At 46.4% G+C, this 288358-nt stretch overlaps 5 protein-coding genes across 20 annotated transcripts; 3 read left to right on the top strand and 2 right to left on the bottom strand.

The window, feature by feature from the left end:
• Positions 1-22842: 22842 nt before the first annotated feature.
• LOC128347964 (procathepsin L-like) lies at positions 22843-74050 on the top strand. 2 transcript variants are annotated; one of them, XM_053303352.1, is made up of 9 exons: positions 22843-22933; positions 27406-27862; positions 28330-28466; positions 28671-28796; positions 37258-37416; positions 41258-41479; positions 51590-51752; positions 59667-59781; positions 72947-74050. In XM_053303352.1, exons 2-9 carry the CDS (start codon positions 27811-27813, stop codon positions 73041-73043), a joined length of 1071 nt encoding a protein of 356 aa, XP_053159327.1. In that variant the 5' UTR covers positions 22843-22933; positions 27406-27810; the 3' UTR covers positions 73044-74050. The 2 variants fall into 2 exon arrangements, with proteins under 2 accessions (XP_053159327.1, XP_053159328.1); XM_053303353.1 differs by lacking the exon at positions 22843-22933 and having other exon boundaries at positions 23854-27680.
• Positions 74051-94898: 20848 nt separating this feature from the next.
• LOC128345541 (procathepsin L-like) lies at positions 94899-123382 on the top strand. Of its 7 annotated transcripts, none has more exons than XM_053297623.1 (8): positions 94899-95044; positions 97677-97813; positions 103049-103174; positions 109670-109828; positions 114017-114241; positions 115554-115713; positions 120417-120540; positions 122410-123382. In XM_053297623.1, exons 1-8 carry the CDS (start codon positions 95041-95043, stop codon positions 122528-122530), a joined length of 1056 nt encoding a protein of 351 aa, XP_053153598.1. In that variant the 5' UTR covers positions 94899-95040; the 3' UTR covers positions 122531-123382. The 7 variants fall into 7 exon arrangements, with proteins under 7 accessions (XP_053153598.1, XP_053153600.1, XP_053153599.1 ...); XM_053297625.1 differs by lacking the exon at positions 94899-95044 and adding an exon at positions 96540-96614; XM_053297624.1 differs by lacking the exons at positions 94899-95044; positions 97677-97813 and adding an exon at positions 98550-98705.
• A 26723-nt stretch (positions 123383-150105) lies between these two features.
• On the top strand, positions 150106-168630 carry LOC128345543 (procathepsin L-like). The gene is made up of 8 exons (XM_053297631.1): positions 150106-150201; positions 154625-154761; positions 156518-156643; positions 159316-159474; positions 162319-162543; positions 164093-164252; positions 166043-166160; positions 168195-168630. The coding sequence occupies exons 1-8, from the start codon at positions 150198-150200 to the stop codon at positions 168289-168291; spliced, it is 1026 nt and encodes a 341-aa protein (XP_053153606.1). The 5' UTR covers positions 150106-150197; the 3' UTR covers positions 168292-168630.
• A 12257-nt stretch (positions 168631-180887) lies between these two features.
• On the bottom strand, positions 180888-228883 carry LOC128347210 (procathepsin L-like). 3 transcript variants are annotated; one of them, XM_053301494.1, is made up of 9 exons: positions 222362-228883; positions 220179-220343; positions 219074-219210; positions 217809-217934; positions 209671-209832; positions 203642-203869; positions 199697-199856; positions 188042-188156; positions 180888-182028 (listed from the first exon to the last, which is right to left on the bottom strand). In XM_053301494.1, exons 3-9 carry the CDS (start codon positions 219200-219202, stop codon positions 181932-181934), a joined length of 1017 nt encoding a protein of 338 aa, XP_053157469.1. In that variant the 5' UTR covers positions 219203-219210; positions 220179-220343; positions 222362-228883; the 3' UTR covers positions 180888-181931. The 3 variants fall into 3 exon arrangements, with proteins under 3 accessions (XP_053157469.1, XP_053157468.1, XP_053157467.1); XM_053301493.1 differs by having other exon boundaries at positions 220179-228883; XM_053301492.1 differs by lacking the exons at positions 220179-220343; positions 222362-228883 and adding an exon at positions 219997-220171.
• Positions 228884-235394: 6511 nt separating this feature from the next.
• LOC128345197 (procathepsin L-like) lies at positions 235395-287859 on the bottom strand. Of its 7 annotated transcripts, none has more exons than XM_053296774.1 (8): positions 287723-287847; positions 250281-250417; positions 247195-247320; positions 244814-244972; positions 240828-241052; positions 239371-239530; positions 238231-238354; positions 235395-236370 (listed from the first exon to the last, which is right to left on the bottom strand). In XM_053296774.1, exons 1-8 carry the CDS (start codon positions 287811-287813, stop codon positions 236250-236252), a joined length of 1143 nt encoding a protein of 380 aa, XP_053152749.1. In that variant the 5' UTR covers positions 287814-287847; the 3' UTR covers positions 235395-236249. The 7 variants fall into 7 exon arrangements, with proteins under 7 accessions (XP_053152749.1, XP_053152750.1, XP_053152753.1 ...); XM_053296775.1 differs by lacking the exon at positions 287723-287847 and adding an exon at positions 259499-259526; XM_053296778.1 differs by lacking the exon at positions 287723-287847 and adding an exon at positions 255775-255793.
• Positions 287860-288358: the final 499 nt, after the last annotated feature.

The raw sequence follows: 288358 nt of genomic DNA, 5'->3' as shown, positions 1-288358 counted from the left end.
GGAAGATCTTCTGCTTCTATTGGACACGATGTTGGTTTGCAATTATTGAGCTGATAATTGTGTGTTTAAAAAAAACAGTTCAAATACGGTGGTTATATTCAGAATTTTTTCAAATTGTTTTTTAGAAATCATAAAACCTTTTAGGTGAGCATATTTAGGTGAGCATATTCCAGTATAAAAAGAAGTGCATTCATCCAATTTAAGTGGCCGGACCATCCATGCAAAATTTTGTATCTGTGTGTCTTTGGGAAGTATGGTTTGATTTTGCATCAACAAACACATTCTTCACAATATATAACAGATGATACGGAATTATAGGAATAACTGAGAACACTTTGAGCCCTTTCTCACGATCAGTGAGAAGGGCTGGGTAAGAGGCGGCGGGGAAGGCAGCAGAAGCTCTCTTTCCTAGCAGATGATCCAGATGCCGGTCAGGGTGTGCAATCCTGCACACGCAGATGGTCCGTTGCTTTGCCAGGCAGTGCGGAGGTGTGGGGGTTGGGATGCATCACCTCACCTCCCGGAGCTCCCACAATGCACTGTGTGAGTGTGCGGTGCACTGTGGGGCACCCTGCAATGGCGGGGAGGCACCCTTCAGTGTTACAGCACTGGCTAGAAATGGGGCCAAGCGAGTGCTCGCTCCTCTAACCTTGTTTAGGAGGCGGGCCTCTTTAGTGGGTTTGCCACCGAGGCGCTGCTGGGATTGGATCTGATCCTGGCCGTTCTTACAAGCAGTTAAGACGGTTTGGGCTGTGTATGAGAACAGCCTGTTTTTCTCCTATCTACAATTCACACGGTCTGAATACTCAGTCAGAGTAGGGGAGAAGATCATTTGGTGAAGGCAAAGAAAGGAAGCACGTTTATGCTAGATGTTAAGAATTTCACAGGAATGCAGAATTTTAGAGTAGGAAGGGATCTTGAAGATGTTCTAGTAAAAGTCATTTAGAGCTTCCCATAATCATGAGATTATTGAGTGGAATGCCACAGGGCCCTCTGCTGTTATTTTTATAACTGATTTGGAGGAAGGGTTGAAGGGGGATGCTTATCAAACTTGCAGATGATACAAAGTTGGGCAATGGTGGGATAGCTAACACTTTAGAGGACAGAATCAAGATTCAATCTGATCTGGGCAGGTTTGAGTGTTAGGACAAAACCAGCAGGATGAAGTTTAACAGAGACACTCCTGCCTTTGTGGAAGACGAAAAATCACATGCACAAATTCAAGTTGGGGAGGACCTGGCTTGGCAGCAGTACATGTGAAAGGGAATCCAGGTATCCTCATGGACAACAACTTGAGCTTGAGGCAGCTGTGGGATACACCCCCCCACCTGGTGCTCTAACAGTTACAGTTTTCCAAAAAGTACTTGAAAGTTAGCTGAAAACTGCAATCCTGGAAAGAGAACGAAAACGCATCTCACTGGCTGATGCAATGATGACATCCTTTTTTGTTCTGCTCCGGGGCTGAGATACTGCAGGTTATTCTTAAGCAAAAAACGACATTTGGGGTTGGGGAAGGTGGGGGATTCATCCAACTTTGCTACCAAGTAATGAGGAGATTACAGCTCAGATTTTGGAGGGATACTCTTTTCTGGGGCGGAGGAACTGAGGAATTCTCTTTGACACTGCAGGCCTTTGACATGTGAGGCAGTGGCAGCTGTGATTTGGATGGATACTAGTGGGGGGGGGCTGAGGATTTCTTTCTCTACCACCATATCTAGTGGTTGGAGTGCGGAGAGGGCAGAAGGCAAGCTACAGACAGCATCTTTCCAAAGGGGTGTTTACTTACACTGAAAGACCTGCACTGAGCCAGAAGCTGGACTAGAAGCTCTCCAAGGTCCCTTCCTACTCACATATTATGATGCTATGAGATCAAGGATGCAGCTCTTGAGTGAGTGACGATGGTAAACCAAGACAAGTTGCAGCCCTCAAGTGGTGGAAGTGCAAACTGCATGCCCAGGCCACTTGCTGATGTTGAGCAGGGAGTCTGATGTATCTTGCTGAGACATTTTGGCTTTCCTTGGTACTGGCAGGGAAGGGGTGCAGCATAGGACATGAGCTACTTCTTCTGGAGAGCATTTTGGACTAACTATTATGTGCACCGGCTTGAATGGTGGTTCACGTCTTTTTTGTGTCCCTGATGCTTCATGCACCAAGCCTCTCCAGGAATTCTACACTCAAAGAAATGCAGCAAGAAGATAAACCATGCTGTACTGGCAGTTGGCTATGACACCCTTGAGATAAATGGGACAACAGCTGAGTACTGGATCCTGAAGAACAGGTGAGAGAGAGGGGAATGGGTGGGTGGGGGTGAGAATCAGTTCCATACAAGGGAAAGCAATACAGTTTCCTCTGTTTCTGTACTACTTTCCCACAATAGCACCCAAAGCAGTGTACAGTTAATAAAAGCTAAAAAATATAACCATTAATAAGAGTAGTCAAAACAAACTAAAAGAGGAGAACAGCAAGCAATCCATTTCAAACTGGTTTTAGGGAGGGCTATGGGGTTGAGACAGCCTTGGTCGGCCTGGCAGATGACCTCTGCCAGGGAGCTGACAGAGGGAGTGTGACTTTATTGGTTCTTTTGGATCTCTCAGTGGCTTTCAATACCATTTACTATGGTATCCTTCGGGATTGCCTGAGGGATTTGGGGATTGGAGGCACTGTTTTACATTGGTTCCACTCCTATTTCTCGGGTAGGTTTCAGATTGTTTTGATTGGGGACAGTTGCTCTTCAAAACAGGAGCTGCTATATCTGATAATGGTTGCCGCCGGCTCATTTGGTGGTGACTCGGGACCAGGACTTCTCTGTGGCTGCCCCAGGACTCTGAAATATGCTCTCTGATGACATAAGTGCATCTCCTTCTCTGTTTGCTTTTAGGAAGGCCCTCAAGACATACCTGTTTTCTCAGGTTTTTAATTGAAATGTCAATTTTAATATTTTTATTTATTTATTGAGATTGGCTTTATCAGGTTTTTTTTTTAAGGTTTTGTCCCATTCCACAGTTCAAAGGGTGTTGCTCCTTTAGCTCTAGTTGGTCTATTATGCAAATATGTTGCAGTCATTACAGCTTCTCCCCAGTGTTTATTTTCCAGACCTGAGACAAGAAGCATACTTCTAGAGGTTCTGATCAAAGTCCTGTTCTTGCTCTCTGCCATTTGCTTCTGGAGCATAAAGTATTGTTGTCTCATGTTTAATTTCTTGTTCTTTTAAGTATTGCTCAGTATCCTTCCCAGTATATTCCCCACCAACATCAGTGTGCAAAGTCTTAGGCTTTCTTCCAAACTTCTTGTTCATTCTAGCCACATATTCTCTAAGTTTTGGCAAGACCTCATTTTTCTCTTGGAGTAGGTAAGCGTAAGTATAGCAAGAAAAATCATCTATGAAATTAAGGAAATAGAGATTCTTTCCTGGTGTCTTTACTGGAAAGGGCCCACAAATAACACTGAATAAAATCCAAAACCTCATTGGATTGCCTTTCTGTGGTTGTGAATATGTGCCCCTTGTTGCTTTTGCATTAACATATTCAGTGCATTTGACGTCAAATGTGCATGGTTTAACCTGTAGGTTTGTTGCCAATTGGTTTCCCCCCCTTTAATTTTGAAATGCATTCATTGCTTGGATGTCCAACTTGCAACTTAGACTGCAAAAGAGAGCAAGCTAATCTCATACAGCATTATTTTCCAACAATCCTTTCATTAGAAGCTTTTCTCCGTTGAAAATGAAGCAATGATCCCTTCTGTAAAGAACTCTACATCCATACCTTGTAGCTATTTTTACACTCATTAAACTGTTTTGCAAGCTTGGAATATAGTATGCTTCTGGAATACACACTTCATTCACTCTATCTGCACCAAGATTACACTTAAAATAAACTGTCCTTTTAACTTGTGCAAAGATTTGGTGCCTATTAGCAAGTTATACAGTATATGACTTTTTTGTTTCATGCTTTTTTCAGAGAAATCTTGCAAATTATTGAAGAAATGTGATGTAGCTCCACTATCCAAATATATTTTGTTTCTACTTCGGCTTGCATCAACCTTGCAGATGATTTCTTTTGCAGTGCAGTTTTTCATATTTCTCAGCATTATTTTCATTGCTTTCAATTTTGCATAGGCAAGTTTGTTTGTTAGAAAGTCAATTTTTCTGGATATTTATTTATTTATTTAAATATATTTTTATACCGCCCAAAACTTACATCTCTGGGTGGTTTACAGCAAGATAAAAACAAAAGTAAAACATTAGTTAAAAACAAAAACAAGAAATTTAATACACAACAAGTTAAAGTTTTTAAAACAATATTCTAAAACAACATTAAAAACAATCAAAATAGTATCAGTTAAAAGCCTGGGTGAACAGATGTGTCTTTAAAGACTTTTTAAAAGTTGTCAGAGATGGGGAAGCTCTTATTTCACTAGGGAGCACATTCCAAAGCCTCGGGGCAGCTACGGAGAAGGCCCGTCCCCATCCAACACATGGAAAACGACACCAGACCCCTCTCTTCATTTGGGGAAACGGCTAAAAATGTGTTCTGGGGGCTTCCTTAGGCAATAGTTAACTGCAGTTCACACTTGCTCTGTGTTGCTTTGCAGGGTATGCACCACTTTTGTAGTCTTATTCCCTTTTCTCTGTAGAGAATAATTCCCTTGCTCTTTACTAGGACATGGATTCCTCAAATTTTATTTATGTATTTATTTGACATATTTGTATACCTCCCCAAACGTCTCTGGTTCTTCCACATATAAAACAAATGCAAGGTGCTTCCATATATGAAACATTGCCTACCATCAACTTTGTAGGCTTGATTTTTAATTGATTCCTCCCTTTCTGTTTCCTTTTTCAAGTTGAATTCTTGCAAATGCTCCTGCAGAAAGTAGAAAGTCACATTTTCTTTAATTTGTTTATAATTGACCATATTTTCATATTCTTTAGGCAAGGTATTAAGCAAAAGCCCAGTTTTTGTTGTTTCAGGCATATTTATTTCCTGCAGCTCCAACACTCTCAGTATTCACAAAAATGAGCGTATGTGCCTTTGCAAACTGTCTCCCTCTTTGAATCTTTTACTACACACCTGCAGCATAGGAGGAACTAGACTATTCATGGTTCTTTGTTGAAATACCTCCTTCAATCTTTCTCACATCTCTCCTGCTGGGTGGTGGGGATTTTGTGTGTGTGTTTTTTTGGGGGGGGGACTTCTATATGATAGATTAACTGATCACTTATAGTCAAAGATATGTGTCCCATGGCTTGCTTGTTTTCAGAATCCCATTCTTGTCATTCCTCTTCATTCTCTGTTGGTCTTTGTTCCTTTAGAACATAAGATAGTCCAAGAGTATTCCGCAACACCTTCATTCTGAAGAAGCATTTTATGTAGTTTGTTTCACTGAGCAGTTCAACAGTGGGATGCCTCTACAAAGATGCTTTACTGGAAGTAGGCAGAAGTATCTGACAGAAGTGCACATCCCAACACCACATGATCACTTACCACTCCTCCTACCTAGATTTTTGCTGACAGATGACCAAAAATCAGGAGCACATGCAGCTCCTGAAGCTGGGTAGGATGTTTGTCCTACCCAGATTATGGTCATGAGAAACAGCCTGAGTAACCCTCAATGGGTTACTGAGGCAACCCATTGACCACACAGTAGGAATCCTTAGGTATCAAAGTAGGGTTGTGCACAAAACCGGTTCGGAGGCCCTTTATGGGCCTCCGAACCAGTTCAAATGGCGGGTGGTTCTGCCAGTTCGAAGATGGGGGAGTACTGCTTTAAGGGTGGGGGAGAGTGCACTTACCACTCCCTACCAGAGGTAGGCAGAAGTATCTGATGCTACTGCGTGCACCGGACATGTTCATGGGCAGGTGTGAGCATGTCAGGCGCAGGCGCGTGATAAGCGCGATGTGCACATGCCTGCATCTGGCATGCGCAGGCACGTCAGATACTTCTGCCTATTTCCAGTACAGGTGGCAACGGGGCGGCAGAGAGGTACGCTGCCACCCTAGTGGACTTTTAAAACATTGAGCACTGGCGGGGGAAAAGCTGAGGCAGTGGGAAGTGCACCCTCCCACACCCTTAAAGCAGTACCCCCCACTTTCAAGCCTCCCCCACCCGGATCCATGTACACCCATAGATCAAAGTAGTTCCTGTCTGCATGGCTCTGCCTCTCTATCTGCATATCCTTGCCTTGACTCAATTAGGTCTCCCTCCAGTCCTCCAATATTCTGTTCACCAGATAGGCCTGATTGTTCCAGGAAAAGGCTGAGCTCCATCTGACCCCAGTCGGACTCACAGTGTCCACTGATTTGGAAAATTTCTGATTCTCTTCATCTTACCTTTCCACAGCTGGGGTAAACGCTGGGGCCAAAAAGGTTATGGATTTCTTGCAAAGAAAGCCAGCAATCAAGGTGGTATAGGATGGAGTTATAGCTACCCCATATGATAACCAGCCAAAGGCTAGCCAGGATCCTTTCTACGTGAACCTTTCCAGCTTCAGTGCCACAAAACCTCGAATGCTGAGTTGCTTCTGCTTATTTCATCACTTTTCACTGAAAAGTGACAGCTGAAAATGACATCCTTCAGATTTGAAATTCCAAATGTTTCTACCAATTCAGCAAAGACTCTGGAGACGTTTGCATCAGGCTGAATTTGGGCATGTTTGTCTACATTGGGATGAACTTTTCATACAGCAGAGCTTTTCATGTATTGTAAATTCCCATGCAGTCTGAATAACATCTGAGCCATGGGGTCCAACTATTAATCAATTGAGTTCAGTTCCAGTTCAAACATTAACTTGACAAAGTGGTCTGGTAACCAGATCACACATTCATCATTAAGATGCCAGAAGCCAGATTGTCATTTTTGTTGCGACAGACGTGGCTTCTCTTCCAGAATGTATCTTCTTGGATTCAGTTTTTTCAGAGCCTCTCATTTCTATGGCAAATGTAGAGAATCTAGATCTCTCTTGCAGTTTGGCAACATCCTGTGCAGATAATATATGTAGAACCCTCTCTGGAGAAAAGCATATTTGAGACTGGGAAAGTAAGATTTCTGTGCATCTGCCTGTTCATCCCTCCCAGTTCTGTAGTGTCATCTTCTGCCTGTCTGATAAATGTTCCCTTGGAATTAGATGCTTTAATGAACTGTTGCTTGTGCTGATACCTATTAAAGATATCCATGGAATTGCACCTATTCAGTGTGTGGTAGTGCATTTTTCTGTCTTATGAGCAGATGCCACCTTAAGGATGAATGGTTCATTGGTTCCTGATGCCCCCCATTTTAAAAATATCTAAATAAGTGCAGTATCTGGTCTGTCCTCAAGTCGGTGTGCCTTTGGGGAGGGATATTTCAAGAGGTAGGAAAACATTACAGGTCTGAACACCCACATTAACCCACCATCATTGGAAATAGGTAGGCACTCTCCCCTAAAACACTCCAGAATGGCAGCATGGTAACACTACTACTATTTATTTTATTTATCAAATTTATATACTGCCCAAACTTTCATCTCTGGGCAGTTAACATAAAACAATTAAAATACTTATAAAAAGTTAAAACAATTCAACAATTTAAAATCAACCACAAAATTGGTTGAAATTGAAACCAACAATTTTAAGAAGCTGAGAAAGCTTGGTTGAAAAGATAGGTTTTCAGATGTTTTTAAAAACATTTTTTTTTTAAAAAAAAAATCCCTAGTAGTAGGGGCGTACACAAAGCCAGCTTGGCCTGTTTGGTTTGAATTTTAACCAGCTTTGAACCAGGGTAGGTAGGTTTGGTTTTGCTTGACTCCCCGCCCGGTTTGGTTCAAATTCGAACTGGTTCTAAAAGGTTCTACATAGCGTATAACGGGGACTCGAACTGGCCTATTACTCCCTATGTAGAGTACCGAAGGGCACAAAACTGGGGTAGGTGGTAGGCACCCAGGGGTGCCAACCACCCACTGAATCCCAAAGCAATTGGACACTTTTGTGATTTTTAATGAATTTTTGAAGGTTTTTCCAATGTTTGCATTTCTCCCATAGGGAATAATGGGGATTTGAGGCAGCCCCATTCCCCCCTTTGGGGGGTGCCAGGGTACCCCAAAGTGGGTCTGGGGGCATGGTGGATTTTACCACAACTCCCCCCAGGCAGCCCCAAGCTGATGGGGTTCATGATCCCCCCCCCAAATTTTTTTTCAGTTACTGTCTTTTTAACAAATCTATCTTTATCAGAGCAGCTTCTCTTTCTGGACTGTGTATGTATATATATGTGTGTGTGTGTGTGTGTGTGTGTGTGTGTGTGTGTGTGTATGTGTATGTAGAGATCTTCATAGGGATTCATTGAGATAATTCATACACAGCAAGTCCAAACACATATTGGGTTCTTGGTAGCTGTATGAGTTCTCTCAATGAATCCCTTACAAGATCTCTCCATACACACACATATATATACAGACCAGAGAAGCAACTCTAATGAGATAGACTTGTTAAAAGGACAGTAACTGAAAAAATTCTGGGGGGGGAACCATGAACCCCGCTGGCTTGGGGCTGCCTGGGGGGAGCTGTGGTACAACCCACCATGCCCCCAGACCCACTTTGGGTTGCTCTGGCAACCCCCCCCCCCCCAGTGGAGAATGGGCTGGCTGGGCCACCTCAAATCCCCATTATTCTCTATGGGAGGAATGCAAAAATTGGAAAAATCTAAAATTACAGAAGTGTCCGGTTGCTTTGCGATTCGGTGAGTGCTTGGAACCCCTGGGTGCCCACCACCCACCCCAGTTTTGTGCTCCTAGCAGGTCACCATAACAACACACAGTGATACCACTAAAAAAGACAACCAACTGGAAACCAAAAAACCACCACAGAAACAGACCTGCTGCTGTGCCCACACAACTGCAAAGCCAAGGGGATCAAACCAAACAACAGCAGACAGGCAGACTACACAACATCAGCCACAAACCAACAAGACCTAACTAGATGGCGCAAGGCAGTAAAACCAACCTGGCACGCAAACTGCAAACTTAAAGTAACACACACCTGGTTCTTTTGCTCTTCTCTTTGTGTGCAATGCATGCGTTTTGCCTGTGGGGAAAGAAACGCCTCAGAATGTCTGTTCCACCACATCTTTGCTGGAGGCCACACAGGGCTCCAGGCATGTGGTGGCACCAGCGGTGTGCATGCGTCTTTGCGTTTGTGTGCTGCTAGCTAGAAGAGGGAGGGGAGGCTCTGAGAAAATTAAAGGGATAGGAAGGTCCGGCCCAGAGGCAGGTCAGTGGACGCCACATACAACGTGGTGTGGCGGGAGACCACTTACTCATCATGGCTGGTGCACACGTGTCTGGTGTGTGCGTGTGCATCAGCAGAACCAAACGAGAGGGAAGGGGGGCATACTTAATAAAAACATTTCACAAAAACATATATACACAAATATATATACAAATCCATCTATACAGCTGCTAAACAGTAACATTTACACCACCAACTACTATCTATCGACACAAACCAGAACAAAAACACTATCTACAGAAAGGAAAAAACCTCTACTACTAATACACACACACCCCAGAAGAAACCTCCACGCACACTCACACACACACGTACACACAACATTTCTATCTTAACAAGCACATTTTTACACACACTGAAATATTTACAAATATACATTTTGGCAGTCCTGCTGCCCTCTCCCCACAAGTCAACTATGTACAACAACAAGCAACACACCACACATCAAGATATTTAAATGCCATGTACACCGTACCACACTGGCGTAAATAGCCTAATGTCTGTGTGTGCCTATGCCCCCCCCCCCCGAGTGCTGTGGCCAGGTGGAACCATGGGCTAGTTCAGCATCAGGTTATGCCAGTGGGGTTGTGTATCCAGTTGCCAAGTCACAGCACTAGCGGGCATGCTGCGACTTGGCACGGCTGAAGGAGGAAAGAGGAGGGTAGAGATGAGCAGAAGCTGCTGCCAGGCAGGTGACCGGCACCATGGGTCAACCATGGGCCAATCACTCACCCAACTCAACCTCCAGCTCGGGGTAGCCCAGCAGTGGGAGGGGAACCTTGAGGAAAACCAGCTACTCGACCAAGTCAGGGTCCAACTGGGACCGAGCGGGTTTTACCACATCACCAGCATGTGAAAACACCTGCTCACTGAGGACGCTGGTTGGTGGGCAGGAGAGGAGGTGCACAGCAACCACTGAAAGGTCCGGCCAGAGTGGGCGGTGGGTTGCCCAGAACTGCATGCGGTCCATCTCAGGGTCTTCATCCACAGCCTCCTCCAAGTACTGGGCAACACATTGTGCAGCACTGGTGGGCCTGGTAGGTCGAGCCTCCCGCATATTGGGAAAGGTGCTAAGGCACACCCGCTTAAACCACTGGGCTGATTTAGCTGTAGGAACTGCCTGTTGCATTGGCACAGCTGCCTGGGATGCCGTGCCACTGGACTGGGAAGAAGAAAGGTGGGAGCTCAAGGGTCGCCTGCACTGCTGCTGCTGGGTGTAGGTCTCGCACGCTCGGGGGGTGCACCATCACCACCGTCCTGGTCTCTGCCAGCCCTAGTGATCTCTTCTTCCCTAACTCTATTGACCAGGAGGTCCCTCCACCTGGGCAAGTCATCAGTGCAAACGACATTGCCCTTGATGGTTGGGTCACAGAGACAAGACAGGACATACTACTCCCTGTCACTGAACTCATCAGCCAGCCTGTTGACAAGCCTGGCCCTCAGCCTTCCAGCCAGAGCACACCCCTCTGGCATGGTCAGCGAAGTTCGGAGTTCACCCATCAGCTTCTTCAGGAGGAGAGCTGCAGGAAGGGCCTGGCTCAGAGGAGTGATGTCCCCACATCTCAGACATGAGCTTCCACTCCACATTGGATAGGTCACACACAGCCCAGGACTCATTCCTTGCCAGGTCTTTGAGGGCCACCTCCTGCTCCAGCAGGTGCTGGAGCAAGATGAAGGTGGAGTCAGGGGCAGTCAGGGCCAGGAAAGCAGCGTGCATCCCACTCACACTGTTCCACAGATCAGTGGTGAAATGCACGGTGGTGCCAGCTGGTGCTGCACGCAGCATTGTTGACACAAGCTCCCTGCACCACCTGTACAGGGAGGGGAACACATTCTGGCTGAATGTGGTCCTTGAGGGGATGATGTAGTTGGGTGCTAGCAGTTCGAGTATCTGACAGAAGCCGGGGTTCAACCACCTGAAAAGGCTGGTCATCAGTGGCCATCATCTCCCCGATGAGGTGGATGAGGAGACGTGGGTCCACATGACCAGAGCACTTCTTGCCTGATGATTGCGTCCACTGCTTGACTGGCAGTGTGCCCTGCTTCATGGAAGCTGGTGTACTGCCCTTGCGAGTGCTAGTTGCAGGCACACGAGGTGCACTAGCGCTGCCAGTGGAGTCAGGGAGATCTGGGTGACACCATCGCGTGTGTCACCACATGGAGGTCATCTCCAGATGCTTAGCATACTTGCCCTGACTGACCTGTACCCTGCAGTGGATACAGCAAGCAGTGGTTGGGGCATATTGAGGGACCTCCAAATGCAGCCAAACATCACTGCTCCGGGTGGCCTCAGATGCCCTGGGCGCCATCCTGAGCCTCTTGGGTGAGAATGAACCTGGGGGGCTGCTGGTGCTCACCCACCACCATCGCCCATCCCCATTCCACCCTGCGTGGAAGAAGAATGGCCCGGCTTCACTAGAGGAGGGGCCGCCCTCTCCACCTCAGCAGTAGACCCTTCCCCCCTGGAGCCAGACTGGGAGGACCCAGCACTGGACTCCACCACTACCTGGGCATCATCAGGGAGGCCCCCACTGAGTGGCAAGAGGAGCATTGGAAAGGCTGCAAGTGGGAGGGGAAATCTCGCTGCACTGCCAGCCGTCAAGCCTCTGCCCTCCACCCCCACCATGGAAGAAAGGTCTCCGGCAGGAGAGCCCCCCCGCTTCACCAGGCTCTGCACCAGGCACCAGCCCTGGTGGTGCACCACCCGATGGACCCCTCACTGATCCAGGACCTGGCTCGGCGGCAGCAGGCTCCTCCAGATAGGAGAGCCTTTGCGCCACCACCTCACCTGGGCCAAAGAATTTGCCAATGGGGACCTGTGGGACTCTGCCCCCACATCCTGGCCTCCTGCACCAGCTTGGGACTCCCCTCCCATCTCTGCCTGCCACCCTGCTGTGAGATTTGCTTGCCACATGGTGCTCAGATATTCCAGAGGACTCTGTTTTTTGTTTTTTGTTTTTTTTAAAATAATAATAATAATTTGAAAAATGGAGGAGAGATTTAAAAAAAAACTATTTGGGGAATTTTTTTAAAAAAATGCCTATTGGAAACCTTTTTTAAAAGAAAAGAACCCCTATTTAAAGAAAACTCTTTTAAAGACAAGCCCACAACAATAATCCAATCAAAAATAATGCAATAAAATACACATTTGGGATGGCAACTAAGGAACACCCCTTGAAATCAAGGAACACCCTGTGAAATCAAGGTACACAGAAAATATACCTCCCCACACCCAAACATGAAAGGAGGCCCTATTTAAGGAACACTAAAGAGGGAAAAGGGGACAAAAAAACTAATCACTTACCCCATCATTGTCCTGGAGATCTTCAGCCCCACACACTGGTCAGGAGAAAAAAGAAGGAATTCCAGACTAGTGGTAGACTGGCACAACGCAGGCAGGCAGGCACAGTTGGAGCAGGGGTAGGGCAGAATGAAAAGCTTTCCAGCTATTTCACCCGCCCCCCAAAAATTTTTTAAGTCAAAACATTGAAAAAAAAATAGATAAAAAGGCTGGTGGGGGAAAAGGCTGTGGGGATGGGGATTCAGTGCAGGGGTGGGAGAGGAAGGAAAAGGGAGGACAGAGAGGTACTGGACTTTGGAGCAGAAAAGCACCTGCTCCAGAGAAAACAAGGACCCCCCCCAAGAACCCAGAATACAATAAAAACAGCTGGCTGTAGCTGCTGAGCTGAGGAGGAGGACTCTCTCTCTCTCTCAACTCAGCGGACAGATTTAAAAGCAGCAGCCACCAAAAGCAAAAAAAGGTGGGGGAATGTGGGGATTGGGTTAGGGAAATGAGCCAGAGAGAGGCCTCAGGCCAAAGGGCCTGGGCTGCCCCTGGCCTAGATGAGAGGGGAGAGAGATCAACAGAGACAGAGACTCACTTGGGGGGGGGGAGCAGCAGAAGACACACACGGCAGAACAGACATACACCAGGGGAGGAAAGGTTTAAAGCAGGGGAGAGATGAGGGGGGCAGAGAGAAACAGGCAGAAGGGAACAGGTGATTGGGAACAAAAACACAGCAGTCTGCCAAGCAGACTCTTGCCACACCAGCAGCACAAGCAACAGCACAGGCCAGAAGGAAGCCAAGCAGCAACTTCAGCCAGAGTGATTTTGTTAGGCCAGAGGCTTGGCTTTAAATCGGATTTGAAACTCCCTCCTTTGGGAGCCCCTACCTTTGCCCTCCCCCCTGGCCAATAGGGTACCAGTTCTCAAGGACTGGCACAGTGCAGAGCCTACCGGAGAGCCAGACTCATCTGGCCACTCCGGGAAGCAAGAGCCCAGCCAATGAAATCAAGCAACACAAGTCACACAAAATGGAGGACAACATCTAAAATGGCCTCTGTTTATATATCACTTCACTGAATCCAGCTGGCATTAGATGAGTTCCAGGGGTCATAAACAGGGGAGCTGAATGCAACATCTGAAGAGTTAACTGATAGTGAGTGTAGAGAGGGTAAGAGACAGGGCTGAGAGGAATGTAGGCTATGGAGTAGCAGAATGTTCCCGAATAAGCTCCAACTGTCTTTGCTTTTTGAAAAATTTCCCTAGTAAATAACTGTTCCTCTTGGGAGTTTTGCCTCTTAGGAATACCTCCTTCAGCCTTTTTTCATGACTTGTGACATCGTTCAGGATTCAGCTCCCTTTCCAGAGCCTCTAGAAATCTAATCTCCAAGTGGACAGGGGTAATGTGTTGTGGGTCTGTACTGTGCCTGCATGTAATTAGGTGCACATTCCACACTAAGGCCCTCTGCACTGCACAGCATCTAGCAGGTGGAATCCAGTCTTCAGCAAAGTGCAGTAGTGGGTGGGAGGCTTGGGCACAATTTGCTGGGATGAGAACAGTGTGGTGTAGTGGTTAGAGTGCTGGACTAGGAATGGGGAGACCAGAGTTCAAATCCCCATTCAGCCATGAAACTCACTGGGTGACCCCGGGACAGCCATTTATCTCTCAGCCTGAACCTACCTCACAGGGTTGTTGTGAGGATAAACCTAACCACGTGCACCACTCGTGGCTCCTTGGAGGAAGAGTGGAATAAAGATATTAATTAATTAGTTTAATTAAATACCTACATTCGTCTGCAAAATGTTGGAGGGCCAAGTGTGGGTGTGGTGCATCTGCAAGAATGTGCTGGGCATGCCCTTGACATGCTTTCATTTGTGGCATGCCTGTCTTCAGTACTGTTCTGCATGTCTTGCTTCTCAGGCAGGAACCTGGGGGCTAAAGGGAGGATCCTCATTGGTCTGGAGGGTGGGACCGCAGGACAAAAGCAAGATCCATTCATACAGAACCAGGAGTGAGATAGCAGATTGAAGTGAGGATCATTGTGAGATGTGCAGCCACACACACAAGGAAGTTTATTTTTTTATTATTCATATTTCAGTAAAACCTAAGATACAGTTTATGTAAGTGTACATGTTCCAAGTGCAGGTTCCAAGGGGGCACTTCCCAGTGTATTGCACGGAGTGCCACATGTAGTCATGGGTGTGTCCTCGGTACAAGGAGCTCCTGGCTGTCAGGGAACAAATTTGTTCCCTTGAGACCAAAGTGGCGCATCTGGAGAAGCTCAGAGAGACAGAGAGGCATGCGGATGAAACCTTCAGGGACGTGATAGAGGCATCCCACTCCAGGTCTGATAGCTCCTCTGCTGTCAGGGAGAATGAAGGTCTCAGGGAAGGAGGACATCGGTCTGAGGAGGAGGGAAATGCTCCTTTAGAAGGGAACCCTTCTGTGGAAGATGAGCCCATATCCTCTGGCACAGGGGATACTCCTCTGGGGGGTTGGGGCTTAGTGGGTGATTCAATCATTAGAAGTATAGAGAGATGGATTTGTGACCCGTGTGTTGACCGCACGGTGACTTGCCTGCCTGGTGCGAAGGTTGCGGACATCACACAGCATCTAGATAGGCTTTTAGGCAGTGCTGGGGAGGAGATAGCTGTTGGGGTGCATGTCGGCACCAACAATGTGGGGAAATGTAGTCAGGAGGTCCTGAAAGCCAAATTTAGGCTGATAGGTAGAGTATTGACGTCCAGGTCAATGCCAGAAGCCTCTGTATCATGATGGGTGAGCTGGAGTGCTTCGTTGCTAATGCAGAAATAGATATAGTGGGCATAATAGAAACATGGTGGAACAGTGAGAACCAGTTGGACACTGTTATCCCTGGATATAAACTCTATAGAAAGGACAGGGAGGGGCACCTTGGAGGTGGAGTAGCACTGTATGTTATAGAAGGGATAGAATCTAACAAGCTAGAAAACCTAGGTGGACTGGAGTCCTCCACAGCAACCCTGTGGGTAACAATCCAAGGCCTGAAAGGGAACGTGCTACTGGGGACATGCTATCACCCTCCGGATCAAAAAGCTGACAATGACTGGGAGTTGCAGCAGGAAATCAGGGAGGCGTCAAGGAGAGGCAGGGCTGTAATAATGGGTGACTTCAATTACCCACACATAACTGGGTAAATTCACAGTCAGGTAATGATAGAGAGGTCAAATTTCTAGATATGCTAAATGACTGTACCCTAGAAAGTTGGTCTTGGAACCAACCATAGAGACGTGACCTTGGACTTAATCCTGAGTGGCGCCCAGGACCTGTTGCGTGATGTCATTGTCAGCAACCCTTTAGGGAACAGTGACCATAGTGTGATCAAATTGACTCTTAGTGACCACATCGATAGATTCTCTCCAGGATGATCTGTCTCCAGCTTGGCCTTTAAGGTCCCTTGGGGGTTCATTCAGTACGGCCACATTTGGAGTACTGCATACAATTCTGATCACCACATCTAAAAAAGGACATTGTAGAAGTGGAAAAGGTGCAGTAGAGGGCAACCAAGATGATCAGGGGCCTAGAGCACCTTTCTTATGAGGCAAGGCTACAACATCTAGGGCTTTTTAGTTAGTTAGTTTGTTTGCTTGTTTGTTTGTTTTATTTTATTTATTCAATTTCCATACTGCCCTTCCAAAAATGGCTCAGGGCGGTTTACACAGAGAAATAATAAATTTAGAGAAAAGTTTAGAAAAAAAAAAAAACGACTGAGGGGAGACATGATAGAGGTCTATAATATCATGCATGGTATGGAGAAAGTGGATAGAGAGAAATTCTTCTCCCTCTCACATCACACTAGAACCAGGGGTCATCCCATGAAATTGATTTCCAGGAAATCTAGGACCAACAAATGGAAGTACTTTTTCACACAATGCATAATCCACTTGTGAAATTCTCTGCCACAAGATGTGGTGACAGCCAACAACCTGGATGGCTTTAAGGGGGGGTTGGATATCTTCATGGAGGAGCGGTCTATCATCGGCTACTAGTTGGAGGGCTATAGGCCACCTCCAGCCTCAAAGGCAGGATGCCTCTGAGTACCAGTTGCAGGGGAGTAACAGCAGGAGAGAGGGCATGCCCTCAACTCCTGCCTGTGGCTTCCAGCGGCATCTGGTGGGCCACTGTGCAAAACAGGATGCTGGACTCGATGGGCTTCCTTGGGCCTGATCCAGCAGGGCCCTTCTTATGTTCTCATTCTTTTTTTCATGTCTACTCTCCTACAGCTGGTCTGAAGAGTGAGGTGAAGATGGTTACATGCGATTGGTGAAAGGAGCTGACAATCACCGTGGAGTGGCCAGGCAGGCCACCTACCCCACCTTGTAACCTGCCAAGTAGCTGGGATCCCATCTTCCTGAACCTCTCCAGCTTCAGACCTTTGAATTGTTGCCTTTTGAACCGCTGCTTCCAATTTTCATTGTTTCATAACAGAGTTGAAATAACATCTTGTGTGTGTGATTCTGGGTTTCTACAACATTGTCATTGATCAGATGGGGCTTGGTCTTTTCTGGTGAAGTCTGTATTGCTGATCTCATAAACAGACACAGTTGCACAATGGTATGACTGCTAGAAATAATGGCTCCACCATTGTGCAATTTTTGCATATGTGCAAGAGCAGCTTTCCCCCCAACGGCGTACATATTCCAAGCCCCCTCAGCCACCACATTCAACCTCCAGGTGGTTCCCTCACTCTACTAGGGGTGCAGGGAGAAGGGGCAGGCACAGCTGTGGGAGGCAGAGCCACCGGCTGCGGTACCCTTGACCCTGGACTTATGGACCAGCCAGATTGAAGAGCCTGCTTATTTCCTCCTGACTGCCCAAGGCTGGGGGAGTGAGGAGACCAAAAAAAAAAAAAAAAAAAAAAAAATCATTTCAGAATCTTAGAAAACTCCCTGAAGAAGCAGTTGGAGGGCCCGGGAAGGGAGGAGGTAGCCCACCCTCCACCTTGCCCCTCCTACTGGGTCCGGAGCAATTCCAAGACTGCAGTGCTTAAAGTCTTGCCAAGGCACCCCCACCCCCACCACCCTAAAGTCCCCTCTGGGGTTTTAAAGGGTTGTTTTCAAAAAACTCTATCATCCACCCACTACAACTACAGTGCACCTATCAAAGTCTGCACACAGTACACCTGTAAAAATAAAACACACACAAAGGAAAAAACACACCTAACACACTAGGGATATTCCTGAATCATTTTGGCGCCTCTTTGAAGAAGCGCCAAAACGATTTGACTCCCTGCAGCCGAAATGTTTTGGAACAGGGCGAGGGGTCCCTTTAAAAGGAGGCAGGCAGGCAGGTCCTACCTGCCCCTCCTGAGAGCCTCCCCCACCCCGCATCACCCCATCATAGCGAACAGCACCTGGCACTCGCTCACAGCCAGAAGGAGGGCAGATGGGGGGAGCAGCAGGCCCCCCCCCAACACACACTTTAAAATAAGCACTTCATTAAAATAAATTAAAAGACATATAAATTAAAAGACCAAGGCCAAAAGAATAAAAATAAAATTGAAAGTGGTGGGGGGGGAGGGACAGAGAAAAAAGCCTCTGTCTCAGTTACTCAGGCCCAGTCACTCAGTGCAGCTAAAGGGGGAAAAATAAACTGCAGCAGGCCCAGAGGGAGGTCGAGGGCCCTGAGCCTGGCTGGACGGACAGGCACAGGCAGCAGAAGCCAGGCAAAGCTGCTTTGAAAATATAAATTAGAATCAGGCAGCTTTTAAACAGGGAGAAATACAATTAAACAAATAACAACAACAACAACAACAAATAGGCCAAAGGCCCAGGAGTCTGGGTGCCTGGGGCTGGGCAGGCAGCAGGCCACAGGCACAGGCAGCCAGGGGACACACACACACACACACACACACACACACACATCCAGCCAGGAAAAACTTTCCCCCCATTAGCCAATGGAGTCACTGTTGCCACATTGAGGCAAGCCACCTGGCTCAGAGGACAAGCTGGCCAATCAGGGCAGTGGCACGACAGCCAATAGGGGAAAGTGACACATAATGTCACAAAATGGGCACCACCACTCACCCTCACGAAATGGCCACTCAAGCCTGGCATTGCCCAGACGGCTTTCATACTGCTCTCTCCCTCTCCCTCTAAAACTTACTGCACCTGTGGCAAGGATCAAATTGTTTTGAAATTAGGCACAAGTATATCATGCAGCAAGGTGGATGGACTCAATGACAACGGCAATGAATCCCGCCCCCCCCACCGAGGCACCTTAAAGGCCAAGCTGGAGACAGATCATCCTGAGAGAGAATATATCGATGTGGTCACTAAGAGTCAGCACCGACTTGGCGGCACTTAATCAATCAATCAATCGATATCATGCATGCCAAGTTTCAAGTTATCTCAAGAGATGTCATGTTTATACTCAGTACGATTCCGAGGCGAATAATGACAGAAATGAACCTTCTCCCCCCACCTTCTCGCCTTAGCCAAAGGGGCACACCAGTGCTCCTTTAATGCATTCAGTCTCCCCACCCCACAATTCCCAATTCTTCACTTGTGTAGGTTCAGAGTTTAATTGGTTTGACTCACTCCGCCCCTCCCCCCACTCACAGTGATGTTTAGGATTTGCTTGCTGAGTTGCAGGCTTGTGGTTTTTGTATAGCATGTAGGCAGAACCACAGAGAAGTGAGTGTGAGAAACAGAGGAAGGCAGAACAAGAGAAAAGAGTTTGCCATCAGATCCTAAAGAGCTTCTTTAACTCTTAGGCCCCTCTGACATTACTGGTGGTCAGCTGAGGCAGGACATCTCAACCCCAGGTATCACATGTGCCTTCGAAGGAGTTATTCACTAACTGGACCTTTGGGACAACTGAGGGAAAGGAAGCCCAGATCATTGGATTTACCGTGTAGGTTCATTTCCTTCAAAAATGGGGAGAACATCCTGAGTCATGGTAATTCTTCCCACCTGAGTCTGGGCTTGTTTCAACTGTCAAATCAGAATGGAAGAGCTGGAAGGGACCTTATCAAACCCTTGTGGTCAAACCTTCATGATCAAACCCTGCCCTGATCCAGCTTGAGGTGAACCGCTTCAGCACAATCTCTTTGTGCACGCCCCTATAGGAGATCAGCAATTTCACATTTGAGTTCCTTCAGAACTCATGGCTGGATGACACCTGGCCCTGGCAATCTGTTAATTTTTAGGTTTTCAGGACAGTTTAGAACATCCTCTCTCATCACCTTAAATTGTCCCAGTTCTTCAGCATTAAATCTTGAGAGGCTTAGTTCTGGAGTGGGTATATGGTCAGTATCCTCCACCGTGAAGACAGATGCAAAGAACTCATTCAGGCTCTCTGCAGTCACTTATCTTCCTTAATAATCATTTTCACACCTGCATCAGCTAAGCGTCCATCCACCTTCCTGGCAGGTTTTCTGCTTCTGATCTATTTAAAGACATTTTTCTTTAAGTGCCAAGGAGCTATTCTCCTTGGCACTTATAGCTATATCCTCCTCAAACTCTCTTGTAGTTTTAAGTAAGTTCTATGCTTTCTGGAGTGATTTGACCCTCTTGACTTTCCCTTTCAGCTTTGACTCCAGTATCCTGTTTCACACAGTGGCCCACCAGAGGCCTCTGGGAACCCACAGGCAAGAGCTGAGGGCATGCCTTCTCTCCTGCTGTTGTTCCCCTGAAACTGGTATTTAGAGGCATCTTGCCTCTGAGGCTGGAGGCGGCCTATAGTCACTGGTAGCCATCAGTAGTCCTGTCCTCCATAAATTTGTCTAAGCCCCTTTTAAAGCCACCCACGCTAGTGGCCATCACCACATCCCATGGCAGAGAATTCCATAGATTAATTATGCGCTGTGTGAAAAAGGACTTCCTTTTGTTCTTCCTAAATTTCCTAAACCTCCCCCCACCCAAGTCCTGCTATGCTGCCTCATCGTGGTGGAGTATGTGTGTTCTTGGGAGGGATGAGCAAAGTACGCTGGGAGGTATACTCCCAGTAGGGTCACCCAAAGCACAAAGGTCATCCCAGCTGCCCAGCTAAAGCAAGCAGGCACCTATATTGGGCAGCAGCTATATAGGAAGGTGCTGGAGGCGGATGATCACTTCAGTGACAATGACAGAGGCATTATTTCATACTGTGCAGGAGAAGGCAATGGTAAACCACTCCTGTATTTTACCTAGAAAACCATATGGATAGAAAAAATAGAATGATTGTTGATGTAGTGCCGGATGATAGGCCCTTCAGGTTGGATAGTACCCAACATGCTACTGAGGAAGAGCTGAGGATCTCTCAGAGTACCGATGGTGTTTATGACGCGGTTAGACTAAAACCTTTTGGACATCGAGCAGCTGACGTTGCCCTGCGGGAAAAGAAAATCCAAAGCAGAAAAGACAGAATTACAATGGGAACGTGGAACGTAACACGCATGAATATGGGAAAGTTCGATACAGTGAAAGATGAAATGAATCAACTGTATATTGACATTTGGGGCATCAGTGAATTAAAATGGACTGGAATGGGATCATTTTCAGTCAGGAAATCACACCATTTACTTCCTCCTTTGGAAAACCTCCAGTGAAGGGAAGCCTACCACTGCATGAGGCAGACCATTCCACCGTCCAACAGTTCTAACAGTCACCTTCTTCTTCACACTGTCTAACCTGAATCTGCTTCCTTGTCATTTCAACCCACTGATTCTAGTCTTGCTCTTAGGATAGAGAACAAGTCCACTCTTGCATCTGTGCAACAGTCCTTCAGATATGTAAAGACTGCTCATATCTCCCCGTAGTCTCCTCTTCTCCAGGCTAAACACACCCAGCTCCTTCAGCTGTTTCTCCTAATCTTTGGTTTCCGAATCCCTCACCAGCTTTGGATTCCTCCTTGGAATCCAATCCAGTTTCTCAACATCCTTTTCAAAGCATGGGCCAAGAATTGGACACAAGATTCCAAGCGAGGTCTGGTCAACAGAGAATTGAGTGGTGCAGTCACTCCTCATGATCTGCACACTGTGTCCCCATGAATGCAGCCGAAGATTGCATTGTCTTCTTTCACTGCTGCGTCACACTGCTGGCTCATGTTCTCTCCACACACACAGCCCACCAGGGTATTGTAAGAGATTTGTGTTGTAACACAACATGTGCACAGTTTTGCAACAGAGCTCTTACACAAGTGCAGACATTGAGCAAATGGAATTGTTTCTCCATTAATGCATAAAATTGCATTATCTTCTTTCACTGCTGCATAATGCTGTGGGCTCATGTTCTCACAATATCCTAGTGGAAGGAGGGGGAGAAAACACAACACACTTGCAAAGCAGGCTAGCACTTCTTTCTAAGTGACAAGAAGAGAAAAATAGCAAGCAGAGTGGAGCAAGTGTTGAACCAAGAGAATAGAGGGATTTTATTTTATTTTATTATTTATTTGATTTCTATACCACCCTTCCAAAAATGGCTCAGGGCACTATAGAATGGTAGGAATGGTATGGTAGGATGGTAGGAAGGGTACCAGGGCTAGAGAGTTTGTAAAGGGTAGTAACAGTAGGGATAAATCTTCAAACTTCATGTATTTAGAGCTGCAATGTGTCTACAGTCTATGGCTGCTGTTGCGCCCTTTTACAGATAGGAAGCAAAGGCTGAGAGTTAATTAATTTCCCTGCATGATTCAATGAGGCTTCGCTGGTTGAGAATTTCCTGACCACATTAGCTTAATCCCAGGTTTCATCTGTTTGCTCTTTTTGCCAGGACCTCTTTATTCTCCAGAAATAGTGAAGAGTCTTGTGACACACCTTAAAGACTAACACATGGATTATAGCACAAGTTATCACGGAGTACAGTCCACATCACTGGGTACATGAAGTATAATCTCAGACAGGGGCATATATAGTTGTGGTGGGGGTAAGTGAAAATAGTGGAATAGCCTTATAATGGACGTATTCATTTATTGCTTAACAAGTAAATTTTAGCCCGTTGAATAACGGGCGCTAGGAAGGGAAGGGGCCGATAACCGTCCTCCCGCCCTCCCAGCTGCCCGACTTACCCTTCCCCGCACCCCCCCCAAAGGAATAAGGGCCTCCGTGGCCGCCGGAACTGCCCTCCCGCCCTCCCAGCTGCCCGAGCCCTAGTCACCCGAGTCAGCCCGCAAGAGCCGGGCGAAGTGCAAGCATGTTTTCAAAAGGTCCAGAGAGGAGCTCGCAAACAGAGCTCCTCTCTCTGCTAAGTCTCTTCCCGAACTCGGAAGTCCAGAGAGGAGCTCGCAAACAGAGCTCCTCTCTCTGCTAAGTCTCTTCCCGAACTCGGAAGTCGGGAAGAGACTTAGCAGAGAGAGGAGCTCTGTTTGCGAGCTCCTCTCTGGACCTTTTGAAAACATGCTTGCACTTCGCCCGGCTCTTGCGGGCTGACTCGGGTGAGTAGGGCTCGGGCAGCTGGGAGGGCGGGAGGGCAGTTCCGGCGGCCGCGGAGGCCCTTATTCCTTTGGGGGGGGTGCGGGGAAGGGTAAGTCGGGCAGCTGGGAGGGCGGGAAGGTGGATATCGGCTGTGGCGGCGCCGCTGCCAGCCTCTATGCCGCGGCCGGTCTCCCCGGCCAGGCAAGGGCCCCAAGCCGCCCGGCTGCGGCGGCGGCGCCAGGCCTCGGCGGCGGCTTGGCTGCCACCTCGTCCGGCTTCCCCCGCCGCCTCCTCCCCCCGCCCAGCTTTGGCGGCGCGGCCATGGCTCCGCCGCCGCCTTGGCCGCGCCGCGTCCTCTGGCCGAGGCGGCAGCTTTGCCGCCGCCTCGGCCAGTGTCCCCCGCCGCCGCTTATCCGGCTTCTTCGGGCGGCCACTTCTGGCCGCCCAAGATGGCCGCCGGGTGCTGGCGGTCGTGTCTCCCTTGGACTGTTCTGAGCGTGCGCGGAGCGCACGCTCAGAACAGTTGAGGCACGAACGCACGCTTGGTGTTCGTCCACGGATGGACACCAAGCGTTTTATTAGAGAGGATTACCAGACAATGCTTTAGGGGCATGTTTGCCATGCAAACAATAACAGCCCCCCCTCCTTGTAGTAAAACTATAAGTACCAGTGGGGATTCAAACCAGCAACCTTCTGCTAGTTAGTCAAGCATTTCCCTGCTGCGCCACTTGAGACACTCTTATTTTAACAGGGAGCATATTCCAAAGCCCCGGAGCAGCCACAGAGAAGGCATGGTCCCAAGTTGCACCCAAACGAGCCGGTGGCAACTTTAACTGGACGTCTCCAGATAATCTTAATAGGCAACAGGGTTCTTGACAGAAAAGACGCTCACCTAAGTACTCTAGACCCAAGCCATTGAGGGCTTTATAGGTAATAACCAACACTTTGTATTTCTCTTGGAAACATATTGGCAGCCAGTGCAGTTTTTAAAAAATCTGTGTTATATAGTCTCTTCGGGTTGTCCCTGAGACCAGTCTGGCTGCCACATTCTGTACCAATTGGAATTTCTGGACTAGTTATAATATTTATCAGACCCTCTCTGATGATATGGTTACCAGATGAAATAAGAAAAGTTGGGCAAGGGTCAAGAGAACAGGTTGTCGGACGCACAGTCCAAAGCACCTTGTCCACATCCTCAGGTGTCACAAACTGAAAGTAATCCAATCTAATCTCATAAGAGGAGTTGCTGGACACATCTGCATTAGACTCTGCAGTAACTGTGTAATCCAGCTTGGCCAAGGTAGTGCCTCACTGGGGTATTATTATTATTATTAACTTGATTTCTATGCCGCCTTTCCAAAAATGGCTCAGGGTGGTTTACACAGAGAAATAATAAATAAATAAGATGGCTCCCTGTCCCCAAAGGCCTCACATTCTAAAAAAACACACAAGATAGACACCAGCAACAGTCACTGGAGGTACTGTGCTGGGGTTGGATTTGGCCAGTTACCCTCCCCCTGCTAAATAAAGAAAATCACCACGGTAAAAGGTGCCTCTTAGCCCAGTTAGCAGGGGGATAGCAGGGGAATTTTAACCACAAAAAAGTCATTGAAAATGTCACTGCGTGTGAGTGATGGTTCCAAGTTCAAATTCAAGGGGGAGGGACACATACTAGACCCCTCACAACCCTAAACAACCCTGCTGGATGTCAATTAGCAGAAGCGATGCAGGCAGAAAAGAATAGGAACATAGGAAACTGCCACATACTGAGTCAGACCATTGGTTTATCTAGCTCAGTATTGTCTTCACAGACTGGCAGTGGATTCTCCAAGGTTGCAGGCAGGAATCTCTCTCAGCCCTATCCTGGAGAAGCTAGGGAGGGAACTTGAAACCTTCTGCACTTCGCAGAGCGGCTTCATCCCCTAAGGGGAATATCTTGCAGTGCTCACACATCAAGTCTCCCATTCAGATGCAACCAGGGCAGACTCTGCTTAGCTATGGGGACAAGTCATGCTTGCTACCACAAGACCAGCTCTCCTCCAGAAAAATAGCTTCTTTGCTGCCCGCATTACCAGAGCATAGGTCTTCTTCAAATGTGTTTTGTGATGTGATCTGTCAGATTCATGCCGCGTCTTCCTCCACTTGTGCTCTAGTCATCTGCTTTGCAACTTCACCTCCCCTAGTTCTTCCGAATACCATTGGGCTGATTTTGAAGCATGTCGGAGAGGACGCTTAGGAGCGATTGTGTCTAATGCTCTAGTGAGTTCATGATTACATGTTTGCACCAGAGCAACAACAGAATCAATAACAGAGCCAACTCGAAACCCTTCCAAATCTTCTTGGAGTCCTACTGGATCCAATAATTTTGAAATTATTTTGAAATCCAATTGTTTTTAAACTGGGAGGGACAGGTAAAATGAAAGTCCGCCATTTAGGTGAAATGCTCCAGAGCACACACAGAGTGTGAAACAGGATGCTGGACTAGATGGGCCTTGGGCCTGATCCAGCAGGGCTGTTCTTATGACAGCCACCAGCAACAGCCACTGTAGGGATGCTGTGCTGGGGATGAATACGAACAGTTGCTCTCTCCCTGCTTAATGGAGAGGTGAATGCTGCCTTAGTCAGCAGAGGAAAAATGTATATTTATTTTTAGATAAATAAGATCTGTAAGACATGCAGTCTGGGTGTACTTCTGGATTCACACCTCTCCCTGATTTCTCAGGTTGAGGCGGTGGCCAGGGGTGCTTTCTATCAGTTCCGGCTGATACGCCACCTGCGCCTGTTTCTCGAGATCAATGACCTCAAAACAGTGGCACATCTATTGGTAACCTCCAGACTTGACTTTTGTAATGCGCTCTTTGTGGGGCTGCCTTTGTACATAGTCTTGAAACTTTAGTTGGTTCAGAATGCGGCAGCCAGGTTGGTGTCTGGGTCATCTCGGAGGGACTATGTTACTCCTTTACTGATGGAGCTACACTGGCTGCCAATAGGTTACTGGACAAAATACAAAGTGCTAATTATAACTTATAAAGCCCTAAATGGCTTAGGCACTGGGTATCTAAGAGAGCGTCTTCTTCACTACAAGCCCCACCGCCCATTGAGGTCATCTGAGGAGGTCCGTCTCCAGTTACCGCCAATGCATTTGGTGGATACAGAGATGGGCCTTCTCGGTCGCTGCCCCGAGATTGTGGAATGCACTCCCTGCTGAGATACGATCCTCCCCATCTCTGGCAATTTTCAAAATACACCTGATAACCCATCTTTTTGCCCAAGCTTTCTCAGCTTCCTAAATTTTTAGGTTTTTATCTCTTGTTTATTTTTAAATTGTAAAATTGCATTCACTTTCGGGTAGTGAAATCCATAACTGATTGTGAAGAGCTCCAAAAGGATCTCTCCAAACTGGGGGAGTGGGCGACAAAGTGGCAAATGCGGTTCAAAGTTGGCAAGTGTAAAGTGATGCACATTGGGACGAAAAACCCCAACTTCAAGTATACGCTGATGGGATCTGAGCTGTCGGTGACCGACCAGGACAGGGATCTTGGGGTCGTGGTGGACAGCTCGTTGAAAGTGTCGACTCAATGTGCAGCAGCTGTGGAAAAGGCCAATTCCATGCTAGGGATAATTATGAAGGGGATTGAAAATAAAACTGCCAATATTATAATGCCCTTATACAAAACTATGGTGCGGCCACACCTGGAGTACTGCATACAATTCTGGTCACCACATCTAAAAAAGGACATTGTAGAACTGGAAAAGGTGCAGAAGAGGGCAACCAAGATGATCAAGGGCCAGAGCACCTTTCTTATGAGAATAGGCTACAACCCCTGGGGCTATTTAATTTAGAAAAAAGATGACTGCGGGGAGACATGATAGAGGTCTATAAAATCATGCATGGGGTGGATAAAGTGGATAGAGAGAAATTCTTCTCCCTCTCCCATAACACTAGAACCAGGGGTCATCCCATGAAATTGATTGCCAGGAAATCTAGGACCTGCAAACAGAAGTACTTTTTCACACAATGCATAATCCACTTGTGGAATTCTCTGCCACGGGTTGTGGTGACAGCCTACAACCTGGATGGCTTTAAAAAGGGTTTGGATAATTTCATGGAGGAGAGGTCTATTGACGGCTACTAGTGGGAGGGCTGTAGCCACCTCCAGCCTTGGGGGCGGGGTGCCTCTGGGTACCAGTTGCAGGGGAGTAACAGCAGGAGAGAGGGCATGCCCTCAGCTCCTGCCTGTGGCTTCCAGCGGCATCTGGTGGGCCACTGTGCGAAACGGGATATTGGACTAGATGGGCCTTGGGCCTGATCCAGCAGGGCTGTTCTTATGTAAGTTTTTGTATATGTTTTTAACTTGTTTTATACTATTGTTAACCGCCAAGAGATGAATGTTTGGGGTAGTGTACAAATTTGATAAAATAAATAAATAAATAAATAAATAAATAAATATTCAAATGTCTCAATCCACACCCAAACCACCCCCCTCTGCAGTTCTTCTGTACTTCCATGCACATGGGTCTTCAATTCTATCCAAAAATACAATCAAACTCTACCAAGATAATTCCTTCTTGTGCTTCTCATGTGGTTGACCTCCTACCAAACTCAAGCCACTCCCAGAGTCCAACGGCTAATTTTTTCCTGAGAAATTCTTGACAGGAAGTTCACCAGAGAGGCTCATGATAAAAGGGGCAGACCCTTCTTCCAAAGGCAGCTGGACCAACGGAGAGCCAAGATCCTTGTCCTGACTCTTTCTGCTGGAAAGTGAGGTATGTCTCTCGGGGTGTGCAGAGGCTGTGTTTGTGCCTCTTTGGCAACGTAAGAATGAAGGGCTGATGGGATTGGTTTGGAGGGCACTTGTGAGGTGGTTTGCAGCTGAAACAAAGGAATCACCCCAAAATGGAGAGAGTAAGCCGGCCTCTTGAAATCGGAGCGGTTGTCTGTGGACAAGGTAAGTTCAAGCATCCTTCCCCACTGCCCACCCTCAAGCCCTTCTCACGGATCATGAAAAAGGGCTCAATCTTTCAGAGAATTATTCTACCCATTCTATTAAATGCATTGGAGAATATTCTTTTGCAGTTCTACTATAAACACTGTCCTTTGCCCCTTGGAAAATGACTGGGATTAAAATGTAGTAAATCAGTTGAGGAAAGAGATAAAGGATATCAGCTATTTCCCCTAAGAACACACAGTCTATCTATCGAACTCTCTGACAGAGGTAGTTGGGATAGCCAGAAATGAAGGGTTAAGCAAATACAGTTGGTGGGGAAATGGGTCTATAAGTGGTTGCTGGTCATGACAGTCTACACTGCAACCTTATCCAGCAATAGGCCACAGGTTTATAGGAGCTAACTTTAGAAGTGTTAAAGAAAAAACACTAGAAAACATGATAGTGAAAAATGTGATTTGTCCTCTTAGGCAAAGAGATGCTTTCCATCTCGGTGGTAGCCATGATCTCGCTCGTCCTTCTGGGGACTTTCTCCGCAGCACTGGATCCAGCCCTGGAGCAGGCCTGGAATGACTGGAAGAGCACCCATGATAAAGTCTACTCTGAGGTGAGCTTGCTTCAGTGTAATTGAGAATCCCAGCTCTTTGGCTTTTCAAAAACGCTGGCAAGTTGATCTGGGTTCTTCTGAGCAATATAGATTAGAGTTACTTTGAAAACAATCGTAAGGGGGGGAATGTTCTTTTTTGAGGCGGGTGGGGTGATGGGGCAGTGTCCTCCTTAACTGAATGAAATATGTGGTACTTCCTTATAGGGAAAGGAAGAGGCCTTCCGTAGGGCCATTTGGGAGAAGAATCTGGCGATGGTCGAACAACATAACCGTGAAGAGGCCCTGGGAGAACACACCTATCGGATGGGCATGAACCAATTTAGCGACTGGGTAAGTGGTCTCTGGTTCACTTTGTGGACGTTGCTGTTATCCACTTACTCTTAACCCAACCATGATGGCTCTTGTTTGGGTCATTCTCCTCGTCTTCTGTCTGACTCCTTTGTCTGCTCTTATTTATGCAACCCCAAGCCCTGTTATCCAACCCCAAGCACTGAACAAGGCTGGGAGACCCCAGAAGAGGTACTCACTGAACCTGAGTCCCCACAATGAACCGGTCTCTTCCATGTCAAGTGCCTTGCACTTCTCAAAGTCTGCAGATCAGCTGCAACAATGGATCACGATGGACTTGATGGAGTGGAGAAGTGCTAGATTCCAGGCCAGAGGGATGCCCCTTTAAATCTCTCTGGTCTCCAGGCAGGGAGGCGGAGCCTGGCAGAGTCTGCAGGGAGGCGGAGCCTGGCAGGGGTGGGCAGAACTTTAAGGTATTTAAGGCCTCATTCCAGCTCTAATCCTTGTCAGAGCAAGTTGCCTGCTTGGAGCTTTTGGGCATACTGAAACCCTGCCCTGCTTGTTGGACAGGACAAAGAGGTTTCCCACTGTATTCACTGCACGATTCAATGCTCTGGCTTTGCCTCTTCTCTGATCAGAGACAGAGGGGTGGGTAATTCTGACACCCTCAAAAAGTAAACCTTTGGGAGAATATTCTTTCCAGTGTAATTCAGAAAAAACTTGCCTCTGCTTTCATAGTATGGAAAGAGTGGTTTTGTCTGGAGTGACACTATGGACACAGTAATCTATGGACCCAATGTTCTCTGCAATGCTGGGGCAGTGCACAGAACCAAGGAATGGCAAAGAGCTTAAAGTGGATAGAAAGTGAAGGAGTCATTGGTAGAGAATGTATATTTGAGATGGCAGCCCACAGACAGATAGGAAGAGAGGGCAGCAACAGAGCAAAAACTGCCATGCTGACCATTCTGGGACTGGGTTCTCTCTCTCTCTCTCTCTCTCTCTCTCTCTCTCTCTCTCTCTCTTTCTCTCTCTCTCTGAAAGCTGAATGTTCAGTAATGGAGCCTGAAATATTCCTTAGTGGGGCAATATCTTCTCTACTGGCTTTTGTTTAGTTTAAGTTTTTAAAATGTTCTGTATTGTATTTTTTGTTGTGTATGGGATTTGCTTGTTGTATATTATGTGCTTTTATTGGATGTTTTAAAACATTGTTTTGTGAGCCACCCAGAGAACAATTTGTTATGGGGTGGCTAACAAATACAGTTTTTATTATCTTGTTTAATAAATTAAATAATTTAATAATAAATTAAATAATGTAACACCTGTCAGACAGGTGTTATTGACTGGTTTGTTTTATCCAAACATCGAGTCCTTCCCAAGGACCTGGGATGGCTGAATTTTATTATCAATGTTGTTGCTGTTGTTATAGATATCGTTGCAAAATATAGGCTGTTCCCAGTAAAGTTGCTTTTTGTAATTGGCTGATAGTGATTTCTGTGGCCCCGATGGTGTTGAGGTGCTCTTCAAGGTGTTTTGGAATTGCACCTAGGGCACCAATTACTACTGGGGTTATTTTTGGTCTTCTTCTGCCACAGCCTTTCAATTTCATTAATAATAATAATAATAATAATAATAAAAACAACAATAATAACAATAATAAATAATATATTTGAAATATTTCTGTGCTGCCCAAGACTTGTGAATCTGGGTGGTTTACATTTTAAAAATGGTAAAGTTGTTGTTGTAGTAGTTGTTAGTCAGAGATGACACCATAGCTCAGTGAAAGAGCATCCACTTTGCATGCAGGAGGTCCCAGGTTTAATTGCTGGCAGCCTCTCCAGGGAGGGCTGGGAGAGACTCATGCCTGAAACCTTGGAGAGCTGCTTGCAGTCAGTGCAGAGTAGACAATACTAAGCTAGGCGGACTGATGGTCCGGCTCAGCATAAGGCGGCTTCCTACATACCATCAGCTCCAGCAAGGGTCCTGGGATTTAGGATTAGGATTATTTTCATTTTGAAAAAGACACATCAGGGCTGATAGCTCCTGAGCAAAGAGCCTGGATCCAAATAGCCCAGACGTTCTCCAACTTGGGCCCCCAGTTGTTGTTGGACTACAACTCACATCATCCCCGGCCACAATAGGGATGGTGGAAGTAGCAGTCCTACAACATCTGGGGGCCCAAGGTTGAGAACCCCAGAAATAGCTGGACAGCATTCTTGCTTTCTGAGCTGCTAAAGCTTTTTTAAAGGCAGCCCCTGAAAGAGCACATTATTACAGCAGTCGTCTAACCAGGTGAAGGGTCTCCTCGTGAGTTGCTGTGCCATGGAGCTGCAGCACGGCAACACACGATCTGGAAACCCCAGTTAGCAGAGCATTCGCCCCGCTAACCTGGGCTAAGGGGAGGGCTTCGCAAGCGGGTTACCCGCTTGTAAATCACCAGGCTCGCCTGTGAGCCCTGAGGTTTACACGACCAGCGAAAATCGTGGTAGGCTCTCCTAGCCTGATTTTCGCTGGCCGTGAGAATAGCCTCTCTGTCTCTGAATATGCTAGTCCAGACACCACAGTTAAATTTCTAGGGGCCGTTGCTTCTTGGTGAGGGGGATTTGTCAAGCCCTGCTTTCAGATATCTGGAGATGACTGGTGATTTTAAATTTTTTTTTTAAAAAATAAAGACATTTATTTATTTATTTAGATTATTTATACCCTGCACCCCCAGTACACTACTTCTCAGGGTGGCTCACAACAGTATCTGGGGATGACCATCGTTTCTCCCCTTAAGTCTTCTCCAGGCTAGAGTATACTGCACCTGAAGGCTACAAGCAGACTTCCCGGCTCGGGGGTCTCTTCAGGATGCCCTGCGTGCTTGCATGGGGCATCTTGGAACTTCCAGGGGCTACGTAGCCCCCGATCCCAGCCAGCTCCATGATGGAGCTGGCAGTCGTGTGGGCGGCCAATCTGGCCACCCAGGGCTGCCTGGGGATCATCTGCAAGGAGAGCGGGCTAAGTCCCACTCTTCTCGCTAACCCCCTCCGGCGAGTCTCACCAATCACGAGACTCGCCTCACAGTGTAAATAGTGTGAGTGAGGTTTTTGGACATGTCCAACCAGCTTGGACATATTATGCATTTCTAAAGAAATAGAAATAAAAAACATGACACATGCTTCACAGTTCTCAAGACCTTCTGGGTTGCAAATCAACTTGAACATCGTGCATTCATAAACAAACAAACAAATGATATATTGTTTGTTCCAGAAGTTTTTGTAATTTCCTGCCATGAAACAAGCCACCTATAGGACTTTTTGGATGGTTTTTATTTTTTTTGAAACCCACTGTTAGTCCAATCCACTTCAATTTAAATATACATATTCCACCCACCTTGCCCTACATCTCAGCTCAATACCAAAACCCCATGACAAGCCAATCCCTAAATATTCAAGGGGCGGGAGAGATAACCACAAAAAGGAAATCACATCATAGCTCCATTACCAGGGCTGGGCTGGGCAGAGGGTATGCAAAGAGCTCTGGTGCTGGACACTCTCTGCCTGCTTGCTTCTTTCCTGAGCTTCAGGCTTCAGGGAGGCCTGCATGGATGTCTCTCTGGAAGCCCCCCACACCCACCGAACAGCTGAAAGGCAGAGAGAAATGGAACTCTAGCAGTTTGTCTGGGAGCCTTTCAAGCTGCATACAGACCCGAATGATTGGCTGCAGGGAAAGAGAAGTCAGAGGTGTATCTAGGGAAAAGAGCACTTAGGGCAAGCACTGAAATTGCGCCCCTGTCCAAACAGGGATGATGGGACTTGTAGTCAACAACATCTGGAAATCCCTGTTAAAAGGAACACTGTAGCATCTATACAAGGTTGTTGATCAAAACCTGAAAACATAAGCCATTTCTTTTAAAGACTTAGAACAACAGTTAGGAGTTATGTGAGGATTACAGTGTCATTTTCTGTCTCATTTCATGCTTTCTTTTTTTTTAAAAACATGACTTTGTCCTAGAGGATCACCTGCCCAAATTCCTGACAGCCTTTCTCTTGTGATGACTGTTGGCTCATGATGGGGTATATGTGCATTCACCACATTAGGAGGGAGGAGGATACATTAGTTTGCCACACTAGACAGAGGCATTTGCAACAGGAGCAGACAGCCAAGTTCTGCCAGGGCCAAAACCAGCCCCTGCCAGACTAAGAAATCATTGTAATTTGCCCCTTTCTGTCACAAGCAGTGTGCTGTTCTTTTATTATTTACTCTAACTCTCAGATATCCCAGTCATGGATGGAAAATTTAGGGTCAATTTACAAGAGACACATTTTCTACATGGAAGTTTCTTCTGTGCAGGTGTTGTGCAGAAAGCCATGTGTAGTGATGAATACATAGGTATCTATTCCGCACTGTTTCTTACAAAAATTACATTCCCACAGGAAATTTTGCTTCACATTAACTAGTTCTGGGTGATAGGCAATGGACAAGAATTTGGCAAAAGAATTTGGGCCGTATAAATATATGTTAAATAAATAAAAATATTTGTTTTTATCTCGTTGTAAACCGCTCAGAGACATAAGTTTTGGGTGGTATAAAAATATGTTATATAAATAAAATAAAATGATGTCCCATTTACCAAGAAACTTAGACAATGTAAGCATAAAGCTGGATACAACAAAGCAGGAAGTGCATCAGAGACCCTGGGCAACAGCAAGGTTTTTTATATGTTGTTCTATATGCAAGGAACTGTCATATATGCAAGGAAATTCCTGTCTCTAAAAGTCATTTCACTTTATGATATACCAGGCGCGGGCCGTGAACGCGCCTCCGGGGGGGGGACGGGGGACGGCGGGTGGCGTCTTTAACTGGAAACGGAGCCGGTGCTCCATGCCGCCCAGCAGCCCCCGCAGCGGGGAATCACCTCCGCCACTTACCTGGCTCCCGCGGAGGCAAGCCCCCGCCAGCGGCCAGGTAAGTTGAGGCGATTCCCTGCCGCAGGGGCTGCTGGGTGGCACAGAGCACCGGCTCCGTTTCCATTTAAAGATGCCCGCCCCCCCCCCCGGAGGCGCGTTCATGGCCCGCGCCTGTGATATACATATGTTTAGTTAAAGGATAAGCAAAGTACAGTGTTTAAGAAGCAGAGCCCCATACACCTAGTTCTTTTCCCTACGACCAGAATAGGGTCATATTCTACTGGAATATCTCCTGTGTTTATGGATAACTTTCTGCTGAACTTTACTCTTAGTGGAAGCAAGCTAGGTGTGTTATTTATGTTCGAAAATCTAATTCTAGATCAATTTGCTTTGATTAATACTGAACACACAAAATTTGAATCTAGATTAATTTTAACCTGCTCCTTTGAAATGAAATTACATTAATATAAATGTAAAGCTGGCTTTATTAATTGAATGACTATTTACATTTCAATTATTTTTTAAATCATATGAGGTTCAGAATAATATCTAATTCAGCAAAGGAAATTAGTTAATTTTAATTCTGTTTCACTGTATATAAATTTTTGGCAGTTTGAGGGAAGCAAATGTTTACATCAGTTACAAACATCTTGTATTTTTAGAGCTAAATAGCAATTTAGTACAATGTGTTGGATGCAAAGAATTTTGAATTCATAAAGCTGAAAATGTAAGTCAGCTTTCTCAGTTTAAAAGCTGCACCTACCAAAATTCCCTTCTTCCATATACAACTAAAAGGAAGGGGCCCTCTCCTCCTTTGCAGCTGAGCACTCGATCTGCAGCCCTGTTCCTTCCTTTCCCCCAGCAATGGGTTTCCTCTTCTTCTATACAGTCAAGACTTCCCTTCTCTTCCTTGAACTCACCCTCTTATTGCAGGGTTTCCACTGAAAAACCTCCTGCCTTGCATACTGCAAGCCACAACTGCTCCCAGGTTGGAAAATGCAAACGCAAGGGGTTTTTTTTAACAAGAAGAGGGAGGCGGGACAGGAACCTGGAGAGCATTCACGTTTCTGGACCTCTCTAGGCACAGGCTCTCTGTTCATTTAACCCTTTCAGCCGCTCCTAAAAAACTTCTTTGTTGTTGCAGTTCTCTTTCAACTTATTTCTTTCATTGTATACATTTTAAAAAAATAAACAAACATCCTTGGGGGGCAGGGAGGGCAAGGGGGAAGCGTCAGCCTGAGAAAGCGCCAGTCAGATATAATTTCTTTGAGACTTGAGGGCAGGCGGGCCACAGGCAATTTACTTACTTTGGACTCTGGTGTGGGTCGGGACTTGTAGCAATAACAGAAGATGAATAGATTGCAGGCAGCCAGAGCCAGCAGGGCAGGCAGCTGCAGTGGTCGCAAATGGGAACAGGCAACCCCGCCCAGGCTACTAGGATTTCGCCCCCAGCGAGCACTTGCCAGTGTTTGCTGCCTGAAAGCATCTATTCCACTTTCTTTCCCTCCAGAGAGGGAGAGAAAGGAAGAAGAGATGCTTTCAGGCAGCAAGCCCAGCCTGAAATGATTCTGAAGAGTTTGCTCAGGCTCTTCAGAGCTTGAGGCCACGCCCCCTTTGACACCACATACAAAGGTGGCGTGGCCTTGAGCTCCGAAGAGCCTGTGCAAGCTCCTCAGATGTCATTTCAGGCAGGGCTTGTTGGCTGGAAGCATCTATTCTTCCTTTCTCTTCCTCTCTGGAGGGAGAGAAAGGGGAATAGACAGCTTTCAGCCAGCAAATGCTGCCCGAAATAAATGACAAGTGCTCGCTGGGGGTGGGTGGGGGTAGGCGCCTCTCCGGACCTCAGTTGGGGTGGGGAGGTGGGGCATGGCAGGCATTTTTGCACCCCCTGCAATGGTGTCCAGGTTATGTGCCCTGCTTGCCCAACCCTTGTTACGCCCCTGAGAGAAGTGGCTGGGACTGGGGGAGGGAGGAGGGCAGGGTGCACTGCGGTGTGCTCAGAGTGGGGCCTGTGCCAGTGCGGGGCTCTGGGCAGTTGCCCCGGTCACCCCACCCTAAGGACTGCCCTGTGTGCCTGCTCCATTCCGGAGCATATGCAGGTGAGTTGTGGAAAAACTGTTTTAAAAACAACAACAGAAAAGCTGGTTGTGGAAAACTGTTGGGGTTTGTAATTATTTAGCAAATCACCAAAAGAAGCCACCCACTCCAGTTACAGAGTAGAGTCCTGAGTTTAGTTGTGGCAGCTATTTAAGGAACATGCATGGAGATTGTTTCACAAGCTAAACTAAATAGATTTATTAGTGAAGTATTTTTGAGATAGGAAAGACTTAGTCCTATCTACAGTATCAGCTATATAATGAATAGGTAGCGGGGGAGAGATGTTGCCATTTGCTATCTAAGAGAAAAGGAAGAAGACTGACTCACTACAGGAAGTACGTGAGGAACCAAGGCAGGGGTCATAGCGTAGAGGCAAAGCAGGGACAGGTAAGGAGACCCTCACCAACTACCTCTACTCTCAATGCCCCTAGTGGTCATTAGGATGGTTGGTGCAAAAGTACTGGACTCTATCTCCAACAAAAACTTCCAGGTAGCAGTCCCCTGGCTGGTTCTAGGGACAGGCTGGTCCAAACAAGAAGTGCTGTCCCTTTTCTCAGCTTCCTACCAGAGGAAGAAATCCCTGCTTCCTTCATTCGACCTCATCGCTGTGACAAAAACTAATCAGCTGACTTTTGATGAAACAATTGGAATGTATCTCCTCTGTTTATGGAGTACATTTTACCTTCATCTAACAGCCCATGGTTGATAAAAAATAAACCTGAACGACATCTGTTAGTCAGTACTAGCCTGCTTTGCAGGTCTGTTGTGTTTTCTCCATCAGGATATTGTGAGAATATGAGCCTTCAGTGTGATGCAGCAGTGAAAGAAGATAATGCAATCTTAGGCTGCATTAATGGAGAAACAACTTAATATGCTCAATGTCTGCACTTGTGCAAGAGCTCTGTTGCAAAACTGTGCATGTGTTGTATTACAACACAAATCTCTTACAATATCCTGGTGGTTTGTGTGTGTGGAGAGAACTGAGCCAGCAGTGTGATGAAGCAGCATCAGCAGACAATGCAATCTTAGGCTGTATTAATGGGGACACCGTGGCCAGATCATGACTGCAGCACTCTATTCTCTGTTGATCAGACCTCGCTTGGAATCTTTTTTCCAATTCTTGGCCCATGCTTTGAAAAGGATGTTGAGAAACTGGATTGGATTCCAAGGAGGAATCCAAAGCTGGTGAGGAATCGGGAAACCAAAGATTAGGAGAAACAGCTGAAGGAGCTGGGTGTGTTTAGCCTGGAGAAAAAAAGACTATGGGGAGATATGTTCTCTATTGGTCCTAAGAGCAAGACTAGAATCAGTGGGTTGAAATGACAAGGAAGCCGTTTCAGGTTAGACAGTGAGAAGAAGCAGCTGACTGTTAGAACCATTGGACAGTGGAACAGTCTGCCTCTTGCAGTGGTGGGCTTCCCTTCATTGGAGGTTTTCCAAAAGAGGATCTGCTGGCATTCAGCAGTTGTGAGAACAGGAATGATAACCTTTGGTGTTCACTCTGCCTTTCTCCTCAGACTGATGAGGAGTTTAATGAGAGGATGAGCTGCTTCAATCCTGACCTGGCTGAAGAAACTGGTGAGAATGAGACCATATTCCAAGAATCGGACACACCGGAGATTCCTAAGCGGGTGGACTGGCGCTCCCAAGGCTACGTCACCCCGGTAAAAGATCAGGTGAGTTGAGAAGCAGCATGAGGAAGGTGAAACATTAGTGGCCAAGCTAGGAATTCATATTTGTTTACCATGGCAGGGGAATCTGCTGTTTTAAAGAACTGACTTTCATTGAGCAGAGCCAGCATCAAGAGGGTTTTAGAATAGCGCATTGCTAGGTACTTAAAAGATCCTTGCCCTGGGACCCACAGGGCCTGGCTGAGGCTCTCCGCCTCCCCATCTTTTGATAATCCAACCTTACTTGTTCTCTAAAGGGATGTGCTGAAATGTCTGGTGTGTTTTGGCCATGGACGCAGCTAGTTCCTGTTGGGGTTGAGTCTTTGGCCCACAGCACTTCCTTGATTTTCATATTTCCCTTGTTTTTGCAATCCATCACATGGTATGTGGGATTTAGTGGGCTTAGTGTGCATTAATATCTCCCCCATGGGACTTTTTCTGTGTGTGGCAGTGGTTTTGCCATTTTTTAAAAACAGAGACTGGGGTTGGGGAGGTGTTAACAGCACTTTACAGGAGGAGGGCAACCCATCTTCTCCTGGGCCATCACAACTCCCTCCTCCATTGAGCCCTTGCAGTTGGGTTGACGCTTGGGATAAAGGCTGCCCACCAACTCTTCCACCATGCCCAACAGGTGTGCTGGCTGCCACTGGACACAAGGGCCGCCTGAAGCTCCCTCTGCCACCTCCTGCACTGTGCAGCTAGTAGCTGGGTTGCCGCTAGGTATGAGGGCAAGGATCCCACACACTGGAAGAGCCAAGCACCTGTGCAATGACCTTCCCCTCCCCTTTGCATGGAACTTGAAAGGAAAGTGATAGATCCTGGAGGAAGGAGGATTTAGCCGATGGCACTCAGCTCCATCCCTCCCCATCTCCACATGGAGGGGGAGAGACTGAATGACAGAAGGGGCTGTTGGAGGAGAGCATTTCATGCATCAGAGGATGCATGTGTGGAACGTAGGAAGCTGCCATATACTGAGTCAGACCATTGATCTATCTAGCTCAGTATTGTCTTCACAGACTGGCAGCAGCTTCTCCAAGGCTGCAGGCAAGAATCTCTCTCAGCCCTTTCTTAGAGATGCTGCCAGGGAGGGAACTTGGAACCTTCTGCATTTCCCAGAGTGGCTCCATCCCCTGAGGGGAATATCTTGCAGTGCTCACACATCAAGTCTCCCATTCATATGCAACCAGGGCAGAATCTGCTTAGCTAAGGGAACAAGTCATGCTTGCTACCACAAGACCAGCCCTCCTCTCTGTGAGGAGAGAGCAACTCACTAAGAGTATCTGGGAGTTATTTGCAAATGGCTTCCTGCTGCAGAGTAAATGTTGAGTGAAGCCACTTCGAATCACACTTGCGGTGTTGAGGGAAGCAGCCCCTCCCCTCTTCTCTCAGGTTTTATTTTGATGCAGGTTCACATGGCATGCCTCCATGTTTTCCTTCTAGCCAATGGGCAGCGGGAGCAATAGATTTCTAAAGAACTATATCTGCATTTCTAAAGAGAATATCCCTCTTATCATGCTAATGATTCTACATCAATGCCTCTCCCTACTTGCTCCAGCATTTTCAGAAAAAGTAGCTTAAAACAAGCATTAAGAAAATCTGAAAATACACCGAGATAAGCTAGAATTCACAAGACAAAGCCCAATTTGTGTGTGTAGTGGGTCCAAGAATCTCAAAGGGACTTTGGGGTAAGTTTGGCTGGTGTGTGAACACATACACTATCTTCCGAAGGCGATTCGGGGTAACAGCCCTATATATAAAGCCTCCTGGAGACTGTGGTTTAAGGTCCAAAATGGTTTATTAGGGCTATTAATGTACATGCTAGTACAGAAAACCTGTGTCACTGCCTCTAGCTACATCATGGTGATTGGGCAGGGGGAGAAGGAAGAAGCAGGGAGGAAGTAGCCTAAGAATATCAGTCAACCTGTCAGGTGGACTCAGAGCAGAGAGAAAGAGCAGAAACAAATGGGGTCCCCATAGTCACTACCTCTACACCTAAAGCTCCTAGTGGTCAGTATGACTAACTTCAAGTATACGTTGATGGGATCTGAGCTGTCGGTGACTGACCAGGAGAGGGATCTTGGGGTCATGGTGGACAGCTCGTTGAAAGTCCTAACTCTGAAGAAAATAAGCTACTACATGGTGGAGCACGCCCAAAGCTTGTTTAGCTGGAAGCAGCCACCAGATGGAGACTGAGGTCCTGGGCATGTCTTGGTTCTATTTTTCTATTCTGCCAAGACCGATTAAGACTTCTCTGTTTCATATTCCATTGGATGATCCACAGTGATATTGCTTCTGACGGATGTGTTTATGCTCTTGCAGTTTAGAGGTCCAAACATGCTCCCTTCTTTTTTGCATTTTTCACCTCGGGCAGCTTGGAAACCATCTTTAATGTTTCCCTTTTCATAAGAACATAAGAAAAAGTGCTGCTGGATCAGGCCAAAGGCCCATCTGGTCCAGCATCCCACTTCACGCAGTGGCCAGCTAGGTGTCTCTGGGAAGCCCACAAGTGGGGGAAGAGGCCAATACCCCTTTCTGCTGATGTTCCCTAGCACCTGGAGTTTAGGGGTGTGTCCCCTCTGATCCTGATGGAAATATACAGTCATCCAGGCTAATAGCCATTGATAACACTATCCTCCATGCATTTGTCCAATCCCCTTCTCCACATCAGTGGTACATCTGTTGGTAACTCCAGACTTGACTTCTGTAATGCAGCCAGGTTGGTCTCTGGGTCATCTTAGAGAGACCATGTTACTCCTTTACTGATGGAGCTACACTGGCTGCCGATAGGTTTCCGGACAAAATACAAAGTGCTAGTTATAACTTATAAAGCCCTAAACGGCTTAGGCCCTGGGTATCTAAGAGAGTATCTTCTTCACTACGAGGCCCACCGCCCATTGAGGTCATCTGAGGAGGTCCATCTCCAGTTACTGCCAACTCGTTTGGTGGCTACACAGAGACAGGCCTTCTTGGTCGCTGCCCTGAGATTGTGGAATGCGCTCCCTGCTGAGATACGATCCTCCCCATCTCTGGCAATTTTCAAAAAAACACCAGATAACCCATCTTTTTGCTCAAGCTTTTTCAGCTTCCTAAATTTTTTGGGTTTTAAGCTCTGGTTTATTTTTAATTTGTTTGTTTTAAGTTTTTTGTATATGTTTTTAACTGTTTTTGTGCTATTGTTAACCATCCAGAGACGAAAGTTTGGGGCGGTGTACAAATTTGATAAATAAATAAATAAATAAATAAAATATATGCAAGTCACTGCTGATGTCTGCCTCTTTTTTCATTTTCAATAGAACTGAATCCACCCTTCCTTGTTATCTTATGCAGATTTTGATGTTTTATGTCTGACATCAGCATGTGGCATTCAACAGTCAACATCTGATGGCTGACACGCAGCAGAAATCCACACTTGATAACAGCCTGACAGCTGACATGCAACAGTTTGTAGGAATTTTTTCTCATAACCCAGTTCCTTCATTCAGCCAACCCTTTATGCAGGTGGGGAAACACAGCAGCTCAGTTCTGGATTTGGACGGTGAATGTAACATTTTGCAATGAACATTTGAATAGCAAAATGCCAAACATTGCAGATTCTCTCCCTCCTCCTTTCAAATCTCAGATCAGCTCAGCTTTTTAGCACTTTCTGGGTCTGCTTTCTGCTCACTAAATCTACTTCTCCAATGCTTTGGCCCTTATTTGGAAGTTCTATTCCTGTGGTGGTCCGTCCTCCAGGAATTCTTTCATGTGCTCAGCTGCTTAGAGAGAGTAACTTGCCAACATGAGCTCATGGCAAAGGGAAGGAGGGAGCTGCACAGTGGATCATGCTACATCTGTTTCCCCCCCATAGTGCCATTGTGGGTCGTGTTGGGCATTCAGTGCTACTGGAGCCCTGGAAGCACTGCATTTTAAGAACACAGGCAAGCTGGTCTCACTGAGTGAGCAGAACCTCTTGGACTGCGCTAGGAAGCATGAAGACGGATGCGAAGGAGGGTTCTACTCATCAGCCTTTAAGTACGTGAGGGATAACAATGGCATCAACTCAGAGAAGACCTACCCATATAAGGCAGAGGTAAGTCATGGACAGGTTGGGGTACCAGCTACTACTCAAATGAACTGTTAAGTATCACGCACACATATATATATTTTAAAAACCACCCAAGATTATAATATTATAGCGACACTACAAAAATCAACCAAATTTTGCATCCGAATCAATATCTGGATCCAAATATCTCTTGTTGTTATATTTTGCTTTTTATCCATCATAACAAAAGGAAATAGAAATATAGAAATCGAATGAATGAATGAATGAAATACACATGAACAGAAAATACTTTGCAAAAGTATTTTTTTTGACAAAGTTCGTCATCAAAGACTCCTGAGAAAATGTAGCAGTCAGGGGATAAGGGGACAAGTACATGTGTAGATTCCTGACTGGTTGAAGGACAGGAAACAGAGGCTTCTTTTATCGGCTTCGGCCAGCTGCGTCCATTTCTTGAGATAAATGACCTCAGAACAGTAGTACATCTGCTGGTCACCTCCAGACTTGACTACTGCAATGCGCTCTATGTGGGGTTGACTTTGTACGTAGTCCGGTAACTGTAGTTAGTCCAGAATGCGGCAGCCAGATTGGTCTCTGGGTCATCTCAGAAAGACCATATCACTCCCATCTCAAAACGTCTACGCTGGCTGCCGGTACGTTTCTGGGCAGAGTACAAGGTTTTGGTTATAACCTATAAAGCCCTAAACAGCTTGGGTCCTGGGTATTTAAGAGAACGCCTTCCTTGCTATGAACCACACTGCCGATTGAGATCATCTGGAGAGGTTTATCTGCAGTTGCCACTGGCTCGTCTGCTGGCTACTCGAGGACGGGCCTTCTCCATTGCTGTCCCACGGCTATGGAACACATTTCCCGCTGAAATAAGAGCCTCCCCATCTCTTACAGCTTTTAAAAGGGCAGTCAAGACTAGGGGTGTGCATGGAACCGTCTGGCCCGGTTCAATTTGAGGCCGGACCAGCCTCGAATGGAACCGGGCCAGTTCGGTCTGGCCCCCATCGAACCCCCCCCCCGGTCCGGTCTGTTGGGGGTCTGCAATTTTTTTTTATTTTTTAAAAAATTAATCATAAATACCTGTAGCTCCTTTGGGGGGTGCTTGCTGTAGGCTGCAGGGGGGTCCACGAGGGTTCCCCCTCCCCCGCCAGCCTCCTTCATCACTGCCGTGGCTGGATAAATGTGGTATTTTTGGCCCTTTGGGGCCTCTGTAAAGGTGAGCAGTGGCCATTTTGTGAGGCCTGGCATGGCCTACGGCCTCACAGAGAGCATTTGCGCCTGCGCGGCAGTGGCCAAAATGGCCATCACTCACCTTTATGGAGGCCTGAAAGGGCCAAAAATACTACATTTACCTGGCCGTGGTGGTGATGCGGGAGGCTGGTGGGGGGAGGGGGAACCCTCACAGAACCCCCAGGGTCTACAGGAAGCCCTCCGAAGGGGCTACAGGTATTTATCATTAATCTGAATTTTAAAAAAATTCACGGACCAAATTCGTGGACCTGTTGGGCGGTTCGGTTTTGGTCCAGACAGAACTGGTGTGTGTGTGTGTGTGTTGGTTTGATCCCAAACCTTTGAACCGCTGGACCGAACCGCTGGACTGCGGACCGCCGGACAGGTTTTGCACAACCCTAGTCAAGACACATTTGTTCATCCAGGCTTTTAATTAGATACTGTTTTAATTGTGTTTTAATTGTATTTTAATAGTTTTAACTTTTTAATTTTAATTGTTGAAATGTTTTAATCTTTTACTGGCTGTTTTTATTGTTTTGTAAACCACCCAGAGAACTTGCGTTTTGGGTGATATAGAAATGTTTTAAATAAAAATAAATAAATAAATACAAAATAAATAAATAATGAAGATGACGTTCTCGTAAATATCCAGGGCCCAAGACGTTTAGGGTTTTATAGGTTATAACCAGCACTTTGTATTTTGCCTGGAAACCTATTGGCAGCCAGTGCCAATTTATGGAAGTTAGGCCATTTCCTGATAGTTGACATAGAGAAACAGATTTGGGTGCCATCAGCATGTTGATCATACCCTGCACCAAATCCCCTGATGACCTCACCCAGCTGTTTCATATAGATCTTAAAAAGCATTGGAGATAGAGTGCAGCCCTGTGGGACCCCATACAGTAGCTCTTGTTTTGAAGAGCAACAATCTCCAAGTGACACCATCTGGAAACTACCCAAGAGATAGGAGCAGAAGCACTGCAAAGCTGGGGCCTCCCACTCCCAACCCCTTCAGGTGCACCAGAAGGATACCAGGGTTGATGGCATCGAAAGCTGCCGAGAGATCCAAAAGGATCAACAATCACCCAGTTGATTCCTAAGCAGAAGAGGGAAACCAAGATGATCAGGGGCCTAGAGCACCTTCCTTATGAGGCAAGTCTACAACACTTGGGGCTTTTAAGTTTAGAAAAAAAGATGGCTGTGGGGAGACATGCTGTGGGGAGATAGAGGGAGACCTCTATCATGAGGTCTATAAAATCATGCATGGTGTGGAGAAAGTGGATTGAGAGAATTTTTTCTCCTTCTCACATAACACTAGAATCAGGGGTCATCCCATGAAACTGACTGCTGGGAAATTTAGGACCAACAAACAAAGTATTTTTTTCACACAACACATAATCCACTTGTGGAATTCTCTGCCACAAGATGTGGTGACAGCCAACAACCTGGATGGCTTTAAGAGGGGTTTGTAGAACTTCATGGAGGAGAGGTCTATCAATGGCTACTAGTCGGAGGGCTATAGGCCACCTCCAGCCTCAAAGGCAGGATGCCTCTGAGTACCAGTTGCATGGGAGTAACAGCAGGAGAGAGGCCATGCCCTCAACTTCTGCCTGTAGGCTTCCAGCGACATCTGGTGGGCCACTGTGTGAAACAGGATGCTGGACTAGATGGGCCTTGTACCTGATCCAGCAGTGCTGTTTTTATGTTCTTACAGCCCAGCAAGGCCGTTTCAACCCCATAGCCTGCCTGAAAGTCAGTTTGAATATGTCCATATAATCTGCTTCTTCCAAGATTGCCTGGAGCTGAGATGCCACTGCCCTCTCAATCACCTTGCCCAATCATGGGAGGTTGGACACAGGTCTATAATTGCCAAATTCTGAGGGATTCAATGCAGGTTTCTTCAACAGCAGTCTAAGAATTGCCTCCTTAAGACAAGGAGGCATCCTGCACGCCCTCAGAAAAGCATTAACGATCTTAACTATACCCTTTCCAATGACCTCCCGGTTAGTTTATATAAGCCATGTCAGGCATGGATTAAAAGTAGGGTTGTGCGTTTTGTTTCCCCCCCGTTTTGTTTTTGACCCGAATCCGAAACACCCCCGTTTTGTTCTTTGTTCGAAATCAGCCAATCCAAAACACCCCAATTTTGTTCTTTGTTCAAAATTGCAAAATCCGAATCTGAAACGTTTTGGATTTTGAAAAATCCAAGCCCCGGGGAAAAACTTGTGGGTGGGGGTGGTAGTGCCCAATGGGTGGAAACTCCCACCCAAATTTCAGAGGAATTGGGCAAAGGGCTGGTTTTTGGTGAATTTTTGAAGTATAGGATTTTTCCCATAGGGAAGGATGGAGGTTTCAGCAAAAGTATAGCTTCATGTTGGGGGGAAAGGGGTGGCCCAGAGTAGAGTAGGGTGGGTGGTAGTGCCCAGTGGGGGCAAGGAAGCTGCCAGAATTATTTCAAAGGAATTGGGCAGAGGGCTGATTTTTAAAGATGTAATGGAGTTTGCGCGTCTGTAAAGTTCTTCCCCATAAGGAATGATGGACCTCCATAATTCCTTCCCCGTAACTGCACTTGGGGGGCACCAGGGTGGCCCAGAGCGAGTGATGGTGTAGAGCACATAGGGTGCCAATGAGCCCCATGGGTTGCTAACCCATGGGGTACTGGGTTCTGTTGTTTCTGAGATGTTTGAGTGTAGATTCATATTCTCTGGTAGCATATGAGAGTGGATTCATGGTTTGTCATTGAAAATCTCATATGCTACCAGAGAATCTATACTCAGAACACCTCAGAAACAACAGAACTCAGTACCCCATGGGTCAGCAACCCATGAGGGTGGTTGGCACCCTGTGTGCACTACACCACCACTCGCTCCCGGCTACCCCAGTGCCCCCAAGGTGGAGTTATGCATCTTCTGAAACCTCCTTTATTCCCTGGGGGTGGGTAACTTAAAGAAGCGTTAACTTCAACAATTCCTAAGAAATCAGCCCTTTGCCCTATTCCTTTGGAATAGGGCAAGTGGCAGGCACCCCTTGGGGCACTGCCACCCAACCCACTGTTTTGCCCCTCAGGCCCCCTTTCTGCCCCGAATCTGCCCCAAAGACATGTCAACTTCAGAAATTCTTTAAAAATCAGCCCTTTTCCCAATTCCTTTGGAATCTGGGTGGCAGCAGGCACCCATTGGGGCACTATGAACTGACCCACTCTTCTGCCCCCAAAGCCCCCTTTCTGCCCCGAATCCACCCCAAATAACATCAACACCACACATTAACAACAGCAGAGCTTTGGAAAAAAGAATCAGGCAGATTTCCAAAGGTCATGCACATCCACATTCCCCCCGCCCAAAATTCAATTGATCTACACACAACAGTGTGAAACAACAACAATGTTTCACACTGCCCCACTTGCCAATGAGGGTAAATGCACACTGCCCCACTAGCCAATGAGGGTAAAATTAAATTTGCTTTAAAGGAATAAGGAGGCAATTGCCAGCAGATCAGCCCATCCTTTCGCTGGCCAATCTGCAGGCTGGAAGGGCTGGAAATTCAAGCAGATGTCAAAACTCAAAATGGAGACTGAAGGAGAAAGACCTTTTGTTTTGGCTACAAAACAGCCGAAATGGCCTGTTTTGTTCACAAAACGTTTTGTATCCGAAACGAAACACACATCCCTACTCTGTACATGTGTGGAGGTCACTAAAATGGTCTACACTGCTGGAGATGGGGGCATTGGGAGTTGAGGTAGTTAGTGAAGGTCTCCTTACCTGTCCCTGCTTGCCTCTACTCTATGACCCCTGCTTTGACTCCTCAGATACTTCCTGTAGTAAGTCAGTCCTCTTCCTTTCCTCCTAGAGAGAAGATGGAAACATCTCTCTCTCCCCTACCTTTTCATTGAGGCGCTTCACCCAATCGGTGTGAAGCGCCAGAGGAGGTTCTGTGGGGAGAGTGTGGCTTAGCCCGCTCTCCCCACAGACGATCAAACGGCAGTCCTGGGCAGCCGGATCGGCTGCCCACACGACTGCGGCTCTGTCACGGAGCCCACTTCCAAAACAGGGACATTTTGTTATGGCTACAAAATTTTCTGTTTTGAGCATTGGGTGTTTTGTTTTGGCTACAAAACAGCCGAAACGGCCTATTTTGTGCACAAAACGTTTTGTATCCGAAATGAAAAGCACATCCCTAATTAAAAGGACAGGTGGTAAGGTGAAGTGTCCCAAGCAGCTTCTCCACATCCCCGGGAGTCAAAACTGAAATTGATCCAATCTAACAATACAAGAGGAGCTGCTGGAAACCTCCACAGTAGTCTCTGCAGTAACTGTAGAATCTTGTTGAGCTCAAATGAGATATTGTATCTGCAAAAAAATCTTTAAAAACAGCACAACAGGTAACTGATGGATCCAAATTCTCGTTCAAGGGAGGAGGAGGAGCATATACTAGCCCTCTCACAACCCTAGACAACTCTGCTGGACGTGAGTTTGCTTGAGCAGTGCGACCAGAAAAGAACTGCCTCTTTGCTGCATGCATTGCCAGAGCATAGATCTTCAAATGCACTCTGTGCTGTAATATGTCAGATTCGAGTAGAGTCTTTCTCCACTTGTGCTTTAGCCTTCTACCTTGCTGCTTCAGCCCCCGTAGTTCTTCCATATACCAAGTGGTTAATTTAGAAATAGGTCGGAGAGGGCACTTAGGGGCAATCATATCTACTGCCCTAGTAAGTTCATTATTCCAAGTCTGAATGAGGACATTGACAGAATCCATGGCAGAACCAACCATAAAAGATATTCTGTGCAATTCCCTGGGGATTATGCGACGATGGCCATTCTCACCACACGGTGCTGTGCTTTACCCAGCACTGGGGTGGGGGGCTTCTTTAAGGGAAACAGAGCCCTATTGAGCACCATCTTGGAAGGTATGCAAAAGAGTGCTGGGAAGTGTAGCGTTCTCTTAAAGGGCCCTCCCAGCACCGATAAAAGTGCGGAATGGTGCAGAAGTCAGCACAGTGGGAAATAGTTCTCACATCACAGATTTTTGGCCAAAGTGGCCTCCGCTTGGAAAATAGACATTATTCCAAGTCTGAACAAGGGCATTGACAGAATCCCTGGCAGAACCAACCTTAAAGGCTTCTGGGAATCCTGTTGGATCCAATAGACTTTTCGGTAGGGATGTGTGAACCGGTTCGAATTCAAACCAGTTTGAATTCGAACCGGTTCCGTTCGATGGTTCGAATTCGAATCGAACCAGCCGTCAGGTTAGAGCTGCAGGTTCAAATTCGAACCAAACTGGGGGGGGGTTCGATTTGAACCAGTTCAAATCTCCAAAAGTGGGTGGTGTGGTAGTTGGCACCCATGGGTACCTACCACCCAAACCCCAAAGCAATCGGACACTTGTACGATTTTTAATGAATTTTTGAAATTAATTTTTATTTTTTATCCTAGGGTATAATGGGATTCAAACCAGCGCATTGTTCTCTATTGTGGAGCACCCATGGGTGCCAACAAGCACCCAAACCCTGAAGCAATTGAACAACCCTATGATTTTGTATGAATATTTGAAATATTTTTAATTATTTTTTCTCATAGGGTATAATGGCCCCTCACCAGCCCATTATCCCCTATTGTGGAGCACCTAGGAGCACAAAAGTGGGGTCGGTGGTGGGCACCCAGGGGTGCCTACCACCCACAAAACCCCAAGGCAATTGGACACTCCTATGATTATTGGTGAATTTTTAAAGTATTTTTGAATTCCTCATTGGGAATAATGAGGATTGCAGCAAATGTATAGCTTCATGTCGAGGGGAAAGGGGTGTCCTAGAGTGGAGTGTGGTGGGTGGTAGTTACCAAAGGGGGCAAGGAAGCTATCAGAATTATTTGAAAGGAATTGGTCAAAGGGCTGATTTTTAAGTGATTTTTGAAGTTTACGTGTCTTTAAGGTTTTTCTCCATAAAGAAGCATGGAGGTGTCAGCACTGCCCCATAAATGCACTTGGGGGCTGCTGGGGTGGCCCAGAGCGAGTGGTGGTGTAGTGCATAGAGGGTGACAACCACCCCCATGGGTTGCTAACCCATGGGGTACTGGTTTTTGTTGTTTCTGAGGTGTTCTGAGTGTAGATTCTTTGGTAGCAAATGAGAATGGATTCATGGTTTGTCACTGAAAATCTCATAGGGTGGTAGGTACTCATGGGTGCCAGCTACCACACCACCCACTTCTGGAGGTTCGAACCGGTTCGAATTCAAACCGAACCGGGGGGGGGGGTTGCGAGCAAAACCAAAACCGAACCTCACTCTTCTGGTTTGAACCCAGTTCATATTCGAACTGAACTGGGCAAACCAGTTTTGTGCACATCCCTACTTTTCGGGTGGACCATCCTAATAGGTCCCCTAGGGAGGAGGTTTGTGGCTGTGAGTCCAACCTTTAGGGATGTGCATGAAGCCAGTTTGGCCAGTTCAGTTCAAATCCGTTCCGGATTCATACCGACCTGGCCTGATCTGTTTCTAGCTGAACCAGTTCTGGTTAGGTTTGAGCACTGAACTGGACCAAACGGTTTTGTGGGTCAGTTCAGGTATACTTGTAAAAGGGAATCCTTGATGTTAAATAAACAAACAAACTTAAACTTGAAACCCCTCTACTAACTGTGCACGAAGAATGTACCAGTCCTTGAAACTGTGCATGAAGAATTTACCAGTCCCTGACTCCGAAAAGTTTGAGAAACACTGTCTTAAAGGGCCCTCTCAGCACTGATAACAGTGCAGAATGGTGCAGAAATCAGCACAGTGGGAAAAAGTTCTCACATCAAAGGTTTTTGGCCAAAGTGGTTGCTGCATGAAAAATAGTGAAGAGGACTGGCTTAAGGTTTTAAAGGTGACATTTAAGCACTTGAAGCACATCAGCACTTTGTATTCTGCCCAGAAAAATATTGGCAGCCAATGCAACTCTCTTAAAACAGGCATAATGTGGTCTCTCCAGGATACCGCTGACCAATCTGGCTCCTGTATTTTGAACTAATTTTCAAATTTATTTAAATTAATAATTAATTGTAATTTTTGGACTATATACAAAGGCAGCCCTACATAGTGAAGGAGAATCGAGTCATGCTCACTCTACAAATGCCTTGATAAAAATCATTGATCAGTTTGGCAGAGGCTGTTTCAACCCATAGCCTGTCTAAAAACCAGTTTGAAATGATCTAGATAATCCAAAACTAAAACTACCAGGAACGGATCACCTTGCCCAACCAAAAGAGATTAGAGACTGGAGCATAATTATCCATCACTGAGAAATCTAGGGTCAGCTTCTTAAGTAAAGGTCTCACAATTTCCTCCTTCAAACATAGAAGCATCCTGCCCTCCCTCAGTGAGGCATTTATGATGCCAAATATATCATTTCTAAAGCTCCCCTTTGAGAATATATAAGCCATGTTGGGCAAGGATCCAGAGAACAAGTAGTAATAAGTAGGCCACACAGTTCCAAGGCACTTGGCTACATACTCAGGAGTCACAATTGAATCTGATCCATTCTAACCATACAAGAGGAATGACTGGACACCACTGAAATTTATTTATATAAAATATTTATACCCCACCCCTCCAGTTCACGATTGCTTGGGGTGCCTAACAAAGCAATTGACCCTGCAGTTAAAGTGAAGTCCAAGTCGATCCAGATGAGAGATATTTTTTCTGCAAAAATCTCATTAAAAGCATCACAGCAGAGTGCTGAAACCCTCAAATTCAAGTTGAGAGAGGAGAGAGTCAGCCCTCTCACACAGCCCTGCAGAACTCTGCTGGACATTAGTTTGCATATACAATGCGTACTGAAAAAAAAATCTTCTTTGCTGCCCAAATGGGCTCCATGTTGTGTCTCATCCTCTTCAAGCGGAGTCCTCCTCCACATGTGCTCCAGTCATCTCCCCTGCTGATTCAGATCCAATAGATCTTCTGTGTACCATGGGGCTAGCTTCAAGGTGGGCCATAGGAACCTAGGAAGCTGCCTTCTACCGAGTCAGACAGTTGATCCATCTAGCTCAGTATTGTCTACACAGACTGGCTGCGGCTTCTCCAAGGTTGCAGCAGGAGTCTCTCTCAGCCCTATCTGGAGATGCCAGGGAGGGAACTTGGAGCCTTCTAAATGCACGCATGCAGATGCTCTTCCCAGAGCGGCCTGATCCCCTGAGGGGAATATCTCATAGTGCTCACATATAGTCTCCCATTCAAATGCTAACCAGGGCAGACCTTGCTTAGCAAAGGGGACAATTCATGCATGCTACCACAAGACCAGCTCTCCACCCCTTAACCTACCTGTGAGGCTGAGAGATCAGTGATTGGACCAGCCTCACCCAGTGAGTTTCATGGCTGAACTGGGATTTGAACTGGGTCTTCCCGGTCCTAGTCCCATGCTCCTAGTCCCACCCACCATGCTGGCTGGTGGGACCTTTTGCCTCAGACTGACCTCCTCTCCTGGTCACTTTGAGAGGACATGCTCTTTTCGGTTGTGCCTCAGCTTAGCCACCGCCTTCTCCTCGGTAGTGTCTGCTCTGTCTTAAAATAGCTGGCGGCAGGCCTCACTGAGGTCAGCAACCCCTTCTGGGCACTTCATGGCTTCCTGTAAGAGCGCCAGCCCAGCCCAGCCCACCATGTTCCTTTCCCACCCCAACGGGGCCTCCTGCTCCTGAGGCTGAGCTGCCAGGCTGCTTCACCTTGCAGCCCCCTGCCTGCCTGGAACCAGTTTCTTCTCTCATTCCCTCAGGAGGTGACCTCCCTTGCCCCTGCTGCTCCCTGCCAGGCTATTCCTGGGGTTCAGGGGGGGCAACTCTTGAGAATGACCCCTCTCACCTGAGTGGTCCATTTGGGACAGGAAACATTTCCTCCACTTTGCAGATCCAGAACAAACCTTTCTCGTGATTTCTCTACAGCAGGGACCATGTCGTTACAACCGTAGGAAGCCAGAAGCCACATGCAGTGGCTTCAAAGACTACTACTTAAATGGGAATGAGAGACACCTGGAAAACCTTGTGGGCACAGTTGGCCCCATTTCCGTTTCGGTGAATGCAGCGTGCTTGAGGCACTACGAGTCAGGTAAGATGCCCTTTGGCAAGGGAAGCCTTGTTCTTGCCACCATGAAGGTGATCCCTGGGCAATATTAAAAGCAAGGGCAACCATGAGGGGAAGTGGAGGGCAAATGCTGTGATGAAGTGATGAAGACAGAAGTTGAACCTAGAAGCACAGCACTTTAGAGTGGGAAGGGAGCTTGGAGGTTTTCCACTCAGCCTCCTGCTCAGCGCAGGAACCGGCTACAGCCTCTGTTTGGAAACAGAGAGAGCCCACCACTGTGCCAGGCAGGCTGACTTTTTTTTTAATGTAATAAAAAAGGGGGTGACATTAAATAATGAATTTGTTTTGTTTTTGTGATTGCTTTTTATTTTTGAGTGCTCCCTTCTTGAGCTCTATGACAGGGATTTAGGACCTCTGAATCAGTTAAGCATGTATGCAAATGTGCAAAACGAGTAGGTGAGGCCCGTCGTTGACTGGACAAAGCCATCTTGTGTAGATTACACTGCTAGGAAGGTTCAAGGAATGAAATCCAGAAGGCCCACTGATATTGCAGGGGTAACATTCGTGGAAACTGCAATGTTGGAGTGCTTAACATCCAAAAAACGGGGTTAGGTCTATTAGCTAAAGTCTTACGGTAAGAGTGGATGGAGCAGCCTGTGTCGGGTTGGTGGCTGTTTAAACTTTAGACCTCCCATGCATCATCTGAGAGGTGTGAAGTTTAAATAGGCACTCTGCCCGCTTCTCAGCAGATGCAGGGGGAGGTTTAAAGAAGAGGCACAAAGGCGAGAGTGGATGGGGCAGCCTGTGCCTCTTACACCGCTGCTTTAAATCTCCCCGTGCATAAGCTGAGAATTGGGGAAACTGTATGCCAATTGGGGGTGGTGGGGGTGGTAGATAATCGAAAGTACCCTGCACAATACGTAAATTGTTATACAGGGAGGAGGCCCATGAATGGGTGAAACCACTATTTGAGGGTCAGCTGCATATGTCATTGAATTGATTATTAATGTCCTTGCAAAAAGGAAGTAAAGGAACAGTTCGAAATTTGTAGGATTTCAACTTCAATCATTATTCATTTTATTGAATAATTACTATATATGGTAAATCTGAATCATAGTAAATTTGAATCTGAGGAAAATCTTCTACTTCTATTGAACACGATGTTGGTTTGGAATTGTTGAGCTGATAATTGTGTGTTAAAAATCTGTTGAAAACAAAACCAGTTCAAATATGGTGGTTATATTCAGAATTTTTTCAAATTGTTTTTTAGAAATCATATAAACCTTTTAGGTGAGCATATTCCAGGATAAAAAGTAGTGCATTCATCCAATTTAAGTGGCAGGATCATCCATGCAAAATTTTGTATTTGTATGTCTTTAGGAAGTATGATTTGATTTTGCATGAACAAACACATTCTTCAAAATATATAACAGATGATATGGAATTATTTATTATTTATTTATTTGATTCTATACCACCCTTCCAAAAAATGGCTTAGGGCGGTTTACTCAACGAAATAATAAATAAATAAGATGGCTCCCTGTCCCCAAAGGGCTCACAATCTAAAAGGAAACATGATAGACACCTCACTCCCTACTAATTATGTGACTGATTGCAGTTATGGGACTGCTACAGAAATCAGTAAGAATTCCGAGTTAGGAAAATCCCCCATTGTTCCATTCTATTTTGCGTGGGTCAGATCTTACATGAAAAACGGTGTTCTGAGACTCGCATTTTAAGATGGAAGTTGATAGATTGCAAGAGGTTTAGCAGAGGGTGGTTGTAATGCCCCCCCCCCCCCGATTAATTTGCAGAGCACTAAAGAAGCTACCCACTCCAGTTACAGAGTAGAATGCAGAGTTTAGTTGTTGCAGATATTTAGAGAAGACATATGGAGATTCTTGTAAAACTAGATACTAAGTATTTATTGGTGAAGTACAGCTTTGGATAGGAAAGACCTAATCCTTAATCTAAAGAACTATGTAATGAAAAGGTAGGGAGAGAGGAAAAAATGTTTTCACCTGCTCTTGAAGAGGAAAGGAAGGGAATCTGACTCTCACAGGAAATACCTGAAGAATCATATCAGGGGTCATAGAGTAGACCCCTCTACTCTATGGATTTCTCTATGGATCCGAAAGCTGGACTTTGAAGAAGCAAAATAGAAAAAGTATTGATGCTTTTGAACTTTGGTGCTGGAGAAGACTTTTGAGGATACCATGGACAGTCAGGAAAACAAACAAATGGAGCATAGAACAGATCAATCCAGAATTTTCATTCGAGGCACAAATGACCAGGCTCAAACTATCATACATACACAGCAATGAATGGACCACTGAGAGCTTAAAGGCCAAGTTGAAGACAGATCATCCTGGAGAGAATCTATCTGTGTGGTTGCTAAGAGTCGAAAACTGACTTGACGACACTCACTCACTCACTCACTCAATCAGAGTAGAGACAAGTAGAACAGCAGGGAGACCCTTACTCACTATCTCTACTCTCAATGTCCCTAATGGTTATTAGGATTAAGGTTGTGCATTTTTTTCCCTGTATTGTTTTTGGCCCGAATCCAAAACACTCCCATTTTGTTCTTTGTTCCAAATCAGCCAATCCAAAACACCACAATTTTGTTCTTTCTTTGAAATTGCAAAATCCAAATCTGAAACATTTTGGATTTTAGAAAATGGCCCCGGGGCAAAACTGGGGGTGGTAGCACCCAATGGGTGGAAGCTACCACCCACATTTCAGAGGAATTGGGCAAAGGGCTGATTTTTGGTAATGGAGATTTCAGCAACAAACCTCCAGCGGCATCTGGTGGGCCACAGTGAGGAAATGGATGCTGGACTAGATGGGCCTTGGGCCTGATCCATCAGGGTTGTTCTTATGTTCTTATGTAAAAGTATAGCTTCACATGGGGGGTGTGGCCCATAGCAGAGTAGGGTGGGTGGTAGTGTCCAGTGGGGGCTAGGAAGCTGCCAGAATTATTTCAAAGGAATTGAGTAGAGGGCTGATTTTTAAAGATTTAATGGAGTTTATGCATCTTTAAGGCTCTTCCCCATAGGGAATAATGGAGGTTTGAGCAGCCCCATAACTGCACTTGTAGGGCACTGGGGTGGCCCAGAGTGAGTGGTGGTGTAGAGCACATAGGGTGCCAACTACCCCCATGGGTTGCTAACCCATGGGGTACAGGGTTCTGTTGTTTCTGAGATGTTTTCAGTGTAGATTCTCTGGTAGCATATTATTATTTCTTGTTTACACAGTCAGACAGTAGTTATTGACTGGTTTGTTTTATCCAGACATCGAGTCCTTCCCAAAGACCTGGGATGGCTGAATTTTATTGTCAATGTTGTTGCTGTTATAGATATCGTCGCAGAATATAGGCTGTTCCCAGTAAAGCTGCTTTTTGTAATTGGCTGATGGTGATTTCTGTGGCCCCGATGGTGTTGAGGTGCTCTTCAAGGTCTTTTGGAACTGCACCCAGGGCGCCAATTACCACTGGGATGATTTTGGTCTTTTTCTGCCACAGCCTTCCAATTTCAATTTGTAGATCTTTGTATTTTGTGATATTTTCTATTTATTTTTCTTCTATTCTGCTATCCCCTGGTATTGCTATGTCGATTATTTTGACTTGTTTCTCTTTCGTCTCGACTACAGTTATATCTGGTGTATTGTATGGCAGATGTTTGTCTGTTTGTAGTCGGAAGTTCCATAATATTTTTACATCTTCATTTTCTTCAACTTTTTCAATTTCACCCTTTCCCCTAACTGTAAATCTGGGGGCTACATATTTTATTTTATTACAAGTTAATTTTAGCCCGTTGAATAATGGGCGCTAGGAAGGGAAGGGGCCCATATTCACCCTCCCGCCCGGCTCCGTCGCTGCCAGGCCTCGGCGGCGCCCATAATATTTTTACATCTTCATTTTCTCCAACTTTTTCAATTTTATGGTCCCACCAATTTTTGGCTACAGGTAGCTTATATTTTTTGCAGATGATCCAGTGTATCATCCCTGCTACCTTGTCATGCCTTTGTTTGTAGTCAGTCTGTGTGATCTTTTTACAACAGCTGATTAGGTGGTCCACTGTTTCATCTGCTTCTTTACAAAGGTAGCACGTGCTGTTTGTTGTGGATTTTTTGACTTTGGCTCTTATTGCATTTGTTCTTAGTGCCTGTTCTTGCTCAGCCAGTATTAAACCCTCTGTATCTTTCTTCAAGTTGCCATTCTTAAGCCATTGCTAGGTCTTAGTGATGTCTGATTTTTGACTTATATTGTGCAAATATTGACCATGCAGGGGCTTATTTTTCCATTTTTCTGCTTGGTTCTTGACTTGTTCTTTCTTGTAGGCCTGCTTTCTTTCATTGGTGTTGAATAGTTTCTCGTTCTTGACCATTTGAAGTGCATCTTCTTCACTATATATTCTTCAAGGCCTCTTTTCTCCTCCTCTACTGTTCTATGGACTTGCAGCATTGCTTTTCCACCGGAGCTGTGAGGGAGGTATAGCCTATCTACATCACTGCGGGGGTGCAGAGCATGGTTGATAGTCATGATTTTCCTGGTCTTACGATCTAGCGTCTCTAGCTCTGCCTGGGTCCAGTCTATTATTCCTGCACTGTATCTGATAACAGGTATAGCCCAGGTGTTTATGGCTTGTATGGTGTTCCTGCCATTGAGTTTGGACTTGAGGATTTTTCTAACTCTCCTGATGTATTTACTTCCAATTTTTCTTTTAACTTCAGTGTGTGCAATGTTATCAGCCTGGAGAATGCTCAAGTATTTGTAATGTTCTTTCTCTTCCAGGTTCTTGATCTTGCTGCCATTGGGCAGTTCTATTCCTTCTGTTTTTCTTATTTTTCCTCTGTTCATTATTAATGCAGCACACTTGTCTAGTCCAAACTCCATTGCTATATCGCTACTGAATATATGGACAGTGTTTAGCATTGATTCCATTTCTGATTGGGACTTTCCATACAACTTCAGATTGTCCATGTACAGCAGATGGTTTATTTTATTTGATGTTTTAGATGTTTGGTATCCGAGGCCTGTTTTGTTTAGTATTTGTGAAAGTGGGGTCATGGCGATTACAAACAATAGAGGGGATAGTGAGTCCCCTTGGGAAATGCCTCTTCTAATGCTAACCTGTCCAAGTGTCTCGCCATTGATTGTTAACTGTGTACTCCACATGCTCATTGCTTTTTAATAAATATCTGAATGTTTTTGCTGACACCAGTTGTTTCTAAACATTTTAGTATCCATGTGTGAGGCAATGAATCGAAGGCTTTCTTGTAGTCAATCCATGCAACACTTAGATTTGTTTTTCTTCTCTTACAATTTTCTAAAATATTTTGTCAATAAGCAGCTGGATTTCCAACACCTCCTCCACCTGTGCCTGAGCAACTTCTTCAGTTGGTGGTAATTCTTCTTCCATATCTTGAGCCTGTGTTGCTCTTTGCAGTTCTTCCAGCTCAACTCCTGTGAATACTTTATTTCTTATTATGAATCTTCTCTGGTCTGCTAGCCTTTGTTCTGTTATTTCTGTATCTGGATGCTTCTCTTTCCAAATTTGGTACATTCTTTTTATTTAACCTCTTCTAGTTGGACTAGACTTGTAATAGCAGATCATTATTTCCTTCTTGGCATTTTTTGTATTTTTTTCCCAGTTAAGCGACATTCTTCCAGCAACCTTGCAGTCTCCAGCCCTGGTCGCTCAACTAAAGATCCTGAGTCCTGTTGCCCACTTGCCAGCAGATGACCAGGGACTATAGCATCTGGCGTGGTCCTTGTTGACCCGGGCGACGACCGATCCGGTATAGATTTATTAAAGTTACGTCTCACCATATTGTTGATGGGAGAGGCACTCTTTGTCTGGCTCCTCTGGTGAAACCTGTCCAGTATGGTTGGACCTCTGGCATAGCTCTCACCTTCCTCAGAGCACACAAGCCCCACAACCACGCCAAGGTAGTGCCTCACTGGGGGCATATTATTATTATTATTATTATTATTATTATTATTATTATTAATAATAATAATAATCATATGAGAGTGGATTCATGGTTTGTCGTTGAAAATCTCATATGCTACCAGAGAATCTACAGGCCAGCAACAAGGCAGGCATCGGCAATGGCATGGCATCTCTCAAGGGGGTGAACAAAATTCTTCTGGAACAAAAAAGCAATGCAGCAGATAAATCCATTCCCAGGCTGGCATGCAGTAGCCATAGCAGGCTGGCAGTCTGGGCTCAGGCTGGCAACAAGGTAGGCAGGCATAGGCAATGGCATGGCATCATCATGGCAACTTGAAGCATGTTATCCAATGCAAACTAGTTCTCTCTCTCTCTCTCTTCAATGAGGCAGAAAGGCAGAATGCCGAATGAGTAACTAACTTGTTGAATGAATTGAAAACCCCTCCTTGAACTCCCCCCGCCCCTTCTTCAACCCTTCCCCTGGCCAATGTGGGGTCAGTAACAGGTGGCAAGAGGTAAAAGAGCCAATGTGGAACAAGGAGGGAATCGTCAGCAGGTCAGCCCATGCTTTAGGTCACCGGAAGGCTGGAAGGGCAGGAAATTCAAAGAGATGTCAAACACAAAATGGAGACTGACTCAGAGATCACCACAAAATGGAGGTCCAAAACAATAAAACGTTTTGTAGCCGAAACAGGGACATTTTGTTTTGTGTACAAAACTTTCTGATTTGGAAAATGGGTGTTGTTTTTTTTTGTCTACAAAACACCCGCAATGGCCTGTTTCAAGTACAAAACGTTTTGTATCCGAAATGTTTCACACATCCCTAATTAGGATAGTTGGTGCAAAAGGTTGATGCACTGGAACTCCAACAGAAGTTGCTGTGTATGTTCAGCCTGGAGAAGAAGACTAAGGGGGATAGGATAGCCCTCTTCAAATATCTGATGGGCTGTCTCATAAAAGAGGGATCCGACTTGTTCTCTCTTGCTGCAGAGGGCAGGACTAGAAGCAGTGGGTTGGAACTACAAGGGAGGAGGTTCAGGCTAAACATTAGAAAGAATTTCCGAGTCATAAGGGCTATTGTACAGTGGAACTATTTGCCTTGTGTAGTTGAGGACGTTGGAGGCTGCTTTATACGGAGTCAGAACCTTGGTCCATCTAGCTCAGTATTGTCTAGAGAAGGGAGTCTCAACGTTGGGTCCCCAGATGTTATTGGACTTCAACTCCCATAATCCCCAATCAAAGCCCTCTGGGGCTGGGGATTATGGGAGTTGAAGTCCAATAATATCTGGGGACCCAACATTGAAAATCCCTGGTCTAGAGTGACTGGCAGTAGCTTTTCCAAGGTTTGAGGCAGGAGTCTTCCCAAGCCCTTCCAGAAGATGCCAGGGACTGAAAAGTAGATGCTCTACCACTGAGCTATGGCCCCGCCCCAAAAGGTGGTATATACGGGTCTCCCATCCAGGCACTGACCACCCGAGACCTGCTTAGCTCCAGCAAGGTGGCTCTATTGTGTGCCCTTAAATGATGTTCCGGTCTAAGGGTTGTAGGCGCTCCTTCTGTGGAGATTTTCAGAGGCTGGACAGCCTCTGTCACGGATGCTGTAGCAGATCCCTGAGCCAGAAGCTGGACTAGAAGCTCTCCAAGGTCCCTTCCTACTCACATATTATGATGCTATGAGATCAAGGATGCAGCTCTTGAGTGAATGACGATGGTAAGGTAAACCAAGACAAGTTGCAGCCCTCAAGTGGTGGAAGTGCAAACTGCATGTCCAGGCCACTTGCTGATTTTGTGCAGGGAGTCTGATGTATCTTGCTGAGAAATTTTGGTTTTCCTTGGTACTGGAAGGGAAGGGGTGCAGCATAGGACATGAGCTACTTCTTCTGGAGAGCATTTTGGACTAACTATTATGTGCACCTGCTTGAATGGTGGTTAACGTTGTCTTTTTTGTGTCCCTGATGCTTCATGCACCGAACCTCTCCAGGAATTCTGTACTCAAAGAAATGCAGCAAAAAGCTGAACCATGCTGTACTGGCAGTTGGCTATGACACCGTCAAGAGACATGGGAAAACAGCTGAGTACTGGATCCTGAAGAACAGGTGAGAGAGGGGGGAATGGGTGTGTGGGGGTGGGAATCAGTTCCACACAAGGGAAGGCTATACAATTTGTCTATTTCTGTACTACTTTTCCACAATAGCACCCAAAGCAGTGTACAGTTAATAAAAGCTAAGAATACAACCATTAATAAGGGTAGTCAAAACAGACTGAAACATCAAACTAAAAGAGGAGGACAGCAAGCAACCCATTTCAAACTGGCTTTATGGAGGGCTATGGGGTTGAGACAGCTTTTGTCAGCTTGATAGATGACCTTTGCCAGGGAGCTGACAGAGGGAGTGTGACTCTGTTGGTCCTTTTGGATCTCTCAGTGGCTTTCAGTACCATTGACTATGGTATCCTGAAGGATTTGGGGATTGGAGTCACTGTTTTACATTGGTTCCACTCCTATTTCTCGGGTAGATTTCAGATGGTGTTGATTGGGGACAGTTGCTCTTCAAAACAGGAGTTGCTATATCCAATAACGGTTGCCGTGAGCTCATTTGGTGATGACTCGGAACCAGGACTTCTCTGTGGCTGCCCCGGGGCTCTGAAATATGCTCTCTGATGACCTAAGAGCATCTCATTCTCTGTTTGTTTTTGGAAGACCCTCAAGACATACCTGTTTTCCCAGGCTTTTAACTGAAATGTAAATTTTAATATTTGTATTTATTGACTGAGATTGTTTTTATCAGTTTTATGAATTTTAATTGTTTTATATCTCTATGTTTTAACTTTTAAACTGCCTGGAGATTTCTATATCAGGTGGTATCAAAATATAATAAATAGATTCATTCATTCATTCATTCATTCATTCATTCATTTATCTTCTATACCACCCAAACTTTCATCTCTGGGCAGTTAACATGAAAACAATTAAAACACATATAAAAGTTAAAACAATGCAACAATTTAAAAACAGCCATAAAATTAAAAACAGAGAATTTTAAAAAGCTGGGAAAGCTTGGGTGAAAAGATGGGTTTTCAGGTGTTTTTTTAAAAATTGGCAGAGATGAGGAGGATCGTATTTTAGCAGGGAGCACATTCCACAATCTCGGGGCAGCAACCGAGAAGGCCCGTCTCTGTGTAGCCATCAAACGAGTTGGTGGTAGCTGGAGACTCACCTCCTCTAATAACCTCAACGTGCGGTGTGGCTCATAGTGAAGAAGATGCTCTTTTAAATACCCAGGGCCTAAGCCGTTTAGGGCTTTATAAGTTATAAGTAGCACTTTGTATTTTGCCAGGAAACCTATTGGCAGCCAGTGAAGCTCCATCAGCAGAGGAGTAATGTTGTCTCTCCGAGATGATCCAGAGACCAGCCTGGCTGCCACATTCTGAATCAACTGAAGTTTCTGGACTATGTACAAAGGCAGCCCCACGTACAGCGCATTACTAAAGTCAAGTCTGGAGGTCACAAATAAATGTACCACTGTTTTGAGGTCATTGATTTCAAGAAACGGGCGCAGCTGGCGTATCAGCCAAAGCTGGCAGAAAGCACCTCTGGCCACCGCCTCAGTCTGAGAAATCAAGGAGAGGTGTGGATCCAGAAGTACTCCCAGACTGTGAACCTATTCTTTTTGGGGAACCGTGACCCCATCCAGAATAGGTAGATCAAAATAGTCTTTGGAGTTCTGACCCCGCACAATAAGTACCTCCGTCTTATCTGGATTCAGCTTCAGTTTATTCTCCCTCATCCAGCCAATTACTGCTTCCAGGCAGGCATTTAGAGAGGATAAGCCAGCTCCTGAAGAAGTTGACATGGAGAAATAGATCTGGGTGTCATCAGCATACTGGTAACACCCAGCTCCAAATCCCCTGATGATTTCTCCCAGCAGTTTCATGTAGATGTTAAAAAGCATTGGAGAAAGTACGGAGACTTGAGGGACACCATACTTAACCTCAGTTCTTGAAGAACAACAGTCTCCATTTGACACCATCAGGAATCTGTCTGAGAGATAGGAGTGAAACCACTGTAAAACAGTGCCTCCCACCCCCAACACTCTCAGACGTTCCAGAAGGATACTATGGTCAATAGTATCAAAAGCCGCTGAGAGATCCAAAAGGACCAACAGAGTCACACTTCCTCAATCAAATTCCCAATTGAAGATCATCCATCAGGCCGACCAAGGCAGTCTCCACCCCATAGCCTACCCAAAAACCAGTTTAAAATGGGTCTAGATAATCTGTTTCCTCCAAGACCGCCTGGAGCTGAGAGGCCACCACCCTCTCAGTTACCTTGCCCAGCCATGGGAGGTTGGAAACAGGCCTATAATTGCTCAACTCTGAGGGATCTAATGCAGGCTTCTTTAGAAGAGGTCTAATGATTGCCTCCTTAAGACAAGGAGGAATCCTGCCCTCCCTCAGAGAAGCATTTATGATTTCCACCAGGCTGTCTACAACAGCCTCCCTGCTAGATAGAACAAGCCATGTTGGACAAGGGTCAAGAGAACAAGTGGTAGGCCTCACCGCCCCAAGCAGCTTGTCCACATCCTCAGGAGTCACAAACTGAAACCAATCCAGTCGAATCGCATAAGAGGAGTTGCTGGACACCTCCAGTTCAGACATCAAATTAACTGTGGAGTCGCCATCTAGATCGGTCTGAATCTGAGAGATTTTATCTGCGAAAAATTCTTTAAACAGGTCACAGCGGGTAACTGATGAAGACTCCAAATTCTGGTTCAAGTGTGTGTGTGTGTGGGGGGGGGCGATACTAGTTCCTTAACAACCCTGAACAACTCCGCTGGGCGTGAACTCGCAGAGGCAATATGGGCAGAAAAGAAACACTTCTTTGCAGTACATATTGCCTGAGCATAGATCTTTAAATGTGCTCTTTCGTAGATTAAAAAATGTATATATGGAGACCCTCAGGACTCACTCTCCCGGTTTGGTGAGATCCTTTTGAAGCTCCTCACAATCTCTTTTGGATTTCACTATCCTAAATAGTTTGGTGTCATCAGGGGGTGTCCATCTTTGGGTGCCACCAGTTCATCTGGTGGTGACCTGGGATCAGGCCTTTTCAATTGTTGCCCCTCGTTTGTGGAACATGCTCCCTGTGGATATAAGAGGATTATCTTCTTTGGAGGCCTTCAGGAGAGCCTTAAAGACCCATCTGTTTAGCCTGGCTTTTAATGAGATCTAATTTTAATGGGTTTGACTCTGGTTTTAATGTTTTTTTTATTTTAATTGTTTTATTACTTTTTTAATTTTAATGTAAACCACCCTTAGCCATGTTAGGAAGTGTTTAGGAACCACTTTAGGAGCCATTATAGGCTTGTTTTTATGTCTTTAAGCTCCAGGTGTGGTGCTGTCCATGCTCCCATAGTTGTCTATCAGCAAAAATCTAGGTGGGAGGAGGAGAAAGTGATTGTGTGGGAGGAAGGTGAAGTTCTGGGCAGCATCATCCTACCCAGCATATTATTGAGGGTGGAGGAAATGCCATCAGAACCTGCACTCGCCTCCCACATGCTGTAGAGAAATTACTTATCCTCTATAACTAATTGTACAAGAAGTAATTCTCAGCAAGAAACAAGACTTTGATATTGATTACTAACTAAAACATTGGCTAAGAAGACAATAAACAGACAAGCAGTCTCTTATGCAGAGAGAGGGAGAACCTCTCAGTTTGAATTCAAGACAGCAAGTAAAAAGATCAGATAAACTGTGACTCCACCCCCATGCCAGTACATAGCTATATTGAAATATAGACAAGCATGCCCCTGCTAACTGTTATACCCCTGTTAACTGGGCAAAGAGGCACCTTTTACCGTGGTGATTCTCCTTATTTAGCAGGGGGAGGGTAACTGGTTCTATCCACCCCCAGCACAGTACTTCCAGTGACTGTTGCTGGTGTCTATCTTATGTTTCTTTTTAGAATGTGAGCCCTTTGGGGACAGGGAGACATCTTGTTTGTTTATTTCTCTGTGTAAACCGCCCTGAGCCATTTTTGGAAGGGCGGTATAGAAATTGAATTATTAATAATAATAATAATAATAATGCCACACATAAAGAACTGAGACAATGCATAGGAAAAAAACCCTAACATTCCCCTTCTCATTGTCTCATTCTTGAATTCACAGTCCCATGCTTCCCGATTGGAGCAATTTATCTGTTTCTGAGTCTGGCATGCCTTTAATTCTATCTCAATCTGTAGGTTCTGGTATTTTCTCCTCTCTGGCTGCCAGATACAATCTTTTAGATAGAATCTCTTTATTAACTCTGCTTGAACGTCTCACTTCTTGTTCCATCTCAATCTCCCCTTCTTGACTGAATCTCTCTAGTTCTGTCCCAACCTCCCTTTCTTCCTCCCTGCTGCCCCGTTCCCCCCGTCGGCCGGAAGTGGCCGGAAGTTGTGAGCGCGCGTGCGTCCGTCGTGCGCACGCACGTGGCAGACAGAGGAAATGGGGCGGCAGGGAGGAACGCTGCCGCCCCGAGGGGCTTGAAATTTACAGAGCGCCGGCGGGGGAAACGCGGCGGGGGGGGGGGAGAGTACACCCTCCCCGGCCCATAAAGTACTACCCGCGCCGGTGCCGAAGACCATTCGTGCACATTCCTACTCTAGGCCTTTGATCATCTTTGTTGCCCTCTTCTGCACCTTTTCCAGTTCTACAATGTTCTTTTTTAGATATGGTGACCAGAATTGTACGCAGTACTCCAGGTGTGGCCACACCATAGTTTTGTATAAGGGCATTATAATATTAGCAGTTTTATTTTCAATCCCCTTCCTAATGATCCCTAGCATGGAATTGGCCTTTTTCACAGCTGCCACACATTGAGTGGACACTTTCAACGAGCTGTCCACCACGACCCCAAGATCCCTCTCCTGGTTTGTCACCGACAGCTCAGATCCCATCAGCATATAGTTGAAGTTTGGGTTTTCTGTACCAATGTGCATCACTTTACACTTGTCAACACTGAACCGCATTTGCCACTTTGTCACCCACTCCCCCAGTTTGGAGAGATCCTTTTGGAGCTCTTCACAATCAGTTATGGATTTCACTACCTGAAAGAGCTTCATATCATCTGCAAATCTGGCCACCTCGCTGCTTACCCCTACTTCTAGATCATTTATGAATAAATTAAAAAGCACCGGTCCCAGTACAGATCCCTGGGGGACCCCACTTCTTACTTCCCTCCATTGTGAAAACTCTCCATTTATCCTTATATTTATCTGTTTCCTGTCTTTCAAACAGTTAGCATTCCACACATGTACTTGTCCCCTTATCCCATGACTGCTAAGTTTCCTCAGGAGTTGTTGATGAGAAACTTTGTCAAAAGCTTTTTGGAAGTCCAGGTATACAATGTCAACTGGATCACCTTGATCCACACACTTGTTGATGCTCTCAAAGAACTCCAAAAGGTTGGTGAGGCAAGATTTACCTTTGCAGAAGCCATGTTGGTTCACTCCCAGCAGGGCCTGTTCTTCTAGGTGCTTTACAATTTTATCCTTGAGGATGCTTTCCATCAATTTGCCTGGAACTGATGTTAAACTAACCGGTCTGTAATTTCCCGGATCACCCCTGGATCCCTTCTTGAAAATCAATGTTACATTTGCTACTCTCCAGTCCTCTGGTACAGAACCTGATTGCAGGGATAAGTTATATATTTTAGCAAGGAGGTCGGCAATTTCGCATTTGAGTTCTTTGAGGACTCTTGGATGGATGCCATATGGCCCTGGTGATTTGTTAGTTTTTAGTTTTTCCAGACAGTTTAGAACATCATCTCTCATCACTTCTATCTGCCTCTGTTCTTTAGCCGCCATCCCTGAAAAGCCTGGTTCAGGAACAGCAGAGGCGTAACTAGGGAAAACGGCGCCTGGGGCAAGCACTGAAATTGCGCCCCCCCCTCTGAAATTGCGCCCCCCCCAGCGACGAGCACTGAACACTCCAGCCGCCGCCGGCGGCGGCCTCCCCCCGCCACGTCCCTCCTGCTGCCCTTCGCTGGTGGGGTGGGTGATCCGGGCAGGTTCTGCGGGAGGGAAGGGGACCCCCCAAATGATTTAGGCTAGGTGGACCAAGGGTCTGACTTGGTATAAGGCAGCTTCCTATGTTTCTCTGCCCCAGAAGGTGCAAAGTAATAAAAATAATGCCACCCAGCAAGTTCAGAGGGTTTTGCCCCTCACCACTGTGTAACTACAGCTGGCATTTTCACCTCTAGAATCAGGGCCCAAAGATTCCAGGGCAAAGAGTATGCCTTCTATTATTATCATCACCATTATTATAATTTTTTAAAAAATTCTAAGTAGTCTGACTCATTAAAAATTTAACACAGAACCAAGAAACCTGAAACTCCACAGCTTCATATCTATTCCTCCACAAAATGAACCCCAGTTATCTATGCAGACCTTAAGAGGATTCACAGGGTGAGCAATCAAGCCTTTTTTCCTTCCTACAGCTCCATGTAGACATAAACAGGCTACGTTAAAATCTTTTTTTTTAAGGAAACAAGTGTGCGTTCCCTTTCCCCACCAGCACCTTCACTACAGCAGCAACCCGCGTTCCCAATAAGGATATCGTTCTCTTTATCACCTCATATCTCAAAATAAATCTGCATACACACCTGGCCCACACAATATCTACCAGCTGCTTCTCATTTCTTGCTGGGAACCACAACGCAGCTCCCTCCACCCCCCACCCGCCAATGGTCTCCGTCCCCGATGGCTTCGCTTTGGCACGTACCAGGAGCGAACAGAGGAGCTGAGGATGGCTTTGGAGCAACTTTCCCCCACCCTGCGGATTTCTTCTTTCTCCTTCCCTCCGATCTCAGTTTTATGTTGCAAAAGGAATAGTCAATTTGATTTTAAAGGCGCTGACTTCTTTTATGTAATTGCAATATCCCCCGCGTCTTTTCTTTTTTTCCCTTTTAAAGTCAAATAAAACCCATATGCGCTGCAGCAAACGGGACTTTCCTTCGGATCTTTGGACCCTCTCCGAGCAAAGGAGACAGAAAGGAAAGGAAGAGAGACCAGCCCAACCTTAGATGTGGGAAGGGAGGCGGTGGGGAAGTCTCTTCCTTGGGTTTTTCTGGCAGGACTTTCCCCTTCCCAATGCCCCGCTGCTGCTGCTCCTCCTCCCACCACCAGCCCCGCTGCCTGCCCCCCGCCCGCGCTGTGCCCCAGACAACTTTGGGGTCAGCAGCTGCTGCCAGCTGGCGCTGGAATGCGGCCGTTGGATTTTTTTTGGAATAAATTTTTCAAGAGAAGAGAACACACACACCCCTTCCTTGTTGACCACCAAACAATGACGCAACACGCGAGGTCTGTTCTCCACGCTCCTCGTCCTCCTTCTCCTGCCTGCGACTCAGCCCCAAAACGCTCTCGCTGCCGACGCCACGTGCAGAAGGTGCTGTGGACGCTGGGAGGACGCACACATGCGCAGCGGCGCGACTCGGCCGGCTTACGCTGATGAAGATTGCGTGCGTGCTGTGCGTGTGCCCTCACCCTCCCTGGCAAGCCACTAGAGGGCCTGCTGAAGCAAGCCAGCCGAAGGCAAGCAAGCAGCATGCATTAGCAAGCAATAAATTTAAAAATGCAAACTAGGTGTCCGGCGCCCGCCGGTGGGCCGCCACCGACCGCCAAGCCAGCAAAGCAATGGGGGGCGCGGGCGTGGCAGGGACCGCTCGTGGGGGGGCGCCACGTGCTCCTTGACTGTCGCTAAATAAATTTTTATTTTAAAAAATTGGGGGGGGGATCGGCGGGGGGGCATGGGACTTTTTGGCGCCCCCCACGTGGCCAGCAGGAGTGGCGCCCAGGGCACGTGCCCCCCTGCCCCCCTATCGTTACGCCCCTGAGGAACATGTATATGCTCAGTATCCTCTGCCATGAAGATGGACGCAAAGAACTCATTTAGCTTCTCTGCAACCTCCATATCCTCCTTAATCCCTTTCACTCCCTAATTGTCTAATTGTCCAACTGCCTCCCTGGCAGGTTTCCTGCTTCTGATGTATTTAAAGAAGTTTTTGTTATCCCCCTTGATGCTTTTAGCTAAATGTTCCTCAAACTCTCTTTTCACCTCCCTTATTGTTGCCTTGCATTTCATTATTTTATTTCATTATTTCGCCTCCCTTATTGTTGTCTTGCAGTTCAGTTTTAGTTGGAGGTCTATTGTGCAAATATGTTGTTGTCATTACAGCTTCTCCCCAGTCTTTGTTTTCCAAACCTGAGACAAGAAGCATACTTCTAGAGATTTTGATCAAAGTTCTATTCATGCTCTCTGCTGCTCCATTTGCTTCTGGAGTATAAAGTATTGTTCTCTCATTTTTAATTCCTTGTTCTGTTAAGTATTGCTAAGTATCCTTCCCAGTATATTCCCCACCAATATCAGTGTGCAAAGTCTTAGGCTTTCTTCCAATCTTCTTGTTTACTCTAGCCACATATTCTCTGAGCTTTGGCAAGACCTCATTTTTCTCTTAGAGTAGGTAAGCGTAAGTATATCAAGAAAAATCATCTATGAAATTCAGGAAATAGAGATTCTTTCCTGGTGTCTTTACTGGAAAGGGCCCACAAATAACACTGTGAATAAAATCCAAAACCTCATTGGATTGCCTTTCTGTGGTTGATGAATATGTGCCCCTTTTGCATAGGCAAATTTGTTTGTTAGAAAGTCCATTTTCCCAGAATGTAGTCTTATTCCCTTTTCTCTGTTGAGAATAATTCCTTTGCTCCTTACTAGGACATGGATTCCTCAAATTTTATTTATGTATTTGACATATTTGTATACCTCCCAAAACTTATGTCTCTGGTGCTTCCCCATATAAAAAAATGCAAGGTGCTTCCATATATCAAACATTGCCTACTATCAACTTTGTAGGCTTGATTTTTAATTGACTCCACCCTTTCTGTTTCCCTTTTCAAGTTGAATTCTTGCAAATGCTCCTGCAGAAAACTCAAAGTCACATTTTCTTTAATTTGTATATAATTGACAATATGTTCATATTCTTTAGGCAAGGTATTAACCAAAAGCCCATTTTTTGTTGTTTCAGACATAGTTCTCTCCTGCAGCTCCAACTCTCTCAGTATTCCCAAAAATGAGCATATGTGCCCTTGCAAACTCTCTCCCTCTTTGAATCTTTTACTACACAACTGCAGCATCGGAGGAACTAGACTATTCATGGTTCTTTGTTGAAATACCTCCTTCAATCTTTCCCACATCTCTCCTGCTGGGTGGGTTTTTATTTTTTTTGGGGGGGGGCGGTTTGGCCGCCTGTATGATAGATTAACTGATCACTTATAGTCAAAGATATGTGTCCCATGGCTTGCTTGTTTTCAGAATCCCGTTCTTGTCATTCCTCTTCATTCTCTGTTGGTCTTTGTTCCTTCAGAACATAAGATAGTCCAAAAGTATTCAGCAACATCTTCACTCTGAAGGACCCTTTCTGTAGTTTGTTTCATTGAGCAGTTCAACAGTGGGATGCCTCTACAAAGATGTAAAAGTAATGTCTAGCTTTCTTGCTTACAAACTCTCTATCCCACAACTTATTGCTTCACACCGCGCTCATAACCCAATGTTGCAGATAAATTATTTATCTATATTATTATTGTTTACACAGTCAGACAGGTGTTATTGACTGGTTTGTTTTATCCAGACATCGAGTCCTTCCCAAGGACCTGGGATGGCAGAATTTTATTGTCAATGTTGTTGCTGTTATAGATATCGTCGCAGAATATAGGCTGTTCCCAGTAAAGCTGCTTTTTGTAATTGGCTGATGGTGATTTCTGTGGCCCCTATGGTGTTGAGGTGCTCTTCCAGTTGCTTTGGAATTGCACCTAGGGCACCAGTTACCACTGGGATTATTTTGGTCTTTTTCTGCCACAGCCTTTCAATTTCAATCTGTAGATCTTTGTATTTGGTGATTTTTTTCTATTTCTTTTTCTGCTATTCTGCTATCTGCTGGTACTGCTATGTTGACTATTTTAGCTTGTTTTTCATTCTTCTCAACTACAGTTATATCTGGTGTATTGTGTGGCAGATGTTTGTCTGTTTGTAGTCGGAAGTCCCATAATATTTATGCATCTTCGTTTTCTACAACTTTTTCAATTTTATGGTCCCACCAATTTTTGGCTACAGGTAGCTTGTATTTTTTGCAGATGTTCCAGTGTATCATCCCTGCTACCTTGTTATGCCTTTGTTTGTAGTCAGTCTGTGCAATTGTTTTACAACAGCTGATTAGGTGGTCCACTGTTTCATCTGCTTCTTTACAAAGGCGGCACTTGCTGTTTGATGTGGATTTTTCGACTTTTGCTCTTATTGCATTTGTTCTTAGTGCCTGTTCTTGTGCAGCCAGTATTAAACCCTCTGTTTCTTTCTTCAAGTTGCCATTCTTAAGACTCTGCCAGGTCTTGGTGATGTCTGATTTTCCAGTTATATTGTGCAAATATTGACCATGCAGTGGCTTCTTTTTCCATTTTTCTGCTCGGTTCTTGACTTGTTCTTTCTTGTAGGCCTGCTTTGTTTGATTGGTGTTGAATAGTTTTGCATTATTGACCATTTTAAGTGCATCTTCTTCACTGTCCTTGATATATTCTTCAAGGCCTCTTTTCTCCTCCTCTGCTGTTTGATGGACTTGCAGCATTCCTTTTCCACCTGAGCTGTGAGGGAGGTATAGCCTATCTACTCACTGCGGGGTTGCAGAGCATGATTGATGGTCATTATTTTCCTGGTCTTACGATATCGCATCTCTAGCTCTGCCTGGGAACAGTCTATTATTCCCGCAGTGTATCTAATAATAGGTATAGCCCAGGTGTTTATGGCTTGTATGGTGTTCCCACCATTGTGTTTGGACTGATGTATTCACTTCCAATTTTTCTTTTAACTTCAGTGTGTGCAATGTTATCAGCCTGGAGAATGCCCAAGTATTTGTAATGTTCTTTCTCTTCCAGATTCTTGATGTTGCTTCCATTGGGCAGTTCTATTCCTTCTGGTTTTGTTATTTTTCCACTGTTCATTATTAATGCAGCACACTTGTCTAGTCCAAACTCCATTGCTATATCATTACTGAATATACGGACAGCGTTTAGCAGTGATTCCATTTCTGATTGGGACTTTCCATACAACTTCAGATTGTCCATGTACAGCAGATGGTTTATTTTATTTGATGTTTTAGATGTTTGGTATCCGAGGCCTGTTTTGTTTAGTATTTGTGAAAGTGGAGTCATGGCGATTACAAACAACAGAGGGGATAGTGAGTCCCCTTGGAAAATACCTCTTCTAATGCTAATTTGTCCAAGTGTCACCATTGATTGTTAACTGTGTGCTCCACATGCTCATTGCTTTTTTAATAAATATCTGAATGTTTCTGCTGACACCAGTTGTTTCTAAACATTTTATTATCCATGTATGAGGCAATGAATCGAAGGCTTTCTTGTAGTCAATCCATGTACCACTTAGATTTGTTTTTCTTCTCTTGCAATTTTCTAAAATCATCTTGTCAATCAGCAGTATGTCTTTTGTGCCTCTGTTGTTTGGGCAATTTCCCTTCTGTTCAACTGGAAGCTGCTTATTAGTTAATATGTGTTGCTTTACTTCATCTGCTATTATTCCAGTTAATAATTTAAATATGGTTGGCAGGCAGGTTATTGGTCTATAATTACTTTGAACTGCACCTTTTGCTGGGTCTTTCATTATGAGATGGGTTTTCCTAGTTGTTAACTATAGTTCAATATCACCTCCTTTCAAAATGTGATTGAACTGTTTTGATAGTTGTTTATGAAAGCTTGTTAGGTGTTTAAGCCAAAAGCCATGCAGTTCATCGTCGCCTGGTGCAGTCCAATTTTTAATTTTCTTTGCTCTTTCACGTATTAATTCTGTTGTTGTTGGGTTTTTTTGTAATTGTACAGGAAACAACTTTAACTAAGAAACAAGAATTTGATATTGATTAGTAACTAAAACATAGGCTAAGAAAAGAATAAACAGACTATTAATCTCTTATGCAGAGAGAGGGAGGACTTCTCAGTTTGTAGTCAAGATAGCAAGTGAAAAGAGCAAACAAACTAATTCCACTCCCAAGCCAGTACACAGCTACATTCAAATATAGAAAAGCATGCCACACATAAAAAACTGCACATCCCAACACCACATGATCACTTACCACTCCTCCTACCTAGATTTTTGCTGACGGATGACCAAAAACCAGGAGCACATGCAGCTCCTGAAGCTGGGTAGGATGCTTGTCCTACCCGGATTATGGTCATGAGAAACAGCCTGAGTAACCCTCAATGGGTTACTGAGCCAACCCATTGACCACACAGTAGGAATCCTTAGGAATCAAAGTAGAGTTGTGCACAGAACCAGTTCGGAGGCCCTTTATGGGCCTCTGAACCAGTTCAAACGGCGGGCGGTTCTGCCGGTTCGAAGGCGGGGGGAGTACTGCTTTAAGGGTGGGGGAGAGTGCACTTACCCCTCCCTCCACTTTCCCCCCACTGGCACTCCATGTTTTAAAAGTCCACTGTGGTGGCAGCGTACCTCCCTGCTACCCTGTTGCCGCCTTTACCAGAAGTAGGTGGAAGTTAATTATAAGTTTATTCGGTCATTGACCAGCAAACATTTACAATAAACCAGTACGTATTTTACAAATAATATAACAAAACCTGGCCATAACAGAAATAATATCAGTGTCCTCATTAGTTTAAAGATAATTTAAATAAAAGTATCTGATGCGCCTGCGCACACCAGACGTATGTGCAGGCGCGTTGTGGGCACGTGCATGCACATTGGGCACATGTGCATGACATGCAGGATGTGCACATGCCTGCATCTGGTGCGCACAGGCACATCAGATACTTGCGCCTACTTCCTGTAAAGGTGGCAACCTTTAAAGGTAAAGGGAGGTACGCTGCCACCCTGGTGGAATTTTAAAACATGGAGCACTGGCGGGGGGAAACCTGAGGGAGGGGGAAGTGCACCCTCGCCCACCCTTAAAGCAGTACCCCCCTGCCTTCAAGCCTCCCCCGCCTGGTTCCATGCACACCCATAGTTCAAAGTAGTTCCTGTCTGCATAGCTCTGCCTCTCTATCCTTGCCTTGACTCAATTAGGTCTCCCTCCAGTCCTCCAATATTCTGTTCACCAGATAGGCCTCATTGTTCCAGGAAAAAGCTGAGCTCCATGTGACCCCAGTTGGACTCATAGTGTCCATTTATATGGAAAATTTCTGATTCTCTTCATCTTACCTTTCCGCAGCTGGGGCAGACGCTGGGGCCAAAAAGGTTATGGATTTCTTGCAAAGAAAGCCGGCAATCAAGGCGGTATAGGACGTCATTATGGCTACCCCATATGATAACCAGCCAAGGGCTAGCCAGGATCCCTTCTACTAGAACCTTTCCAGCTTCAGCGCCACAAAACTTCAAATGCTGATTTGCTTTTGCTTATTTCATCACTTTCCACGCAGCTGAAAATGACATCCTGCAGATTTGAAATTCCAAATGTTTCTACCAATTCCACAAAGCATCTGGAGACGTTTGCATCAAGCTGAATTTGGGCATGTTTCTCTACATTGGGACGAACTTTTTATACAGCAGAGCTTTTCATGTATTGTAAATTCCCATGCAGTCTGAATAACTTCTGAGCCATGGGGTCCAACTCTTAATCTATTGAGTTCAGTTCCAGTTCAAACATAAACTTGACAAAGTGGTCTGGTAACCAGATCACACATTCATCATTAAGATGCCAGAAGCCAGATCATCATTTTTGTTGGAAGAGAGCTGGTCTTGTGGTAGCAAACGTGACTTGTCCCCTTAGCTAAGCAGGGTCCATCCTTGTTGCATATGAAAGGGAGACTAGAAGTGTGAGCACTGGAAGATCTTCCCCTCAGGGGATGGAGCCACTCTGGGAAGAGCATCTAGGTTCTAAGTTCCCTCCCTGTCATCTCCAAGATGGGGCTGAGTGGGATTCCTTCTTGCAGCCTTGGAGAAGCCGCTGCCAGTCTGTGCAGACAATACTGAGCTAGATGGACCTATGGTCTGACTCAGTATATGGCAGCTTCCTATGTTCCTATGTGGCTTCTCTTCCAGAATGTACCTCTCATTTCTATGGCAAATGTAGAAAATCTAGATCTCTCTTGAAGTTTGGCAACATCCTGTGCAGATACTGAATGTAAAACCCTCTCTGGAAAAAAAAGCACATTTGAGACTGGGAAAGTAAGATTTCTGTGCATCTGCCAGATACTGTTCATCCCTCCCAATTCTGTAATGTCATCTTCCCCCATCTGAGAAATGTTCCCTTGGAACTAGATGCTTTAATGAACTGCTGCTTGTGCTGATACCTATTAAAGATATCCATGAAATTGCACCTATTCAGTTTGTGGTTGTGAATTTTTCTATCTTATGAGCAGATGCCACCTTAAGGATGAACAGTTCATTGGTTCCTGATGCCCCCATTAAATATATGTGCAGCATCTGGCCTGTCCTCAAGTGGGTGTGCCTTTGGGGAGGGATGTTGCAAGAGGTAGGAACACATTACAGGTCTGAACACCCACATTATCCCACCATCATTGGAAATGGGTGGACAGTCCCCTTAAATCACCCCAGAATGGCAGCATGGTAGCACTACTACTATTACTACTCGTAGTACTACTATGACTGTTTATATACCACTTCACTGAATCTAGCTGGGATTAGAGGAGTTCCAGGGGTCATAAACAGGGGAGCTGAATGCAACATCTGACTGATAGTGAGAGCAGAGAGGATGGGAGACAGGGCTGAGAGGAATGTAGGCTATGGAGTAACAGAAAGTTCCCGACTAAGCTCCAACTGTCTCTACTCTCTGAAATATTTCCCTAGTGAATAACTGTTCCTCTTGGGAGTTTTGCCTCTTGGGAATCCCTCCTTCAGCCTTTTTTCATGACTTGCATCATCCTTCAGGATTCAGCTCCCTTTCCAGAGCCCTTTCCAAATTCAGTCTCCGAGTGGAGAGGGGTGATGCATTGTGAGTCTGTACTGTGCCTGCATGTAATTAGGTGCACATTCCACACTAAGGCCCTCTGCACTGCACAGCATCTAGTAGGTGGAATCCAGTCTTCAGCAAAGTGCTGTAGTGGGTGGGAGGCTTGGGCACTATTTGCTGGCATGAGAATTGTTTGAGAGCCGGTGTAGTGGTTAGAGTGCTGGACTATGGGGAGACCAGAGTTCAAATCCCTATTCAGCCATGAAACTCACTGGGTGACCCCGGGACAGCCATTTATCTCTCAGCCTGTACCTACCTCACAGGGTTGTTGTGAGGATAAGCATAGCCAAGTGCACCACTCTGGGCTTCTTGGAGGAAGAGTGGAATAAAGATATTAATTAATTAGTTTAATTAAATACCTACATTCATCAGCAAAATGTTGGAGGGCCAAGTGTGGGTGTGGTGCATCTGCAAGAATGTGCTGGGCATGCCTCTGACATGCTTTCATTTGTGGCATGCCTGTCTTCAGTACTGTTCTGCATGCCCTGTCCCTCCTCAGTCGGGAACCTGGGAGCTAAAGGGTAGGATCCTCATAGATCTGGAGGGTGGAACCGCAGGACAAAAGCAAGATCTAGTCGTACAGAACCAGGAGTCAGATAACAGATTGAAGTGAGGATCATTGTGAGATGTGCAGCCACACACAGAGGGAAGTTTATTTATTTATTATTCATATTTCAGTAAAACGTAAGATACAGTTTATATAAGTGTACATGTTCCAAGTCAGAACCTCTTCAGTAACCTGTATGTTTCCATACTGGACTGGATCTGGGGAGCCATATAGATCACACGTACCAAAAACGGCTGTCAGTTTTCAGTACTTTTTAACTTGCTGCACCAATCGATTGCCTTGGAATTAGGCACATTTGTGGTCACTGGCAAGTCGACTGTGCATGCCACATTTCAAAATCTTGTCTCAAGACATGTCATATTTATAAGCAACACAATTTTGAGGCTAAAAATGGCAGAACTGATTCAACTGAACCCTTTATGTTTTGCTACTCACCTTAACTACAGGAGCACAACTGTGTTCCTTTAATGTATTCAGTCTTCTCACCCCACAACTGCAAGTTCAGAGTTATATTGGTTACACACACACACACACACACACACACACACACACACCTGCTCATGGTGATGGTTTAGAATTTGGTTGCTGAGTTGCAGGCTTGTGGCTCTTGTACAGCAGGCTACCGTCACATAGACAGAACCACAGAGAAACAAGTGTGAGAAACAGAGGAAGGTAGAACAAGAGAAAAGAGTTTTCCATCAGATCCTATAGAGCTCCTTTAACTGTTAGGCCTCGGTGGCATTACCTATAGCCAGCTGAGGCAGGACACCAATCTTTTCAGACTCTGATGTGTTCTAACTGGACCTTTGGGACGACTGGGTGAAACAACTCCAAGATCAGATCATGGGACTTACTGTGTGGGTTTGTTTCCTCCAACAATGGGGAGAACATCCTGAGTCATGGTGGCTTTTCCCATCAGGGTCTGGGCTTTTTTCAACTTCCTGTCGAATCATAGAATGGAAGAGCTGGAAGGGACCTCTTCTGTTTCCAACCCCATGCTCAGTGCAGATAACTGATACAGCCTCCCTGACAAAGGATGATGAAATGTTATAGATTCTTAATCAGTGAAGACCTGGAACTTTCAGTATTGGTTGAATTGGATTGCTCTGATTTGTTCTTGCAGGTGTCTCTGTTGACATGTATTAAGTTTCTATGTAACTGCCATATAATTTTAACCGTGTGATGTTAAGGAAAGAGATATGTTCACAGTCCTTTGGAACAGTGTTATTTCCTAATCCTTTGTGAGTAGCATGAGGACTATACACACATGTACGTGAGCACACAGACACACACTAAGGCTCTTCACACAAGCAGACCCACCCGGGCTGCTGCAGCCCTTTCAGGGTAGGGCTGCTTGTGTGAAACACCGGGACAGAGGCTTTTACCCAGGTGGATGGGCACAAGCATGCCCTTGGACCTGGGTTCCCAGTCATGCGTCTGCTGGGGCTGCAGGCAGCCTCAGCAGACACACAGCCAGGTGCCTAGAGCACCTGTCTTGCAGGGGAATTCCCCAATGCACCGCGCTCCTTGTTCCGGGGGTGGTTCAGTCCGTGATCGAACCAAAGTAGGCCCAGTTCTGGTGAACCTGTTGGGCAAAATAAGGGGTTGGCCAGGCGGGAGCAGTGATTGTGTACATGGAATAGAGAGAATGGAGGGAGATAATTTCTTAAACTAATAACTGGCTGACAAATAAGAGGGACAGAGGATGTTCAAGTTAGCCAGTGTGGGAGACCCAGCTTCCCATCCCCACTCAGCCACCAAAACTCACTGGGGCCATTCACAAGGACAGATGGGAATGGGTGGGTGGGTGGGCAGGAAGGCTGCTCAAACTGAACCTCCCCCCAGATGAGCACAAAAAGGTTGCTGGGAGCACAGATTGCACTCTCAGATTATCTGCGTTGTGTTACGCAGCGCAGAGCTCCTGAGGCCAGGATGACATGTTGTGGAAATCCCACAATGCACCACACCATGAGCATGGTGCATTGACAGGATCCTCCATCAGATGGACACTCTAGGCACCCATCTCTGTGTCTGTTCAAGCTGCATGCAGCTTGAGGAGAACATGATCCTGGCAGCTGGGTTAAGGGAGGGCTTGCTCCCTTAACTTTGGCTAAGAGCCAGGCTTGTGAGCAGGGTTAGACTGGGCAGGACCAATTTGTTTGTGTGATTTATATACCACTTTTCAAAGAGGTATATAAATCAAATATATACCACTTTTCAAGGTGGTATATAAAATACAAAGTGATTTATATACCACTTTTCATTAAAATAATCTCAAAGTGGTTTATAATATAATTAAAGCAATACACAATGAAATTACAAAAATAGAGCTATTCATATAAATATTAGGGATGTGCACAAATTGGTTTTTTCATTTCAATTTGTACCCAAATCAAATCACCCTCGATTTGTTTGGGGTCCGAATCAGCCCCCCCCCCCCCGAATTACCCCAGTTTCAATTTTTACCCAAATTTTCTGAATACTAATCTGAAATGATCTGGGGCAAAAAATGGATCCCATGGGCAAGGAATGGGGTAGGTTGTAGTTTCCAATGTGTAGATGCTACCACCCAGATTTCAAAGAAATTGGGCAAAGTGGTGATTTTTAAAGAATTTTTGAAGTTGGCTTTAAGCTTTCCCCCATAGGGAATAGCTTTTCCCCATAGCTCCATGTGGTTGGCACCAGGCTGTCCCAGAGCAGGTTGTGGTGGGTGGTAGCACCCAATGGGTGTAAGGAAGCTACCACCCAGCTTTCAAAGAAATTTAGCAGAGGGGTGATTTTAAAATGATTTTTGAAGTTTACACATCTTTAAGATATTTCCCATGGGGAATAATAGGGATTTCAGTTAACTCCCCTGGCGGGGGGGATAGGGATTTCATTAACTCCCCTGGCGGGGGGAACCAGGGTGGCCCAGAGTGAGTTGTGGTGGGTGGTAGTGCCTAATGGGTGCAAGGAAGCTACCATCAGATATCAAAGGAATTGGGCAAAGGGGTGATTTAAATAAGATTTTTGAAGTTAGCAATAGCAATAGCACTTACATTTATATACCGCTCTATAGCTGGAGCTCTCTAAGCGGTTTACAATGATTTAGCATATTGCCCCCAACATTCTGGGTACTCATTTTACCGACCTCGGAAGGATGGAAGGCTGAGTCAACCTTGAGCCCCTGGTCAGGATCGAACTTGTAACCTTCTGGTTACAGGGCGGCAGTTTTACCACTGCGCCACCAGGGGCTCCTAAGTTGGCATGTCTTGGGGCAGATTCAGGGCAGAAAGGGGGTTTGGGGACAGAAGAGTGGGTCAGGTGGTAGTGCCTTAATGGGTGCCTGCTACCACACAGATTTAAAGGGGTGATTTTTAAAGAATTTCTGAAGTTGGCATGTCTTTAAGCTCCCCCCATAGGGAATAATGGGGAATTTCAGCAGCTCCATAACTCCACTTGGGGGGCACCAGGGTGAGCCTGAACAGGTTGTGGTGTAGTGCACATAGGGTGCTAACCACCCCCAAAATGACAAGCCCACGGGACACTGGGTTTTCTTGTTTTTGAGGTGTTTTTCTCAGAGTAGATTCTTTAGTAGGAAATGAGAGTGGATTCAATGACAGGCTGCTGAAATCCCCATTATTCCCTATGGGGAAAAACTTAAAGCTCCGCCAACTTCAAAAATTCTTTAAAAATCACACCTTTGCCCAATTTCTTTGAAATGTGGGTAGTAGTTTCCATCCATTGGGCACTTCCACATACCCCACTCTTTTGCCCCCAGAACCCTTTTTTGCCCTAAATCGATTCCAATTTGGATTTGGAAAATTCGGGTACATCAAATCTGGGGTGATTGAGGGGGGTCAGATTGGGGGTGATTCAATTCAGGTACAAACTGAAACCAAAAAAATCAATTTGTGCACATCCCTAATAAATATAAAAATAATTTTGTTTATTTATATATTTAATAAATGTGTATACTACCCACTACCAAAGTCTCTAGGTGGTTTACAGCATACAACAAACCAAGAATAAAACAAACCAACAATTTAACAGTTAAAACATAAAACCAGAGTAGGGAATTAAGACTGGCCAGTTTAGTCTTTATTTTTCTCTTCAAAGAGTTTCCTTAGTAAGAAATCTTTAAAGAGGACCAACATGTCTGTTAAAATGATTGATTATAATCAATTTTTTCTTTCAGTTGTGGGGGAGCTTAATAAAATCTCCTCACAAATAGATGGAATGACTGCAAAGTTATATTTTGAACAGGAGGTATTTCAGACCAATTCGGAGGTCTGTTTTCAGATGATGTCTGCTAAGAAAATGCAATCTGAACAACACAAAGTTTTACTGCAGGACAATTGTATTGACAAACAGATGTGCTGAGATTCATGTGCTACTCTATCAGATCTTGGAAATGGCTATTTGATGGGATTACAGGTGGTGCAGATTACAGTTGAATATCCTACATATTCAGGACCATGTTCAGCCATTATTAAAGGACCATGTTCAGCCAGAATGTGGTCCCCTCCCTGGGAGCAGGGAGCTCGTGTCAGCCATGCTGCATGCAGCACGGACTGGCACCAGTGTGCATTTCACCACTGATCTCTGGAACAGTGTGAGTGGAATGCACACTGTTTTCCTGGCCCTGACTGCCCACTGGTGGGGTCTGGAGAGAGAGAGGACCTCCAGTGCTGCCTCTGGCTCCAGTGCGTCCCAAACCGCATTTTGCACAGGTGGGCCGTCTTGCACATGGAGACCTTGGAAGTCAAACACACTGAGGAGTTGGCAGCCATACTCGGCTGCCAAATTGAGGAGTGGATGGTCGGTTTGCCACACCTCAGAAGGGGGTTCATTGTGACAGACAGTGGCTCCAATGTCACTGCAATGGTAGAGTCAGTGTTGGAATGTGTGAACCTCCGCTGCATGGCACACATGCTCCACTTGGCTGTCAGGGACACCCTTGGCTTTAAGGAGGTGAAGGCATCCAGGGAAGAGTGTTACCCCATGGTAGGTGCTGTGGCTGTGCTTGTGGAGAAGTCTCTCAAGATGGCAGCCCTATCTATCTATCTATCTATCTATCAATCACTTCCACCAGAGTGAGAGTCCAGGCGCCTGCTTCGTGAGCGGCAGCATGTCCATGGGCTTCCACAACATCTCATCCCTATGGATGTAGATACCTGGTGGAACTCCACCTTCCTTTTGTTCCAGCACCTGTTGCAGCAGGAGGTGGCCCTCAATGATACTGGTGAGGAACAAGGCCTTGGGCATGTGCAACCTATCCAACGCGGAGTGGAAGCTCATGTCCGAGATGGTGTTGGCACTCGAGTCCTTCCTGTTTGCCATGAAGAGCTTGTGTGGTGACACCACACCTCTGAGTCAGGCCCTGCTCACGGCTCTTTTCCTGGAGAAGCTGATGAGTGGACTCTGGACCTCACTGACCATTCCAGAGGGGCATGCTCTGGCTGGAAGGCTGAGGGCTGGGGTTGCCGACAGGCTGGTTGATGAGTTGGGTGACAGGGAGGAGTATGTCCTGTCCTGTCTCTGCAACCCGACCATCATGGGCAATGTCGCTTGTGCTGGTGACTTGCCCAGGTGGAAGGACCTCCTGGTTGATCGGGTTTGGGAGGATGAGGTCATTAGGACCGGCAGAGACCACGAAGGTGGTGATGGTGCGCCCCGGAGCATGCACAATCCACACCCTGCAGCAGCAGTGTGGGCAGTCCTTCGACTTCCACCCCTCCTTCTTCCCAGTTCAGCAGTGCGGCATCCCAGGCAATGGCAACAATGCAACAGGCAGCTCCTCCGGCTAAATCAGCCCAGTGGTTCAAGCGGGTGTGCCTTGGCACCTTGCCCGGTTTATTATTGTTATTTGATTTATATACCGACCCTCCAAAAAATGGCTCAGGATGGTTTACAACAAATAAAAACAATTAAAACCAATTAACAGTTAACATAAAAACTAAATCAATTAAACAATTAAAATCATTTAAACATTAAAAACATTAACATTAAAATCATTTAAATCCAGCACTCAAAATTTAAATCGTGGTTTGTGGGAGGCTCGCTCTACCAGGCCCACTATTGCTGCATAATGCGTGTGGAGGAAGACCCCGAGATGGACCACGTGCAGTTCTGGGCAACCCACCACCAAGTCTGGTCAGACCTGGTGCTGGTTGCTGAACGCCTCCTCTCCTGCCCGCCCACCAGTGTCCAGAGTGAGTGTGTGTTTTAACGTTCTGGTGACATGGAAACACCCACTCAGTGCCAGTTGGACCCTGGCTTGGTGAATGGTGCGTCCTGGTTTCCCGAGACCCCTCTCGCTAAATCAGCAGAGGGCCGGCTGGGGTATCAGGGTTTTTCCATGACGGGTTGGGCAACCACCCAGGAGTCTTCATTCTCTCCGTCTCACTCACACGTTCATTCACTCTTGCCTCGATCCCCAGATGTGGCGTGTTTGTAACGACTGGCATGTCTTGGGCCTTCGAGAATCCTCCACAGACAAAGGCTGTGGGGCACGCTGGATTTCATTGTCCCGTGACGGGTCAGACTGTCCACCCAGAAGTCACATCTGACTCTCATGGCACCAAATTGATGTGAACATGGTTCGTCCCTGGGTCCACCTCTTAGTCAATCAAACAGACTCAGTGGGAATCATTTAGAGGCTTTATTGCTACTGCAGTTTAGCAGTAGGTAATCAATAGGCTTACACTCTCAAACCGATTACAGTTTGGTTATAGGTGCATCTTACATTTATACAAACAATCTGAATGATGCTGACACTCTAGACACAGTATACGTGGCAATAAAATGGTGGTCTAAGTATCTAGTACGCATGCGAATGATTCATTGTTCATCTGGTGATTACTCCTTATTTGGTTAAATCTGTTTTCTTAACTGTCAGCGAAAAACAGTGAGAACCTTGTGAGAACCAAGTTTCATAGATACAATTTAGTGGAGAGAGATAATGACATTGATCATGAGAGGCAGTGATGTCCCTGAGTTGGGCTGGGGTTACTTTAAGTTAAAATGAGGTATTCTGGGCAAACATGGAGTTTCTTTGGTTTTCTAAACACATCAACGGTGTGTGTGTGTGTGTGTGTGTGTGTGTGTATGCAGGGGGATGATGCTTAACTTGCAGTGGGGCTGGGGGCGGGCTCCAAAGGCCTTTCGGTCCAGGCTCCAAAGTTACCTAGTTGCACCTCTGTCCCAGATTGTGACTGGGAAGAGTGACCACTCTGCTCTCTCCTCTAATCATTCAAGATGGCACCTGCCTGTCATCAGGCACTGCAAGATGCCGTGGGGCCTGGGGAAGCCACAGGGCAGATGAGATGAGTGGGTCACTGTGGCCAAGCGGCTGCTTTGGCTCACTCCCAGTTTGGTTGTCTCCTCAGGAACGCTCTTTTCTTCAGGCTTGGGGATTAGGGCATAATAAATCCGCAACCCAGAGGAGAGCTGGTCTTGTGGTAGCAAGCATGACTTGTCCCCATAGCTAAGCAGGGTCTGCCCTGGTTGTATATGAATGGGAGACTTGATGTAGTGAGCACTGCAGGATATTCCCCTCAAGGGATGGAGCCACTCTGGGAAGAGCAGAAGGTTTCAAGTTCCCTCCCTGGCTTCTCCAAGATAAGGCTGAGAGAGATTCCTGCCTGCAACCTTGGAGAAGCCGCTGCCAGTCTGTGAAGACAATATTGAGCTAGATAGACCAATGGTCTGACTCAGTATATGGCAGTTTCCTATGTTCCTACATCTTTGCCTCATTCTGCCCCTTTCCCAGAAAAGAAATTAACTGTGTAAGTAGAATCCAAACTGTGTCACAGCTGCTTGAATAGCTGCAGTGCCAGAACCCTGCTGCCTTCTAACCAGGCAGGGCCCTCTGGGAGCTGAGGGGAAGCTTGGTGGTGTTCTTGCTGGTGTTCTTGCTGATGGACCTGACTCTCCACCAAGAGGGTGTACTTCCCAAAATAAAGACTTTCCCATCCTGGAACCACTGAAGAAATATAAACTAACCCCTTAAAATGGGAAGAATAAACCCTCCATCCCACCCACCCACACTGTGCTCATAGATCTCTGACATTATCCACAGCATCTCACAAGGCATAGGATCTGTTAGAACTGTAAGTGTCATTATAAAGACTGAGAGCATTAAAACATGCCACAACTTTATTCAAAGAGCCCAGGGCAGAACTGCCCATAACATCAGCTTCTGAGGGAACGGCTCTGTCCTAAGAGAACAGCTGAAGCCAGGCTCTATTTATATTATAATAATGAATGTACTATAATATAAACAGAGCCAGATTCTAAATTTGCATCCATCTATATGTGACTGCTTTTCCTCTCCTTGGTTGATGATAAATGTTCTCTTTTTTGGCAATGCGTAAGTGGCTTCCCTAATATGTGTATAGTCTGGTAAATGGGCATAGTGAGCCTCCCTGGGGCCTGGGGCCAATAAGCAGGAAGGCGCCCGCATGCCCCAGCGCCCCAAGCCACGCCCCCTGCACCTGATGTCAGATGCAAGGGGCGGGGCTACTTGCTTGCCTCTTCCTCTTCTCCATTGCGGTGTCCAGAGATGGGAAATCCAAGGGGGCTTTACAAAACAGCACTTCCATTCCAAAGGGAGGAGGGAAACGCAGCCCTTACCAAGCCCTGTGTGGTTACCAGTGGAGCCATCACTTTGTGTCATCCAAACAGAAAGAGCCGCATCAGCTGCTGGTGCCTCCCACTGCATAAGAGAAAGAGGATGGATGCATTTGCGATGCGTGTGTGCGTTCCCCAGGCTCTTACTGTTCAGCTCTAATGTGAGAAATATCGGAGGGCGGCCGTGGCAGTGGGGCAGCCCCCCAGATCACCGAGAGGCCCCCCAGGAGACAGGAGGCCTCTGCTTGTGGGCCCCTTGTGGCCCCCCTGACCCTCTGGGCCCAGGGGCATTTGCCTTCCCTTGTCCAATGGACCCTACGCCTATGCTGGTAAAGAACAGCTTGAATTAGTTGGGTTTTTTTGCTGCTTTCTGAACGTAGTTCCCGGTCATAGGTTCCCAATCATAGTGCACCACTCTAACCATGACGCCTTATTGCCTCTCACGTGTTCAACTGAATGGGTTACTGACTAAGAAATTCAGACTCCCATCTTAGCTGTGGCATTGCTGGAGAACCATGATTTCTGCCAATTGAGTTTATTAATCTTGTTGATTTCAATGTCTTGTTAAGTGACACTACAATCCTATCTTCACTTACCTTGGAGTAAGTCCCAGTGACCACTATGGGACTTACTTCCAAGTAGACACATATAGGATTGCACTGCATTATAAAAATGAGACATTAAAAAAAAACAACCACCTAGATATTCTCAAAGGGGTGATCATGACGGAGTTTAATTATGAAAAGTGGGGGCTGCCGGTCTGAGCAAGGCCCAGTGAACAATCTTTCAAGTACCGAGCAATGCCTCTATTGTTTGGGGAGGAAAAAATCCTGCAGGACCTAGGGTGGGCTGCTTACCCATTTTTAAGGAGATCTTGCCTCCCCCTCCCCCCCAAAAAAGTATACAAGGAAGGGTGCAATGATCCTCCCACAATGGGCATCTCTCCCTTCCCTACATCCCAAGCAGAAGCAGCCATCCCCAAATAGTTCCCCCGCTATTCCTTGCTTACCCCTTCAGCACCTTCACACACCTTGGGGACCAGTCACAGCTAGTTAGGAACTGGCATTGTGGTCTCCCCAACAAGTCTTTTTCACAACACTGCACTTCGCACTCACTCCTGTGCATGGACACAGGTGCGGCTGTGAAGATTTTACACATGCTTAGCAACTATGGTGGGCATGCTTCGATTCATACAAAGCAGATTGAGTTCTTACTTGAGAGAAGACGTGAACAGGCACTCAACAACTGGTGCTCAGTTTGTATCCAGAGGAAAACACATACATTCCTTCACAAGGGGCACTGAAGAGAGACAGATCGGGCTACTAAATAGCTGGTATTGATCACCTTTGTCATGCAGTGTTTCAGGCGCTTGCAATGACTTTGGAACTGCAAATTAACAAATTACTTTTGGGGCCTCTAGGCCACAGAAAGTCCAGACATTTAGGGACTTCTGTTCTGTCTCTTGACAAAATGTGAGTTTGTTTATAAACTTGGTTATAACATTAAATAGATTATCCCAGTCACTTGTGGAGTGGATGGCCACACTCACATGTAACGTAGAACCGCGGGTCCAATTGAGTCAATTGTAGTCAGCGAGACTACAGAAGGCAGGGGAGCTGGCTGTGCAGGCTTCCTTCTTGATAGAAGCACAGCCTACACAGCCAATCACACCGGAGTTGAGGAGAAGCTTCCAGGGGAAGCAGTTCCGAATTCGGATGTACCACAGGCTGCCTGGAACTTTGGGTTCCAGCGATAAAACACACTTGGAGTTCCAATTCTGCACCCTCGGTTTTGTCACCACAATGGACTCCAATTCCGTGCATTTGGATGTAACGTTCACGGAACTGCAGGCAGTTTCAACTGCGGTTCCGCTTTCTCCCCACGCCCCCTCTACCAGGTTATGGTGATGATAACACAACAGACCCATAAGATAGGCTAGTTAGAATGATTATCTGCAGTAGTTCAGCTTAAAAAAAACAAAAAACAAAAAAACAAAACCCCCCCACCAAAGTCAACTGTTTAGTTTTTGGTTACAGCAATCTTCATAACAGTCCGCAACATGAGATTTTTATCAAGAAAGCAGAAGATTTTGATAAAGCTAAAGCATGAGCAACTGTCCTGATACTTTTTGACATAGATTATCTAACATAAAGTCCACTTTTTGAACAACTGACTAATTTTCTTTATTCGATAACGGCATAGGAAGACATGTTCAAGGCAGTGCCCTATTTAGCCCTAGGACAGTGTCCGTCCAGTGGCTGTTGGTGTCTGTGTGTCTTTTTGGACTGCGAGTCCTTTGGGGACAGGGAACTAGGAACTATTTTATGATTTTCCTTATATTCTTTGTCTAAGTAAACCAGCTTGCTTGCCTTATTGCTCATTCCTTCCCCCTGCACTTTCTACCTTCTGCACTTTGCTCCATTTTGGTTGCAAAGCCTGTTGGTGGAAGAACATGGGGAACGGAGTGAGAATTAGAGTGATAAAGTAACATCCCCAAAAGGCAGAGTACAAATGAAGAAATCACTCAATAAAATCCAACCCCAGCAAAATCTGAATTAAAAAATGACAAAAACCAGTTGAACTCCTGGAGCTTTTCCAAACGGCAACTGAATGCAGCTTTGCTACACTTAAGCTTAAGGGCGGGGTGGGGTGTTCATACGAGGGAACCGTTTACAGAGACATCAGGACGGCAACAGAAGCTGCCCTCCACACAGCCAATGGCATTATTCAGCTTTGCTCCCGATGACTCACAGTTACTGTGCATTATATGTGATCTTGAAAAGTAGCATGTTGGTGCAGTGCTGAAAACAGCTAAAATTTAGGCACTTCCTGCCACAGTAAAAATGCCCATCTAGGTAAGCTCCTGGAGTCATAAATTAACAATGTATTATTCTTTCCCTTCCTAAGTCATACTCAAACCCACCTCTCTCTCACTGCCAAGTTTCAAAATCAATTTGCGGAGCTGCTTTCTAACTCATATACCTACTACCTCCTTCGTTTCTAGTTATCATGGCGGAATGCAACCTGTCTGTCTAACTCTTAACATACGGTGGCCCTATATCTGATGAAGTTTTATAGAATCAAAGAACTTAATTGGAAGGTTAGTGCAGAATGCAACAGCCAGGCTGGTCTCTGGAGTTGCCCGAAGAGATCATTTTGCACCCATTTTAAAAGAGCTACACTTGCTGTGAATCTATTTCCGGGTGAAATACAAAGTGCTGGTCATTACCTATAAAGCCCTAAATTGCTTGGGTCCAAGGTATTTAAGAGAACGCCTTCTTCATCATCAACCCCACTGCTTATTCAGATCATCTGGGGAGGTCTGGTTGCGTTTGCCACTAGCTCGGTTTGTGGTGACTCAAAACCGGGCCTCTTCTAGAGTTGTTCTGGGACTCTGGAACATGCTTCCTAATGAAATTAGAGTTTCCCCTTCTCTGAATGTTTCTTAAAAGGACCTGAAAACATACCTATTTAATCAGGCTTTTAGTTTAAGCTTCGGATTTTAGTGTTTTTATTTGTATTTTTAAATTGTTTTACTGTTTTAATTTTATTTTTGATTATGCACCATACAGGGACTTTTTTGTATGGATCAGTATAGAACTGTAATTAATTAATTAAAGATGGACCTTGGAGGTCTGCCAACCCAAACTCCTTCTCAAGGCAGGAATTACAGAGGAAGCAAAGGGAGAGGCAGACGGTAGAGGACAGGAGGAGAATGACCCTAATAGAAGCCATCAGGGTTAGGTTAAAGTGAATTGGTTAGCAGCAAAGTCTATGATAAGTGTGTGTCCCCAAGGAAGCCTCATGGTCATGATGTTCATCTTCACCAGCTTCTCTCTCAAATGGTTCTATGGAGGGCTTCTTCCTCTCCATGTGAGGAAATACTGCATGGATCACTTGGTTATGGACATTGTCCCATGAGCCCAACTTCACCCAGAAGTGACTAAAGGGGCTTCAGCTTGAGTCGGATGAGCTCAGCTCTGGAAAATGTTTCCAGTGAGAGAATGTGGTGCAAAGTGGACATTCTGTGGGTGACAATACAAGGCCTGAAAGGAAATGTGCTACTGAGGACATGCTATTGCCCTCCGGAACAAAACGCTGACAGTGACTGGGAGTTGCAGGAGGAAATCAAGGAGGTGTCCAGGAGAGGCAGGGCTGTAATCATGGGTGACTTCAATTACCCACACATAGACTGGGGAAATTCACAGTCAGGTAATGAAAAAGAGGTCAAGTTTCTAGATACGCTGAATGACTGTGCCCTAGAACAGTTGGTCTTGGAACCAACCAGAGAGAAGACATCCTTGGACTTAATCCTGACTGGCACCCAGGACCTGGTGTGGGATGTCATTGTCATCTAGGGGTGTGCATTTTGGAATTTTCTTGTTTCGATTTGTATCTGAATGGAAACACCCCCGTTTTGTTTTGTACCCAAATTTTCTGAATCCGAATCAGCCCTGTTTTGTAGCCCAATTTTCCGAATCCAAATCCGAATTGATTTGGATTTTTAAAAAGGGTCCCAGGGCAAAAAGAGTGGGTGGTGGTGGTAGTGTCCAATGGGTGGAAGCTACCACCCAAATTTCAAAGGAATTAGGCAAAGGGCTGATTTTTTGTGAATTTTTAAAGTCTACACATCTTTAAGAATTTCCCCATAGGGAATAATGGGGATTGCAGCAAATGTATAGCTTCAAATCAAGGGGAAAGGGATGACCCAGAGCGGAGTGTGGTGGGTGGTAGTGCCCAATGGGGGCAAGGAAACTTCCAGAATTATCTCAAAAGAATTAGGAACATAGGAACCTGCCATATACTGAGTCAGACCATTGGTCTATCTAGCTCAGTATTGTCTTCACAGACTGGCAGCGGCTTCTCCAAGGTTGCAGGCAGGAATCTCTCTCAGCCCTATCTTGGAGAAGCCAGAGAGGGAACTTGAAACCTTCTGCTCTTTCCAGAGTGGCTTCATCCCCTGAGGGGAATATTTTGCAGTGCTCACACATCAAGTCTCCCATTCATATGCAACCAGGGCAGATCCTGCTTAGCTATGGAGACAAGTCATGCTCAACCACAAGACCAGTTCTCTTCTCCATTGGGCAAAGGGCTGATCTTTTGTGAATTGTTGAAGTTTACGTGTGTTTTAAGATTTCTCCCTTAGGGAATAATGGAGGTTTCAGCAGCCCCATAATTCCACTTGGGGGGCACTGGGGTTTCCCAGAGCGAGGGGTTGTGTAGTGCACATAGGGTGCCAATCACCTCCATACCCACAAGCCCTTGGGGTACTGGGTTTTGTGTTTCTGAGGTGTTCATTGTAGATTCTCTGGTAGCATATGAGATTTTCAGTGAAAAACAAGAATCCACTCTCATATGCTACCAGAGAATCTACACTCAGAACACCACAGAAACAACAGAACCCAGCACCCCATGGGTTAGCAACCCTTCCCCTGGCCAATGTGGGGTCAGTTAAGAGTGGGAAGAAACAAAAGAGCCAATGGGGAATAAGGAGGGAATTGTCAGCAGCTCAGCCCATGATTTAGGTCACCGATCAGAAGGCTGGAAGGGTGGAAATTCAAAGAGATGTCAAACCCAAAATGGAGACTGACTCAGAGATCACCACAAAATGGAGGACCGAAACAACAAAATGATTTGGAGCTGAAACAGGGACGTTTTGTTTTGTATACAAAACTATTGGATCTGGAAAATGGGTGTTTTGTTTTGTCTACAAAACACCCGAAACAGGCTGTTTTGGGTACAAAACGTTTTGTATCCGAAACGTTTCGCACATCCCTATTGTCATCTACCTTTTAGGAAACAGTGACCATAGTGCCATCAAATTCAGCATAAATGTGGGGAGAGAATCACCAAGGAAGTCTAACACAGACACTTTGAATTTCAGAAGAGGAAACTTCTCCAAAATGAGGAGTATGGTGAAAAGAAAGCTGAAAGGGAAAATCAGGAGAGTCACTTCACTCCAGAATGCATGGAGTTTACTCAAAACCACAATACTAGAAGCCCAGATAGATTGTATACCCAAAAGGAGGAAAGGTACCACTAAGTCCAGGAGGATGCCAGCACTGCTAACAGGTAAAGTCAAGGAAGCTATAAAAGGGAAGAAGACTTCCTTCAGAAATTGGAAGGCCTGCCCAAATGAGGAGAACAGAAAGGAACACAAACTCGGGCAAAGAAATGCAAGGTGACAATAAGGGAGGCAAAAAGAGAGTTCGAGGAACATTTAGCTAAAAGCATCAAGGGGAATAACGGAAACTTCTTTAAATACATCATAAGCAGGAAACCTGCCAGGGAGGTGGTTGGACCTTTGGATGATGAGGGAGTGAAAGGGATTAATAAGGAGGATATGGAGGTTGCAGAGAAGCTAAATGAGTTCTTTGTGTCCGTCTTCATGGCAGAGGATACTGAGCACATACCTGTTCCTGAACCAGGCTTTTCGGGGATGGCGGCTAAAGAACTGAGCCAGATAGAAGTGACAAGAGTTGATGTTCTAAACTGTCTGGAAAAACTGAAAACTAACAAATCACCAGGGCTGGATGGCATCCATTCAAGAGTCCTCAAAGAACTCAAATGTGAAACTGCCGACCTCCTTGCTAAAATATTCCTAAAACAGGGGAATTTTTTTTATTTTATTTAAATATTTTAAAATAAGTTAACATATAACTTATTCCTGCAATCAGGCTCTGTACTGGAGGACTGGAAAGTAGCCAATGTAACACTGATTTTCAAAAAGGGATCCAGGGGCAATCTGGGAAATCACAGGCTGGTTAGCTTAAGATCCGTTCCAGGCAAATTGATGGAAACATGCTCAAGGATAAAATTGTAAAGCACCTAGAAGAACAGGCCTTGCTGAGAGAGAACCAGCATGGCTTCTGCAAAGGGAAATCTTGCCTCACGGACCTTTTGGAGTTCTTTGAGAGTGTCAACAAGTGTGTGGATCAAAGTGATCCAGTTGACATAGTATACCTGGACTTCCAAAAAGCTTTTGACAAAGTTCCTCATCAAAGACTCCAGAGAAAACTTAGCAGTCATGGGATAAGGGGACAAGTACATGTGTGGATTGCTAACTGGTTGAAGGACAGGAAACAGAGGGTAGGTATAAATGGAGAGTTTTCACAATGGAGGGAAGTAAGAAGTGGGGTCCTCCAGGGATCTGTACTGGGACCAGTGCTTTTTAATTTATTCATAAATGATCTAGAAGTAGGGGTAAGCAGCGAGGTGGCCAAATTTGCAGATGATATGAAACTCTTTCAGGTAGCAAAATCCAAAACGGATTGTGAAGAGCTCCAAAAAGATCTCTCCAAACTAGTGGAGTGGGTGACAAAATGGCAAATGCAGTTCAGTGTTGGCAAGTGTAAGGTGATGCACATTGGGATGAAAAACCCCAGCTTCAAATATACGTTGATGGGATCTGAGCTGTCGGTGACTGATCTAGAGAGGGATCTTGGGGTCGTAGTGGACAGCTTGTTCAAAGTGTCAATCCAATGTGCGACTGCTGTGAAAAAGGCCAATTCCATGCTAAGGATCATTAGGAAGGGGACTGAAAATAAAACAGCTAATATTATAATGCCCTTATACAAAATGCTGGTGAGGCCACACTTAGAGTACTGTGTACAATTCTGGTCATCACATCTAAAAAAGGACATTGTAGATCTGGAAAAGGTGCAGAAGAGGGCAACCAAGATGATCAGGGACCTAGAGCACCTTTCTTATGAGGCAAGGCTACAACACCTGGGGCTATTTAGTTTAGAAAAAAAGACAACTGTGGGGAGACATGATAGAGGTCTATAAAATCATGCAGGCTGTGGTAAAGTGGATAGAGAGAAATTCTTCTCCCTCTCCCATAACACTAAAACCAGGGGTCTTCCTTTGAAATTGACTGCCAGGAAATTTAGGACCAGCAAATGGAAGTACCTTTTCACACAATGCATAATCAACTTGTGGAATTCTGTGCCACAAGATGTGGTGACAGCCGCCAACCTGGATGGCGTTAAGAATGGTTTGGATAACTTCATAGAGGAGAGGTCTATCAATGGCTACTAGTTGGAGGGCTAAAGGCCACCTCCATCCTTGTAGGCAGGATGCCTCTGAGTACCAGTTGCAGGGGAGTCACAGCAAGAGGGCATGCCCTCAACTCCTGCCTGTAGGCTTCCAGTGGCATCTGGTGGGCCACTGTGTGAAACAGTTGATTCTGAACACATGTAGCCTAACCCAGGCTGGACATCCCTAGCCTGGGTTAGGCTGCGCGTGAGAACAGCCTCTCTGTGTGCCTGAGAGAGGATTGAATTCTCTTGTTTTTCTCCCACTAGTCAGGAATGATTCAAGATGAAGAAAGCTCCAGTTAAAAGAACTGGCTACCTGAAATTGGACTGGATTTTAAAACCCAACATTGTTTTGTGTCTGAAGCTGCAGATACAGTAGTTTCCAGCAGCAGGAAAGTAGAAGGGGATTTCCCCATCTGGATCCAAATAAGAGACAGGACACATTGGATGGATTGAAACTAGGGCCACACTATTAAGCGATCTGCAGAAAATCAGCAATGGGGTAACATTTCTAAAGTAACTGCTTAAACCTGAGTGCAGGCAACTCATCCCCATAAATGACAAAGCCCTTAAAGAGAGCTGTGATCCCCTTGCTGGGCGAATCAGCCAGGCTTAGTGGTTGGCCGCAGTCATCTGACCGCTCACTTCCTCCTGACCACACAGTGTTTTGTGTCGAGGGAGGGTGCCACACACACTAACCCGAGCCCAAAGCTCTGCATGGGTGAGCCGAACAACTCCCCAAAGGTACAAACCCCCGAGGGGTCATTCCATGAAATCTCCTTTCACCATAATGGCTCCTCCAGCTGTGCACCATTAAAGCAAAATACCTTCTGCACTCATCTGCCACCTAAAGGGGGCACACCTCAGACGGTTTCTTTTGTCAGATAAGTGCATTGCTATGTGCTCTGTTAAGATAAGAGCAATGATGATTAAGATCTAGATGGGACATGATTGGTAGCCTCTCCAAACCATTGCCACTGAGATAATGATCACCAAGATAAAGGTCATCAGCCCTCTAAGGCGTGCACACGTGCATGTGCTCACAAGTTCTTTTTTATGTCTGCTCCGTTAATTTTAGATCCTGCTCAGGTTGAATCAGGAAAGCTCCACTCGGAATGCATGTAGCACTGAAAACATATTGATTCACCCAGGTTTTTAATTAGATTTATAGTTTTACTATTTTTAATACTCGGTTTTAAATGTTTTTAATGTGTTAAATGACTTCAATGGTTAGTTGATTTACTGTTTTAAATGATTTTAATTGTAAACCGCCTAGAGACGCAAGTTTTGGGCAGTATAGAAATATTTTAAATAAATAAATAAATAAATGTGTGCACACACTGCCTTGATACTGCTGCCCAGAACAAAACTCATTCCTCACACAGATGAAAAAAATTAGAACACTGGACTTGGCGTATTCACCCAATAATTCCATATTTATTTTTTATTATTTCATTTAACATATTTATATCCTGCTCCTCCAGTACAATACTGCTTCGGGCAGCTCACAGCAGTAGAAGTAATATTAAATTTAAAACAGCAAAAGAAATAAAACATGGCATAGAATCAAATAAATTAAGACAAGCCCAATTAAAATTAAAAACCCAGCCCAAAAAGTCCATCAATTTAAAATTAAGATTTTAAAAGGCTCTCTAAACGGATGAGTTTTAAGATCTTTAAAAAAAAAAACCCCTCAGGAAGATCTTATACCCTGCGCAAGCCAATCCACTGGTCAAGATGCTGAATATCAGCGGCCCCAAAAAAGGAGCCAGAAGTAATGTGCTCCCGAAGCATTAAAATAAACTTGTATTTCTGCCTGGAGAAGAAGCTTGGATCTCCCGAAAGAGATACAGTCAACCAAAAATTCTAACTGCATTTCAAAATCTTCTCCAGTTCCCCTGGCGATGGGAACCTGATGATGAGGGGCCCTAAGTCCCTGTGTAGCATCACACAAGTGCCACAGAAAAGCCCTTCCTAGGGTGACCACCCTACAGGCAAAATTAAGATGACCAATGAACACCTGCCCTGAGTATCCCGAAGAGTGGCCTTCTGGGCGGCCAAGAGGGAACACAAGCTCTCTATCATGTCCTTAATCCCCCACCTGTCCCCCAGTAAAGAGTCCAGATAAGCAACCTTCTTGAATTGTTTGCATCAATCTGAGCTTGCTTGGATACCATTTTTGTAGAATGTTGAAACTCCTGCATGCCTGACATAGGAAGATAGGAAGCTGCCATTTACCGAGTCAGACAAATGGTCCATCTAGCTCAGTATTGTCTACTACACTGACGGAGAGCAGCTTCTCCAAGGTTTCAGGCAGGAGTCTCTCCCAGCCCTGCCTGGGCATTTTCCACACAGGGCTTTTAGCTTGCATCTCCTCCGGAACAGAGGGTGTGCATCCACATATCGGCCAGATGTACCCCGAAGTCCCTGCGAGCTATCGGGGAGCACTTCACACACAATTTCGGTTTTTCATGGCGCATTAGAGAGTAGCCACTCTTATATTCAGGGCCAAAAAAATCCACTTTTTGTGTCATTTGCAAGGGGCAACTTTGAACTTGCTGTAAAGCCTCGCGGTAAACTTGCGGAACAGCCTGCTGTGTGAAAAACACCCTGGAGATGGTGCCAGGGATTGAAACTAGGACCTTCTGCACACAAGGCAGATGCTCCAGCACTGAGCTACAGGCCCATCTCCAATGATTTCTGTGCCAGTCTCATTCTTGGCTTCAGGCCAGATAATGTATGCTGGAGCAAGCTTGTGAGACCGTTGAAATTAAGAAGTTGCATAGAAGCTGTTCTGTGAGGGTATCTACGTTAAGGGGAGATAAGGAACGCTTTACATTTGGATTGGACAGATATCAGACCAGCATGCAGCAGACAGGACTGATTAAGGGATCGGAAATGCCTTGGCATGTCCTGACCACTTGAATTGGATGTGGGGAGGGGGCAGAAGAAGACAGATGTTATCGCTCTGACCAGTCTGAACCATATATAAGGGACTCTTCAGTTTGCAAAGGAGAGGAACATCCCAACTGTCAGATGCACCAGCTGCTCGAGTGAAGAACAAATCCAGCGCTCCCACAAGCACGGCCTGTTAAGGAAGGCAGTGAGACATCATGGGTAAGATGAGCTTCACAACACAGTTAAATGAAGGAGTTAGTTGTCCAGGGAGGCACAATAGGAAGGGGTGCAGAAACAGCATCCAGCCCAGCCCCCCAGAGGGAAGGCAGTTGTGGGATCACGGCACAGGTACAATAACGAAGGAATCAATAAAAATGTAGGCTGTTGGAGCCACCAGGCAGACAGGTGGCCTTCCTCTCAAATCCTCACACCAAGTATTGTGTGTTGAGGTGCTAGCTGTATGCTTTAGCAAACTTAATTGTGTCTTGGCACAGCGGCTGCTCCTTCCCCACATCCAGCACTTGCTTGGCAGTGCCAGCCTCTGTAGGACTACTTTCTGTAAAGTGTAAAGTGTGCCGTCGAGTTGGTGTCGAATCCTGGCGCCCATAGAGCCATGTGGTCCATTTTGGTACAATACAGGAGGGGTTTACCATTGCTGTCTCCTATGCAGTATGAGATGATGCCTTTCAGCATCTTCCTATATAATGTCTTCTTTGCTATGAACCACACCGCCCATTGAGATCATCAGGAGAGGTTCGTCTTCAGTTGCCACCAGCTCGTCCGGTGCCTACTCAGGGACAGGCCTTCTCCATTGCTGCCCCGAGGCTTTGGAACACATTTCCTGCTAAAATAAGAGCCTCCCCATCTCTTACAACTTTTAAAAGGGCAGTCAAGAAGCATTTGTTCACCCAGGCTTTTAATTAGATATTGTTTTAATTGTGTTTTAACTTTTTAAATTTTAATTCTTGAAATATGTTAATTTGTTCATTGGTTGTTTTTATTGTCTTGTAAACCGCCCAGAGAGCTTGCAGTTTGAGTGGTATAAAAATATGCTAAATAAATAAACAAATTGCTGCTCCCCGGTATAGTACCAGTGGGGATTTGAACCAGCAACCTCTGGCCTGTGCCCCCCTAAAAAAGGATAATAGATAGATGCAGAAAAATATGTGTTTATTACAAAACCCCAACCCTTTTCAAGCTATGTGCTCGGGGGGGTGGGGGGTGGGAATCAAGAAATAACAGCATTCAAAATATACATGCCTTTGCATCAGCACTGGGATTTTGTAACAAACACATACTGTTCTGCACCTATCTACTATTTTATTTCTGGCTCAGATTTTGACGCTGCCCCCTTGTTTTCCCTGTGCTCCTTGCCTCTTTCTGTGCATGCTCTGTACATGCCTTGGCACAACTGATGCACACTCTGGCCTCATGTGCACATAACGTGGAACTGTGGGTCCAATGTGGACAAGAGATCAGGGTGGGGTGGGTAGCAAAACCAATGGTCCTGCAGTTCCGCTACACACTCCGCTCTCCTGTCCACATTCAGATGAAATGGACAGAAAGCTTTCTACAGTCAGGAAGACTGCAGAGAGGTGGGGTGACTGGCTGTACAGGCTTCCTTCTTGCACGAAGGACAGCCCACACAGCCAATCACAGCTGGAGAGAGGGAGTTCAGTTCCAGACAGCCCAGCCTGCAGTTCCACCTTCAGATGTACTGCAGGGCGGCTGGAAATCTTGGGTAACAGTGGTGAAACTCACTGCAACCAAGGTTTCAAATTGGAGTTTGGTGAGCAAAACTTCAGGCCGCTCTCCATTCAGGACGGGAGTTTCATGCATTTGGAGTTTCACACATTTGAAATTCCTGGAAGCATAGGCAGGCCAGCACGTATGCAGACTCAGATAATAGTCGCTCCGGACACTCCCTCCGGCCAACCAGTTGCCTGGTGAAGCCAGGTGGAAACTGGGCCCCCAGGAAGCCAACAATCTGCCTCTTCCGATGCCTTTGCAAAGGGGGTGACTCGGCTCAGGAGGGCAGTGTCTGAAGTCAAGGTCTCCCAGTGGCCTCCAGGAGTGGCCGAGGAGCACCACAGATGTGCTGTAGCAGTTTCCTGCACCGAGCAGGAAGCTGGACTGGAAGATCTCCAGGGTCCCTTCCAATTCTAACATTCTATGATCCTAGGAAGTATTTATTCTCTTCAAATACAAAAACCGGAGGGGAACCATTTATATCATTCTTTGTGCTCCTTGGAGGAAGACGGGTGCAAAACTGCAAATGTGCACATCAAAGACTTGGGCCCACCTATGGCAGCTGTTAGACAGCAGGACTGAAGGATAAAGCAAAGTACTTAAAAACAAACAAACAGGAATGTAAAATCTTCCCATGGAACTCCTTGCCACGGGATATCATGATAGGAACAAGTGAAATGAAATTTGAACAACAAATAGGCTTATATAGGACTTATGGAAAGGAACTATATTGGGTAGTATCCATGATGGCCTGCAATGTGTCCTTTTCCAGAGACAGACTAGTCTCCATTGAGTACTTTAGTCAAAGCAGAAAAGAGTAGTATTCTAGACCAGGGATTCTCAACATCGGGTCCCCAGATGTTATTGGGCTTCAGCTCCTATAATCCCCAGCCAAAGGCCACTGCATCTGGGAATTATGGGAGTTGAAGTCCAATAACATCTGGGGACCCAATGTTGAGAATCCCTGTTCTAGGCCATCATAGCTGGTCCACCATGAAGATGCTTTCTCCTTTCTCTATGTACCAAATACATCTAATATAGAAGAAAGGGGGAAACGCAACAGTAGAAACGTGCTAGCTAAAAATGTGCTTTTCCTTCTCAGGCAAAGGCATGCTCTTCATCTCGTTGGTGGCCATGACCTGGTTGGGCCTCCTGAGTACCTTTGCTGCTGTGCTGGATTCGTCCCTGGATGAGGCCTGGAATGAATGGAAGAGCACCCATGCTAAGTTCTACCCTGAGGTAAGCTTGCCCCAGTGTAACTGAGAGGTCTGCTACTTTGGTCTCTCAAATGTGTTGGCATCTTGAGCTTCTGAGTATATGCAGAGGGTCACTCTGGAGAACAAAGGGGCTTTTTAATCCACGTAAGGGGGAAGTGTGTCTGTAAGCATGCAGAATGCCTGCCGTTGGTGAAGAGAACTAAGCAAAATCAACTTAGGAATTGCCCTTCTGGATCAGAACATTTTGTGCCCAGTCCAGTATCCAGCTTCCAACAGTGGACAGCAGCCAGATGCATGTCCAGATTGTGAGGAGTAGTAATCCCCCTCCATTCTGTGCTGAATAGACCTCACTAAATACCGTGTCCCACTCTGGACACATTTTAAGAAGGATGTTGATAAACTGGACGGTGTTCAGAGGAGGGCAGCAAAGAGATCTAGAAAGGGAGTCATATGGGAAAAGAGCAGGGGCGTAACCGGGGGGGGGGCAGGCAGGGCACGTGCCCTGGGCGCCACTTGGTAGGGGGCGCCAAAAAGTGTCCACTGATCCCCTCCCTTCGCGAACATTTCTTGTTCGCAGCGCAGGCTGTGCAGCAGTAGTCCGCAAAGGAGCCCTCCCCCACGAGCGGCCCCGGCGCGCGCCCCCCCAATTGCTCGGCTCCAGCTGGCTTGGCGGGCGCCTAAAGCTTGTTGCTTGCTTGCTTCGGCGTCAGACCTCTTTGTCACCTCTTCCTGACCTGGGCTCCGCTCACTCCCCGCCCCGCCACCAGTCGCGCATGCGTGTCCTCAGTCCCAGCTCGCCTCTGACTCAGTCAGGTGACCAGAAGTTGCCGCTGGTGGGGTTGGCGGGTCACTCGTGTGTTGTGCAAAGCTGGCAGCAGCTGGGTGAGGTGCCGAGCAGAGCACATGGCTGGACAGTGAGTAAACTGCGGAGGCGGCATGCTTTTCCCTTTCCCAATCGCGTGCTGCTGCAGGAGTGTGTGTGTCCTGGGGGGGGAGGGCGCTTGGGGAGGGGTGCGCCCTGAGTCCAAGGGCATCTCACGTGCAGCCGTAAGGCGCTCCGGGTCGCTTGCCAAAAGGCAATTTGGCGTCCGAGAGAAGTCTTTTGGCAAGGGGAGGCCCTCCTGCTTGCAATCGCCTCCCCTCCCCGGCCACGCCGTCTGCTTAAGTGGAGCGCTGCTCAGCTGCTGCTGGGCTTGCTCGCCTTGCCCGGTTCCCGCCCGCTTTCCCCTTTCCCAATCGCTGCTGCATTAGCCGGCCAGCCGATCACTGCCTGGGAGGAGTTCCTCGCGCGTCTTGGCGGCTTCCGTTCTCCTCAGGCACTGCACCAGCCAGCTCCTGCACCGAAGCAGAGATGCTGCCTGCTGCAACGTGTCCCTGATTAAGCGAACGCAACTCCCTTCGAAGTGCCTTTCGTGTCGTGCTTTTCTTTTGGGGCCCAGTTTTTCTTTCTCTCTTTTTGCGCATAACATGATACCTTTCCCAGAAAAGCATGTTTGTTTTGTCTTTTAAAAGTATGTTCTGCTTTTGTCATGGGGGGGGAGATTCCCCCTCTAGAAAAACATTGTAAAAGTAGTTATAAGTATTAAGTGCATTTTATACACTTTTCGTGTGATTTATTTAGGGCAATATTTTTATTTAATATTTTTAGGGCAATATGTTCTATTGTGGTTTTCAGAAACATGTGTGTCAGATGTTCGGGGGCAGGGGGGCGCAATTTCAGTGCTTGCCCTGGGCGCTGTTTTCCCTAGTTACGCCTCTGGAAACGAATAAAAGAGCAGGATATGCTTAACCTGGAGAAGAGGAGATTAAGAAGGATTATTATAGCTACTTTCAAATATCTGAAGGGGTTGCCAAAGAAAGGCTGCTCCCCGCCACTTTATGCAATGTTTATGCAAGAGGAGAGCTGGTCTTGTGGCAGCAAGCATGACTTGTCCCCTTAGCTAAGCACAGTCTGTCCTGGTTGTATATGAAAGGGAGACTAGAAGTATGAGCACTGGACAATATTCCCCTCAGGTGATGGAGCCGCTCTGAGAAGAGCAGAAGGTTTCAAGTTCCCTCCCTGGCTTCTCCAAGATAGGGCTGAGAGAGATTGCTGCCTGCAACTTTGGAGAAGCCGCTGCCAGTCTGTGTAGGCAATACTGAGCTAGATAGACCAATGGTCTGACTCAGTATATGGCAGCATCCTATGTTCCTATGTCATTGTGCTTTTGGCCCCTTGAAGCAAGTTTCAGACCTGTCACGTGATACAGGCCAGCCAATCAGATGCTAGGAGGGGCATCTTAAGACGCCGGCTCCGTAGAGCTCCTTCTCAGTTGCTTGGACTGAGCAGGCAGTAAGAGGTTTGCTCCTTCTTTGCTCTGTGGCAGCCTTGCTGTGGCCTTTCCCCACCTACTCCTCACTGAAACCGATTTAGGGTTGTTACCTTTTGACCGGTCACTTGCCGTTGAGTGCGGTTTAGTTTAAATGTTGTGACCGGTGTTTGGCTGGAGGACCGTTTCGGGCGAGTAGGCAAGCCGAGGAACAGCCCTTGCTGGTTTCATGGCCCTTGGGCTGGGATCCACCCCTACTCGTAGGCAGGCCGGCTCCCAGCACTCAGAGTTTTGCGGCCTGGATGGGTGGGGCTGCCTGACCTCCCCTCAGTGGGGTTTTACCCCGTGGCTGTTATAATGTCCAGATTCATTCTGGATGGAATTAACACCCAGCCTGTCGCCTGGGGTTGGGTGATCTTCCTTGTGAGACTGACTCTTATTTGGGAGAACTGCACTGTGAATGGTCAGGCCTCGCTGCAGCTTGTTGTTCCCTAAACTAATAGAGTGGCCCTAATTGATCCAATGACACGTGTCTTGTCTTTATTGGGGCCTGGGGGTGCAAAGGAGGAGCTGACTTGCTCTCTGTTGCTCCTCCTGAGAACTAGGACCAAAGGGTTAAGATGACAAGCAAGCCAATTTAGGCTAGATATCAGGAAGAATTTCCTTGCTGCAGGAGCTGTTCAAGTGTGTGGTAGTCTGCTTCACATAGTGAGGGGAGGAGAGCTGGTCTTGTGGTAGCAAGCATGAATTGTCCCCTTAGTTAAGCAGGGTCCACCCTGGTTTGCATATGAATGGGAGACTACATGTGTGAGGACTGTAAGACATTCCCCTTAGGGCATGAGGCCACTCTGGGAAGAGCACCTGCCTACTCGCATGCAGAAAGTTTCAAGCCCGCTCTCTGGCAGCAGCTCCAGGTAGGGCTGAGAAAGACTCCCGCCTGCAACCTTGGAGAGGCCGCTGCCAGTCTGTGTAGACAGTACTGAGCTAGATGGACCAAGGGTCTGACTTGGTAGAAGGCAGCTTCCTATGTTCCTGGTGGTGGGCTCTCCTTTGCTGGAGATTTTCAGACAGAGGCTGGGTGGGCATCTGTCTGTCAGGGGTGCTATAGTGCTTTCCTGCACTGAGCAGGGGGCTGGACTAGAAGACCTCCAAGGTCCCTGCCAACCCTAACATACTGAAGCTCTTCTCACGATCCGTGAGAAGAGCCATAAGGGGGTTTGCGGGGAGTGCGGGCTTAGCCCGCTCTCCCCGCAGACAATAAAGCCTGCAGCCCTGGGCGGCTAGATCGGCCGCACACACAACTGCTAGCTCCGTTATGGAGCTGGCGGGGGCTGTGGAGAATCCGGGCCTGCATGGCCCCCAGAAGTTCCAGGATGCCCCGTGCGAACGCGTTGAGCATCCTGGAGAGACCTCCGAGCCCGGGAGGCAGCCTCCCAGTCCAGGGTCTACTCGTGTGTCGCCATGCACTGCGGCAACACACGAGCAAAAAGAGGAGGTTAATGGAGCACTCACTCTGTTAACCTCGTCTTAGGGGAGGGATATTTAGGGCGGCTAGCTGCCAGGAGCCGAGCAGCTCTCATTGCAGCACACAATCGCCCCAAAGCGGGCGAGGCTCCCCTAGCCCACTTTTGGGCAATCGTGAGAATCGCCTCACCATGAGGCTAAGCAGAGCTCAAAGTCAACCCCTCACTTTGCAATTGTTTGTACCTGGTATTATTTCTATATTTTATTTTCTCTCCCACTCTTCTTCGGAGGAACTCAGGACAGTGTACTTTCTGGGGCCTCCACTGCCATTTTCATCCTCACGACAAGCCTGTAATGTGGGTGAGGCTGAGAGGGAGAGGCTGGCCCAAGTGAGTGTCAGGGCTGAGTGGAGCTTTGAACGCGGGTCTCCAAAGTCCTAGTCTAACCCCTACACTGCACTGGCTCCCAGTCCAGAGGTGGACTGCCTGAAGCCATGGAAGTTCTACTTAGTTGTTGGATGGACCGTGCCCTGGCTCCGCCCCTGACCATCCATCCTGACTCACCAATTCGCTCTGCCTGTGCTGGCCCCACCCACTTGCCTAAGGGTACAATCCTTCAAAAAGGAAAAGAAAAGGCTGGCAGCCAGTCTGTGGGCTAAGCTCCGGTATTCACAGGGTGACTCAGAGGCATTTTCTTCTCTTCCTAATCTTCAGCTGCAAGGAAGATTAGTCCCGGGGTGTGCCCGAGCAGCTGAAATGGAAGTGTCCACCCCCCACAACTCGCTTTCTGCGGCAAAAGAGATGATGGGACAATGCTGTCCATTCTTAACTCCCATACTAAGCCATGAAATTTCACTCATGGGTAGGATTTTTTACTCCCATGGAGTTCCATTGGTTACATTAGATGCCCCCCACCCCCCAGTTTTTCCAGAACATGGAACCTACAGGATTATTTTATATTTCACGTCACGACAGTGCACTGGTGACCCACCACCCCATCATGACACGCTGTGTGACCACCCAACTCATTGAGAGTGTGAGTTGCTAGCTAAGAAAAGAACATTTCAGACACAACGGTAATGAGGATCCAAACCTCCACATCTCATTTGGGGTGGTTTTCTACTTTTAGATACATTGTGTACCAAGTGTACTCAGCTTTTTAAAACTTGTTTTTAAATTGTTCTATTTAATTGCTGTTTTGTGATGTTTTTAATTGTTAATCATTGTTCTATGCTTTGATAATTTTTGTTTTTATTATTAACTGATTTTAATGGTGTTTTAATGCAAACTGCCCTGAGCCTTTTGGAAGGGCGGTATAAAAGTTTTAATAATAAATAATAAATAAAATAAATAAGATAAGATTCTTGAAGGTCATAGCTAGGAGTTCAGTGGTTTGCATGTTTATGCTGCATTTATGCACCTGGGGTCAGAATTTGCCCCGTGGTTCTGGATGAGAGTTCAGTAAGTGATTTCACTTCCTGGCAGGCAGAGGAGGAGGTCTACCGTAGAGCCGTCTGGGAGAAGAACCTGCGAATCATTGAGCATCATAACCAGGAGGCTGCCCTGGGGAAACACACCTATCGGATGGGCATGAACCAGTTTGGCGCTTTGGTAAGTGGATTCCGATTCGTCCCAGGGACTTGGCTGCTCACTCAGAATTGTCCACCATACAGCCTGCAGTGCCAAAGGTTTCTGTCTGCCCTACCTTGCCCTGCCCAGTTGTGTCCATATTTTAGTCCCTTGCTAGACCATGCAGCTCAGTGCCACTGCTGAGCTGAGACAGGGAGGGAAGGAAAGCAGCGTAGGCATCCCGTGGGCTTACTACCTCCTTCTGTGCATATAAACCCATCCTCCTGGAGGGGAGCTGACCTATCGCTGACCTATTGGGCGATATCCTCTTCCTTCCCTGCTTATTTGCTCTGCCCTTGTCTCATGCATGTGCATATTAGGACATTTCCACACCTTGCCTTTCCTTGTTAGCAAATGAGCCCCCAGTGATGAGAAGGAGAGGAGGTGGGGAATGATCCGCTGTGTCTGTGTGGAGTAGATGGTCTTAGCAGCAGCCAGCAATTAGTTGGGTGGGTGGGTGGTGGGGAGAGAAAACCCTCCTGCATGTCTTTGCTGCCTGTCGGGCTGCAATAAGGTGGTCAGCACTTTGTGCTGATGCCTCCCCTGACACTCTCAGCCCTGCATGGGATGGGTGGAGGAAAGAAGTGAGCCATAACTGAGATCTTGCACATGCATGGATGGAGGAGAAAGAAAAGGGGAGGGAAGAACAAACTCAATAAGATCTCTACTAACTGGGCAAAGAGGCACCTTTTTAACATGGTGATTCTCTTTATTTAGCAGGGGGAGAGTAACTGGCCCGATCCACCCCCAGCACAGTATTCCTTCAGTGACTGTTGCTGGCATCTATCATATATCTTTTTAGATTGGGTGCCCTTCAGACACAGGGATCCATCTTATGTATTTATATATTAATTAGGGATGTGCGAATTGATTCGGATACAAATTGATTTGTACCCAAATCTAGCTGATTCGGGTGATTCGGAGACAAAACGAATCACCCCTGTGGTCCATTGGCTAGATTCAGGTACAAATCGAATCACGGCTGATTCAATTCGAATCGATTCGGGTTTCAGATCTTTCCTATTAATTTCCCCAGATTCCCAGCTTTCATTTTTTAAAAAAAGCTAAGCTCTAGCCCTTATAGAAGTGGAGTTATGGAGCAAAATGTGTGGTCACTATTTTTCAAGTGTTCGGATTCTTTGGGGTATAATAACTTTGACTCAATGAATCCTTATGAGGATTCATTACACACCTTCATTTCTTCTATTCATTTTGACTGTCTTTTAGACATTGCCAATTGTCAACTGCCATGTGCCAACTACACCCCACTCCCACCTGTAAGGCAGTGAGGTACTACTAAGTTTAAGTTAAGTGCCTAATGGGTAGAGGCTACCACCCAAATTGCAGAGGGATTGGGCAAAGGGTTGGTTTTTGGTGAATTGTTGAAGTTTTCCATAGGAAATCATGTAGGTTTCAGCAGCCCCATAACTGCACTTGGGGGGTGCTGGGGTGGCCCAGAGTGAGTGGTGGTGTAGTGAACAGAGGGTGCCAGCCACCCCCATGGGTTTCTGGCCCATGGGGGTCAGGGTTCTGTTGTTTCTGAGGTGTTCTGAGTGTAGATTCTCTGGTAGCAAATGAGATTTTCAATACAAACCATGAATCCACTCTCATTTGCTACCAGAGAATCTACACTCAGACCGCCTCAGAAACAACAGAACCCTGTACCCCATGGGTTAGCAACCCCATGGGAGTGGCTGGCACCCTATGTGCAAGACACCACCACTCACTCTGGGCCACCCCAGCGCCCTCCAAGTTCACTTATGGGGCTGCTGAAACCCCCATTATCCCTTATAGGGAAAAACCTTAAAGATGAGTAAACTTCAAATATTCACCAGAAACCAGCCCTTTGCCCAATCCCTCTGCAATTTGGGTGGTAGCCTCCACCCAGTAGGCACTACCACCTCACCACACTCTTCCACCCGAGATCCCACTTTATGCCCGAAATCTGCCTCAAAGACACTAAACCTTCAACTATGCACCAAAAACTAGCCCTTTGCCCAATCCCTCCGCAATTTGGGTGGTAGCCTCCACTCATTAGGCACTACCACCTCACCACACTCTTCTACCCCAGATCCCACTTTATGCCCCAAATCTTTCTCAAAGACACTAAACCTTCAACTATTCACCAAAAACTAGCCCTTTGCCCAATCCCTCTGCAATTAGATAGCCAGCGTGGTGTAGTGGTTAGAGTGCTGGACTAGGACCGGGGAGACCTGAGTTCAAATCCCCATTCAGCCATGAAACTAGCTGGGTGACTCTGGGCCAGTCACTTCTCTCTCAGCCTAACCTACTTCACAGGGTTGTTGTGAAAGAGAAACTCAAGTATGTAGTACACTGCTCTGGGCTCCTTGGAGGAAGAGTGAGATATAAATGTAAAAATAATAATAAAAATAAATAATAATTAATAGAAACTGCAAGAAACATAGAAACACCAAATAAAGAAGAAACAGTGCAATTCTGGGGGAAATTATGGGACAATCCAATAGATTATAATTAAAAAAAACAGGCTGGATGAAAGAGGTCAAAAAATGTAACCAACAAATGCAAGATCTAATAATAACACCAGAATTAATAAGTGAAAGAGCAAAGAAAATTAAAAATTGGACTGCTCCAGGCGACGACGAACTGCATGGCTTTTGGCTTAAACACCTAACAAGCCTTCATAAACAACTATTAAAACAGTTCAACCACATTTTGCAAGGCGGTGATATTGAACAATGGCTAACAACTGGGAAAACTCATCTCATCATGAAAGACCCAGCAAAAGGTGCAGTTCCAAGTAATTATAGACCGATAACCTGTCTGCCAACCATGTTCAAATTATTAACTGGAATAATAGCAGATGAAGTGATGCAACACTTATTAACTAACAAACAGCTTCCAGTTGAACAGAAAGGAAATTGCCCGAACACCAGAGGCACAAAAGACCAGCTGCTGATTGACAACATGATTTTAGAAAATTGCAAGAGAAGAAAAACCAATGGATGCATGGCTTGACTACAAGAAAGCCTTTGATTCATTGCCTCACACGTGGATACTAAAATGTTTAGAAACAACTGGTGTCAGCAAAAACATTCAGATATTTATTTAAAAAGTAATGAGCATGTGGAGTACACAGTTAACAATCAATGGCGAGACACTTGGACTGGTTAGCATTAGAAGAGGCATTTTCCAAGGGGACTCACGATCCCCTCTGTTGTTTGTAATCGCCATGACCCCACTTTCACAAATACTAAACAAAACAGGCCTCGGATACCAAACATCTAAAACATCAAGTCAAATCAACCATCTGCTGTACATGGACGATCTGAAATTGTATGGAAAATCCCAGTCAGAAATCGAATCACTGCTAAACACTGTCCGTATATTCAGTAGCGATATAGCAATGGAGTTTGGACTAGACAAGTGTGCTGCATTAATAATGAACAGAGGGAAAATAAGAAAAACAGAAGGAATAGAACTGCCCAATGGAAGCAAGATCAAGAACCTGGAAGAGAAAGAACCTTACAAATACTTGGGCATTCTCCAGGCTGATAACATCGCACACACTGAAGTTAAAAGAAAAATTGGAAGTGAATACATCAGAAGAGTTAGAAAAATCCTCAAGTCCAAACTCAATGGCGGGAACACCATACAAGCCATAAACACCTGGGCTATACTTGTTATCAGATACACTGCAGGAATAATAGACTGAACCCAGGCAGAGCTAGAGACGCTAGATCGTAAGACCAGGAAAATCATGACCATCAATCATGCTCTGCACCCCCGCAGTGATGTAGATAGGCTCTACCTCCCTCGCAGCTCAGGTGGAAGAGGAACGCTGCAAGTCCATCAAACAGTAGAGGAGGAGAAAAGAGGCCTTGAAGAATATATCAAGGACAGTGAAGAAGTTGCACTTCAAATGGTCAATAATGCGAAACTATTCAACACCAATCAAACAAAGCAGTCCTACAAGAAAGAACAAGTCAAGAACCGAGCAGAAAAATGCAAAAATAAGCCACTGCATGGTCAATATTTGCACAATATAAGTGGAAAATCAGACATCACCAAGACCTGGCAATGGCTTAAGAATGGCAACTTGAAGAAAGAAACAGAGGGTTTAATACTGGCTGCACAAGAACAGGCACTAAGAACAAATGCAATAAGAGCAAGAGTCAAAAAAACAAACAAAAAACAAACAGCAAGTGCCGCCTTTGTAAAGAAGCAGATGAAACCGTGGACCACCTAATCAGCTGTTGTAAAAAGATCGCACAGACTGACTACAAACAAAGGCATGACAAGGTAGCAGGGATGATACACTGGAACATCTGCAGAAAAGACAAGCTACCAGTAGCCAAACATTGGTGGGACCATAAAATTGAAAAAGTTGAAGAAAATGAAGATGTAAAAATATTATGGGCGCCCTGGGTGCAGTTCCAAAAGACCTTGAAGAGCACCTCAACACCATAGGGGCCACAGAAATCACCATCAGCCAATTACAAAAAGCAGCTTTACTGGGAACAGCCTATATTCTACGACGATATCTATAACAATTGACAATAAAATTCTGGCATCCCAGGTCCTTGGGAAGGACTCGATGTCTGGATAAAACAAACCAGTCAATAACACCTGTCTGACTGTGTAAACAAGAAATAATAATAATTTGGGTGGTAGCCTCCACCCATTAGCCACTACCACCTCACCACACTCTTCCACCCCAGATCCCACTTTATGCCCCAAATCTGCCTCAAAGAAACTAAACCTTCAACAATTCACCAAAAACCAACCCTTTGCCCAATTCCTCTGCAATTGGGTGGCAGCCTCCACCCATTAGGCACTTAACTTAAACTTAGTAATACCTCACTGCCTTGCGGGTGGGAGTGGGGTGTAGTTGGCACATGGCAGTTGACAATTGGCAATGTCTAAAAGACAGTCAAAATGAATAGAAGAAATGAAGGTGTGTAATGAATCCTCATAAGGATTCATTGAGTCAAAGTTATTATACACCAAAGAATCCGAACACTTGAAAAATAGTGACCACACATTTTGCTCCATAACTCCACTTCTATAAGGGCTAGAGCTTAGCTTTTTAAAAAAATGAAAGCGGGGAATCTGGGGAAATTAATAGGACAGATCCAATACCCAAATCGTTTCGATTCGCATCAGCCGTGATTCGGATCCGAATCGAATTTGGGGTGATTCGGATGGGTCAGATTCGGATCCAAATCGAATCAGGGTTGTTTCAATTCGGTTATGAATCAAAACACAGAAAATCCAAATTGCACACCCCTAGTATTAATGTATTATTTCTCAATGTAAACTGCTTTGGAAACTGTTTTTGTTGAAAAGCAGTGTGTAAATATTTGTTGTTGTTGTTGTTGTTGTTGTTGTTGTTAAAGACATCAGATCAAAAGTAGCCCCAAAGTGGTCCCAATGCAGGAATTATCAAATGTGGGTCCCAGAATGTTGTGGGGCTTCAGCTCCCACAATCCCCAGCTACAATAACCAAAGGCCATTTAATCAATTTCCAGACTATGAGGCTACTCACACGTGCAGCCTAACTTTGGGTAGGGTAGTGCAGCCTGGGTTGGGCTGTGTGCGTGAAGTGCCAGAATCGATCCCCATCCCAGCGTGGGCCTTGCAGGTTGTCCCAATTCTTAATCTGGCGTTTTGCAGCCAAGGTTAAGCAAACCTGCGGTTCTTTTAACCTCGGCAGGTGATTGTCTTGGCAATGGCCACTGTGTTAAGAGGCTTCCCCCCAAGCCCACCGCCATTTCCGGTAGCAAGCCTGGGGAAGCTGATGCTGCACCCACTCTAAAAAGAACAGCCGCCATGCTTGTAATGCCGAGCACCTTGGGGTTTGGGAGGGGGGATGTGCACAGAGTGTTCTGCCTCAGCCAGCTCCTCTCACCCACCTAACAACTGGAAGATCCACACAACTGGAATGATCCACAACAACTGGAATGATCTGCTTGATCATTCACCACACACCCACAGGTCTGGGACAGAGTGCATTTGCAAAAAAAGACTCCGCAAGTCCCAATGGATTTACATACCTTAGTGATCATTCACCACAAACCCAGCACAAACCCATAGGTCTGGGACAAGGTACATTTAAAAAAAACAACAACCCTCAACACAACCCTCAATAGATTCACACACAGCTTCTTGATTATTTGCAAATCAACTGGGACACAACATATGTCACTTGCTCCACAGTTCAATCACACAGCTGCACAACTCCTGTACCATGGTATTCCCAAAACCGTTCTTGCGACAGGATTCTGGACCAGCTCAAGGTTCTGGACATCCTTCAAATTGTTAGCCGCCCAGAGACGTATGTTTGGGCAGGATATAAATTCAATAAATAAATAAATAAATAAAATTAAATAAATAAAAGGACTGCTTGCTTCAAAAGTTCAGTCTTTTATATGCTACAATACAGCAACTCTAATGGGAAAGATAACCTTTGGTGTTTCACTTTCCCTTCCTCCCCAGACTAAGGAAGAGTTTAATCAGAAGATGAAATGCTTTCGTCCTGAACTGGCTAAAGCACCTGGAAAGGGCGTGACTTTCTTGCAGGAATCATCCACACTGGAGACTCCTGAGTCGGTGGACTGGCGGAAAAAAGGCTACGTCACCGAAGTAAAAAACCAGGTGAGTTGAGAAACATTTGGGAAGAGTTAATGACTAAGCTAGGAATCCATAGCTGTTGTTCTTTTACAATGGTAGGAATCATTGCTGTTTCTAATGACTGAGTTTCACTGAATTGAGCCAATGTCAAGATGGTTTTAGAAATCATTCAGTGTGCTGAGGTGTTCTCCAGCTTTTTGTAAGCAAGAGGGATGGAGCAGACTTTTTCATCTTTAGTTTGCTTCTTACCTTTTTGAGAAGACCTAACAGCCAGAGACGTTGTTTCTGAGATTTTGAAGCTGAGAGAATCTACCAACCCAAAGACGGTACTGCTGAGAGTATTCATATTTTTTCTGCTGCTCTTGTCTGACACAACCTCTTCCAGTTAATCGGATAGGTTGTCTATAGCTGGATTGGGGTTTTGCCAGTTGGCTGGGTAACAGCCATTTTATCTCCATGGTTATAAATATCTAGGATAACCATCTCTGTGCTGGTACTGAGTAAGCATCTGTTGTTCAAGTATTGGTTGATATCAGCATAGTGATGTGTTTAGGCTAGAGATGTGAAAGCCCAGGAAAAAAACCAGAAAAAAATGGGGGGGGCATATTTTTCCAGGGACTTTTTTGTCCTGTCCTCCCCCCAAAATTGAAAGAATTGGAAAAAAACCAGACCATGCTGGCTATTTCGATGAATCAGCCTTGAAACGTTTCAAGTGCCATTTTGATACCTGTTTTTCTGGGGAGTGTTGTTTTACCATTTGGGGTTGGTGGGTAGACCAGGCTTCCAAGGTGGGCAGCCAATGCACCAAGTCCAGGGTGGAGACCTGGTCTACCCGCTGACCCCAACTGGAAGACCAGCTCTCCCCAGAAAAACATGCCTCAAAATAGCACTCGAAACACTAGAAATGTTGTGAGTCGAAACAGGGCTGTTTCATTTCGAGCTCTAAACAGGCCCTTTATTTTAAGGGTGTTTTGTTTCGAGCTTGAAACACTCAAAATGGCAGATTCGAGCTTGTATCATTTTGCACACATCTAGCTTACAGTAACTCCTCTTATATGGTTAGATTGGATCAGTTTCTGTCTGTAATGCCTGGGGATCTGGACAAGCTGCTTGGAGAAGGTGGTCCCACCACTTGTGCTCTTAAACCTTAGTCAACATATCTGGAAGAGAGGATATTGGAGAGGGCCTGGTAGATATAAATGCTTCTGTGAGTGAAGATATGTGATGAAATTAGTTTGGAGAATAAACTGTATAAGGGGTCAAAATCCATACTAAGTGTGTCTGGCAGAGACAAGCCCTGCAGCTTTCTGGGAACCTCCTCGTGGAGGATTAAGTTCAAATTAGGCTAGAGAATTTCAGTTGGAGTGTGTACTAGGGATAGCAATAGCAATAGCAATAGCACTTACATTTATATACCGCTCTATAGCCGGAGCTCTCTAAGCGGTTTACAATGATTTAGCATATTGCCCCCAACATTCTGGGTACTCATTTTACCGACCTCGGAAGGATGGAAGGCTGAGTCATCCTTGAGCCCCTGGTCAGGATCGAACTTTTAACCTTCTGGTGTGCATGGATGTGCATGAATCAATTTTTTTTTATTTGATTTGTACCCAAATTGAATCACCTCCAATTGTTTTGGGTCCAAATCTCCCCCTGAATCACCCCAGATTTGATTCGGATCCAAATTAATCTGAATCTGAATAGATTCAGGGCAAAAAAGGGTTCCAGGGGCAGAAGAGTGGGGTGGGTGGTAGTTCCCAATGTGTGGAAGCTACCACACAAATTTCAAAGAAATTGGCCAAAGGGCTGATTTTTTAAAATAATTTTTAAAAGTTTGTGCATTTTTTGGTGCAGATACAGGCCAAAAATGGGGTGCAGGGACAGAAAGGTGGGGTGGGTGATAGTACCCAATGGGTGGAAGCTACCACTCAAATTTCAAAGAAGTTGGCCAAACGGGTGATTTTTAAAAAAAACAAATTTATCATGTTTGTGCATCTTTAAGGTTTCCCCCCATAGGGAATAATGGGGGTTTCAGCGGCCCCATAACTCCACTTAGGTGGCACCAGGATGGGCCAGAGCGGGTTATAGTGTAGTGTACATTGGGTGCCAACCATCCCGCAAACCACAAGCCCATGGGGTATTGGATTGTGTTGTTATTTTCAATTTTTGAGGTGCTCTGCATGGATTCTTTGATGCAAAATGAATGATGACTGACCAAAGAATCCACTATCATTCTCTACCAAAGAATTGACTCTCATTCATTATTTTGAATGAACAGCAAAATGATGAATGAACAAAGAATCCACTATCATTTTGCACAGCAATGGCAGCAGGCAGGCAAGACCACGGCAGCAGCAGTGGGCAGAAGGGGAAGAAAGCGGCGGCGGTAGGCAGGCTGGGAAAGAAATCGTCATTTGTGGTGGCGGAGGGTGGGTGGGTAGGGGAACTAGAGGCACAGATGCTCTGCGCCTGGCCCAGCTAGTTATTTCTATTCTGAAAGTACTACACTGACTGCTGATATGTTTCCAGACAAAACACACAGTGCTGATGTCTAAGAGAAAATCTTCTTTATTATGAGCCTCTCTGTCTTTCCAGATCATCTGGGGAGGTCCATCTGGTGTCCACTCAGGGACAGGCCGCCTCTTTGATCCTGGTTTGAAGAGACAGGCCTCTTCTAGAGCTCAATCCTAAAGCTTTTGAGTAAACCTTTTTAGTGAACCAACTAGACTTAGAGAGAATATGCCCCCCAAATAAATATTCTCTGAAATTTCCAAGGGAGAATAATGGGGGGGGGAGAGAATTCTGAGGAGTTTCTGCTGAGCTTTTGAATGTTCCCCGAATTCTCACAGGGGTCTTTTTCTTCAACACAGCAGCTGGTTTTCTAGAAATCAGGGGCATCGCTAGAGATCTTCAGCCTGGGCCTACTGGGTCTGGCTCAGGCCCACCGTCCCCTTTTCCATAATTAAATTCAGTTATGACCCGCCGCCCGCCGCCCACACACCAAGAATAATTAAGTATGTTTAAAATCTCTCTCTTTTTGCAATACAGTGCAGTCCTATAGGTGTCTGCTTAGAAGTAATCCCCATTGTGGTCAATGGGAGTTACTCCAGGGTATGTGAGTATGAGATTATAGCCTCAGTTAACAAGACACTGAGATGAACAGGAGTAAACTCAAATTGTCAGAAACCATTGCCAAAATGGGGATCTGAATTTCCTTTTCCTTCTGCAATCACAACTCCATTCAATTGAAGACTTGAAAGGCAGTATGGTGTAGTGGTTAGAGTGTTGGGCCAGGACTGGAAACAATTGGCTTCAAGTCCTGCCCTGCTCAGCCATGAAGCTCACTGGGGGACTTAGGACAGCCACTCTCTCTTAGCCTAACCTCCCTCACAGGATTGTTGTGAAGATAAAAGTGAGAGAACAGGAAAGATATAGACGTCATAAGACATAAAATGCCTGCACATGTGTATATTCAGGACTGGCTTCCGGTTTTGTGGGGCCCATGCTGAGAAGAGTGTGTAGAGCCCCATATGAAGTAAGTGGGGGCTTTCTTATATTTAGCAGGGGGAGCGTAACTGTTCCTGTGCATCCCAACACAGCATCTCTCCAGAGATTGTTGCTGGTGTTTACCTTTCATTTCTTTCTAGACTGAGAATCCTTTGGGAATAGGGAATCAGTTTTTCATTAATGTGTTATGTAAACTACTTTGAGAAGTTAATCGTTAATTTAAAAATCTCTTGACCGTTGACATGCAGCTGCAAGTAATACATAAGAACAGCCCTGCTTGATCAGGCCCAAGGAAGCCCATCTAGTCCAGCATCCTGTTTCTCACAGTGGCCCACCAGATGCCTCTGGAAGCCACAGGCAGGAGTTGAGGGCATGCTCTCTCTCCACCTGTCACTCCCGTGCAACTGGTACTCAGAGACCGTAAATTTTTGTTCTCACTCAATTACTTCATTCAGCCAATTGGGAATATTCCTTTAAGCAGGTGGGAAAACAGAATCATTAGATCTTGAATTTTGGTGATGAATGTCACATTTTGAAATCAACATTGAGTTTCAAAATACCAAATTTCTACAGATCCTTACTTTTCTTGAAATTTCAGTGCTCCTGAAATTAGGAGCATCAAAGAATTCATCCTCTGCTAGTCTTCCCTAATGAGAGTGGGGTGAGGACTCACACTGGACAATGCTGATTCCTCTTTTTCCATAGGGTCAATGTGGGTCATGTTGGTCATTCAGTGCCACTGGAGCCCTGGAAGGTCTGCATTTTAAGACGAATGGCAAGCTGGTCTCGCTGAGTGAGCAGAACCTCGTTGATTGCTCCTGGCAGCAGGGCAACAGGGGATGTAGAGGCGGGTTTGTTAACACGGGCTTTGAGTACGTGCGAGAGAACAATGGAATCGACTCGGAAGAGAACTACCCCTATAAGGAAAAGGTAAATCATGAACAAGACAGGAAGCTTGTTCACATGATCATTTGGGGTTGGGAAGAAGGGCAGGAGCGCTCGTACCTCATGATTCCCAGATGACCAGAATCTTTGTATGGGTTTGCAAACCCAACAGCCCAATGATCAAGACAGTGGCTGTCTGCAGAGCAGAATTGGGAGCTGCATCTGAAGCTGTATCCCATCTTGCATTGTGCTGCCAGTAGACTGGCAACTCTCATACAGCATCAACTACCCTCTGGCCATGAAGGTGCAGGAGGTGGGAGTGGCTCAGCTGAAGCTGTTGCAAGCAACAGGAGCATAGAGTGTACTGGGCAGAGTGGCACACTCACAGATGGAAGCCCCGTAGCTGCAAAGCTTTATTGTTTGAACGGCTGCCAGGTCCCAGGAACAGCTTAAAATGCTACGTGGACCTAGATTATCAAAGGATCAAGGTAAGGGGGTTCTGTTGTCCTCCTACCTCAGTTTAGAGCAGAGTAGATGGTCTGGGTTACAGAGATGTGGGAAGGCTGGGTTGGTGGGATTCCTGTGGCTCCACACAAGCCGGAATAACTGGGTTTACTGCCTTGAAATTGATGGTCGTGAGAACAACCCCAGGGAGTACTGTGTAATTTGGTGACCCTGCGGTGCATGCACAGGTCTCAATGGAATTGCGTGGTTGTTTTTTAAAAATTCTTATTTCTACAAAATTAACTACCATATGAAAAAAAAAAACATTAAGCACATACTACAGCAACAGTTTTTTTAAAAAAGAAAAATGTACATCCAAATGTATAAAGAATTTCAAATATCCTATCCCAATCTTTATCCATCTTCAAAAGCAAAAAAACACACAAACAAATCCTTCTCTTGGAAGTTGTTGTTCCAGCATCCTATAGATTTGCTCCATTTTTTCACAAATTACTCACTATAACTTTTCAAATGTCCTTTTATAAGTCAGTTTTGACATTAATTTCCACGTTTTTCTAAGCCACTCATTAATGGCTGGAGCTGATACAATTCCCGTTTTAGTGCTATGCAAATTCTCAGTGTGATTTCTTTGAAAACACACACACCCAAAACCCTTTTAACCCCAAAGATTGCAAAAACATTTGGACAATGAGGAGGAGGGAAGAATGGTTTAGCACTGGTGGGAGAGGGGTGGATCTGCCTTCCATGGCAGTGATTGTGGACATGTGGTGATCTTTCCACATGCAAAAATATAGGCTGAGAATGGATCATTAGCTGAGTGACCAGGCTGGACAGGAAAAGTGCCCTCTTTTCCACAGACAGAGAGCAAATCTTGGTTGTCATTTCACTGCAGAACGGACACTGTGCTTACCAACCTTCGGACCGAGCGGCCACCTGCACTTCTATTGTACAGGTCCCGGAAGGGAATGAGATAATCCTGGAACAAGCTGTGGCCACGGCTGGCCCTGTTTCTGTGGGTGTGGATTCCCGCAATTTCCAGTTCTATGATAAGGGTAAGGTGCCCTTTGGGGAGGGAGAAAGCTGTACTGTTACTGCAACCACATAGGTGACCACTTGGTGATGTGAAAAGCAGGCCGGCCAATTGAGGGAGTGGAGGACAAAGTTGAAGTTAGACTCACAGAATTCTAGAGTTAAAAGTAGAGATGTGCACGAGCGGTTCGTCTTGAACCGGGGCCAGTTTGGAGAGTCAATTACAGACTGAAGCGGGGGCCGTTTGGTCCATGATCAAACCGAATTGGGCCCATTTTAGGCAAACCAGTTTGGGGCGAACAGGGGCAGCTGGGCGGGGGCAGTGAGAAGAGGAAAAAAGCTACTTTCCTACTGGCACTGCTGCTCGTGCTCCTGGTGTGGCAAACACGCTCCCCACTTCTTCACCAAGCTGCTTGCTCGGCAGTGGCTTAGTTCTGGCCTCTGTGCATGTGTATCCCTAGGGACCTTGGGCTTCTTCTGGTTTAATCTCCTGCTCAGTTCAGGAATTTGCTACAGCCAAGCTGACAGATGGCCATCCAGCCTCTGTCTGAAAACCTTCAGTGAAGGTGACCCCATCCCTACATGAGGCAGACTGTTCCACTGCTGTACACACCTCTCACAGTCAGGGAATTCTTCCTAATGTCTAGCCTGAATCAGCTTCCTCATCATTCAAATGTCTTGGTTCTAATCTTGTGTCCTCAGGAGCAACAGAAGACAAGTTTCCACTTCTAAGTGGCAGTCCTTCAGATCTTGAAAGATGGCTCTCGTATTTTATCTCACATTTGCCATATGGGAGATGGCAAATATAAAATAGCCTTTCAGTAGCACTGCCTTTTCTCTTTCACCCTTTCCATTACACCATGCATTCTCCAAGCAGCTGATCTATCTCTTCCTTTACCTTCCTTTTGTTTGGGATATGTTTAGGGAACTCCCTTTTTGTTGTTTTTGGCATCCCTTCGCAAGCCTCTGCTCACTCTGAGCCTTCACTTTTCTGACACCAGCCCTACAAGGTTTGGACCATTCATTTGTACTCATCATCCTTGGTTATAAACCCTCCTTCCATTTCCTGTAGGTGTCTTTTTTTGCTTGTCAGCAGTTCAGAGAGTTCTCTGTTCATCCACATTGTCTTCTTGAGATGCGTCCCATTTTTACTTCTCATGAGAATTGTTTGCAATTGTGCTTTTGTTATCTCACTTTTGAGGATCCCTCTTTGATTCTTTTTTCATACGAGATTTCTAGCCATGGAAATCCTATCTAGTTTCTCTCTGAGCTCATGAAAGCCAGCTTTCCTGAAATCCAGGGTTCATGTCTGACTTCTTGAAGAAGAACTCCTGCTAATTGGGGAAAGTTGCTAGAGTCTGCCTTGTGTCCATGTAGGGGTGTGTTTTGTTAAGGATCACGAGCTCTTTGGGGACAGTGAACTATCTTAGTATTATTCTTTTTCTGTGTAAACCACTCTTAGAACAAATTCACTGAAAAGCAGTCCTGTCTATAAATAATAGTGGTTGACATCCCGAGTAACAAGCTGGAAATGCAGCAAAGCTGCTTAATTCATTCAGAGAGTCTTTCTGAGCAGCAGAGCACATGAGGGGAGGATGGGGGAGCCATTTTTTGCTGTACATTTGCCTTTGCATACAGCACAAGCAAACAACACATTTTTAATCTATGGAACTCTCTGCCATGGGATGTGGTGATGGCCACTAGCTTGGATGGTTTTAGAAGGGGCTTGGAGACATTCACAGAGGACAGGTCTATCAACGGCTTCCAGTCTGGTGGCTATAGGCCACCTTCAGCCTCAGAGGCAAGATGCCTCTAAATCCCAGTTGCAGGGGAGCAACAGCAGGAAGGAGAGGGCATGCCCTCCTCTCTTGCCTGTGGGCTTCTCAGAGGCATCTGGTGGGCCACTGTGTGGAACAGGATGCTGGACTAGATCGGCTTTGGGCCTGATTCCGCAGGGCTGTTCTTATATTCACATGTTTTCTTGTCTCTAGTATCTAGGATTATACTCAGTACTGGGTGTTGTGTCTTCCTCCCCCATTGGATTAAAGCCCTTCTGATGAAGTTAGCGAACCTTCTGTCAAATACATTCTACCCAGATCTTCTGAGGTGCCCCCATCTAGTTCCAGGAGTACTTCGTGTACATAGTGTAGGCCATGGTCCCAGGATCCAAACCTTTCTCTACAACATCCTCTCCATAGCCCATTATTTACGTACAGTATCCTCTGCTCTTTCTTCATCTTCAGCTTGGGCAGGAGAGAGAGATAAAAACACCACTTGTGCCCCCAATTCCTTCCTACCCAGTACCTCAAAGTCCTCAGAGTTCTCTTTCAGATTTCTTAATGTGGGGACTTCCATGTGGATCAGCAGGAAGCGGTGGTGGTCGTTGGGTTTGGTAAATCTTGGTGACCGCTCTGTCCATTCCAGATGCACCCACCATAAAGTCAGCGTCTCTCCCTTGATGGATCATAGTCCCATCCCTCTAGGCAGTGAGTCACTAACCACCACCACCACCCGTCTCCTTCTCACTAGGGCAGAAGCTGGGTTATTCCCAGTCATGGAGGACGAGAGCCTGCTCCCTCCCCATTCTGTGCAATCTGGGATGGCAATCCCCAGCCCGCTAGCTTCAGTCACCCTCCCTAGGGGCAGCCTTGTACTGGTTGCTCAGCACCAGTGGCATTGAACGTCTGCTGATTTGCCTGCTCCCATGTGTCACATGCTTCCATGCACTCACCTGTTCTGATGGGATTTCTTAATCCTCAATGAAAGTCTCCTCCACCTATGGTTGTACCCTTTCTCCTTTTCAGGAAATTTGTTCTCCTTTCCAGGAACACCTCATCTCCCCTGAAGGCATGCCTCAGCCCCGCCTCACCCACCCCCACCCCGACACACACACTCAACCTCTCTTCCAGCAGGGTGACTAGCTTGCACTTCAAAGAGGTGCCCTTACATTCTATTCAGGTAGAAAAACAAACAATTATGCCAAATTCCCTGCAGGTCATCACAGCATTTCTCGCACTGTCAGTGTTGCTTGGAGCCCCTAAGCGCTTGCTCTCCCTTTCCTACTAAGATCACACGCAAAACTCCCTTATTCCTGGTTGCAGTCTTCTGTTCTCAGATTTACTAGCCAGCGGGTAAACCAAATTAAGACTTTTCTAGTCATTTGTCCTGGCCACCAGGTCTAGCATGCCCGTTCAGCCTCTGGTTGAAAACCTCCTGTGACTGAGAGCCCATGACTCTGCCAGGCAAGCTGATCATTTATTTATTTTATATAATAAAGGGTTTATGTTCTAAAATACTGGGGGTCCCACTCTAGGCTCTGGACCCCTAGAGTCAGCTAGTAAACCCCACATATTCTGGTAGCTCATCCTGCTTTGTACCTTCCAAGAACTTGGTTCTCTGTGTGAATTCTCTAGGGGTAGTAGAGGTGTCTGTAAACATAAAGATTGGACTTTGGAGCATGTGGACTAGCATTACTGGTTGAAGACCATTCTCCACTTGAGACAGAACATGGGATGGGATTCATAATGGATAAGAACATGGGATTGGATTCAGTGCAAAATGCGGCAGCTAGGGTTTTATCTGGAGCTGCCCGATGGGAGCACATCACACCCATTTTGAAAGAGCTGCACTGGCTACCAGTTTGTTTCCGGGTCCAATTCAAGGGGCTGGTTTTGACCTTTAAAGTCCTTAATGGTTTGGGCCTGGAGTACCTGAGGGACCACCTGCTCCCAAGGGTTGCTGCCCACTTGACGAGGTCATCTGTGGGGGCTCTGCTCTGGGTGCCGACAATGAGGGAGGCTTGGTTGTCGTGCATGCGGGGCAGGGCCTTCTCTGTTGCCGCCCCCAGACTCTGGAAAGCTCACCTGGTGGCTATTCTCTCCTCAGTTTCCATCACAGCTTTTAGAAAGCAGGTTAAATTGTGGGTTTTTACCCAGGCTTTTTTATGATTATCTCTGCTGCTGCTCTTTGTACTTTGTATTGCTTTTATGCTTGTGTTTTAAATTTTTAATCAGATTGGCAAATTTGTTTTCGATTTGTTTTATATTATTAGTTTAATATTTTAATGGTGTCTTTTTTACAATCTTGTTTTCAAATTTTGCTGTAAAATTTTTTACAGGGATTGTTTTGGGATTGTTTTAATGAAAGGCGGTATATAAATTTAACAATAAATAAAAATAAATAAAAAATGGTCAGCATGCCGACAATACAAACCAGTACAAACCAGTGCTTTGAATTAATAAAGGATTTATTAAGGATACATGACACCCAACCGCCAGCCAGTGTTTCCAACTAATCACTTACACTATAACCAACATTGTCCTATCAGCTTTTATCCTCACCAGCCCCTTCCAGTCTTCCTCATCCCATTCACTGTCACTCCTACTGGCCCATCACTCTTACTCTCCAGATGTCACTCGTCCTTGTTTTCACTCACCCTTCCATTGCAATTTTAAGTCCCCTTTGCTGTTGCTTACATCATATCATGATGAAAATGCAGACTCATTCTAAGCCTCCTCAGCCTCCTCTGTCTCTCTCCTGAGCAGAAAATCAAACGCTGCGGAGGGATGTTGGCTTTCCTTGGCACCGGGAGGGAAGGGGTGGCAGGCAGCATAGGACATGAATGACTCCTTCCTTCTGGAGAGCATCTATGCTCACCTACTTTGACCACAGTTCAGTCTGTCACCTGTTTTCTCTCCCCGATCCCTCCTGTACCAAATTTCTCCAGGAATTTTTTACTCTGAGGGCTGTGGTGAAAGGCTGAACCATGCCGTGCTAGTGGTTGGTTATGGCACAGATGATACCCTCAAGATGTCTGGTAAACCATCTGACTATTGGATTGTGAAGAACAGGTGAGACCGACAGGAATTGGTGTGTGGTTGTGTGCGTGCTGGGGTGGCGTGGGGCTACCTTTGCTAAATAAGGGCAAGTGATATGATTTATGCATGCAAGCATGCATGCATTCCATCTCCATGCAGGTTTTCCCCACTGGGTGCCCCAACCAAGGAGGGCACAACTGATAAAAACCATTAGCAAAAATGGTTAAAATAGAAGTAGATTAATACAAATAATAAAAACTGGCTGACATACTGACTCATGAACTGTAGGGGGCGAAAGAAGACCACATCACTGTGCTAAAGAGGGGGATTTGCAGAGTTGCACTGCTGCACTCTTGTGGAAAGGTTCCCCTTAAAAAAGATGAGGCATGCTGGAGATTGCTCAACTGTTGCACGAGCATGCTCATGGTCGTGCAACACTAGTCTGAACCACATGCTCCAGGCTTTGAGCAAACAGCTAGCTCAGTTTCCTTTGATAAGTGCCGTATTAGTCAGCTACAGACCATAAACTAAATTAGAAGGACGGCAACTCAGCAAATGAAAACATCCGGCTTTCCAGTCTCCTAAAAACCTTTGCAAGGAATGCTTCACTCATGTGAAAGTCTTGGCCAAGCAGTGGAAAGAGTCTTGTTGAATCTCTAGTGGGAGGCAGTTCCACAGCCTAGATGGCACCACTGGAAAGACCCTACATAAGAACAGCCATGCTGGAACAGGCCGAAGGAGGCCCATCTAGTCCAGCATCCTGTTTCACACAGTGGCCCAACAGATGCCACTGGGAGCCTACAGGCAGGAGTTGAGGACATACCCTCTCTCCTGCTGTTACTCCCCTGCAACTGGTATTCAACCCTATTCTGAGTTCCCACCAGGCCAATTTCAGAGGGAGTTGGGGCATAAAGCTGAAATCCTCTTGATGATTCTCTTGAGGATCCCAGTGACTGGCCAGATGCATATGAGACATGGAGATCTTGGCTATTTTTGTTTATACATTTAGTAATGAAATGCAGGTCATTATAACAGAGGGTGATGAGAAGGCCAGTGGATTTTATAACGCCCCCCCCCCGCTTCCTCCAGAGAGCTCAGTGTGGCATAAATGGTCCTCCCCACTCATAAAAGCTGTATAAGGCATTATAAGCTGAGATGATGACTGGCTGAGGGTCATCCAGTGAGCTTCCAGGCTGAGCCAGGATTTGAACCTGAGTCTCCCAGGTCACTTTCTAACCCACTCTCCACTACACCACACATGGATGACCTCACTCAAGAACATGTGGGGCTGCATCTGTATTCTGCATATGGTAGTGGAAGACAAACCCAGCCAGAGTCAGGAAGTGGGGCAGATAGATGTGCTGGCCCGTTCAGATTCAGTCTTGACTTCTGACATTGTCTCCTAGCCCCAGAAGCACATGCTTCTTTCCACCTCCCCTTCACACCCAAGAATCGTTAGAATTCCACGTCCTATTCTGGTCAAGAACAAGCCACAATAGTTCATTGTGTCTGAACGAAGTTGATCCTGACTTGCTCTCACCAGAGTTCCAAAAATAAACCTGGATCTGAACCTGGGACTGAATCTGCTCCCAGTCTCTGATAACCTCAGAATCTGAGCCAGAAGGAGCTTTGGCATGTCCTCTCAACCAATATGTCCCACAAGGCAACCATTGTCTGCTGGGACTCAATAGGAGCTCATTGTGGGCCAAAGTAGTTCCTGTGTGCATAGCTCCATCCCTTTCTCTGCATAGCCCCACCCTGGCTCAGTTAACCCCTTCCAGTCCTCCAATATTTGACAGGGATGTTCCAGGAAAAGGCAGAGCTCCACCAGATCCCAGTTGGACCTCTTTTTCCGAGTTCATAGGGATGGTCTCACACTCTCTTCACTCTACCCTCCTACAGCTGGAATACAACATGGGGTGAGAAAGGCTACATGAAGCTGGCGAAAGGAGCTCACAATCACTGTGGCATAGCAACTGTGGCAAGCTACCCCACCCTGGACCCAGGCAAGGGCCAGCCATGATTCCATCTTCCGGAACCTTCCTAGCTTCATTGCTACAAACCTTCGCTTGCCGGTCTCTTCTGCTTATTTCCTCGTTTCCCACACTATGCTTGTCTACATTCAGGTGAATGGGAGTTCCTACTGAGTGTCAATAGCATCAGAACCAGGGGGTCAAACTATTAAGCAGCTGGATTCAGTTTCAGTTCAGACCATGCCATGAAAAAGTAGTCTGGTCACTGGTTGACACCACTGAGGTCCAGTTCATGTGAGAATAAGACCAAACTTTTCTGCTTGCAATGTAACTCTATAAAAATGAACACAGTGACAACGATGCAATGTGAGAAAAAAGATCAAAGGGTATTATTGGATTCTATAAACAAATTACATAAAACTAGTTTTTTTAAAACACAGGAAAATAAAACATTAATCCTGTGACTGCAAGATGAGTGCTCAATTGCAGAACTACTTATTTTGAATGGGTTGCCACTCGTTGGGCTGGTTCTCATGATCCAAAGCAGGGTGAGAGAGCAACCAGCCAGGCTCCAAGCCCCCTGCACGCTCCGGGGAAATGGTGATTTATTAGCAAAAATCAAGGTGGGGGAGGGGGGAGCGATCATGCGCTGTTATGAGGGAGATTCCTGTTGCGCGGCTTCCACTTCCCCTCCCCTCCTGGGATTGCAAAGGGTGGGTAGTTCTGTTTGAGACGAGAAACACAGCAGAAGGCGGATAAAGAAATTTTATTGGAGACTGAAAACAAGGGATAAGTGGACATTCCCATGTGACAATGGTTCATGCCTGTCAACTCACATGTCAAAATGTTGATTTTCTAAGGTGTAACACTTTTTGCTAATAAAAACCTTAACTGCTTATAAATCATGGTGGATTCTTATATGTGAAATACAAGTAGACTCTCTGGCATTAATAATCAGTGTTTAGATTCTTTGGTGTTAACTAAAGTCGCAGTGGAGGAATCAGGTGGGGCAGAGAGCTTGCAGTATATCCAGGAGACCTTGGATGCCAGACCAAGGGGGTCGGGGAGAAAGAGGTCTCTGGTACTCTGCACAAGAACATAAGAAAAACCCTGCTGGATCAGGCCCAAGGCCCATCTCGTCCAGCATCCTGTTTCACTCAGTGGCCCACCAGATGCCTCTGGGGAGCCCACAGGCAAATCTGAAGGCATGCCCTCTCTCCTGCTGTTGCTCCCCTGCAACTGGGATTTAGAGGCATCCTGCCGTTGAAGCTGGGGGTGGCCTATAGTCCTCAGACTAGTAGCCATCGATAGACTTCTCCATGAATTTATCTAAGAAATAAGAAATGGCCTTCTTAGAGCCATCCAGGCTGGTGGCTGTTACTACATCCTGTGGCTGAGAATTCCATAGGTTAATTATGCCTTGTGTGAAAAAGTACTTCCTTTTGTCAGTCCTAAATTTCTTGGCAATCAGTTTCTTGGTTTTAGTGTTATGCAAGAGCAAGAAAATATTCTCTCTTTCTCTCTGCACACCATGCATAATTTTATACACTTCTATCATGTCCCCCCTCAGTTGTCTTTTTTCTAAGCCCCATGTGTAGTAGCTTCTTAGGTTGCATTAAACTCTACATTATTAATTTTATTTATTTATTTATTTTTGCAATTTTTATACCGCCTTTCATTAAAAAATAACCCCAAGGCAGTTTACAAAAGTTAAAAACATACAATAAAAACACAATAAAAACATCATGCTAAAAGTATAAAAACATATAAAACAATAGGCATAAAACAATACAACAGATAAAAACACCCACAGCAGCAGTAAAAACGATTATGTAAAAGCCTGGGTAAAAAGCCAAGTCTTTACGAGCTTTCTCAGAGCCGTGATGGAGTCTGAGGAACGAATGGCCACTGGGAGAGCATTCCAGAGTCTGGGGGCAGCAACAGAGAAGGCCCTGTCCCGATTGCACGACAGCCGGGCCTCTCTCATTGTCGGCACCCGGAGCAGGGCCCCCTCAGATGTCCTTGTCAAGCGGGCAGCAACCCTTGGGAGCAGGCGGTCCCTCAAATACCTTGGGCCCAAACCGTTTAGGGCTTTAAAGGTCAAAACCAGCACCTTGAATTGGACCCGGAAACGAACCGGTAGCCAGTGCAGCTCTTTCAAAATGGGGGTGATATGTTCCCAACGGGCAACTCCGGATAAAACCCTCACTGCTGCGTTTTGCACTAGCTGCAGTTTCTGGATATTCTTCAAGGGCAGCCCCACGTAGAGCGCATTACAGTAATCCAGCCGCGACGTGACTAAGGCGTGGGTAACCGTGGCCAGATCTGCCTTCTCGAGAAAGGGACGCAGCTGGCGCACCAGCCGAAGCCGTGCAAAGGCACCCCTGGCCACCGCCTTCACCTGAGCTTCCAAAAGCAGAGCCGGGTCCAGTAGTACCCCCAAGCTGCGTACTTGCTCCTTCAAGGGGAGTGCAACCCCATCCAGAACCGGTAAAATCTCCTCATCCCGATTGGCTTTCCTACTGACCAACAGTACCTCCGTCTTATCCGGATTCAATTTCAGTTTGTTAGCCCACATCCAACCCATCACGGCCTCCAGCCCCCGATTCAGGACATCCACCGCCTCCCTAGGATCAGATGACAAGGAGAGATAGAGCTGAGTGTCATCCGCATATTGCTGACAACTCAGTCCAAATCCCCGGATGACCTCTCCCAGCGGCTTCATGTAGATGTTAAACAGCATGGGGGACAAGACCGAACCCTGCGGGACCCCACAGGCCAACGGCCATGGGGCCGAGCAGTAGTCCCCCAGCACCACCTTCTGGACCCTCCCCTCAAGAAAGGACCGGAACCACTGCAACGCAGTGCCTCCAATTCCCATACTCGAGAGGCGGCCCAGAAGGATACCATGGTCGATGGTATCGAACGCCGCCGAGAGGTCCAGCAGAACCAACAGGGACGCACTCCCCCTGTCTAGTTCCCGGCGTAGGTCATCCACTAGAGCAAGGCAGTCTCAGTCCCGTACCCGGGGCGGAAGCCAGATTGAAAAGGGTCCAGATAATCCGTATCATCCAAGACCCTCTGCAGCTGGGACGCCACCACACGCTCCATCACCTTGCCCAAAAAGGGGAGGTTAGAAACAGGTCTATAGTTGTCCAGGTTGGAGGGATCAAGGGAGGGCTTTTTTAATAGAGGTCTTACCACCGCCTTCTTGAGGCAAGATGGCATCCTGCCCTCCCTTAATGAAGCATTAACTATCACCTCCAACCATCTGCCTGTCCCCTCCCTGGCAGCTTTTATTAGCCAAGAAGGGCAAGGGTCAAGAGCGCACGAAGTCGCCCGCACACTGCCCAGGATCTTGTCCACATCCTCAGGCCGCACCAACTGAAAAGAATACAACACAACAGGACCAGATGGTACCAAAGGCACGTCTGCCGGAACTGCCAAAACTCTGGAGTCCAGGTTAGCACGGATGCAAGCGACTTTATCTGCAAAGCGACAGGCAAACCGATCACAAAGAGCTGTAGATGACTCCTCCGCCATTGTCTGGGGGGATGTGAAATGAAAGCAAATTAGGAAATAGGTTGCAAATTAGCAACCCTGATCATCTTGGTTGCCCTCTTCTGCACTTTCTCCATTTCTATAATGTCCTTTTTGAGGTATGGTGACCAGCCCAGTTTTCCATTCAGATGATCTTTACTAGATTCCCCTTTACAAGCACAGACAAACTGGTTAAACCTGGTGGGACTGGTTTGATTTGAACCAGGCCCAGTTTGGTTCAAACTCAGGCCAGCTCCCTTTTGGGGGAGCTGATCCTGTTCAAGCTAGAACCGGTCGAACTGGGCTGGTTCAAATTGAACTGGGTTTAATTTGAACTGGTTCTTCATACTCCTACCCTAAATATTTGGGTGTCGTCTGCAAATTTGGCCACTTCGCCGCTTACCCTAACATACATACATACATACATACATACATACATACATACATACATACATACATAAAAAGTCTCTGGGCAGTTCACAATATAAAACTAATTAAACATTAACATAATTAAAAATTTAAAATACAATAAAAACTCTAATACCAAAGCTTTAAAACTATAAACTAAATGCCTCACTAAACAGGTATGGTTTTAGGTCCTTCTTAAAAACATTCAGAGAAGGGGAAACTCTAATTTTGTCAGGAAGTGTGTTCCAGAGTCCCGGGGCAACTCTAAAAAAGGCCTGGTTTTGAGTCGCCACCAACCAAGCTGTTGGCAACCACAACCAGACATCCCCAGATGATCTTAACCGGTGGGATTGATGATGAAGAAGGGGCTCTCTTAAATACTTCGGACCCAAGCCATTTAGGGCTTTATAGATAATAACCAGCACTTTGTATTTTGTTTGGAAACTTATGGGCAGCCGGTGTAGTTCTTTTAAAATGGGTGTAATATGATCTCTTCAGGCAACCCTGGAGACCAACCTGGCTGTTGCATTCTGTACTAACTGCAGTTTCTGAACTGCATACAAAGGCAGCCCAATGTAGAGCACATTGCAGAAGTCAAGTCTGGATTCTACCAGCATATGCACCACTGTTTTAAGGCCATTTATCTCCAGAAATTTGGCATAACTGGCAAATCAGTCAAAGCTGATAGAAAGCCCCTCTGGCAACCGCCTGAACCTGAGATACCAGGGAGAGGTTTGGGTCCAGAAGTACTCCCAGACTATGTACCTGCTCTTTCCAGGAGAGTGCAAACCTATCCAGAACAGGCAGATCCAAACCACTTCCTAAATCTGCTCTCCTACAAAGAGTACCTTTATTTTGCTTGTATTCAGCTTCTGTTTGTTCTCCCTCATCCAACCCATTACCGTCTCCAGGCAAGCATTTAGGGAAGTTAGGCCATTTCCTGATGAAGTTGACATGGAAAAATAGATTTGGGTGTCATCAGCATACTGATAACACCCTGCACCAAATCCCCTGATGATCTCTCCCAATGATTTCATGTAGATGTTAAAAAGCATTGAAGACAATATGGAGCCTTGTGGGACTCCATACTGGAGCTCCTGTTTTGAAAGGCAACAGTCTCCAAGTCACACCATCTGGAACCTACCCGAGAGATAGGAGTGGAACCACTGCAAAGCCATGCCTCCCACTCCCAGCCCCTTCAGGCGCACTTGAAGGATACCATGGTGGATGGAATTGAAAGCCTCTGAGAGATCCAAAAGGATCAACAGAGTCACACTCCCCCGTCAATTCCTAATTGGAGATCATCCAACAGGCCATCTCAACTCCATAGCCTGCCCCAAAGCCAGTTTGAAATGGGTCCAGATAATCCGCTTCCTCCAAGAAAGCCTGGAGCTGAGATGCCACCATCCTCTTGATCATCTTGCCCAACCTTGGAAGGTTGTAGACAGGCCTATAATTGCCCAGTTCTGAGGGATCTAATGCAGGGCTCTTCAAGAGCAGTCTAATAACTTCTAGAACATTTATGGATAAATTAAAAACACTGGTCCCAGTACAGATTCCCAGGGATGCCACTTCTTACTTCCCTTCATTTAGGGAACTGTCCATTTATCTGCCCTCTGTTTCCTGTCCTTCAACCAGTTACCAATCCACACATGAACTTGTCCCCTTTGCATGACAGTTAGTTTTCTCAAGAGTTTTTGATGAGGAACTTTGTTAAAAGCTTTTTTCTAGGAAGGGCTTGTGCTGGCTTCCTAGGTGGGGATATGTATATGAAGGCAGGCAAAGGATTCTGGGTGTTGTGTCAGTTCTGTGGCTCACTGTAATTAAGGATTAGGGGTCTGCGGAACTGGTCCAAGGCATCCAGGCTGTGTTCGTACCAAACTGGGCCCAGTCCTTTATGGACCAGTTTGACCTGGTCCAACGGCACGAGGGGCTATGCTTATAAAGACAAATCCAATGAGGTTTCCCCTTTACAAACAAAGGGGTGGGGGAATCCTTCCTGCTGGGGGAGAGTGGTGAGAGGACACCTTACGGGTGGCACGAGTGGTGTCGGTGGCTCCTCTAAACCCTGGCGCTCTCTGGCAGCAACACACATGAGTTTAGAGGAGCTGCCATCGCTGGTGCCACCAATAAGGTGCCCTCTCACTGATGTGTTTAGAAAACCAAAGAAACTCCATGTTTGCCCAGAATACCTCATTCTAACTTAAAGTAACCCCAGCCCAGCTCAGGGACATCACTGCCTCTCATGATCAACGTCATTATCTCTCTCCACTAAATTGTATCTATGAAACTTGGTTCTCACAAGGTTCTCACTGTTTTTCGCTGACAGGCAAGAAAACAGGAATTAACCAAATAAGGAGTAATCACCAGATGAACAATGAATCATTCACATGCGTACTAGATACTTATACTTTATTGTCACGTATACTGTGTCTAGGGTGTCAGCATCATTCAGATTGTTTGTATAAATGTAAGATGCACCTATAACCAAACTGTAATCGGTTTGAGAGCGTAAGCCTATTGATTACCTATTGCTAAACTGCAGTAGCAATAAAGCCTCTAAATGATCCCCACTGAGTCTGTTTGATTGACTAAGAGGCGGACCCAGGGATGAACCATGTTCACATCAATTTGGTGCCGTGAGAGTCAGATGTGACTTCTGGGTGGACGACCTGACCCATCACGGGACAATGAAATCCAGCGTGCCCCACAGCCTTTGTCTGTGGAAGATTCTCGAAGGCCCGGGATGTGCCAGTCGTTACAAACACGCCACATCTGGGGATCGAGGCAAGAGTGAATGAACGTGTGAGTGAGACGGAGAGAATGAAGACTCCTGGGTGGTTGCCCGACCCGTAATGGAAAAACCCCGATACCCCAGCCGTCCCTCTGCTGATTCAGCAAGAGGGGTCTCGGGAAACCAGGACACGCCCGTTCACCACAACATGCCAGGCAAGAGTGAATGAAAGTGTGAATGGAGAGAGTGAGTGAGACGGAGAGAGTGAAATCCAGACACAACTCTTGGTGAGTACCCAGTCCGCGCAGGGGCGAGGGGAAAAATAAAGTCCGTGTAGTGACAGTCCGTGAAGGGACAAACTAAAGTCCGTGCAGGGACGAAATAAAGTCCGTGAAGGGACGCTGGGGGGGAAACGGGGAATAGATTGGAACAAGTGGGAAAATCCGAAAGGAATGCCTACTCACCTTTAGAGTAAAGCGCTTCTGTACATACTATGAATTCGAGTCAGAGGCCTCCTGGCCCCGAAAATAACATCCTTTTGCAATTTTACCGGTAAATTTTAATAACACCAATATGCGCAGGCCCACCAAAGAAACCCCCACCATATGTATTACCATCATGCTCCAAGCAGCTTCTCCTTTCCAACATGCTATGGAGAACAAGGGAACTCTCTTAATCTGTGAAGAGAGGGAGGGGTCTGAAGAAAGTATTAAAGAGGAAAGAATGATTGCTTTTTGCTAAAATCATGCTGTCTGTGTTCTGTTTCCAAGCTCAAACAGCTGCTTGCTGCCCTTGTGTTGCAAACAGTCTAATTTCTTGCTGCTACTGTCCTGTTGTAACTGCTGTCACGAAGCCAAAAGATAACACTGTTCTTGCTGCAAAAAGTTTCTCCAAACAAAAGGCTGCTTTTGTTCTCTTTTTCTTTTTCTCTCTCTCTTCAACTGCTTGCAGTTGGAAAAGAGGAAAGAAAATGGAGTTTGAAGGAATGCGTGTGTTGAAGTTCTGTGCAGGGAATTGCAGAAAAAAGACTAGAAGGAGACGTGAAAGGATTTTGGTTGGAAGTTGTTAAAAAAAATTGATTGAAAAGCACCTGTAAGTTGTAAGTTGTGATATGGAAAGGTAATATGGAATTACAGATTGTTTTATGGATGACTGTGGTAAGTTTGTTCTGTTTGAGCTACTTTCTTAACTGATATTTATGGCTACTTTCTTAACTGATTTTTATGGCTAACATATTTAAAATGTTACAAAATCCTTTGTGACTCATATGAATATTTCTGCCACTACTGAGTGTCATAAGCTTTTATATGTTATGTTTACTGATTTCCTTGACATGGTCTATCTTACCTATTTTCTGTGAGCTCAAAACCTTTCTCTAAACCGGAAGTTTCCCTTTCAATTCTTTCTCACAACTGAAAGCTGATCTCTGATGAACAATGATAACTCCGCCCATTTCCAGATGGGAGGGGGAAGGAGGTTCTCCGTAAAGCAGTTTGTGTTCCAGCCAGTTAATTGTGGGTGAGAAGGAAAAATGGATTTTAAGATAAATTAGTCTAATTGTATTACTGTCATGTTTTTGCAAAATCTATGCAATATTTCTGCTAACTGATTTGATGTAAACTGAGAGTTAATAATCAAATGCTCTAAGGTTTAAATTTTAAATTTGTCTCATCCACTAGACCTGCTTTGCCTTCACAGTAGCTGAATCTTAAAATTCCAGATCCCAGACATGGGATTTGATGAAAGGAATTTTGTTTTGCCACTCCTGCAAGTGGAAGGGAGTTCCAAAGTACCGATTTGCATTTTACCTAGAAGACTTCCCAGTTTAAAAGGATCAAGCTTTGTGTGTTACTGTGAAACCCATACCCTGTTTTCACAGCTCCTGATGAAAGACTTGACTTTATTATCACAGGTTTCACCCCTCTGCAAGGTTATAGACAATTTTTCTTATAACACCTTTTACTAAAGAGGCCTGTAAAAAGGGACACTTTGATTTGCTTCATTAGACATTAGGCCTCGTCCAGAAGTCTCAATCCTATTTCAACAAGGTATAGTATTTTGCCTGGGGGCATGGACTGTTTCTTTCTTATATAGGTTTTTTCCCCAAGAAGATATTGTTACCCTACAAAGATGTCAAACCCCAAACCCTTACTCATTGGTCACTTGCTAAGTTATAAGGCTAAAGATGGAGAACTGGAACACCACAACTATCTGCATGTGACCTAGATAAAGATCCCAAAGCCAGATGTTACTGACGAATCACCCCTTTATGGAGAATGAAGTCAGGTATACTGGATGGAGATTGATTGCCCTGACAAAGGCCTGTAAGTATAATTGTCAGCCAACGTGGTGCAGTGGTTAGAGTGCTGGACTAGGACCGGGGAAACCCGAGTCCAAACCCTCATTCAGCCATGACACTTGCTGGGTGACACAGAGCCTGCCACTCAAATGATTTGGCCTGCCTCGCAGGGTTGTTGTAAGGAAGAAGAACAGGATACAGAAGATAATGTGAGATGCCACATGGAAACAGGACTTTGTTAGCAGTTACACCCAAAGGGCCTTGGTGAAATTCAAGCGCTGAGGTTTTATGCTGCAGCCTCTCGAGTGATAAGACTATGCTTGACCTGAAAGGCTTTAATGCCTCCTCAAAACCCCAAACTCACGGTGGGGGGGGGGATGTGAATGCCTTTTTCTTTTTGACTTTATTGTTTTGCTTTTTGCACAGGATTGCCGTTTTGTTCTCGTGAGCAGAAACCAGCCTACAACACAAGCCACCAAGCCCTATATGAGGACACCATCCCCTGTTCTGGTCTTCGGGGGAAGAGGGGCCCAGGGCAAGCAGGGAAACAAAAATATAAATTGGGGGGGGGAATGCCAAAAGACCAAACTAAAAATAGCCTCAGGTTTTATCCATCCTTTGTATTATTTGCCTTGAAAACTTGACCTTTCCTTTTGTGCTGATGGTTGGCACCCAGAGACTTAGTCTCAGGACGCTGTCCCTACATGGGGGGAGAGAAATGGCAACTCACTTGCCTGTCTTTCCTCCCCAGTTCGAAGGAATACCTGGATCCATCGCCAGAACGTGATCCCAAGGGAGTATCCAGAGGACATCAACACTGACCCAGGAAAACTAACCATCAGCAGCAGCAGCTACCCGAGGGCAGTCCCTATCTGCATTTCCAATCCAACCCAATGGTGACAGAACGTCCATCTGCTACCCCGTTCTGTGTTCGAGGAAGAGGGCCTAATGCAAAGTTCATCTTCCTGCTCCTAAGTGCTATAGGAGAGAGATAGACAATAAATGCCTGAAGACTGCCTGATAACAAACAGGCAAGCCAATTTGTTCACTTTTCTCTGGAGTCATACATGCAACAGCATCTCCCCAAGCTGTAAAGCCCTGGAACCATCCTACCTGGGTAAGATACCTTGCCAAGGACACTATTTCAAATTCTGCCAAAGACACTATTTCAAATTGCCCACAAGGGGGGGAGTCAAGGCTCCCAAACAAATGAACATTCGAACTTGTCTATGGACACTAGCCAAACAAGCCAAAACAACACGTATCAGAGAACATCCAGGATAGCCAAAATCCTGCAACGTTGTACAAGAGCATTTGGTTGGTTCTCAGTTGAAGGACTAAAATATTTTTTCTTACCAAGGACTCTTAGTTTTTTTTAAATTCTAAAGCTCTCCATAGCTTCCTTTTTGGCCGTGGCAGACTCTAGAGGACACCAAGGGGGGTGGGAGTTGATGATTTACAGTTACACCACTTTCTTATATTATGTTGAAAACCCTGCTATCTCCTGTGCTGTAAGGACATGGACCACACATGTTTGCTCTCTGGTCATTTCCTTACTTGTTTCGCTGACATATTGTGCCAATCATCTCATTATTTCACCCAGAGCATTTACCTGCAAGTCTGCACCTATCCCCAACTTTCCTTTTGCACTCTAAAGACATTAAGCTAGCCCAAGCTTTACCTGCTAATTTTATAGAGACCTGTATTTAACTAATGTGATTGTACATGACTTGTCATTGTCATCGCTTTCCACGAGCTGATAATCCATTAATCGCCAAAAGCACCTGGTTCCACAATGCAAGACTGTTATTGATACTTTATTTGGGATGAAGATGGGTTAAAACAATGTTGCTTACTATAAGTTGTATGATCTTTATATGTATACCTCGCTGTTATGTGCAAAACTTTTTATCTATATCAAATCATGCCAGATATGTGTGGTTAAGGATATGTGTATTGATTTATAGAATTATACTAATTATGTTTGTAACTCTAGGATGTTGTATGCAATGTATCTCGTTTTATTGCCATATGTACAGCCCATTTAGCACCTACCATTTCTGTAAAATCTATGCTTAATGCATCACAAATGCTTAAGGCATCCCAAAACCACATATGTCCCAAATCCTTTAGCTACACAAAACACAGAACTATATTTCCAAGATTAGGAGTTTATGTATTAGGAAGAGCAATTATTAATATTTCCAAACAGTTAGAACTTTCATTTAACTAATATGGAGAGCCTATGGATTTATGGGCAAAGAAGATAATTCTAGTTATAGCATGTATTTTCTTTTTATTGATAATCACATGCTGATGCCTATAATTCATTCCAGCTTTAATCCAAATGTTTATGAGAACCAATGTAAGACCCATATATATAGCTGTACCTTTACAAATGTTAATTAAGACATCCTGAAGATTCGGGATGATCTAGTTTTTCAGGGGGGAATTGATGTGTTTAGAAAACCAAAGAAACTCCATGTTTGCCCAGAATACCTCATTCTAACTTAAAGTAACCCCAGCCCAGCTCAGGGACATCACTGCCTCTCATGATCAACGTCATTATCTCTCTCCACTAAATTGTATCTATGAAACTTGGTTCTCACAAGGTTCTCACTGTTTTTCGCTGACAGTTAAGAAAACAGGATTTAACCAAATAAAGAGTAATCACCAGATGAACAATGAATCATTTGCATGCGTTCTAGATACTTAGACCACAATTTTATTGTCTCGTATACTGTGTCTAGGGTGTCAGCATCATTCAGATTGTTTGTATAAATGTAAGATGCACCTGTAACCAAACTGTAATCGGTTTGAGAGTGTAAGCCTATTGATTACCTATTGCTAAACTGCAGTAGCAATAAAGCCTCTAAATGATTCCCACTGAGTCTGTTTGATTGACTAAGAGGCGGACCCAGGGATGAACCATGTTCACATCATCATCACCACCACCAGCCAGCCACCTTTAGAAGACTTTTAAAGGGTTCCCCAACCCCTTTGCTTGTAAAAGGGAAACCCCGCTCTGGATTCCTCTTTATAAGCCTAACCGGTCAGACCGGGTTAACCCGGTTCCATTGAATGGACCAAACTGCCAGCTGGTTCGACTGAACTGGATCGCAGACCAGAGGTTTGGTTCAAATTTGATTTGAATTTGAACCAAACCACCTAAAATGGTTCCATGAACACCCCTAGTAAGCATGCCCTTAGGAAACCAGATCCAGGCTGAGAAGTCAGAGGAAACCCAATATATATTCAGCCTCATGCTGGCTTGCTGGCCAGGGAATTTCATTCTTCTCTTGAGAGGGCCGATCCATGGTAGTGGGGGTTTCAGGAAGTGTTCCCTGCTCTCCAGCTGACCAACCTTCTCATGAGGTGCATTATTCTAGCTCTTGGGGTCTGTGGGGAGGGGCTGATGTGGGGGTCCCAGAAATTCTGGTTAAAAATAGAACTCATATCCCATACCTTCCCCTTTCCATTCAACTCCTTGGACTTCCAAGAAGTCTCGGCCTCTCTGTGTATCTAAGTGGCTTTGGGTAAGCCGATCAGGAAAGACCAGGGATGATTTCTACTTTCTTGGGTGAGTTAGGCCTGACTAGGCCTGACGTTGCAGCAGATGCAAATTAGCCACAGCAGGGAATTCTGGGGGAGGGTACCTGAGAATTAGGGCAGTTCCTGGTAAGCCAGGTGAGTGCCACCAGCTGAAAGAACATGGGATTTGGTTAAACAAAGAAGGGGCTCTTAAAGAGGACACTTAAAGTCTCAATCCCTGGTGCCCATGAGGATTGCAATGGATATTATTCAGGGACCCACCCCCAGAGCTTGGACAGAGATTTCTATTGGGCTGGGTGGTAAAATGTGTGTCTCTTTAGCCAAAATGTGTGTCTCTATGGCCAAACACTCTTGACTGGGGTGGCTCAGGACTTCATAGCCGCCTCAATAGTCATGGGGCTGTCCCAACATATTGCTGGCCCAACATATGAATTGGGGCACACTCTGGATCTGATTTTTATGCCTGGGCAGGATGATGATGATTTGAAACTGGAGGGGGGGGGTGTTCATCTGTGCCCTTGTCATGATCACATCACTTCCTTCTGAGGTTTAGAGTTTCAGTAGCTATGCCACTTTGTGAGGGTGGGGGACCTATTAAAAGGCTACACCCCCGGAGACTGATTGACTCCGATGGATTCCTGAGGGCTCTGAGGGATTTTCTAGTTGGTGCTCCTGTCGAAGCTCTAGTTGCTCTTTGGAATGGAGAAATAGCTCAGGTGGCTGAGATGTTAACTCCCAGGTGCCCTCTCCCAAAAAGCAGAACCTGGGCAGTGCCATGGTATACGCCTGAGCTGAGGGTGATGAAGCAAGCTGGGAGAGGTTGAAGCATATGGAGGGAAACTTGGGGTGAGTCTGAGCGAACACAGGTTAGAGCTCATTATCAAGCCTAATCTGTGGCAACGATGGAACAGAAGAAACATTTTTTTCGTCCACCACTGCATTGTCTCAATGTCGCCCAGCAGGGCTTTTCCAGGTGGTGTAGGGCCTCTTGAAATCTGGTCCCAGCAACAAGTGTTAGAACCCTCAGTAGCACACTGTGACACAACTGCACAGCACTTTTGGGAGTAAGGTTGTTTGCATTCACCATGAGTTGAGCTCTACAATTCTTGCAGTGTAATTGGGAGAGGTGTCCAGAGTACCACCTGGTCCAGTTTTGCTGGAAGAATTTCAGTTTTGCTGAAATTGTTAGTGCCCGAGAATATGGACAAGGTGTTCTGTCGAGTTCGGCCGACCACGTACATGCTTGACCCCTGCCCTGCACTGGCTTATTAAATCTAGTAGGGATGGACTTTTTCTCTTGGTCTAGCAGTTTCTAAATGCCTAATTAAAAGAGGGAGTGGTTGAAGGAAGCTATTATTTGAGCACTCCTAACGAAATCTAGTCTGGACCCAGAGGATGTAAACAACTATAGGTCTGTGGCCAGTATTCCCTTCCTGGGCAAGATGCTTGAGCATATAGTGGATGACCAGCTCTAGACACTCTTAGAGCTTTGGTCACCCTGTGTGGGATGACCTGTGCAGAGAGAGAGAAGGGGGAGTGCAATCCTGTTAATTCTCTTGGATCTCTCAGCGGCTTTCGATACCATTGACCATGGAATGCTTTTGGAAAAGCTGGCCAAGTTGGGTGTGGGAGGCACTGTTCGGAGGTGGTTCTGCTCCCACCTCAAGGCCCATTTCTAAAAGGTTGTGCTGGGGGATTACTGTCCAACCCCTTGGCAGTTATGCTTTGGGGTTCTGCATGTTTCCATTCTTTCCCCTATGTTGTTTAACATCTACATGAAACCGCTGGGAGAGGTCATCCAGAGATTTGGCCTGAGGTGTCATCAGTTTGCAGATGACACTCCGTTGTATCTCTCTTTTTCATCAGACGCAAGTGAGGCCCTGGTACCCTTCAGGTGACTGTCCTGAATCAGAGCCTGGAAGTAGTAATGGACTGGATGAGGGTGAACAAGTTGAAACTCAATCCAGACAAGACAGAAGTACTGTTGGCTGGTGTCACGCCCTCGAGCTCCGACAGCAAGGAGGAAGGGAGGCTGTCAACTTTCCAGCCGATTCAGGAGTGTCTGAGGGGCAGAGCCCGGCTGTCAGCGTTCATGAAATGGCTGTGGTAGATCCAACTAATGATTTAGAGCAGGCACGGCAACCTGAGTCAGCAGAAGGCGTGGGGGACCAATGCGAAGAAGAGCAATGTAATGAAACACCAATGACTCCACAACAGCGCAGGATCACGAGACGTAGAACGCAATTAGAGGCTGTTAGGAGGAGCAAACGCCTCTTGCTGAGGGCTGACAAGCCGTGAATTCCTACCAGCTGGGAGCTCTCGGCTTGCTCCATAAATCACATCTCCAGCCTCCTACTCATTGCTGAGAATCAACATTCGTCAACATTCCTTGCCGACAGCGTTCAGCCAAGCCATATCCGATTTCAGCAGCTCCGCTTGCTTCATGAACTTCCCTAGCAGCTGGCCAGACCTTGACAGCTGGTGGTTCCTCTGCCTGGATGAATGATGTTCAGCCTATTCTATATGGGGTTGCATTCCCCCTGATAAACCAGGTTCAGAGTCTGGGGGTGCTCACTGATCCAGCACTGTCGTTAGTAGAGGTGTGCAAAACTGGTTGGAACAGAGCTGGGTTCAACTAAAACTGGCATGGTTTGACCAGTTTGAACTCAAACTGAACCAGCCCCACCAAAAGGCAGCTGGTCTGAGTTTGAACTGAACTTAACTCAACTGGGACTGGTCTGTTACAGTCTGTGATCTGCCTGGTCTGATCTGTGACCTGGTTCGACTGTTCGAGGGGCGATGCTTGTAAAGGGGAATCTGGTGAGGATTCCCCTTTACTAGCAAAGGGGAATCCTACCTTTAAAAGGTTTCTAAGGGCACCTTACCCTCTTTACTGGCACAGGCAGCGGTGGCTCCTCTAAACCCTGGCACTCCCCCTGGAAGCGCAGACCCTGTGGAGGGGGTGCGGTTCTGGCCTCCACAGATATATGGAGGCCATTTGCATGACTGCCACTCATTAGAGATGTGAAAACAGATTTGATGGTTTGGAGTCGAACCGAACCACCCCCTGTTCGGCCCAACCTCAGACCAAACCCCACCAGGCCCGTTCAGGGGATTCACAAGTTTTTTGTTGTTGTTTTAAACTTACCCCCTCCAGGGGTATTCAAGGCGGGGGGGCACAGAGGTTCCCCCCTGCCGACCTCCCTTCTGTCCAAAACTGGCCAGTTCAGCCACTCTTCGGCCCGTTTGAGCTCCCCCCACCAGCGTGGCAGCCATTTTGGAGGCTGCCACGACTGCGTAATGGGCCTCTGCATGTCCTGGGTCATTACATTTCATTAAAATTAAATTGTTGTGGAGTTTTTTGGTGTGTTGTGATTTGATGTGTTCTATGTGTTTTTACTCGATCGTTTAATGTTGTGTTGAGCCTCTCCTTGCTGCCGCATCTAGTGGTAAAGCGGGCAACAGCATTGTGCACCCAGACCCATAGGTAGGCATGGGAGCAGGCATTTTGTTTCTCCCCCGGCCCGTGACGGGGGTCAGGGGGGAGCAGCTGCATATGTGGCTAGTTCCCTTTGCTGTTTCTCAGTTGTTCTATGGCAAGTTACTGGCCTACCCACCTTCATTGTTTAAGTTTGGTCACTTTGCAAGTGAGTGCGAGTTGGAGTAGGTTGTTTGGTTTTGGTATTTGACTAGAGGACCAATTAAGGTGAGTAGGAAGCCAAGGAATAGCCCTTGTGGGTTTGGCGGCCCTCGGGCTGGGATCTTCCCCTACTCAGAGGCTGGCTGGGCCCACCATTCAGTGTTTTGCAGCCTGGGTTGGAACGGGGCAGGCTGCCCTCCCCTCAGTGGGGATAAAACCTCGTGGTTGTAATGATGTCCGGACTTGGTGCTGGGCTGACTCAACACCCAATCCTTTGCATGCTGTCGTGAGTCCTTCATATGAGGCTGACCCACATGGGTGGTACCTGCACTCTATTTAGTAGTTCCTCATTGCAGGTTCTTTATAAATTATATTAATAACGTGGCCCCAGTTACTCCAAATATACGTGTCCTTTCATTGTGGTGTAGTGGTTAGAGTGCTGGACTAGGACCAGAGAGACCTGAGTTCAAATCCCCTTTCATCCATTAAACTCACTGGCTGGCTCTGGGCCAGTCACACATCTCTAAGCCCAACTTACCTCACAGGGTTATTGTGAGGATAAACATAACCATGTACACCGCTCTGGGCTCCTTGGAGGAAGAGCAGGATATAAATATATAAATAAATAAATATTGGGGCCTGGGTGTGTATGGCGTGGCTAACAGATAAAGTTGTTGTTGGTCTTATTTCTTATAAGAGAGTGGTCCACTCAGAGTGGGGAATACAGTCAGCATGGGGATCATAATCATCCCACTCATGAGTTTTGGCTGAGACCAAGCATGCTGAGACCAAGAGCCCCTGGTGGCGCAGTGGTAAAACTGCCGCCCTGTAACCAGAAGGTTACAAGTTCGATCCTGACCAGGGGCTCAAGGTTGACTCAGCCTTCCATCCTTCCGAGGTCGGTAAAATGAGTACCCAGAATGTTGGGGGCAATATGCTAAATCATTGTAAACCGCTTAGAGAGCTCTGGCTATAGAGCGGTATATAAATGTAAGTGCTATTGCTATTGCTTTCACCCCAGGTGAAGAGCCTGGGCCCCCTTTCTCCAACATAACAAATTGAAAAATAGATTAAAAATCTAAAACATCAAACAAAAGAGGCAAGTCCTCCTAAATCATTCTAATCAATTCCTAGTGGCCTTGTCCTATGTATCCTATGTATTGTTTTAATGGTTTTAATACTGTTTTAAAATATTCTTTTAACAATTTTAAATTGTTGTAATGTGTTAAATTTTTCATTATTGTCTTAACTAATGTTTTGCTTTGTTTTTATTCTGTTGTAAACTGCCCAGAGACGTAAGTTTTGGGCGGTATAAAAGTGTTTTAATAAATAAATAAATAAATAAATAAATAAAGTATCCATATGCAATCATTCATACACAGGATAGGAAAGGGGGTTTAGGGGGAGGAAAACAATCAAAATTCCCAGAGACCTAGGAAAAATTGGATAATGCATCTCCTGACATACCTGCTGAAGAAATGGGATGGTGTGAAGTCATAAGAATAGCCCTGCTGGATCAAGCCCAAGGCCTATCTAGTCTAACATCCTGTTGCACACAGTGGCCCACCAAATGCCTCCAGGGAGCCCACAGCCAAGAGGTGAGGGCATGCCCTCTCTCCTGCTGTTGCTCCCCTGCAACTGGTACTCAGAGGCATCCTGCCTCTGAGGCTGGAGGTGGCCCATAGCCATCAGATTAGTAGCCATGGATAGACCTGTCCTCCATGAATTTGTCTAAGACCCTTTTAAACCCATCCCAGCTAGTGGCCATCACCACATCCTGTGGCAGAGAATTCCATCGATTAATTATGTGCTGTGTGAGAAAGAACTTCCTTTTTTGGGTCCTAAATTAGTCTCTAAATACCAGTTGCAGGGGCCCCCAGGCAGCAGTGATATAGGAAGAAAATGAAAGGCGTCATCTCAAACTGCACGGGAGATGGCAATGGTAAACCCCTCCTGTATTCTACCAAAGACAACCACAGGGCTCTGTGGTCTCCTGGAGTTGACACTGACTCAATGGCACACTTTACTACTTTTAAGTCATGAACCTAAGGTCGGGTCCCGAAAGCAAGAGAGAAGTGGGCAAATGAAGCCCCCTTATATAGAGCAAAAACCACATGTTTGGAAAATTCCAGAGAATTCCTGCCCTCTGGGGACCAAGGAAGATGGAATTGGGTGAGGGATTTGTTAGGGTGCCAACCATGGTGCCAGACAGGTGATGGGCTTTACCTGTCGTAATAATCACCCAGATAGATTAGAAGATGGCGTTGTTGTTTGCCCAAGGACTGAGCAATCCTGAGAGATCAGGAGAGATAATGGATTTCCTGAGGAATTCAGGAAGGAAGGAATGCAGTCAAATGTGTTAGCAAGAGTCCTTGGTTGAAGGAAAGGAAACAGAGGGTAGGAATAAATGGACAGTTTTCACAATGGAGGTAGGTAGGAAGTGGGGGCCCCCAGGGATCGGTACTGGGACCAGTGCTCTTTAACTTGTTCATAAACGATCTAGAAGTTGGGGTGACCAGCGATGTGGCCAAATTTGCAGATGATGCTAAACTATTTATTTAGGGAAGTAAAATTCACAACGGATTGTGAGGAGCTCCAAAAAGATCTCTCCAAACTGGGTGAGTGAGCAACAAAATGGCAAATGCGGTTCAATGTAAGCAAATGTAAATTGATGCACATTGGGGCAAAAAACACCAGCTTCACATATACGCTGATGAGATCTGACCAGGAGAGAGATCTTGGGGTCGTGGTAGACAGCTCATTTAAATTGTCAGTGTGCAGCAGCTGTGAAAAAGTCCAATTCCATGCTAGGAATCATTAGGAAGGGGATTGAAAATAAAAATGCTAATATTATAATGCTCTTATACAAATATATGGTGCGGTCACATGTAGAATACTGCGTACAGCTTTGGTCATGATATCTTAAGAAGGATATTATAGAACTGGAAAAGGTGCAGAAAAGGGCAACCAATATGATCAGGGGCCTGGGGCACCTTCCTTATGAGGCTAGACTATCGCAGCTGGGGCTTTTTACCTTGGAAAAGAGGCAACTAAGGGGAGACATGATCAAAGTGTATAAAATTATGCATGGAGTAGAGAGGGTGGACAGAGAGAAATTTTTCTCCCTCTGTCACAACACTAGAACCAGGGGTCACCCCATGAAACTGAAGGTTGGGAAATTTATGACTGTCAAGAGCAAGTACTTTTTCACACAGCGCATGATTAATCTATGGAATTCCTTGCCATGGGATGTGTTGATGGCCACCTGCTTGGATGGCTTTAAAAGGGTCTTATAGAGATTCATGATGGACAAGCTAATGGCTACTAGTCCGGTGGCTGTGGGCCATCTCCAGCCGCAGAGGCATGATGTCTCTCAATACCAGTTGCAGGGGAGCAACAGCAGGAGAGAGGGCATGCACATACCTCTTGCCTGTGGGCTCCCCAGAGGCATCTGGTGGGCCACTGTGTGAAACAGGATGCTGGACTAGATGGGCCTTGGGCCTGGTCCAGCAGGGCTGTTCTTATGTTCTTAAACACAGAGAGGCAAATGGGCTTCTGAATCATCAGTTTCAGGAAGGCTAAGGAGATTATGATACAGGAAGTCAATCTTGATCTATCAGTGCCATGCAGCTTGACTCCGCAAAGATGCAGGTCCTGTAGTCAGGCTGCTTGCATGCATGACCATTTTGATCTCTTCCTTGCCAACATGAACTTCGTGCTTCTTCTCCACCCTTGATACAATGCTGGTTACACAAGTTGAGTTGGCCATCAGTGAACTAGCCAGATTGTATTGCTGCTCTCCCCAGGCATTTTTCTCCCAGCTGGGATTCTCTTCCTGGACATGAAATGGACTGAAAGGAAGGTGTTTCAGGAGAGGACCTGTAGGAAATAAGCCATGGGAGGGCAGGGGTCCAGCGCTCCTTACCCATCCAATCCTTTTGCTTTGAAAATTGGATTATTATATATTTAAACGTGGAATTTCCACGGTCACATCTTTTTGCCCCCAATTTGTTCACTGACCAAGCACCAAAGAAATCATCCCATGAAACTGATTGCCAGGAAATGTAGGAAGTACTTTTCCACACAATGCATAATTCACCTATGGAATTTTCTGCCAAAGGATGTGGTGACAGCCACCAGCATGGATTGCTTTAAAAAGGGCTTAGGTAAATTCACGGAGGACTAGACTATCAATGGCTACTAGTCTGAGGGCTATAGGCCGCCTCCAGCCTCAGAGGCAAGGTGCCTCTAAATTCCACTGTAAGGTGATTGGAGCAACAGCAGGAGAGAGGGCATGCCCTCCCCTCTGTTGGTCTAGATTGGCCTTGGGCCTGATCCAGCAGGGCTGTTCTTATGTTCTTAATGGGCGTGCCCTGCCCAATGTGGCCCCTGTGATCAGTAATAGACAAGAGTAGCTTCATGAACCGTCTGTGGCTACCTTCAAGTTGTTTGGTGGCCACTCAGGGATGGGCCTTCTCAGTTGTCGCTCCGAGACTTTGGAATGCGCTTCCCATTGACATAAGACTCTCTCCCCATCTCTAGCAGTTTTAAAAAGATATTTGAAGACTCATCTTTTTAACCAGGCCTTTTAACTTTTGTAATTTTAAATATTGTAAATTGATTCCATTTTATGCAACTTTTTGGAGTTTTAACTGATTTTAATGTTTTATTTATTTGTATTGTTGTTTTATAGTTGTGAACCACCCCAAGACTTTGGTTTGGGGTGGAATATAAATGTATTAAATAAATAAATAAATAAATAAATAAATAAAAATTGCAGTCACGGTCTACGTGTAAACCAAATGTTTGTGTGAGACAAGGTGAACTAGGAAGATAGCTACTTAATGCTTTGACAGATAAGGTCAAGCAGGAAAAATGTGATCTTGACGGTTACTTGATCACAAGTGGGGGAGAAGACTAAAAATAACAAGAGAAATCTATACGATCAAGGGGAACTGGAAATGAATGTTACAGTGCAAAAAGGAGATAGTAACAAGAAATTCTGTTAAGAACTAATCTCCCTACATTCCTTTCACTTTAATCTTAATTGATAATTACCATCTTCAAAAGTTAGACCACTCATGCCTCCGACATCTTGAATTGGGCTGGATGACAACATCACATACTATATTGTTGAGGAGACCCTATGTGAGGTGACCCTATGTGAGGTAACCCTTTGGTACAACTATACCAATTAGGTCCAAATTAGTCCAAGCACTGCAAATCTGATAGGGACCGGTAGTCATGTGGGCATGCAAACAGAAATGCACCAGGACATGCACACAGAGAGCTGGGTGATCTCATAAGCTTACTTTCCTTAAGGAACAGGCCAAAGTATTAAATCATGCCTATCACCTAAAACTTTCTATATATTTCTCACAGCCTTAACAATCAGTATTTATTTATTTGCTTGCTTGATTGCTTGATATACCACTCTTCCAAAAATGGCTCTGGGCAGTTTACATCAAAATAAACCAAAATCAATTAACAATTAAAATCCAACCTGAATCAATTAAACAATTAAAATAATTAACATTAAAATCATTTTAAAATGACATTAAAAAAATTTAAAACCATAAATCTAATTAAAACCCCTTATTATTAAATCTAATTATTAAAGATTATTAAATCTTCTTTGGGAAGATTTAGCTTCCCAAATATAAAAGAACCTAACATCTGCCAAGCTTTCAGCAGGGTCAAGTAATAACTTTCAAGTTGAGTCCAAAGCAATAACAAAAATCAAGACTCTGTATTCCAGCCCAACATTGAGGACAAAATACATGCCAAATGATATGCTTGAAAATGTGGAAGGTTAAACTCACCTTCAGCTGTAGGTATATGAAGCTTACGAAAAAATAATCTGGGTGGATAACTTTGCCATAAAACATTATTAATTTGTATGCACACCTAAAATACAAACCTACTAGCCGACCCCACACAGAGCATCTGTGTGCTCTTTGGGGCCGTCGGTTACCTCTTCCCCCCACCTTCTGCCCCAGTCTCCACTTCCAGGCCCAGCTGCCTATTCTCCCCACTGCCACTTCTGCCCCCCATTTCTCCCCCCACCCTGGCCTTGCCTCCGTGGCTGGGCTGGCCCCGCCACTGCTTCTGGGTTCTGAGGCCAGGCCTGCCGCTGCCACAGCAGCCAATCCTCCTGGGTGTGCCTCAGCCAATCAGGCCCGACCTCCACCCAGCCAATCAGCTGGGTGCTGGGATGCACATTCCAAGGCACACCCAGGAGAATATATATATAGACTAGTGAATTTAAGCCCGTTAAATTAACGGGTGCTAGTAGACTGCTATTGCGGCTCGCTCTTTGGGGCTGGCTGTTCCCTTCTCTCTCCTGCCCAACTCTCCTTCCCTCCCTTCTACCCCACACTCTTGCCTCTCTTCCCCTCCCTCCCACCCCACTCTCTTGCCCTTCCTCCCCCTCCCACCCCTCTCTCTCACCCTCCCCTCCCTCTCAGCATCCTGCTCCAGTCCCTCCTGCCCTCCCCCACCCCACTCCCTCTTGCCCTTCCCCCTCCTTATGCCCACTCCCTCTTGCCCTTCCCCTCCCCCCTCCCTCTTGCCCTTCCTCCTCCCCCTGTCCCACTCCCTCTTGCCCTTCCCCCTCCCCCTGCCCCACTCCCTCTTGCCCTCCCCCCTGCCCCACTCCCTCTTGCCCTTCCCCTTCCCCCTGCCCCACTTCCTCTTGGGGCCAGCTAACTCCACCTCCTCTGGCCGAGGCCGCACCGCGTCCTCCTCCACCCAGCCGGGCCCACCGCCTCCTCTGGCTGAGAGTGGGGTCCCTTTTCCGAGAGTACTGCCCCACTCTCCCTCCCTCCCTTCTGCCCCACACTCTTGCCCTTCTCCCTCCCCCTGCCCCACTCCCTCTTGCCTTTCCCCCTCCCCCTCCCCCTCCCCCTGCCCCACTCCCTCTTGCCCTTCCCCTCCCCCCTTCATCTTCCCCCCCTCCCCCTCCCCCTGCCCCACTCCCTCTTGCCCCTCCCCTCCCCTCCCCCGCCCCACTCTCTCTTGCCCTTCCCCCTTCCCCACTCTCTCTTGCCCTCCCCCCATGCCCCCCTCCCTCTTGCCCTTCCCCCTCCCCCTGCCCCACTCCCTCTTGCCCTTCCCCCTCCCCCTGCCCTTCCCCTCCCTCTCTATTTTGAGAGTTCTAATTACCAGGCCACCGCCGCTCCTCCTCCCGTGCGGCGAACAGGAAAGTCCCGCTGCCCGGTTCCCTCCCACGTTGTCATTAGGCCCGTTGCCTTCACGGGCACAAGAAGAGTGCCGCCGGCGCTGCGGGCGGGCGGCCGGGCCCGAGAGTGCCGCCGGTGCTGCGGGCGGCTGGGTGGCCGGGCCGAGAGTGCCGCTGGCGCTGCGGGTGGCTGGGTGGCCGGGCCGAGAGTGCCGCCGTCACTGTGGGTGGCCGGGCGGAGAGTTCCACCGCAAAAAGTGCCGCTGCCGCCATGGGCGGGCCGCTGGCCCCGAGAGTGCCGCTGGTGCCGCGGGCGGCTTGGTGGCTCGGCCGAGAGTGCCGCCATCGCTGTGGGTGGCCAGGCGGAGAGTTCTGCTGCCTCCGCCAAGAGTGCCGCCCGCCGCTGCCGCATCTGCCCTCCCCGCAGTCCGTCCGGTCCCGCAGCCTCCGCCTCCGGCCTTCCAGTGGCCGGGCTGGCCATCCGGCCAACATGGCCGCCTGGTGCCTGCGGCCATGTCTCCCTCGGCCATTCTGGGCATGCACGGAGCGCTTGCCCAGAACGGCCGAGTGAGACACCGCCGCAGACACCGGAGAAACGGGCGCACACCCAGGGAACTTATTATATAGGATAAGAGTTGGCAGACCTCTTAAAATGTAGATAAGTCTTGGTGTAAAATTCATCTTAATTACATTGGCTATATTCGCACATCATGCAGAACTGTGGGTCCGATGGACTTGCGGTTCCGCTCCCCACCCCACCCCCCACTCTCCTGTCTGCATTCAGGCAACAGGGAAAGTGTCCTCTCTGCTGTTAGCGAGACTGCAGGGAGGAGGGGGAACTGGCTGTATGGGCTTCCTTCTTGCTTGAAGGACACAGCCTGCACAGCCAATCACAGAGGGAGAGAGGGAGGAACCTCCTCCCTCAACTCCATTCCAAACGAATGCAATCTTCTGTGCTGCTTTCGGATGTAACGGAGGCTTAGTTTTGGGCAGCGAAACTCACTACAAACTTTGGGTTCAAACTGGAGTCTCTCGAGCGAAACCTTGGGTCGCTGAAAGGATGGGATGAGAGTTGCACATGTTCAGATATAAGGAAACTGCAGGTCCCTGCAACTCTGGTTCCCTGCTACTTGTGCATGCAGCCATTTATTTTACCATAAATGCTCAAAGGAACCATTGACCACCAATCTAAATCAATTTTCATTTGTGCAAAATTTTTGCAAAATTTAGATTTATGCTATGGCAGAATCCCAATTTAAATAATGTTTAAACATACTTTGGGGGAGCAAATTGGGCTTGCTGTAGCATCATTATGTTGGACCAGCCTATTTTTTCAAAAATGGTATTTTAAGCCTTTTGAGTTCCTGAGAGCTGAGTTTAATGTATCATATAATGCCAGCTGGCAGCTTATTCAGTTAAGCATTTGTTAACTAGACTGCTTGACCCTGAGGCAATCTGCAGCCTCTGAAGCTCTACCCTTGTTATTCGAGTAGGAATGTTGATCAGGTTTACCATTAAAAAACAAAACTTTTTTAATTCCTCAAAAGTTTGATGAAATAGGGTTGATATTAACTATATTCTACCCTTTTGGAACAATGAATTTGAATACCCTATTCCAGGGGTTCCCAACCTGTGGTACTCCAGATGTTGCTGAACTACAACTCCCATCATCCCCAGCCACAACCATAAATTGTAGCTATTATTTATTTATTTATTCATTCATTCATTCATTCATTCAGTTTATACACCACCCTTCCTAAAGTGGCTCAGGGCGGTTTACATCAGAAACACATAATAAAACAATTAAAACCAGAAAAACTTAAAACCAGATAAAAATTAAAATTAAAACTAGATATAATTAAAAGCCAGGCTAAAAAGACAGGTCTTTGATCCTTTAAATCAATTGCAAATGGATTTGAAGGCAGTGAAACAGTCTTCATTTGATTTAAGAATGAGCTTGATCCAAGAGAAAATTTTATTCTGTATCCAAACTATTGGACACCCCAAAGAATGTCTGATAAGGATTGGTTAGTCTTCCGTTTGCTGGAAGTGTCAAGTGGAAATGGGAATAGTTACACCTATCTATCTATCTATCTATCTATCTGTCCCACTTAGGGAACCTTTGTTGAAAAGCAATATATAAATATGTGTTGTGTTGTGTTGCATTGTATATGGTCCTATTATTGTTTCATTATGGTCTTGAATTCCTAAGACAGTTAATAAGACTTTGCAGAGATCTTTGTTAAAGACATCCATGTGCTTTTGGGCTATGGATAAATATGGAATATATCCTTGCATCAAGAATTATGGATCCTTTGAACAAGGGAGTTGCGAAAGGTTTGATTATACAGCACTGGGAAAACCGATCCACTCCTGACCTTCAAATTTGGGATAAGGAATGCATGTTCCCTGTTGGTATTTAAATCCCCAACAGAATGGCAAAGAAGAGATCTTTTTAGCGATTTGGTCTAATTTTAACGAACTGTTTGCAGTTTAATGAGAAAAATCCTTAAAAGGTGTCTTTTCCTCTCCCCCCCCATTATTAAAATTAGCATTACTTAAATACTATGTAAATACGTAAGGGTTTACGGGGATAGGGTTTTTGTTTCCTTTTTGTCAATATTTCCCCCTATTTCTTTTAAAATTCTGATTCATATAATTATTCATATGGATCATTTTTTGTTTGTTTAGTTGAAATAAAGGTGAAAAAACCAAACAAAAAGGGGAAATAGTAAGGGAATACTGGGCGGTTCTTTTTTAAAAGACCAACACTTGACAGTGGGTTTGGGAAACAACAATCAGGTATTGATTTGATTAATCTGATGACTCAAGTATTGATTGATGAATCGTGCGTGGAGGCCAGTTAATGTCGGAGCTGAACCGCATGGGTGGGTTGCTGGGGAGTGCCCGAGGCCTCCTCGGAGAGGCAGTACAGCTGGCGCTGGACCAGAAAGGCTCCTTAGAAGCCTTTTAAAGTGAAGGGGATTCACCGGATCCCCCTATACAAGCATAGCCCTCGAACCAAGTTGACCCGGTTCAACCCGGTTCGACCAATCGGACTGAACCGGCGGTTGGTTTGACTGGTCGAACCTTATGGTGAGTCAAACCCTTTGTACATCTAGATCAGTATTGCACACTGACTGGGAGTGGCTTCTCTGTACAATTCTGGTCACCACATCTAAAAAAGGGCATTGTTGAACTGGAAAAGGTGCAGAAGAGGGCAACCCAGATGATCAGGGGACTAGACCACCTTCCTTATGAGGCAAGGCTACAACACCTGGGGCTTTTTAGTTTAGAAAAAAGACAACTGCGGGGAGACATGGTAGAGGTCTATAAAATCATGCATGGTGTTGAGAATGTGGATAGAGAGAAATTCATCTCCCTCTCACATAACACTAGAACCATAGGCATCCCATGAAACTGATTGCCAGGAAATCTAGGACCAACAAACGGAAGTACTTTTTCATACAATGCATAATCCACTTGTGGAATTCTGTGCCACAAGATGTGGTGACAGCCAACAACCTGGGTGGCTTTAGGCCGCTGTGCGAAACAGGACGCTGGACTAGATGGGCCTTGGATAACTTCATGGAGGAGATGTCTATCAATGGCTACTATTCGGAGGGCTGTGGGCCACTTCCAGCCTCAAAGGCAGGATGCCTCTGAGTCCCAGTTGCAGGAAGTAACAGCAGGAGAGAGGGCATGCCCTCAACTCCTGCCTGTCACTTCCAGCGGCATCTGGTGGGCCACCGTACGAAACAGGATGCTGGATTAGATGGGCCTTGGGCCTGATCCAGCAGGGCTGTTCTTATGTTCTTGAGGTTTCAGGCAGGAGCCTTTCCCAGCCCTATCTGGAGATGCTGCCAGGGAGTAAGCCTGGAACCTTCTTCATGCAAAGCAGATCCTCTACCACTGTGCTATGGTCCCATCTCAAATGGCTACTGGTCCAGTAGAATTCTATGCTTCAAATCAGATACTGTATGTTGGAGCAAGCTTGTGACACAGTAGAGATCACAATGCTAGATATAAGCTGTTCTGTGAGGCCAGATATGTTAAGGGGAGATAAGGAATGCTTTAAGTTTGGGTTGGACAGATATCAGAAGGACATGCAGCAGGCAGGAAAATATGTGATTGAGGTATCGGAAATGCCTTGGCACAACTCCTGAGCACTTGTATTGGGAATCGGGGGGAGGGCAGAAGAAGACGGATGCGGTCTCTCTGACAAGTCTGAACTATATAAAAGGGAGCCATGAATGTCCTAAGGAGAAGAACACCCAACTTGGCTGATGCATAAGCTGCTCAAGTGAAGAAGAATATCCAGCTCTCCCGCAAGCAAGGACTGTTGTGAAAGGCAGTGAGACATCATGGGTAAGATTAGCTTCACGGTAGGGTTAATTGACCAAAGAAGTTGCCAAGAAGGCCCAATAGTTAGGGTTGCAGAAACAGCAGTCGGGGTCATTGAAGGAACTGCCTTTCCAGCATTACAAGGCTGGCAGATAACTTGGTGGGAAGGACTGAAGCGGCTCATGCAGCTGGCAACCAATGGCAAGCGAGGGGGTGATAGGGAGAAGCATTGCTGGGCAGACTTGGAACTCTGAACATAAGAACAGCCCTGCCTGCTGGATCAGGCCCAAGGACTATCTAGTCCAGCATCGTGTTTCATACAGTGGCCCACCAGATGCCTCTGCGAAGGTCACAGGCAAGGGATGAGGGCATGCTCTCTCTCCTATTGTTACTCCCCTGCAACTGGTATTTAGCGGCATCATGCCTCTGAGGCTGGAGGTGGCCTATAGGTCTCCAGACAAGAAGCCTTTAATAGATCTGTCATCCATAAATTTGTCTAAGCCCCTTTTAAAGCCATCCAAACTAGTGGTCATCACCACACCCCATGGCAGAATATTTCATAGATTAATTCTGCGCTGTCTGAAAAAGGACTTCCTTTTATTGGTCCTAAATTTCCTCGCCATCTGTTTCATGGAATGACCCCTGATTCTAGTATTGTGTTTGTGAGAGAGAAAATTCACTCTGTCCACGTTCTCTAAAGTAAAGTTGTGCCATCGAGTCGGTGTCGACTCCTGGCGCCCACAGAGCCCTGTGGTTGTCTTTGGTAGAATACAGGAGGGGTTGACCATTGTCATCTCCCGCGCAGTATGAGATGATGCCTGTCAGCATCTTCTTATATCGCTGCTGCCCGATATAGAAACATACCAGTGGGGATTCAAACCAGCAACCTCTTGCTCCCTAGGTAAGTTTCTTCCCCACTGCATAACTTCTATAAACCGCTATTATCCTCTTTTCCAAACTAAAAAGCCCCAGATGCTGTAGCCTTGCATCATAAGGAAGGTATTCCAGGCTCCTGATAATCTTGGTTGCCCTCTTCTGCACCTTCTCCAGTTCTACAATGTCCTCCTTAAGGTACAGTGACAAAAACTGTACACAGTACTCCAAATGAGGCCACACCATAGATTTGTATAAGGGCATTATAATATTTATTTTGAATCCACTTCCTAATGACTCCAAGCGTAGAATTAGCCTTTTTCACAGCTGCTGCTCACTGAGCTGACACTTTCAAAGAATTGTCCACCACAACCCCAAGGTCCTGGTCAGTCAATGACAGCTCAGATCCCATCAGCATATATGTGAAGTCGGGGGGGGGGCGTTTGTCCCATATACTTGAAGTTGGGGTTTTTCGTCCGAATGTGCATCACTTTACACTTGCCAACATTGAACCGCATTTGCCATTTTGTCATCCACTCACCCAGTTTGGAGAGATCCTTTTGGAGCTTCTCACAATCCGTTATGGATTTCACTACCCGAAAGAGTTTCCATCATATGGATTTCACTACCCGAAAGAGGTATCATCTGCAGATTTGGCCATCTTGCTGCTTACCCCTACTTCTAGATCTAGATGCTGAATCGCTTCCCTGGTGTATGCTATCTTTCTTTGGATTCTTTGACCAGCTGGCACGGGCTCCTGTCTGCTCTTTATGTGGTTCTGCTCTGCTCTGACACCTTTTTGATTTTAAGCGCCAGCAGTCTGGTTCCACCTGTACAAAAGTGCAACCCGTCCCTTTTGTACAGACCTTCATTGTCCCACAATGTAACCCAGTGCCTAACAAATCTAAACCCCTCATCCTGGCAGCTATGGTTCATCCACACATCCTCAGCTCTGCCTGTCTCACTGTACCTGTGCGTGGAACAGGTAGCATTTCTGAGAATGCTACCTTGGGGATTCTGGACTTCAATACGCTACCTATCAACCTAAATCTGGCTTCCAGGACCTCCCGACTACATTTCCCCACATCATTAGTGCCAACGTGCACCACAACAGCTGTCTCCTCCACAGCACTGCCTAAGAGCCTATCTAGACGCCTATCTAGACGCTGCGTGATGTCCGCAATCTTCGCAGCAGGCAGGCAAGTCACCGTGCGGTTAATACGCGGGTCACAAACCCATCTCTCTATCCCTCTAATGATCATATCACCCACTACAAGGAGGAGTATCCCCTGTGCGAGAGGATATGGGCTCATCATCCATGGAAGGGGTCCCTTCTAAAGGAGCATTTCCCTCTTCCTCAGACTGATGTCCTCCTTCCCCAGATCTTCATTTTCCCTGACAGCAGAAGAGCTACTAGCCCTGGAGTGGGTTGCCTCTACCACGTCCCTGAAGGTCTCCTCCACATGCCTCTCTGTCTCTCTGAGATTCTCCAGATCCGCCACCTTGGTCTCAAAGGGAACGAATTTGTTCCGAGAGCCAGGAGCTCCTTGCCCCAAGCACACACCCATGACTTCTGCCCATGGAGCAAATAGTCATACATGCAACACTCTGTGCAATACACTGGGAAGTGCCCCCTCTCCTGCTGGCTTTCTATTTTCATACTGGGTTTTTTTGGCTCACATTGTTTGCTTTGGCATTAGCACTGGGGTTTTGAAATAAGCACATACTTTTCTGCACCTGTCTACTATTTTATTTTTGGCTCAATTTTTAGTTCTTCCTCCTTGTTTTTCCTGTGTCCGTTGCCTCTTTCTGTGCATGCTCTGTACGTGTCTTGGCACAACTGAAGCATGCACCCTCTACCTACCTGTGTCTCTCCACCGCCCCTGCTTCCTCCTCCTGCCTGTGCCCCTGTATCTTCTCCTCAGCTTCCCTCTCCTTCCCAACCAGCACCTCCATATCTCTGGGGCCTGTGGTGTTTGCCGCTGCAAATGCTCCCCTTGATTTATGGGTTGCATAGGCAGGCCAGTACGTGCAGAGACTCAGAAAATAATGGCTCCAGAATGTGGCACGATCACCTCTCTCAGATGCTTTACCAATGCCTGACCTCTGGAGCAAGCTGCCTGCTGAAACCAGGTGGAAATCAGCCTCCCCCTGCACCCCAGGAAGCCATCTACCTGCCTCTTCAGAAGCCTTGTAAGGGAGGTGACTTGGCTCATGAGGGCAGTGTCTGGACACAAGGTCTCAGTCGCCTCCAAGATGGCCTGCATCTGGGCTGGAGGAAAAAAAGCACAGCCAGCCAGCATTTCAGTGAAATGCTGACTCAGGAGGGTGGGAACCGAGGTGCACCTAGGTAATTTTGGAGCCTGGACCTAAAGGCCTTTGGAGGCCCCCACTCCCCTGCAAATTATGCATCATCATGCTCGGCCAGGCGACCATTCCACCCAGGACAGGCTAAAGAGGATTTGTGGGGCCCCAGGGGCTGTGGAGGCCATGGACTTTGGCCTGGAAGTCTAGGGGTAAGAGCGCCTCTGGGTGGGACCCGTTTGGACCTTCTCCCGGGCAGTAGCCACTCCCCCTGCATCTGACATCAGATGTAGGGGGCTTGGCCAGTTGGCGGTTTGTTGAATCCTTGACAAGGGACACCTTTCCTTTCCTCCCGGTACTGGCCACGCCCCCTGATGGCAGATGCAGGGGGCGTGGCTTGGGATGCACACACTTAACAGTCACAGGGGGCGTGGTCGCTGCTGGCAAGATTGTGTCCTCCAGCTGCTAAAGTGCTGCCTACGCCCCTGGTCTTGGTCTAGGAGGCCTCCGAGGTTCCCTTCCAACTCCAACATTGCATTGTTTTCTATGATTCTAAGTAGAATTGATTCTCCTCATATTCCCAAACTGAGGTCCACCTATTATACAGCAGGATAAAGCAAAGGACTTATTTCCCCCGCAGCAAATGCAAAATCTACCTGTGAAACCCCTTGCCTCCGGATACCATGATGGGAACAAGTGCAAAGGGGGTTGTAAAACAATTAGATGTACATGATACATATAGAAAGGATCTATATTAGGGCAGTAGCCATGATGACCTCCTGTGCAACCAGCCCATGTAGTGGTTTCCTTCCCTGCCTCCTGGGTCTGGCCACGCCCTGGTACCTCCTGCTAGCTCCATGTAGTAGTACTGCCATGGAGTAGTCCATGTAGTAGTTTCCCCTGCCCCTGCCTCCCGGTACTGGCCACGCCCCCCAGTGCCTTTTCCTGCCTCCCTGTACTGGCCACGCCCCCTGCCTCTGATGTCAGATGTGGGGGCGTGGCTTGGGACTTGCATGCTTCACTGTCATAGGGGACGGGGAAGCCGCTGGCAGTAGCCACAAAGGCCTACAGTGCAACCAGTCCATTTTAGTAGTTTTGTCTTTTGCTGAAAAAAGTTGCCTCACGGGCCACACTGGCGTAGCTAGCACACAACGGAGGTCCTTTCCCTACGTACGAAATACATCTAATATGGGAAATAAGGCTGGGGTGGTGGGCAAAACACAACATTTAGATCCATGACAGGTAAAAAATATATGTTTTGCCCATCTAGACAAAGATAAGCTATCCATCTCAGTGGCAGCCATGATCTGGCTGGTCCTCCTGAGGAGTTTCTCCACTGCTCTGAATCCGGCCCTGGAGGGGGCCTGGAATGACTGGAAATCCACCCATGCTAAAGTCTACTCTGAGGTGAGCTTGCTGCAAATGTAACTGAGATTCCCACTTCTTTGGTTTGTCAAATACTTTGGTGCCTTGAGTATCTGAGCATGTGCAGAGTGCCATTATGGAGGGGGTGGTTTCTGAGCATGTGCAGAGGGTCATTCTAGAGCAGGGATTCTCAACGTTGGGTCCCCAGATGTTATTGGACATCAACTCCCATAATCCCCAACTAAAGGCCATTGGGGCTGGGGATTGTGGGAGTTGAAGTCCCATAACAGGGGATTGTGGGGGTTGAAGTCCCATAACATCTGGAGACCCAACGTTGAGAATCCCTGTTCGAGAACAAAGGGTGTTGTTTTTTTAATGGATGGAAGGGCAAAGTGTGTCTGCACCAACTGCCTCCCTTTGGTGCAGATTACTAACTAAAATGCACAGAGGCATTTTCTTGCTGGATAACAGCATTTTCAGTCCAGTCCTGCATCCTGTTTCCAGCAGTGGTCAACAGAGTTCCACACTGTTCTGTGCTGATGAGACCTCACTTGGAATCCAGTGACTAATCCTGGGCCCCACATTTTAAGGGGATGCTCATAAATTGGAAGGGGTTCAGAGGAGGGTAACAAAGCTCATAAGAGCTCTGGAAACCAAGTCCTATAAGGCAGGGATTCTCAACGTTGGGTCCCCAGATGTTTTTGGATTTCAACTCCCATAATCCCCAGTCCCAGCGGCCTTTGGTTGGGGATTATGGGAGTTGAAATCCAAAAACATCTGGGGACCCAATGTTGACAATCTCTGCTATAAGGAATGGTTGGAGGAGCTGAGCAGGGGTGTAGAAAGCTGGTGGTGGTGGCCAGGGTGAACCCCCTACGCAGGGGCGTAGCAAGGTTGGAGTGGGCCCAGAGACAAGATCTTAAAATGGACCGCCCCTCACTGAAGCTCAGCTCATGAAGTAAAGAAATCTTAAATGAGGCTGAATAGTAGTAACAAAAAGCATTGTAAATATACATACATACATACATACATACACCTATGTGCCACAATAGAACATCATCCTAAATTATTTTTTAATTTCGAAGGATGAATTACAACTGAAGGAAGCTCGGGTGGCTGCGCGGCTGGGGGAGTCAGTCATGTGACTTGCCTCTGGGGGGCCCCCCAAGGCAGTGGGCCCCCAGACAACTGTCTCTCCTTGCCCTATTATAGTTACGCCCCTGCCCCTACGGGTAGCCCCTATCTTGTTTTACACAGGCACATACCTTCCCAGGCAGAGAGAGGTGATCCCAGACGCATCCATTCTTAATTATCATCCTGAGACATGAAATTTCACTCATGAGTAAGTTTTCTTACTCACATGTAGTCCCATTAGATGCCCCTCCCAACCTTTCCAGACCATGAAACCTACAACAAGCTCACTTTATACTTCCCTTCAGGGCAGTGCAATGGTGACCTCCACCCCACAACACCCTGGGTAACCACACAACTCACTAAGAACGTGAGTTCCTAGCTCAGAAAAATGAACATTTCAAACACAGCAGGAATGAGGATCCAAACTTCAGCATCTCAGTTGGGGGTGGTGTCCCCTTCAATAGGCTTAACATGGAGCTGGACAGAAACTACTCCACTGTGTCATATTTTTTAATAAATAGCAATAGAATCACTGGCGAGTGGCCATACCTTGGGGGATATGCTGTGTACCAAGTGCAGGTAACAATGTTATTACATACCTGGGGTCAGAACTTTCCCCATGTCTCAGGATGAGAGTTAAGCAAGTAACTTCACTTCCTTGCAGGGGGAGGAGGAGGCATTCCGTAGAGGCATCTGGGAGAAGAATCTGGTGATGATTGAATATCATAACCAGGAAGCTTCTCTGGGGAAACACACCTACCGGATGGGCATGAACCAGTTTGGTGATTTGGTAAGTGGAGTCTTCGTCCTTTCATTAATTTTTTAATGCCATCTAACCCAGATGGCTCACAGGAATAAAAATAAATAAATAAATAACCCATTAAAATAACTGAAATTAAAACAATTACCATGCAGAAGCCAGAGAGAGAGAGAGAGAGAGAGAGAGAGAGACTACAGAGGAGGTCAGGGACCCAAGTTGCTGCCAGGTAAACGGGCAGTGGCTGGAGATGATCTTAATGTCCGGGGGGTGGTGGGGGCGGGTGGGATGATGCTGAAGAAGGCACTCTCCCAGGTAAAACAGCCCTAAGCCATTTAGGGCTTTAAAGGTAACTAGCTGACCCCACACAGAGCATCTGTGTGCTCTTTGGGGCCGGCTGTTCCCCCCCTCCCCTCCTGCCCCACTCTCTCTTTCCCTCCCTCCCCGTCCTGCAGGACAGAGAAGTCCTGCCGCCCATTTCCCTCCCACCCCAGCCTCCAACAGGCACCGGGACTGTGCCCTACTGCCTGTTTCTCTCCTGCCCCAGGCTGCAATGGGTACTGGGGCTTTGCCCCGCTGTCCATTCCACACTTACCCCTGCCAGCGCTGGCGCCACACCTCCTCTTGACCCCCGGTCGCCTGTCTCTCTCGCTGTCTCTCTGCCATTTTCCAGGGGGCCACAGTCACGCCTTTGCGGTGGGAGTTTTGAGAGTTCCGCCGTGATGACATGCATCCCCACGGACGGACGGCTAAGAGAATTAATAATATAGATTACCAGCACTTTGATGTTTGCCCAGAAACATATCAGCAGCCAGTTCAACTGTTTTAAAACAGGCACAATATGGTCTCACCAAGAAATGCCAGGGACCAATCTGGCTGCCACATTTTGAAGTTACATCCAAACCAGCCCTATGTAGAGTACATTTATTTTATTTTATTTTATTTATTTATTTTTCATTTTTCAAATTTGTAGACCATCTCTGGGCAGTTTGTAACAACATAAAACAGATTAAGAATGAACACCTTACAGGAATGTAAAACCACAGTCCAGTTAAAAAGCCTGGGTGAAAAAAATGCATCTTCAAAGACTTCTTAAAAGTTGTCAGAGATAGGGAGGCTCTTATTTCTGCAGGGATCACATTCCAGTCCTGAAGCAGCCACAGAGAAGGACCATCCCTACATAGCCACCAGACTTCAGACAAACCTCTCCAGATGATCTCAGTGGGTTCATGGCAAAGAAGATGCTCTCTTAACACCCAGGTCCTAAGCTGACAACACTGCAGTTGACCCAGCTACATGATTCTGGTTCATCTCATGGACCTGGCTGCTAACCCATGGTTGTTCAACATACAGCCCACCAAAGATTTTTATCTGGTCCATCTTATCCTACCAGCTTGCATTCAGTTCTCTGCCCCTGTAACTCAGTGCTGCCCCTGACCCAAGTCAGGGAAGAAAGCAAGCCAAGGAGGAACGTAGGAAGCTGCCTTCTACCAAGTCAGACCCTTGGTTCATCTAGCTCAGTATTGCCTACACTGTCTGAAAGCAGCTTCTCCAAGGTTTCAGACAGGAGTATCTTTCAGCCCTTTCTGAAGAAAGGAACTTGGAACCCCAAGGGAGTCAGGTTTTCCCACCAAAATGGCAATCTGGTCCATAATGCAAAAAAGTTGGACAATTTTGTGCTAACCAATCACCTTTAACCCAGCCAGGAGTCTTCTTATATGAGTCTTTGTTTCCCTTGTTACAGTCACTTTCTTTCAGTTTTGGGCCAAACTGGGGTCTCTGCCAAGGCAATGATCCAGGCGGGACACCAGCCCCATACAGCTCTGAAGGGAAAGGGGTCAGGACTTTGGCTAGCTCCAAGCAGGAACCCATCGGAGCTGGGTCCAGCAACATGAAAAAGATGTTGCTCCAGGAGCTGCTTGGAAAAGACCCCTGGTTTTTCTGGCTGTTGCTCAAGCAGAATTGTCTCTTCCCCCTCCCCAGGGGCGTAGCAAGGTTGGAGTGGGCCCAGAGACAAGATTTTAAAGTGCTTCCCCCCCCTCCTGAAGCTCAGCTCATGAAGTAAAGAAATCTTAAATGAGGCTAAAAAGCATAAGGTTTTGTAAATTGTGGACGATGCAAGTCATTTAATGGTACTAGAGAAAGACATGCTGTTCTGGTAGCTCCAGGTCTTCACACTCACATCCATTTCAGAGGATGAATACAACTGAAGGAAGCCCAGGCGGGTGCGTGGCTGGGGGAGTCAGTCATGTGACTTGCCTCTGGGGGCCCCCCCAAGGCAGTGGGCCCCCAGACAACTGTCTCCCCTTGCCCTATTATAGTTACACCCCTGCCCCTCCCTCTGGAAGGCTCTGTTGTTTAAAGGGGCCTTCCTTGATTTTTTAATCACTGGCTTCTGCAGTGATGGGAGACATCTGCTAAGGCAGATATAATCTTGTATATAACATTGTTAAATGTTATAACAAGCACTTTGAATTTGGCCCAGAAGTTAAGTGGTAACCAGTGGGGCCAGCACCGCATAGCTATAACACTCCTGTACTATTGTGCTCCCATGAATAATGTTGCAGCAGCTTTCTGGACCAGCTGAAGGGTCTGGGCTGCTTTCAGAGGGACCGCTTTCATCAAAGCTCAGTCTTTTAGCTGCTACAATACAGCACTCCAATGGGAAAGATAATCTTTGGTGTTCATTTTGCCTTCCTGCCCAGACTCAGGAAGAGTTTACTCAGCAGATGAATGGCTTCCATCCTGACCTGGCCAGCGTACCCAATGGGAAAGTGCCCGTCTTCCATGAATCCACCACGCTGGAGACTCCTAAGAGTTTGGACTGGCGTGAACATGGATATGTGACCCCAGTAAAAAACCAGGTGAGTGGAGAATCATATGGGGAACACTAGGAATTCATATGGTGATAGGAATCTCTGCTGTTTTTAAAGACTGAATTTCATGACTGAAGCCAACGTTAAGATGGATCTATCTATCTATCTATCTATCTATCTATCTATCTTTCAAATTTGTATGCTGCCCCAAACTTCCATCTCTGGGTGGCTCACAACAACACAAAAAGTCAGAACACAAAAATAAAAACCTTACAATAATTTAAAAGCAGAATTAGATTTAAAAGCTTGGCTGGCAAGACAGACATTCTATTAGGACCCAGGTCCTAATCTGTCCAGGACGTTATAGGTTATAACCTGGACCTTGTATTTTCAAAATCATTAATTGTGATGCAGTGATTTCTAGCTCCTCATCAGCATTCATGGTGACAAAAGAGAAAGCTCCTTGGCCTCTGATTCAAATGGACTGGCCTCCCAAAGCAGTCTGAACTGAAGCTTTGGAGTAAACCCGGAGCGCTTTTGAGCAGGAGTCCACCACTTCTCCCAATCGCCTGCAGATTTCAATATTTCATGTTCCACATGAGTATGTAGCATCCAATGATTTTTCAGTAGCAGTCACCATCTGATGACTGTCAGGCAGTAGAAATTAACCCAGGACCTGGTGCGTGATGTCAGTGTCATGGACCCTTTAGGGAACAGTGACCACAGTGCAATCAAATTCAGCATAAATGTGGGGAGAGAATCACCAAGGAAGTCTAACACAGACACTTTGAATTTCAGAAAAGGAAACTTCTCCAAAATGAGGAGTATGGTGAAAAGAAAGCTGAAAGGGAAAATCAGGAAAGTCACTTCAGAATGCATGGAGTTTACTCAAAACCACAATACTAGAAGCCCAGATAGATTGTATACTCAAAAGGAGGAAAGGTACCACTAAGTCCAGGAGGATGCCTGCTTGGCTAACAGGTAAAGTCAAGGAAGCTATAATAGGGAAGAAGACTTCCTTCAGAAATTGGAAGGCCTGCCCAAATGAGGAGAACAGAAAGGAACACAAACTCTGGCAAAAGAAATGCAAGGTGACAATAATGGAGGCAAAAAGAGCGTTTGAGGAACATTTAGCTAAAAGCATCAAGGGGAATAACGGAAACTTCTTTAAATACATCAGAAGCAGGAAACTTGCCAGGGAGGCAGTTGAACCATTAGACAATGAAGGAGTGAAAGGGATTATTAAGGAGGACATGGAGGTTTCAGAGAAGCTAAATGAGTTGTTTGCATCCGTCTTCACGGCAGAGGATACTGAGCATATACCTGTTCCTGAATCAGGCTTTTTGGTGATGGAGGCTAAAGAACAGAGTCAGATAGAAGTGACAACAGTTGATGTTCTAAACTGTCTGACAACTAGCAAATTGCCAGGGCCAGATGGCATCCATCCAAGAGTCCTCCAAGAACTCAAATGTGAAATTGCCAACCTCCTTGCTAAAATATATAACTTATCTCTGCAATCAGGCTCTGTACTGGAGTACTGGAAAGTAGCAAATGTAAAACTGATTTTCAAAAAGGGATCTAGGGGTGATCCAGGAAACTACAGGCTGGTTAGCTTAATGTCCATTCCAGGCAAATTGATGGAAAGCATCCTCAAGGATAAAATTGTAAAGCACATAGAACAACAGGCCCTGTCATTCTTGACAGATGACATACAGTAAATTTACATGAAGTAAAATTTTATTCTCACTTTTCCTTCATTCAGCCAATTAGAAATATCCATTTAAGCGGTTGGGAAACACACCATCTAGTGAATGTCAGATGTTGAAATCAACATCTGGATTTCAAAATATCAGATTCTGACCGATTCTTAATCCTCTTGAAATTTCAGGTCAGCACAATCTTTTAGCACCTTCAGGGTCTGCTTTGATTGCTTGATCGATTGACTGATGTTCTCTAAACCCCTTTGTTCTTTGTATTTTCCCTCTGCTGGTCTTCCCTCTTGCTGAAACTCTCTTCCCGAGGTGAGCTCAATCCTTCAGGAACTCTTTCCTGTGCTCAGCTGCAGAGGGCCCAGGACTGGAAGAAAGTAACTCACTGAAACGTGTCAATGACGGAGGTTGTGTGTGGACCTGAACGCTGAATCGTGCTGTTTCTGTTGAAGAGTAATTACTTCTTCTCGATAAGTAATTGAAAAAGAAGCCAACTTTAACTGAGAAACAAGAGCTTGATATTTACTACTAACTAAACATAGGCTAAGAAAACAAAGAGTCTCTTATGCAGAGAGAGGGAGAACCTCTCAGTTTGAATTCAAGGCAACAAGGGAAGAGCAGACAAAGAAACACTGTGACTCCACCTCCAAACCAGCATGTCCCATACAAATAACTGAGACAATGGCCACCTTCAGATGTAACACAGAACTACGGGTCCAATGGATCCATGGTTCAGTGCCCCTCCCGCCCACTCTCCCATCCACATTTGGACGTTTAGGAGAGCATCCTCTCTGCAGCCAGAGAGTCTGCGGAGAGGTGGGAGCGCTGGCTGTGCGGGCTTCCCTCTCAACAGCAGGACAGCCTGCACAGCCAATTGGGCCAGAGGAGCTTCCTCCTTCAACTCCTATTCCGTGGGGCTGAAATTGTGGTGCAAGCATTCAGATATAACTATGGCACTGCAAAACCAGAGCTGAAGGTGCCCCAACCCCACTCTGAACCAAAAGTTCAGATTGGAGTTCAAGTAGGGAAACTGCAGGCCCCTTTTCACCTTTTACTCTGGTTTCCCAAATTTGGATGTGTGGCTAAGGAAACCAGAGGGGAAGGGACCTCTGGTTTCCTATTACATCTGAATTCAGCCAATGTCTATGGAAAAAAACCCCAACAGGTTCTCTTTTTTCCACAGGGCAGATGTGGGTCATGTTGGGCATTCAGTGCTACCGGTGCTCTGGAAGCATTGCATTTTAATAAGACTGGAAAGCTCATCTCTCTGAGTGAACAGAATCTTCTTGACTGCTCCTGGAAGCAGGGGAATCATGGATGCCAAGGAGGGCTAATGGATTCAGCCTTTCAGTACGTGATCGATAACAAAGGCATCAACTCGGAGTGCACCTACCCATATGAGGGAAAGGTAACTACTGTATGTATAAGGCAGGGAAAGTTCTGCACTGCCGTGATCCGACCATGCATGCCCAGGCCTCAACAGAACTTCAGCAGATTTATTTCTCTCTTTTTTAAACGTAATTTTTATGTAGACAAAACCAGATCTTAAAATCAGTTAAGCACAATGCCCAAATAGCCAACAAATGTCCTTGATTAGGATTAGCAACAATACAACAAGCAATGAAAAACTACAACCAAATCATTACACAGAGCCATATCCTTCAGTGCAGTCTGTTCTTTATCCATCTTAAAAAGGGGGGAGGTGTGGCACATGAATGGGAAAATCCCGTCTTGAAAGTTATTAATCCAGTATCCTATATGTAAGCTGCTGTTGCCGCTACTACGAATATTTATGTAACGCTCTTCAACAGTATCCACATTTCCTGGAATTTTTTAATGTATCCTTTCTAGTTCTCTTTTAGAATGAGTTAGTTTGAACATTAGGGTAACATTCCACACTTTTATAAGCCAATCACTAATAGCTGGGGCCTATTATGGTTCCCTCTGGACCAGGGATTCTCAACGTTGGGTCCCCAGATGTTGTTGGACTTCAACTTCCATAATCCCCAACCAAAGGCCACTGGGGCTGGGGATTATGGGAGTTGAAGTCCAATAACTTCTGGTGACCCAGTGTTATGAATCCCTGCTCTGGACTATGTGGAGGTGGGAAATAAAGGTTTAGCATTGGGAGGGGTGTGTGGATCTGGCCCCTTTTCTAGTGACTCGGGCTGTCTTCCTCTTCTGATCACCTTCAGGAGAGGTCATGTGCCATCTCTTCCATTCTGCCTCACCTTGGCAGAGAGGAAGTGAAATGCCACCCAGTCCCTCTCAGCTGAGTAGCCCATATGGACAGGAAATGTTTCCTCCTTTCTAGAGACACAGAACTAGGGATGTGCAGGAATTTATTTTTGTGATTCTATTCAAGTTTCAGCCTGATTTGATTTGAGCTCGAATCTGCTGCCTCAAATCTGGGGTTGATTTGATTCGGATTTAAATATATTCAGCCTAATTTTTAAGCGCTGGGGGCACCAAAGTGGATTGAGTGGTCCATGAGTGGCCTCATGGGTACCCATGGCCTCATGGGTACCAACTACCACCCAACCCCCAAATGAATCGGGCAAAGGGGTGAATTTTTAGGGATTTTTATGTGTGATGGATTATCGGTTGTGAAATAACTTCTCCATAGCGAATACCTATGAAGGAGTTATTTCAAACTGAGAATCCACACCAAGAAGCAAGGGAGATCACCAGACAATCGTGAGGTAGTACAAAGGAACCAACCAGAGTGGCCGAAAAGCTCGGGCTGTCTTTGCAGGGACAAAATAGTGACTCGAATCAGTGAATCGATTCGAGCCCAAGGTGATTTGATTCGACCTTGAATTTAGTCAGTGCCCCAAGGGTGATTTGATTTGAGGTTGAATCACTCAAATCAACCAGATTCAAGTCAAATCAATTTGGCCATGAATCAATTTGCACATCCCTACACAGAACAGATGTCTGCTGTCATTTCTCTGCAGGAGAGACGCTGTCGTTTCAAAGCTTGGGATCGAGCAGCCACCTGCACTTCCTTTGTAAATATTATTAAAGGAGGAGAGCGTACCTTGGAACAAGTTGTTGCCACAGTTGGCCCCGTTTCCATTGCTGTGAATGCTGACTTGTTCCAGTTTTATATTTCAGGTAAGGTGCCCTTTGGCGAGGGAAGAGGCCGTGCTGTTCTAGCAACCGCGAAGGTGACCACTGGGCAATATGAAAAATAAGGCAACCTTTAGGGGAGGTGCAGGACACATGTTTTGAGCAGTTATGAATACACATGGTGAACACAGAAGCAGACTGGGAAGGGACCCTGGAGGTCTTCTAGTCCAGCCCCAGTGCAGGAATCCACTACAGCATCCCTGACAGATGGCTGCCCAGCCTCTGTTTGAAAACCTCCAGGGGATGGGGGGATTCCTTCACAATTCAGTTCATACAATTCATTACAATTATACCAAACCACTAACAATTATATTCCATTACCATTTCATCAGGGAAAACAAACCCTGTTCAAATGATGATAAAGAACAGATATCAGTAATCCACAACCGCAATCGGGAGTGTGGTATAACAATGTTGTATAACAAACCTTCCAGCAATTCCTCATGCTCAAAAAACCCATAATTCTTCATACAAACATAAATTCCACACTTTGGGGATATAACCCCAAACAGGCACATTTTTAACAACCAAGGATCACTGTGCAATCAGATGGACAGTCTTATGAATTTCAAACCAAAATGATCCAACAGGACAAGCACAAACCATGTGTGTACATGTCCCCACCTTTCAATTGTAAGCAGGGTCATGGGGAGCTTGCCTGCAGCCATAGGACAAGGTCCTGCTGGTGGCCCCATCCCTTTCTATTTTTAATTGTGTGTGTGTGAAGCAAGCAAGCACCCCAAGCCACGCCCCTGCGTCTGATGACAGATGCAAGGGCCGTGGCCATTACTGGGCACGAGGCCAGTCAGCCCTATCAGAGTTTTCCCAGTTAGCGGTTTGTTGAATCGCTGACTGGGAGCTCTTTTCCCTGCCTCCGTGCAAGCCATGGGCAGTAGCCATGGGAAATTTGGGTCCCATGGCTACTGCCTGGAAGAGGGAACTTCCAGAACCGCTGACTGGCTGGGCCAGGGGCAGAGAGAGGCAAGCGGTGACCTCTCTTATGCTGCCACTGCAGTCCCCACCCAGCAGGGAGCATTTAGCCACGCCCCTGCATCTGACATCAGATGCAGGGGTGTGGTTTAGCTCCCAAACAGGGCCATGCGGCCCTGTATGGGAGTAAGATTGGCCTGTGTTGCATTGGCAGCACAGGCCGGAGAGAGTCTCCTTGCCTTTTAATGTCAGGGAGAGCCGTTCTGGCCGCGCTACCAATGCAGCGTGAGTTAATCTAACTCCCAGACGGGGGCCGCACAGTCCTGATTTGGAAAGAAATCATTGGCAGCATGGCCAGGAGTGGCTCTCCCTGCCTTTAAAACGAGCTGATTTTGCGAGCCGATTCCGTATGATCCGCTCGAGCCAATTTTGCTCCTAAATTGGATTGGGAAATTCCAATTTCGCTCCTTTTCGCTTGAGCCGATTTCGCTCCCAAATGGGCCCATGCAGCCCCATATGGGGCCATGCAGCCCTGACGTCATGCAGCCCCAAAATGGGGCCATGCAGCCCTGACGTCAGATGCGGGGGTGGTGTCTGGGGCTGTGAAGCGTGGCCCCTGAGGGGTGGCGGCCTGGGTTCTTTGAACCCGTTCACCCAATGGTGGCTCCACCCCTGGGCTGGGCTCCCCCCCCCCAGACCAGCCAATGTTGCAAAGAAACATTGGCTGCATAGGAAAGTGCCTCACGTTCCCAGGCGGCATGCGATTTATTCACCACGGCTTCCACAGTGGCTCATGGTCTTCTCTGTGTTCCCTCCTTGATTCTTCCTGCAACAAAACCCTCCAGGAATTTTCAAGGGCTGCAGCAAGAAGCTGGGACAGCTGAATCATGCCATGCTGGCCGTTGGCTATGGTACCTCCAAGATATTTGGGAAACGATTTAATTATTGGATCCTGAAGAACAGGTGAGAGGCAGCTGGGAGAGGGTTAACTTTGCCATGATTGGCAATTGGATTTTATTTTTAATCTATGTCTATAGCATACTTCCACAGTAGTACCCTAAGTAGTATATGATGAATAAAAAACCATTAGCTAAAAATACAAGTAATAGAAAATGAAGAGAGAAGTTCAACAGATCATCCAGTTAAAACATCTGGCCTCCAAGTGTCCTCAGCAGACAAATGCCTGCGTTAACAGGAAAGTCTTGATCAGGTGGGGAAAGGAGGCCAATGAGAGGGACTGCCAAATTTCAAGTAGGAGGGAGTTCCACAGCCCACATGCCAGCACTGAAAAGCTTTATTCCAAATCCCCACCAAACAAACATCCAAGGGAGGGGGACACCAAGCTGAGATCCAGTTGAAGTTCTCAGTGACTGGCCAGGTTTGTCTGGGATATGGAGATCTTGTGTGTGTTTTTAAATACATTTAAGTTACATCATGACAGAGGGTGGGACATAGGAACTTGGAAGCTGCCTTACTGAGTCAGAGCATTGGTTCATCTAGCTCAGTATTATCTACACAAGCTGGCAGCAGCCTCTCCAAAGTTTCAGGCAGAAGACTCTCTCAACCCTATCTTGAAGATGGCAGGGAAGAAACCTGGAACCTTCTGCATGATGCAAGCATGCTGGTGCTCATCCCAAATAGGCCCCATCCCCTCAGGGGGATATCTTACAGTGTTCACACATGTAGTCTCGCATTCAAATGCAAACCCTTGCAGACCCTGCTTAACAAAGCAGACCATTCATGCTTGCTACCACAAGACCAGCTCTCCTCCCATGGATGGTTGTGCATTTTGTGCATTAGAGGAACTTCAACTTCCTCTAAGGAGTTCAGGGCAGTATATATTGCCCTGCCCATTCACAACTAAGGTAGGATAGGATCAAAGGTGGTGACAGGCCCAGAGTCTGTCTTCCTTGCTGAGGTAGGATTTGAACTCTGGTCTCCCAGGTCACTGTTGGACACACTTTCTACTATACTAGACATGGCTGAGACTCCTACTCAGGAACATGTGGGAATTCCTCTGTGCCCTGCACAAGGTAGTGGAAGCCAGGCCACAGACAGATGTGCCCCCACTGCCTCAGTGGTCCAGCTCAGATACAACACAGAGCCAAGACTGAGTATCTTGGCTTCATGTGATGTCTCTTACCCCAAAATGTAGATGGAAAAAATTCAATCTAATCTGAAGAGTAATATTTCCAAAGTCAATACTCCACTTTATTTGTTATATTATTAAAACTGCCAAATGTGGTTCGACACAAGACCAAGGTCTTCTTCAGTGGCAAGTATTCTCACACAGTATTCTGTTGTTCTTCCAAAGGTATATGTATATAACGCTGTCTATACACTATTGAACTACATCCATCTAAGGATGGGGTTTTTTTCTAGCTGTCGTTTTCAACTCCATGAACCTTCAGTACATTCAACTTCTTCCAATCTTCATCAAGACTATTTTAGTATCATCATGTGTCTATATGTGACTGTGATTTTTAAAATTGAGTTTTTAACTCCCTAACTGTCCTGTATTCTACCAAAGACAACCACAGGGCTCTGTGGGCGCCAGGAGTCGAAATCGAGTTGACGGCACACTTTACCTTTAACTGGGCTGTGTCCCTTGGCTGGATGCGTACTCCCCCCCCATTGTAATTAAAGGATATCTATCTATCTATCTATCTATCTATCTATCTATCTATCCACACACACACCCCTCCGTATCTCCTTATACACATATTTGAATTCTCTGATTACCTCAGCCTTGAAGGAGTTTAGGGACACTGTTTGTGCGTGTACCATCCACTATGTCCCACAGGGCAATCCATTGTATTCCTGGAACCAACGGAAGCCCGCTGTGAACCAAGGAGTTCCTGTCTGCATGGCTCCCTTATCCCAATATCTGCACAGCCCCGGCTGTCCTGGGAAAAGGCTGAACACCTAGTGTGTCCAGCCCCCCTTCCAAGTTCATTGGGAAGACCCCAAGACCTCACCTCTCTTCCTCTCTTACAGCTGGGATACAACTTGGGGCGAGGGAGGCTACATGAGGCTGGCAAAAGGATCCAACAATCAATGCGGCGTAGCAACCCATGTCAGCTTCCCTATATGATGATCAGCCAAGGGCCAACCACAGTCCCTTCTTCCAGAACCTTCCCAGCTTCAGCGCTACAAGCCTTCGACAGCTGAGTTGCTTCTGCTTATTTCATCATTACCCACACAGGGGGAAATGACATTCTGCAGATCTGAAACTCCAGGACGCTTACATCAGTTCAGCATGGCTTCCATATTTGGCGAAGTCTGCTTAAGGTTGAATTTCTTGGAGATACAGCTCCAGGAGCATCGACTCTTTAGACCAGTGATTCTCAAACTTGGGTCCTCAGGTGTTATTGGACTTCAACTCCCATAATCCCCAACCAAAGGCCACTGAGGCTGGGGATTATGGGAGTTGAAGTCCAATAACACCTGAGGACCCAAGTTTGAGAATCCCTGCTTTAGACCATCTATCCTATTGACCACCAGGGCACTGGAAATAGAGATATTAAGCATGGGACTTCCTCTTTGCCCACTCTTGTTGTCTCTTTCCCTCTGCTCTGGCTTCTGATTGGTAGACTGATACTGTCAGGTTTCCCCCTCCTCTTGGTGCCTGCTTGCTGCATTTTTACCTTTCCTCCTTCTTTGTCCTGCTTTCCTGCTATGAAGACATAGAAAGCTCAGGGACCCAGGCTTTCTATCCAAGTATGTAACTTCCTTAATAAACCTTTGCAAATACAGTATTTGGACCTTAAATGTCTGTCTCAAGATGCACTTAATAGGCTTGGTTCTTCTCTCACACACACACATGCTCTGTTATAATTGAGATAATTGAAATCTTCCCTACAGTGTAATTTTGAGGCTCTGCACACGATCCATGTGTACAGCCTGGGAGGGTCCTGTGGGGAGAGTGGGCTTAGCCCGTTCTCCCCGCAGACTAGCAGTCATGCATCCCTGGGCGGCCGGATCAGCTACCCACATGACTACCGGCTCCATCACGGAGCTTGTGGGGTTTGGCCCCCAGAAGTCCCATTCTTGAGGGAACCCCAATAGCGGGAGGCTGCTTGTAGCCTCCCGGTCGGGGGTCTACTCATGTGTTGCCACGCATGGCAGCAGCACATGAGCAGGGAAACGACGTTAACAGAGCCCCTGCTTCGTTAACCTTGTTTAAGGCGAGGGTGTTTTAGGCAGGCTAGCCACCTTGGGAGCACCAGGCTCGCCCATGAGCCTGGTGGTTCCCACGCTCCATGGAAAGCGGGCTAAGCTCCCTTAGCCCACTTTCCAGTGGTCATGGGGAAAGCCTCTTTGTCTGCATTCGAATGAATTTTCCATACACTTGAAATTCCCGGGCAGTGTCAATAATATTGTTTCAAGCAGGCTGCCGTGCCCCTCCAACTAGCCAACAGAGGGTCTTCCTGGTTCAGGTTCTGAGATCATGGACAGTCAGGAGAGAGGAAAGGAGGAGAAGACACGCCACACATATCTTTAGTTTTAAAAGCTTTATTAAAAATTATGGTTACATCCAAGCAATTAAGCACGCAAGCAGATCAACCAATTGGTTTGCTTCCCCAAATAGCATAGAGTTCTTAGCAATATAGTGTAGAGTTTTCTCTCTCTGACTGGTAGTGGAAAACACATTCACATCTCACTCAGAGGCTGCTGGCAAGGCCTATCACCTAGGCAATGGTCAGTCTATCTTTCTGTTCCCAACCACAAAAATGCAAACATTTCATCCACAGCACAGGCCGGCAAAGAGAAAGGAAGTTATGCATATTCTATGAGCCAAGAAGCCAACGGAGGGGGGGGGAGCTCATTACTGATATATTACTAATGAGCCAGAGTCAAGGGAGAGAAAGGCGGTGGGATGGGGGGAACGGAGGAGAAAGGAAAGCGACAGCAAGCCAGGACAAGCATGCAGCTAGACCAGAAGAGAAGGGAAAGATTCCCCAGTCGTGGAAGAGGGAAAACAGGATTGGAGAGGTAGGTTAATTCTGGAGAGCTGGACAGAAGGCATTTTGTATAGAAGCAATTTCTGATCAGTGCCATCTTTAGTCCTCAGGAGGGCTGGAGTATCCACGGGGAGGCTGTGGCTGCCCAGGCAGCATACTGTAGGTGAAAATGCAGGGGGTGGAAGTCTCCCTGATGTAGGGTGGCTAAGGCTCACATCCTAGCCCAGGGGCAAGAGCATGTGCTTCCTTGATAGGGCACACATACAACTCACTGGGGTCTGAGTTAGGGGTGTGCAATTCAGATTTTTGGTGTTTCGATTTGGATCCGAATTGGAACACCCCCAATTTAACATAAGAACATAAAAAGAGCCCTGCTGGATCAGGCCCAAGAAAGCCCATCTAGTCCAGCATCCTGTTTCGCACAGTGGCCCACCAGATGCTGCTGGAAGCCACAGACAGGAGTTGAGGGCGTGGCCTCTCTCCTGCCATTACTCCCCTGCAACTGGTACTCAGAGGCACCCTGCCCTTGAGGCTGGAGGTGGCCCACAGCCCTGTGACTAGTAGCCGTTGATAGACCTCTCCTCCATGAAGTCATCCAAACTCCTCTTAAAGCCATCCAGGTTGTTGGCTGTCACCACATCCTGTGGCAGAGAGTTCCACAAGTGGATCACACGTTGTGTGAAAAAGTACTTCTGTTTGTTGGTCCTAGACCTCCTGGCAATCAATTTCATGGAGTGACCCCTGGTTCTAGTGTTGTGTGAGAGGGAAAAGAATCTCTCTCTCTCCACTTTCTCCACACCATGCATGATTTTATAGACCTCTATCATGTCTCCCCGCAGTCATCTTTTTTCTAAACTAAAAAGCCCCAGGTGTTGTAGTCTTGCCTCATAAGAAAGGTGCTCCAGGCCCCTGATCATCTTGGTTGCCCTCTTCTGTACCTTCTCCAGTTCAACAATGTCCTTTTTAAGATGTGGTGACCAGAATTGTACGCAGTACTCCAAGTGTGGCCGCACCATAGTTTTGTATAAGGGCATTATAATGTTAGCCATTTTATTTTCAATCCCCTTTCTAATGATCCCTAGCATGGATTTTGCCTTTTTCACAGCTGCCACACATTGAGTCGACACTTTCAACGAGCTGTCCACCACAACCCCAAGATCCCTCTCCTGGTCCGTCACCGACAGCTCGGATCCCATCAGCATATACTTGAAGTTGGGGTTTTTCGTTCCAATGTGCATCACTTTACACTTGAAAACATTGAACTGCATTTGCCATTTTGTCGCCCACTCCCCCAGGTTGGAGAGATCCTTTTGGAGCTGCTCACAATCCGTTTTGGATTTCACTACCCGGAAGAGTTTGGTATCATCTGCAAATTTGGCCACATCGCTGCTTACCCCTACTTCTAGATCATTAATGAATAAATTAAAAAGCACCGGTCCCAGTACAGATCCCTGGGGGACCCCACTTCTTACTTCCCTCCATTGTGAAAACTCTCCATTTATACCTACCCTCTGTTTTCTGTCTTTCTACCAGTTAGCAATCCGCACAAGCACTTGTCCCCTTATCCCATGACTGCTAAGTTTCCTCAGAAGTCTTTGATGAGGAACTTTGTCAAAAGCTTTTTGGAAGTCCAGGTAGACTATGTCAACGGGATCACCTCGATCCACACACTCGTTGACACTGTCAAAAAAGTCCAAAAGGTTGGTGAGGCAAGATTTACCTTTGCAGAAGCCATGCTGGCTCACCTACAACAGGGCCTGTTCTTCTAGATGCTTTACAATTTTATCCTTGAGGATGCTTTCCATCAATTTGCCTGGAACGGATGTTAGGCTAACCGGCCTGTAATTTCCCGGGTCGCCCCTGGATCCCTTTTTGAAAATCGGTGTTACATTTGCTACTCTCCAGTCCTCTGGTACAGATCCCGATTTCAGAGATAAGTTAAATATTTTAGCAAGGAGGTCGGCAATTTCACATTTGAGTTCCTTGAGGATGCCATCCGGCCATCCGGCCCTGGTGATTTGTTAGCTTTCAGTTTTTCCAGACAGTTTAGAACATCATCCCTTGTCACTTCTATCAGACTCCGCTCTCTAGCCTCCATCCCTAAAAAGCCTGGTTCAGGTATATACCTGGAACAGGTATATGCTCAGTATCCTCTGCCGTGAAGACAGACGCAAAGAACTCATTCAGTTTCTCTGCAACCTCCATATCCTCCTTAATAATCCCTTTCACTCCCTCATTGTCTAATGGCCCAACTGCCTCTCTGGCAGGTTTCCTGCTTCTGATGTACTTAAAGAAGTTTTTGTTATTCCCCTTAATACTTTTGGCTAAATGTTCCTCAAACTCTCTTTTTGCCTCCCTTATTGTCACTTTGCATTTCTTTTGCCAGAGTTTGTGTTCCTTTCTGTTCTCTTCATTTGGACAGGCCTTCCAATTTCAGAAGGAAGTCTTCTTCCCTTTTATGGCTTCCTTGACGGTACCCGTTAGCCATGCTGGCATCCTCCTGGACTTAGTGGTACCTTTCTTCCTTTTGGGTATACAATCTAACTGGGCTTCTAGTATTGTGGTTTTGAGTAAATTCCATGCACTCTGGAGCGAAGTGACTCTCCTGATTTCCCCCCTCAGCTTTCTTTTCACCATACTCCTCATTTTGGAGAAGTTTCCTCTTTTGAAATTTAAGATGTCTGTGTTTGACATCCTTGGTGATTCTCTCCCCGCATGTATGCTGAATTTGATGGCACTGTGGTCACTGTTCCCTAAAGGGTTGATGACACTGACATCACGCACCAGGTCCTGGGTGTCACTCAGAATTAGATCCAAGGTCGCCTTCTCTCTGGTTGGTTCCATGACCAACTGTTCTAAGGCACAGTCATTTAGCGTATCTAGAAATCTGACCTCTTTGTCCTGACTTGAATGTGAATTTACCCAGTCTATGTGTGGGTAGTTGAAATCACCCATAATTACAGCCCCGCCTCTCCTTGACGCCTCCCTGATTTCCTCCTGCATCTCCCAGTCACTGTCGGCATTTTGATCCGGAGGGCGAAAGCACGTCCCCAGTAGCACAATTCCTTTCCGGCCTTGTATAGTCACCCACAGGGTTTCTGTGGAGGTCTCCAGTCCACTTAGGTTTTCTAGCTTGTTAGATTCTATCCCTTCTCTAACATACAGTGCTACCCCTCCTCCAAGGCGCCCCTCCCTGTCCTTCCTATAGAGTTTATACCCAGGGATAACAGTGTCCCACCGTTTCTCACTGTTCCACCATGTTTCTGTTATGCCCACTATGTCTATTTCTGCGTTAGCAACCAAGCACTCCAGCTCACCCATCTTGGCTCAGAGGCTTCTGGCATTGGCATACAAGCACCTATACACTGAATCTCTCCCCTGATGTATGCTATTCAATAAATAATTTGTTTTTGGGTCTGAATCTGACCCATCTGAATCACCCCAGATTCGATTTGGATCCGAATCAATCCAAATCCAAATCTGAATGGATTCAGATCAAAAATGGGTCCCAGTGCCAAAATAGGTCCCACCCCAAAAGGGTAGGGTGGTAGTGCCTAATGGGTAGAGGCTTCCACCCAAATTGCAGAGGAATTGGGCAAAGGGCTGATTTTTGGTGAATTTTTGAAGGTTTAGTGACTTTGGGGCAGATTTTGGGCATAATGTGGTATCTGGGGCGGAAGAGTGGGGTGGGGTGGTAGTGCCTAATGGGTGGAGGCTACCACCCAAATTGCAGAGGGATTGGGCAAAGGGCTGATTTTTGGTGAATTGTTCGCAGTTTCGCCCATTGTGGTGAATGAAGAAAATTGCAATCGGTCATTCTGAACAGCACTGGAGCTGCTGTACGCGTCTCCTGCAACCCTGGGGCACAGTGTTGCAGTGATGGAATGCTTTGCATCTTTTCAACCCAGTGCCAGATTTAGGTACAAGCTACTGCTTAGGCCTTCACTTAATGAGAGGCCTCTGAATACCAAAAAAAGAAAGCGGGGCGGAGGGGAGCGGGGGTTAGAGAGAAGAATAAATTTCAAGTTTTACATAATATATTCTCATTTAAAGACATTTCTAATGCAAATAGGCATGTTGCAAGATAACTGTTTTTGTTAGATTTTTTCACTACATTTTTGCCAAGTAAAAATAAAGGTTTGCTGTTCTTTCTAGTTTCTTGGTCCTTTTTGTCAGAGAATATTTTTTTGGTACTGCTATGGGTCCTTTTAAGCTTGGCATGTCATAATCTGACCCTGATTCAGCTGATACCTTATTCATGTTTTTGGAACATCCATACATTGCACCTAAATTCAGAACTCCTATGAAATTTATTCCATTTAAAATTCCAGATAAATTCATAGATGTTTGCATAAACAAGCTCATCTAGTGTAGTATGATGAAATGGTGCAGCACTACTTTTATGCAAATTGGCTTAGAACTCTTTGGAGCTGCCAATCATAAGCGGCAGTTAGAGAGTGACAGACAGAAGTTGGAAGTGAAGTTCAGTAAGAGTGGGGATTTGAGTGTGGGTAGGAATTGCTACCAAGGGACCCTGTTGGGGGCCATCCCTAGGTGGTGCGCAGGGCTGGGGGTGAATCATCATGTGCAGGGCCTCCTTAACATTTCCATCTAATATACATACACACTTTTACACATATGCATAACTTTTATTCCAAAACTGAATTATCTTGCAATACAAATCTTATTTTGAAGGAAGACACTTAGATTCCCAACATGACTGTACATTTATTGCAAGGGCAGGTATCATTTTGAGCAAGGCACTCCACACGTTTGCATGGAGGTGGAGGCAGAATTAATGCAATCCTCCCTCTCTCTTTAAAGGACATGGAGAAACAATTGTTTTCTAATGGGTGGAGAAAGCACCTCTGCACCAAATTGTTCAGTGTGTGACATTCTCAGAGGTGCACCTAGCAGTGTTCCCTTCCCTCTATTTTTTCCCCATCAATGAGCGGAATGAGTTTTGTTCTGGGTGACCGTATCAAGACAGTGTGCACTGTGCACATGTGCATTATTATGTGCCGCTGCAGATACCGCACACACACACACACACACACACACACACACACACACACACGGGGTATTTTCCTTATGTGGTGGTAATAATTTTTAAAAACATGTCTTTTAAAAAATGAACTAATCCAGCTAATAGTGAACTAGTAAGTCAACTTTCAAAAAAAAATATTCTCTTTGGGCAGGGGGAAAGCAAGAATCTTTATTCTCTAGGCCCCTGATCATCTTGATTGCCCTCTTCTGCACCTTTTCCAGTTCTACAGTGTCCTTTTTTGATGGGATCTGAGCTGTCAGTGACTAACCAGGAACGGGAACTTGGGGTTGTGGTGGGCAACTCGTTAGAAGTGTCGACTCAATGTGCGACAGGTGTAAAAGGCATTTTTTTTTGTATTTCCATTGTTTATTGATTTAACTATATTGTAAACCACTTTGAGATTATTTTAATGAAAGCAGTATATAAATCAAACAACAAATAAACAAATAAATTGGTCCTGCCCAGTCTAACGCTGCTCAGAAGCCTGGCTCTTAGCCAAAGTTAAAGGAGCAAGACCTCCCTTAACCCAGCTGCTGGGATCATGTTCTCCTCAAGCTGTATGCAGCTTGAACAGACACAGAGATGGGTGCCTAGACTGCCCGTCTGATGGAGGATCCTGTCAATGCACCGTGCTCATGGCGTGGTGCATTGTGGGATTTCCGCAACATGTCATCCTGGCCTCTGGACCTCTGCGCTGCGTGACATAGCGCAGATCATCTGGGAGCGCATTCTGTGGTCCCAGCAACCTTTTTGTGCTCATTTGAGGAGAAGTTCCATTTGAGCAGCCTTCCTTCCCACCCCCCACCCCCACCTGTTCTTGTGAATGGCCCCAGTGAGTTTTGGTGGTTGAGTGGGGATGGGAAGCTGGGTCTCCCACACTGGCTAACTTGAATAACCTCTGTCCCTCTCATTTGTCAGCCAGTTATTAGTTTAAGAAATTATCTCCCTCCATTCTCTCTACTCCATGCACACAATCACTGCTCCCAACTGGCCAACCCCTTATTGTGCCCAACAAGTTCACCAGAACTGCGCCTACTTCGGTTCGATCACGGACTGAACCACCCCCTGAACAAGGAGCGCGCTGCATTGGGGAATTCCCCTGCAAGACAGGTGCTTTAGGCACCTGGCTGTGTGTCTGCTCAGGTTGCCTGCAGCCCCAGCAGACACACGACTGGGAAGGTCCAAGAGCATGTTTGTGCTCAGGGGCGGAGCCATCATTGGGTGAATGGGTTCAAAGAACCCAGGCCATGCTCAACCAAGGGCCATGAACGTGACCCCAGACATGCCCCCCACATCTGACACCAGACACGGGGGTGTTATTTTGGTCCCAAATGGGGCCACGCGGCCCTGTTTGGAGCTGAAATTGGCCGCGCTGTGTTGGCAGCACTGCTGGAGCAACTCTCCTTGTCTTAAAGGCAGGGAGAGCCACTCCCGGTCCGGGATATCCCAGGGCCAATCGATGTCCCTCCCAAACAGGGCTGTGCGGCCCCGTTTAGGAGAGCGACCGGCCTGTGCTGCATTGGCAGCATGGCCGGAACGCCTCTCCCTGCCCCGTTTGGAAGGGAAACCACGCCCCCGCGTCTGACGTCTGACACGAGGGCACGGCTAGCCGGGCGCATCTGACATCAGAGGTGTGGGTCGGGGCCAGTGGGACGCAGCAGCCACATGTGGGTCGCCGTCAGCCCAGCTCCATTCCTGCTTGTGCCCGTCCACCTGGGTAAAAGCCTCTATCCTGGCACTTCACACAAGCAGCCCTACCCTGAAAAGGCTGCAGCAGCCTGGGTAGGTCTGTTTGTGTGAAGAGCCTTAGTGTGTGTCTGTGTGCTCACGTACATGTGTGTATAGTCCTCATGCTACTTACAAAGGATTAGGAAATAACACTGTTCCAAGTGAAAATATCTCTTCCCTTAATATCACGCGGTTAAGATTATATGGCAGTGAAGTAGAAACTTAATACATGTCAACAGAGACACCTGCATGAACAAAGCAGAGCAATCCAATTCAACCAATACTGAAAGTTCCAGGTCTTCACTGATTAAGAGTCTATATCATTTCATCATCCTTTGTCAGAGAGCCTGTATCAGTTATCTGCGCACTGAGCAGGGGGTTGGAAACAGAAGAGGTCCCTTCCAGCTCTTCCATTCTATGATTCGACAGGAAGTTGAAACAAGCCCAGACCCTGATGGGAAAAGCCACCATGACTCAGGATGTTCTCCTTATTGTTGAAGGAAACGAACCCACACAGTAAGTCCCATGATCTGATCTTGGAGTTGTTTCACCCAGTCGTCCCAAAGGTCAAGTTAGAACACATCAGAGGGTGAAGAGATTGGTGTCCTGCCTCAGCTGGCCAGTGCTGAAAACTGACAGATATTTTTTGTCCAGTTTATCTATATTGGCTCCCCTGGTCCAGTCCAGCATGGAAACATAAAGGTTACTGAAGAGGTTCTGACTTGGAACATGTACACTTACATAAACTGTATCTTAGGTTTTACTGAAATATGAATAATAAATAAATAAACTTCCTTGTGTGTGTGGCTGCACATCTCACAGTGATCCTCACTTCAATCTGTTATCTCACTCCTGGTTCTGTATGACTGGATATTGCTTTTGTCCTGCGGTCCCACCCTCCAGACCAATGAGGATCCTCCCTTTAGCCCCCAGGTTCCTGCCTGAGAAGCAGGACATGCAGAACAGTACTGAAGAGACAGGCATGGCACAAATGAAAGCATGTCAAGGGCATGCCCAGCACATTCTTGCAGATGCACCACACCCATACTTGGCCATCCAACATTTTGCAGATGAATGTAGGTATTTAATTAAACTAATTATTGAATATCTTTATTCCACTCTTCCTCCGAGGAGCCCAGAGTGGTGCACGTGGTTATGTTTATCCTCACAACAACCCTGTGAGGTAGGTTTAGGCTGAGAGATAAATGGCTGTCCCGGGTTCACCCAGTGAGTTTCATGGCTGAATGGGGATTTGAACTCTGGCCTCCCCATTCCTAGTCTAGCACTCTGACCACTACACCACACTGGCTCTCAACCAATTCTCATCCCAGCGAATAGTGCCCGAGCCTCCCACCTACTATTGCATATTGCTGAAGACTGGATTCCACCTGCTAGATGCTGTGCAGTGCAGAGGGCCTTAGTGTAGAATGTGCACCTAATTACAGGCAGGCACAGTACAGACCCACAATGCATCATCCCTCTCCACTCAGAGATTGGATTTGGAAAGGGCTCTGGAAAGGGAGCTGAATCCTGAAGGATGTCGCAGGTCATGAAAAAAGGCTGAAGGAGGTATTCCCAAGAGGCAAAACTCCCAAGAGGAACAGTTATTCACTAGGGAAATATTTCAGAAAGTAGAGACAGTTGGAGCTTATTCGGGAACATTCTGCTTCTCCATAGCCTACATTCCTCTGAGCCCTGTCTCTCACCCTCTCTACACACACTATCAGTTAACTCTTCAGATGTTGCATTCAGCTCCCCTGTTTATGACCCAAGGAACTCATCTAATCCCAGCAAGAATCAGTGAAGTGGTACATAAACAGTCATAGTTTTACTACGAGTAGTAAGAACATAAGAACATAAGAACAGCCCTGCTGGATCAGGCCCAAGGCCCATCTAGTGCAGCATCCTGTTCCTCACAGTGGCGCACCAGATGCCGCTGGAAGCCACAGACAGGAGTTGAGGGCATGCCCTCTCACCTGCCATTACTCCCCTGAAACTGCTACTCAGAGACACCCTGACCTTGAGGCTGGAGGTGGCCCACAGCCCTCCGACTAGTAGCCATTGATAGACCTCTCCTCCATGAAGTCATCCAAACCCCTCTTAAAGCCATCCAGGTTGTTGGCTGTCACCACATCCTGAGGCAGAGAGTTCCACAAGTGGATCACACGTTGTGTGAAAAAGTACTTCCGTTTGTTGATCCTAGACCTTCTGGCAACCAATTTCATGGAGTGACCCCTGGTTCTAATGTTGTGTGAGAGGGAAAAGAATCTCTCTCTCTCCACTTTCTCCATATCATGCATGATTTTATAGACCTCTATCATGTCTCCCCGCAGTCGTCTTTTTTCTAAACTAAAAAGCCCCAGGTGTAGTAGTCTTGCCTCATAGGAAAGGTGCTCTAGTCCCCTGATCATCTTGGTTGCCCTCTTCTGTACCTTCTCCAGTTCAACAATGTCCTTTTTAAGATGTGGTGACCAGAATTGTACGCAGTACTCCAAGTGTGGTCGCACCATAGTTTTGTATAAGGGCATTATAATGTTAGCCGTTTTATTTTCAATCCCCTTTCTAATGATCCCTAGCATGGAATTTGCCTTTTTCACAGCTGCCGCACATTGAGTCAATACTTTCAACGAGCTGCCAACCACAACCCCAAGATCCCTCTCTTGGTCCGTCACCAACAGCTCGGATCCCATCAGCATATACTTGAAGTTGGGGGTTTTCGTCCCAATGTGCATCACTTTACACTTGCTAACATTGAACCGCATTTGCCATTTTGTCGCCCACTCCCCCAGTTTGGAGAGATCCTTTTGGAGCTGCTCACAATCCGTTTGGGATTTCACTACCCGGAAGAGTTTGGTATCATCTGCAAATTTGGCCACCTCACTGCTTACCCCTGCTTCTAGATCATTTATGAATAAATTAAAAAGCACCGGTCCCAGTACAGATCCCTGGGGGACCCCACTTCTTACTTCCCTCCATTGTGAAAACTCTCCATTTATACCTACCCTCTGTTTCCTGTCTTTCAACCAGTTAGCAATCCACACATGTACTTGTCCCCTTATCCCATGACAGCTAAGTTTCCTCAGGAGTCTTTGATGAGGAACTTTGTCAAAAGCTTTTTGGAAGTCCAGGTAGACTATGTCAACTGGATCACCTTGCTCCAAACACTCGTTGACACTCTCAAAGAAGTCCAAAAGGTTGGTGAGGCAAGATTTACCTTTGCAGAAGCCATGCTGGCTCATTCCCAGCAGGGCCTGTTCTTCTAGGTGGTTTATTCTTGAGGATGTTTTCCATCAATTTGCCTGGAACGGATGTTAGGCAAACTGGCCTGTAATTTCCCGGATCGCCCCTGGATCCCTTTTTGAAAATCGGTGTTACATTTGCTACTCTCCAGTCCTCTGGTACAGAGCCTGATTTCAGGGATACATTAAATATTTTAGCAAGGAGGTCGGCAATTTCACATTTGAGTTCTTTGAGGACTCTTGGATGGATGCCATCCGTCCCTGGTGATTTGTTAGCTTTCAGTTTTTCCAGACAGTTTAGAACATCATCCCTTGTCACTTCTATCTGCCTCAGCTCTCTAGCCTCCATCCCTAAAAAGCCTGGTTCAGGAACAGGTATATGCTCAGTATCCTCTGCCGTGAAGACAGATGCAAAGAACTCATTCAGTTTCTACTACTAATAATAGTAGTGTTACCATGGAGTCTGGAGTGTTTTAGGGGAGAGTGCCCACCCATTTCCAATGATGGTGGGTTAATGTGGGTGTTCAGACCTGTAATGTTTTCCTACCTCTTGCAATATCTCTCCCCAAAGGCACACCCACTTGAGGACAGGCCAGATGCTGCACTTATTTCTTTTTTTAAAAAAATGGGTGGGCATCAGGAACCAATGAGCCATTCATCCTTAAGCCAGCATCTGCTCATAAGACAGAAAAATGCACAACCACAAACTGAATAGGTGCAATTTCATGGATATCTTTAATAGGTATCAGCACAAGCAGCAGTTCATTAAAGCATCTAATTCCAAAGAAACATTTATCAGACATGGGAAGATGACATTACAGAATTGGGAGGGATGAACAGTATCTGGCAGATGCACAGAAATCTTACTTTCCCGATCTCAAATATGTTTTTTCCCAGAGAGGGTTTTACATTTAGTATCTGCACAGGACGTTGCCAAACTGCAAGAGAGATCTAGATTCTCTACATTTGCCATAGAAATGAGAGGCTCTCAAAAAAACTGAATCCAAGAAGATACATTCTGGAAGAGAAGCCACATAGGAAGCTGCCATATATATACTGAGTCAGACCATAGGTCCATCAAGCTTAGTATTGTCTACACAGACAGACTGGCAGTGGCTTCTCCTAGGCTGCAGGCAGGAATCTCACTCAGCCCTATCTTGGAGATGCTGCCAGGGAGGAAACATGGAACCTAGATGCTCTGCTCAGAGTGGCTCCATCCCCTAAGGGGAATATCTTACAGTGCTCACACTTCTAGTCTCCCTTACATATGCAACAAGGATGGACCCTGATGTACCCCTTAGCTAAGGGGACAAGTCATGCTTGCTACCACAAGACCAGCTCTCTTCCAACAAAAATGACAATCTGGCTTCTGGCATCTTAATGATGAATGTGTGATCTGGTTACTAGACCACGTTGTCATGTTTGAACTGGAACTGAACTCAGTTGATTAATAGTTGGATCCCCTGGCTCAGATATTATTCAGACCACATGGGAATTTACAATACATGAAAAGCTCTGCTGTATGAAAAGTTCATCCCAATGTAGACAAACATGCCCAAATTCAGCCTGATGCAAATGTCTCCAAATTCTTTTTTGAATTGGTAGAAACATTTGGAATTTCAAATCTGCAGAATGTCATTTTCAGCTGCGTGGAAAGTGATGAAATAAGCAGAAGCAACTCAGCATTTGAAGTTTTGTGGTGCTGAAGCTGGAAAGGTTCACGTAGAAGGGATCCTGGCTAGCTCTTGGCTGGTTATCATATGGGGTAGCCATAATTCCATCCTATACCGGCTTGATTGCCGGCTTTCTTTGCAAGTAATCCATAACCTTTTAGGCCCCAGCGTGTACTCCAGCTGTGGAAAGGTAAGATGAAGAAAATCAGAAATTTTTCATATAAATGGACACTATGAGTCCAACTGGGGTCAGATGGAGCTCATCTTTTTCCTGGAACAATCAGGCCTTAGTGATGTGCCCAGACCGGTCTGGAGCTGCATTTGTTCCTAATTTTTTTTTTTTGTCATCCATCAGCAAAAACATATGTAGGAGGAGAATAAGTGATCTTGTGGTGTTGGGATGTGCAGTTTTTTATGTGTGGCATGCTTGTCTATATTTGAATGTAGCTATGTACTGGCTTGGGAGTGGAATTACAGTTTGTCTGCTCTTTTCACTAGCTATCTTGATTTCAAACTGAGAGGTTCTCCTTCTCTCTGCATAAGGGATTGACAGTCTGTTTATTGTTTTCTTAGCCTATGTTTTAGTTAGTAATCAATATCAAATTCTTGTTTCTCAGTTAATGTTGCTTTCTGTACAACAACAACAGCAGAATTGATAAGTGAAAGAGCAAAGAAAATTAAAAAGTGAACTGAACCAGGTGACGATGAATTGCATGGCTTTTGGTTTAAACACCTAACAAGCCTTCATAAACAACTATCAAAACAGTTCCATCACATTTTGCAAGGAGGTGATATTGAACAATGGCTAACAACTGGGTTTTTTCGCCTACTCCGTTCTGTGTTCTGGGTGCGTAGTTAGAGTTAGGTTGGCCACAATGGCAGTAACAGTGCGGGCCAGGTGGTAATTTGAGGGTTAGAATATCGGTGAGCATCCTTGGATATGTAAAAGGGTGATTGATTAATCGCTCCTTTGTGGCCTGTGCGGCACGGGGAAAATGATTGCCATGAAACCTGCTTCAGGACTTCTCCAACCTTTGGGCTGCGCGGTCCGGGGTGGACGAATGCAGAGGCGTATCTAGGGAAAATAGTGCCTAGGGCAAGCATTGAAATTGCGCCCCCTGTCCAAACATCTGACACCCATCTTTCAGATAACTTTACCATAATATCAGCTGAAAAATACAAGTCTGAAGGTCACATACAAGTCACATATCTGAATATGTGTACAGTGACTTATATTATATTAATTTTTTTTAAAAAAATTACCTGTAGCCCCTTTGGGAGGCTTCCTAAAGGCCGTGGCTGGGGGTCTGCAAAGGTCCCCCCTCCCCCCTGCTGGCCTCTAGGGCCTCACAGGGAGCATTTGAGCATGTGCAGTGGCCATTTAAAAAATTATTTATTTTTTTTTAAAATGGCAGCTGAAAACAAAATGGCCACCATGCATGCTCAAGTGGCCTCTGTGAGGCCTGGTATGGCCTATGGCCTCACAGAGGCCATTTGAGCATGCACGGTGGACATTTTGTTTTTGGCAGGCTTTTAAAAAAAATTAATTTTAAGAAATGGCGCCCCCTTCAAGTGGCGCCTGGGGCACGTGCCCTGCCTGCCCCACCCTTGATACGCCCCTGGACGAATGCCTAGAAGTATCCAGATCCTCTCTTACAGAAGGGGGGGGTTGGCTTTTGAAGGAATTGAGTGGGGCGTACCTGCCCACTCCCGAGCCAGGGTGTGTCGCCCAGTAGGGTGATGGGTAGGACTTCAGAGTTCTGACCTGCCTCTATTGGCCCACACTGTTCTCTAAGGGTGATTAATCACCTGGTGTTCCAGTCTGCCATGCCTGTGTAATAGTTAATAAAGTTGTGACCCTTTTCATCCATATTAACTCTACGTGTCGTCTTGAGCTGGGGTCTGGGGACAATGTTTAATTCTTGTTTTAAAATGTTTTTAAATTGTTAATTGTTGTGTTATTGTTTTTAATTTGTTTTAGCTTTTCATTGTTTTACAAGTTTGTTTTAATTGTGAACCGCCCTGAGCCATTTTTGGAAGGGCGGTATATAAATCAAATAAATAAATAATAAATAAAACTCATCTCATCATGAAAGACCCAGCAAAAGGTGCAGTTCCAAGTAATTATAGACTGATAACCTGCCTGCCAACCATGTTCAAATTATTAACTGGAATAATAGCAGATGAAGTGATGCAACACTTATTAACTAACAAACAGCTTCCAGTTGAACAGAAAGGAAATTGCCCGAACACCAGAGGCACAAAAGACCAGCTGCTGATTGAAAAAATGATTTTAAAAAATTGCAAGAGAAGAAAAACAAATCTAAGTGTTGCATGGATTGACTACAAGAAAGCCTTCGATTCATTGCCTCACACATGGATACTACAATGTTTAGAAACAACTGGTGTCAGCAAAAACATTCAGATATTTATTTAAAAATCAATGAGCATGTGGAGTACACAGTTAACAATCAATGGAGAGACACTTGGACAGGTTAGCATTAGAAGAGGCATTTTCCAAGGGGACTCACTATCCCCTCTGTTGTTTGTAATCGCCATGACCCCACTTTCACAAATACTAAACAAAACAGGCCTCGGATACCAAACATCTAAAACATCAAGTAAAATAAACCATCTGCTATACATGGATGATCTGAAGTTGTATGGAAAGTCCCAGTCAGAAATCGAATCACTGCTAAACACTGTCCGTATATTCAGTAGTGATATAGCAATGAAGTTTGGACTAGACAAGTGTGCTGCATTAATAATGAATGGAGGGAAAATAACAAAAACAGAAGGAATAGAACTGCCCAATGGAAGCAAGATCAAGAACCTGGAAGAGAAAGAACATTACAAATACTTGGACATTCTCCAGGCTGATAACATCGCACACACTGAAGTTAAAAGAAAATTGGAAGTGAATACATCAGGAGAGTTAGAAAAATCCTCAAGTCCAAACTCAATGGCGGGAACACCATACAAGCCATAAACACCTGGGCTATACCTGTTATCAGATACACTGCAGGAATAATAGACTGGACCCAGGCAGAGCTAGAGATGCTAGATCGTAAGACCAGGAAAATCATGACCATCAATCATGCTCTGCACTCCCGCAGTGATGTCAATAGGCTATACCTCCCTCACAGCTCAGGTGGAAGAGGAATGCTGCAAGTCCATCAAACAGTAGAGGAGGAGAAAAGAGGCCTTGAAGAATATACCAAGGACAGTGAAGAAGATGCACTTCAAATGGTCAATAATGCAAAACTATTCAACACCAATCAAACAAAGCAGGCCTACAAGAAAGAACAAGTCAAGAACCGAGCAGAAAAATGGAAAAAGAAGCCACTGCATGGTCAATATTTGCACAATATAAGTGGAAAATCAGACATCACCAAGACCTGGCAATGGCTTAAGAATGGCAACTTGAAGAAATAAACTGAGGGTTTAATACTGGCTGCACAAGAACAGGCACTAAGAACAAATGCAATAAGAGCAAAAGTTGAAAAATCAACCACAAACAGCAAGTGCCGCCTTTGTAAAGAAGCAGATGAAACTGTGGACCACCTAATCAGCTGTTGTAAAAAGATCGCACAGACTGAATACAAACAAAGGCATGACAAAGTAGCCGGGATGATACACTGGAACATCTGCAAAAAAGACAAACTACCTGTAGCCAAAAATTGGTGGGACCATCAAATTGAAAAAGTTGAAGAAAATGAAGATGTAAAAATATTATGGGACTTCCGACTACAAACAGACAAACATCTGCCACACAATACACCAGATATAACTGTAGTCGAGAAGAAAGAAAAACAATTCAAAATAATCGACATAGCAATACCAGGGGATAGCAGAATAGAAGAAAAAGAAATAGGAAAAAAAATCACCAAATACAAAGATCTACAAATTGAAATGGAAAGGCTGTGGCAGAAAAAGACCAAAATAATCCCAGTGGTCATTGGTGCCCTGGGTGCAGTTCCAAAAGACCTTGAAGAGCACCTCAACACCATAGGGGCCACAGAAATCACCATCAGCCAATTACAAAAAGCAGCTTTACTGGGAACAGCCTATATTCTGCGACGATATCTATAACAATTGACAATAAAATTCTGGCATCCCAGGTCCTTGGGAAGGACTCGATGTCTGGATAAAACAAACCAGTCAATAACACCTGTCTGACTGTGTAAACAAGAAATAATAATAATAATAATAATAATAATAATAATAATAATAATAATAATATCAAAGTTTTGTTTCTTGCTGAGAATTACTTCTTGTACAATTACTTATAGAGGATAAGTAATTTCTCTACAACACGTGGGAGGCGAGTGCAGGTTCTGATGGCATTTCCTCCACCCTCAATAATATGCTGAGTAGGATGATGCTGCCCAGACCTTCACCTTCTTCCCATACAATCACTTCCCCCTCCTCCTACTTAGGTGTTTGCTGATAGACGACTATGGGAGCATGGACAACACCTCTCCTGGAGCTTAGACATGAGAACAAGCCTATAATGGTTCCTAAAGTGGTTCCTAAACCCTTCCTAAAGTGGCTTCGGCTGGTTTACATTAAAATTTAAATAGTAATAAAACAATTAAATTTAAAAAAAATTAAATCAGAGTCAAACTCTGAGCAGTTTAGGGGTCATGGTGGACAGCTCGTTGTACGAGTCGACTCAATGTGCGGCAATCGTGAAAAAGGCCAATTCCATGATAGGAATCATTAGGAAGGGGACTGAAAATAAAACTGCCCTTAATACAAAACTATGGTGCGGCCACATCTGGAGTACTGCAAACAATTCTGGTCACCACATCGAAAAAGGACATTGTAGAACTGGAGAAGGTGCAGAAGAGGGCAACCAAGATGATCAGGGCCTAGACCACCTTTCTTATGCGGCAAGGCTACAACACCTGGGGCTTCTTAGTTTAGAAAAAAGATGACTGTGGGGAGACATGATAGAGGTCTATAAAATCATGCATGGTGCGGAGAAAGTGGATAGAGAGAAATTCTTCTCCCTCTCACATCACACTAGAACCAGGGGTCATCCCATGAAATTGATTGCCAGGAAATCTAGGACTAACAAACGGAAGTACTTTTTCACACAACACATAATCAGCTTGTGGAATTCTCTGCCACAAGTTGTGGTGACAGCCAACAACCTGGATGGCTTTAGGAGAGGGGTTTGGATAACTTCATGGAGGAGAGGTCTATCATCAGCTACTAGTCTGAGGGCTAAAGGCCACCTCTAGCCTCAAAGGCAGGATGCCTCTGAGTACCAGTTGCAGGGGATTAACAGCAGGAGAGAGGCCATGGCCCCAGCTGCTGCCTGGGGTTCCCAAAAGCATCTCGTGGGCCACTGTGTGAAACAGGATGCTGGACTAGATTGGCCTTGGGCCTGATCCAGCAGGGCTGTCCTTATCTTAATGGACAGTGACGATCTTTTAGGTAAAGGTGCTTTCTCAAGTAACCCAAACCTAAGCCATTCAGGGCTTTAAAGGTAATAAGAAGCATTTTGTACTTAGGCCAGAAACATATCAGCATCCAGTGCAACTGTTTAAGAACAGGCATAATGTGGTCTCTCCGGGATACCCCAGAAACCAATCTGGCTGCCACATTTTGGACTACCTGAAGTTTCCAAACTATGTACAACGGCAGCCCTAGATAGAGTGCATTGTGGTAATCCAACCTGGAGGTTACCTGCTAGTGTACCATTGTTTTCAGCTTATTCTCTTCAGGGAGTGGGAAGAGTTGTTGAATCAATCACAGATGGTAAAAGCACTCCTGGCCACAGCATCAACCTGAGACACCAGCATGAAGGACCCTCAGGCAATCCCAAAGGATACCATGGTCAATGGTATTGAAAGCCGCTGAGAGATCCATAAGAACCAACAAAGTCACATTCCCTCTGTCAACTCCCTTGCAAAGGTCACCTATCAGGCCAACCAAGGCTGTCTCAATCCCATAGCCCTCCCTAAAGCCAGTTTGAAAAGGGTTGCTTGCTGTCCTTTTTTAGTTTGATATTTTCAGTCTGTTTTGACTACTCTTTATTAATTGTTGTAATTTTAGCTTTTGTTAACTGTACTCTGCTTTGGGTGCTATTGTGGAAAAGTAGTGCAGAAATAGAGGAAATTGTATTGCCTTCCCTTGTGTGGAACTGATTCCCACCCCACACACCCATTCCCTTCTCTCTCACCTGTTCTTCAGGATCCAGTACTCAACTCTTCTCCCGTTTATCTTGGAGGTGTCATAGCCAACTGCCAGTACAGCATGGTTCAGATATTTGCTGCATTTCTTTGAGTCCAGAATTCCTGGAGAGGTTTGGTGCATGAAGCATCAGGGACACAAAAAAGACAACGTGAACCACCATTCAAGCAGGTGCACATAATAGTTAGTCCAAAATGCTCTCCAGAAGAAGTAGCTCATGTCCTATGCTGCACCCCTTCCCTGCCAGTACCAAGGAAAACCAAAATTACTCAGCAAGATACTGCATGATACTACTTCAGACTAGGGATGTGCATTTCGTTTCGGATACAAAACGTTTTGTGCACAAAACAGGCCGTTTCGGGTGTTTTGTAGCCAAAACAAAACACCCAATGCTCAAAACAGAAAATTTTGTAGCCAAAACAAAACATCCCTGTTTCGGATACAAAATGTTTTGTTGTTTCGGCTGTTTTGGAACTCCATTTTGCAATCGCAAAAAGTCTTTCTCCTTCAGTCTCCATTTTGAGTTTTGACATCTGTTTGAATTTCCAGCCCACAGACTGGCCAGCAAAAGCATGGGCTGATCTGCTGGCAATTGCCTCCTTATTCCTTTTAAGCAAATTTAAGGGTAGAATTCACCCTCATTGCCTAGTGGGGCAGTGTGCATTTACCCTCATTGCCCAGTGGGGAAGTGTGCATTTCATTGTTGTTGTTTCACACTGTTGTGTGTAGATCAACTGCATTTTGGGTGGGAGGGATGTGGATGTGCATGACCTTTGGAAATCTGCCTGATTTTTTTCCAAAGCTCTGCTGTTAATGTGTGATGTTGATGTCATTTGGGGTGGATTCAGGGCAGAAAGGGGGCTTTGGGGGCAGAAGAGTGGTTCAAGTGGTAGTGCCCCAATGGGTGCCTGCTGCCACCCAGATTCCAAAGGAATTGAGAAAAGGGCTGGTTTTAAAAGAATTTCTGAAGTTGACATGTCTTTGGGGCAGATTTCGGGCAGAAAGGGGGCCTGAGAGGAAAAAACAGTGGGTTGGGTGGCAATGCTCCAAGGGGTGCCTGCCACTTGCCCTATTCCAAAGGAATAGGGCAAAAGGCTGATTTCTTAGGAATTGCTGAAGTTTACGCTTCTTTAAGGTCCCCCCCCCCAGGGAATAAAGGAGGTTTCAGAAGACCCATAACTCCACCTGGGGGGCACTGGGGTAGCCGGGAGCGAGTGGTGGTGTAGTGCACACAGGGTGCCAACCACCCCCATGGGTTGCTAACCCATGGGGTGCTGGGTTATGTTGTTTCTGAGGTGTTCTGAGTATATATTTTCTGGTAGCATATGAGATTTTCAATGACAAACCATGAATCCACTCTCATATGCTACCAGAGAATCTGAATCTACACTCAAACATCTCAGAAACAACAGAACCCAGTACCCCATGGGTTAGCAACCCATGGGGGTGGTTGGCACCCTATGTGCTCTACACCACCACTTGCTCTGGGCCACCCTGGTGCCCCCCAAGTGCAGTTATGGGGCAGGAATTATGGTCCATCATTCCCTATGGGGAAGAACTTTACAGACGCGCAAACTTCATTACATCTTTAAAAATCAGCCCTCTGCCCAATTCCTTTGAAATAATTCTGGCAGCTTTCTTGCCCCCACTGGGCACTACCACCCACCCTACTCTGCTTTGGGCCACCCTTTCCCCCCCCAACATGAAGCTATACTTTTGCTGAAACCTCCATTCTTCCCTATGGGGAAAATCCTATACTTCAAAAGTTCACCAAAAACCAGCCCTTTGCCCAATTCCTCTGAAATTTGGGTGGTAGTTTCCACCCATTGGGCACTACCACCCCCACCCACTAGTTTTTTCCCGGGGCCATTTTTCAAAATCCAAAACATTTTGGATTTGGATTTTGCAATTTCAAACAAAGAACAAAATTGGGGTGTTTCGGATTGGCTGATTTCAAACAAAGAACAAAACGGGAGTGTTTTGGATTCAGGCCAAAAACAAAACAGAAAAACAAACAAAACGCACAACCCTACTTCAGACTCCCTGCTCAAAATCAGCAAGTGGCCTGGACATGCAGTTTGCACTTCCACCACTTGAGGGCTGCAACTTGTCTTGGTCTGTTTGTTTGTCTGTCTATCTATCTATCTATCTATCTATCTATCTATCTATCTATCTATCTATCTATCAAATTTGTATACCGCCCTAAACTTTCATCTCTGGGCAGTTTACAATAATATAAAACCAGTTAAAAACATATACAAAAACTTAAAAACACTTTAACAATTTAAAAATAACCAGAAATTAAAACCCAAAAATATTAGGAAGCTGAGAAAGCTTGGGCAAAAAGATGGGTTTTCAGGTGTTTTTTGAAAGTTGCCAGAGATGGGGAGGATCGTATCTCAGCAGGAAGCGCATTCCACAATCTCAGGGCAGTGACTGAGAAGGCCTATCTCTGTGTAGGCACCAAACGAGTTGGCGGTAACTGGAGACGGACCTCCTCAGATGACCTCAATGGGCGGTGGGGCTTGCAGAGAAGAAGACACTCTTTTAAATACCCAGGACCTAAGCCATTTAGGGCTTTATAAGTTATAACTAGCACTTTGTATTTTGTCCGGAAACCTATTGGCAGCCAGTGTAACTCCATCAGTAAAGGAGTAACATGGTCTCTCCGAGATGACCCAGAGACCAACCTGGCTGCCGCATTCTGAACCAACTGAAGTTTCCGGACTACGTACAAAGGCAGCCCCATGTAGAGCGCATTACAAAAATCAAGTCTGGAGGTCACCAACAGATGTACCACTGTTTTGAGGTCAGTGATCTCGAGAAACGGGTGCAGCTGACGTATCAGCCAAAGCTGAAAGAAAGCACCCCTGGCCACCGCCTCAACCTGAGAAATCAAGGAGAGGTGTGGATCCAGAAGTACTCCCAGACTGTGAACCTGTTCCTTTTGAGGACATGTGACCCCCTCTAGAACACACAGATCAAAATCGTCTCTAGAGTTCTGACCCCGCACAATAAGTATCTCCATCTTATCTCTATTCAGTCTCAGTTTATTCTCCCTCATCCAGCCCATTACTGCTTCCAGGCAGGCATTTAGGGAGGATATGCCAGCTCCTGAAGAAGCTGACATGGAGAAGTAGATCTGGGTGTCATCAGCGTACTGGTAACACCCAGTCCAAATCCCCTGATGATCTCTCCCAGCGGTTTCATGTAGATGTTAAAAAGCATTGGAGAAAGTACGAAGCCTTGAGGGACACCATACTTAAGCTCAGATTTTGAAGAGCAACAGTCTCCAAGCGACACCATCTGGAATTTATCCGAGAGGTAGGAGCGGAACCACTGTAAAACAGTGCCTCCCACCCCCAACACCCTCAGACGTTCCAGAAGGATACTATGGTCGATAGTATTGAAAGCCGCCAAGAGATCCAAAAGGACCAACAGAGTCACACTTCCTCTTTCAACTGCCAATTGGAGATCATCCATCAGGCCGACCAAGGCAGTCTCCATTCCATAGCCCACCCGAAAACCAGTTTGAAATGAGTCTAGATAATCCGTTTCCTCCAAGACCTCCTGGACCTGAGAGGCCATCACCCTCTCAATTACCTTGCCCAGCCATGGGAGGTTGGAAACAGGTGTATAATTGCTCCACTCTGAGGGATCTAATGCAGGCTTCTGTAGAAGAGGTCTAATGATTGCCTCCTTAAGACAAGGAGGCATCCTGCCCTCCCTCAGAGAAGCATTTATGATTTCCACCAGGCCGTCTACAGCAACCTCCCTACTAGATCGAACAAGCCATGTTGGACAAGGGTCAAGAGAACAAGTGATAGGCCTCACCGCTCGAAGCAGCAGGAGTCACAGACTGAAACTGATCCAGTCAAATCACATAAGAGGAGTTGTTGGGCACCTCCATCTCAGATTTCAAATTAATTGTGGAGTCTCCATCTAGGTTGGCCCGAATCCAAGAGATTTTATCTGCAAAAAACTCTTTCAACACATCACAGCAGGTAACTGATGACTCCAAATTCTGGTTCAAGGGAGGGGGGGCAGATACTAGTCCCCTCACAACCCTGAACAACTCAACTGGACGTGAACTCGCAGAGGCAATATGGGCAAAAAAGAACTGCCTCTTTGCCACATGTATTGCCTGAGCATAGATCTTTAGATGTGCTCTATGTCACAGATTTGAGTTGAGTCTTCCTCCACCTGCACTCCAGCTGCCTATCTTGCCGCTTCAGCCCCTGTATATCTTCTGTACAGCAAAGGGCCAAATTTGAAGTGGGTCGGAGGGGACGCTTGGGAGCAATCATGTCTACTGCCCTAGTGAGCAAGTTGTTCCAATTCTCAACCAGGGTATCAACAGGATCTCTAGCAGAGCCAACACTGAAACCCTCCAAGGCTTCTTGGAATCTTACTGGATCCAATAACTTCTTCAGGAGGACCATTCTAATGGGCACCTCGCCCCTGCAGTGGTGGGAAGTGGTTGTAAATCCAACCTTAACCAGATGGTGGTCCATCCATGACAATGGGGAAATCATAGGAGTCCCCACCCACGGAACACCACCCTGATCAGAGTAAAATACCAAATCAAGCGTGTGACCTGCAATATGTGTCGGTCCAGAGACCACTTGGGATAGGCCCATAGTTGTCATGGCCGCAATGAACTCCTGAGCTACCCCAGACAGATGGGTCCCGAAATGAACTTTGAAGTCCCCCAGCACCAAAAGTCTGGGAGACTCCAACACGAGTTCCGCGATTAAATCCGTGAGCTCAGTAAGGGATTCCACTCGGCAGCGGGGTGATTGGTACACCAACAGAAGTCCCAATCTATCCCTGGTCCCCAGACTCAAGTACACACATTCAATATGGCCCAACACCCTAACAGGGACCCTGGAAAGGGATATGTTATCCTTATAGACCACAGCCACTCCACCTCCCCGCCCACGTCCCCTCACCTGCTCCTCTACAGAATATCCTGGAGGGAGAAGCTGGGACCAAACTGGACCACTAGCCTCCCCCAACCAAGTCTTGGTAATACATTCCAGGTCAGCCCCTTCATCCATGATCAAATCATGGATGAGTTCAGATTTATTTTGGACCAAACTGGCATTACAGAGGAGCAGAGAAAGGCTATGTGGGTTGTTGGCAGTGCTCTCTGAGGTCAAAGAGCTGGCAGGACAGCCGGAAGGGGAGACACCTATTAAATTTCTGACTACCCTTCCCCTGGAACGGCTTGCTGAACTGCCAACATTACTTCTTCTATTCCCCACCACCACTGGGATAGCTGCCCCATAGTCGATGAAGGCACCCCCTGTCCCACCATCTCCAGACGAACCCAAACACATTACAGCAACTTCAACCCAAGTCTAAAACAGCTTAAGACTAATTAAACAGAAGCCCTCTAGCCCTCGCCCTCATTCTCCCCCAAAGTGCCCCCCAAAGGGGCAACCCCCTTTGGTGTCACCCCACCAGTGGGGGCATGCCGCCACAAGGAGCCTTCCTATAAAGCCCAAAACTGAGCAGGTGACCCGAGGAACAGCCGAGTCACTCAGGGGCTGGTTCCAATCCTGCCCACACTTCCCACAGATGTTAACCTGAGGCTGCAGCCCCACAGGGGAAGCAAAAGAAGGCAGGCATCAGCAGAAGGAACCCCAGCACCCACCTGGTCTCTCACTCCAGGCAGCACTAGGTGGGAGGTAGATGGACTCTCCCTTTCCCTCTCTGCTGGGCTTCTAACCATTGTCATTCACTCAAGAGAGGCATCCTTGATCTCATAGCATCATAAAATGTGAGTAGGAAGGCACTTTGGAGCTTCTAGTCCAGTGTCTTGCTCAGGGATCTGCTGCAGCATCCATGGCAGAGGCTGTCCAGCCTCTAAAAATCTCCAGCGAAGGAGAGCCTACAACCCTTAGACCAGAACATCATTTAAAGGGACACAATAGAGCCACCTTGCTGGAGCTCAGCAGGTCTTGGAATGGTCAGTGTCTGGATGGGAGACCTGTATACGCCACCTTTTGGGGTGGGGCCATAGCTCAGTGGAAGAGCATCTACTTTTCAGTCCCTGGCATCTTCTAGAAGGACTTAGAAAGACTCCTGCCTCAAACCTTGGGAAAGCTACTGCCAGTCACTCTAGACCAGGGATTTTCAATGTTGGGTCCCCAGATATTATTGGACTTCAACTCCCATAATCCTCAGCCCCAGTGGCCTTTGATTGGGTATTATGGGAGTTGAAGTCCAATAACATCTGGGGACCCAATGTAGAGAATCCCTGCTCTAGTCAATACTGAGCCAGATGGACCAATGGTCTGACTCAGTATAAAGCAGTTTCCTATGCTCCTAACTACACAAGGCAAATAGTTCCACTGTACAATAGCTGTTATGACTCAGAAATTCTTTCTAACATCTAGCCTGAACCTCCTCCTTTGTAGTTCCAACCCACTGCTTCTAGTCCTGCCGCCTGCAGCAAGAGAGAACAAGTCGGATCCCTCTTTTATGAGACAGCCCATCAGATATTTGAAGAGGGCTATCCTATCCCCTTTAGTCTTCTTCTCCAGGCTGAACATACACAGCAACTTTTGTTGGAGTTCCAGTGCATCAATCTTTTGCACCAACTATCCTAATGACCACTAGGGGCATTGGGAGTAGAGATAGTGACTAAGGGTCTCCCTGCTGTTCTACCTGTCTCTATTTTGATTGATTGATTGATTAAGTGTTGTCAAGTCGGTATCGACTCTTAGCAACCACACAGATAGATTCTCTCCAGGATGATCTGTCTTCAACTTGGCCTTTAAGGTCTCTCAGTGGTGCATTCATTGCTGTGTATGTATGATAGTTTGAGCCTGGTCATTTGTGCCTTGAGTGAAAATTCTGGATTGATTTGTTCTGTGATCCATGTGTTTGTTTTCCTGGCTGTTCATGGTATCCTCAAACTTCTCCAGCACCAAAGTTCAAAAGCGTCAATACTTTTTCTATCTTGCCTCTTCAAAGTCCAGCTTTTGCATCCATAGTGAAATCCATAGAGTAGAGGGGTCTGCTCTATGACCCCTGATATGATTCTTAAGGTATTTCCTGTGAGAATCAGGTTCCCTTCCTTTCCTCTTTGAGAGCAGGTGGAAACATTTCTTATCCACCTTATTCAGTGGGCCTTATGCACCCCAGCACAGTATCTCCAGTGACTGTTGCTGGTGTCTATCTTATGTTTCTTTTTAGATTGTAAGCCCTTTGGGGACAGGGATCCAGCTTATTTATTTATTATTTCTCTGTGTAAACCACCCTGAGCCATTTTTGGAAGGGTGGTATAGTAATCAAATAAATAAACAAACAAACAATTCCGTATCATCTGTTATATATTTTGAAGAATGTGTTTGTTCATCCTCTATAATAAAACCCTTGGTGTCCATCTGTGGTCAGCCAAGCGTGTGTCCGTGCCTCCCTGGGCTGTTCTGGGCATGCGTGAAGCGCATGCCCAGAACAGACCGAGGGAGACACGACTGCCGGGACCAGGCGGCTATGTTAGACGAAAACAGCGGGACCGGGAGGACAGAGACATCAGCGGGGGAACCGGGAAGGCTGAGGCGGCAGCAGGGGAACCGGGAGGGCTGTGGCAGCAGCGCGGGACCTGAGAGAGCAGCGGGGAACCAACAAAAAAGACCAGGGGGAAAAAAATTGAAAAGACGGGCCCGCGGGAGCAAAAAACCAAAAGCGGCAAGGAGATAAGAGCGGGGAGAAGAGACCGGCATGACGAACAAAAAAAAAAGAGAGGCGGGAGCCGAGAAGGGCAGAAGCAACAGAAGTGGAACTAGCCTGAAGCTGCGGAATCAAAGCAAACAAACAAAATCAAAAAACCGGCAAAGGCAGAGGCAGAAGCGACGGGACCAGCCCTGCCAGTAAAACAAATAAGAAGCGCAGACCGGGGAGAGGCGGGGATTTTCACCACTCTCATGTTCACTCTCTCTCTCTCTCTCTCTCTCTCTCTCTCTCACACACACACAGTTAACATTAAGCACTACACACACACCCCGCCAGTCGCCCAAAAACCAACAAAGCCAAAAAAACCCAAAACCCACACACACATTCAAACGGCAGAGGGGGCGAGTCCAGCCCAGGCAAAACTAGCCCAGAAACAGCAAAAGTGGCAGGAGAAAATACACCGCTGAATTCACAATCCCCCCCTTATAGGCCCAATTATAAGCCCCCACCCCCCTCCTGACGGCCAAGGGCAGGAAAACAACTGACATGATTGGCGCATGCGCACCACAAACGATATATACAACGGCCGCCACAAGATCAACAGCACACTGGAGCAGCCGCACAGAGACTCTATCTCCACAGCGCCTTCTCAGTCGGGGGAACAGGCGGGGGAAAAAAACCGCTGTGGAAAACCCAGAATCCACTGAAAAATCCCGGAATGCCAGTGCGAGAGGCGGTGCGCGCACTCCTCCGCTGTTCAAGGGAGGAGGAGACAGGGAAAATGCTTTTCCACTGAAGAGGGGGAGGGGGCACTCTTTAACCCTTTCCTGGCAGTTCGCCAACACCTCACTCTGTTGTGCCTGCCGACCAACAAAGGGCAAGAGCCTGCTTGCGGGTGCTGTGCATATGAACACTAACTAAGAAGCGGCGCGGCCAACAACTGCGACTGTGGGGAGTGGCGGGCCGGGAGCTGATTGAGCTGCAGGCAGCGCCTTCCACCCGGGCTGTGTATTGGCGTGGGGAAGCCCTGGCAGGCGCTGTGACAGGGCGGAGGAGGGAGGAGGCGAGCTGACTGGCTGGGGCCGGGGGTTTCCCGACCTTGCGAGTGCGCTGCACAAGCGAGCGAGCTCCTCTTCAGGAGCTCACATTTACACTTTTCCCGAAACATTCCGAGCGGCGCTCCACTTCCTCCCGTCCTGTCTTCGGCCGCGCAAGCGAAGTAGGTCCGCCCTGGCTATCGAGCGAGATGCAGCTCAGTACCGCTGGGAGCTGACCAACCATGGTAGATCCCCATTCACAAAGAATGTGGTGCATAAAGAAATACTATGAGGGTTGGCGGGGGGGGGGATACCAAAAAAAGAATAAAATGAGTAAATTAAGTTAAAAACTGAGTTGAACAAAAAAATAAAATAATTTAAACAAAAAATATGCTCTACACTTAGCCTCATAAGTATTTAAAAACTAAATAAGGGAGATGGCAGATCAAAAGAAAGTGGGACAGAGGGAAGAGGGGAAAAGAAGAGACAGAGGGACAAGGAGGAGAAGAAATGAAAGAAGAGAGTACGGGAGAGGGAAGGGTAGAATAAAAAAGGGTGGGGAGGGAGAAAGAAAAACAGATACAAAAATAAGGGTCAAAAGACAGGAAGAGCGAGCAAAGGAGAACAATCAGAAAAATCACCCCACTCCACACCAGAAAAGACACTGGCCCAGTGATAAGGAGGAGGGCACAGGACAGCCAGAGGAGGGAGGGAGGGAAATTATGAAACAAAGAAGTAAGAAAGGAAGGAAAAAGAAAGGAAAAAGAATGAAGGAAGAAGGACAGAAAACAGACAGAAAAAAGAGAAGAGCAGCCAACCGCAAAGAGCAATCCCGTTAAAGAAATAAAACAGGAAAAGAGAAATAAGAAAGAACGATGGGAGTGAGAAGAGGTGGAAGAAAGGAAGAAAAGGGGAGAGAGAGAGACAGGTAGAGAGAAGAAAGGAAGGAAAGGAAACAGAGGAAGATGGAGAGAAAAGGAAGGAGTGCAAGAGAGAAAGAGAAAAATAAAAAAGGAGAGGACGACGAAAGAAAGAGGTAGAAACAATAAAGGAAACAACAACAACAACAAAAAATTCTAGCGCCCGTTATTTTAACGGGCTTAAAAATACTAGTGTGAAATAAAGTCATACTTCCCAAAGACATACAGATATAAAATTTTGCATGGATGATCCTGACACTTAAATTGGATGAATGCACTACTCTTTATACTGGAATATGCTCACCTAAAAGGTTTATATGATTTTTAAAAAACAATTTGAAAAAATTCTGAATATAACCACCGTATTTTAATTGTTGTTTTCAACAGATTTTTAACACACAATTATCAGCTCAATAACTCCAGAACAACATCGAGTCCAACAGAAGCAGAAGATCTTCCTCAGATTCAAATTCACTATGATACAAATTTACCGTATATGGTAATTATTCAATAAAATGAATAATGATTGAAGTTGAAATCCTACAAATTTCAAACTGTTCCTTTACTTCCTTTTTGCAAGGACATTAATGGTCAATTCAGTGACATATACACGTGACCCTCAAATAGTGGTTTCACTCATTCATGGGCCTGCTCCCTGTATAACAATGTACTGTATTGTGCAGAGTACTTTTGATTATCTACCTCTCCCCTAGGTTGGCATACAGTTTCAATAGCCGCACTCCCCAATTCTCAGCTTAAGCGCGGGGAGATTTAAAGAAGTGGTGTAAGAGGCACAGGCTGCCCCATCCACTCTCACCTTTGTGCCACTTCTTTAAATCTCCTCATGCATAGCTGAGAAGCAGGCAGAGTGCCTATTTAAACGTCACACCTCTCAGATGATGCGTGGGGAGGTCTAAAGTTTAAACAGCCACCCTTCTGACACAGGCTGCTCCATCCACTCTCGCCGTGAGACTTTGAAGCTCTTCTCATGATCCATGAGAATAGCTTCTGTTGGGCTTGCAGGGAGAGTGGGCTTAGCTGGCCGGATCGGCTGCCCACACAGCTGCTGGCTCCGTCAAGGAGATGGTGGGGGCTGTGGGGATCAGGTGCTGCGTGGCTCCCGGAATTTCCAGGATGCCCCACACAAGTGCACGGGGCATCCCGGAGAGACCCCTGAGCCTGGGATGCTGCTTGCAGCCTCCTGGTCAGGGGTCTACTCATGTGTCACCATGTGCCGTGGCAACACACGAGCAAAACAATGAGGTTAACGGAGTACTCGCTTCATTAACCTCATTTAAGGGTCGGGGGAATTAGGTGGGCTAGCCGCCTTAGAGGCACCGGGCTCGCCTGCGAGCGATCCCTGGAAAGCGGGCTAAGCTCCCATTGCCCACTTTGCAGAGATTGTGGGAATAGTCTCTTTAGCTAATAGACCTAACCCCATTTTTTGGATTAAGTTAAGCACGAATGCTACGCCTGCAATATTAGTGGGCCTTCTGGATTTCATTCCTTGAACCTTCCTAGCAGTGTAATCAACGCAAGATGGCTTTGTCCAGTCAACAACGGGCCTCACCTACTCGTTTTGCACATTTGCATACATGCGTAACTGATTCTGAGGTCCTAAATCCCTGTCATAAAGCACAAGAAGGGAGCACTCCAAAATAAGAAGCAAATCACAAAAACAAAACAAATTCATTACTTAATGTCACCCCCTTTTTATTACATTAAAAAAAAAGTCAGCCTGCCTGGCACAGTGGTGGTCTCTCTCTGTTTCCAAACAGAGGCTGTAGCTGGTTCCTGCGCTGAGCAGGAGGCTGGAGTGGAAGACCTCCAAGCTCCCTTCCCACTCTAAAATGCTGTGCTTCTAGGTCCAACTTCTGTCTTCATCCCTGTTCAAAGCATTTGCCCTCCACTTCCCCTCATGGTTGCCCTTGCTTTTAATATTGCCCAGGAGTCACCTTCATGGTGGCAGGAACAAGGCTTCCCTTGCCAAGGGCATCTTACCTGACCTGTAGTGCCTCAAGCAGTCCCCGTTCACTGCAACGGAAATGGGGCCAACTGTGCCCACAAGGTATTCCAGGTGTCTCTCATTCCCATTGTTGTAATCTCTGAAGCCAGCGCATGTGGCTGCTCGCATCCTGGGGTTGTAATGACATCGTCCCTGCTGTAGAGAAATCATGAGAAAGGTTTGTTCTGGGTCTGCAAAGTAGAGGTAATGTTTTCTGTCCACTCAGGTGAGAGGGGTCATTCTCAAGAGTTGCCCCCACCCCCGAGCCCCAGGAATAGCCTGGCAGGGAGCAGCAGGGGCAAGGGAGGTCACCTCCTGAGGGAGTGAGGGAAGAAACTGGTTCCAGGCAGGCAGGGGGCTGCAAGGTGAAGCAGCCTGGCAGCTCAGCCTCAGGAGCAGAAAGCCCCATTGGGGTGGTAAAGGAACATGGTGGGCTGGGCTGGCGCTCTTACAGGAAGCCCTGAAGTGCCCAGAAGGGGTTGCTGACCTCAGTGAGGCCTGCCGTCAGATATTTAGAGACAGAGCAGACACTGCCGAGGAGGAGGAGGCGGCCAAGCTGAGGCACAACGGAAAAGAGCATGTGCTCTCAAAGTGAGCAGGAGAGGAAGTCAGCCTAAGGCAAAAGGATGCACCAAACAGCATGGTGGATGGGACTAGGAGCATTGGACTACGACCAGAAAGACCCAAGTTCAAATCCCAGTTCAGCCATGAAACTCACTGGGTGAGACTGGTCCGATCACTGATCTCTCAGCCTCACTTACCTCACAGGTAGGTTAAGGGGAGGGGAGCTGGTCTTTTGCTAGCAAGCAGGAATTGTCCCCTCTGCTAAGCAGGGTCTGCCCTGGTTTGCATTTGAATGGGAGACTATATGTGAGCACTATGAGCTTTTCCCCTCAGGGGATCAGGCCGCTCTGGGAAGAGCATCTGAATGCATGTATGCATAAGGCTCCAGGTTCTGCATGCATGCAGAACCTGCGTGCATGCCGAACCTGCATGCATGCCGAACCTGCGTGCATGCCAAAGGCTCCAAGTTCCCTCCTTGGCATCTCCAGATAGGGCTGAGAGAAACTCCTGCTGCAACCTTGGAGAAGCTGCAGCCAGTCTGTGTAGACAATACTGAGCTAGATGGACCAACGGTCTGACTCGGTAGAAGGCAGCTTCCTAGGTTCCTATGGCCCACCTTGAAGCTAGCCCCATGGTACACAGAAGATCGATTGGATCTGAATCAGCAGGGGAGATGACTGGAGCGCATGTGGAGGACGACTCTGCTTGAAGAGGATGAGACACAACATGGAGCCCATTTGGGCAGCAAAGAAGCAATTCTTTTTGGTACGCAAAACTAATGTCCAGGAGAGTTCTGCAGGGCTTTGTGAGAGGGCTGACTCTCTCCTCTCTCAACTTGAATTTGAAGGTTTCAGCACTCAGCTGTGATGCTTTTAATGAGATTTTTGCAGAAAAAACATCTCTCATCTGGATCAACTTAGACTTCACTTTAACTGCAGGGTCAATTGCTTTGTTAGGCACCCCAAGCAGTCGTGAATTGGAGGGGCGGGGTATAAATATTTTAAATAAATAAATTGCAGTGGTGTCCAGTGATTCCTCTTGTATGGTTAGAATGGATCAGATTCCATTTGTGACTCCTGAGTATGTAGACAAGCGCCTTGGAGCTTTGTGGCCTACTTATTACTACTTGTTCTCTGGATCCTTGCCCGACATGGCTTATATCTTCTCACAGGGGAGCTGTTAGAAATGATATATTTGACATCATAAATGCCTCACTGAGGGAGGGCAGGATGCCTCTATATTTGGAGGAAATTGTGAGTCCTTTACTTAAGAAGCTGACCCTAGATTTCTTAGTGATGGATAATTACAGTCCAGTCTCTAACCTCTTTTGGTTGGGCAAGCTGATCTATTCCAGGTAGTTTTAGTTTTGGATTATCTAGATCATTTCAAACTGGTTTTCAGGCAGGCTATGGGGTTGACAGCCTCTGCCAAACTGATCTATGTTCGATGATCTTTATCAAGGCATTTGTAGAGTGAGCATGACTCAATTCTCCTTCACTATGTAGGGCTGCCTTTGTATATAGTCCAAAAATTGCAATTCATTATGAATTTCAAAAAAATTATTATTATTTTCCATAAATTTGAAACTTAGTTCAAAATACAGGAGCCAGATTGGTCTCTGGTATCCTAGAGAGACCACATCATGCCTGTTTAAAAGCATTGCATTGGCTGCCAATATTTTTCTGGCCAGAATACAAAGTGCTGATGTGCTTCAAGTGCTTAAAGATCACCTTCAAAGCCTTAAGCCAGTCCTATTTTTCAAGCAGAGGCCACTTTGGCCAAAAATCTTTGATGTGAGAACCACTGTGCTGACTTCTGGACCATTCTGCACTTTTATCGGTGCTGGGAGGGCCCTTTAAGAGAACGCTACACTTCCCAGCACTCTTTTGCATACCTTCCAATATGGTGCAGAGGCTCAACAGGGCTCTGTTTCCCTTAAAGAAGCCCCCCACTCCAGTGCTGGGTAAAGCACAGCATCGCGTCGTGAGAATGGCCATCGTCGCATAGTGCCCAGGGAATTGCACAGAATATCTTTTATGGTTGGTTCTGCCATGGATTCTGTCAATGTCCTCATTCAGACTTGGAATAATGAACTTACTAGGGCAGTAGATATGATTGCCCCTAAGCGCCCTCTCCGACCTATTTCTAAATTAACCACTTGTATATGGAATATACTGGTATATGGAAGAACTACGAGGGCTGAAGCAGCAAGGTAGAAGGCTAGAGAGCAAGTGGAGAAAGACTCTACTTGAATCTGACATATTACAGCACAGGGCGCATTTGAAGATCTATGCTCTGGCAATGCACGCAGCAAAGAAGCAGCTCTTTTCTGGTCGCACTGCTTCTGCAAACCCACATCCAGCAGAGTTGTCTAGGGTTGTGAAAGGGCTGGTACATGCCCTTCTTCCATTGAATGAGAATTTGGATCCATCAGTTACCCATTGTGATGTTTTAAAAGAAATTTTTGCAGATAAAATATCTCATATTTGAACTGAACTAGATTCTACAGTTACTGCCGAGTCTATTGTGGAGGTGTCCAGCAGCTCCTCTTGTATCATTAGTTCAAAATGCGGCAGCCAGGGTGGTCTCTAGGGCAACTCGGAGAGACCATATTATGCCTGTTTTGAAACAGCTGCACTGGCTGTCAATATGTTTCCGGGTAAAATACAAAGTGCTGGTTATTACCTTTAAAGCCCTGAACGGCTTAGGTCCAGGTTACCTTAGAGAGCACCTTCTTCGGTCTGATCCCCACCGCACGCTAAGATCATCTGAGGAGGTCCAGCTCCAGTTGCCACCGACTCATCTGGTGGCGACCCAGAGGTGGGCTTTCTCTGTAGCCGCTCCTAGATTGTGGAATGTGCTCTCTGCAGACATCCGTAATTTAAATTCTTTATTGGAATTTAGGAGAGCCCTAAAGACCTACCTGTTCGGCCTGACTTTCCAATGTTCTTAAATTGTTTTAAAGGGTCTTTAATGTATTGAGTTTTTATAAGGTTTTGAATTGTTTTACTTTTTAGCTGTTTTATTGTATTTAAAAAATTTATGCCTGGTCATTGATTGATTTTAACTGTTTTATGATGTTTGTGAACCGTCCTGAGCTATTTTGTAAAAGCGGTCTAAAAATTGAACAAACAAACAAATAAATAAATAAATACATGTGTATTTCTTCTTTTTATGATGGATAAAAGCAAATATAACACGGAGGGATATTTGGATCCAGATATTCATTTAGATGCAAAATTTGGTTGCTCAATAGCATACAGTAGTGTTGCTATAATATTATAATCCTAGGTAGTTTTTTAAATAGATATATTTGTGCGTGATACTTAACAGTTCATTTGAGTAGTAGCTGGTACCCCAACCTGTCCATGACTTACCTTCGCCTTATATGGGTAGGTCTTCTCTGAGTTGATGCCCTTGTTATCCCGCACGTACTTAAAGGCTTCTGAGTAGGACCCTCTATGGCATCCGTTTGAACTCTTAACACAGTCCACAAGGTTCTGCTCACTCAGTGAGACCAGCTTGCCTGTCTTCTTAAAATGCAGTGCTTCCAGGGCTCCAGTAGCACTGAATGCCCAACACGACCCACACTGGTAGGGGCGGTCCTTTGGGGGAAAAGCAGAAGGTACATGATCCACTGAGCAGCTCCCTCCTTCCCTTTGTCATGAGCTCATGTTGGCAAGTTACTCTCTCTAAGCAGCTGAGCACATGAAAGAGTTCCTGGAGGATGGACCACCACAGGAACAGAACTTCCAAATAAGGGCCAAAGCATTGGAGAAGTAGATTTAGTGAGCAGAAAGCAGACCCAGAAAGTGCTAAAAAGCTGAGTTGATCTAAGATTTGAAAGGAGGAGGGAGAGAATCTGTCAAAGTTTGGCATTTTGCTACTCAGATGTTCATTTCAAAATGTTACATTCACCGTCCAAATCCAGAACTGAGCTGCTGTGTTTCCCCACCTGCATAAAGGGTTGGCCGAATGAAGGAACTGAGTTGTGTGAAAAAATTGCTACAAACTGTTGCATGTCAGCTGTCAGGCTGTTATCAAGTGTGGATTTCTGCTGCATGTCAGCCATCAGCTGTTGACTGTTACTGTTGGATGCCACATGCTGATGTCAGACATAAAACATCAAAATCTGCATAAGATAACAAGGAAGGGTGGATTCAGTTCTATAGAAAATGAAAAAAGAGGCAGACATCAGCAGTGACTTTCATATAGGTGGAGAAGGGGACTGGACAAATTCACGGAGGATAGTGTTATCAATGTCTATTAGCCTGGATAACTATATATTTCCATCAGGATCCGAGGGGACACGCCCTTGAACTCCAAGTGCTAGGGAGCATCAACAGGAACGGGCACTTGTGGGCTTTCCAGAGGCACCTAGCTGGCCACTGCGTGAAATGGGATGCTGGACCAGATGGGCCTTTGGCCTGATCCAGCAGCACTTTTTCTTATGAAAAGGGAGACATTAAAGATGGTTTCCATGTTGCCCGAGGTGAAAAATGAAAAAAGGAAGAGAGCATGTTTGGATCTCTAAAATGCATGAGCATAAACGCATCTGTCAGAAGCAATATCACTGTGGATCATCCAATGGAATATGAATCAGAGAAGTCTGAATCGGTCTTAGCAGGATAGAAAAATAGAACCAGGACATTCCAGGGCCTCAGTCTCCATCTGGTGGCTGCTTCCAGCTAAACAAGCTTTGGGCATGCTCCACAATGTAGTAGCTATTTTCTTCTGAGTTAAGGCTTGCTCCAAAGGTGCTCCCTGTTTACTCCAGAACTCCAGGGCCGGGCACCATAGGAGCCTGGCTTATTCTAGCCTGTGTCCAAGGAGATTTACTAACACCAATGATGGACAACACCAATGATGGAGAACACTGCAGCACAATGAATGGTTTCTAAAGCCCTCAGTGTTCCTAGTGCTGGGCACAAGGGCATGGGCCCTCAGTGTTTCACTGGGTGCCCCAAACCAATTGGCAGCCTATCTGACCCCCAGCACACCCCACCAACCTTGTTTGGGTGAAACAAAAGATGGTGGCGAGGGACCAGGTCACTGTTGGAGATGTGACTGCTGAAACATAAGGCCTGCAACTATTTAACGTAAGAACAGCCCTGCTGGATCAGACCCAAGGCCCATCTAGTCCAGCATCCTGTTTCACACAGTGGCCCATCAGATGTCGCTGGAAGCCACAGGCCCTCTCTCCTAGTGTTTCTCCCCTGCAACTGGTACTCAGAGGCATCCTGTCTTTGAGGCTGGAGGTGGCCTGTAGCCCTCTGACTAGTAGCCATTGATAGACCTCTCCTCCATGAAATTATCCAAACCCCTCTTAAAGCCATCAAGGTAGTTGGCTGTCACCACATCTTGTGGCAGAGAATTCCACAAGTGGATTATGCGTTGTGTGAAAAAGTACTTCCGTTTGTTGGTCTTAAATTTCCTGGCAATCAATTTCGTGGGATGACCCCTGGTTCTAGTGTTATGTGTGTGAGAGAAGAATTTCTCTCTCTCCTCACCATGCATTATTTTATAGACCTCTATCATGTCTCCCCACAGCCATTTTTTTCTAAACTAAAAAGCCCCAGGTGTTGTAGCCTTGCCTCATAAGAAAGGTGGTCTAGGCCCCTGATCATCTTGGTTGCCCTCTTCTGCACCTTTTCCAGTTCTACAATGTCCTTTTTTAGATGTGGTTGACCAGAATTGTACACAGTTCTGCAGGTGTGGCTGCACCATCATTTTGTATAAGGGCATTATAATATTAGCAGTTTTATTTTCAATCCCTTTCCTAATGTTCCCTAGCATGGAACTGGCCTTTTTTCACAGCTGCCGCTCATTGAGTCAACACTTTCAATGAGCTGTCCACCACGACCCCAAGATTCCTCTCCTGGTCAGTCATGGACAGCTCAGATCCCATCAACATATACTTGAAGTTGGTCATAGTGACCACTAGGAGCTTTAGGGGTAGAGGTAGTAAGTCAGAGAATCCCACTTGATTCCGCACTCTGTCTCTGCTCTGAGTCCACCTGACAGGTTGACTGATATTCTTCGGCTGCTTCCTTCCTGCTTCTTCCTTCTCCCCCTACCCAATCACAATGATGTAGCTAGAGGCAGGGACACAGGCTTTCTGTACTAGCACATAATTGCCCTAATAAACCATTTTGGACCTTAAGCCTCAGTCTCCAGGAGACTTTTTAGACAGGGCTGTTACCCCGAATTGCCTTCGGAAGAGAGTGTATGCATCCACACATCAGCCAAACTTACCCCGAAATCCCTTAGAGATCCTTGGACCCACTCCACACACAAATTGGGCTTTGTCTTGTGAATTCTAGCTAATCCCGGTGTATTTCCGGGTTTTTAAAATGTTGGTTTTAAAATGCAGAAGCAAGTAGGGCGTGGCACTGATGTAGAATCATTAGCATGAAAAGAGGGATGCTCTCTTTAGAAATGCAGATGTAGTTCTTTAGAAATCTATCTCTTCCCCCCCACCCCTGCCCAATTGGCTAGAAGGAAAACAAGGAGGCATGCCATGTGAACTTGCATCAAAATGAAACCCGAGAGGGGCTGCTTCCTTCAATGCTGCGAGTGTGATTCGAAGTGGCTTCGCTCAACATTTACCCCACAGCATGAAGCCGCATGCAAATAACTCCCAGGTACTCTTAATGAGTTGCTCTCTCCTCACAGAGAGGAGAGCTGGTCTTGTGGTAGCAAGCATGACTTGTTGCCTTAGCTAAGCAGGGTCCACCCTGGTTGCATATTAATGGGAGACTTGATGTGGGAGCACTGTAAGATATTCCTCTCAGGGGATGATGGAGCCACTCTGGGAAATGCAGAATGTTCCAAGTTCCCTCCCTGGCAGCATCTCCAAGATAGGGCTGAGAGAGATTCCTGCCTGCAACCTTGGAGAAGCCGCTGCCAGTCTGTGAAGACAATACTGAGCTAGATAGACCAATGGCCTATCTAGCTCAGTATATGGCAGCTTCCTACATTCCACACATGCATCCTCTGCTGCATGAAATGCTCCCCTCCAACAGCCCCTTCTGTCAATCAGCCTCTCCCCCTCCATTTGGAGATGGGGAGGGATGGACCTGAGTGCCATCGGCTAAATCCTCCTTCCTTCAGGATCTATCCCTTTCCTTTCAAGTTCCATGCAAAGAGGAGGGGAAGGTCATTGCACTGGTGCTTGGCTCTTCCAGTGTGTGGGACCCTTGCCCTCATGCCTAGCAGCAACCCAGCTACCAGCCGCACAGTGCAGGAGGAGGCAGAGGGAGTTTCAGGCAGCCCTTGTGTCCAGTGGCAGCCAGCCCACCTGTTGTGCATGGTGGAAGGGGTGGTGGGCAGCCTTTATCCCCAGCTTCAACCCAGATAGCAGGCCTCAATGGAGGAGGGAGTGGTGATGGCCCAGGAGAAACTGTGTAAGGTGCTGTTAACGCCTCCCCACTCCCAGTCTCTGTTTTTTAAAAATGGCAAAACCACTGCCACACACACAAAAAGGTCCCATGGGGGAGATACTAATGTACACTAAACCACTAAATCCCACATTCCATGTGATGGATTGAAAAAATGAGGGAACTATGAAAATCAAGGGAGTGCTGTGGGCCAGAGACTCAACCCCAACAGGAACTAGCAGCATCCATGGCCAAAACACACCAGACTTTTGAGAACATGTTGGATTCCTTTAGAGCACAGTTTCTCAACCGCCGGTCCGCGGACCTGTGCCGGTCCATGATAAGTTGAGTGCCGCTCCATGCCTTGGGCAATTACACCTCCCCCCACACGCTCTGCAAACCTCTGTGTTTTTAAAAAATATATTTCAATTCCATCCGCCATGCAGCCGAGGGGATGGCTGTGTGGGGTGTGTGTGTGTGAGCCAGTAATCCTCCTCCTAACCCACCCCCCGGCCTGGCGGTGGCACATACTAATACCAGAGCCACGCCGAGGCCTGCCATCTGGCCCGGCGTCGCTTTCCAACTGCAAGGCGCGCCAGCGCAGTTAAAACTGCACAAGTGCGCCTCGCAGTTGGGAAGTGATGCCGGGCCAGACAGCAGGCTTTGGCATCACTCTGGTATCAGTATCTGCCACCGGGCCGAGGGGGTGGGCTTCGAAGGAGGACTACTGGCTCACCTCCGCCCCCACACACACACAGCCATCCCCTCGGCTGTGTGACGGCTGGAATTGATATATATATATATATATATATATATATATATATATATATATATATATATTAAAAACACAGAGGTTTGCAGTGTGGGGAGGTAAAAGGACTACTGGCTCACCCCACTCCCAGCAGCCATCCCCAGCCATGCATTGGAATTTTAAAAAATACATGAGGTTTTTGGGACAAGAAGGCAAGCGGCAAGCAGAGCGAGGTGCTGCTCAGTGGGGTGGTTCTTTCCATCAGTTTGGTTTTAAACTTTCTCTCCCTCCCTCCAGCCAAACCTACCTATTCTTTTTCCACCTTTCTTTTCTTGCTTTTTCTCTTTCTTTCTCTCCCTTCAAGCCTGCCCCATCCCCTTTCCCTTTTTCTATCCCTCTGTCTCTCTTTTTCAAGCCCAGCCTGCCCTATTCTTTCCCTCTTTCTTTCCCCATCTCACTTCATTCTTTCCTTCTTATAAAAGCCTGTGTGGTGAAAGATCAAAGTATAATCTTCTTATCAATAATGAAGAGAAAAACTTCTCTGATATTTTTTCTTAGAAGTGCTCCTGTTAAATGTGATGATTTGGCAGAGGTGGAAAGGAAGAACAATGCATTTTATTATGATGTATTGTGTACAGATTGTATTTTATTTTATTAGAATTTTTAGTTCAGTTTATTTTATTTTAATTTAAATTAATTTTAGCCTGCCAGAACTTCAAAAGTTAAATTTTGATTGATTCATTTTAATTAATTTCACTTTAATTTAATTAATTGATTGCTATTCAGTGTTACTTTAATAATCATTGCAGTAAAAATTCACCTCGGCCCCCATCAGCCAACAGGGTCACTTTGGCCCACCAGGTCATTTGAGTTGTGCACGCCTGTAGTATAGTACTAATAGATAAACTTGAAACTCCTTTACTAACTGCTGGTCTGGGAAACTGTGCAGGAAGAATGTAACGGTCCTTGAAAGTCCGCACAAAGAATTTACTGGTCCTTGACTCCAAAAAGGTTGAGAAACACTGCTTTAGAGAACAAGTAAGGTTGAATTATCAAAAGATGGGGAGGCGGTGAGTCTCAGCCAGGCCCTGTGGGTCCCTGGGCCTGGATCTTTTAAGTACCTAGCAATGCACTATTCTAAAACCATCTTGATGCTGGCTGTGCTCAGGGAAAGTCAGTTCTTTAAAACAGCAGAGATTCCTGCCATGGTAAACAAATATGAATTCCTAGCTTGGCCACTAACGTTTCACTTTCCTCATGCTGCTTCTCAACTCACCTGATCTTTTACTGGGGTAACGTAGCCTTTGGCGCGCCAGTTGATCCACTTGGGAATCTCCAGTGTGTCCGATTCTTGGAAGATGGTCTCGTTCCCACCAGTTTCTTCAGCCAGGTCAGGAGGACTGAAGCAGCTCATCCTCTCATTAAACTCCTCATCAGTCTGGGAAGGAAGGCAGAGTGAACACCAACGGTTACCTTTCCTGTTCTCAGAGCTGCTGAATTCCAACAGAGCCTCTGTTGGAAAAACTCCAAGGAAGGGAAGCCCAGCATTGCATGAGGCAGTCCGTTCCACTGTCCAACAATTCTAACAGTCAGCTTCTTCTTCTCCAGCGTGGTGTAGTGGTTAGAGTACTGGATTAGAACTGGGGAGACCCGAGTTCAAATCTCCATTCAGCCTTGATATTAGCTGGATAACTCTGGGCCAGTCACTTCTCTCTCAGCCTAACCTACTTCACAGGGTTGTTGTGAGGAGAAACCTAAGTATGTAGTACACTGCTCTGGGCTCCTTGGAGGAGGAGCGGGATATAAATGTTAAAAAACCCAAAAAAACTAGCTGACCCTGCACACAGCATCTGTGCACTGAGCCTGTGGCATCCCCCCATAACTCTCTCACTTGCTCTCACCGCCCCCACAACTCTCACCACCCCCTACAATGCTCTGCCCAAACTCTCTTGCTTGCTCTGCCTCACCCCACAACTCTCTCGTTCGCTCTTGACCCCCCCCAACTCTCTCGCATGCTCTCAGCCCACCCCCACAACTCACTCACTCTCCCCCCTGCAACTCTCTCGCTGGCTCTCAGCCCCCCTGCAACTCTCTCGCTCGCTCTCCCCGCGCATCTCTCTCGCTCGCTCTCCGCCCGCAACTCGCTCACTCGCTCTCCCTCCACAACTTGCTCGCTCGCTCTCCACCGCAACTTGCTCGCTCTCCCCCTGCAACTCACTCGTTCCCTCTCCCCCCGCAACTCTCTTGTTCCCTCTCCCCCCGCAACTTTCTCACACCCTCTCCCCGCAACTCTCTCGCTCACTCTCCCCTCCACAATTCTCTCTCTCCTCCCCAACTCTCTACCTTGCTCTCCCCACTACAGCTCTCACACTCACTCTCTCCCCCCACTACTCTCTCTCTTGCTTTCTCCCCCACAACTCTCTTGCTTGCTCTCTCCCCCACAACTCTCTCGCTCGCTCTCCCCCACAACTCTTTCGCTCGCTCTCTCCCCAACTCTCTCTCTCCCCAAATCTCTCGCTCGCTCTCCCTCCCACAACTCTCTCGAATGCTCTCCCCACAACCCCCCTCTATCACTCTCTCTGTCCTCCATTCTATCTCTGACTCATAGTCCTTGCTTCCTCCTGCTGCCACCAGGGACTGTTGCCCACACGCCTGACAGTCTCCAAGCTCCCTGCCGCCCCCAGCAACTCTCTCCCTCACTCTCCCCCCAGCAACTCTCTCCCTCGCTCTACCCCCCAGCAACTCTCTCCCTCGCTCTCCCCCAGCAACTCTCTCCCTCGCTCTACACCCCAGCAACTCTCTCCCTCACTCCCCCAGCAACTCTCTCCCTCACTGTCCCCCCCAGCAACTCCCTCCCTCACTCTCCCCCTGCAACTCCCTCCCTCGCTCTTCCCCCAGCAACTCCCTCCCTCACTCCCCCCGCAACTCTCTCCCTCGCTCTCCCCCCGCAAATCCCTCCCCCGCTCTCCCCCCACAACTCTCTCCTTCACTCTCCCCCAGCAACTCTCTCCCTCGCTCTCCCCTCAGCAACTCCCTCCCTCGCTCTCCCCACCAGCAACTCTCTCCCTCACTCTCCCCCCAGCAACTCTCCCCCCACAACTCCCTCCCTCGCTCTCCCTCCCTCGCTCCCCTGCAAATCCCTCACTCGCTCCTCCCTCCCTCGCTCTCCCCTCACAACTCTCCCCCCGCAACTCTCTCATGCTCTCCCCTCACAAATCTCTCGCGCTCTCCCCCGCAACTCTCTCGCTATCCCCACGCAACTCTCTCGCTCACTCTCTCCCCTCCACAACTCTCTCGCACGCTCTCCCCACAACCCCACCTCTATCCTCCGTATTTCTATCTCTGTCTCGCAGTCCTTGCTTCCCCCTGCTGCTGCCAGGGACTGTTGCCCGCTCACCTGACAGCCTCTGAGCTCCCTGCCACTTCAGGACGCAGTTCAGCCAACAGTCTGCTGCCCAAAGCCCCGAAAGCCAACTGTCCAGCTCCTGAAGCCGCCCCCAGCCTCTGAGCTCCCTGCCACTTCACGGCGCCCCTGAGCCAACTGTCAAACTGCTTTCCAGATGCCCTGCAAAACTCCCTGCTGCTCTGGAACTCTCTCCCCCTCTGTCATCCAATCACCTCCCCCCCTCTCTTGTCAGCCAATCGCCTCCTTTCTGCCACATCCCCACGCATGGCCCATCTTGGAGAATTAATAATATAGATAAATAACCTGAATCTGCTTCCTTGTCATTTCAACCCGCTGATTCTAGTCTTGCTCTTAGGACCAACAGAGTACAAGTCCACTCTTGCATCTGTGCAACAGCCCTTCAGATATGTAAAGACTGCTCATATCTCCCCGCAGTCTTCTTTTCTCCAGGCTAAACACACCCAGCTCCTTCAGCTGCTTCTCCTACTCTTTGGTTTCCCGATCCCTCACCAGCTTTGGATTCCTCCTTGGAATCCAATCCAGTTTCTCAACATCCTTTTCAAAGCATGGGCTAAGAATTGGGCACAATATTCCAAACTGTGAGGCTCTCCTCACAAGCAGCCAAGACCTGGAGTAGGGCAGCAAGACTGGGCTTGGCTGCCCATGGGAACTGCCAGGAGCCGACTGGTTCCCTGGGACGCCTCAGCTGCAAACCTGGCTAAGAAGCCAGGCCAGAGGCATAGCAAGGTTGGAGTGGGCCCAGAGACAAAATTTTAACCCACCCACTCCGCTTTCCTCTCCTTCCAGTTCAGGACCTCAGCACACCCCAGGCCCCCAAGGAATTAAGTGTGATATTTCAAAAAAAAAAAAAAAAGTATGCTGCCTGGAAATACATTTCACTGAATACACACATGCACACTTCACAATATCCATTGTTTAGCTTTGTATGATAAATTGACATATTTCAACTACCTTCAACTGAAAGGAGCACCTAAAACAAAGGAGCACTATTTTTCAGTGACGTGCTGGTCTTGTGGTAGCAAGCATGACTTGTTCTGAGAGAAATTCCTGCCTGCAACCTTGGAGAAGCCGCTGCCAGCTAGGGATGTGCACAAAACTGGTTTGCCCGTTTCGGTTCAAATTCGAACCAGGTTCAAACCAGGAGGGGGTGGTTCAGTTTTGGTTTTGCTCGAACCTCCCCCTGGTTCGGTTAGAATTCAAACTGTTTCAAACTGGTTCGGACATCCAAAAATTGGTAGGATGGTAGCTGGCACTCAGGGGTACCTGCCACCCAAACCCCAAAGCAACCCATGGAGGTGGTTGGCACCCTCGCTCTGGGCCACCCCAGCACCCCCCAAGTGCAGTTATGGGGCTGCTGAAACCTCCATTCTTCCCTATGGAGAAAAACCTTAAAGCCACTTGTGGGGTGCTGGGGTGGCCCAGAGTGAGTGGTGGTCTAGTGCAAAGAGGGTGCCAACCACCCCCATGGGTTGCTAACACATGGGGTACTGGGTTTTGTTGTTTCTGAAGTGTTCTGAGTATAGATTCTTTGGTAGCATATAACATTTTCAACGACAAACCATGAATCCACTCTCATGTGCTAACCTTTAAGACACATAAACTTCAAAAATCACTTAAAAATCAGCCCTTTGCCAAATTCCTTTCAAATAGTTCTGATAGCTTCTTGGGCCCCCTTGGGCACTACCACCCACCACACTCTGCTCTAGGCCACCCCTTTGCCCCCGATGTGAAGCTATACATTTGCTGACAGCTCCATGCTTCTTTATGGAGAAAAACCTTAAAGTCGCGTAAACTTCAAAAATCACTTAAAAATCAGTCTTTTGCCCAATTCCTTTCAAATAATTCTGATAGCTTCCTTGCCCACACTAGGAACTACCAACTACCACACTCTACTCTAGGACACTCGTTTCCCCCCAACGTGAAGCTATACATTTGCTGTAATTCTCATTATTCTCTATGAGGAATTCAAAAACAATTTTAAATTCACCAATAATCAAAGGAGTGTCCAATTGCCTTGTGGTTTTGTGGGCGGTAGTCATCCCTGTCTGTCTACCACTTTTGTGCCCCTAGGTGCTCCACAATAGGGGATATGAGCTGGTTCTAGTCCCATTATACTCTATGAGAAAAATAATTGAAAATATTTCAAATATTCATAAAAAATCATAGGGGTGTCAGATTGCTTTGGGGTTTGCATGGTTTTTGGCACCCATGGGTGCTCCACAATAAGGTATAATGGCCTGGTTCGAGTCCCATTATAACCTATGATAAAAAAATAAAAATAATTTTCAAAAATTCAAAAAAGATCGTACGAGTGTCCGATTGCTTTGGGGTTTGGGTGGCAGGTAACCCTGGGTTCCAGCTATCATCTTACCAATTTTTGGATGTCCAAACTGGTTCAAAATGGTTTGAAATGGTTCAAATTTGAACCAAACCAGGGGGAACTGAACCACCGAACCACCCTTTGAACCACCCTGGTTCGAATTCGAACCGGTTCAAATTTGAACTGGTTTGCACATCCCTACTGCCAGCCAGTCTATGAAGACAATACTGAACTAGATAGACCAATGGTCTGACTCAGTATATGGCAGCTTCCTATTTTCCAATCTGAAGCTGTATTCTCACCTAGACTGTCTAGTAGACTATACTCTTTGACATATGCCCTGTATTTTATCAAAGATTTATGAATGGTGGGTTGTAGTTCTTAAAAGATGAGAAATGCAATCTGTACATGTTTCAACAATTCTATAACTCAGCTGTTTATTAGGTGACCACAAAAGAAATCTTGACACTTTAAAGGACTATCAGATTTTTTTCCTCTCTTTTGTGGGTTAGGACTTATTTTCTGCATCTAACCAATTGGGCCCACCAAAGCTTATGCCGAAACCCCATTGAGCACAGTGAAACTACTTCTGAGTAACATGCAAACTTAACTTTTTCGGGTAAGTTTTAGCAGGAAGGACTCACTCCCAGTTCAAAACAAACCCAGGGAATGAAGCTGAACCATGAGCTCTTTCTCCCCCTACCCCGCTTGAAACAGAAAAAGTGGGGTCTTTTCGAGATACAATCCAACTAAGCCCCACTAAGTTTATAGTGTAATCCTATGCATGTTTACTCAGAAGTAAAGCCTACTTATTTCAATAGGACTTACTCCCTAATAAATACATGGAGAATTTCTGCCTTAACCACCTGCAGTAGATATGCAAACAGAACAACTGCCCAACTGGAGGGGGGGTAGGGTAGAGATGGGGGGGCGTCGGCATTTCCATCCCACCCCAAAGGGCAAAACCCTCCACCTTCTTACGCTCATCCTTATGTCTAGTAATGCCTACCACAGGAGAGGGAAAGGAGGGAGGAACAGAGGGAGGGAACCAGCAGCTCCTGTTTGGGGGAGAGCCTTTCAGGAATGGGAAGATTAACAAAACTAATAATAATACCTCCACCCGGGAAGAGAACAGATGGATTCCCCACAATGACCAACCTCCAGATCGGGTCAGCAATGGTGCCACCCCATCAACATACAAACTGACACCAAATCTCGAGTCCAGGAGTTCTTGTATTTAATTACTTATTCCTAGCAGTCTGCCAAGCCTCAACAACAACAGAATGCACTGCATCTTTTCTGCTCTGACAACTAAAGCCTCGCTAAGGCAACCGGGACATGGAGGGCAACGTGCTCCCATGCCAAGAGGATCAAACCTCCCTCCTCCGCCCCCGGCAAGCAAGGCAGTCTCCCTTTTTCCACACCCACACCAAATGGTCCTCAGCTCATCCCTTGGAGCCAGCCACCCTGGAATTTACAGCACTGCACATCAAATGTAGCTGCAGGGGCATAACTGTAATAGGGCAAGGGGAGACAGTTGTCTGGGAGCCCTGACCTCTGAAAAGTATAAGCATGCATATGTATTCAGTACTTGGTTTGGGCCCTTTTTGCAGCAATTACTGCCTCAATGCGGCGTGGCATGGATACTATCATCCTGTGGCACTGATGAGGTGTTATGGAAGACCAGGATGCTTCATTAGCGGCCTTCAGCAATTCTGCATTGTTTGGTCTCATGTCTCTCATCCTTCTCTTGGCAATGCCTCATAGATTCTCTATGGGGTCAGGTCAGGCGAGTTTGCTGGCCAATCAAGCACAGTACACTGTATACTTTTCAGAGGTCTGATATTGTTCTATTCTACAATCCTTGTCTTCTTGGTTCCATGTGATATTCTAATTTTCTGGGATTGTGGATTTAGGGTTTTCATGAGCTGTACGCCATGATCATCACAATTATAACAAATTAAGGCTTGACTTATCTCGCTTTGCATGTAATGCATCTGTCTCATATATCAGTTTCACCTTTTAATTTGCATTACTGAAATTAATGGACTTTTGCACGATATTCTAATTTTCCGAGTTTCACCTGTTCTTCACCAATAAACCTATTTAGTTTAGATTGTACAACAATCTCCATGATGTTCCTTAAATAGCTGCAACAGCTAAACTCAGCACTCTACTCTGTAACTGGAGTGGGTAGCTTCTTTTGGTGCTTTGCTAAATAATAACAAGCCCCAACAGTTTTCCACAACCAGCTTTTCTGGGTTTTTTGAAACACTTTTTTCATGACCAGCATGCATCTGCTTCGGAATGGAGCAGGCACAAAGGGCCGTCCTTAGGGTGGGGCAACCGGGGCAATTGCCCAGAGCCCCTCGCTGGCACAGGCCCCACTCTGGGCACACCACATTGCACCCTGCCCTCCTCTCTCCCCCAGTCCCAGCTTCTTATCTTTCCCCGCAGGCAATCTTTCGGGTCTGTGTGCAGCTTGAAAGGCTCCCAGGCAAACTGCTAGAGCTCCATCTCTCCCCACCTCTCAGCTGTTCAGTGTGTGTGTGGGGGGGGGGCTTCCAGAGAGGCCTCCATGCAGGCCTACCTGAAGCCGGAAGCTCAGGAAAGAAGTAAGCAGGCAGAGAGTGTCCAGCAAGAGAGCTCTCTGCAGACCCTTTGCCCAGCCCAGCCCTGACCAGCCTTAGTAATGGAGCTATGATGTTATTTCCCTTTTGTGGTTATCTCCCCTGCCCCTTGAATATTTAGGGATTGGCTTGCCATAGGGCTTTGGTATTGAGCAGAGATGTAGGGCAGGGTGGAAGGAATATGTATAATTAAATTGAAGTGGTTGGACAAATTGTAGTTTTTTTAAAAAAATATTTAAAACAAAAACAAAAAACCATCCAAAAAGTCCTATAAATAGCTTATTCCATGGCAGAAAATTACAAAAATGTCTGGAACTGAAGCTCCCACTTAGACCATCATTCCACCCCCACATGGAAGAATCTGCCCTTGGCCTTTATAAAAAGAGGGGAAAACAGCCCCTTTTAGTTCCAGCCTTTAGATCACTTGGCCTGGATGACTTGGCATAGGGCTTTGGCATTGAGCAGAGATGTAGGGCAGGGTGGGATGAATATTTAGATTGAAGTGGATTGGACAAATTGTTGGGTTGTTTTTGGGGTTTTTTTAACTAGGGGCCCAAGTTGGAAAAGCTCCAAGCAGGCAACTTGCTCTGACAAGGATTACAGCTGGAATGAGGCCTTACATACCTTCAGAGTCTGCCCACCCCTGCTAGGCTCCACCTCCCTGCCTGAAGACTAGAGAGATTTAAAGGGGCATCCCTCTGGCCTGGAGTCTAGCACTTCTCCACTCCATCAAGTCCCTCCTGATCCATTGTTGCAGCTGGTCTGCAAACTTTGGGAAGTGCAAGACACTTGACATGGAAGAGACCGCTTCACTGGGAGTGGGGAGGGGAGAGTTTCAGTGAGTGCCTCTTCTGGGGTCTCCTAGCCTGGTTCAGTGCTTTGGGTTGGATAACAGGGCTTGGGGTTGCATAAATAAGAGCAGACGAAGGAAGAAGACAGAGAACAAGAGGAGAATGACCCTAACAAGAGCCATCATGGTTGGCTTAAGAGTATGTGGATAACAGCAACGTCCACAGTGTGAATCAGAGACCACTTACCCAGTCACTAAATTGGTTCATGCCCATCCGATAGGTGTGTTCCCCCAGGGCCTCTTCACGGTTATGTTGTTCGACCATCGCCAGGTTCTTCTCCCAAATGGCCCTACGGAAGGCCTCTTCCTTTCCCTGTAAGGAAGCACCACATATTTCACTCAGTTAAGGAGGACACTGCCCCATCATCACACCTGCCTCAAAAAAGAACATTACAGGGGCCTGAACGTGTTGGAAGAGCTCAGCTCAGGAAAATGTTTCCAGCATCAGGATTTATTGAAGTGGACTAATTTTCTTTGCGGCTGAAGTTTGGTCAGGAAAAGTGTGTTTCTGGGCATGCACAAGGTATTGCTAGGAAAGAGAAAGTCTCTGAGTATGCACAAGGTGGAAGGTCTCTGAGTATGCATCTTGATTTGGATAAGTGCCTTGGATTTTTTAAACTTTTATATTAAATCATAAACTATATAACTTTTACTATATAGTAAAAAAAACCATGTGCCATTGAGTTAGAAATACTATGAGTTAGAAACCTTGGAAATACTATGGAAATTTATTTGGATCAAAAGGAGTTAGGAGGAACTCTGCCCTCATGAGAACAATACTTGGAAAGTCACTGAGGAAGACTCCAGGTAGAAATGCCTCTGACTTTATAAAGATCTATAACGACTCCAAATCACTTGGAATCACAAGACTATATGGTCTAGTCAATATGACTGAGGACTTTTACAACAGTTGAACTAAGTACCTAACCAGCACATATATGAGGACTTTTAATGTATTATGACTTTTTAAAACAATCCTTAAGCTTTAAACCATTTTATGCAGCATTATTAACTTTTATTATTAAAATACCCATTTATATTCTTCTCTTTTGTAGTTATATATTATTAACCTAGCACCATATTGCAGCTTTTCCTGAACTTTTGTATTGCTTTCATGCCCTTGGTAGAACGGGAAACATCCATTTGTGACCGAGGGCAGAAGGATTGCCTTCCTTGCTTGTGGGCTTCCCAGGGACCATTGGGCTGATGATTGGGAAACAGAAAGATGGATCTGGACCTCTTTTTGTGGGGCAGTTTCTGTGTTGGAATTTTCTTTGTAAATTGCATTCACAAAGAGCAGGACTTCTGCACATGCAAAGAGATCCTTTCCCCCCTTATGGCTGTTTTCAAAGTAACTCTAATCTGCATTGCTCAGAAGAACCCAGATCAAGTTGCCAGAGTTATTGAAAAGCCGAAGAGGTGGGATTCTCGATTACACTGAAGCAAGCTCACCTCAGAGTAGACTTTATCATGGGTGCTCTTCCAGTCATTCCAGGCCTGCTCAAGGGCCGGATCCAGCGCAGAGGAGAAAGTCCCCAGGAGAACCAGCCAGATCATGGCCACCACTGAGATGGAAAGCATCTCTTTGCCTAAGAGGACAAATAACATTTTTCGCTATCCTGTTTTCTAGTGTTTTTTCCTTAACACTTCTGAAGTTAGCTCCTATAACCCTGTGGTCTATTGCTGGATAAGGTTGCAGTGTAGACTGTCATGACCAGCAACCACTTATAGACCCATTTCCCCACCAACTGTATTTGCTGAACCCTTCATTTATGGCTATCACAGCTACCCTAGTCAGAGAGTTTCATAGATACTGTGTGTTCTTAGGGAAATAGTTGATACTAGCCGACCCCACACAGAGCATCTGTGTGATCTTTGGGGCCAGCGGTTACCTCCCCTCCCCCACCCTTATGCCCCAGTCTCCGCTTCTGGGCCCAGCCACCTCTCCTCCCCAGCGCCACTTCTGCACCCCCACTTTCTTTCCCTCCTCCTGGGCCTTGCCTTCGTGGCCGGGCCAGGCCCGCCACCTCTGGCCTCATGGCTGGGCCGCAGCGGCGGCAACCAATCCTTCTGGGTGCGCCTCAGCCAATCAGGCGCATCCACCGCCCAGCCAATCAGCTGGGCTCTGGGACGCACATTCCAAGGCACACCCAGGAGAATTAATATAATAGATCTTTCCTCAACTGATTTACTACATTTTAATCCCGGACATTTTCCATGGGGCACAGGAGGGTGTTTATAGTAGAATTGTAAAAGAAGATTCTCTAATGCAGTCAATAGAATGGGTAGAATAATTCTCTGAAATATTGAACACTTTCTCGTGATCCTTGAGAAGGGATTGAGGGCGGGCGGTGGGGAAGGCTGCTTGACCTTACCTTGTCTACAGACAACTGCTCCAATTTCAAGAGGCCTGCTGTATCTCTCCATTTTGGGGTGATTCCTTTGTTTCAGCCGCAAACCTCCCCACAAGTGCCCTCCAAACCAATCCCATCAGCCCTTCATTTTTATGTTGCCAAAGGGGCACAAACGCAGCCTCTGCACACCCCGAGACACATACCTCACTTCCCAGCAGAAAGAGTCAGGAAAAGGATCTTGGCTCTCCGTTGGTCCAGCTGCCTTTGGAAGAAGGGTCTGCCCCTTTTATCATGAGTCTCTCTGGTGAACTTCCTGTCAAGAATTTCTCAGGAAAAAATTAGCCGTTGGACTCTGGGAGTGGCTTGAGCTTGGCAGGAGGTAAACCACATAAGAAACACAAGAAGAAATTCTCTTTCTGGGTTTGACTGTACTTTTTGATAGAACTGAAGACCCATGTGCATGGAAGTACAGAAGAACTGCAAAGGAGGGTAGGTTGGGTGTGGATTGAGCCATTTGAATCTCTATCTATCTATCTATCTATCTGATTTGTACACTGACCCAAACATTCGTCTCTGGGCGGTTAACAATAGCATAAAACAAGTTAAAAATATATACAAAAACTTAAAACAATTTAACAATTTAAAAATAAACCAGAGATTAAAAACTTAAAAATTTAGGAAGCTGAAAAAGCTTGGGCGAAAAGATGGGTTTTCAGGTGTTTTTTGGAAATTGCCAGAGATGGGGAGGATCATATCTCAGCAGGGAGCGCATTCCACAATCTTGGGGCAGCGACCGAGAAGATCCGTCTCTGTGTAGCCACCAAACGCGTTGGCAGTAACCGGAGATGGACCTCCTCAGATGACCTCAAAGGGTGGTGGGGCTTGTAGTGAAGAAGACACTCTCTTAGATACCCAGTGCCTAAGCCGTTTAGGGCTTTATAATTAGCACTTTATGTTTTTTCCAGAAACCTATTGGCAGCCAGTGTAGCTCCATCAGTAAAAGAGTCCAACCTGGCTGCTGCATTCTGAAGCAACTGAAGTTTCCAGACTATGTACAAAGGCAGCCCCACAAAGAGCACATTACAGAAGTCAAGTCTGGAGGTTACCAATAGATGTGCCACTGTTTTGAGGTCATTGATCTTGAGAAACAGGCACAGCTGGGGTATCAGCCGGAGCTGATAGAAAGCGCCCCTGGCCACCACCTCAACCTGAGAAATCAGGGAGAGGTGTGAATCCAGAAGTACACCCAGACTGCGAGTCTTACAGATCTTATTTATCTAAAAATAAATATACATTTTTCCTCTGCTAACAAAGGCAGCATTCACCTCTACATTAAGCAGGGGGAGAGCAATTGGCTGTATTCATCCCCAGCACAGCATCTCTACAGTGGCTGTTGCTGGTGTCTGTCATAAGAACAGCCCTGCTGAATCAGGCCCAAGGCCCAGCTAGTCCAGCATCTTGTTTCACACACTGTGTGTGCTCTGGAGCATTTCACCCAAATAGAGGACATTCACTTTACTTCCCAGTTTAAAAACAATTGTATTTCAAAATAATTTCAAAATTATTGGATCCAGTAGGATTCCAAGAAGCTTTGGAAGTGTATTGAGTTGGCTCTTTATCGATTCTGTTGTTGCTCTGGTGCAAACATGTAATCATGAACTCACTAGAGCATTTGACACAATCGCTCCTAAGCATTCTCTTGCTTGCTTCAAAATCAGCCGGATGATATTTGGAAGAACTAGGGGAGCTGAAGTGGCAAAGAGGATGACTAGAGCACAAGCAGAGGAAGACACAGCATGAAGCTGACAGATCACAACACAAAGCACATTTGAAGAAGACCTATGATCTGGCAATGTGGGCAGCAAAGAAGCTATTCTTTTCTGCCTGCATTGTTTCTGCTAATTGACGCCCAGCAGAGTTGTCTAGGGTTGTGAGGGGGCTAGTATGTGTCCCTCCCCCTTGAATTTGAACTTGGAACCATCAGTCGCACACAGTGACATTTTCAATGACTTTTTGGTGGTTAAAATTCCCCTGCTATCCCCCTGCTAACTGGGCAAAGAGGCACCTTTTACCGTGGCGATTCTCTTTATTTAGCGGGGGGGAGTAACTGGCCCTATCCACCCCCAGCATAGTACCTCCAGTGACTGTTGCTGGTGTCTATCTTGTGTTTTTTTTAGAATGTGAGCCCTTTGGGGACAGGGAGCCATCTTATTTATTTATTATTTCTCTGTGTAAACTGCCCTGAGCCATTTTTGGAAGGGCAGTATAGAAATTGAATTAATCATAATCATAAACATAATCATTTAAAATAATCATAATAATTAATAATAATTAATAATCATAATAATAATACATCATAATAATTAAGCCCCCAGTGAGGCACTACCTTGGCGTAGTTGTGGGGCTTGCATGCTCTGAGGAAGGTGAGAGCTATGCCAGAAGACCAACCATACTGGACAGGTCTCACCAGAGGAGCCAGACAAAGAGTGCCTCTCCCATCAACAATATGGTGAGACGTAACTTTAATAAATCTATACCGGATCGGTCGTCGCCCGGGTCAACAAGGACCACGCCAGGTGCTGCAGTCACTGGACATCTGGTGGCAAGTGGGCAACAGGACTCAGGATCTTCAGTTGAGCAACCAGGGCTGGAGATTGCAAGGTTACTGGAAGAAACGTCGCTTAACCGAAAAAAATATTTGAAAAATGCCAACAAGGAAATAATGATCTGCTATTACAAGTCTAGTCCAACTAGAAGAGGTTATTTAAAAAGAATGTACTAAATGTGGAAAGAGAAGCATCCAGATACAGAAATAACAGAACAAAGGCTAGCAGACCAGAGAAGATTCATAATAAGAAATAAAGTATTCACGGGAGTTGAGCTAGAAGAACTGCAAAGAGCAACACAGACTCAAGACATGGAAGAAGAATTACCACCAACAGAAGAAGTTGCTCACACAGGTGGAGGAGGTGTTGGAAATAGAGGATGCCATTCTTGCTGAACTGTTTCAAAATCAAAACCAGGCAAACTCTCCTTTGCCTTCACCTCAAAAACCCAAATGCCATTTAACAGAAAAGCAACAAGAACTAAAGCAAAAAATAACTGATCACATGAACCAAACAACCACCAGGGTTCGACTTCCAGCTCTAAAAACAGTTACCAAAAAACAACTTGCTCAGGCATTAAAAGATGTCAATCCTGCACTTGCAGAAATAACAACCAATAATTTGCAAGAAACAAACCAACTAATGTACAGTGCAGCAACAATAACAACACAAGAGCTCGGATATAAGATCAGTGGACCTGTAAAAAAAGAAAGCAGTACATCACCTAAATGGAAGATTAGATTAGAAAATAAAATCTCCAGGCTTAGAACAGATGCTAGTAAATTGAAAGATATGAAAGACAAGAAGCTGAAGAATGAAAACACCAAACAGTATCTGATCCAAAAAGACCACCTAGATTCAAGGAAAATTAGAGAAGTCCTGGAAATAATAAAGCAGCAAATAACAGCAGTGTCAAAGAAAATTAGCAGATACGAAGCCAGAATCACACAACACAGGCAGAATCTCCAATTCCAGTCAAATCAGAGACGTTTCTACTAAAGCATAGAAGGAGAAACTGCAAGAAATGTAGAAACACCAAATAAAGAAGAAACAGTGCAATTCTGGGGGAAATTATGGGACAATCCAATAGATTAAAATAAAAAAGCAGGCTGGATGAAAAAGGTCAAAAAATGTAACCAACAAATGCAAGATCTAATAATAACACCAGAATTAATAAGTGAAAGAGCAAAGAAAATTAAAAATTGGACTGCGCCAGGTGACGATGAACTGCATGGCTTTTGGCTTAAACACCTAACAAGCCTTCATAAACTATCAAAACAGTTCAATCTCATTTTGCAAGGAGGTGATATTGAACAATGGCTAACAACTGGGAAGACTCATCTCCTAATGAAAGAGCCAGCAAAAGGTGCAGTTCCAAGTAAATATAGACCGATAACTTGCCTGCCAACAATGTTCAAATTATTAACTGGAAGAATAGCAGATGAAGTGATGCAACACTTATTAACTAACAAACAGCTTCCAGTTGAACAGAAAGGAAATTGCCCAGACACCAGAGGCACAAAAGACCAGCTGCTGATTGACAAAATGATTTTAGAAAACTGCATGAGAAGAAAAACCAATCTAAGTGTTGCATGGATTGACTACAAGAAAGCCTTCGATTCATTGCCTCACACATGGATACTAAAATGTTTAGAAACCACTGGTGTCAGCAAAAACATTCAGATATTTATTTTAAAAAGCAATGAGCATGTGGAGTACACGGTTAACAATCAATGGCGAGACACTTGGACAGGTTAGCATTAGAAGAGGCATTTTCCAAGGGGACTCACTATCCCCTCTGTTGTTTGTAATTGCCATGACTCCACTTTCACAAATACTAAAAAAACCAGGCCTCGGATACCAAACATCTAAAACATCAAGCCAAATCAACCATCTGCTGTACATGGACGATCTGAAGTTGAATGGAAAGTCCCATTCAGAAATCGAATCACTGCTAAACACTGTCCGTATATTCAGTAGCGATACAGCAATGGAGTTTGGACTAGACAAGTGTGCTGCATTAATAATGAACAGAGGGAAAATAACAAAAACAGAAGGAATAGAACTCCCCAATGGAAGCAACATCAAGAACCTGGAAGAGAAAGAACGTTACAAATACTTGGGCATTCTCCAGGCTGATAACATCGCACATGCTGAATAAGCAGATGGAACAGTGGACCACCTAATCAGCTGTTGTAAAAAGATCGCACAGACCGACTACAAACAAAGGCATGATAAGGTAGCAGGGATGATACACTGGAACATCTGCAAAAAATACAAGCTACCTGTAGCCAAAAATTGGTGGGACCATAACATTGAAAAATTGTACCCAGTGATGTGGACTGTATTCCATGAAAACTTGTGCTATAATCCATGTGTTAGTCTTTAAGGTGTGTCACAAGACTCTTCACTGTTTCTGGAGAATAAAGAGGTCCTGGCAAAAACAGCAAACAGATGAAACCTGGGATAAAGCTAATGTGGTCAGGAAATTCTCAACCAGCCAAGCCTCATTGAATCATGCAGGGAAATTAATTATCTCAGCCTTTGCTTCCTATCTGTAAATGGGTGCGACACCAACCATAGACTGTAGACACACTGCAGCTCTAAATACATGAAGTTTGAAGATTTATCCCTACTGTTACTACCCTTAACAAACTCTCTAGCCCTGGTATCCTTCCTACCATCCTACCATACCATTCCATACTGCCCTGAGCCATTTTTGGAAGGGCGGTAGAGAAATCAAATCAAATCAAATCAAATCAAATCAAATCAATCAATCAAATCCATCTATTCTCTAGGCTCAACCCTTGCTCCACTCTGCCTGCTATTTTCCTCTTCTTGTCACTTAGAAAGAAGTGCTAGCCTGCTTTGCAAGTGTGTTCTGTTTTCTCCCCCTCCCTCCACTAGGATATTGTGAGAAAATGAGCCTGCAGCATGATGCAGCAGTGAAAGAAGATAATGCAATCTTATGCATTAATGGAGAAACAACTCCATTTGCTCAATGTCTGCACTTGTGCAAGAGCTCTGTTGCAAAACTGTGCACATGTTGTGTTACAACACAAATCTCTTACAATATCCTGGTGGGTTGTGTGTGTGGAGAGAACATGAGCCAGCACTGTGGTGCAGCAGCGGAAGAAGACAATGCAATCTTTGGCTGCATTCATGGAGACACAGTGTCCAGATCATGAGGAGTGACTGCACCACCCTGTTCTCTATTGACCAGACCTCGCTTGGAATCTTTTTTCCAATTCTTGGCCCATGCTTTGAAAAGGATGTTGAGAAACTGGATTGGATTCCAAGGAGGAATCCAAAGCTGATGAGGGATTGGGAAACCAAAGATTAGGAGAAACAGCTGAAGGAGCTGGGTGTGTTTAGCCTGGAGAAAAGAAGACTACGGGGAGATATGAGCAGTCTTTAATATCTGAAGGGCTGTTGCACAGATGCAAAAGTGGACTTGTTCTCTATTAGTCCTAAGAGCAAGACTAGAATCAGTGGGTTGAAATGACAAGGAAGCAGATTCAGGTTAGACAGTGTGAAGAAGAAGCTGACTGTTAGAAGAACTGTTGGACGGTGGAACGGTCTGCCTCATGCAATGGTGGGCTTCCCTTCACTGGAGGTTTTCCAAAGGAGGAAGTAAACAGTATGATATCCTGACTGAAAATGTCCCATTCCAGTCCATTTTAATTCACTGATGCCCAAAATGTAAATCTACAGTCGATTCATTTCATCTTTCACTGTGTTGACCTTTCCCATATTCATGCTTCTTACGTTCCACATTCCCATTGCAATTCTGTCTTTTCAGCTTCGGATTTCCTTTTCCCGCACAGCAACATCAGCTGCTAGACATCCAAAGGGTTTTAGTCTAACCGCGTCATATACACCATTGATACTCTGAGAGATCCTCAGCTCTTCCTCAGTAGCATGTTGAGTACTATCCAACCTGAGGGGCTCATCATCCAGCACTACATTGACAATCATTCTATTTTGTCTATCCATATGGTTTTCTAGGTAAAATACAGGAGTGGTTTACCATTGACTTCTCCTGCACAGTATGAAATAATGGCTCTGTTGTTGTCACGGAAGTGATCGTCCGCCTCCAGCACCTTCCTATATCGCTGCTGCCCAATATAGGTGCCTGCTTGCTTTAGCTGGGCAGCTGGGATGACCTTTGTGCTTTGGGTGATCCTACTGGGAGTATACCTCCCAGCATACTTCGCTCATCCCTCCCAAGAACACACACATCCCACTACAATGAGGCAGCATAGCAGGACTTGGGTGTGGGGGAGGTTTAGGAAATTTAGGAAGAACAAAAGGACGTCCTTTTTCACACAGCACATAATTAATCTATGGAATTCTCTGCCATGGGGTGTGGTGATGGCCACTAGCGTGGGTGGCTTTAAAAGGGGCTTAGACAAATTTATGGAGGACAGGACTATCGATGGCTACCAGTGACTATAGGCCGCCTCCAGCCTCAGAGGCAAGATGCCTCTAAATACCAGTTTCAGGGGAGCAACAGCAGGAGAGAAGGCATGCCCTCAGCTCTTGCCTGTGGGTTCCCAGAGGCCTCTGGTGGGCCACTGTGTGAAACAGGATACTGGAGTCAAAGCTGAAAGGGAAAGTCGGGAGGGTCAAATCACTCCAGAAAGCATGGAACTTACTTAAAACCAAAAGAATAGAAGCTCAATTGGGATGTATACCAAGAAGGAGGAAAGGTACCACCAAGTTCCAGAGGATGCCAGTGTGGCTAACAGGTAGAATCAGGGAAGCTATAAAAGGGGGGATGACTTCTTTGGGAAAAGGGAAGTCCTTCCCAAATGAAGAGAACAGAAAGGAAAGTAAACTCTAGCAAAGGAAATACAAGGATGCAATAAAGGATGCAAAAAGAGGGTTTGAGGAGCATATAGCTAGAAGTGCCAAGGAGAATAACGAAAATGTCTTTAAATAGATCAGAAGCAGAAAACCTGCCAGGAAGGTGGTTGGACGCTTAGGTGATGTGGGTATGAAAGTGATTATTAAGGAAGATAAGTTACTGCAGAGAAGCTGAATGAGTTCTTCGCATCTGTCTTCACGGTGGAGGATACTGACCATATGCCCATTCCAGAACTAAGCCTCTCAGGGTTGGAGGTTGAAGAACTGGAACAATTTGAGGTGATGCGAGAGGATGTTCTAAACTGTCTTGAAAACCTAAAAATTAACAGATTGCCAGGGCAAGATGTTATCCACCCATGCATTCTGAAGGAACTCAAATATGAAAATGCTGATCTCCTATAGGGGCGTGCACAAAGAGATCGTGCTGAACCAGTTCACCTCAAGCTGGTTCAGGGCAGGGTTTGATCATGGAGGTTTGACCACAAGGGTTTGATAAGGTCCCTTCCAGCAATTCCATTCTGATTTGACAGGAAGTTGAAACAAGCCCTGACTCAGGTGGGAAGAATTACCATGACTCAGGATGTTCTCCCCATTTTTGAAGGAAATGAACCCACACGGTAAATCCAATGATCTGGGCTTCCTTTCCCTCAGTTGTCCCAATGTTCCAGTTAGTGAATAACTCCTTCGAAGGCACATGTGATACCTGGGGTTGAGATGTCGTGCCTCAGCTGACCACCGGTAATGCCAGAGGGGCCTAAGAGTTAAAGAAGCTCTTTAGGATCTGATGGCAAACTCTTTTCTCTTGCTCTGCCTTCCTCTGTTTCTAACACTCACTTCTCTGTGGTTCTGTCTACATGCTATACAAATACCACAAGCCTGCAATCCAGCAAGCAAATCCTAAACATCACTGTGAGTGGAGGGAGGGGCAGAGTGAGTCAAACCAATATAACTCTGAACCTACACAAGTGAAGAATTGGGAATTGTGAGGTGGGGAGACTGAATGCATTAAAGGAGCACTGGTGTGCCCCTTTGGTTAAGGTGAGAAGGTGGGGGGGGAGGTTCATTTCTGTCATTATTCGCCCAGAATTGTACTGCTTATAAACATGAGATCTCTTGAGATAACTTGAAACTTGGCATGCACGATATCGATTGATTGATTAAGTGCCGCCAAGTCGGTGCCGACTCTTAGTGACCACATCGATAGATTCTCTCCAGGATGATCTGTCTCCATCTGGGCCTTTAAGGTCTCTCGGGGGGGGGGGTTGCATTCCTTGCTGTGGTCATTGAGTCCATCCATCTTGCTGCATGATATACTTGTGCCTAATTTCAAGACAATTTGACCCTTGCCACAGGTGCAGCAAGTTATATAGGGAGAGGGAGAGGGAGAGAGCAGTTTGAAAGCCACCTGAGCAATGCCAGGCTTGAGCGGCCGTTTCGTGAGGGTGATTTTGTGGCATTATATGTCACTTTTCCCTATTGGCTGTTGTGTCACTGCCCTGATTGGCCAGCTTGTCCTTGCTGTGGCAACCATGACCCCATTGGCTGGTAGAGAGAAGTTCTTCCCTGGCTGCCTGTGCCTGTGGCCTGCCCAGCCCCAGGCGCCCAGACTCCTGGGCCTTTGGCCTATTTTTGTTTGTTGGTTTGTTTAATTGCATTTCTCCCTGTTTAAAAACTGCCTGATTCTAATTTATATTTTCAAAGCAGCTTTGCCTGGCTTCTGCTGCCTGTGCCTGTCCGTCCAGCCAGGCTCGGGGCCCTCGACCTCCCTCTGGGCCTTTGGCCCTGCTGCAGTTTATTTTCCCCCCTTTAGCTGCACTGAGTGACTGGGCCTGAGTAATTGAGACAGAGGCTTTTTTCTCTGTCCCCTTCCCCACCCCCTCCACTTTCAATTTTATTTTATTTTATTTTTATTCTTTTGGCCTTGGTCTTTTAATTTATATGGCTTTTAATTTATTTTAATGACGTGCTTATTTTAAAGTGTGTGTTTTGGGGGGGGCCCTGCTGCCGCCCCATCTGCCATCCTTGAGGCTGTGAGCGAGTGCCAGGTGCTGTTTGCTGTGATGCGGTAGTGTTGGGTGGGGGAGGCTCTCAGGAGGGGCAGGTAGGACCTGCTTGCCTCCTTTTAAAGGCACCCCTCGCCCCGCTCCAAAACATTTCGGCTGCAAGGAGCCAAATTGTTTTGGCGCCTCTTCAAAGAGGCGCCAAAATGATTCGGGAATATCCCTAGTGTGTTAGGTGTGTTTTTTTCTTTGTGTGTGTTTTATTTTTACAGGTGTACTGTGTGCAGACTTTGATAGGTGCAGTGTAGTAGTCGTGGCTGGGTGATAGGGTTTTTGAAAACCAAACCTTTAAAACCCCAGAGGGGAGTTCAGGGTAATTGGGGGGCAACTTGGCGAGACTTTATGCACTGCAGCCTTGGAGTCGTGCGGGTCTGGGACCCAGCAGGAGGGGCAAGGTGGAGGGTGGGCTACCTCCTCCCTTCCCAGGCCCTCCAACTGCTTCTTCGGGGAGTTTTCTCAGCTTCTGAAATGATCTTTTTTTCATCATCTCCTCACTCCCCCAGCCTTGGGCAGTCAAGAAGAAATAAACATGCTCTTCAACCTGGCTGGTCCACAAGTCCAGAGTCAAGGGTACTGCAGCCTATGGCTCTGCCTCCCACAGCTGTGCCTGCCCCTTCTCCCTGCACCCCTAGAAGAGTGAGGGCACAACTTGGTGGTTTAATGCGGTGGGTGAGGGGGCTTGGAATATGTATGCCGTTGGGGGGAAAGCTGCTCTTGCACATGTGCAAAAATTGCACAGTGGTGGAGCCCTTATTTCTAGCAGTCATACCATTGTGCAACTGTGTCTGTTTATGAAATCAGCAATACAGACTTCACCAGAAAAGCCCAAGCCCCATCTGATCAATGACAATGTTGCAGAAACCCAGAATCACACACACAAGATGTTATTTCAACTCTGTTAGGAAACAATGAAAATTGGAAGCAGCAGCTCAACAGGCAACAATTCAAAGCTCCGAAGCTGGAGAGGTTCAGGAAGAATTTCTCTCTATCCACTTTCTCCACACCATGCATGATTTTATAGACCTCTATCATGTCTCCCCGCAGTCGTCTTTTTTCTAAATTAAATAGCCCCAGGTGTTGTAGTCTTGCCTCATTAGAAAGATGCTCTAGGCCCCTGATCATCTTGGTTGCCCTCTTCTGCACCTTTCCCACTTCTACAATCTCCTTTTTTAGATGTGACCAGAATTGTACGCAGTACTCCAGGTGTGGCCGCACCATAGTTTTGTATAAGGGCATTATAATATTAGCCATTTTATTTTCAGTCCCCTTCCTAATGATCCCTAGCGTGGATCCTAGGAATAGAATTTTTCACAGCTGCCACACAGTGAGTCAACACTTTAAACGAGCTGTCCACCAAAACCCCAAGATCCCTCTCCTGTTCAGTCACCGACAGTTCAGATCCCATCAGTGTATACTTGAAGTTGGGGTTTTCCATCCCATTGTGCATCACTTGACACTTGCCAACACTGAACTGCATTTTCCACTTTGTTGCCCACTCACCCAGTTTGGAGAGGTACTTTTGGAGCTCCTCACAATCTGTTTTAGATTTCACTACCCGAAAGAGTTTGGTATCCTCTGCAAATGTGGCCACTTCGCTGCTTACCCCAACTTCTAGATCATTTATGAATAAATTAAAGAGCACCGGTCCCAGTACAGAACCATGGGGGACCCCACTTCTTACTCCCCTCAAGACTTGTCCCCTTATCCCATGACCGCTAAGTTTCCTCAGGAGTCTTTGATGAGGAACTTTGTCAAAAGCTTTTTGGAAGTCCAGGTATACCATGGGGGACCCCACTTCTTACTCCCCTCGAGACTTGTCCCCTTATCCCATGACCGCTAAGTTTCCTCAGGAGTCTTTGATGAGGAACTTTGTCGAAAGCTTTTTGGAAGTCCAGGTATACCATGTCAACTGGATCACCTTGATCCGCACACTTGTTGACACTCTCAAAGAACATCAAAAGTTTGGTGAGGCAAGATTTACCTTTGCAGAAGCCATGCTGGTTCACTCCCAGCAGGGTTTGTTCTTCTATGTGCTTTATAATTTTATCTTTGAGGTTGCTTTCCATCAATTTGTCTGGAACGGACGTTAAGCTAACCGGCCTGTAATTTCCCGGATTGCCCCTGGATCCCTTTTTGAAAATCGGTCTTACATTTGCTACTTTCCAGTCCTCTGGAATAGATCCCGACAGCAGGGATATGTTTTAGCAAGGAGGTTGGCAATCTCACATTTGAGTTCTTTGAGGACTCTTAGATGGATGCTATTTGGCCCTGGTGCTTTGTTAGTTTTCAGTTTTTACAGAAAGTTTAGAACATCATCTCTTGTCGCTTCTGTCTGACTCAGCTCTCCAGCCTCCATCCCTAAAAAGCCTGGTTCAGGAATAGGTATATGCTCAGTATCCACTGCTATTAAGAGAGATGCAAAGAACTCATTTAGTTTCTCTGCAACCTCCATGTCCTCCTTAATAATCCCTTTCACTCCCTCATTGTCTAATGGTCCAACCGCCTCCCTGGCAGGTTTCCTGCTTCTGACAGACCTTCCAATTTCGGAAGGAAGTCTTCTTTCCTTTTATGGCTTCCATGACGGTACCTGTTAACCATGCTCTCATCCTCCTGGACTTAATGGTACCTTTCCTCCTTTTGGGTATACAATCTAACCTAGATGAGCGAGAACAAACTGAAGCTGAATCCAAGCAAGACAGAGGTACTCAATGTGGGAGGTCAGTCAGCACTTAGAACGTGGTTTAGAACTGCCTGTTCTGGATGCGGTTGCACTCTCCTCGAAAGAGCAGGTACATAGTCTGATAGTACTTCTGGACCCAAACCTCTCCCTGGTATTTCATGTTGAGGAGGTGGCCAGAGGGGCTTTCTATCAGCTTCGACTGATTTGCCAGTTATCCCAGTTTTTGGAGATAAATGACCTTAAAGCAGTGGTGCATATGCTGGTAACATCCAGACTTGACTACTGCAATGTGTTCTATGTTGGGCTGCCTTTGTATGCAGTTCGGAAACTACAGTTAGTTCAGAATGCGACAGCCAGGTTGGTCTCCAGGGTTGCCTGAAGATATATTACACCCGTTTTAAAAGAACTACACTGGCCACCCATAACTTTTCAGGCACAATACAAAGTGCTGGTTATTATCTATAAAGCCCTAAATGGCTTGGGTCTGAAGTATTTAAGAGAGCCCCTTCTTCATCATCAGTCCCACCAGTAAAATCATCTGGGCAGGTCTGGTTGCAGTTGCCACCGGCTTGGTTGGTAGCAACTCAAATCCATGCCTTTTCTAGAGTTGCATCGGGACTCTGGAACGCCTTTTAAAATCTTTTACTTATAAACTGATGGACTTTTTGGGTTGGGTTTTTAGTTTTAATTGGGCTTGTCTTAATTTATTTTATTCTTTGCCATGTTTTTTTTCAGTTTTAAATTTAATATTACTTTTACTGCTGTGAGCTGCCCCAAGCAGTATTGTACTGGAAGAGAAGGATATAAATACATTAAATGAAATTTTTAATAAAATGCAATTATTGGGCGAATACGCTGGGTCCAGTGTTCTAATTTTTTTCATCTGTGTGCAGAATGAGTTTTGTTCTGGGCAGCAGTCTCAAGGCAGTGCATGCGCACATTTATTTATTTATTTAAAATATTTCTGTACCGTCCAAATCCTAATGAAATTAGTTCCCCCCGCTTCTCTGAATGTTTTTAAGAAGGACCTAAAGCCATACCTGTTTAGTCAGGCTTTTAGTTTATAGTTGTAAAGCTTTGGTTTTAGAGTTTTTATTGTATTTTAAATTGTTTTAATTATATTAATGTTTTAATAAGTTTCATATTGTGAACTGCCCAGGGACTTTTTTGTATGTATGTTAGGGTAAGTGGCGAGGTGGCCAAATTTGCAGATGATGCCAAACTATTTAGGTGTGAAGAACCAGTTCGAATTGAACCCAGTTTGTTTGAACCAGCCCAGTTTGACCGGTTCTAGCTCGAACTGGATCAGACCCCCACTAAGGGGGCTGGCCTGAGTTTGAACCAAACTGGGCCTGGTTCAGATCAAACCAGTCCCACCAGGTTCAACCAGTTCATCTGTGCTTGTAAAGGGTAATCTGGTAAGGATTCCCCATTACAAGCAAAGGGGATCCCACAGTCCCACCAGCACCCCTCCCCACACTCCCCAGTTGGGTTCCACTATTATAGTGGCCAAGGTGCTTGCTGGAAAGGTCACTCTATGGAAGATACAAACTGGTGCATGCTTTTGCTGACCACACATAGGCAGGGTTGGAACTGAAATTTCTCCATGATAAAATTCAAAGACGGAGCAAGCTATCAACACTTCCAGAATGCTGAAGTTGGCTTCTAGTTCCCCATTCCTTATTCCTCAGAGAGACGAAGAGTTGTATAACTGTGACCGGCCTGGATAAACCTAACAGGATAAACCTAACCAGATAAACCGGCTACCAGCCAGTCTGCAATGTGGGAGTGCTGGCGGGGCTGAGAGGGGCTGCCGCTGCTGCCACTGTGGATTCAGAACCACTGCTGCTGCCAAGGTAAGGTGCCCTATGGCCTGTCCCCCTACACCGCCTCTCAAACCCTTTTAGAGTTAGGGATTCTCCTTGCTGGATTCTCCTTTACAAGCAAAGGCATTTGAACGGGGCTTAACCGAGCCAAACCAGTTTGACCCATTTCAGTAGCATGAACTGAACCACTGCCCAGTTTCAGTTCGAACTGGTTCATGAACGAACTGGTTCGTGAACTATTTTAGAGTAGTGAAATCCAGGACAGATCGTGAAGAGCTCCAAAAGGATTTATCCAAAGTGGAGGAGTGGGCAACAAAATGGCAGATGTAGTGATGGCAAACAACCCACAGACTTTACATATACGCTAACTAGGCCAAGAGCGTCAGTGACTGACCAGGAGAGGGCTTATGAAGTTGTTGTGGACAGCTCGTTCAAAATGTTGACTCAGTGTGCGCAGCTGCGGGGAAGAAAGCCAATTCTATGCTTAGAATAATTAGGAAGGGGATTGAAAATAAAGCTGCTAATATCATATACCCTTATACAAATCTCTGGTGTGGCCACATTTGTAGTACTGTGAGCAGTTCTAGTCACCACATCTAAAGAAGTCACATTATAGAAGTGGAGCAGGTGCAGAAGAGGGCAACCAAGATGATCAGGGGCCTACAGCACCTTCCTTATGAGGCAAGCCAACAATACCTGGGGCTTAGAAAAAAGACAACTAAGGGGGGACATGATAGAAGTGTATAAAATTATGCATGGTGTGCAGAGAGAAAGAGAGAATATTTTCTTGCTCTTGCATAACACTAAAATCATGAAACTGATTGCCAAGAAATTTAGGACTGACAAAAGGAAGTACTTTTTTACACAAGGCATAATTAACCTATGGAATTCTCGGCCACAGGATGTAGTAACAGCCACCAGCCTGGATGGCTTTAAGAAGGGCTTAGATAAATTCATGGAGGAGAAGTCTATCGATGGCTACTAGTCTGAGGACTATAGGCCACCCCCGGCTTCAAAGGCAGGATGCCTCTAAATCCCAGTTGCAGGGGAGCAACAGCAGGAGAGAGGGCATGCCTTCAGATTTGCCTGTGGGCTTCCCAGAGGCATCTGGTGGGCCACTGAGTGAAACAAGATGCTGGACGAGATGGGCCTTGGGCCTGATCCAGCAGGGCTTTTCTTATGTTCTTGTGTAGAGTACCAGAGAACTCTTTCTCCCCAACCCTCTTGGTCCGGCACCCAAGGTCTCCTGGATATACTGCAAGCTCTCTGCCCCACCTGATTCCTCTACTTCGACTTTAGTTAACACCAAAGAGTCTAAACACTGTTTATTAATACCAGAGAGTCTACTTGTATTTCACATATAAGAATCCACCATGACTTATAAGCAGTTAAGGATTTTATTAGTGAAAAGTGTTACACCTTACAAAATCAACGTTCTGACATGTGAGTTGACAGGCATGAACCATTGTCACATGGGAATGTCCACTTATCCCTTGTTTTCAGTCTCCAATAAAATTTCTTTATCCGCCTTCTGCTGTGTTTCTCGTCTCAAACAGAACTACCCACCCTTTGCAATCCCAGGAGGGGAGGGGAAGTGGAAGCCGCGCAACAGGAATCTCCCTCATAACAGCGCATGATCGCTCCCCCCTCCCCCACCTTGATTTTTGCTAACAAATCACCATTTCCCCGGAGCGTGCAGGGGGCTTGGAGCCTGGCTGGTTGCTCTCTCACCCTGCTTTGGATCATGAGAACCAGCCCACCGAGTGGTAACCCATTCAAAATAAGTAGTTCTGCAATCGAGCACTCATCTTGCAGTCACAGCAATAATGCATTATTTTCCTGGTGTTTTTTTAAAAGTCTAATTTTATGTAATTTGTTTATAGAATCCAGTAATACCCTTTGATCTTTTTTCTCACATTGCATCGTTGTCACTGCGTTCATTTTTATAGAGGTACACTGCAAGCAGAAAATTTGGGTCTTACTCTCACATGAACTGGACCTCAATGGTGTCAACCAGTGACTAGACTACTTTTACAAGTCATGGTCTGAACTGAAACTGAATCCAGCTGCTTAATAGTTTGACTCCCTGGTTCTGATGTTATTGACACTCAGTAGGAACTCCCATTCACCTGAATGTAGACAAGCATAGCGTGGGAAATGAGGAAATAAGCAGAAGAAACCCGGCAAGCGAAGGTTTGTAGCAATGAAGCTAGGAAGGTTCCGGAAGATGGAATCATGGCTGGCCCTTGCCTGGGTCCAGGGTGGGGTAGCTTGCAGCATTTGCTATGCCGCAGTGATTGTGAGCTCCTTTTGCCAGCTTCATGTAGCCTTTCTCACCCCATGTTGTATTCCAGCTGTAGGAAGGTAGAATGAAGAGAGTGTGAGACCATCCCTATGAACTCGGAAAAAGAGGTCCAACTGGGATCTGGTGGAGCTCTGCCTTTTCCCGGAACAGCCAGGGCTGTCAAGGATTGGAGGACTGGAAGGGGTTAACTGAGCCAGGGTGGGGCTATGCAGAGAAAGGGATGGAGCTATGCACACAGGAACTACTTTGGCCCACAATGAGCTCCTATTGAGTCCCAGCAGACAATGGTTGCCTTGTGGGACATATTGGTTGAGAGGACATGCCAAAGCTCCTTCTGGCTCAGATTCTGAGGTTATCAGAGACTGGGAGCAGATTCAGTCCCAGGTTCAGATCCAGGTTTATTTTTGGAACTCTGGTGAGAAGAAGCCAGAATCAACTTCATTCAGACACTATTGTGGCTTGTTCTTGACCAGAATAAGATGTGGAATTCTAACGATTCTTGGGTGTGAAGGGGAGGTGGAAAGAAGCATGTGCTTCTGGGGCTAGGAGATAGTGTCAGAAGTCAAGACTGAATCTGAACGGGCCAGCACATCTATCTGCCCCACTTCCTGACTCTGGCTGGGTTTGTCTTCCACTACCATATGCAGAATACAGATGCAGCCCCACATGTTCTTGAGTGAGGTCAACCATGTGTGGTGTAGTGGAGAGTGGGTTAGAAAGTGACCTGGGAGACTCAGGTTTAAATCCTGGCTTGGGCTGGAAACTCACTGGATAACCCTCAGTCAGTCATCATCTCAGCTTATAATACCTTATACAGCTTTTATGAGTGGGGAGGACCATTTATGCCACACTGAGTTCTCTGGAGGAAGCGGGGGCGGTGTTATAAAATCCACTGGACTTCCCATCACCCTCTGTCATAATGACCTGCATTTCATTACGAAATGTATAAACAAAAATAGCCAAGATCTCCATGTCTCCTATGCATCTGGCCTGTCACTGGGATCCTCAAGAGAATCATCAAGAGGATTTCAGCTTTCTGCCCCAACTCCCTCTGAGATTGGCCTGGTGGGAACTCAGAATAGGGTTGAATACCAGTTGCAGAGGAGTCACAGCAGGAGAGAGGGCATGCCCTCAACTCCTGCCTATAGGCTCCCAGCAGCATCTGGTGGGCCACTGTGTGAAACAGGATGCTGGACTAGATGGGCCTTGGGCCTGATCCAGCAGGGCTGTTCTTATGTTCTTTTGTAGGGTCTTTCCAGTGGTGCCATCTAGGCTGTGGAACTGCCTCCCTCTAGAGATTCAACAAGTCTCTTTCCACTGCTTGGCCAAGACTTTCACATGAGTGAAGCATTCCTTGCAAAGGTTTTTAGGAGACTGGAAGGCGGTTGTTTTCATTTGCTGATTTGTCGTCCTATTTTAGTTTATGGTCTGTAGCTGACTAATACAGCACTTATGGAAGGAAGCTTAGCTAGCTTTTTGCACAAAGCCTGGAGCATGTGGTGCAGACTAGTGTTGCACGACCATGAGCATGATCGTGCAACAGTTGAGCAATCTCCAGCATGCCTCGTCTTTTTTAAGGGGAACCTTTCCACAAGAGTGCAGCAGTGCAACTCTGCAAATCCTCCTCTTTAGCACAGTGATGTGGTCTTCTTTCGCCCCCTACAGTTCATAAGTCAGTATGTCAGCCAGTTTTTATTATTTGTATTAATCTACTTCTATTTTAACCATTTTTGCTAATGGTTTTTATCAGTTGTGCTCTCCTTGGTTGGGGCACCAGTGGAGAAAACCTGCATGGAGATGGAATGCATGCATGCTTGCATGCATAAATCATATCACTCGCCCTTATTTAGCAAAGGTAGCCCCAACCACCACACGCACACAACCACACACCAATTCCTGTCAGTCTCACCTGTTCTTCACAATCCAATAGTCAGCTGGTTTACCAGACATCTTGAGGGTATCATCTGTCCCATAGCCAACCACCAGTACAGCATGGTCCAGCTTTTCACCGCAGCCCTCAGAGTAAAAAATTCCTGGAGAAATTTGGTACAGGAGGGATTGGAGAGAGAAAACAGGTGACAGACTGAACTGTGGTCAAAGTAGGTGAGCATAGATGCTCTCCGGAAGGAAGGAGTCATTCATGTCCTATGCTGCCTGCCACCCCTTCCCTCCCGGTGCCAAGGAAAGCCAACATCCCTCCGCAGCGTTTGATTTTCTGCTCAGGAGAGAGACAGAGGAGGCTGAGGAGGCTTAGAAGGAGTTTGCATTTTCATCACTTGAAGACTGCAGCTTGACTAAGATGGCCATTTTCATCAACTCAGCCAAGTGGTTAGCAGCATCCAGACGAACCTCCTTATCTGATGGATTCTATTTCTCTCTTGCCTTGACTAAAAGCTAATTCTATACATAAATGGGGTTAAACATTTTAATCTGACATCAAGGATCAGAATGGTCTTCAACCAGTAATGCTAGTCCACATGCTCCAAAGTCCAATCTTTATGTTTACAGCCACCTCTACTACCTCGGGAGAACTCACGCAGAGAACCAAGTTCTTGTAAGGTACAAAGCAGGATGAGCTACCAGAAAATGTGGGGTGTACTAGCTGACTCTAGGGGTCCAGAGCCTAGAGTGAGACCCCCAGTATGTTAGAATATAAACCCTTTATTATATAAAATAAATAAATGATCAGCTTGCCTGGCAGAGTCATGGGCTCTCAGTCACAGGAGGTTTTCAACCAGAGGCTGAACGGCCATGCTAGACCTGGTGGCCAGGACAAATGACTAGAAAAGTCTTAATTTCGTTTACCAGCTGGCTAGTAAATCTGAGAACAGAAGATTTCAAACAGGCATAAGGGCGTTTTGCATGTGATCTTAGTAGGGAAGGAAGAGCATGCGCTTAGGGGCTCTTCTAACTCTAGAATTCTGTGAGTCTAACTTCAACTTTGTCCTCCACTCCCTCAATTGGCCAGCCTGCTTTTCACATCACCAAGTGGTCACCTATGTGGTTGCAGTAACAGTACAGCTTTCTCCCTCCCCAAAGGGCACCTTACCCTTATCATAGAACTGGAAATTGCTGGACTCCACACCAACAGAAACAGGGCCAGCCGTGGCCACAGCTTGTTCCAGGATTATCTCATTCCCTAGCGGGACCTGTACAATAGAAGTGCAGGTGGCCGCTCGGTCCGAAGGTTTGTAAGCACAGAGTCCGTTCTGCAATGAAATGACAACCAAGATTTGCTCTCTGTCTGTGGAAAAGAGGGCACTTTTCCTGTCCAGCTGGGTCACTCAGCTAATGATCCATTCTCAGCCTATATTTTTGCATGAGGAAAGATCACCACATGCTCCACAACCACTGCCATGGAAGGCAGATCCACCCCTCTCCCACCAGTGCTAAACCATTCTTCCCTCCTCCTCATTGTCCAAATGTTTTTGCAATCTTTGAGGCTAAAAGGGTTTGGGGTTTTGTTTTTAAAGAAATCACACTGCGTATTTGCATAGCACTAAAATGGGAATTGTATCAGCTCCAGCCATTAATGAGTGGCTTAGAAAAATGTGGGAACTAATGTCAAAACTGACTTATTAAGTTATAGTGAGCAATTTGTGAAAAAATGGAGCAAATTTATAGGATGCTGGAACAGCAACTTCCAAGAGAAGAATTCATTTGTGTGCTTTTCTGCTTTTGAAGATGGATAAAGATTGGGACAAGATATTTGAAATTCTTTCTAAATTTGGATGTACATTTATCTTTAAAAAAAAAAAAAAAAAAACCTGTTCCTGTACTTTATCAAAATCTACAATTTGGGATATTTGTGTATTGTGCTTAACAGGTTTTTTCATATGGTAGCTAATTTTGTATAAATAGGAATGATTTTTTTAAAAAGAAAACCAAACCAAACCACAAGGTTCCATTGAGACCTGTGCATGCACCGCAGGGTCACCAAATTACACAGTACTCCCTGGCGTTGTTCTCAGGAATCCCACCAACCCAGCCTTCTCACATCTCTGTAACCCAGACCATCTACCCTGCTCTAAACTGAGGTAGGAGGACAACAGAACCCCCTTACTTCAATCCTTTGATAATCTAAGTGCACGTAGCATTTTAAGCTGTTCCTGGGACCTGGCAGCCATTCAAACAATAAAGCTTTGCAGCTACAGGTCTTCCATCTGTGAGTGTGCCACTCTGCCCAGTACACTCTATGCTCCTGTTGCTTGCAACAGCTTCAGCAGGGCTGCTCCCACCTCCTGTCCTTTCATGGCCAGAGGGTAGCTGATGCTGTATGAGAGTTGCCAGTCTACTGGCAGCACAGTGCATGATGGGATACAGCTTCAGATCCAGCTCCCAATTCTGCTCTGCAGATAGCCACTGTCTTGATCATTGGGCTGTTGGGTTTGCAAACCCATACAAAGATTCTGGTCATCTGGGAATCATGAGGTACGAGCGCTCCTGCCCTTCTTCCCAACCCCAAATGATCATGTGAACAAGCTTTCTGTCTTTTACATGAGTTACCTTTTCCTCATAGGGGTAGTTTTCTTCCGAGTTGATTCCATTGTTCTCTCGCACATACTCAAAGGCCCAGTTAACAATCCCACCATCACATCCCTTGTTGCCCTGCTGCCAGGAGCAATCAACGAGGTTCTGCTCACTCAGCGAGACCAGCTTGCCATTCGTCTTAAAATGCAGACCTTCCAGGGCTCCAGTGGCACTGAATGACCAACATGACCCACATTCACCCTATGGAAAAAGAAGCATCAGCATTGTCCAGTGTGAGTCCTCACCCCACTCTCATTTGCAAATTACTCTCGGCCAGTGCTGAGCCCTAATAGTTGAGCACAGAGAGGAGTTCCTGAAGGAGTGGGACTACCTCTAGAATGGAGGGTCAGTAAAAGGGAAGAATAGCAGAGGATGAATTCTTTGATGCTCCTAATTTCAGGAGCACTGCAATTTGAAGAAAAGTAAGGATCTGTCGAAAATTGGTATTTTGATTCATCACCAAATTCATTCATCACCAAAACTAAAGATTCTGTTTTCCCATCTGCTTAAAGGAATATACCCAGTTGGCTGAATGAAGTCATTGAGTGAGTACAAACATTTACTACTTGCTGCTGCATGTCAACTGTCAAGAGATTTTTTAATTAATGGTAAACTTCTCAAAGTAGTTTACATGACACATTAATGAAAAACTGATTCCCTATTCCCAAAGGATTCTCAGTCTAAAAAGAAATGAAAGGTAAACACCAGCAACAACCTCTGGAGAGATGCTGTGTTGGGATGCAGTTACTCTCCCCCTGCTAGATATAAGAAAGCCCCCACTGACTTCATAGGGGGCTCGACACACTCTTCTCAGCATGGGCCCCACAAAACCGGAAGGCAGTCCTGAATATACACATGTGCAGGCATTTTATGTCTTATGACGTCTATATCTTTCCTGTTCTCTCACTTTTATCTTCACAACAATCCTGTGAGGGAGGTTAGGCTAAGAGAGAGTGGCTGTCCTAAGTCCCCCAGTGAGCTTCATAGCTGAGCAGGGCAGGAACAGTCAATTGTTTCCAGTCCTAGCCCAACACTCTAACCACTACACCATACTGCCTTTCAAGTCTTCAATTGAATGGAGTTGTGATAGCAGAAGAAAAAGGAAATTCAGATCCCCATTTTGGCAATGGTTTCTGCCAATTTGAGTTTACTACTGTTCATTTCAATGTCTTGTTAACTGAGGCTATAATCCCATACTCACATACCCTGGAGTAACTCCCATTGACCACAATGGGGATTACGTCTAAGCAGACACCTATAGGACTGCACTGTATTGCAAAAAGAGAGAGATTTTAAACATACTTAATTATTCTTGGTGTGCGGGTGGGGGGCGGCGGGTCATAACTGAATTTAATTATGGAAAAGGGGACGGTGGGCCTGAGCCTGACCAAGTAGGCCCAGGCTGAAGATCTCTAGCAATGCCCCTGATTTCTAGAAAACCAGCTGCTGTGTTGAAGAAAAAGACCCCTGTGAGAATTCGGGGAACATTCAAAAGCTCAGCAGAAACTCCTCAGAACTCTCTTCCCCCCATTATTCTCCCTTGGAAATTTCAGAGAATATTTATTTGAGGGGCATATTCTCTCTAAGTCTAGTTGGTTCACTACAAAGGTGCTCCATGTTTACTCAAAAGCTTTAGGATTGAGCTCTAGAAGAGGCCTGTCTCTTCAAACCAGGATCAAAGAGGCGGCCTGTCCCTGAGTGGACACCAGATAAGCCACTGGCAGCCATGGATGGACCTCCCCAGACGATCTGGAAAGGCAGAGAGGCTCATAATGAAGAAGATTTTCTCTTAGACACGAGCACTGTGTGTTTTGTCTGGAAACATATCAGCAGTCAGTGTAGTACTTTCCGAATAGAAATAACTAGCTGGGCCGGGTGCAGAGCATCTGCGCCTCTAGTTCCCCCACCCACCCACCCTCCACCACTGCCAATGCCGATTTCTTTCCCAGCCTGCCCACCGCTGCTGCTTTCTTCCCCCTTCTGCCCACCGCTGCTGCCATGGTCTTGCCTGCCTGCTGCCATTGCTGTGCAAAATGATAGTGGATTCTTTGTTCATTCATCATTTTGCTGTTCATTCAAAATAATGAATGAGAGTAGATTCTTTGGTGCAGAATGATAGTGGATTCTTTGGTCAGTCATCATTCATTTTGCATCAAAGAATCCATGCAGAGCACCTCAAAAATTGAAAATAACAACACAATCCAGTACCCCATGGGCTTGTGGTTTGGGGGGTGGTTGGCACCCCATGTGCACTACACCACAACCTGCTCTGGCCCACCCTGGTGCCACCTAAGTGGAGTTATGGGGCCGCTGAAACTCCCATTATTCCCTATGGGGAAAAACCTTAAAGATGCAGAAATATTAGAAATTTGTAAAGAGAAAATCACCCCTTTGGCCAATTTCTTTGAAATTTGAGTGGTAGCTTCCACCCATTGGGAACTACCACCCACCCCATTCTTATGCCCCTGGAACCCTTTCTTTGCTTTGAATGAATTCCGATTCAGATTAATTTGGATCCTAAACAAATCCAGGGTGACTCGGGGTGGGGGGGGGGCAAGATTCAGACTGAACACAAATTGGAGGTGATTCAATTTGGGTACAAATTGAATTTAAAAAAATTGATTGATGCACATCCCTAGTACACACGCCAACTGAACCTATCTTGTTGAATTCGAACTGACACACACTTAGTATAGGTTTTGACCCCTTCCTATCCTGATATCTCTATACAGTTTATTCTCCAAATTAATTTCATCACATATCTTCCCTCACAGAAGCATTTATAATATCTATCAGGCCCTCTCCAATATCCTCTCTGCCAGATATGTTGGGTAAGGTTTAAGAGCACAGGTGGTGGGACCAACCTCTCCAAGCAGCTTGTCCAGCTCCTCAGGCAGCACAGACTGAAACTGATCCAATCTAACCATATAAGAGGAGTTACTGTAAGCTAGATATGTGCAAAATGATTCCAGCTTGAAACCGCCACTTTGAGTGTTTCATGCTCAAAACAAAACACCCTTAAAATAAAGGGCCTGTCTAGAGCTCGAAATGAAACAGCCCCATTTCGACTCACAACATCGAGCGTTATTTCGAGGCCTGTTTTTCCGGGGAGACCTGGTCTACCAACTGGGGTCAGCGGGTAGACCAGGTCTCCACCCTGGACTTGGTGCGTCGGCTACCCACCTTGGAGGCCTGGTCTACCCAAACAGCACTCCCCAGGAAAACAGGTATCAAAATGGCACTCGAAATGTTTTGAGGTTGATTCATCGAAATAGCCAGCATGGTCTATTTTTCCCCCAATTCTTTCAATTTCGGGTGGGGGGGAGGACAGGACAAAAAAGTCGTTGGGGAAAAATCCCCCCCCCCCATTTTTTTCTGATTTTTTCCCTGGGCTTTCACATATCTAGCCTAAACACATCATTATGCTGACATCAACCAATACTTGAACAAAGATGCTTACTCAGTACCAGCACAGAGATGGTTATCCTAGATATTTATAGCCATGGAGATAAAATGGCTGTTACCCAGCCAATTGGCAAAACCCCAATCCAGCTATAGACAACCTATCCAATTAACTGGAAGAGGTTGCGTCAGACAAGAGGATCTCAGAGCAGTAGAAAAAATATGAATACTCTCAGCAGTACAGTCTTTGGGTTGGTAGATTCTCTCAGCTTCAAAATCTCTAGCTGGTAGACTCTTAGAAACAAGGTCTCTGGCTGTTAGGTCTTCTCAAAAAGGTAAGAAGCAAACTAAAGATGAAAAAGTCTGCTCCATCCCTCTTGCTTACGGAAAGCTGGAGAACACCTCAGCACACTGAATGATTTCTAAAACCATCTTGACATTGGCTCAATTCAGTGAAACTCAGTCATTAGAAACAGCAATGATTCCTACCATTGTAAAAGAACAACAGCTATGGATTCCTAGCTTAGTCATTAACTCTTCCCAAATGTTTCTCAACTCACCTGGTTTTTTACTTCGGTGACGTAGCCTTTTTTCCGCCAGTCCACCGACTCAGGAGTCTCCAGTGTGGATGATTCCTGCAAGAAAGTCACGCCCTTTCCGGGTGCTTTAGCCAGTTCAGGACGAAAGCATTTCATCTTCTGATTAAACTCTTCCTTAGTCTGGGGAGGAAGGGAAAGTGAAACACCAAAGGTTATCTTTCCCATTAGAGTTGCTGTATTGTAGCATATAAAAGACTGAACTTTTGAGGCAAGCAGTCCTTTTATTTATTTTATTTTATTTTATTTATTTATTGAATTTATATACTGCCCAAACTTACGTCTCTGGGCGGCTAACAATTTGAAGGATATCCAGAACCTTGAGTTGGTCTGGAATCCTGCTGCAAGAACAGTTTTGGGAATACCATGGTACAGGAGTTGTGCAGCTGTGTGACTGAACTGTAGAGCAAGCGACATATGTTGTGTCCCAGTTGATTTGCAAATGATCAAGAAGCTGTGTGAATCTACTGAGGGCTGTGTTGAGGGTTTTTTTTTTTGTGTGTGTTTTTTTAATGTACCTTGTCCCAGACCTGTGGGTTTGTGGTGGGTTTGTGGTGAATGATCTGTTGGTTTGTGGTGAATGATCACTAAGGTATGTAAATCCATTGGGACTTGCGGAGTCTTTTTTGCAAATGCACTCTGTCCCAGACCTGTGGGTGTGTGGTGAATGATCAAGTGTGTGGATCTTCCAGCTGTTAGGTGTGTGAGAGGAGCTGGCTGAGGCAGAACACTCTGTTCACATCCCCCCTCCCAAACCCCAGCGTGCTTGCCGTTACAAGCACAGCGGCTGTTCTCCTTAGAGTGGGTGCAGCAGCTCCTTCCCCTGGCTTGCTACCGGAAGTGGCGGTGGGCTGGGGGGAAGCCACTTGACACGGTGGCAATTGCCAAGACACTCACCTGCCAAGGTTAAAAGAACCATAGGTTTGTTTAACCTTGGCTGCAAAACGCCGGATTAAGAAGTAGGACAACTTGCGGGGGCTGCGCTGGGATCGGGATCAATCCTGGCACTTCACACACACAGCCCAACCCAGGCTGCACTGCCCTACCCAAAGTTAGGCTGCACGTGTGAATAGCCTCATAGTCTGGATATTGATTAAATGGCCTTTGGTTATTGTGGCTGGAGATTGTGGGAGCTGAAACCTCACAACATTCTGGGACCCACATTTGAGAATTCCTGCATTGGAACCACTTTGAGGCTTCTTTTGATCTGATGTCTTTAACAACAACAACAAATATTTATATACTGCTTTTCAACAGAAAAAAAGTTTCCAAAGCAGTTTACATTGAGAAATAATACATACATACATACATACATACATACGATGGATCCCTGGGTCTGAAGGGCTCCCAATCAAAAAAGATATATAAGATAGACACCAGCAACAGTCACTGGAGGTACTGTGCTGGGGGTGGATAGGGTCAGTTACTCTCCCCCTGCTCAATAAAGAGAATCACCATGTTAAAAAGGTGCCTCATTGCCCAGTTAGCAGGGATCATACTGATTTTGTTCTTCCCTCCCTCTTTCTTTCTCCTCCATCCATGCATGTGCAAGATCTCAGTTAGGGCTCGAGTCTTTCCTCCACCCATCCCACGCAGGGCTGAGAGTGGCAGGGGAGGCATCAGCACAAAGTCTGCTGTTCTGTTGACCACCTTATTGCAGCCCAACAGGCAGCAAAGACATGCAGGAGGGTTTTCTCTCCCCACCACCCACCCACCCAACTAATTGCTGGCTGCTGCTAAGACCGTCTACTCCGCACAGACACAGCGGATCATTCCCCACCTCCTCTCCTTTTTATCATTGGGGGCTCATTTGCTAGCAAGGCAAGGCAAGGTGTGGCCATATGCTCTGGGAAGAGCATAAGGTCTCAAGTTCTCTCCTTGGCTTCTCCAAGATAGGGCTGAGAGAGATTCCTGCCTGCAACCTTGGAGAAGCTGCTGCCAGTCTGTGTAGATAATACTGAGCTAGATGGACCAAGGGTCTGACTCAGTATATGGCAGTTTCCTATGTTCCTAATGTCCTAATATACACATGCAAGAGACAAGGGCGGAGCAAGTAAGCAGGGAAGGAAGAGGATATCAGCCTGATAGGTCAGCTCCCCTCCAGGAGGATGGGTTTTTATGCACAGAAGGAGGTAGCAAGCCCACAGGACGCCTACGCTGCTTTCCTTTCCTCCCTGTCTCAGCTCAGCAGTGGCACCAAGTTGCATGGTCTAGCAGGGAATAAAATATGGACACAACTGGGCAGGGCAAGGTAGGGCAGACAGAAACCTTTGGCACTGCAGGCTGTATGGTGGACAATTCTGAGTGAGCAGCCAAGTCCCTGGGACGAATCGGAATCCACTTACCAAAGCGCCAAACTGGTTCATGCCCATCCGATACGTGTGTTTCCCCAGGGCAGCCTCCTGGTTATGATGCTCAATGATTCGCAGGTTCTTCTCCCAGACGGCTCTACGGTAGGCCTCCTCCTCTGCCTGCAAGGAAGTGGAATCACTTACTGAACTCTCATCCAGAACCACGGGGCAAATTCTGACTAGGGGTGTGCACGGACTGGTCCAGGGCCATGCAAGAGGCTTCCGGACTGGTCCGGAATTCGGCCAGTCCAGCGGGGGGTAGTGAGGCTTTAAGGGCGGGGGGTAGTACTTACCCCCCCCACCGCCGCTCTTCCCCCTCCGGTGCTGGACTTTGCTAAAACATTTTGGGGGCGGCAGAGTTCCTCCCTGCCGCCCCTGCCCCTGTTGTTGTCTGCAAGCAGTAGAAGCTGGCACCACGCATGCGCCAGTCGTGGTGCCCGCGGGCCCGGCGCCACCACCGATGCACGCACGCCGCATACGTCATTGTGCAGCATAAACATGCAAACCACTGAATTCCTAGCTAGGCCCTTCCAGAATATTGTTATCTTCACTTGGTACACAACATATTTGTTTGTTTGTTTGTTTGTTTGTTTATTTCTCAAATTTGTACACCGCCCCAAACTTTCATCTCTGAGTGGTTAACAATAGCATAAAACAAGTTAAAAATATATACAAAAACTTAAAACAAGTTAACAGTTCAAAAATAAACCGGAGATTAAACCTAAAAAATTTAAAAGCTGAGAAAGCTTGGGCGAAAAGATGGGTTTTCCGGTGTTTTTTAAAAAGTGCCAGAGATGGGGAGGATCGTATCTCAGCAGGGAGCACATTCCACAATCTCAGGGCAGCGACCAAAAAGGCCCGTCTCTGTGTAGCCACCAAACAAGTTGGCAGTAACTGGAGACGGACCGCCTCAGATGACCTCAATGGGCGGTGGGGCTCACAGAGAAGAAGAAACTCTCTTAAATACCCAGGACCTAAGCCATTTAGGGGTTTATAAGTTATAACTAGCACTTTGTATTTTGTCCAGAAACCTATTGGCAGCCAGTGCAGCTCCATCAATAAAGGAGTAATGTGGTTTCTCTGAGATGACCCAGAAACCAACCTGGCTGCCGCATTCTGAACCAACTGAAGTTTCCGGACTATGTACAAAGGCAGCCCCATGTAGAGCGTGTTACAGAAGTCAAGTCTGGAGGTTACCAACAGATGTACCACAGTTTTGAGGTCATTGATCTCGAGAAACGAGCGAAGCTGATAGAAAGCACCCCTGGCCACCGCCTCAATCTGAGAAACCAGGGAGAGGTGTGAATCCAGAAGTACTCCCAGACTGCGAAGCTAAAGTTCAATATCTAAAAGCATGGTCACTCACCAGTGATGCTATTTCTGTTATTAATTTAAAAAAAAAATTTTTTTTTACATTTTACATAAAATATGACTCTGGTTAGAAAACCACCCCCAAATGTATGGACTTCCTCGAGTGGGGTAGTCTGTCCAGCCCCATCTTAAGCCATTTGGGAGAAAAACCACCCAAAACTGAGATGTGGAGGTTTGGATCCTCATTAGTGTTGTGTTTGAAAGGTTCCTTTTTCTTAGCTAGCAACTCACAATCTCATTGAATTGTGTGGTCACACAGTGTGTCACGATGGGGTAGCGGGTCACCAGTGCACTGCCGTGAAGTGGAATATAAAATAATCCTGTAGGTTCCATGTTCTGGAAAAATTGGGGGATTGGGGGCATCTAATGTAACTAATGGGACTCCATGGGAGTAAAAAATCCTACTCATGAGTGAAATTTCATGGCTTAGTATGAGAGTTAAGAATGGACAGCATCGTCCGATCATCTCTTTTGCCACAGAAAGCGAGTTGTTGGGGGCGGACACTTCCATTTCAGCTGCTCAGGCACACCCCAGGACTAATCTTCTTTGCAGCTGAAGATTAGGGAGAGAAGAAAATGCCTCAGAGCAGGGTGTCACCCTGTGAACCATACCGGAGGTTAGCCCACAGACTGGCTGCCACAGAATGAATCTGGTTATAACAGCCACGGGGTAAAACCCCACTGAGGGGAGGTCAGGCAGCCCCACCCATCCAGACCGCAAAACTCTGAGTGCTGGGAGCCGGCCTGCATCTGAGTAGGGGTGGATCCCAGCCCAAGGGCCACAAAGCCAGCAAGGGCTGTTCCTCGGCTTGCCTACTCGCCCGAAACGGTCCTCCAGCCAAACTCCGGTCACAACATTTAAACTAAACCGCACTCATCGGCAAGTGACCAGTCAAAGGGTGACAACTCTAAATCAGTTTCAGTGAGGAGTAGGCAGGAAAAGGCCACAGCAAGGCTGCTACAGGGCCAAGAAGCAGCAAACCTCTTACTGCCTGCTCAGTCCAAGCAACTGAGAAGGAGCTCTACGGAGCTGGCGTCTTAAGATGCCACTCCTAGCATCTGATTGGCTGGCCCGTATCATGTGACGGGTCTGAAACATGGTGGCCCCCATGCTTCCTTCAAGGGGCCGAAAGCACAATCCTGCCCCCCATGATCGCATAAAGCGGCGGGAAGCAGCCATTATGTGGCAGCCCTTCAGATACTTGAAGATGGCTATAATGTTCCTTCTTAGTCTCCTCTTCTCCAGGTTAAGCATGTCCGGCTCTTTTATTCATTTCCCATATGACTCCCTTTCTAGATCTCTTTGCTGCCCTCCTCTGAACACTGTCCAGTTTATCAACATCCTTCTTAAAATGTGTCCAGAATGGGACACAGTATTCAGTGAGGTCTATTCAGCACAGAATAGAGGGGGATTACTACTCCTCCCAATCTGGACATGCATCTGGCTGCTGTCCATTGTTGGAAGCTGGATACTGGACTGGACACAAAATGTTCTGATCCAAAAGGGCAATTCCTAAGTTGATTTTGCTTAGTTCTCTTCACCAGCGGCAGGCATTCTGCATGCTTGCAGACACACTTCCCCCTTACGTGGATTAAAAAGCCCCTTTGTTCTCCAGAGTGACCCTCTGCATATACTCAGAAGCTCAAGATGCCAACATATTTGAGAGACCAAAGTAGCAGACCTCTCAGTTACACTGGGGCAAGCTTACCTCAGGGTAGAACTTAGCATGGGTGCTCTTCCATTCATTCCAGGCCTCATCCAGGGACGAATCCAGCACAGCAGCAAAGGTGCTCAGGAGGCCCAACCAGGTCATGGCCACCAACGAGATGAAGAGCATGCCTTTGCCTGAGAAGGAAAAGCACATTTTTAGCTAGCACATTGCGTTTTCCTCTTACTTCCTATATTAGATGTATTTGGTACATAGAGAAAGCATCTTCAAGGTGGACCAGCTACGATGGCCTAGAACAGGGATTCTCAACATTGGGTCCCCAGATGTTATTGGACTTCAACTCCCATAATTCCCAGCTACAGTGGCCTTTGGCTGGGGATTATGGGAGCTGAAGTCCAATAACATCTGGGAACCCAATATTGAGAATCCCTGGCCTAGAATACTACTCTTTTCCGCAATGGACTAAAGTACTCAATGGAGACTAGTCTGTCTCTGGAAAAGGACGCATTGCAGGCCATCATGGTAACTGCCCAATATAGTTCCTTTCCATAAGTCCTATATAAGCCTATTTGTTGTTCAAATATCATTTCACTTGTTCCTATCATGATATCCCGTGGCAAGGAGTTCCATGGGAAGATTTTACATTCCTGTTTGTTTGTTTTTAAGTACTTTGCTTTATCCTTCAGTCCTGCTGTCTAACAGCTGCCATGGGTGGGCCCAAGTCTTTGATGGGCACATTTGCAGTTTTGCACCCGTCTTCATCCAAGGAGCATAAAGAATGATATAAACGGTTCCTCTCCCATTTTTGTGTTTGAAGAGAATAAATACTTCTTAGGGTCATAGAATGTTGGAATTGGAAGGGACCCTGGAGATCTTCCAGTCCAGCTTCCTGCTCGGTGCAAGAAACTGCTACAGCACATCTGTGGTGCTCCTCGGCCGCTCCCGGAGGCCACAGAGACCTTGACTTCAGACTCTGCCCTCCTGAGCCGAGTCACCCCCTTTGCAAGGCATCAGAAGAGGCAGATCGTTGGCTTCCTGGGGGCCCAGTTTCCACCTGGCTTCACCAGGCAACTGGTTGGCCGGAGGGAGAGTCCGGAGCGACTATTATCTGAGTCTGCGTACGTGCTGGCCTGCCTATGCTTCCAGGAATTTCAAATGTGTGAAACTCCAAATGCATGAAACTCCCGTCCTGAATGGAGAGCGGCCTGAAGTTTTGCTCACCAAACTCCAATTTGAAACCTTGGTTGCAGTGAGTTTCACCACTGTTACCCAAGATTTCCAGCCGCCCTGCAGTACATCTGAAGGTGGAACTGCAGGCTGGGCTGTCTGGAACTGAACTCCCTCTCTCCAGCTGTGATTGGCTGTGTGGGCTGTCCTTCATGCAAGAAGGAAGCCTGTACAGCCAGTCACTAGGGGTGTGCACGGAACCACCAAACTGCGGTCCGGCACTGGGGTGAGGGGTTGCTTTAAGAGCGGGGGGAGGATTTACTTACCTCACCCGCCTCTTCTCCCTCCAGCGCCTGTAGTTCCTGTAGTAATTGGGGTGGCAGGATACCTCCCTGCCGCCCCTTCCCCCGTTTCACTTCTCAAGGCTCCCAGAAGTCTTCTGCACGCGCGCACGTTGTGAAACGGGGGAAGAGGCGGCAGGGAGGTATCCTGCCGCCCCAGTTACTACAGGAACTATGGGTCAGAGGGGGAAAGCGGCAGGAGGGGTAAGTAACCCCCCCTTAAAGCAACCCCCCACCCAAATCACCTGAACCCCGAACCGCCCAGGTCCGGACCGGTCCAGAGGCCTTTAGAATGGCCTCCGGACCGGTCCGGGCACATCACTACCAGTCACCCTACCTCTCTGCAGTCTCCCTGACTGCAGAGAGCTTCCTGTCCATTTCATTGGTTTTGCAACCTACCCCACCCTGATCTCCTGTTCGCCTTGGACCCACCGTTCCATTGGACCCACAGTTCCACGTTATGTGCACATGAGGCCAGAGTGTGCATCAGTTGTGCCAAGGCATGTACAGAGCATGCACAGAAGGAGGCAAGGGACACAGGGAAAACAAGGGGGCGCCGCCAAAAACTGAGCCAGAAATAAAATAGCAGATAGGTGCAGAAAAGTATGCGTTTGTTACAAAATCCCAGTGCTGATGCTAAGGCAAGTATATTTTGAATGCCGTTATTCCTTGATTATTTTCCCCTGAGCGCATAGCTTGAAAGGGGTTAGGGTTTTGCAATAAACACATATTTTTCTGCATCTATTTATTATCCTTTTTTAGCGGGGCACAGGCCAGAGGTTGCCTGTTCGAATCCCTGCTGGTACTATGTCAGGCAGCAGTGATATAGGAAGATGCTGAAAGGCATCATCTCAGACTGTGTGGGAGGAGGCAATGGTGAACCCCTCCTGTATTCTACCAAAGACAACCGTATGGCTCTGCGGGCGCCAGGATTCGACACCGACTCGACGGCACACTTTACACTTTACAGAAAGTAATCTTGCAGAGGCTGGCACTGCCAGGCAAGTGATGGATGTGGGGAAGGAGCAGCCGCTGCGCCAAGACACAATTAAGTTTGTTAAAGCGTACAGCTAGCACCTCAACACACAAAAGCTGGTGTGAGGATTTGAGAGAAAGGCCACCTGTCTGCCTGGTGGCTCCAACAGCCTACATTTTATTGATTCCTTTGTCATTCTACCTGTGCCGTGATCCCTCAACTGCCTTCCCTCTGGGGGACTGGGCTGGATGCTGTTTCTGCACCCCTTCCTATTGTGCCTCCTTGGACAACTAACTCCTTCAGTTAACTGTGTTATGAAGCTCATCTTACCCATGATGTCTCACTGCCTTCCTTAACAGGCCGTGCTTGTGGGAGCGCTGGATTTGTTCTTCACTTGAGCAGCTGGTGTATCTGACAGTTGGGATGTTCCTCTCCTTTGCAAACTGAAGAGTCCCTTATATATGGTTCAGACTGGCCAGAGCGATAACATCTGTCTTCTTCTGCCCCCTCCCCACATCCCAGTTCAAGTGGTCAGGACATGCCAAGGCATTTCCGATCCCTTAATCAGTCCTGTCTGCTGCATGCTGGTCTGATATCTGTCCAATCCAAACGTAAAGTGTTCCTTATCTCCCCTTAACATATATGTCCTCACAGGATAGCTTATATGAAACTTCTTAATTTCCACTGTCTCACAAGCTTGCTCCAGCATACATTATCTGGCCTGAAGCCAAGAATTAGACTGGCACTGAAGTCATTGGAGATGGGCCCGTAGCTCAGTGGTGGATCATCTGCCTGTGTGCAGAAGGTCCTAGTTTCAATCCCTGGTGACATCTCCAGGGCATTTTTCACACAGCAGTCTGTTCCGCAAGTTTACCGTGAGGCTTTACTGCAAGTTCGAAGTTGCCCCTCCCAAACGACACAAAAAGTGGATTTTTTTGGCCCTGGACATAAGGGTGGCTACTCTCTAACGTGCAACGAAAAACTCAAATCGTGTGTGAAGTGCTCCCTGATAGCTCACAGGAACTTCAGGGTACATCTGGCCGATATGTGGATGCACACCCTCTGTTCTGGAGGAGATGCAAGCTAAAAGCCCTGTGTGAAAAATGCCCAGGTAGGGCTGGGAGAGACTCCTGCCTGAAACCTTGGAGAAGCTGCTCTCTGTCAGTGTAGTAGACAATAATGAGCTAGATGGACCAATCGTCTGACTTGGTAAAAGGAAACTTCCTATCTTCCTATGTCAGGCATGCAGGAGTTTCAACATTCTACAAAAATGGTATCCAAGCAAGCTCAGATTGATACAAACAATTCAAAAAGGTTGCTTATCTGGACTCTTTACTGGGGTTGGGGGATTAAGGACATGATAGAGAGCTTGTGTTCCCTCTTGGCTGCCCAGAAGGCCACTCTTCGGGATACTCAGGGCAGGTGGTCATTGGTCATCTTAATTTTGCCTGTAGGGTGGTCCCCCTAGGAAGGGCTTTTCTGTGGCACTTGTGTGATGCTACACAGGGACTTAGGGCCCCTCATCATCAAGTTCCCATCTCCAGGGGAACTGGAGAAGATTTTGAAATGCGGTTAGAATTTTTGGTTGACTGTAACTGTTTCTTTTTCTGGAGATCCAAGCTTCTACTCCAGGCAGAGATACAAGTTTATTTTAATGCTTCGGGAGCACGTGACTTTGGGCTCCTTTTGGGGGGCCGCTGATGTTCGGCATCTTGACCAGTGGATTGGCTTGTGCAGGGTGTAAGCCCTTCCTTAGGGTTTTTTAAAAAAGATCTTAAAACTCACCAGTTTAGAGAGCCTTTTAAAATCTTTTAATTATAAATTGATGGACATTTTTGGTTGGGTTTTTAGTTTTTATTGGGCTTGTCTTAATTTATTTTATTCTAAAGGTAAAGGTAAAGTGTGCCGTCGAGTCGGTGTCGACTCCTGGTGCCCACAGAGCAGAATACCGGAAGGGTTTACCATTGCCTCCTCCTGAACAGTGTGAGATGATGCCTTTCAGCATCTTCCTATATCACTGATGCCTGATATAGGTACCAGCAGGGATTCGAACCGGCAACCTCATGCTTGCTAGGCAAGCCATTTCCTGCTGCTCCATTAGGTGGTTTCTATGCCATGTTTTATTTGTTTTGCTGTTTGAAATTTAATATTACTTTTGCTGTTGTGAGCTGCCCCAAGCAGTATTGTACTGGAGGAGCAGGATATAAATATTTTAAATGAAATAATAATAAATAAATATGCAATTATTGGGTGAATATGCCAGATCCAGTGTTCTCTCTAATTTTTTTTCGATCTCTGCGCGGAATGCATTTTGTTCTGGGCGGCAATATCAAGGCAGTGTGTGTGCGCACATGCATTCAGAGTGGGGCCTTCCTGATTCAACCTGAGTGGGATCTAAAATTAACTGAGCAGACATCAAAAAACTTGTGAGCACATGTGTGCACACGCCTTAGAGGGCACACTGGCCGGGTCCCACTGATGGATGTCCTTTATCTTGGCGATCATTATCTTGGTGGCAATGGTTTGGAGCAGCTACCAATCATGTCCCATCTAGACCTTAATCATCATTGCTCTTATCTTAACACAGCAGATGGCAATGCACTTATCTGACAAAAGAAGCCATCCGTTTCTTTCGATTGTCTTGTGGGAGGCTGGTCGAGCTTTGGTGGGCAAAAGGGGCTAAACTGAGGTGTGCCCCCTTTAGGTGGCGGATGAGTGCAGAAGGCATTTTGCTTTAACGGTGCACAGCCGGAGGTGCCATTATGGTGAAAGGAGATTTCATGGAACGACCCCTCAGGGGTTTGTACCTTTGGGGAGTTGTTCGGCTCACCCATGCAGAGCTTTGGGCTTGGGTGTGTGTGTGTGGCACCCTCCCTCGACACAGAACACTGTGTGGTCAGGAGGAAGTGAGCGGTCAGATGACTGCGGCCAACCACTAAGCCTGGCTGATTCACCCAGCAAGGGGATCACAGCTCTCTTTAAGGGCTTTGTCATTTATGGGGATGAGTTGCCTGCACTCAGGTTTAAGCAGTTACTTTAGAAACGTTACCCCATTGCTCATTTTCTGCAGATCGCTTAATAGTGTGGCCCTAGTTTCAATCCATCCAATGTGTCCTGTCTCTTATTTGGATCCAGATGGAAAAATCCCCTTCTACTTTCCTGCTGCTGGAAACTACTGTATCTGCAGCTTCAGACACAAAACAATGATGGGTTTTAAAATCCAGTCCAATTTCAGGTAGCCAGTTCTTTTAACTGGAGCTTTCTTCATCTTGAATCACTCCTGGATCTACAGGCCATTTCCTGACTAGTGGGAGAAAAACAAGAGAAGTCAAGTCAATCCTCTCTCAGGCACACAGAGAGGCTGTTCTCACATGCAGCCTAACCCAGGCTAGGGATGTACAGCCTGGGTTAGGCTACATGTGAAAATCTCCAGGATCGGGCCTGATCCTGGCAGGCCAGCACCACCCAGCCTGGCTTTTCAGCTCGGCTGCTACCTGATGTTAAGGGAGGAAGCACTCCCTTAACCTGGGCTACTGGTGCGTGTGTTCACTGGGGCTATGTTTAGGCTATGTTATTCCCCTAAAAGACAGGCAGTCTAGGCACCCATCTCTGTTTCCACTGGGGCTATGTTTAGCCCCAGTGGAAACAGAGATGGGTGCCTAGACTGCCTGTCTTTTAGGGGAATCCCCCATTGCATTGTACGTGTCACACAGTGCACTGTGGGATCTCTGGAGGCTGAGACACACGTCCTAGCCTCTGGAGCACCACACTGCAGGTACGGAGCGTGGATCATCTGGGTGCATAGACCATGCTCCCAGCAACATGGGATCAGTCATCGGGGATGGGGGGAAGGTGAATCTAAGAAGCCGCTGCCCGCCCCCAGCCAATCGCGTGAACAACTTCAGTGTCTCTCTATATGTTTGAAGATGTGATCTTGACAGCACGCAGCATTTTTCATCACTGTACTCTGTGGGGGCTTTACTTTGCAGTGAGGACATTTGGCCACCTGAGGTCTTTGCAGCAGTTTCAGGTAACACTGCGCTCTCAGTTTCATTTTGCTCTGGAAGAGGCAAATACCTCTTTTCACAAAATCCTTGCTTCTAGCTAGGCACAGGCAGTTCAGAAATCTTTGAGCAGGATTTAACTCCCCTCTCTTCTTCTTGACCAGAACTAGGCTGGTTGGCTCTGAGAAGTCAGAGCAGAGCAATCTTTCTTGCACTCTGGAACAAGGAAAGATGCAACTTCAGGAGTTACACTGGAATCTGTGTCAAATAATGTACTGCCTTCATCCATTTGCCAAAACTCATTCCAATCCCTTTGTTTGTTTGTTTATCTAACATTTTATACTACATGCTTAAGTTTCTCCTCACAACAACCCTGTGAAGTAAGTTAGGCTGAGAGAGAAGTGACTGGACCAGAGTCCCCCAGCAAGTATCACGGATGAATCAGGATTTGAACTCGGGTCTCCCCGGTCCTAGTCCAGCACTCTAACCACTACACCATGCTGGCAACAAAAAGGTTTCCAAAATTGGCTCTGAAGGCTCAGTCCTTGTTCTTCACAGATTAGAGATGTTTTCAAAAGAGATGTAAGGGCAAGTTATCTCTGTACATGTGCTGAATTCCTGCTCTTTTTGAGTGGAGCGAGTTTGCTTAAACTAAAATGCTAATTTAGGAATTGCCCAGCAGGATCAGGTCCAAATCCATCTATTTTGTTTTCCAACCACAGTCAGCCAGTGACCCCTGGGAAGGCCAGATGCAAATTCTTCTGCCTGCAGTCTCCAGATGGGCGTTGCATGTTCCACGTGGCTCAGGGGCTCTCTTTTTCCCTAGCCAACCTTCAGTGGCAAAGATCCTTAGTCCACTTTGCACCACGTTCTCTCACTGGAAACAATTTCCAGAGCTGAGCTCATCCGACTCAAGCTGAAGCCCCTTTAGTCACTTTTGGGTGAAGTTGGGATCATGGGACAATGTCCATAACCAAGTGATCCATGCAGTATTTCATCACATGGGGAGGAAGGGGCCGTCCATAGAACCATTTGAGAGAGAAGCTGGTGAAGATGAACATCATGACCATGAGGCTTCCTTGGGTACACACACTTATCATAGACTTGGCTGCTAACCAATTCCATTTAACCTAACCCTGATGGCTTCTATTTGGGTCATTCTTCTCCCATCCTCTGCCTTCTGACTCTCCCTTTGCCTCCTCTGTAATTCCTGCGCTGAGAAGGGGATTGAGCTGGCAGACCTCCAAGGTCCCTTTTGAATTAATTAATTACATTTCTATACTGATCCCTACAAAAAAGTCCCTGGATGGTGCATAATCTAAAAAAGAATTAAAACATTGACACAATTAAAACAATTTAAAAATATAAATAAAACACTAAAATCCGACGCTTTAAAACTATAAACTTAAAGCCTGATTAAAGAGGTATGTTTTCAGTTCTTTTAAAAAAAACATTCAGAGAAGGGAAGATGCCAGTTTCATTAGGAAGCATCTTCCAGAGTCCCGGAGCAACTCTAGAAGAGGCCTGGTTTTGAGTCATCACTGACCGAGCCAGTGGCAACTGCAACCAGACCTCCCCAGATGATCTTAATAAGCAGTGGGGTTGATGAAGAAGAAGGCGTTCTCTTAAATACCTTGGACCCAAGCCATTTAGGGCTTTATAGGTAATGACCAGCACCTTGTATTTCACCCGGAAACTGATTCACAGCAAGTGTAGCTCTTTTAAAATGGGTGTAAAATTATCTCTTTGGGCAACTCCAGAGACTATCCTGGCTGTTGCATTCTGTACTAACCTCCCAATTAAGTTCTTGGGCCACAGTATGTTAAGGGTTAAAGGTTGCATTCCGCCATGATAACTAGAAACGAAGGAGGTAGTAGGTATATGAGTTAGAAAGCAGCTCCGCAAATTGATTTTGAAACTTGGCAGTGAGAGAGAGGTGGGTTTGAGTATGACTTAGGAAGGGAAAGAATAATACATTGTTAATTTATGACTCCAGGAGCTTTCCCAAATGGGCAGCTTTACTTTGGCAGGAAGTGCCTAAATTTAAGCCGTTTGCAGCACTGTACCAACGTGCTACTTTTTAAGAACACTATTTTGTCATTTTTTAATTCAGATTTTGCTGGAGTTGGATTTTATTGAGTGATTTCTTCATTTGTACTCTGCCTTTTGGGGATGTTACTTTATCACTCTAACTCTCACTCCGTTCCCCATGTTCTTCCACCAACAGGCTTTGCAACCAAAACAGAGCAAAGTGCAGAAGGTGGAAGGTGCAGGGGGAAGGAATGAGAGATAAGGCAAGCAAGCTGGTTTACTTAGACAAAGAATATATGGAAAATCATAAAATAGTTCCTAGTTCCCTGTCTCCAAAGGGCTCACAGTCTAAAAAGACCCACAAAGTAGACACCAACAACAGCCACTGGAAGGACACTGTCCTAGGGCTAACTAGGGCATTGCCTTGAACATTTCTTCCTATGCCGTTATCGAATAAGGAAAATTAGTCAGTTGTTCAAAAAATGAACTTTCTGTTAGATAATCTATGTCAAAAAGTATCAGGACAGTTGCTCATGCTTTAGCTTTATCAAAATCTTCTGCTTTCCTGATAAAATCTCATGTTGCAGACTGTTATGAAGATTGTTTTGACCAAAAACTAAACAGTTGACTTCTTGATGAAATGTTTGGAATATATGCCTTCTGTTTTATGTATTGCATTTTACATTTCTATTATGACTATGATTGTTGTTGTTTTTTAAAACTAAACTTCAGATTTACCATCTCTGGACATCGCATGTGTAAAATCTTCACAGCCGCACCTGTGTCCATACACGGGAGTGAGTGCAAAGTGTGGAGTTGTGAAAAAGACTCGTTGGGGAGACCACAATGCAAGTTCCAAGGACCAGCTGTGACTGGTCCCCAAGGAGTGTGAAGGTGCTGAAGGGGTAAGCAAGGAATAGCAGGGGAAACTATTCTGGGATGGCTGCTTCTGCTTGGAACGCAGCAAGTGCCAGGAAGTAATACTGAGGCCTGTGGCAACTCTCCGTCTCTCCTCTCCTAAGCAAACAGGTCCCCCGTCCCCTTATGAGGACAGGACTGGACTGGGTGGGGGATGCACCCAGCAACAGGACTGAGGCCTGGCCCCTGAAGAGGTACAAATATTATGGAGGAGGAGAGGGCAAGCAGAGTTCCCGCCATTGTGAGGAGCAGCAGGGTTCGAGGGTGGTAGCTGCTGTAGCCTAGCCTTGGAGAGAGATATAGTGGCATAATGGAGGGCATCCCCCCCCCCCGCTCCCTTCTCCTCCTGAGCAAGCAGCGCCATCTTTGTCTTGGGAGTGCAGCATTGGAAAATGGCTAAGTAGAGCCATCCATCACTGAGGCCCAGCAGTTCAGCTCCAGCAGGGCTGAGGCCTGGGCCCTGACCTTGGAAATTTTGGAGCCTGGATCTAAAGGCCTTTGGACCACCCCCACCCCCACTCCCCTGCAAATTAAGCCTCATCATGCTCTGCTGGGTAACCACACTCCCCTGTGGAGGCCCTGCACTTCGGCCCCAAAGTCTAGGGTTAAGTGTGCCTCTGCCCCTGAGCAGAGGTACAAATATAAGTTATAAACGAGGAGGAGGAGGGCAGCAATACTCCGTCTCCCTCCTCCCCTCCCAAGCAAGCAGATTCTCTGCCCTTTGGGAGATGCAGAGTTCAAGTATGATACAGGCTGCAGCCTAGACCAGGCCTGCTCAACTTCGGCCCTCCTGCAGATGTCGGCCTACAACTCCCATAATCCCTGGCTATTGGCAGCTGTGGCTGGGGATTATGGGAGTTGTTGTCCAAAAGCAGCTGGTGGGGGAAGGGGGCCAAAGTTGAGCAGGCCTGACCTAGACTTTGAGAGAGAAGGATATTACAGCGATATCACGGAGAGGGAGAGCGGCTCTCCCCCGCTCCCTTCTCTCGCTTCCCATGAAGACGTGGAGGGCCGCACAGCAGTCCTGAGGCCTAGCAGTTGAGGGGGGAACCAACCCATACGGAGGCGGGTGGCAGCTCCCTGCCTCTCCTCTGCGGATCAAGCAGTGCCCTCTTCCCCTGCTGGGTGCAGGGCGGGCGTGGGTGGGGACGTGCTGCTCCTTCTGCTCCTTCTGAGCAAGCAGCTCGGCCTTGGCTTGCTGAGGCACCGGGCTGGAGTCGGAGAAGTGCCCAGACTGAGGCAGAAACTCAGGTTTGCGCTGGTCAAGAAATGGTTAATAGGGTCTATAAGCTGCCTTGTTGTTAATTGCAAGTTGTTAAGGTCATAAATTAACTGGTCTGGATGGGATGCCAGCGAGAGGCCTCTCTCTCTGATATCTCCAGCTAGCCAAGCGTGTAAACTAACATTTTCAAGGGCACGTCTGGAGGCAGAGTAGATAGTTTGCTTATCTATATGTAGAAGAAGAAAGGCTTAATTGTAATAGAGGAATGTTGCCAATTGTAATATGAGCATGATTATAATAATTGTAATATGACGGATAAATGATGCTAACCAATGAAGATTGTGTCCACTGAATGTAATTAAGATGAGTATAAGAACTGAACCTGGAATGTAATCTTTATCTCAGGTTGGGAGCGATTCCACTGAGATGAAATTGCTAGGCAATAAATCTGTTTTCTCTCCATTCGCTGGTGTCAATCCTCGCACTCTGAACCCGGGCTAGGGAATTCTGCTACAAGACAGCTGCAGTCCAGGGGCCTGGCCTGCCTCGGAGGTCCACATATGATGGAGCAATATAATGGTGGGGGAGAATAGCCTCCCCGCCTCCCAAGGTATCCAGGCTATGAGGCCTATATAGGTTTGAGGGGACTCCTAAGGACTGGATGGGAAGCTCTTCCCTGCTGTTCTTCCTCGCTCTGGCTTCCATCTCCACTTCTCTCTGGTGCTGCCTGCAGGACCAGAACCTGCTACTTGACAAAAAAGTGCAAGCCTGCAACTCAGCCACAAAGTGCTGAAGTATCACCATGAGCAAGAAGAAGGAAAAATCAAAGAGACCTCCACCACGAGAGCGGGAGAAACATCACTCAAGTGGGGCAGGGGGCAGAAGAGAGAGCACGGCAAGGTTTTGAAGGCTTCCCTCACCCCCCAGGAAGAGAAGACTTTTATATATATTTAAAGAAAGAAACCAAACCCTGTGCCAGTTCGCCCAGTTTCTGTACTTGCATACGTTATAGACAGCAACAGGAATATCCAAAGACCAAACAGAGCCAGCCCCTCAAGCCTGCAAGCAAGCACAGGAGCAACACCAATGTTTCTTTCTGCAGCTATAGTGTTCAATCTCGGGTTGCCATGTCCCCTGGAATTTAGGGTAGCCCCCGGATTTTGGCTCTTCCACCCGGCTGCTAAATTCCACCCTTATTTACACGGATTTATAATGCACTTTCCGGATTGCCCAGATTTTACTCTGGAACCGATCACAAGGGAGGGCAGAGAAGGAGTGGAAAGTATACAAATCTGTCAAATAAATAAATAAGTAAATAAATAATGCAAATTAGTTTCAGAATAGTTTGCATAATATGCAAATTAGGCCACCCGGTTATAGGAAGTGTGAATATGGCAACCCTAGTTCAATCCAGCCCTGAGGACGTCTTCCTTTCTCGAGAGGGGGATTGGGGAGGCTTCTCGGCTTGGGACAGGGCAGAAGCTGAGATGTTGAACCCCTTCCTCATTCTCGCTTGCGGCCCCAAAGAAGGGGCCCTGGCTGATCCCAAAGGGCAGCACTGTTGATGCACTGGCCTTATTAAATAAATAAGGTGGCAAACAGCACCATTCCCAGGTAAGGCAGGCCAGTGCTTTAAGAGGGGTTTAGATACGTTCATGGAGCACAGGTCTACCTAACGGCTACTAGTCTGGTGTCTATAGGCCGCCTCCAGCCTCAGAGGCAAGATGCCCCTAAATGCCAATTGCAGGGCAGCAACAGCAGGAGAGCAGGCATGCCCTCCCCTCTGGCCTCTGGGCTTCTCGGAGGCATCCGGTGGGCCAATGTGTGCCACAGGATGCTGGGTTAGACAGACCTTGGTGGGCCTGATCCAGCAGGGCTGTTCTTAGATCTGCAGGGCACCTGCCCTGCCCTGCCCTGCACTGCACTGCCGCCGATCCCCTCCACAGGAGCTGTTCTCACTTCCCCCTCCAGCCATCAAATCAGTGCTTCTGTGCCAGCATCTCAAATACTCCCTCTTCTTCTTCTTCTTCTTATTATTATTATTATTATCATCATCTACAGTTTATATCCCGCACTACCTCCAAAGAGCCCAAACATACTTGAGTTTCTCCTCACAACAACCCTGTGAAGTAGGTTAGGCTGAGAGAAAAGTGGCTGGCCCAGAGTCGCCCAGCAAGTCTCATGGCTGAATGGGGATTTGAGCTCGGGTCTTTTTCCTAGTCCAGCACTCTAACTACTACACCACGCTGCAACCTGAAGTTGCACCAAACCATCTTGACAATTCACCAGCTGCTGCTTCTGCTACCACATCATGTGCCCTTAGGCCAGCCATGTGCTGGGACCCAACACAACCACCTGCCATTAATAATGGAACAGAAGGAACCTACGAAGAAGCTACCAAGGCAGACCCTTCATCCAGCGAATAAAACAACGGTTCTCCCGTCTTCTGATCAGACCGGTACCATCCACACGCGTTCAATAACCAAGCTATAATCCTTTCACAATTAACTTACGTAATTCATAGCGGAAGGTGTCGGAAGGTATAGTAATAGCCAGGAAGTTAAACAGCTGTTTTCTTTTTACAGGACTGGATAACACTGCAGAAAGTAGCTATTAAGCTATGAGTGCAAAATAGAACTTTTGGGCACAAAATCCTTGAACATTTTATTTATTTATTTATTTATTTATTTATTTATTTATTTATTTATTTATTTATTATTGTTAAATTTATATACCGCCTTTCATTAAAGCAATCCCAAGGCGGTTTACAGCAAAAAAACTTTTAACACAAGATGGTAAAAAAGACACAATTAAAATATTAAGTGGGGGAAAGTATGTGTCTCCGTCACACATACCAGGTCAGCATGCTCATCCACAATCAAATCGTGGATGAGAGATGTTTTAGCATTAACTGACCTGGCATTCAGCAGCAGCACCCTAATCCTCAAGGGAGTGTTCTCAGAGTTCCCAGGGGTCTCAGGGTTGGGGGAAGAGCTGGAAATAGGAACAGGCCTCAGTTGCCTGGACCGTTTCCCCCTGTAACGGCCAGCCCAGCTCCCACCGCCATATCTCCCTCTGCCCGCTACCTGTGGTATTGCTGCCCCCACACCAGCCCCACTTTCCTGCTCTCCCGGACACATCCCTCAGTCCAAAAACAACCACAGCTCCACTACCTAACAAAACCAGGTGTCAAACAGACTTATGCTGAATTCTGACCCCAGGCAGCTCGCCCCAAGGCTGAGAGCCACAAGGAGAGAGTGCCAAGAGGCTTGTGCCCGTGGCCCAGCCTGAGCTTTAAAGGAGCCTCATAGCTGATGCTGCTGTGGGGAAAAAAGAAGAAGAAGAAAACAACAGAGAAAGGAAAAACAGTCCAGGGAGGTATGGGGGACTGTAGTCATTAGTGCTCCTGTTCAGAAGTCCACCAAACTTGCTGGGACTCTTCAGCACTCGGACTACTGCACTCCACCAGCTGTTCTCCACTCGGCCGAGAGCCCGAGAATATTGTCGTACCAGAGGTGTCGGATAGAAATATTTTAAATAAATAAGCCATAAAGTAAACCAATATTTTCCTTTATTCCCTCTGCTTCCAAAGAAGAGACAGGGAGCTCTTCCTCCGTGCAAGGGTTGACCAGCAACTTCTGCAGGCTCCTGATGAGTCAAATGCAGCTGACCAATCGCTGGTATCTAATCGCACGCCATTGTGCTGGTGGTCGGCCTCTCCCTCTTCCTTCCCCTCAGTTCAAGATATAACTGCCCTTGAATAACGGCCAGATGGTGGCTTGGACATGACTGATTCCCGAGCACAGTGGCTGCTTTCTCTGAACGTTCTGGAGAGTTACCCAACCCTTTGAGAATCACATGACCACCTTACATTTTCTTGCCATGGCTCCCTGTTGCTCCTTCTTTCTGGCTTGGCTTGGGTCCATTCGCATAACCCTTTGAGGCAGTAAGCAGTTTTGTTTGCAACTCTTGGCAGTATGCAATAAATACATTTGCCATAAGGTGCGTTGACCCATTTAATGTATGGGAGGCCTTACTAGTCCTACTGCTGCCCAGTGCAGGAAACTGCTACAGCATCTCTGAGAGACGGCTGTCCAGCCAATGTTTGAAAGCTTCCAGCATAGGAGAGCCCACCACTGCAGAAGGCAAACGGTTCCACTTTTGAACAGCATGTCCAACCCTTTCCAACATCTAGCCTAAATCCGCTTCCTTTTCACCACTGGATATGGATGATCCTAAATAAGGAAACAACACTTAAGAGTTGGAAAATGTGTGCTTATGACTGAAAACAGCATCAAGATATACAAGGCCCTTTACCACCCTTTCCCCCAATATTCACAAAAAGGCACTTCGCTGGAGAGAACCAGCATGGCTTCTGCAAAGGTAAATCTTGCCTCACAAACCTTTTGGAGTTCTTTGAGAGTGTCAACAAGTGTGTCGATCAAAGACTCCTGAGGAAACTTAGCAGTCATGGGATAAGGGGACAAGTACATGTGTGGATTGCTAACTGGCTGAAGGACAGGAAACAGAGGGTAGGTATAAATGGAGAGTTTTCACAATGGAGGGAAGTAAGAAGTGGGGTCCTCCAGGGATCTGTACTGGGACCGGTGCTTTTTAATTTATTCATAAATGATCTAGAAGCAGGGGTAAGCAGCGAGGTGGCCAAATTTGCAGATGATACCAAACTCTTTTGGGTAGTGAACTCTAAAAAGGATTGTGAGGAGCTCGAAAAGGTTCTCTCCAAACTGGGTGAGTGGGCGACAAAGTGGCAAATGCTGTTCAACGTTGGCAAGTATAAAGTGATGCACATTGGGGCAAAAAACCCCAACTACAAGTATACGCCGATGGAATCTGAGCTGTCGGTGACAAACCAGAAGAGGGATCTTTGGGTCGTGGTGGACAGCTTGTTAAAAGTGTCAACTCAATGTGCGGCAGCTGTGAAAAAGGCCAATTCCATGCTAGGGATCATTAGGAAGGGGATTGAAAATAAAATGGCTAATATTATAATGCCCTTATACAAAACTATGGTGCAACTACACTTGGAGTACTGTGTACAATTCTGGTCACCACATCTTAAAAAGGACATTGTAGAACTGGAAAACGTGCAGATGAGGGCAACCAAGATGATCAGGGGCCTAGAGCACCTTTCTTATGAGGCAAGACTACAACACCTGGGGCTTTTTAGTTTAGGAAAAAGACGACTGCGGGGAGACATGATAGAGGTCTATAAAATCATGCATGGTGTGGAGAAAGTGGATAGAGAGAAATTCTTCTCCCTCTCCCATAACACTAGAACCAGGGGTCATCCCATGAAATTGATTGCCAGGAAATTTAGGATCAGCAAATGGAAGTACTTTTTCACACAACGCATAACCCACTTGTGGAATTCTCTGCCACAAGATGTGGTGACAGCCAACAACCTGGATGGCTTGAAGAGGGGTTTGGATCACTTCATGGTGGAGAAGTCTGTCAACAGCTACTAGTTGGAGGGCTATAGTCCATTTCCAGCCTCAAAAGTAGGATGCCTCTGAGTACCGGTTGCAGGGGAGTGACAGCAGGAGAGAGGGCATGCCCTCAACTCCTGCCTGTGGCTTCCAGCAGCATCTGGTGGGCCACTGTTCGAAACAGGATGCTGGACTCGATGGGCTTCCTTGGGCCTGATCCAGCAGAGCTGTTCTTATGTTCTTATGCAAACTAAAATTCAAGGTTGGAAAAAGTCTTTATTGTCAGAATTCAGAAGAAATCAAGGTTGTGCAGTTTGCTGCTACAGGTAAAAGGGTACAGTTTTACCTGCTACAGGTAAAAGCAGGCCCATAGGGAGTCCTGCGGCAGACCATGTTCACCCGCCGCCGCAGCCCCCCTGCTCTGCCCCGTGTTTGACGTCAGATGGCGGGGGGAGGGGTTTTGCTCGGAAACAGGGCGTGTGCCCCATTTCAGAGCAAATTCCTGGTCTGCGCCACGTTTGCAGTGCTCCCTGCTTTAAGAGGCAGAGAGGCACGTTCTTTCTCCAGGCTGGGAAGCCAGCACTCGGCTAAGCGGCTCAAAACGCAGCCATCTGCTGTTTCATGATCTGCTTCTCCCTAGTCTGGATGTGCAGCGGGGAAGCAACTTGCCTAAGGAGCAGGAGGCTGTCAGTTCTAATCCCCGCTGCTATGTTTCCCAGGCTGTGGCAAACACCTAGATCGGACATCAGCGATATAGGAAGATGCTGAAAGGCATCATCTCATACTGCACAGGAGATGGCAATGGTAAACCCCTCCTGTTTTCTACCAAGAAACCCACATGGCTCTGTGGACTCCAGGAGTTGACTCCGAATTTTTCTTCCTCTCTCCCAACTCTAGAACCTGGGGTCACCCCATGAAACTGGAGGTTGGGAAATGTAGGACCGACAAGAGGAAGTACTTTTTCACACAGCGCATAATTAATCTATGGAATTCCTTGCCATGGGATGTGGTGATGGCCACCAGCTTGGATGGGTTTAAAAGGAGCTTAGACAGATTCCTGGTGGACAGGTCTATCCATGGCTACTAGCCTGATGGCTGTGGGCCACCTCCAGCCTCAGAGGCACGATGCCTCTCAATACCATTTGCAGGGGAGCAACAGCAGGACAAAGGGCACGCACACACCTCTTGCCTGTGGGCTCCCCAGAGGTATCTGGTGGGCCACTGTGTGAAACAGGATGCTGGACTAGATGGGCCTTGGGCCTGATCCAGCAGGGCTGTTCTTCTTTCCTTTCCTTTTTAATTTGACTGTGTGGCATACTCTACTTGAACTGTACAGCAATGTGAACAGATCCTAATGGGGCAAGGGTCCATGCTTTCATGCTGCTGAGATGTCCAGCCAAAGAAAGTGCCCGGACTGCGGCTCCTTGGAGATCGTGGAGGAGGACTCACATTATGCCGTCCAGACCCTGCTGGCGTGCACGGACTGTGGCTGCGTCCTGAGTGAAGGGCTTCTGAAGACTGCGTTTGCTGATGAAGAGCATTTGCAGGGTGAGGACCCAGAACCACTGCATAATTCAAGACCCCTTGTTCCAGGGCTGCACAACTTCGGCCCTCCAGCTGTTGTTGAACTACAGCCCCCATCACCCCCCATCCGCAGTGGTCAGTAGTCGGGGATCATGGGAGTTGTAGTCCAACATCTGCAGGAAGGCAGACGTTGGGCAGCCTTGCCTTATTCTGAGGCAGGGGCTGCCAAGCTTGGGTCCCCGGATGGTGTTGGACTACAACTCCCATCGTCCCGAACCCTTATGGCTAAAGGCCATTGTGACTGGAGATGATGGGAGCTGTAGTATAACAATATCTAGGGACCCAAGTGCATCATTAATTTATTATTATTATTGAGAGAGCCAGTGTGGTGTAGTGATTAGCACAGGGGGAGACAACCTTGACATTCCAGTAGTTGATGAACTACAAATCCCATCACCCCTCAGCCACAATTTTTTGGAGTGCCAGGGTTGTCTACGCCTGGGTTAGAGTGTTGGATTAGGACTGGGGAGACCCAAGTTCAGATCCCTGCTCACCCATGGAAATTACTCAGTGACTCTGGGCCAGTCACTTACCTTATAGCCTGGCCTACCCCACAGGGTTGTTGTGAGGAGAAACATCACCATGTATAGAACCATAAATGTAACCGTAACAAGTGGCTTCTGTTTATAAGGCTTGACATACTGAGCCACAGTTGCACAAGGGAGCTGCTGCTTCTGCTGTGGAGACCCCTGGGGACCTATTTTTGAGAGGCTGCAGAGAGACGAGGGGAGAGGGCCAGTTGTGTGAGCAGCAGAAGCATTCCCCTTTTATAACTCATACTCTGTACGTTGGGTATAGAAATCTCCTGCTGGTTTCTGAGGTACTCTACAAAAAACGTCATGACACACATACAAGGGGAACCAAAAGGGATTTCTCAAATCATTTGAAGAACAAACCATTTCCAGGTGCTTCCTACAGGAAGTAATAAGGTCACCACAACAACGGCTAATAATCTGGCCACTTAAAGTAAAAGGGTGGAATATGCAAGCAGTGGGTGGCATCCGATTGCAGAGAGCTTCCCGAGGGACAGGTCTTGGAATGCAGCCAGGCCCTGTGCTTTTCAAGAGTTTATTTTTATTTATTTTTTATTTATTACATTCTATATCCCGCTCTTCCTTCAAGGAGCTCAGAGTGGTGTACTACATACTTAAGTTCCTCCTGACAACAACCCTGTGAAGTAAGTTAGGTTGAGAGAGAAGTGACTGGCCCAGAGTCGCCCAGCAAGTCTCAGGGCTGAATGGGGATTTGAACTCGGGTCTCCCCGGTCCTAGTCCAGCACTCTAACCACTACACAACGCTGGCTCTGCCTGGAGTTCTCCAAGCCTGCTCAATTTAGCCCTCCCCCAGCTGTTTTTGGACTACAACTCCCATAATCCCCTGCCACGGTGGCCAATAGCGAGGGATTATGGGAGTTGTAGGCCAACATCTGCAGGGGGGCTGAAGCTGCGCAGCCCAGGCACTACAGGCATCACCATAAGCACCAGACATAGTTGCTTCGTCTAATGTGTGTTGTCTGAAGAGCATCTGCCTGCTTGCAGAGGTTCCAAGTCCCCTCCCTGGCAGCATCTCCCAGATAGGGCTGAGAGAGACTCCTGCCTGCAACCTTGGAGAAGCTGCTGCCAGTCTGTGTAGACAATACTGAGCTAGCTGGACCAAGGGTCTGGCTCATTATATGGCAGTTTCCCATGTACCCTGCGCTTCCATGCTGGGTCTCCCTTCACTGTCTTCAAAATAATCAGCCATGAGTGGCTTCCGCTGCCAGTTCGCCAACAGCATCTTCCAACTTTGGTTCCATTTCAAGTGCTACTACTGGTACTGCCAGTGAAGCATCACAGGGCTCCCCTGGTGTGTGTGTGTGGGGGGGGTTGGGGGACAGCATCCGTGAAATTCGACCAAAACATGGGCCACCAAGTGGGGGGGGGTTGCTTTGTAATCTGTTCTATGCTGTGCCCCACAAGTACTATGCGACTGCCTCATTTGCTGTGGATCCCACACACTCTGTCTCTCCCTGTGATTGGGACTCGCTTGCCCCTCTCCCAACTTAATCCAGACATACCGCCAGCACAGTTCCTTTCTCTGGCACCAGAGGGCACTGTCCTCCCACCTAGACTGTCTGCATTTGATTTTTCCAAGGGTGTTTTTTTTTTTTTAAATGTTTCTCATTTCTGGAGACTGTATTCATCTGGCAGTCTGGGTGTCACTCTTAAGCCACCCAGAACAATAAAGCTAGGCAATTTGAAGCTGTATCGTGTCCTTTTGCTGGGCGGGGGTGGGGTGGGGGTGGGGGGACGAGGCCATCTCAAGGGCAGGAAAAGGGGTTTTAAAACATCACATCCAAGCGTGCAGGTCCATAAACTGACCTGCCTCCTTGGCTACCCAGACATGTGGACCTATGAAGTTGCCTTCTGCTGAGTCTGGGCCTTGGTTCACTTAGTCCAGCATGGTCTGCTCTGACTGGCAGCAGCTCTCCAGGATTTCAGGCAGAGAAGGGTGTTCCCCTGCCATACCTGAAGGTATTGAACCAGGGATTGAACCTGGGGCCTTCTGCATGCAAAGCAGAAGCTCTACCGAGGGCAGCAGCCCCATCCAGCTTGTGGAACTCACTGCAACAAGATGTGCTCTAGTGCCATTTGTTTAGAAAGCTCCCCCCGCCACAAGATTAGAAAAATTAAATGGAGCGGGGAGGAGGAGGGTCATCAACAGCTAGTATCCCTGACAGCAAAAGAGAAGATCAATTTTCTGTGACAGTCTGTATCTGGAAATACTAGATGTTGAGAAGGGCATTGCAGTCCTCTGCTGGTGGTCTCCCCAGAAGCATCTGGTCTGGTTGAGTTGCTTAGCTACGGTGACAAGGGGGTTTAGGCCTGTAGCTTGATAGCCTTGTCCCTTCCATAACAAAAGCAAGAGACTGTCCTCCTTCAGTAACAAAAGGGAGGAATGTGTCCCCTTCAGAGCACAATTCTGGTCACCACATCTAAAAAAGGACATTGCAGAACTGGAAAAGGTGCAGATGAGGGCAACCAAGATGATCAGGGGCCTAGAGCACCTTTCTTATGGGGCAAGGCTACAACACCTGGGGCTATTTAGTTTAGAAAAAAGACGACTGCAGGGAGACATGATAGAGGTCTATAAAGTCATGCACGGTGTGGAGAAAGTGGAGAGAGAGAAATTCTTCTCCCTCTCACATCACACTAGAACCAGGGGTCACCCCATGAAATTGATTGCCGGGAAATCTAGGACCAACAAACAGAAGTACTTTTTCACACAACACATAATCAGCTTGTGGAATTCTCTGCCACAAGATGTGGTGACAGTCAACAACCTGGATGGCTTGAAGAGGGGTTTGGATAACTTCATGGAGGAGAGGTCTATCATCGGCTACTAGTTGGACGGCTGTGGGCCACCTCCAGCCTCAAAGGCAGGATGCCTCTGAATACAAGTTGCAGGGAAGTCACAGCAGGAGGGGGCATGCCCTCAACTCCTGCCTGTGGCTTCCAGCGGCATCTGGTGGGCTACTGTGTGAAACAGGATGCTGGACTAGATGGGCCTTGGGCCTGATCCAGCAGGGCTCTTATGTTCTTATGTTCACTCAGGGTGGAGTGGAAGTATTTGGTATTTTTGAGCTAAAATGGAGATCTGCGTTTTTAAATGGAGGCGTACAGGAGAATCCAGTTATTAATGGGGGTTCCATTCTGTGTGTGTGTGGCGGTGTGGTGGTGGTTGACTCCAAGGTCATTTCCAGCCCCCCCCCCGTTTCATGAATATGTGGGTTTATCCCTTTTCCTGCTGTCCCCTGCCCCTGTTTATATCGAGGTCAGGTGTCCATTACCCTACCGCGGATACATGAAACTGGACCCGCAATTAACGAGGTTCTCCTGTGTTCTTGGCTTGATGTTGTCCCCCCACCCCCTAAGCCAGTCCTCAGACTAGCCTATCCAAATATCCTATCCAAATATTTGACACAGAAATTGTCCTGGAATTTGCCTGGGCCTCCCCATCACGGAAGCACCCGTCAGCGTGGATACAGAGGTGGCCTCTTCAGGGGAATGCCGGACTATATCCGTGAGCGACACAGAGGAGGCGGTGAGTGACAGGCCTGCGCGAAATGTGCGACTCGCTTTCAGCACATGTAAGCGTGTGCAGTGCTGCTCCCCTGAATGTCGGGAGAGGGCTTGGCTCAAAAGGATGGACGGTGAATAGTGAATGTCTTGGCAAACCCCACTATTTTTGCCTCTGGCAAAAGTGCGCTCTCTCTCTCTCAAGGGGGCCACTTCCAGCTCTTTGGGAAGAACTTTCTAAGGTGGAAGCAAGTTCAGTAAAGGGATGTGAAGCCAGGCCATTTCCAGGATACCTTCATGAGTGAGGAGGAGGGAGGTCCAGCAGGGGAGAGAGCCACGTCTGAGGTGTGCAGGTCCCAGGTTATTCAGGGCTTCTGAGGATACTCATTGGAAGTGCTGTTTGGGGCCTTTAAAGCCCTAAATTAACTGGCCCACGCTTCTTGAAGTATCCCCTGCTCTGTATGAGCCTACCTGACCTTGAAATCTCCTTCAGTTTCCTCGTCTTTTGAGCAGGGCCTTCTTGGTTGTGGCATCTTGTCTTGGAATTCCTTTCATCCAACACCCACCCTACCTGCCTTTCCGCAAGAGTTGCTCTTCTTCCCACTGGCGGATGTCCCAAGCGCACATGCCTCCAGCCCTTCTTGGGCTGCTACTGTATCCCGGGTGAAATTCTTCCCAATCGTCTTGCCCGCCCTCATGCACAGGAGACTGAAGAGTCCAGGCCACTCCAGAAGCACTCTGTGAGATCAAAAACACACCACTGATACTAGTATTTGCAATTTGCCCGATTGAATGTGTTGTTACTATTTTACTGTAGAACCTCCACCCCCACCCCTGTGCAATGTTTATGTCATGATCTGTTCTGTCCTTTTGGGTCCTCTTCACAGATGGTGAAATCACACTGGGCCTCCCTTCCAGAGCTTCTCTTCTGGGCCAAGCAGAAGCAGTTTCTGGGCCAATGAAGCAGGTAGAAGAAGGCTCTTGAAGCAGAAGCCCTGGGCATTTCCCTGGGCCTGAAACCATCTGCCTGCTTTCCCTCGCTTAGACAGTCCAAGCTTCCCCATTGGAAGACTACCGGAGAACCGCTGTTAACACAAAAATGCTGTGCATGCCATCTTCTTGCCTTGAGTGGGAAGAAAGCGTGTGTGGACAGGCTTTGAGGCCGCCTAGTTCACAACAAGTAGAGGCTCAAAGAATAGAATTTATTTAAGTTTTGCAAGAGAGATTGAAGTTACCGATGTTCCCTGTTTATACTTACTGATGCATGCAATTGTGGTTGGCCAGCCCTGAATGTAGTGTGAAGGCCAGGAGTTTTAAAGAGTGCTCTCGTCTGCCTGGGAGGATTAATCAGCCATCTCCCAAAGAAGCAGTTTGCAGAATAGCTCCAGAATAGGCCAGATGACAGCTGGTCTTGTGGCAGCAAGCATGACTTGACCCCTTAGTTAAGCAGGGTCTGCCCTGGTTGCATATGAAAGGGAGACTTGATGTGTGAGCACTGTAAGATATTCCCCTCAGGATGGAGCTGCTCTGGGAAGAGCAGAAAGTTTCAAGTTCCCTCCCTGGTATCTCCAAGATAGGACAAGATTTTATTTATTTTTATTTTTTTATAGGACAAGATTTTTTTTATTGAACCAACAAACTACCAAAGCATACAGTACGTTGCCAAAGCACAATTATATACAAAGTGGTTGTTTGTACATGATATATCTACAAAGATTTACACACAAGAATTTGGAAACACACAAGTTATGAAGTATATGCAGGTAGTACTGTAACTCGGGGGTGGGAGATTACAAGGCACATCAGGTAATCGGGGGGGGGGGGGGGTTACGTCCGACGTCCATTTCCACAATTTGTCCCATTGCTGTTTAGAAGAGGTACTCTTGTCTTTTTGCACATAACCATACAAATTTTTCCAGAAGAGATTTACTGTCTCATCTGCGCGAACCTCTTGGTCACATCTTCCCTCCCTATTCCTATGCAGGAGCATTGCATAAATGACATACAGGTTTACTAACCTGATTACGAGAAGGGGAATGTTCCAGTTCCCTAGTATGAGGGCACCCGTTCCGTCCCATTTCCTTGAAGGTTTCTTTCTGGGACCTCGAAAAGAGGTTCTGTCACTCAAACCTGAGGTTAGTTCTTCCCAAGTCTGTTTTTCCAAATCAGGCCACTCTAACAACTTGCTTACTCCCTGCCACACTCTTTTGGCTACCACACACTTTTTAAAGAAATGTGAGTGGGTTTCCCTGAATGTCTTGCCTAGCTCACTAGCTTTCTGTTTGCAGGTGATTTTAGGACACTCTTGCTGGTCCTCTGGGAGCCATGGCTTAGCCGCATTAAGTGATAGTACTTGGTGGTATAAACGCCACCTTGTTTCCCATAAATGGAAAGGGACTTTTTTCTCTTTAAAGAGAGTGATAGGCTGCGAGAGATTCCTGCCTGCAACCTTGGAGAAGCCACTGCCAGTCTGTTAAGACAATACTGAGGACAATCTTGAGGCTCTTCATCTGTTGCTGAAGACCACAACATACATCATCCCCACTACAATTTATTCCTGTTGGGGATGATAGGATTTGTAGTGCAACAACAGCTGGAGAGGAGAGCCTCAGATTGACCACCTCTGCACTCAGAGATTTATGGAGGGGGAAACGGGGAGAGCCACTAATCAATGCCTTGTAGGCTTGATAGCTAAATAGAACCTCCAGGCTTAGAGGCAGTCTATCACTAAATGCCAGTTGTTAGGGAGTACAAAGGAGGGGGGGAGTAGGGTTGCCAACATTCCGTTGGCTGCAACTGGGATGGGGATTCCGGGAGAGGGGGACAGGGGCATGGCCACCTAGAGGTGGGACAGAGTCGGGAGAGAAGGCGGTGAAAGACTGCCTTCCTCAGCCCCACCATCCGCCAAATGAGGCAGATGGGTCCATTTTAGGCTTCTTCAGCCCCGCCTCTTTTGGAGGAATGCGGGGCTGAGGAAGACAGACTTTTGCCACCTTCTCTCCTGGCTCCATCCCTCTCCCGGTCAGCGACAGTCTGTCTCTCAGTAACTCGCTGCTGCTGGCTTTGCTTTCTCAGTCTTCAGTTCTTCAGTCAGCCCATGTGCCATCCCTCCCAACAAGCCTGCCCCTGCCCACCCACCCCCAGCCAGCCAGAGCTGCTCAGCAGCGGGCAGCCATTCACATTGTTCTCCCCTCATACACCCATAGCCCCCACCACTCTTCCACTGGTGTGCATTCTCCCCCATCGAAGAATGAATTCCTCTTGAAGGAATGCATCTCCATAGGGAGGGAGGCACCGCTTACAGGAGCTCCTCCCCATAGAAATGTGCCCCCAAGGAATGCTAGTCAACAACATCTGGAATCCCCTGTTAGAGGGAATGCTGGCTGTGATGCTGCTACAAGTGAAGCCTGGCCTGCTTAAGACCTCTCTGCTCCAGGCATAGATGTCAGCCAGAGTCTGTTCTGGGAAGCACAGGCTCTATGGTCCCAGCTGTGCCCTCCCCCCCTCCTGTGGGTGGTCCTGCAATCCCCTGCTGAGCCTCTACCAACTCAAGTGAATCCTACCCACATTCATGCTCTTCTTAATCTTTTTCTCCCCATCACGTCTCTAGGATCAGTTGCAGCAGAAGATCATCTGCCCAGGGGTGGTAACCTGGGTTACTCCTGTATTGAAGGAGTTACTCCTATATTACTCCTGTACTGAAGGAGTTACATTGGCTGCTGATATGTTTCCAGGCAAAATACAAGGTGTTAGTTATAACCTATAAAGCCCTAAACAGCTTGGGCCCTGGGTTTTTAAAAGAATGTCTTCTTCATTATGAACCCCACCGCCCACTGAGATCATCAGGAGACGTCTGTCTGCATTTTCCACCAGCTCGTCTGGTGGCTACTCAGGGATGGGCCTTCTCCGTTGCTGCCCCGAGGCTTTGGAATGCGCTCCCTAGTAAAATAAGAGCCTCCCCATCTCTGACCATTTTAAAAAAGTCTTTAAAGACACATCTGTTCACCCAGACTTTTAACTGATACTATTTTGATTATTTTTAATGTTGTTTTAGAATATTGTTTTAAAATTTTTAACTTGTGTTTTTAATTTCTTGTTTTTGTTTTTAACTAATGTTTTACTTTTGTTTTTATCTTGTTGTAAACTGCCCAGAGACGTAAGTTTTGGGCGGTATAAAAATATGTAAAACAAACAAACAAACCTGTCTGACCGCTGCTCCAAATGGTCTCTGTGTTTGGGCAGGTATTGCTGAAACACCTGCCCACATCTTCACCACATCTTCTCGAGGGAGGTCCAGATGAGATACCACGAGTCCTCTAAACTAGTCTGTGGGGCTATTCACACACGCAGGCAGAACGCTAAGGAAGCCTAGCCCGGTTTTGCCTGTGTGTGAGAACTGCCAGGAGCTGCGTGGCTCCCAGTAATGGCACAGCAGCAAACCCTGTAGGGAATCCCAGCTGGTAGCCAGGGTTAAGGGTATGAACATGCTGTAGCAGATAAAAGCCTTTGTCTCAGAGCAAGCTCATGTGAGGGAAAGAAATGCTGAATCATCCCTGCTGAGCTGCCAGGCTAGGCTTCTCCTAAAATTATTCTATATTCCTGGTAGGTTTAAAATGCTGCCACCACCACCCCTTTTGTCTACAGAAACTCTCTGGGCTTGGGGTGGGATAATCCCAGAGAAAACTCTCTTAATTTGGCTCTTGGACAAGTACAAAAATCTTCCACATGCAAGCCTGCACTTGATGAGAAAACTGTTGGCTGCTGAACGCTTGAGGATGTGTTTGCTGTGCCGCTACTTGGAGAAGTCAGACCTGTTCTCAGTCACTCATGTGTTGGTAACATCCAGACCAGACTACTGCAATGCGCTCTATGTGGGGCTGCCCTTGAAGACTGTTATGCCAATGGGTGCAAGTTGTTTCATAAGTATCACACCCATCCTGTGGCAGCTTCACTGGTTACCAGTCTGCTTCTGGGCTAGATTCAAGGTGCTGTTCTTGACCTTTAAAGCTCTACACGGCTTGGGCTGGGGTACCTGTCGGACTACATTTGCCTACAGGAATCTGCCAGGGCCATCCACTTATTGTCTCAGGCCCTGCTCATGGCCCTGCCATTAACAGAGATCTGGTTGGTGGGGACTAGAGACAGGGCCTTTTCAATTGTGGCCCCTCAGCTTTGGAATGCCCTCCCTGAAGAGTTTTGCCATGCTCCCTCCCTCAGTGTTTTTTAAAAACAATTTAAAACACAACTTTTTAAGGACACTTTTTAAAACTGCATTTTTTGTTATATCTGGTAGGTTCTTTAGCTTTTTATAATTTTTAATTTTTGGCTTTTAAAAAACTTTTAATTTGAACCCAATAATGACTGTGATTTTTAACTCGACTTTTAACTTGTTTGTTCAGTTTGGCTAGTTTTATTACTTTTATTGTGTCTTATATCTATTTTATTGTTGTAATCTGCCATGAGCAGTAGTGCACTAGAGAGGAGAGGTATAAATATTTCAAATAAATAAAATAATTTGTGCCAGAGAAATCCCCTCCCCACTTTCCTAAGTTAAAAATAAACTCGGAGAGGCTTGTAAAACGAAAAGAAAAAACAGTTTTATTCAATTACTACAGACTGCTTCCATCTGCGGCTTTCTCAGCTTTTAGATACAGTTAAAAATATTTAGTAGGATTCAAAAAATAGGTTGTCTTAATGCACACTTAAATGTTTACAGAGGCTTTTGTAATGCCCTAGGTGTATTGAGCATAGTCTAGTGTTTCTTATTTTAATTATGTTGCAGGTAAACTATAATAGAACAGTATCCAGAATATGCAGAGCACACACACCAGAGAAATATAACATCCCTAATGCAAAGTCTGACTAAACAAACTTTTCCCTGGACTAAATGTTCCTTTCCCTTGAACTCACCAAACTCCAAACACCAAACTTCAAGCCTCCTGTAATCTTGTCTTCCCAGGCTTTAGTTATCCTCCTGCAGCCAACCTCCATGGCCACATGTTCTCCTGAGCACCTCCGGCCTAGCTTCTCCCAACAAAGAACTCCCTTCTTCCTGGCAACAGCTCTTTAGGTCCCACCTATCTGGTGTGCTGATTGGCTGAGCCCTGGAGTTCAGCAGCCTGTCAGTCAAGACAGGGTTCACTTCCTGCTAACTATTTAGAGGGAGAGGAGGCTGGTCACTACACATGCTCTTACTCGTGGCTAATTAATCGTGTGGCAGTGCCACGTGGCACCTACACGAGTAGCCTCCTAGCCTGCATTGGCAGGTTCCCCATTATGCACCGTGCACTCGCAGGGTGAATTATGGGAGTTCCAGGGGCCTCCCAGCTGCCAGTAGCAGCCAGCGAATGTCTGTGTGAGCGATCTGCTGGCCCAGCCAGACGACAAGGTTCGTCTGTGGGTGAGGTGATGTCAGGCAGTGGTCTGACTCAGAGGACTCTGATGAGGAATTTTCTGGTTCCAGCCCCGAGGGGATCCTCCTGCAGGAGGCAGAGGAGGAAGCCCCTCAGACAGAGCACTCACCTGCTGTAGAACAGCAAGATGTTGTTGGGGAGTGTTGCTTTCTTCAGACTGGGAGGAGCCAGGACCAAACAGCAGTCCAGTGAGCCACGTGCAATGCCGGAGAGAATGCAGAAAGGAGCAGCGTGTTGGGCAATGCAGAAGCAGCCGGTCAGAAAGGAGTGGCGTATAAAGCCAGACCTCTCCCTCTGCCTCACACTGGTTTCAGCTGATCACTCTGGTGTGCAGATTCAGTTTCCAGCTCGCAGAACCCTTGTGATGTTTTGCTCCTGGACCCCCAACCTTGGCCTGGATATCGACAGGTGACTTTCCCTGGAACCCTTAGACCACGGAACCAGCAACTCGACCCTTCTCCAGGCAACGACCCTGATTGGACTTGGCAGTGACTACAATTTATGGACCAGCGGCTCTAAGAGGGGTAATTTCCCTTGCTTCAATCCCCTGTGTACTTGACTGCAGTTTAGCTGCTGCTAAAACTCCGGCTTCACTCCTCTGTACTGTGGCAGCCGCTTTAAATTTCTCACAGGAACGTGCACCGCCGACAGGTAAGCATTTTAACGCTCCCTCCCTTGCAGCGAGGAGCCCTTTCTCCCTGATCATGTGAAAGGGTTCTGTGTCTTTTTAATAAAGCTGTTTATATTCTGGCCAACTCTAGCACTGAAATCCCCAACTATCAGCATCTGGCAGCAGTTGCTCAACTTTCTCCAACAACGTTTGTAAGGGAGGACCAGACCTGGAGCCACAAATCGGAATTCCGACCCACAGGGTATAATTTGGGGGATATACACAGGGAGATATATATTAATGCAAAGAATGGATCCCCAATATTTGCTAGCACTATGAACTGTCTGTATATACTCACTACCAGACCAATCCCTTTGGCCAACATCTCCCTCAAGCTCCACTGAGATGAAAGTTCACAGCCCACCACTTGCTCTCTCCTGTTTGATGGCTCACAGATATAATAAAACGTATCCTGGCACCATACATCCTGCAAAAGGATTACATCAAACCTTTTCAGATATGGTTCAAAATTATCATCCACAAACTTATTCTGCCAGCCAGCAATATTCTAGGAGACCACTTTTATGAAGCCAGGGTCTTTTGACAGTCAATTAGCAGGGTTTGAAGCTGCTGGCAAGTTGGGGTCTTCCATGCAAGTGCCTCTTTCTACATCAGGACACATTGGCAGCCTATCTTCAGCTGTTGGGGGGAGTGAGGATTTCCACTGTACCAGGTTTTCCACCTCTTCGGCACTTGCTACTGAAGGGTCAATATTCTCTCTTCCAGCTAGTTGAATCAAATCCATTTCGTGGGCTGAGGAGCTGTTGAGTGAAATAAGCTCAAAGTTCTGAGTGGAGAGCACAGGAGTCACTTGCTTCTTGTATCGATAGTAGGTCATCAATAACAGATTTTTGACTGTAATTCTTTTTAGAAGCAAGACATGCTGAGAGTGGTTCACGAAAGAGTGTAGGGAAGTCCTCTAATGCCGCCTGGAGATGCACCCATCAGGCGGTACAAAAATATGATTTTTTTTTTAAAGTGATCTCATCCTGTTCATTGCTTGGCAATATCCCAAAGTAATCAGCCAGACGTTCCTCCGTTGAAACATTCAAGTCGTTTTTTGGGTTGCAGGCCAGAGCTGATTTCTTACTATGTTATTCTTCTCTAGCCTCTGAGAAGGTGGAGGACTTATTAGAAATGGCAACAGAGTCTGTGTCAGGCTGCTTATCTATAGTGAGATGCAATGGATTTGAGCTGGATTGATGGAAGAGAGGCCTTACAGTCATGTCACGGAATACTCGGACAGGTGTGATTTGGAAAGCCCGCAAGAAAGTTTTCCTCTTTAACAGCATATGCGGAATCTTGGGCTGATTAAAAGTCAACAAAACCCTCTTAGCTTCTGGAGGGCTCGGTAGCCAATTGGTGGCAACCAGATCAATAAACTGAGGCCCACATCTCAAGAGCTGGCTCAAGGAACAGATTATTTCTTGGCGAGAGTGCCAACGATTTCTGTTACTATTATTCAGACAGACATAAAGCATAACCTGATTTAACTGTAATGCCCAGTTAGCTCTTCCAACTCCAGCTGCAGGCTGGCCAAAATCCAAGGTTACAGTCGGTTGTTTGTGTTGATTGGCTGAGCCTGCTTCATCACCGAAACTAGGCCCTGAAGACTTAGTTACAGAGTCTGCCTTTGCCAAATACTTCTGAGTAACATGTTCAAAAGATGTCACTAATAGGTCCACTTTCGTACTCACAGAAGTGATTCCTTCCAAGAGCGTTACCGCCATTTTTGCCGACAACAGACATCGCTTTGCTACAGAGTCCATGGGAAAAGTGGACTGTTGCTGTAATTTCTGAGCCAATGCTAACCATTTCTCCACTAAAGACTCTGGATCATCAGGCATTAATGTTACTCCTGGTGAAATTGGGCCGTCAGTTGAGGAAACTGGCCTCTCTAAGGAGAAGAGATATGCTGCTCTCGAGATGGACCATTGATTACATGTGGGAATTGTAATACTAATGATGTTTCTTTCATCGTCACTAAGAGGGCAAAGTTCATCTATTATAAGCTCCTTGGTGGATTTTTTTTGTAGGGACCCAGAATTGGCCCGGCTGCGTTTTTTATTTCCCATAATAGGCGACATGAAGGGATAAGAGACCTCTCACCATCCTGGAAGTGTTGATCGTGCCGCTTCACCAAGCCCTGAGCTCCTGCAAGGCACTGGCGTTTCTGGAGAATAACAGTATCTTGTCTACTTTCTGCTCCCCCGAAAGCTGGATAATCACCACAAAGGGGCTGCCAGGAGTCTCCCAAATAGGCAGTGAAGATCCTTTTAAAGACTAGAAACTTCTCAGGAAAAAGACATAATAATTATTTAGCTCTAAAACAGGCTGCTGTTCACCATCACCATCTCGGCTCCTCCCCCAACATCCTGACTAAGGAAGCGCAGCGAACAAAGATGTGCTAGAGCAGGGATTCTCAATGCTTGGTCCCCAGATGTTATTGGACTTCAACTCCCATAATCCCCAACCAAAGGCCAAATGGGGCTGGGGATTATGGGAGTTGAAGTCCAATAATATCTGGGGACCCAACATTGAGAATCCCTATGCTAGAGCAAGAAGATCACAGAGTTGCGCTAAAAAGGGGGGCTGTGCAGAACTGCACTATTATATCCTTGCACTACAGCGCCTGCACAAGTTTCCTGTAAAAGAGCCAAGGCATGCTTCAGCATTATTTGCAGATAAACCCTTATCACAGTGTTACTACGGATCTGCAAAGCATGCTTCCGTACCTCCTGTGTTGTGACACCGCAGTCCCTGCGCTGACAGCAAGGTGCCGTTCACATTTCCGATGCCTTACTTCGGATTTTATCTTTGCGATTTAGTGCTACAACGTTGCACGTCCGTTGCAGAAAAACAGCTGTATTTTCCCACCGTAGGAGTTTGAGATTCTGGGGATCGTTTTCAATACGAGCCTGTCAAGCCGAAGCATTTTACTGCTGTTCTAGCATGTAATCTGGAAAGCGCCCAGGCTATGCAACTGTTGTGAAAATGCAAGCATGCTTACAGTGGCATAACACTTCACCGGACTGCCAACTCCAGGCGTAGCTCAAGTAGCTAGCACCACATCTCTGCACCAGTGCAACATCCTTTTGCAAGCGCTTCAGTAGTCAGGATGTTAGCCACTGACTGCAACAACCAGCTAAAAGAGAAGGATAGCAAATCAACAAGTGGAAACATCTGGTCTCCTATAGTCCTGGAAACCTCGACAGATAGTGACATGCCTCGACATAAAAGTCTTGGTGAAGCAGTAGAAGGAAGCCAATGAGTTTAACAGTTTTAACAATTTCAACATTGTGTTACATTTTAAGTTGTTTCAATGTTTTAATTTGTACTGTTTTTATTGTAAACTGCCCAGAGTCATAAGTTCTGGGCAGTATATAAATTAGTTAAATAAAAATAAATAAAATCTATAAGGTGGCTCTAGTGGGAGGTAGTTCCAAAGACTAGGTGCCAGCACCAGAAAAGCTCTTATCCTAAATCCCCAGCAGGAAAACCTCCGAATGAGGCAGGGCAAAAAGTTGAGATCTAGTTGAAGATCTTACAGTGACTGGCTAGTTCCATATAGGACATGGAGATCTTGTGTGTTTTTGTATATGCTTTTAAGGTTCAGAAGAATTATATTCCCAGTTATGGTTAAGAGCAAGCCAGGATCACTTATTTATTTATTTGATTTATATACCACCCTTCCCAAAGTGGCCCAGGGCACCTATCACAAAAACCAGAAATACATCACAATTAAAACCAGGAATTAAAAGAAGTTTAAAATTACAATTAAAACTAAGTATTATTAAAAGCCAGGCTAAAAAGATGGGTCTTTAAGGCTCTCCTGAAGGCCTCCAAGGAAGACAATCCTCTTATATCCATGGGGAGCACATTCCAAATGTCTGGAAAAGAGTGATCCTGGCTTACTCTAACCCAGGTTCCAAAATAAAGCCAGATCTCAACCTGGGACTGAATCTGCTCAGTGTCTTGACCACCTCAGTGCCTGCATTGGAAGGAGTTTGGTCACCCTCCTCCCAACCACCCCATCCCACAGGAAAATCCACTGTCCACTGGAACTCAATGGGAACCCACTGTGAGTCCAAGTCGTTCTGGTTGGCATTGTCCACTTCCGCCACATATCGGTTGGCATCGTCCACTTCCGCCAACTGCATAGCCCTCCCCTGGCTCAACTCCGCCTCCATCCCTCCAACATTCTGGATGTTGTGGGAAAAGACTGAGCTCCAACCCTCCCCAATTCCTATGGAAGATCTCACACGCTTTTTGTCTTACCCTCCCACAGCTGGGGGACACTTTGGGAAGGATACAGGAAGCTGGCCAAAGGAGCCAAGGACTACCGCAGTGTAGCAAGTTTTGCTACCTTTCCCGGCCTGTAATCAGCCATGCGCCAGCCCGGATCCCTTCTTCTGGAACCTTCTCAGCTTTCCTGCTACCAGCCTTCACTTGCTGAATTGCTTCGGCTTATTTCATCATTTCCTACACAGCGGAAACAACGTTCTGCGGATCTGAAATTCAAAATGTTTGCATCAGGCCAACTTTACTTCCATATTCCGGAGAAGTCTGCATAAGCTTGAGTTCTGGCTACATTTTTTTTTAAGTGGCATGCATTAGAAATTCCCATGGAGAGTCAGTAATATCAGAATCGGGGAGTCAAACTATTAAACAATTGGCTTCAGTTCTAGTTCACACGCCAACTTGAAAAAGTGGTCTGGTAACCAGTTCACACATTTTGAACTTGTTTAGATTGAGTTTATGTGAAATAATACTAAAGTTTCCTGCTTGCAAAGAAACTAACAAATAAGCACAGCGCCAGCTACTCAACATTAGAAAAGAGATCAAAGAACATTATTGAATTTAACAATCAAAATACATACAGTTCGATAAAAGCAGGAAAATGAAGCTTTCATGCAGAGAGTGAAACCAAGTACTTGATTGTTCTACCACGAGATTTTAGGTTCAGGCTCAATTCTGGTTCATTCAGTTTCTGAACCCGATCCTACCAGACCTAATCCAACATTAACCACTACACTACACTACTTGACTTTCAAAAGCTGCTAATTTGGGTAGAAATGTCTCTCTTACCAAAAATCCACCCCTGTGAAATGGGGGGAGAAAAACGTTCTCCAAAGATCAGATTTAAAAAGAGAATTTTGATATTGTTGAGCTTTTCATAGGAATTTGAATTCAAGACTAACGAATTGTTTGTGCCCCGAATATGTGTAGGCAAAGTCGGCTTTGTCAAATGTAAGATGAAGGTGGCTCTTGACTATGAAAGCTTCCTGCTGCAACAAACATATTCTTCTTTAAGATGCCAGAAGCCCAACTGCCATTTTGGTTGCAAGATATTGTGTTTGAACACATTTGCCCACTCGTGATAACCAGGGCAACATTATTTTACAAACAGTGTACTCCAGAAATTATGAAGCTGTTTTCAATTTCCTTCATCACCTTCCAATTCTTTTGAAGGCTAAGGAGAGTTTCTTTGGTAAAGATTCCGTGTGCATGCATCTGTGAAAAACACTCCTATTCCCAAAGTTTGAAGCTGAGTTCCAGTGCATAGGCAGAGGAACTGGAAGGGCAGCAGGTAAAACAGGTAATGGGGTGGGGCCAGGTGTGGGTGAATCTAACAGTAGACAGGTCTATGGGCAATATCAGGCAGCACCCTACCATAACCTGTGAATTTGTGGAAGATCTCTCACTGAAGAACAGTGTCTTACCATTGTCCAGAAGCATGCATGCTGTCAACCAATTAATTTTTATTTTATTTTGATATTTATATCCCCATTCTTCTTCCAAGGAGTCCAGAGCAGTGTACCCAGCTATGTTTATCCTTATCACAACCCTGTGAGGTAGCTAAGGCTGAGAAATAAGTGAGTGGCCCAGAATCACCCAGTGAGTTTTATGGCTTGACAGTAATGAGGCAAAGACTCACAGAGTTCTGCTTCAAATATTATTCAGCCCAGGAACATGGGAAGCAGTCATGATGAAACCCAGTCCCTGGAGCACATCCCAGGTGCATGTGCAGAGTGCCTGTCCTTCAGCAGAAAGGAAATTGTGCACATTTTGAGGATTGCACAAACACACCATGCTTATACACACGTGTATTTTGCCTTCTGCACACAGGATTCTGACAGGCTCTATGCCTTTAAAAGAGGCTTAGACAAATTCATGGAGGACAGGTGTATCTTCTCAGAGACATGTGGTGGGCCACTGTGAAAAACAGGATATAAGAACAGCCCTGCTGGATCAGGCCCAAGGCCCATCCAGTCCAGCATCCTGTTTCCCACAGTGGCCCACCAGATGCCGCTGGAAGCCCACAGGCAAAAGGTGAGGGCATGCCCTCTCTCTTGCTGTTGCTCCCCTGCAACTGCTATTGAGAGGCATCTCACCTCTGAGGCTGGAGGTGGCCCATAGCCACCAGACTAGTAGCCATTGATAGACCTGTCCTCCATAAATATGTCTAAGTCTCCTTTAAAGCCATCCAAACTAGTGGCCATCACCACATCCCATGGCAAAAAAAAAATCCATAGCAGCATAGTTTAATTGTGCGCTGTGTGAAAAGATACTTTTCTCTGTCGGTCCTAAATTTCCTGGCATTCATTTTCATGGGATGACCCCTGGTTCTATGGAATGTGTGTGTGAGAGAGAAACTTCTCTCTGTCCACTCTCTCTATTCCATGCATAATGCTATACACCTTGATCATGTCTCCCCTTATCCAATTTAAGAGCCTCTTTTCCAAACTAGAGGATGCTGGACTAGACAGGCCTTGGGCCTGATCCAGCAGGGCTGTTTGTATGTTCTAATACATTGAGAGTGAATGGTATATCTGTTAAACCTTTGCCTGACCTGTAGTTATGAACGGAAAAGTGCTGTGCTGGAAGAAATAGGATTGAAACCTTAAGATGGAAAATGTTTTTTAGGCTTGCTTTTCTTGGGAGTTCAGTGCAAGGAGCAAAAGCACACTTGGCAACATTTTCTTTTCTTGACCATTTGTATGGGTACAGGAGCTAGGGATTTCTTGTTAGCTTTAGAAGAATCTCCCTTTTCAGCCCTTCCATATATCTCATGGGATTGTAATACTACCCATTTTAAGCTATTCCTAGAGCCTCTTCTTCCCCCATATTCTAATATTTTCCACAAGATCAAGCTATTAACATTTCCATGACTGCTCTGTCTGATGCCAGTTCCTGGAGAATTGGCAAGCCTATAACAGAAGAAGAAGCACTGCTTGGGGTGGCAGGGAGGTGGGAGGTAGGAGTAGCCATCCCATTCTGTATTTTGAAATCAGCTCCACTTTGTGATAGGATCAGGGAAGAGGATTGTTTTTGTAGAGAGAAGCATCTGCGATTCAATCTGAAATCCTGCATCCCAGAGGAAAGAAATGCATTTAGTGTGTGCGCAAATGCACATAATGTGCATACACATACTGTGTACACACACCCTCCATTGCTGTGTTTTCCCCCTGAACCCTGCAGCTGGGCTTTTCATAGCAGCTTGATCTGCCGCTGTTGGCAGGGGAAGCAGGAGGAGTTCTCAAAGCTATTTATACAGAAAAATAAACAGCAGATAAATAAGATGAGAGTGAAGAGTGGGTTGACTAGGAATAGAGAGTCCTGAGTTCAAATTCTTCCCTGTTCAGTCATCAAACTCTCTCTCTCATCCTAACCTACCTCACAGGACTTTAAAGATTGGAGGGGGAGGCAGAAGAAGGATTTTAAAGATTTTAAAAGAGGGGGGCAGGAGAATCATGTATGCCATGCTGTGCTCTTTGGAGGAAGAGAAGGATATAAGGGTCATAGATAGCAACATACATGTATATATGTATACACAGCATGCACATATCTCTGTTGACTTCTAACCACACACACTCCAATACTAAGCATGTAAATTCAGAAGCAAATTTAAATGGATGTTACAAAGACAAAAACTGAAGCATATTTAGCTGATATTACCAAAAAGGCATTTTATTTTTAACCCCAAACCAATGCACAAATCATATAAACTCCTTCAGCGATGCCACAGAATCAGTTTAAAACAAAACAAAACACCACACTGCATAAAAATTCAGAAGCTACAGATGTCCTTCCTTTACTAGAACTGTCACATACAGTGATGCTAGAATATGCCAAACTGAGAACAAATAAAAACAGGCTTCTTAGCCCAGCCTGAGGGTATGTGCGGTTGGAATAGATTGGTCAGCCGCCCTGCTGTGAAAAGCAAACCCTTTTTTTTCCGGCTCCAAAAGAGCCATGCAAAATCGCTTCTCTGCTGCATGCAATGGATTTTTCCTCCTTTAAAAAAAGATCTTTGCCTTCCTAAGCGGTGTCTAAAGCAGAGCTCACCAGCAAAAAGGCGAAGCCGGGGCAGGGGGTGGGAATGCGAGGAGAAAGAAGAGAAATGTCATTTTGCAAAGAGGACGTTCTTGCAAAAGGCTCAAGGCTTGCTCGGTGCTGAAAACCCTGGAGACCACTTAGGGTTGGAGAGAAGAGTTCTTGCAAAGCCTCGCTTTCTCTCCCCACCTTGCACAGGGCCTGGCTAAGCCTCTCATAAGCCATGATGCCAGGCCATTTTTCACTTCAGAGAAGTGAAAGAAACCTGGAAGGGGGAACACATCCCACCCTCCTTCTGCTCTTGTTTTTCTCTTACCTCTCCTTTTATCCAAAGTGTCCCCAGAAGCAAAGCCACACACTGTCTTTTGGGTTGAGCAGCTGATCCGGGTGCGTATAAACACAGCCATGCAATCCAGCTCAATTCCAGAAGCAGCTCAGGAAATAGATCTCCCAGCAGCTGCCTCCAATGCCGCCCTCTGATTGGCTCAGCTCTCTCCCACCCCCATGCGCCTCTCTCTCATTGGATCAGCCACAAAGGCACCAGCCCCTTCTGCAACCAAAACTCCAAAAGGGCAAATCCTGAAAGTCTATGTAGGCAGGGATAGTAAATGATGATATCGAGAGGCGGACATTTGGGGCTGGTGCCTGCACGATGAAGAGCCAGTCCAGGGGTGCACTTAGAGGAGAGCTGGTCTTGTGGTAGCAAGCACGACTTGTCCCGTTTAGCTAAGCAGGGATGCCCTGGTTGCAAATGAATGGGAGACTTGATGGGCCTTGGGCCTGATCCAGTAGGGTTGGTCTTATATTCTTACAAGTGAGCACTGTGAGATATTCCCCTCAGGATGGAGTGGCTCTGGGAAGAGCAAGAAGGTTCCAAGTTCCCTCCCTGGCAGCATCTCCAAGAAAGGGCTGAGAGAGATTCCTGCCTACAACCTCGGAGAAGCCGCTGCCA

This window comes from Hemicordylus capensis, chromosome 2 (assembly GCF_027244095.1).
Source record: "Hemicordylus capensis ecotype Gifberg chromosome 2, rHemCap1.1.pri, whole genome shotgun sequence".
Classification (NCBI taxonomy): Eukaryota; Metazoa; Chordata; class Lepidosauria; order Squamata; family Cordylidae; genus Hemicordylus; species Hemicordylus capensis.
Note: the sequence above shows the minus strand (reverse complement) of the source record. Positions and strands in the feature narration are given on the sequence as shown.

What these genes read in the sequence shown, in the direction of transcription:
- LOC128347964 (XM_053303352.1), top strand. Translation starts at nt 27,811, where the DNA reads ATGGAGAGAGTAAGCCGGCCTCTTGAAATCGGAGCGGTTGTCTGTGGA. An exon ending in TGAACCAATTTAGCGACTGG is followed by an intron (nt 28,797 to 37,257) that starts GTAAGTGGTCTC and finishes CTTTCTCCTCAG; the next exon opens with ACTGATGAGGAGTTTAATGA. An exon ending in CCTACCCATATAAGGCAGAG is followed by an intron (nt 41,480 to 51,589) that starts GTAAGTCATGGA and finishes ATTTCTCTACAG; the next exon opens with CAGGGACCATGTCGTTACAA.
- LOC128345541 (XM_053297623.1), top strand. An exon ending in TCACCGAAGTAAAAAACCAG is followed by an intron (nt 109,829 to 114,016) that starts GTGAGTTGAGAA and finishes CTTTTTCCATAG; the next exon opens with GGTCAATGTGGGTCATGTTG. An exon ending in TATTGGATTGTGAAGAACAG is followed by an intron (nt 120,541 to 122,409) that starts GTGAGACCGACA and finishes ACCCTCCTACAG; the next exon opens with CTGGAATACAACATGGGGTG.
- LOC128345543 (XM_053297631.1), top strand. An exon ending in ATGCTAAAGTCTACTCTGAG is followed by an intron (nt 154,762 to 156,517) that starts GTGAGCTTGCTG and finishes ACTTCCTTGCAG; the next exon opens with GGGGAGGAGGAGGCATTCCG. An exon ending in TGAACCAGTTTGGTGATTTG is followed by an intron (nt 156,644 to 159,315) that starts GTAAGTGGAGTC and finishes CTTCCTGCCCAG; the next exon opens with ACTCAGGAAGAGTTTACTCA.
- LOC128347210 (XM_053301492.1), bottom strand. Translation starts at nt 220,048, where the DNA reads ATGGAGAGATACAGCAGGCCTCTTGAAATTGGAGCAGTTGTCTGTAGA. An exon ending in AGCAGTTGTCTGTAGACAAG is followed by an intron (nt 219,211 to 219,996) that starts GTAAGGTCAAGC and finishes TTGTCCTCTTAG; the next exon opens with GCAAAGAGATGCTTTCCATC. An exon ending in TACTGGATCCTGAAGAACAG is followed by an intron (nt 182,029 to 188,041) that starts GTGAGAGAGAAG and finishes ACCTTTCCACAG; the next exon opens with CTGGAGTACACGCTGGGGCC.
- LOC128345197 (XM_053296773.1), bottom strand. Translation starts at nt 251,622, where the DNA reads ATGAAGGACAGCCCACACAGCCAATCACAGCTGGAGAGAGGGAGTTCA. An exon ending in AGGTTTCAAATTGGAGTTTG is followed by an intron (nt 250,418 to 251,462) that starts GTGAGCAAAACT and finishes TTTCCTTCTCAG; the next exon opens with GCAAAGGCATGCTCTTCATC. An exon ending in ACTACCCCTATGAGGAAAAG is followed by an intron (nt 239,531 to 240,827) that starts GTAACTCATGTA and finishes ATTTCATTGCAG; the next exon opens with AACGGACTCTGTGCTTACAA.